General features: G+C 44.3%; 2 protein-coding genes across 3 annotated transcripts; one reads left to right on the plus strand and one right to left on the minus strand.

Annotated features, from left to right (window-relative positions):
- The first annotated feature begins 15,140 nt into the window (after window positions 1-15,140).
- LOC147462453 (uncharacterized) lies at window positions 15,141-16,043 on the plus strand. The gene is made up of 2 exons (XM_086526269.1): window positions 15,141-15,254; window positions 15,528-16,043. Exons 1-2 carry the CDS (start codon window positions 15,141-15,143, stop codon window positions 16,041-16,043), a joined length of 630 nt encoding a protein of 209 aa, XP_086382395.1.
- Window positions 16,044-16,881: 838 nt separating this feature from the next.
- Window positions 16,882-184,378, minus strand: IYO (RPAP1-like, carboxy-terminal protein). Of its 2 annotated transcripts, none has more exons than XM_086484038.1 (10): window positions 184,092-184,378; window positions 90,496-91,375; window positions 44,837-44,958; window positions 43,525-43,715; window positions 43,326-43,431; window positions 42,988-43,248; window positions 42,684-42,869; window positions 40,317-42,599; window positions 40,007-40,219; window positions 16,882-17,407 (listed from the first exon to the last, which is right to left on the minus strand). In XM_086484038.1, the coding sequence occupies exons 1-10, from the start codon at window positions 184,299-184,301 to the stop codon at window positions 17,222-17,224; spliced, it is 4,638 nt and encodes a 1,545-aa protein (XP_086340164.1). In that variant the 5' UTR covers window positions 184,302-184,378; the 3' UTR covers window positions 16,882-17,221. The 2 variants fall into 2 exon arrangements, with proteins under 2 accessions (XP_086340164.1, XP_086340168.1); XM_086484042.1 differs by having other exon boundaries at window positions 42,684-42,865; window positions 42,984-43,248.
- Window positions 184,379-288,358: the final 103,980 nt, after the last annotated feature.

The following is a 288,358-nucleotide window of genomic DNA, read 5'->3' on the forward strand; positions in this document are numbered from 1 at the left end:
AAAAAGTCAAGTTTTTACCATTTCTTGGTTGGAAGTGCCTGTTTTTCCAAATATATCAGTTTGACTTGATTTTGATGTTTGATTTGGGATTTGAGAGATACCTGGGGTTGTCCTGTGTACAGGCTATCCCTCTGTATGGTTCCTTCCCAGTTTTGATGTGTTTTGGTCTACCGAAAGTCAATTTCTAAGCCAGTTTAGCAACTATTGACTTGGATCTGTATTCAGATGGCTTGACAGGTATTTTGAGATTTCTGGCTCTAGGTCCTTTAGACTTTTATGTTTGTATACACCTGAGGATCCCATAGATGAAATCTGGTCCAAATCTAGCACTTAGGTACACCGATCGCGATCGTACTTCTGAGCCCAAATCAGACCAAATTTGGCATGCTTGTAGACACTGATGTTTTAAGGCTATCCCCAAATTCTTTTTGCATTTGAATCACCAAAAGCCAAGATTTTGCACTTTCTGGGTCTATCAGGCTAGTTTTACCCAAGTGGCCTGATTTCCTTGATTTTTGATGTTTTTGGGTGTGGTTGCTTTAAACAAAGTTGTTTAGAATCTTATCAGGAAGGCACATGTCAAATCTTGTACAATTCTGACACTGAGGTACACCGATCGTGATCGTAGTACCTGGGCCAAATCTGATGAAATTTTGTCTGCTCCCTCTGACAAGTGTTTCCTAGTGTTTTGTGCTACCACTTTGTGATTTGAATCAATATCAATCCTCTTTGGTCAGATTTTCAGAATTCCAGAGTCTTATGGCTTTTTTGGCCAAAGTTATGGTTTTCTGGTTTCTCGACTCTAACTTTTTCCCCAAATCTGATTGGAATGTGGTCTGCTTATCCTACTCCTAAGTACAGAACTAAAAAATCATAAGGAAATGAATCAAACAAAACAAACACGACGGATTTCGGGTGAGATTTCAGTACTCAATCAAATTAGAGAAATTGAAGAGAAAAAATGCTTTAACACACTCACTCACAGCTCCCTAAATCTCCTAAGAGAGGATCTAGCCGGTCCACTGGCTCTAGACTCCACTAAGCTCTAAACCCTTCTCTAGCAACCTAACGGAGGTGTAAAATGGATTTGTGGATTGATCTTTTTTAAGGAGTCTAACTGCGCACTTGGTTACTCATCACCTAAGGTGCATTCCCCGGCAACGGCGCCAATGTTTGCGGGTCGCCGCGACGGACGTCCATAGCATAGCTCTCAAGCATCAACATATTTATCCATACAGGGGAAGCGACTTGGGTGAGGCATGGAAACTCACTAGGGTGTCAATCCTAATGAAGTGAACTCGAAGAGATGTAACTACTAACTCTACAAGCAAATCAAACGCATTACCGCCAAGTAATCTGCCTATGTCCTCCTACACCGTTCTTCAGTCATCCCGCCCGTTTACCATGCAAATCATATCGGAATCGCACGAAACTTGAAGGGAAACTACAGGGGATTATCAGGAACATATCCTATCACTGTCACAGCATTCTGGAGAGGTACAACGATCGCGACCGTTCGTCCCGAAGTCAGCAAAAACAGTGAACAAGTGATCCTAATGTGTCGTTTTAGGGTCCCTAAAGCCCCTCCTAGGCTCAAATCAACATAAAACACACATATAGACACTCAAAACAGTGATTTGAGGCCTCAAACTCGTAGTTGAAAACCTACACCGACTCTTGAATGATTACACTTGAATGGAAGAGCAAGATGAGAGGAACACAATGCAATAAACAAATTTGAATTTGGATTACCGTAGCCGCAATGGCGAAGATTACAAGTTTGAACAAGAAGGAGCTCTCAAATGTACGTTGTCTTCTCAGTTTTCCATAAAAAAGATTATCTTCAAACTTACAAAAAATGACCTTTATAGATTAGGTCTTTACAAATGGCTTGTTCGGCCATAAGCTCATAAACATCTAACTGGCCCTCTAATATACAATTGCTCCCATAAGAATAATCATACATCCTTTGACAAATTCTCGGCTTAGAGATGCTTCCTTACAAAAGAATTTTACAATGGTTTCTCAGAAAAATGTGATCCTTCTCTGGAAACGGCCGCTTGTTGCTTCGTCCGCCCAACAAGGGGCTCTCTATTTCTCCATGTTTATACGTTGAGACTAGCTCTATCCTCCATCATCCTCCCTATTCATTGTATCAGTTTTTTCATGAGAGTGATTTATTTTTAATCTTGTGTCATATCTTGTTTATTGATATTTCCTACAAGAAGACTTTTTTTAGTTATGTGAATGTGAACTTCTCTTTTAAGAGTGATACACCTTGAGTGCTTCAAGATCCTTGCGTAAAGAAACTAGGGGTCTGATGCATTGCCCAAAAAGATAGAAGCTTCCGCAACAAAAGATAGATCTTTAAAGAGTGTTCATGATCCTTCAATTCTCATGGCTACAAGAAATACTCATCTAGGGTAGAGCCTGGTTTGAGAGAGTATCGGAGCTTCTATATGGATTCCTTAGGGAGAGCATTCTAAACCCACTTTTTTATTAGAAAGTCCCTTGGTTGCTTGATTAAGTTAGTCACTAGGGCCTTAGTCCTGCTCATGAACTCTGCAAGGTCTCCTATGCTTATTGCACAAGGTTCTCTAGTTCATCTAGAACCTTTTCTTGATAGTTTCCTATTCAGAAGACATTATGATGAGCAGACAAATTGTAGTAGTCAAGCTTTGGAAGCCTTGAGCCATTTAGACTAGTCGAGATATGGTGACATTAAGTGAGATTTCAATTGAAATTCCAACCAACTAGCCAAAAAATTAGAGCACCTATAGAAGGAAAAACATGTCTTGTTGTGTGCTCTCTATGTGGGTGCCTCTTAATGCAACATGCATGAAGCCTCACTCTTAATGAAATGATATACAAAGGGAATCGCAATGTAAGAACCCATCAACTCACAATATATCATGAACAAGACTTTGTTGGGCCACATTTCAAGCTCCAAACCAAGGACGTATATGATATAATGCAAGATGCTGTGAGACTATGCGATAGACTCCGTACTCTAGACTAAGATAGAGTAAAAATCCTCTAGAGTGATCACATCCACAATATAAACGAGAGCAAAAATCATATATTGGAAAAGGTAGGTTTTGACTAGCATGGAAGATGGGCTAGGTAGGTGATGGGCCTGACTGCTGACTATAGGTTGTTGATCATGTTGGATTAAATGGAGTTGACTATCAACCCTCAGGGCAAGGTGTGTGTGTGTGTGTGTGTGTGTGTGTGTGTGTGTGTGTGTGTGTGAGAGAGAGAGAGAGAGAGAGAGAGAGAGAGAGAGAGAGAGAGAGAGAGAGAGAGAGAGAGAGAGAGAGAGAGAGAGAGAGAGAGAGAGAGAGAGAGAGAGAGAGATGAAATGTTATATTAACGTCTTCGAAAGGCCAAAATGACCTATGAGACCAAAAAGTTACAATTGGTGATTCTGTTACCATGTCTGAGTATGGAAAGTACAGAGAACTAACATTAAAACTAAAAACACTAAGGGAATGAATCTGAAACTGATTTGGAATTGAGACGAGATAGAGGGTAGGTGGGGCGGGGATTTTGGTGGGTTCAAATGAAATCTCTCATCAGTCGTTGTCGAATCTCATCAACCTCCTCCATGGTCAGTACTCTGAGAGAGAGAGAGAGAGAGAGAGAGAGAGAGAGAGAGAGAGAGAGAGAGAGAGAGAGAGAGAGAGAGAGAGAGAGAGAGAGAGAGAGAGAGAGAGAGAGAGAGAGAGAGAGAGAGAGAGAGAGAGAGAAATGAAATGAAATGTTATATTAACGTCTTCGAAAGGCCAAAATGACCTATGAGACCAAAAAGTTACAATTTGTGATTCTGTTACCATGTATGAGTATGGAAAGTACAGAGAACTAACATTAAAACTAAAAACACTAAGGGAATGAATCTGAAACTGATTTGGAATTGAGACGAGATAGAGGGTAGGTGGGGCGGGGGTTTTGCTGGGTTCAAATGAAATCTCTCATCGGTCATTGTCGAATCTCATCAACCTCCTCCATGGTCAGTACTCTGTGAGAGAGAGAGAGAGAGAGAGAGAGAGAGAGAGAGAGAGAGAGAGAGAGAGAGAGAGAGAGAGAGAGAGAGAGAGAGAGAGAGAGAGAGAGAGAGAGAGAGAGAGAGAGAGAGAGAGAGAGAGAGAGAGAGATGCAATGAAATGAAATGCTATATTAACGTCTTCAAAAGGCCAAAATGACCTACGAGACCAGAGTGTTACAATGTGGTGAATCTGATACAAAGTAAGAGTAACAAAATGAAATGACAAAATGATAACATAAAAGTATTATGGGATCTAAACTGGTAGGTGTGAACTAAGAAGCTAGCTAGGATAGCTAAATCACAAGTCACAACAGATCTAGCATCGGTCGCTAGTGGATCTCATCAATCTCCTCCATGGTCAGCGTCGTGCATGTAGGACCAAAGTGATATGAATCCTCTGATGTAGCCTCCATCGATGCTGTGTAGTCCTTTGCAGTCGTGGGCATCTGGATCTCCCCAGCTCAGTCACTCGATCAATCACTGTGCCTTTGGTGTCAGGGGACAAGATCTGCTGTGGTAATAGCTCCTCCGGGTGTCCAATGTCTGATCTAAAGAAGTCCGTGATGTGTCTCTGAGACTAGCTGGCCTCTCCTCTCATCAGGCTCTCTCTGACGGTCTGCGCAGCTCGAGCAGAAACAAACCCAAGAATCTCTTATCCTCGTACCTCATGACTTTGGAGAGTGGTCCAAATCCCTCTCTGAACAAGCAGTGGAAGCGGCCTCGTATCTCGTAGTAGACGGGGCAGTGGCATGTGTAGTGTAACTCTGTCTTAGGCTCCATGTCACACAAGGGGCATGTCCTGGCCTCTGCTGGTACTCCAATGTATCTCCTAGTCTCGATCCGCAGCTCATGTGAAGATGTGCGTATCTGGCAATAGCACACCATATCCCATGAGACAAGTGGGTGTCCATGTATCTAGGCCTCATCACAAAACCGTCCACCGTAAGCTGGAGAAGATGCTCTCTGTAGAAAGCCATCTTCATGCCCAGCTCCTGCATTGGCTGTATCTATGTCCTCTTGGTGTCTAGCTGAGTCAGGTCCTGGTGGATGGGCTTGGTGGTCTCGGACTATGTCAGAGTCAGAGAGGGTGCATCCAGTGAGTACTGGAAGGGGGAAATCTATCTATACTAAATCCATGCGCCTGGAACCATGATGTCATTTCCCCATACCAACATGCTGTATCTCCTTGCATGGCTAACTGTCGAGAGGACTCGAGTGCAAGGTGGGCGTATCTGTCTCTGGGAAGTTCCCACATGTGGTGTATGAAGGAGACAGATCTAGTGAGCACCTCACCTACTAGTGGGGGGGCAGCTAGCTCTGCTCGGATAATGGCACGTGGTACTGAAGCCTTGTCTTTAATGAGCCGTGAGATCATAGAGACCAGAGGCTTCTCCATGTCCCCCCATCCATCAGTGCGACCTGTCCTCCTGTGATGATCCAATGAAGGGCCCATATCATAGCTCCATAGAGCAATGCCGAAGCCACCAAAGTGTCAAAAAGCCAGAGCTTCATACGAGGCTCTTGAAACTGAACCTGTGAACACATCCTCTCCAATCTCCCCAATGCAAAATGGGCTCTGGTCAATCTAGTCTCTGCTAGTCTCCTCAAAGAAAATGCTGGTCCACTAAAAACCACTCCAAGGTAAGTGTAAGCATCTGTATATTCCATTGTCTCCTGGCCATATGTGAATGGGGGTGCTGACCTCCTGATCCACTATGGGGTGATATTAAATACCATGACCTTGGTTTTACCAAGGTTGACAGACAAGCCACTTTCATGGGCAAACCTATGCAAAGCATCCAAGTGATGTTTGCATCCCCTCCGGAGAGTCGGAGATCAACAAAATATCATGAGCATATAACAATAGCAGAATCCATGTCCCTACCAGTGGTGCACCTCTATCACCATATCTCTCAATGTAGTCAAAAATCTCATCCACATACATACCAAATAGAGTAGGAGAGAGCGGGCAACCCTGCTTCACTCCAATAGTGGAGTGAACCGGTGTAGATAGACCCTCTGAAGTGCGTACATGCCCTACTTTTGATCTATACAATGCCGTGATCCCCCAAATGAGATCTGTGGATATTCCCATCTCCTATAATCTACGCATCAATCTAGCTCTGGGTACCGTGTCAAATGCTTTGTGGAAGTCCACAAAGCTACAATAAATCCGTCTCCCATGGGATCTGCCCTCCTTGATGATGGCCCTGAGTGTCAAGATATGGTCAAGAGTAGAAAAACCTCTCCTGAAACCTGCCTACCCAGCTGCACGCATTCCCTCTCTCTCTGCCCATCTACTCAAATGCTACTCAAGAATGGAAGCGTACAACCGTGCAAATGTGTGTCCAATCATGATAGTGCAATAATTCCTAGGTTCCATAGGGTCTCCTGATTTGAAAATAGGTACACTTGTAGATAGGCTCCAAGTATCAGGTAAGCCCTCACACATGGCACAGTTAAACATAACTGCTAGAAGCTCTGCTAGTAGATCTTCGTCATGCATGAAATGCTCAACCACTAAGTCATCATGATCATACGGCGATGGCGGCCTGACTGAGAGAGAGAGAGAGAGAGAGAGAGAGAGAGAGAGAGAGAGAGAGAGAGAGAGAGAGAGAGAGATATTTATCTAAAATTGATGCCTAATTGTTGTAGGGTTTTGGCCATGATGCATTTAATGAAGTTGAACACCAATCATTAGAAAGATATGTGTGTGTTTAATTTGTCGAGTTCATGCCTATGTTTACATCCAACCCATTTGATCGATTGCTTATAGTGACACTAAGTATAGTGGAATTGCTTTGCAACATTGGGATGAGATTAGTTTTCAATTGAGTGATGGACAAGATTAGGTTTACACTATGTTCATAATTTCACAACTAGTTGGCTCTTTCATATGATGGCTGTGGATGATTATATGTTTTGGTAATTTTGGCCTTCTGAAAATATTAATGGTATGTTTAATCTCTCTCTCTCTCTCTCTCTCTCTCTCTCTCTCTCTCTCTCTAAAGGGAGGGCTCAAGGGAGTATATCAAAGTTGGAAGTCATTTCATCCCAAACAACGAGTGGGGCAAAAACCCTTGTAAACTTAAACACATACAAATTGGAGGGAAAAAAATGCAAGCAATTCAAATATAGAAATGAATGAAATGTTGGAATTAGGATTGTAGGAAAACATGCACAGCTTGGAGAAGACGAAGGAAGCTCAAGGCACACAACAGAGAGTGTATTACTTAGTGTGCAATGGAAAGATAAGTTAGCCCTAGAGTGATGGGCGTATGTACAATGCATGGGGAAAAAAACCTTCTAGTGAGGGAAAAAATGCCCCGGTGGTCCTAAGTGTGTTCACACACATCACTACCACATGTATATGGTAACAAATCCCCCCTGGAGTGATGCGGTGAACGAGAGCTGGCACATAGAGTAAAGGGAAGTGCCATGCCCTGAGGAAATGATCAGTCCACAAAAGGAAGTAAGCCCAAAGCTTTGTGGAAAGCTTCAAACTTCTCACGAGACAATGTCTTTGTGAAAAGATCTGCAAGGTTGTCGTGTGTTGCCACATAAGCCCATATGATCTCTCCTACTAAGAGTCTCTCCCTAACATAGTGTTAATGCACCTCAATGTGCTTTGTGCGATCATGAAAAGGTGGCTTCCTCGCAACTGCCAATGCGCTTTGACTGTCAATGTAGATAGTGTTGGCAATGTCCTGTCCAATACCCAAATCAATCATAAGGCATTTGAGCCATACACATTCAACCGTAGCTGTGAAGACTGCCCTGTACTCAGTCTCACAACTAGAAGTGGCCACAGTAGGTTGCTTCTTGCTCAACCATGAAACATGAAACAAAAACCATTTGTGGACACTCGCGTGTCATAACAACTAGCCCAATATGAGTCCAAAAAAGCATGTAAATGTGGCGGCAATGATCCCCCCTTGGGATAAAACAAGCCAAGATGTAAAGTGCCACTCAAGTAGTAAAAGACCCGCTTAACAACTTGCCAATGCTTAGACCCTAGACTATGCATAAATTTGTTGACCTGTGAGACTGCAAACTCAATATTTGGCCTTGTGTTGCATACATAAATGAGGTATCTAACAATAGTTTGGTAAAGAGTGACATCTGCAAGATCACCAGCATTATGAAGATTCAATTTCAAACCTGTGGCAATAGGTTTGCAATCCTCAAGTCCAAAATTACATAGCAATGTCTCTATGTAACTTTTATGACATAAGGAAATACCACCATCACATTGCTTAAACTGTATACCCAAGTAATGATGCAACAACCTTAAATCTTTCATCTTGAAAGTAGCATTCAAATCAACCTTAAATTCAGCAATATGTCTCTCATTTGGTCCAATGATCAACAAATCATCCACATAAAGAACCACAATGAGAAGTACATTACCCTTACGCTTTACATACAATGTGCTTTTTGTTGGACTAGCCTTGTTTGATCAAATGAGTGTCATCCTTATTATACCAAGCACGAGGAGATTGCTTCAACTCATAAAAAGCTTTGTTACATTTGAACATCTTATCCTCTTGTCCTTTCTTGACAAAACCGCTGCGAGACTGCGTTACATAAACTTCCTCAAATATGTCACCATTCGAGAAAGAAGTAACAATGTCTAATTAATGTACATCCCAACCAAAATGAGTTGTCAATGCACATAGAAAACGCATTGTAGTCATACGAAAAGTGGGAGCAAAAGTCTCTTCATAATCTATGCCCTTTTGCTGTGCATAACCCTTTGCAACAAGTCGAGCCTTATAGCGATCAATCTCATCATTCGGCTTGCGTTTCAACTTGTAAACCCACTTCGTACCAATGGTCTTTTTGCCAGGAGGCAAATCACATAAAGTCCATGTGTCATTTTCTATAAGTGCATCATATTCTGATTGCATGGCCGCCATCTAATTTTCTAAATTCTGTGCTTCATCAAAAGACAGAGGTTCCTCAACATCATGTAAGCTAGACACAGCCAAAGCATAACAATCTGATGCATAAGATACATGGCGAGAACCTGAACGAGTACGACTAGACAAAAGTGCATCCAATTTATTATCACGCAAAGTATGCACCAGTCATTTAGGCATACCTCTAGCCTACTCATTTTCAACTCTTTCCTCATAAGTACATCATGTACATCTACATCAGTAATAGGCCAATCTGTAACATTTTCAGAAACCCCCATAGGCTGTACATTTGCCTCATTAGAATTTATATTTGAACTTCCACCACTAAAAAGAGGCAATTAAGTGTCATAAATGTCATGTGAGCTTACATTACTATCTCTAGTACATGACAACAAGGGTTGTGTTTGTGACACCAAAGCATATGCCAAACATCCAAAAACACGCATGTGCTCAATAGAAGGCTTTCTATCATGCCATGCTTCATATGGAGTAATAGATTGCGAAGCTTTTGTAGGACACCTATTAAGTACATAAGTGACACACATGATGGCCTCAAGCCAAAACGAATGTTGCAAAGCTTGACTTTTCACCATACATCGTGCCATTTCCATAAGTGACATGTTTTTCCTCTCAGCAACACCACTTTGCTGAGGCGTATAAGGCAATGTACATTGGTGTTTTATCCCACGACTAGCCAGAAATGCATTAAATTTGTGAGACATATACTCCCTCCTCGATCAGAATGGAGGGTACCCATAGTACATTTCGAGACATTTTCAGTCATAGCCAGAAATTATTTAAGCACATAAATACTTCGGACTTCTCTTTAAGGGAAAATATCGATGCATGCCTGGAGTAATCATCAATGAAAGTCACGAAGTAAAGATAATTGCCCAAGGGCGGAGTTGCATGGGCCCACAAACATCACTATGCACAAGCTGCAACCTACATGTGGCCTTTGGAAACTTTGAACGCTACATCTTACCCAAAATACAGCCTTCACAAACATATTTGAAGGTGCTTCAAGAAACGGCAAAGAAGCAACCATATCAGATTTTTGCAAACGTAGCAAATTGGCAAAATCCAGATGCCCAAAACGTGCATGCCACAGTTTTGCATCTGAAACAACCCTTGAATCTGCAACTGTATTTGTAAAATTTTACCCACACTTGTCACACAAAGTGAGCTTATACAACCCACAACACGAAATGCCACATGCAACAATTTCATCACCATAATTGACATCATGTATTGTACATCTCTCATCCACAAATTTGACTATAAGACCAAGTCTAGCAAGTGCAGATACAGACAAAAGATTCTTCTTGATCCCAGGTACATAAAGTGCATCAACAAGTGTGAAAGAACTGCCATTTGCAGTAGTAAGCACAATCTTTCCAACGCCCTAAACCGGATAAGAGGCATTGTTGGCACAAGTAACTAAATTCCCATGAGGGACAGACTCAAGAGAGGTAAATAAATCACGATGTGAGGTAACATGTTTTATAGCACCACTGTCAAAATACCACACATGTGAATCTGTAGCAACTGACATGCATGCATCATGAACAACAGGATTATAAGTGTACTCTGCACTAAAAGCCCATTCTGCATCAATATCAGTAGAAGAGTCTCCTTTCTCAGGAGACTCAACAATAGCTGTATTTGTAGTGGGACCAACCTCTTTCTTCTTAGCCTCTTTGGCCTTCAACTTAGGACACTGCCTGATCAAGCGATCATTAGCTCTACAATAATGGCAACGCATCTTCTTTTGCCCCTTATCACCCGAATTTCCAGACGAATTGCTGCCAACAGAAGCATTAGGAACATGTGATTTTTCACTCGCACAAGAACCATAAGAAGTGGCTACATTGCTGTTACCACCTTTTCTTTGAGCACCAATAAAGGCATGTTCAATTGCACACTGTCTAATCCTATTTTTTTGGAAAGCGACTCTTGCAACAACAATGTGCACAATGCATCAAACTTGACAACTTCAGGATTTCCTTGGGTCATAAGTCTCCAAGTACCAGCAAAAGTCTGGTAAGAATCTGGCAAGGCATCAAGAACAGTGCACAAGGGAATTGTCTAAAATGACTTCACAATAAGTTGCTCATTGATATCGTTAACACCAGCAAGGAAAGTGTCTATATCATCTTCCTCATGCATAATCTTCGACTCCAGCTCTTTACGCATCAATGCAATTTTTGCTTCATTGTTGCGACTTGCATAAAGACCACTTAGAATATCCCAAGTTTGTTTTGCAGATTTCGCTGAAGGAATGTGAGGAGTAATAGTGCGCTTCACAGACAATGCAATCAATGAATGAGCCTGCACATCTTTACATCCCAATGAGCTTATTTTGCCGTAGGCAAAACAACTTTAACAACATCAACCCTTGTAGCAAGACCTGCAACATCCTCAACATCGCCTACAACCTCAGAACTAGGACGTACATCAATTCCCTGCACAATATTCTAGACATCCTTTGACACAAGAACATGTTGCAGCATGTAAGCCCACATAGAGTAATTGTTCCCATCCAATGTGTTCTTAGCAGCAAACATCTTAAACATATCTGTGTTGTTGTCGGCCATGGCGAATACCTGCACCTAATGTGAAAACTGTCCAAAAAGAGGAGAAACGAAGCATGAACAACACGTGCTATGTAGCACAAACTATAGAAGACTGTAAGGGACCTTATATGCAAAAAATGACACTAACAAAAATTCTACATAAAATGACAAAATAGCATGCTCAATACTGTCTGTAGTAGACACGGAGGCCAAAATGATTCCGAATCAGGAATCTGAGCAGACTAAGCTCTCAGAGCTTACCCAAAATTTTTGTTGACCTGCGAACGCTTGCCAAAGCTCACAAAAATCAAAGAAAGTGAGTAGGCGTGTGCTAGAGCTGCTGGCGATTAAGTTTGGGAGGACGCAACCAACTCTGATACCAATTGTTGGAATTAGGGTTATATGAAAACACACACAACTTGGAGAAGATGAAGGAAGCTCAAGGCACACAACAAAGAGTGTATTACATAGTGTGCAATGGAAAGATAAAGAGTGATGGGTGTATATACAATGCACGGGAAAAAAAACCTCATAGTGAGGGAAAAAATGCCCCGGCGGTCCTAAGTGTGTTCACACATCACTACCACATGTATATGGTAACATGAAATGCTACCATATGCCTAGAGAAGATTGAGAGATGGACAACTATGAAGAGAAGCTGCAACAAAAACAAACCGAGCTACCTCTATACACACAAATGGAAGCATCACTACACTCTCATAGGTTGGGTAAAAAAATTGCAGCAATGAGAAGGGGTCCACTCAACCAACACACCCAAATGACAGATGTAATCTAATTGCAAACTTGACACGCATCTACAGAGAGCTTGTATCATGTGAGGTAGCAACTACCAATATTTGGCCACTCTTGAGCTAATGTTTGACGCACTTTATGTAAAATCACTATATTGCGTACATTTAAGGAGTATTTTAAAATTTCTTTTTTTGTGACTTTTCAATGGTTATAATACACCTTTTTTTAAATTCAAGTTGTAACTTCAAAAAAGTTCCTTAACATACCCCTCTACCAATAAAAATATGCAAAATTTTGGAATTGAAAATATTCTTCTATCAAAGATACGTGATAGGTACACTTATTATAGGTAACCCCTCTAAGAGGTAGAACTAAGTTTTAGAAGAGCTTACAAGCGCTAAGATAGGCAAGCACCAAAAGAGCATACACGCTATATCTTCTCTTTGAGATGTTTGATTAATCAAGTAGGGCGCAAAAGAGAAGTTAATATTGTTTCTTTGTAGATTCGTGCAAAGCCTTCGGCATTCTACCATGAGAGATGGTATTTGAGGACCTACACGCTCAATATACCAACAGAGATAAGATGGGACATCTATGCTTCATATAAAGAACACATTTGGTAGAGCACGATACCCAAAGATCACCCTAAAAATAAAACTCCTTATACAAAATTTTCAAAATACACATGTAATGTAATATACTCAGCATTTGTGTAACACCTATGTCCTAATGGCATACACAATCAAAAGCACACGCATATATAATGTCATACATACACACATATCATTTGACTTCAAGCATTCTAAACTCAAACGGTTTAAAAAAACTACATTTTTCTTAAACGATATACGTAGGTTATAGGTTTTGACAAGCAAATTCTTATTGTTGCAATATAGTTTTGTGGACTTATATGACAATAAAAGATAAAATGCAAAGAAAAATGTTCGAACCTCAACATGCATCAAGAGCAAATCACTAACTCTTGATAACTTGTCACAAATAAAGAGTAGGCTTTATATGTAACACTTAAAATCACAAAAGATTTGTATTGCTTATGCTAGTAGTCTACTTAGGTATTTTTAGGTTTGACATAAATACCAACTAATAGAGTCTTACAAGATGGCGAGCGAGTTTTTTCGAGCGATGAAAAAAATGAGCGAATATCTCAATAAAATTATTTGTGAATTAGAGACATTTTCAAAAGTGATAAGGGAAAAGAGACCGTATGGCGAAATTAGAGACCATTTTCAAAAGCCTCTTGTGGATCCTCTACTATGGCGAGGTATCCCAATTGTTGTGAAAGATATTGTCATCTTCTAAAATACCCTCAAGTAGCATTCACTAAAAATAGCAAAGACACAATTGTCCATGTCTATATTGGCCACACATCATGTAGCTCAATTTAAGGATCTTGGTAATAAATGTGTTCTTTAAATCTGAGTAGAAGTAGATTGTGTAAAATTACTTTGCAATGCCATAAGAGGGAAAATTATTTTGAGAATAATTTATTATCTATCAAATTTCTCATCTAATATCATGTAGAGAGAAGGTTGGCCTTCTTTCTTCTTGAATTTTTCAACAAAGAGCTTATTGACACTCCCTTCGCTGGCTATATCCTACATCCACACATTCTAAGAACTACTAGTGTTCACTTGCCATCCATTGCCTATTTAAAAAAAAAAAATAAAATATGCCCAAAGTCATTTAATTTAGAGAGCATATATAGCTCTTGATGAGAGCTTTATACTAATGAAGTCATCTCTTTGATTGCATTGACTAGAGGATATGCCATATTCTCTAAGGCCAAACACCACTAGGTAGTTTACAACAATAGTGTGGAGAAGGTGTCTATAGATGCACTCATCTACTCTTGCATTTCCTATGCATAGGCACTATTCAAGATTTGTAAGTGTGCAAGAACATTCAAGATATCTTTGAAATAAATACTTGTACTTGACAAAGTATCTATCGACTTGCACATATGAAAGACCAATGTGTTTACACAGTGTCATGCCTAGGATTCAGTCTATTGGAATGTATGAATGAAAGGTAGAACAACAAAGGTTGGTATAGGGAACTATGGGCCATTTCTTACAAATAATCTCCTTGCAATTGCATAATCATCAATTTTACTAGTTCTAGCAGGGAGTGGTCAGGAAAGTTTGGATTGTTTTGAATCAAAGCCATAAGAGGGCTTTTTGAATCTACTCCAACATGTAGGAGTGTTAAAGTTCTGTCTGGCTTCTCCAACATGCTAAGGGGCATTTTTTTTCATATAAATGTGACCCAATTTAACCAAGGAGGAAATTTTATAACGAAACAAAATAAAAATTGCCACAGCAATACCCGGCTTCATCGCTGCACCGTCCAGATCCGTTGTCACTTAACTGTGGCGCCCGCCCCATCTTGGAACCGGTCACTGCCCGTGCGGATAGGTTTAGACGAGTTTCACCAAAGCCATAATGTGGTGATAATCTAGCTTTGTATAGATTTCTAGATCCAAATTTATTAAAAAAAGAACCAAAAAACTGCTTTGTATATTGTGAGAGTATGTCTCTATGATTTAAGAAAAATCTTTGAAGGCTAGAATGCCCACATGGCTCTCTCTCTTAAGAATCTCTCTCTCTCTCTCTCTCTCTCTCTCTCTCTCTCTCTCTCTCTCTCTCTCCAAAGAATTAAACTATTTTGTGGCAATGCTACCATTTCTTTCTCTCTCTTAATGGATTATGAGCATCCTCTCTCTCTCTCTCTCTCTCTCTCTCTCTCTCTCTCTCTCTCTCTCTCTCTCTCAAGCTTGATTTTTCTCTTTCTACCTCTCTCCATCTATCGTAGAGAGAATTCACGATGAGATTGTTAGACATAGAATTACAAGATATTGGAGGGGTGGAGGAAAGGCGGGATGCACACGTTGAGATGTCGAGGGTGCAAATGAGGCCACACAAGATAGAGGGGGGAAAGGTATATGTGAGGGAAATCTAAAAATTAACCAAATTTGTTGAGTTGACTATGTAGATAAAATATCGTGTGGAAACCAGTCCACGTCGACGCGGACTGGTTTTGAGAGGTTTCAAAATCTGATGCGCTTTATAGGTAGTTCTTTAATTAAACAACATTTGCATTGGCGTTGAACCTGCTCGAACTAGTCCGCGCCGGCGCAGACTGGTTGCGAGAGGTTTCAAAGGTGCTGAGCTTTAAAGAGCACACACGATTATCATCGCGGCATAATTGGAGCCAACACTTGGCGAGCTTGTGGAGCTTCATTCGCATGAGCAATCGCCACACGACCACTCGACAAAGAGCAAAAGAGTCTCTGAGAAGATAATCGTGAAAGGGGAAGACTTGGAGCTATTGGTACAAGCGCGAGTTGATGGTGGTGGCTGCTGCACAAGCCGGGATAATTCTGCCTCAGAAGCTAATTCTATATCATCTCAGTTGCAAACTAAGGGAAACCTGAGGGCAGAACTGATATGCAGCCTAGCGCCGGCAGAGGAAGCTCATCTTGTCACTTGTTTCGGGGAGGCCAAGGCTCGCATCTGCACAAAGCATGCTTCTATGAGCGTCACTTGGCCCACTAGCCATGTGGTTCTCGCTCATCAGTGCTGTAAAGCTTTGCCTCCTCATCAAGAACCTACAGCGAGATCAAGGGCTACCCAAGTATGTCGAGCAGGAGATGAAACGGCTTCGCCTGACAAGCCAGCACTTTTGCACCCCACGGACCAAGGATACTCAGAATGTATTGTAGCTTAACCCAACCAATAGACTCAATGACACTTGTTAAAATATGCAAAACTAATTGCTTGATTGTTTTGTTTACAAAGATGTAGATAAGAGTCCTATCCATTCTTAGATGCGCTTAGGATAGTTACTGATCAACATTGAAGATAAAGACCACCAACATCTACTTTTTCCATTTCGAGTTCTTGATATATAGAACTAGAATGCACGTGCTATTCTTACTTTGAAGTACAAAATTTTACAATATGGAAGAGGTTGTGTACCATGAAAGTGGCTATTTGAATGCCTACACTCACTTGGTGTTTTAAAATTTTAAATACAAGAGAAGTTGTGTACCATGAAAGAGGCTATTTGAGTGCCTAACTACTCACTTGGTATACCAACTAAGATAACATGGGACATCTATACTTTGTATGAGAGTATACTTGGTAAGAGTACCATACCCTAATATCACCCTAACAATAGAGCCCCATATACAGAATTTACAGTACACAACCGTGTACATGTATGCATATGCACACTCCTGCTCAAAAGCTTGTAGTAGTGCACTTCATGGGAGCATGCCCCAGACAACCACACCGAAGAGAAATATCGACCCGTTTATTTTTCGCATCAAGATTTGGCATTTAAACTTCAACCAGAAATTGGAAGATGCTTGTCTGTACATGTGAAAAGAAGGTGAGTGGTTAAGAGAACATAGATAGGTTGGGACCCTACATCGGGTGTCTTGTCTAGGTAGATGGGAATTTAAGACATAAGAATTATTTGTATGGAACACCATGCTGAAAAGATCAATCTTAACGAGATACTAATTTTTTAAAAAATCACGACCTCTTATGGTAACACTCAATTTACTTGGGACTTCTATCTAGAATTAGGAAAGGTCTTGTACTGCTCTTGCAATCATGATCAGCTCCATCCTGTGGCAATAGACAGGGTGTGTGTGTGTGTGTGTGAGAGAGAGAGAGAGAGAGAGAGAGAGAGAGAGAGAGAGAGAGAGAGAGAGAGAGAGATGATGCAACATGTGTTTGTTGTAAGGGGTGTTTGGAACATTGTACAGGGTTATGATGTAAGACCAATGAACACTGGAAACCTTGAAACTGAGGGCAGACGGCAGGGAGAAGAATGCCTTTCAAAAGCTACAGATTATCAGGACTATCTAAATCTACCTGCCATGCAGGACACTTGGCTCAAAGATTTTTCAGCTGCCGGATTTTACTCTTAAGGTGTGAATACTGAGCACAAGCTTCCTCCAAAAAAGCACATCGCAGCTTTACCTCGCTGTCACTGGAAGGGACAAAACTCCAGTCCACCCCATAAGGTATGGGCTCAGGGTCCTCTGGCACCTTGCAGTTCAGCAGCTCCAAAAGTATCTCCTGTAAAATGCATGGAGAGCAGTTTCTCTCTCTCTCTCTCTCTCTCTCTCTCTCTCTCTCTCTCTCTCAGACACATACCCACCTCTTGTATATGTACTCCTCGAGCTCTTGATACCCAACTTTTACAGCTCTAGCAGTGTTTTTGACATCTGTTTAGTTAGTTCCGTTCTTTTTATCCAAACCTTGTATTAGATTCACCATGATGTAACTTTTTGGTCTCATAGGTCATTTTGGCCTTTTTGAAGACGTTAATATAACATTTCATTTCATCATCTCTCTCTCTCTCTCTCTCTCTCTCTCACACACACACACACACACACACACACACACACCCGAGCTTTATTCCTTGCATTCAGGATTTCATAGTGGGAACCAGACCAATGGGCGTAGCAGTGGATCATACTCTCTTGACAATGTCCGTCTCATTTCAGTATAGTACAGCCCAAACTTAAGGAGGCTGGTCACATACCCGTTATACATTTACACAAGAGACCGACTCAGTTCATACAGAGGAGATTTGGGATTGTCTATGCACAGCAGGTCCATGCCTCTTAGTGGAGAAATGCACCACTTTACTGATCAAGATACTACAGGAGGCGACATTCTGGAAGCATGCCCCAAAATAGTTGGTATGATGAGGAGTGCAAAGAGATGAGAGCCCGGCTTCAAAGGGATCTCCTTTTAGGAGTCATCATTTACAAACAATCTCGGATCACTTCCCAGTGCCTTGTTTGACGGAAGAAGAGAGCTTACCTGGCCTAGATGGAGCGAGACTTGTATCAGTTGTTCCTGAGTCTTGTTATATACGGTTCCTGGACAAGACCCCCTTCCAGATCCTACACAGCCATGCCCAGCTACGAGCACCTTCTTTACCACTAAGATGGTAAAAGCCATTGACAAGATGAGGACCAAGAGGGCATGTGATCATGATGGTCTAGTAGTGGAGCATTTTATACATGCTAGGGATATGTTGGTAGAGGTTCTTGCAATGTTGTTTAATCGTGCCATGTGTGAGGGGTTACTTGAGACTTGGAGGTTGTCTACTATTGTGCCCATCTTCAAGGCAGGCGATCCTACAGAGCCTGAGCACTACCACACTATTATGGTTGGACACACATTGGCACGGTTGTATGCATCCATTCTTGAGCAGCAATTGAGTAATTGGGCAGAGAGTGAGAGTGTACGGGCAAAGGGTCAAGCCGGTTTTAGGCGGGGTTTCTCCACTCTTGATCATATTCTGACACTCCAAGCCATCATCGAGTCATTTGTATCTATGTGTTACGACCTTTCTTGCGGATACATGCGATGATCATATTCTGACACTCCAAGTCATTTGTATCTATGTGTTACGACCTTTCTTGGGGATACATGCGACGATAAAAGAGTGTTGATAGCACAAGATCATCAGTGGCGTGTATTTATGGTATGCAATCGAAAACGTTTGCCATTTAAAGAGGGGAGTATGTCACGAGGACGTGGCAATTGCTAACCTTAGTTGTTGGTTTCTTTCCAATGATTTTTGTTTTATTTTTGAGACTCTCTTTTTGACGTTGCAAATGGTCGGACATTATATGGCCAATGTGAACGGTAGTTTCACCCGCAGACGGAAAGTTGGCCGGCACTGGAATTTGTATAGTAAGAGGATGTCTAGACTTAGTGCAAGGTCATGTAGGTCCCCCAGTCGCGCTTAGCAAGTTGGTGGATACTAGGAAGTGAACTCAATAAAGGCATAAAGTCAAGGTGGGATCACCAACAGAAAGTATCCGACAGTTGGGCCACATTGCACTCTTGGATGCGGTCCCAATGAGGATAGATGGTCAGATGACCAGTGGGATCTTCCTCAAAGATTTTGTCCTTTGTATGTCATCATAAAATCATCTCTGAGGAGATAGTGCTCATGATGTTGCCCCTCTTGCAACTGTTCAAAAATCCTTGCGAAGTCTTCATCTGTGGCATATTGTTCCTTCATGTCATCAAGCTCATGATGATAAGGAATTGACACAGCTGAAATTTGTGGCTTTCTTGATAATGCATCAACCACAACATTCTTTTTGCCTTCCACATACATAATCTGGAAGTAGAACATAAAAAGAATGTTTGCCCATTGCATATTTTTTTTGGATAGCTTTGACTGTGTCAAGAAGTATCGCACGGTCTGATGCAGAGTTACCCGGAACGCGGAACGGGAACGGCGACGGGCCTCCCTGCGGAACGGGGGAACGGGAATGGGCCCGGAATGGGAACAACGCGGAACGGGAGGCTAAAAAAACACCCAAATATTTTTTTTTATAGCGTTATGTGTTTGAATACAAGTAGTACTAGAGTCCTTTGACTCTAATACCCACAAAAAACATGATTCGAAGACCATTCAACCTTATTATGACTTGATTGTGATGTGCGGCGCTCAGAGTACATAGCCAGATGAACAACAATGAGCAAACACAATGCCCATAGTACATACACAATGCTCTCAAATAATTGCAAGAGTAGTAGTCAGAGATAACACTTTGGAATTAATTATGGCTAACATAGTAACAAGCCTCAAGGGCTGCTAGCGGTCAAGGTGCTACAAAAAAACCAAAGGGGAGCAAAGTTCAAACCAGACTTCAGTGACCACAATACCAAAAGACTGAAGGTGACAAATACCATAAAGATGCTAGTAGCTACAAATGGCAAAGAGGGCAAGGCTCAAGCAGCCATACAAAAAGGTAAGGATAAATGGCAAAGACTCAAGACTCAAGAGCCACTAGCCTGAGAGGCCTCCCAATCCGTAGTAGCCGGTTGTAAATCATGCACATCCTCCCATTCCTCATCATCGAGGTCAAGGTCCGGCTCGATCTCAGCCACAGATGAAGTACCTAGTGTTGGTGGATGTGCATCTCCACCTGCCTGAGAAGCCTCTTGCTCCATCTCCCATTGTGTAAAAGGATCTGTCTGTTTGTCTGTACTCTTGCAAAGCATTTTCAAATTTGCGTTGACGAAGACAAGATCATTAGCCTTCTCCACTCCAAGCCGATTCCTCTTCTTGGAAGCAATGTGGCTAAAGGTACTCCACAATTGCTCCAAGCATGAGGTACTAATTGACTAGCTGAGAATACGGATCGCCAATCTCTGAAGCTCAGGGCCATCATAGCCATAGTCCTCCCACCAAAGCACTGAACCTATCTTCCTGCGATCAATCTGAGCATCTGGACTGCCAAATGACCCCCGCATCTCTCTGTACTGTCTCAGCTGATCTCTGACAATGCGTCGCCCATCTCTGTCTAGAACCATCTTCTTTAAGATCTCTGTAAATTGGTTCATGACTTCCCTATCTGTCTCTTGCCCTGCACCTTGGAACTCTCGATCCACCATGTACGCTGCCCCGTGTAAAGGAGAGGCATATGAATTCCACCTCAAGCTGCAAAGCGCATGGATCTCCTCATATCGCTCTGCGTTCGGCTCAAGCTGTGCAAGCTGCTCAATCATGCGGTCCATTGCCTCATAAATCTTGCCAATGCAAGGATCCATGCCACCCAAAACTCGAAGCAAATGAACCACCGGTTTTACCTGTGCGTCTAGACTCTTGAGCTCCTTCCAGAACTCAAGATCCTCTGCTTTATCCTTGCACAAAATCCTTGCAACTGTCTTTGCATAGGGGGAGGTGGTGAACTCATCACTGATGAAGACCTGTCGGACCGCATTTTGACATTCAGACAGCTTGCGCACAAGAAGAAAGTTGAATGCGAAGCGGGTATCTGAATACTTTAGAAGCACTTTGCCACCCGACCTCTTGAGGTACTCACTCCGAACCAAGTTGTGATTGTTGATGAAAGTAACCATCTTCACTGCATCAACAATGACTGGAGCAATCCAGTTTAGCTTGCCGATGTCTTTTAGAAGGTTGTTCAAGCAGTGTGCCATGCAAAAGCACACTGTCACATGCGGATAGTGGCCCTCTATGATAGCTGCTGCTGCCCTGTTTGATGCCTCCCCATCTGTGACAAAGGCCACCACGTGTTGCTCACCGATGGTTTCTATGGCCGCTGTCCACTCTGCAGAGAGAACATCGGCGGACTTGCCACTCTCAGTGGCATCATGAGAGTGCACAAAGTACATCTCTCCACTCGAGTATGCGACGAGACCATGGATAGATCTCTTCCTTGTATCGCTCCACCCGTCGGCAATGAGGGAAACACCATGTTTTGCCCAAAGACGCTGAATGTTGAGGGTTTCTTGCTCCACGATAGCCTTCTCTCGATCGAGCAAAGTGGTTCGGAGAGCCTTTGAAGATGGCGGCACGTAGCCGGTGCCTTACTCTCCTATCCGTTGCACCATGACTTTCCAATACTCCGGCCTATTTCGATTAAACATAGAAGAGGCTAGTATCAAAAAGGTGGAAACGACGATAACGGAAGAAATGAGAGAGAAGATTGATAAATCATAAAACAATGAACATACCTCGCTGCGACAAATGGGATATGGTCGTGATAGAAGAATCGGGCCACGGCCGCATCCACCTCTTCCTTCTTCTTTGGGTCCCAAGAGGTGGCAAGGGTCTTTTGGCGACGAGTTGGACCTTGTGAAGATGCACCAACACCTACATCGGGGAGAGAGGAAGAAGGGAAAATGAGGGTCTTTGGATCAATACCTTTGCGTGCGGGCTTGGCTTTATGGTTGAATTGCCGATCCTTTTCCTCGAGCTCCTTCCTCTTCTCGATGGTTACGTTGGCACAAAATCTCACCTCATGTCCCGGCACTCGAAGAAAGTGTGCCCTCACTTTGTCATGCCCCCCTTTCCGCATGTAAGAGCATAGCTTGCATGCCCATGCACGAGAACCTCCCGCCACCGACAAGGTGCCCTCCGAGGTCACTTCATCCCACCACGACCATTCCTTCGCCTTTTGAGTGTTGCCCGCATGAACGGAGGGGGTTGTACGAGAAGAAGAGGCCATGGATGATGGATTATCCGTGAAAGAGAGAGCGTGATCTTGAACTTTGAGAGAGAGAGAGGCTTGCCGCTTGATTCCGTGAGAGCTTGAAAGAGAGCTTGAGCCTTGAGCCTTGAGCATTGAGCCTTGAGCCTTGAGGGTTAGAACTTAGAAGTTAGCCCAAGAGAGAGAGAGGTTGAGAGCTTGAGCCTTGAGGCATGCTGCGGCGCCACACTATGGCTTGAGAGTTGAGAGCAAGCTAGGGAGAATGAGCTTGGCTTGAGAGTTGAGAGCAAGGCTCAAGCAAGGGAGAATGGGCCTTGAGGCTTGATGAGTGTGTGAAGAATGGGGGAGGAGGGGGGCATTATATATGTTTTTGACTGCTGAAAATGGCCGTTGGCTGCCTAACAATCATTTTTTTCAATTTCAAAAACTGTCGTTTATGGCCGTTGGGGCCGTTCCGGCCGAAATGTCCTTTCCCTGGTAACTTTGGTCTGATGGTCTGTTTGGACAATAAAATCAGCACCCAAGAGGTAGTGAAACCGGCCCGTGGGGCGGTAGGCTTTGGCTTTCACCCGAAATTCTTTACTTTACTTTAGACACACACACACACAGAGTTTGCAAAGGGAACCTGCGACAGGAATTAACACTTAAGTACACACAGGCTCGGAAGCTAGAATGCCTCGAGCAGTCGCGACAACCTGTAGGCCCCAAAATTGGCACCCGTTTCGGTATTTCTTTATACTTTGAGAGGGTAATTTACAAAGTAGAGTCCTGGGAATCCTTTACCTGTATCCAGCTAGATACGACCTTTTTGGCCAAATTTCGGCCTCAAAACTTACGCTAAACCAATTCCCTTGCTGGAACTCACTTCCACTGGCATAAACCCTCTGATTCTTGCCCAAAAACAGTAAATTCAGCACGCTGTATTTACTGGATTTTGCCTTGTTTTCAGCCCCAAACAGTCCCCTAACTGTCTGCCAGTGGGACACTATTCCCAATGGTTCTGGCGTCCGTATGGCTGAAAAACAGTCAATTTACAGTGCATACACAGCGTTGAAAACACACCTGTATGGTGAGGTTATGACCCTCACCGGTGCCTGCTTTGGAGTAGCGGTTAGCTACCGGTGTTCCTACTCAAGGAGGCAAGAGCCTCGGCACAAAAGCATGAACCCACACAACTGTACATCAGTCAAATGAAGAGCCCTCTTGTGGGGCATCACATAACTGCACGTAGGGGAGAGAGAGAGCAGTGTGTAGTGTGCAGAGCATCACTCCTAGCACCACACTGTACATGAGAGGGAAAGAAAGCACTCCATAGCTCTGAACTTGTGACAAAATGCAAAGTGACGCCTCTCCCAGCTAAATTTCAGCGCCACTTCTTGATGGAGGAGGAAAGTGCACTGATCCAAGCATGATTGATGAAAGTATAGAACTTTGCCGAGCTTGGAGCAAAGTGAAAGATCAAGAAGCCCTGGTTTTCTTTGATGGAGAAGCCAAGGCCAACTTCATTTCACCTGAATTGGCAGCGCGGCTCCAGATTACACCCGATCGGATGGGACCACAAGCAGAGGTAGTTCTAGGGGCACCCATATGGGACATAGACATTGCACCTGTCATTGGCAAACTTCGATTGTATTGTCAGGGGTATTTGGGGCACGAGGAACTTTACATAATGCCCTTCGAAGGTTGTGATGTCCTATAAGAAACATTGACAAATGAAAAGGGCTGAAAAATTGTACTTGATGTGAAATTGAAGGGCGAGTCTGTCTGAATTGTATCGGCTTCGGCCGTTTCCAAATTAATGAAATCCAGTCTGTTTGTTTCCTCGATCTCTTTGAAAGAGTTAAATGATGAACACATAACGAATATGTCTGAACTTGATAAAGAACGCCAAGATTTTCTCCACACTCATGCTGATTGTTTTTCTGAGGGCATGCCAGGCGAGTTGCCACCATCTCGTCCTGAGCATCATACTATTGATCTGATACCTGAAAGCACTCCACTGAACCGACCACCTTACCATGTGAGCCGAGCCCAGAATGAAGAGATTATGAACCAAGTGAAAGACCTCTTGAAAAAGGGTCTTATCTAGCCGAGTACTTCACCCTACTGCTCTTCGGTGTTGTTGGTTTTAAAGAAAGACGGATCTTGGAGAATGTGCATTGACTATAGAATAGAGCTCAATACAAAATCACCATCAAGAACAGATTTCTGATTCCTAGGATCGATGATATTCTTGACAGATTACAAGGATCCTCTTGTTTCAGTAGGATCAATTTGAAAAGCGGATATCATCATATCCGAATCACGCCGGGAGATGTCTACAAGACAACTTTTTGAACGAGCTTCCATTTATATGAATTTTTCGTGAGGCCTTTTGGCCTAACCAATGCTCCAACGACTTTTAACCGAATGATGGATAGGATTTTCATGGAGTATAGATCTTTTGTTGACACTTTCTTTGATGACATTATGGTCTTCTCCAAGGATGAGGCAGAACATAGACAACATATGCTACAAGTCTTTCAGGCATTGCAAGATCACAACTTATTAAACAATGCCAAAAAGAGTAAATTTTTCTTACCGGAGATACGCTTTTTGGGACACATTGTCTCAGCAGCAGGAGTATAGATGGACTCGGCCAAGATTGAGACTATACGAGATTGGTCCGATTTGAAGAATGTTCATGAAGTAAGAAGCTTTTTGGGCTTATGTTCTTACTACTGGCGATTCATTAGAAAACTTGTAGAGGTTGATTCCCCTTTGCATATTTTGACACAGAAAGGAGTCCCTTTCTCGTGGGGACCCACAGAGTTGACTGCCTTTCATGCCTTGAAAGAGAAATTGACTACAGGACCAATTTTGACTTTGCCGGATTTGCAAAAGTCATTCGAAGTATATTGTGATGCTTCTGGTCGTAGTCTGGGTGCGGTCTTAATGCAAGAAGGCCATGTCATTGCCTATGAGAGCCGATTGTTTTCAAGGCCGGAATTGACATCACAGATTTATGAGAAAGAGCTTTTGGCGGTTATCCATGCTCTTACTCAGTGGCGACATTACCTACTTGGAGCCGATTTCACAGTCTTCACTGATCATCAAAGTTTACGCTATTTCTTGTCACAGAAGCAACTTTTGGAAAAGCAGATGTGGTGGGCTAACATTTTGTCACAGTTTCACTTCCAGATTGTCCATGTACAGGGACATAAGAACTTGGTGGCAGATGCTTTGTCCCGGAAGCTGTTAGTCTTGGCTATTTTTGCGATTCATCATAGAAGCTTCGAGGACATGGTCGATCAGTACGCCACAGATCCAGTTTTTCTGATGTATTCAGTCGAATACAGAATGGGGAGGTAGTAGCGGGATATTCCATATGGGATGGCTACTTGATGAAGAAAACGATGATGTGCGTTACACAGCCGTTGAAGGAAAAGGTTCTAACCGAATGCCACTGTCCACCATTTACGGGTCACTGCGGCATTGATACCACCTTGAGACAGAGATCCCCGATTCACGAGTTTGTTTTGGAAGGCTATTTGGGAGAACATTGGCACACGGTTGTAGTCTTGTCATCTTTCCACCCGCAGACAAATGGGCAATCTGAGATTGCAAATTCAGTCGTACTGGATTTATTGAAGTCTTACATTTCTGATCAGAAGACTCAATGGGAAAGGTTTTTGCCCTTGGTGGAATTTGCCTACAATAACACGATCCACTCTTCGACGGGGAAGGCGCCATTTGAGATTATTGAAGGTGCTATGAAGGGTTCCACCCTTCCTAAGCACGAAAGGTAAAACTTTTGAAGCCGATCAGTACACGAGGGACTTGGGACACTGCTTTTGCTAAGGTCCAAGAGGCTTTAGTGAAATCTTAGGAAAGACACAAGAAGGCAGCAGATCGACACCGCTGCGATTTGAAATTAAAGGAAGACGACTGGGTGCTCTTACGTTTTAAGAAAAACACCTAAGAAAGAGAAAGGGAAAGGGAAAGAAAACGGAGCGGCTTTTTCCAAAGCTTAGCATGCGATACTATGGACCTTTCTAGATAAAAGAAAATGTAAATGATGCCTCCTTTAGATTGAAGCTGCCCGATACTTGGAGAATTCACAATGCTTTTCATGCGAGTCTCTTGAAGCCTTTTTAAGGCGATGTGCCCGATGATGGGGAGCCAGATGAGCAACCCGAAGTGGAGGAAAGCGAGGAGATACTCGTTCCAGAACAGATATTGGCACACAAAGATAGAAAGATTAAAGGTAAAGTGATTAGGCCGTTCTTGGTTAAATTCAAGAACTATCCTGCATTGGATGCGAAGTGGATGGAGGAGGACCACCTAGCAGATACTCCTCAGATTGTGGAACTTTACCTTCAAGCATTCAGTTTAGCATAGTCTACTCAGATAGAACCCTGATTTCAGCATGGGTGAATCTAGTGCAGCGGGCTTGCACAAGAGGGGAGTCACTCCGCTCCTTTGTCAACAGATTACCCGGATTTTTGATATAGAGTCACTGATGTCCCTTTGGGTTTCAGGGATACTGTTGGGTTGACAGTATTCTGTTGTATGACTTTATGAATTATAATTCCCGAAAATGAAAATGATATTGATTGATTTGTACTTGACTTGTTTGAGTGCAGGAACTAAAAGACGAAATGACTGCAGCATTTCGGTCTCATAAATCTCTATAGACATGATTGCAATATGGATAAGTTAATAGGGCATCTGTGAGGTCCCGATTGGATCTAGATGCGATTACTAAATACGTTGCCGATTAATCATGGTCTGAGATTTGGAATGAATTTGAATGTGATTTGTCATGTGATGTCCGGTTATGCGAATGTAAATTGGTACATGTGCTAGATGTGTTGTGCCTAGTGCGTCAGTACTAACAATCAGTGTCTGCTAAGACAGTTTTTGGCCTCTGTCTGTTTTGCAGGCGTAATCGAGGGCGATTACAATTCTTTCAAGAGGGGGGTATGTCATAAACTGGTGACGTGGCAGACTTGGGGTGTTCAACTTTGTTACACAGTCCCTTGAGGACTGACGAGTTTTGACATCCGTTGCCGATGGGACTTCTTTGCCTACAATTTCACTAACGAGTTTCGACATCCGTCGCCAGTGGGACTTCTTTGCCTACGACTTCACATGATTCCTCGACGACTCTTCACCAGACTTTGAGGCGCTTGCTTCAGTCCTTGTATTGTTTCTAGCAACTAGAGGGATAGAGGCCCTGGACACAGCGATTGGTTTCTCTTTCCCTTTGTGTGGCACAAACCAGAGTGAGTGGACTCTGGACTCGGTGTTCGATTGGCTTCAAGCTCAGGCTCTTGAGTTCTCTCGTCACACGAGAGACTTAGGGGTGACAGATTTGGTACAGACTCTGTGGCCGTTGGCCAAGTTCTCGATGATTCCTCCGGACTGTAAGGTGCAGCGGAAGTGAATGTTGAACTTTGCTCAAGATGAGTGCTCCGAACTGTGCTCAAGGATTCCTTTTACTTATGGTAGGGAGAGCCTTCTGTTCCTTTAGTGAGAGAGTGCAAATAATCACAAACAAAGTGGAAAACACTGTGAACAAGGTGCTGAGACTGAGAGATAGAGAGAGAAGAATACGACACCAAAATGTTGTCAAACCCTCCTCCGAAGGCCCCACTCTCTATGGCGAGAGCGGTCTACTATTGATTGCACAAATCTCTACAATGCAATGGACTTGCCGACGATGTCGATGACGATGAGGACGACGACGAGACGGGCTGAAATCCAAAAACGCTAATGGCTGAAATCTGCAAATCTTTATCTGCTGAAATCTGACTCTATGTTCATGATGACGGCGATGGCGACGATGCAACGACAATGCGCTGAAAACTGAAAACGCTAATGCCTATGCTAGTTCTGTCGCGGAGAATCTGCAAAACGCTAGGTTGTCCTGCTGATCCAAAAATGCTATGGCTGATTCTGCTGTTTCTGCTAACACTAGGGCTGATCTGTGATCTACTGCAAAAACGCTAGGTGACTTGTTGTCGCCAGGCTCATCTGCACTTGATGAAAAACACTGGCTGGTTCTTGTGGCTGAAACTCTAGGCTGACTGCCGGGGAGTCTTGCTGAGAAGGTGCACTATCGGATGTCTGGTCCCTGCTGCCTCTTCTGCCAGAAAGTGCTAGCGCTAGGTTTCTTATATAGTCACTTGGCCAGATTGCCCTACCCAATATTAAGTGAAAAATGGCTAAAATAGGGAAAATAGGCCTATGCACTGTAAAAATACTCCTGATGGGTTCTGATGGTAATCTGATGATCATGCTGTGTGCAACCAGAGGATATGCATCTACTCTAAGTGTCTGGACATGCGCGGTCTGCGAACAGACTCACAAAAGTGCCAGAACACTTCCTAAGCTAGGCTAACTGAATTGAATTGAACCCTTGTCATGAAGTAGCTTGTCCACGTACACATAGGGTTAGATGTGCACATGACATGGCCACAGCAGGATGTAGACACATTGTGGTACAGTTTTTTGCAAGCACGCAGAGCCCACCGTGCTATATATATGTACATGAGGACTCCTGGACAGAGGAGGTAGCCTGACAGACGGCACACTCTTCTTGGACATGGGTTGGGCAGTCTCTTCAATCACGACTATCTCGGGGTCGCTCCGATGCAGATTACTCCCTATCTAAGCCGGCCTCGAGGATAGCCAGGTTGGCTGCGGTTGCAGCATCGGTTTTCTCTCATTGACTCCATGAGGATTGTCTCATGGAATGAGCAGGGATTAGGTGGGCCCTAGTTTTAGCTCCAGCGGTCTCGGTTGCGTCAGGAGCTTTAGAGATTCCTTGTCGGTGGTGAGATTGATATTCTTATGCTTCAAAAGCATCATCTTTGTGAGAGCCACAGGTTTTGTCAAGAAGCGTAGTATCCTAGACAACATCTTCACTTTTTGGAAGGCATCTGCCCTTGCGCGTCTCCGAGAAGAGGATCTGGTGAAACTCTTTCTCGACTTTGAGAAGGCTTACGACGGAGTTGACTAGGACTTCTTGGAGGGCACTCTATGTAGGATGGGTTTCTTAGATGCTTGGATGAGAGGTGTGTCAGCTTTCTAAAGGTGTGCGCACTGTCACAAGACGGGCACCACGTGCCAATAAAAAGAACAGACTGAACAGACTTTTAGCACTTCAATAACAACAGAACTGAGAGAGAGAGAGAGAGACGACACGCGACACACAGTGGCGGAATTCCACCCCAGAGAGTATTGGCCCCAAACCTTGGCGCCCCTTTCGGTATTTCTTTATATTGCATCAACACAGTACAAGCCGGTACTCGAGACTCTGCACCTTCGTACTGAAGCATGCCAGAGAATGAGCCCTAACCTCATATTTAAAGGCCCTTGGCCTAAAAAGCAGTTTACAGTAAAAAGCCTTCAAACTTAAAAGCTTCTGGTCCAAAAGCAAAGCCAAAAAGCTGCCAGCGTAAATCACGAAAATCTGTACAACCTGCCGCGTCATCAGCCAACGCAAAACGCGAAAATCCGTACAGCTTGCCACGTCATCATGCCAGCGCAATTTTCGGAAATTTGCCACGCTACCCTTAGGGTTAGGGTTAGGGTTAGGGTTTCTGTAGTGTTTAGGGTTTCCAAAATTAGGGTTTGTAAGTTTTAGGGTTGGGGTTTCCAGAATTAGGGTTTCAATAGTTAGGGTTTCTGGCAAAAATTAGGGTTTACACTCTTTAGGCTTTGACATGTCAGCAATTTGTTACATCTCCCCTTCTTGAAAGAGAGTAATCGTCGGCGATTACAGCATATCTGCAGAACAACTCAAGTTAACTGAAAAATTTCCGAGGGTCATTCCGAGGGACAATCAATTTGCTCTTTTTATTAAGGAGTTAGCTTCTCCTTTCAGCTGTTTTGATCAAGGAGTTAGCTTCTCCTTTCGGTTGTTTTGATCAAGGAGTTAGCTTCTCCATTCGTCCAGATCGGAACTCTTGATATTCCGGCGTAGTAAAATTAGCCATCACACCCAGACCGTACTGATCTTCCACGGGTGTCTTGATGCACTAAAATTACATACCCAGGCAATCTCATCCAATTGGGAAAATTCAATAATTGACACATCACAATGCAACACAAATGCTCACATATGCATGTTACAAGACATAACAAACAGCGCCACTGAGCACTCCCCCGAGACAAATGGTCTGCGGTATGAAGCTACTCAACGACTACCTCGCCACTCCCTCCGCAAGTAACCTAAAAAGGTCCGGGTCATGAACTCCGAGGACTGTACAACCAAATGCTTCCCAGACCGCAGTCTGCGTCGCTCGGAGATTCAAGCATACAACCAAACTCTTCCCAAGCATAGGCCTGCGTCGTTCGGAGGTTTTCTAGCATACAACGAAACGCTCCCCAGGCATCGGCCTGCGTTGTTCCGAGGTTCAAACAATATCAAGATAGTATTTCTCACTCCTCCACTCGGGAGTAAAAATCACCAATCAATGAAACCAGTATTGAAACCAGAGTCAAACATTTCAAATCGGCACTAAGACAGGTTTAAAACAGATAGCATCCATTTCAAACAAAGTTCAAACAATACTTTCTCAAACAATGTTCAAAAGTATCTAAGTAGAAAACAACTAGAGAGGTCATTCGGGTTTCTGTTCGGACAATCGAACTTTGAGGACAATGGGCTTGCCCTTCTGCATCACGGTGATGGTTCGGTTCCGGACCTGGAGAGTTGCATCATTCTTGTCGTGCCAAGGCATGCCCAAGAGAACGTCGCAATTGCCCAACTTCATAATGTGGAAATCGGCTTTTCCATGATAATCTTGTATAGTCACTGGAAGTGCACCAATGAGCGGTACCACTTTCTGAGTTTGCCCCGTGGCTAGCTCAGCTTCAATTTCTCCACCCTCTGCATCATAATCAAAGTGCATCTGCTTCAAGAATTCTGGATGGATGAATTTCTCCATAGCTCCGGGGTCAAAGAAAATAAGGGCTTTCAAGCCGTTGACTTTTCCATAAGCTCTGCATAATTCATTAAAACTCTCGAGGTGTATATCATAAATATCCGGTACTAGTCCAATAGCAGGTCTAGGCTTCTTGGCCGGAGGTGGCCGCGGGGATCTGTTTGTCGTGGGAGCAGAAGGTTGCACTGAGGACGTCGAGGGTCGCTTAGGACATGTATTGAACGTATGCCCTATTTGGAAGCATTCGAAGCATCGGCCTTCTTGTAACAAGGCGTCTCGTTGAAGTTGTGTCAAACGAGGCTGTTGAGGTTGGGTTTCACGGGATTCTTGAGAATTTGTTCGTTGTTGCCGGGAGTTCTGGTTAGTGGCCGAAGGTTCTTCTATGGTAAACTCCAACTTTCCTTTCATGAGCTTGTAGCCGACCGCGGCATGGTTCATAAACTCTTGCATGGTAGAGACTTGCTTGGAGAGACAATATTCCTGCAATGGTGATGGTAGTCCAATGGTGTAGCGCTCGCACTGGTCCTCCAAGGGAATGAACTTAAAGAAGGACACCGGAAGGTACACGTCGAGAAACCTTTGGTTATAGTCGTCCATGGTTTCGGTGGCAAGCATTTTCAAGTTGCCACACTGCCAAAATCCGGACTTTAAACATTGAAGTCATGTAACTACGTGCAAAAACTGTCTTGAAAGCTTGCCAGGTCCTTGGAGCATGCGGTTGTGTCGCGATTGAACTCCACCATTGCATAGCATTATCTTTAAGAAATCCCGCTGCTCGAGAAATCTTGGATTCTTCTGTATAGTTCCCCAAAGCATAGATATTGTCGAATTGCTGTAGGAACTGCAATGCTTTCTTGCGATCTTTCACCCTGGAAAAAGTGAAAAATTTGACTAGCGTGCCACCATCTTTGAAATCTTTGGGTTGGTTAGGCGCATGTCCCGGGTATGGATAATAAGGGTATCCATATGGGCTCCAAACATTGTAGCCTGGTGGCGGTGGTGGTGGAGGTGGGGGCAATGGCGGTTGCACTGGATCAGGATTAGATGGCTGCACTATATTCCTAAAGACTCCTCCGATCGGAACAGATGGCTGAGAAGGTTGCCGATTGGAAGCTCTCGTACTTTCTGGTGCCGGAGGAAGAGGTACCACCTAGGGCATCAGAGGGGGTAACATGTAGTTCAGAAATTGTTGAAAACTTTGCAGTATCGAAAGATTCTGCTGAGGATGCCGCGAAAGAATGTCGTGAAGCTCGTTGAGCAGAAACTGCAAATATTCTGCTGAATCCATGAATTCCAAGTATTGGGTTCTTAATTGGCTTATGCCCTGTAAGACACTGCGGTGAAGACGGGAGCGCGCCCGATGTGCGATGAAGTAAGGGTGGGAGTGGCTAATAAGTCCGGGTTGGAGGGCGAAGATCCCTCAAACAATAGCTTTGTCTGCTCTTTTTTTGTAGGACCGGTATGCTTTCAGAAAAGCACACGCCTGATGCTCTGATACCACTGTCACAAGAAGGGCACCACGTGCCAATAGAAAAGATCAGACTGAACAGACTTTTAATACTTCAATAATAACAGAACTGAGAGAGAGAGAGACAACACGCAACACGGAGTGGTGGAATTCCACCCCAGAGAGTATTAGCCCCAAACTTTGGCGCCCCTTTCGGTATTTCTTTATATTGCATCAACACAGTACAAGCCGGTACTCGAGACTCTGCACCTTCGTACTGAAGCATATGCCAAAGAATGAGCCCTAACCTCATATTTAAAGGCCCTTGGCCTAAAAAGCAGTTTACAGTAAAAAAGCCTTCAAACTTAAAAGCTTCTGGTCCAAAAGCAAAGCCAAAAAGCTGCCAGCGTAAATCACGAAAATCTGTACAACCTGCCACGTCATCAGCCAACGCAAAACGCGGAAATCCGTACAGCTTGCCACATCATCATGCCAATGCAATTTTTGGAAATCTGCCACGCTGCCCTTAGGGTTAGGGTTAGGGTTTCTTCAGTGTATAGGATTTCCAGAATTAGGGTTTGCAGGTTTTAGGGTTAGGGCTTCCAAAATTAGGGTTTCAATAGTTAGGGTTTCTGGCAAAAATTAGGGTTTCCATTCTTTAGGCTTTGACACGTCAGCAGTTTGTTACATGCACAGTCAGGTGCTCTTGGCAGGGGGAAGAGAGGAACGCTTCATGTTCACACGTTCGGTTAGACAGGGTTGCCCTCTAGCCCCCTTCCTCTTTCTGCTCTATGCTGAGGCGATGAGCACATTTTTGACTTCACAGTAGGTTGGCTTGGGTGGTTTAGAGCTCCCTATACGGAGAGACGAGCTACTTGACACTGAGTTTGCCGACGACTCAACCTTGTACTTGGAGGGCTAGGAGGATCTACACAGGTGTGAGCAAGCTCTTGAGGTGTTTTGTTGCGCATCAAGAGCACTAATCAACTGGCGGAAGACAGTAGCTTTTTTGGGTTGGTAGTGCTCCGACGCCTGATTGGTCGCCAGGTGAGGGTTTCAAGTGGATTCCCCCAGGGACTCCAACGGGTTGTCAGATTGGCTTGGACTTGTCCCCTGAGCAGCAGACTGCTCCCCTCTTCCTGCCCATTAGGAGAAAGTTCTTGCATTGGAGTTCAGCACAACTCTCTTTGGCAAGCAAAGTTGTAGTAACCAACCAGGTGATGTTGGCTACTATGTGGTACATCACGTCTTGCTGGATCTTCTCGAGCTCTTGTATCTGCCAACTAGAGAGGCTGGTCACGAACTTTCTTTGGTCAAGGCGTGACACCCAGTTAGCCCTGGCCAAAGTAGTCTTACAGGTCATCATTGACCATGTTCTCAGGGGGGCTGGAGATCATTGACCCAGTACAACAAAGCAGAGCCTTTCTTGGGAAGTTTGTGGTCAGAGGACTACTTCCAATTTAGAAGCCTTGGAAGGAGTTATTGCTTCACCGACTTCAAGCTCGAGTCCCTCATGCAGGAGGCCCTTGGAGCCCTTCCATCAGGTGGATTTTTACAGAGATGCGCAGAGTTGATCAACAGAGATGCGCAGGATCGGTTTGTTGCGAACTTGCTTAGGTCTTGGGAGCAGTTAAGGAGTGGCCTGGAGCAACACTAGCCCACTTGCACGGAGGAGCGCTTGAGACAGCCCCTTGTTTGGAACCCCATGGTTAGCACTCAGAGAGGTCACTTGGTTGGTAGTAAGCATCATGTTTCTTGGGGTCCCATGGCAGAGGGTCCAGCCCGCACTCTCGGCCACTGGCTCCAATTCTCGGGTTTGTCCGAGGAGGCTCATCCAGCTACAAAGCATGAGGGCGGTGCAAAGCATGTGCCACGACATTATAGAGGCTCTACCAGCTGATTGGCTCACCCTCTAGAGACGGAAGCTCCGAAATGGATGGGGACCTTCACGCAACTAGAGGTCCTCATTGAAGTTCGTGCTTGCTCGGAGTCCGTACCCCCCATGTTCTTAGAGGTTGAAGGAGAGGGTCACCTACACAGAGTCTTAGAAGAGGCTCCATAGGTGGCAGAGTGTTGTTTTCATAGGATACGCATAGTGGGCATCTGTGGGAGGGCTTGTGTCATAGATTCTGACCAAGTAGATCTTGAGGCACACTACTGGCGGCTTTGGGCTTGAGAGATCTGCCCTCTCACATGAGTACAGTGGGACCCTAGAGAGTGGCTGTGGAGAGACCCCTTCTCCTCAACCGATCACCTTGAGATCCCCTTTTTTCAATACATATTTCGATTGGGACGCCACATACTGGCAACACGGAGAGAGGCTCGTCCTGCTGTAGCACTTCATTGGCAAGAGGAGGCTCTCACAGCCGAGTTCTTGTCAATTTTTTGGGAGCGGTTGTGGGACTCTAGACAGCCGAGGAGTCACTTTGTTCCAATGGCTAGTTGCACACAAAGCTATAGCATTTGGGAGCTGGCTAGTACACAGTGGCTCCAGGGGGGTTGACCTTCACTTCAGCTTGCCACAGAGCTTAGGAGTGGTGCCGTGAGAGAGAGTTGTGTTGGGAGATCGTGTGTGGCCTGTTGACACTCTGGTTCATTTGGTGGGCCCACTGCTTCCGCATCTTCAAGGCTCACCCTATCCCACCGACAAAGACTGTTCGTGACTTTTTGTTGGAGCTGATTCACACTCTCAGGGGTCAGTTCGAGAGACTCCAGGGCAGCTCCGACTGCATGCGGGAGCACAAAGAGGCTTTCCTATGACTCTGGCACCCAAGGCCTTTCTTCACCATGGTCCAGGGTGCACCCAGATGGCACCACCGTCCACTTGTGTGGCTCTTTCCTCCTCCCATCTTGTGAATTAGCCCCCATTGTACATATTTTGTTTTCTCAGTGAAGTCTCCCCTTGTTTTTGATGTAGCCCTCTCTAGTAGAAGTGGTTGTAGCCTTATGGGCAGTTTTATTAACTAATGGAAGGATCTTTTTCTCGGGAGAAAAAGGTATTATTGAGATGAAAGGGTGATGATACTGGAGCGATGCTCCGCCTGACGGTGCGAGATCTATGGGACCACACTAAAGATGGTACCTTGGAATTGTAATGGGTCACTTCCTCTTGATGTAGGGGCATTTGAGGACAGCTTTATGAGGAGACACATCGTCTTTTACTCAGAGACACACCAGGCACCAGGACAGCCTATGGCACATGTGACTGGATATAGGTGGGAGACAGCTTGTCAAGCAAAGGCGAGATCAGAGTACAGGGGCAGAGGATCAGAAGTAGGAGACCTATTCAGAGAGGAGTTATAGCCGATAGTGCACAATGTTCGGAGAGATGATCAAGCCGGATACATGTGGGTGAGACTGAGGGTTGAGACAGGTAGATTCTTCTACATTGCTATATGTTACTTTGCCTCCAGCACATCAGTGTATGCCGCACCTAGAGGACAGTCCCTTTTCTGTATACTAGACGACGATATATGGGAGTTCTCCAGAGATGGTGACATCATTCTCTTTGGGGGACTTTAATGCCCGCATGAGAAATCATTAGACAACTTTTTACGATACCTGAGATGAGGTACTGAGAGAGCTAGATACCAACGATATGGGGCTTAACAGACGCTCACAGGATAAGGAGTACACCAAATACGGGAGATATCTGATGGAAATAGGGGCCTCACATGGTTTGGCCATACTTAATGGCCTACAACAATTTCCCATTGCAACTGGGTTTACTTGTTTCCCACAAAGGTATGGGGCTAGAACAGTGGACTATGTCATGGCATAACCGAGCTTCATCCCCTGCATTCAGGATTTCACAGTAGGACCTAGACCAGTGGGTGTAGTAGTGGATCATGCTCTCTTGACACTTTCAATCTCCTTTCAGTACTGTACAACTCATGTGCTAGCAAGAAGGACACATACCCGCTATACATTTACACTAGAAACTTACTCTGTTTATACAGAGGAGATCTATGGTCGCCTATGTATAGCAGCCAAGCCAAGACTCTCAGTGGAGAAGACCACAGCTTTGCTGACTGAGACATTACATGATGCAACAACAGAGGCATACCCACACACTCACCCTGATCAAAGACGTTGTCCTAGAAGCATGCACCAGAATAGTTGGTATGAAGAGGAATGCAGAGAGATGAGAGCACAACTTCAGAGGGATCTTCTCCTGGGGAGGAAGCGAGTGGAAGAAGCTTAAAGCGAGACTTATACTAGTTGTTCTTGAGTAGAGACTCAGGAGAGCCATGGCGTCTCTTTCACGAGCACTCCTCTCCCAGTGATTACTTCCCCTGATGTGTGGGGTCAGTATGCAACATCCTTATATACAGTCCTTGGACACACATCCCTTCCAAATCCTCCTGAACCATGTCCATCTACAAGTACCTTCTTTACCACTGAGATGGTAAGACGGCCATTCACAAGATGAGGACCAGGAGGACATATGATTATAACGGTCTTGTAGCAGAACGCTTTATACATGCTAGAGATATGTTGGGAAACGTTCTTGCAAATCTGTTCAATCGTGTCGTGTGTGAGGGTCTACCTGAGACTTGGAGATTGTCTACTATTGTGCCTATCTTCAAGGCACGTGATCCTATGAAGCCTAGAAACTACAGTACTATTATGATTGGACACACACTGGCATGGTTGTATGCATCTATCCTTGAGCAACAATTGAGCGGATGGGTAGAGAATGAGGGCATACGAGCAGCAAGACAGGCCGGTTTTAGGAGAGGCTTCTCTACTCTTGACCATATTTTGACACTCAGAGCCATCATTGAGGAGGGTAGAGCACATGGGAGACAGATTTACTGTAGCTATGTGGATTTCTGCAAAGCATTTCACATGGTGCCCTACAAGAGATGGGAGTGCCCAATGAGTTGATTTGGGGATCATGTATCTATACAAATGAGTGATGGGACATGTACGTACTCCACAGGGAATATCTGATTTAGTTCACTCCACTATTGGAGTGAAACAAGGTTGTCCATTGTCCCCTACTCTATTTGGTATGTATATAGATGAGGTTTCTAATTACATTGACAGAGAGGGTGACAGAGGTGCCCAACTAGCAGGGACATGGATCCCATTATTGTTATATGCTGATGATTTTGTGTTGATCTCTGACTCACCGGAGGGTATGAAGTGACATTTGGATGCAGTACATAGCTTTGCGGAGGATAGTGGATTGTCTGTAAACCTTGGTCAAACTAAGGTTATGGTGTTTGACACCGCACCACAGTGGATCAGGAGATCAACACCTACATTGACTTATGGTCAAGAGACTGTGGAGTACACAGATGTATACACTTATCTTGGGGTAGTCTTCATTGGGCCAAGGTTTTCTTTGAAGAGAGCAGCAGAGACTAAACTGACTAGAGCGTATGTGGCCTTGGGAGGATTGGAAAGGGTGTGTTCTTAGGTTCAGTTTGAGAAACCCCGAACAAAGCTATGGCTCTTTGATACATTGGTACCACAGACAGATATGCCAGACTTGCCCTTGATTCCTCCAGACAATTAGCTTTACAGGGGGACACATCATGCTGGTATGCATAGATGTCATCATGGTTCCAGATACATGGCTTCAACATGGACAGATTACCTCCCTCCCAGTACTCCCTTGATGCACCATCGCTGTCTCTTACACGGGTGGAGATTACTAGACTCATTCGCCAGGAACTGACCCAACTGGACACCAGAAGGACATGGATAGAGCCGACACAGGATTTGGGGCACAAAGATGGCTTTCTATAGAGAGCATCCTCTACAACTCTCAAGGGATGGGTTTGTGATTCGACCCAGCTATATGGATACACATCTCTCTCATGCATTACGGTGTGCCATTGGTCAGATACGAACATCTTCACACCAACTTGAGATTGAGACTGGTAGGTTCAAGGGATACCAGCAGCCAGCAAGCAGGATATGCCGCCTATGCCATACAGAGCCAGAGACGGAGATGCATTATATATGTCAGTGCACATTGTATTATGAGATACGGGGTCGCTTCCACAGTCTATTCAGAGAAGGCTTCGAACCAGTCATGAGCTATCAGGACCAGAGATGTCTTGGACTATATATACTTAAGTTACACAGACACACAGACATTTTACTGAGGAGATCTCGAGAGAGACAATCCCATAGACAGATTACTGATTTCTTCACACTAGACACCCGACAGATAGCGGAGCAGCCACCACTGCAAAGCTCAGCTCATACTCACACCCGTAGTACTCTCATTGACCAAGCATTGTAGCTAGGGAGATTTAGACGTCCACGAATGAGGAGAGGAGCTTCACAACATCCACAGAGACTACAGCAGAGGATTCGAGCCATATTGTCTCGACATCCAGAGTGCAGACGAGGATGGATTCGTCACCCATTATATCATCCTCTTATTTTGGGCACCCATGGTATTAGTGATCACACATACCCCACACAGTTCCAGCTAGTAGAACTTCTAGATTCATCTTAGTATCTCTTTTTTGTACCCAGACATGGTATCAGATTCACCGGTTTGTAACGGATTGGTCTCATAGTCATTTTGGCCTCTTGAAGACGTCAATATATCATTCAGTTTCTCTCCCTCTCTCATGGTGAGCTCATACACTACATGCATCCAACATGACTAGAGGGAGTTCTCACTGATTCATACTCACTGAAGTGGAGGTTCACAAAGAGAGTTAAGAGTCATAGGACACATCCCATCTTCAACTTTGACACAACATTGTAAACATGCGTCATGCATGAGCAAACTTAAATAATCTACACATAATCATATGAATAGAGATACATATATACACAAATAAAGAAACCCATTCATAAACATGTATATGTACATATACACACACAGCATGTGTGAGCGCATGTGTATACATGCACACATATGCGGAAGTTAAGCTTCTTTGTTCGGGATGTGTATCATTGTTCTATGTGATTACAAATTTACTGAAATATCTACCATACTAAACTAGTTAGTTCAGTTTCTCAGACAGTTCTATAATGAGCTTCTGGCCACATACAGACGCCGAGGATGGATCTATTTGCCTCCTTGCTCTCCCCCTCTCTACTCCCTCCCTTCAGCCCACACGCCATCACTGCACGTGTGCGGGTAAGTGCATGCTTTTGCTTGTTCATACGCACATGTGCGTGTCCATGTGCAAGGAATATTACCATGATATTACCAAGTTTCCTATCCTAAGCCTTCTGTAAGTGATCCTAAAAGCAGTAATTTGTTAATCCTTAGTATGTGGTAGGTAAAAAATTTATATCATTTGGGGAAAAAGAAGAGAACCTGAAATTGCGACCTCTGTGCCAATTGAAGTAAAAAGTTCTTTGCAAAAGTCTTCCTCAGCAACTTTGCCTCATCGTCACTGCCCTTTGTAAAGATAAATGCTGCAATGTGAAAAGCGGCAAGGAAGAAAGAGACCGATTGCCGAAATCTTCCTCGGTCAAGGGCACCACTGGCCAGGGAAGTAGCATAAGCTTTTAGCATATCTTGAGACTCCTGAAAGAATGACAAATCAACGTCAAAAAGGAAGATCATGCAGCAGCATATACAACACACCCTTTAAATCAAGAGCATAGTGATGTTTTCAAACCACCTCTACAGGGTAGAGATAACTTGTAAATGGCCCACAACACTGCGCTAGTGGTGGTAAAAACTCCAACATGTGATCGCTTTCTAAAGATTTCCACACTCTCAAACGAAGAGACTCTGACACGTCTCTTCTCAGGTAAATAGCAACCTGACGACTGAACACCAAGTCTCCATAAGAAACAGAAGCAAACTGGCTCGTCAGCTTGTCCAAAAAGCTTGGATATCTTTCATCTACTAAACCTTCAAAGTCCAACTTATGCTCCATATCCTTCTTTGCAGTGTCTTCAGGCACATTTTGGTCATTCATATCGATGTCATCCATTGCTTCATTGCATTTGGGAGCACAATCAAGATCATACGTAAACTTCTCCTGCAAGGCTCCAATCATAATGTTCACACCACTATCTAGAAACACATCATCTGAGATAACAAATATATTGGACAAACTGTGTATTTTCCTGACGAAAGGAATGTGTAACGGAAAAGACTCCATCAAAGCTTCCAGTCCAAATAGCAGAATAAGGCCATCCCTCACAACTTCTCCTGCATCAAGACTGCCGCCTAAGATATGCAGCCCTATATTGCTCAGAAGTGGACTTAAAAACCAAAAACATGGTAAAGGCAGTTTCTGCCCTGCCCATTGTACTGCAAGGCTCTCTTTGTAGGAAGTGGAAGGAATTACCGCCTCCTCCTCTAGTACAGTTGAAAGAATACTGCTCCTTTTAGAGCTTCTGTCTTTCCTTGCAAGCTTCTTATCAAGGCCCTCGATCTCTCCACTTATCTGTTTAACCTTTGGAGACAGCCACATACTGCTAACATGTTGAAGGAGAATGTGCTTTATGTTTGGTACATTTTGAAACACATTGCTGAAAAAAAATTCTATTTCCTGTGAATTCTTGCTCTTTCCAAGCTTCAAAAGCCACTTTTTCACAAGAAAATCTGTCCTTTTGATGTAAAACCCAATCGAAATCTCTCTGAATATTGAATCACAACAAACATGCTCAACAAGATCTCTGTGACAAGGCCCAGCTAGACTTAATATGCTAAGACTTACTTTTAATCTCCAGGGTTCTAATTCACCATAAGAACTTGGCCAAGTTTCATCATTGTAAAGCAGGTCTTCAGATAGTATTCCTTCTAATGAAAGGAGATCTATCAATTCTTGCACCAAAACGAGTTCAACTTGGGTTGTCAGCATCTGGTGCGACCAGTAACCACCACCTTTACAACCCCAACCTATGCCAACCCCGGGAGCAGGGCCGCCCCTTCTGTAATCACCGACCCTGTTGGGAACACTCGAGGATTTCTGTATAAGGTTATCACCAGTATCCTTTAATAACTGAAGAAGTTCCTTCTTAGCTGATACGGCCAAACCACGTTGCAAAATTTTATTGACTCCCCAACAGTCATTCAAATCGCACGCTTTACTTGCCTGTTTATCCTTGACAGATACAAGCAGTCGATCGAGAATTTTCAACAGACGCACTAGACCAAATAGGCAGTTCATAACATCTAGAAGGTACTCTTCAGAAACTTTTTGTTTGATTTTAGCGACACAATTTGCAAAGGAGAAAATGCTAGGCTCCAATCCTCCACTTGCACTGAAGCAGACCATGCCACTGTTGATCAACTGCAAACCCACCTTGGGGACAAAGGTTGGCAACCATTTAGAGCCTGAATTTCCCTCTTCTACTATTCTGTCACACACTGTGGATAGAAAATGTAGAACAGATGACACTACACGTAAGAAATTCTGTGTATCTGCCTGTGCTGATTCATGTCCATCAGGAAGCTGCATCAACTTTTCTGTGCAGCCCTGAACAAAATCTAGTGATAGCCAACCTAAAGAGTCCTCAATTATTGGAATAGAAAACCTCCATGACCAGAAATCTGGAGAAAACTCTGAGGTACTTTGATCCAGATCTTTTGCACCATGAAGGACAGGAAGTGTTTTTGCAAGTGCCTCTAATACATGAAATGAAGCTTCTGCCAGAGCGACATCCTTAGCATTATAATTTGCTTGAAGAGACTGACGTGTGGAAGGAGTAGCAGTCCAAAATATGAGTGCCGGGTAATAATCAGAAAAGCATGAAATACAAAGCCCATACTTCACACACACTCTCCAAAACTGAAGAGATTCAACTAGTTCAGCCCAAGAGCCTTTCTCCTGAAATCCTTTTGGTGTGCCTATGGCTAGAGCTTGATTCAGCAGCCCAAGCTGAGACCTATCAAAGGTGCCCATGTTGAGAAACTTAATGCAGTTAGACTTCTTGGCTATCGATAATACCTGCTTCAAAGATGAGTTTTCAGAAAAATGGAGAACTGCGAAGTTTAACTGAAATAGAACATCAACTAGTGCATTCTACTAGACCTTAAGGAGATTTATGGCTTTATGCCGTGCTGACCACGTCCGCGTCTCATCACAAACAAATAATTCGTGAATAGTATTTATCAACCTTGGGCACTTCATGACAGCATCTGCTGCACCTGGTGAATGCCTAGACAAGGCTATCAAGATAGCAAAGAGGGAGTCTTCGGCAGACGTTAGCCTCTCTACCTGAAACAGCAAACAGCAGAAATACCAAGACGGTGTTGTTATCAACAGCTGAGTTTTGAAAGGATAGCACGGCCTTTTATCTTAAAACCACTAAATTGTGCGCCAACGTGCGACTTGCCTCCAGTAGGTAACGGATTCTAGGAAGTATGCCCATACGAATGAGCCCAGCAGCAACGTCTTGGTTTGCAACAAAGGCATCATCTTTCACAGTCGCATCTGTGTCCTCTTCCTGAGACTGAGAATTCTTTGAATAAGGGAACATGTCCACTGGATTTGCATTATACTTCCAGAAGCAATCTCCAATCAGACCACTCTCTTTGAAAAAAGGCTTCTTAAAGACAGGGGCTGTGAATGCACAGAATTCACTTGGCAACAAGCACTGAAAATATGAGGTCATATGTTAGGTCAATAAGAACCAAAGAGCATTAGCTATTTAAGAAATATGCAGAAAAAGACCTCACACAGATTGAAATGCTGCTCGTTGGCTGAGCTGCTTAGTAGAAATTCAAGAGCTCTTGCACAAGCGACTACAGCAGTAGCATGTGAATCATCTAAGGCTATCCTAATAAAAGGCAAGCACAAATCCTTTATTGTTTCTCAGCTGACATGTAATCTAGAAATGTATACCAATTTATGTCACAAACTAGCCAGATACCTTAAAGTGAGGACAAGGTCTGGCTCCGGACCAAGTGCATAAGCCCAAACAGCTTGCCAGTCTACAATCGCATATGAACTGGAAGTCATACCAAAGCTCTCGCCACTGGCACCAGACTGCTGAAGTGACATTGTTGCCTTGTTTAAGATATTGCTAATAAGTCGCAGTGCAGCAGACCTTTGAGCAGGGACCTGACAAAAGTGAACTTAGTGTAAATTTTAAACGATGAGTTTCTGTCTCCCTCCACATATACTACAGTTACAACAAATTATCTGCCTCTGAACTGAATTCACGTACAGCAAGACGTGGAAGCTGGTGCCCCTGATTCTCACGACACAAGGACATAAAAAAGGCAACTGGTTGTATCTTATGAATAAATACCAAGTTCAATACAGGAGAAGCCCAATTTCGCTTAAAGAGAAAAGTGAGAGTTACAAACTCATGGAAAATCACTGACAAGCCCAATGTGAAATACTACAACCGCCTCATCCACACTAGTGGAAGTATCAACATATGCCCTCACAAATACAATCCCTGCACAAACAGGCACCATGTGTGAGCCTACAAAGAAGCATGGCCGACTCAACCATGATGAAGGCTATGTGCCTATCATTTTTGGTGGAATGTCATTATAAGAACGAGTACTTACATAGTACATACATATACTCGAAATATCCTTTTGCTAAAGAGAGACATGGACAGCAGATAATTTTGCTCACTTTGTGATGTGGGTCCTCATGTACCTTTGAAAGACTTACTGAAAAAAAATATGTCAGGCTCTAAAGACTCCAGCAGCACACATTCCCAATCTTCAATGAGACCACAAGGTGGTACCATCCACCAAGTCAAATTGGCATCATGATGAATCAAAGAGGAGAGAACTCGTCTCCAAAGGGACATTGCCCTTGGATCTATTACCCACAGGCGGGAACGGATTCTTTTCGGGTACCTTACTTTTCCTAATACAGCTAAAGAGGTAGTTATGCCAGGTATGTATGACCCACAATGCTAGAGAGGATTGGAGACTGGTACAGCTCCTCACTGCAGATCAAGCCACCTATGCCAGACCAGTAATGTGCAAGAGTTGTTCCTGAGAGTTTGAAGTACTTGCAAAGCCGGTGTAGTATGCCTGTGATGGGACAGCCACAATCAACTCCTATGAAAAGAAAGCAACAGTGGAGGCATTTTGAAGGTGAACTTTTTACAACGAACTTTTGTGCCAAGAAACTTTTCTTGAAAGTCGACTCATATTGCCGAAGTGCTCCAGCTCCATGATTGAAATGCTATTACAGCCAAGAGCAAGCAAACGTACCATGCTTCTAGCAAGTGCCACTCCTTCTTTGATTGTATACCCATGTAAAGAAGGATCTCCTTCCATACGCAAGAAGTCTCGTTCAGTCACATTGGGAATCTTCCATTCACTTTCTTTGTCACCTGCCAAACACGTCAAAGTTGGCTGTTCAGGCACATAAAATGTATTTTTTAATCAACCTTCAAGACAACTGTATTGTCTCTCTTTGTCGTGAAATCATAATGATATGCTATTTGAAGAAAGAACTGTCCAAAATTCTGCGAAGATTTTGCAACATAGAGCATGTAAGTAAGGCCTCGTGAGTTGCTACAACCTGTTTAAAGTCGTTAGCAGCATGCACCTAATAATTGCAAGAAGGCACTGAAAAAAGTTCAACCAGCAATCCTATACAAAAATTAGGTGACATTCGTGTCCCTTAGACCACATGATAATTTATTACTAAACTATGACTAGGCTAAACATACGGGGCGCTCAATGCCCTATATTATAAGTTCACTTGAAACCGGCCCGTAGCCTCTCTATAGGGCAGTATCAGTATCCCTTTTAGTGTCCTTTCCAGTATCTAATTCATCTTCTGATCAACAGCTCTATCTAGCTCTTCCTGCGAGTAAAGCTTCCACTTTTCTGCACCCATCTGTCCTTTCAACTTTCCTCCCGTCTTGAGAGGAGAATCAATGGCCTCACGCCATCTTGAGCAAAATCTCATCAATCAAGTAATACTTCAGGTGTTTTACAAATCTCAGGTCTCGAGAGTACTTGATCAATCTTTTCACACACGTGTCAACCTGCAATTGACGCTTGTACTTCGCTCTGGCAGACTTCTTCGCCAAAAAATTTGCCCAAATCGTCATTCTTTTCTTCAATTTCCACACCGGATTTCAAATTTTCTTTGTCTTCCCACTGAGAGGTGTTATCTATGTCAGATTCTCCACGAGAACCCATGTGTAATCTCGGATTCTTTATGGCTTATGCCCTTTAAGACAGAGCGATGAAGACAGGAGCGTGCCCGATGCGCGATGAAGGTGGGAGTGGCTAATAAGTCCGGGGTCAGGCCACGAAGATTCTTTGATCAGAGTCCCAGCACCATGATTCTTGCTCTGTCGGATCTTTGGTAGGACCGGTATGCTTTGAGAAAAGCACACGCTTGAAGCTTTGATACCACTGTTACAAACTTGGACACCCCAAGTCAAAAATCAGACACGACATACAAGAGAATCACTTAAAATACTTCACAATTTTGTCACACTTTTGAATTAGAGAGTCGACACGGCCCGACGTAGTTCCGTGCCTAGAGGTATTGGCCCCAAAATCTCGGTATTTCTTTCTATATTAATGCTTGAGCAAAAGTTACAACTTCCGAGGGACCTTTGCTCTTAGACTTTGCATCCAGATGCTCTGCAAAGTGGGCCATGTCTTGATTGCTTCAACCTTGGCATGATGCATTCGGGCACCATACTTTGACACAATGTGGCCTAGAAAGTGGATCTCTTCCAAGAAGAGTTCACTTTTCTTAGGGTTGATGAGCAACCTTTGACTGCACAACTCTTCGAACACAATGATCAAGTGACGCCTATGCTCCTATTCATTCTTTGAATAGACTATCATGTCATCAAAGAATGTGCCAACAAACTTCTGATGTGGACAGAAGATCCGATCCATCATCCTACTGAACGTACCAGGAACATTTGTAAGACTAAATGGCATCACTAAAACCTCAGTCTTGTGCACATCCTCTGGCTTGATACGAATCTGATGGTATCCACTCTTAAGATCTATCCCGCTAAAAATTTCAGCACCCTCTAAACGGTCAAGAATATCATCAATCCTTGGAATAGGAAACCTATTCTTGATGGTATTCCTATTCAACGCACGGTAATCAATACACATGCGTCAAGAGCCATCCTTCTTTTGCACTAGAAGCACTGGGGAGCAAAAGGGTGAAGAACTAAGTTGAATCAGCCCTTTTTCTAAAAGCTCCTCTTCTTGGCTCATAATCTCTTTCTGTTGGGCCGCACTAACCATGTAGGGAGGTCTACCAGGCACCAAATCTATCACATGATCCTCAGGCCTCTTCGACAGCAATCGAGACGGAAATGAATAAGAAAAACAGCCACTAAACTCTCTCAAAAATGCTAACCTTTCTTTAACTAACACACATAAATTTGACTGACAATTATCTAAAACATCACGTGCAAAAATCAAGTACGCAGAAAGATGATTTTTAATCATAGAAGTGATAGCCAAAGCTAATACAATAGGGACAGACTCTCCTTTAAGCATTACATCCGTTGAAGGTATCAAACTTCACAGCTACACCTTTGTTTGGTTTTGGCTTGTCCAGCACTACCAAATTATCATAGGGAAGAAGTTGCAACATGGGTACAGTGGTAGGGATCATCTGTGCCTCTTGGCCATTAGGATCTTGGCTTCCTGGTGCCATATTTTTCTGCCGATTCGAAAAGCCAGCCATATCAAAATTGCCCTGTGGCACCCCAAGCTGGCCCAAATTACACTAAAACCCTGGTTGTAAGCCAATATTACCATACATGGGGTTTGGCATCACGCCTTGCATACCCCCAAAGATTGTCCCTGGCATGTATTGCCGATTTCCAGGCGCATAATCAGCCATGTTTTTAAACACAAATCCACCCCCAAAATACCCAGAATGTACCGTGGGTGGTGGAAAAACCTGATGCATAGCCTGGAGATTAGTTCCCTATCCATTTAAACCAACATTTGGACTCTGAAAGGTTGCTGGTTGAACTGGTATAGCCTGTGGATTTGGCGTCCTAACCACCTGTTCGTGGACATAAAAAGTGTCTTGGAGCCCCAACTGACTCCGCAACATGTCAATGCTGCCTGCCCTGCTGGGACACATAAGGGATTTGGGTTTGAGCCTCAACTGGCTCTACTGCCTGAGTAAGTTGCCTTGCCTGCTGTGACATTGGTGGGGCTTGCAAAAACTCCATAAACCTAGGGTTTTGCACCAATCGAGTAAACACGAGTAAACACATTCATAGCAACAACTATCCGTGTCCTGAACGCATCCTTGTCTAGCTGCTTCGTCATTAACCCTTGAATTTGTAGCACATTTACATAAAAAAAGGTAGTGGTGGCCGTGAACTCTCGCAAACCTCGAACACTGGAGGAACACCCTGTCTGTCTTGTAAAGAGGAACCCCCTTCTCTAGTGTCATTCATCCTTTCAGCCATAGTGGAATTCCACGTTCCCGTGCTTTGCGTCTTCGCCGGAAATCGACCAAGGCTCACTTCAAGAGAAAGTGATCCTGTCCCGGCGATGGAACCATGAAACTAACCTATAGCCTCTCTATAGGGCGGTAACTTTGTCTTTCACCCGATCGTTACGTGGATTAGCTTTACTTGTACTTTATGACACAAAGCAATTGCACAAATAAACATCTCACTCGAATTCACCACTTCAAGGCACTCCATGACTTGGTAGCTAGAGGGCCCCCAAGTAGAAAGCGACACCCTGTAGGCCCCAAAGACTAGTGCCCGTTTCGGTATTTCTTTATTCTTATTGCAAATAAACGACCCTAACACTTTCACCTAACTCCCACCAAGCTGTCCACACCTGTAAAGTGCTGTAATTGCAGGTTTTTGACCCAATTTCGGCAACAGCACAACGCCAAAACCCCTGTAGGTCAAAAGTACACGTCTAGGACACTTTCCTTGCAATTTGGAAGCTTTCTGATGAGCTTCGGGTCAATTTCAGCATTCTGTAAATTCCTGTTTTGGTCACTGTTAGGTGCCAAAGCCCTGTTGTTATGTCTCGCTCACAAGAGGGGATCTAGCCAACACGCCATCGGGATGGGCGTCCAGTGTCCGGGCGGATGTAGTGTGAACTCGGCCAGTGTGGCTGGCCATTATTATAAAAGGGAGGCCAAAGCCTCATTTGCAGTTGTCGAACCCCACTGGCAGAGTGCCAGTGGTTAACCCGTGAGGCTAGGAGTGTGCGAGGTTACCTCGAGAAGGTGAGGCCGGGTGCTATGGGACGTTCGGTCTTACAAGTGCACGCCTACGTCGTTGGATGCTGGCCCAAGCACGAGGGAGTTGCCGGATGGTGGCTATGGTCGGGTGGTTCATCTGACGCGTGTCTATAGGCGGTCCGTGTAGTCGGGAGATCCACCCCTCGTGTTTGTTTCATGGTATCAAAGCCGGCTTGGCTGCAAGAAGGACCGTGTGCACACCTATGGACCGGTTTGAGTCGGATAATCTTTGTTTCATGCAATTTTTGATAAGATGTTGTTTAATTAATTGTTTTTCAGATAAGTCAGCTTACTTAGGAGAGTCTATCGCTCGCTATTGCTGCTCGCCCCCCTCCCCCTCTGAGCCATCCCGCTCCCCCCCCCCCCCCCCCCCCCCCGGTGCTGCCTCCCGTCCCCTGCCTGCCCCTCGCATTACCGCCTTGCCTGCCCACCCGCTCGCGCGCGTCAGCCACTCCAGCCCGCCCCTTGGCTCTGCATCTCTGTTACTTCAAGCAGTGCTCGGGGTGCTCGGTTGCAGAGCGCCTTCACCGACCGCTTCTTCGCCACAGCAGTAGACACAGATGGAGGCTCCAACTCCGCCACAGAGGGACTCATCCGAAGCCCCCTCGCCCGACCCCGCTGAGCCCACCATTCGACTTGCTCTTTCGCCGACAGAGCAAGCGAGCCTTGCTGCAGAGGTAGAGCGCTTGCAGGCGACTTCTGTCATCTGCAAGGTTCTCGGCACCCGTCCTAGCAGAGGAGAGCTGCGAGACCTTCTCCAGGCCCGCCTTCTCCCAGAGGTGGGCAAGATTTTGGATGTCCAGATCCTCGGACGAGGGTACTACCAGATCGAGTTCGAGACTTCCGAGATGGCCTCCAAGGTCATAGCTATGAGTCCACTGGCCATCCGAGTATCACGCGCCCACTTTTGACAGTGGCGACATGGTTTTGACCCGACTTCGGATGTGCTAGTAGAGGAGACAGACATCCCCATCTCAGTCTGCTTTCCGGGTTTACGGAGGGAGTACCTTCCACTTCTCTCCAGGATTGGCTCCGCCATCGGGACTGTCCTGGAGACACCTCGTACGGCAGCATCAGTAGCTGCCAAGGCGGCTGGCATCCCTTCAGTTCGAGCTTTGGTCAGAGATACCCACACGCTCCCGAAGGTCATCCTTCTGCCTCGGGTGAGTGGGGGTTGGTTTAGACAGAGTGTGGAGTACTTGGGTCTCCCGAACCAGTGCTTCATTTGCAGACAGATGGGCCATCTAGCGAAGGCCTGTCCACGGAGGAGGCCACGACCTGCACCTCAGCCTCAGCCCCAGCCTGCCAAGGCTCGGCCGCAGCCATAGCCAGCGGCACGGCGCACAGATTCTGAGCCACCCTCCGAGCCTGGGGCTCCAGCGGAGGAGGGATGGCAGCAGGCCCGTGGCCGTCGACGCCAGGGGCCACAGCGGCAGCCTGGCACTCAGAGTGGCCCTCAGGTGCCTACTCAGCAGCAGTGGGTTCCCACGGGGAACCGCTTTGGTCTTCTTGAGCAGGAGGAGCCCCCTACGCCAGCCTCCACTTCCGCTTCACCCTCGCCACCCACCCCACCTTCAGATCTCCCCTCTTCCTCCTCATCCCCTCCCCCGCCCTTTGCTCCCGCCCACTCCCCACCTCGCCCCCCTGTCTTTGTAGCTCCACCCCGCTTCGCTTCTCCTCCGCCTCCCCCAGCTCCTTCTCCCCCTCCTCCTGCTTCAGTGCCACAATCGACTCAGGAGACTGGTCCCTCGCCGGCGGCTAGGAGATCTCTCGGTAGCGCCTTTGCCACGAGTCGCCTAGCGAGAGAGGGTCGGCCCTTCTTGCGGCTATCCCTCGCGGTCTGACGAGCATTGACCTCCGACGCCGCTGGGATTTCTTCGATTATGGATTCACTCGCTTTCTCGGCGATTCCGCAGCAGACCACGAGGCAACCTGCTTCAGGGTCCACGCTCTGTTCCTCGCCGCTAGGGAGACAGAGGCCTTGGACTCAGTAGTTGGTTTCTCTTTTCCCCTCTGTGGTCAAACCGAGACAGAGTGGTCCCTAGACTCAGTGGTGGGATGGTTGCATACACAGGTTCTTGAGTTCTCTCACCACATGGGTTTGCTGGAGTTACAGATTTGCTGCAGACTTTGTGGCCACTGGCCAAGTTTGCGGTGACACCCCCAGACTCTGCAAGATGTAGGCACATTGTGGTGTACTTTTTTGCTGATACGCAGTGTTTGCCTTGCTATGTATACATTCATGAGGACTCCTGGACAGAGAAAGTTGCTTTACGCACGGCTCGCTCTGCATGGGCTTGGGCCAGGCACTCACTTCAGGCTCGCCTATCTAGAGGACGCTCGGATGCGGATTACTCCACATCCAAGCCTGCCTCGAAGATAGCCCGTCTTGTTGCTGCGGCAGCATCTGTTCTCTCTCACTCCCCATGAGGATCGTCTCGTGGAACGTGTAGGGATTAGGTGGGTCCCAGTTTCAGCGACAGCAGGGCCGATTGCGTTAGGAGCTTCAGCGTTGCCTTGTGGGAGGAGAGATTGATCTCCTTATGCTTCAGGAGCACCATTTGTCTGAGAGCCGCATTCGGCGATGTGGTCAGATTTTGCGGGGACGTTATGATACCTTTTGGTCAGCTGCTTTTGGACCTGGAGGCATCCAGGGTGGGGTATGTATGAGTATTGCGGACTCTTTGCAGCAGGCCATTGTGGGCAGAGGGATTATTGTGCCAGGCAAGGCTCAGTGGATTACTTTGCAGGTTCAGGGTGGCCTTGTGGGCTTCCTGAACATCTATGCGCCCAATGTGGCGAGTGCTCGTGCAGAGTTTTGGTCACAGATTGTTGAGTCTTTGCCACAGGTTGACCATTGGTGTGTAGGAGGGGACTTCAACATGTTGGAGGACCCCTCTGACAGGATCGGAGGCAGCCATGGTACTGTACATGGAGTCGAGTTAGCAGCTTGGGAGAGGTTGTGTATGACTTTGAGGGCCTTGTGTATGTGTGTGTGTGTGTGTTCTCTCTCATCCCCCTAGCTTTAGGGCTCGCCCCCTCTTGAGTAGGGATTAGATTTGACTTTTTGAACACCTTACCCTCAAGCACCTTAGTCAGCAAGCACGACAAAGCACCTCAAGCTTGGGTAGTGTTCCCACAAGCACCTCAAACTCCCTAGTGAGCAAGCATGACAAGCAACTCAATGAAGCTAACCCTAAGGTCTTTTAGCTCCATTGGCTTGCCTTGCTCTTTGATAGACCATCTCGCATGCCAAGGTCAATCAGCTAAGGAGACCCGATGGGTCAGTTGTTTGTGAGCCCGAGGATATGCGTGCAGTTGCTACTGACTTTTACCGTGAGCTACTGTCGGCTAGGCCCTAGTCAGAGAGACGGGATGCATGCAGGGAGCAGGTTTGGGCGCAGATGCCTTGCCTTGTGACTGAGGAGATGCGTTAGAGGCTAGAGCTACCTCTTCAGCTTGAGGAGCTGCACACGGCTCTTAGGGCCCTTCCTCGTGGTAGCTGTCCAGGTGAGGATGGGCTGACTCCCAGCTTCTTCTTGGAGTACTGGGACCTGCTTGGCCCAGATCTTTGTAGTGCCTTTCAGTACATCCTGCACACAGGAGTGATGCCGGATAGCATGAGTGAGGGCCTGATTTACCTCATTCCGAAGGAGGGTGGCTCCTTGGATGAGATTCGACAGTGGCGCCCCATCACCATCCTCAACTCAGCCTACAAAATTCTTGCCAAGGCTCTGAGTTTGAGGATTCAGCCACTTTTGGAGAGCCTTATACATGGGACTCAGACAGGTTTTGTCAAGGAACGCAGTATCCTTGACAACATCTTCACTTTCTGGGAGGCTTCTGCCCTGGCACGGCTCCGTGGGGAGAACCTTGTGATTCTTCTCGATTTTGAGAAGGCATACGACAGAGTTGACTGGGACTTTCTAGAGGGTACTCTACGCAGGATGGGCTTCTCAGATGCTTGGATCAGAGGGGTGTCAGCTTTGTACAGACAAGCTCTCAGTCAGCTGCTTTTGACAGGAGGTAGAGGTGAGGGCTTCATGCTCACACGATCGGTCAGACAGGGTTGTCCTCTTGCCCCCTTTCTCTTTCTATTCTATGCGGAGGCGATGAGCAGATTTTTGGTGTCTCAGCAAGTTGGTCTGAGGGGCCTTGCACTACCTATACGGGGAGATGAGCTGCTGGACGCTGAGTTTGCCGACGACTCAGCCTTGTACTTAGAGGGCCAGGAGGCCAATCTACACAGATGTGAGCAGGCTTTGGCGACCTTCTGCTGTGCATCTAGCGCACTGATCAACTGGAGAAAGACAGTAGCTTTCTCGGTTGGCAGTGCTCCTATGCCAGATTGGATGCCAGGAGAGGGTTTCAGGTGGATTCCTCCAGGGACTGCAGTTCGGTACTTGGGTTGTCATGTTGGTTTGGATTTGTCCCCCGAGCAGCAGATTGCTCCTCTTCTCCTGTCCATCAGGAGAAAGTTGTTACATTGGAGCTCAGCACGACTATCGCTGGCTGGTAGAGTAGTAGTTGCCAACCATGTGTTGTTGGCGACTATGTGGTATATCACTTCTTGCTGGATCTTCTCGAGTTCTTGCATCAGCCAGGTAGAGAGGCTGATCAGGAACTTCCTTTGGTCAGGTCGCGACACTCAGATTGCCCAAGCCAAGGTGGCTTGGTCGGTCATCACACTTCCTTGTTCTCAGGGAGGGCTTGGGATCATTGATCCAGCACAGCAGAGGAGAGCCCTTCTTGGGAAGTTCGTCGTCAGAGGACTTCTTCCAGGCGAGGAGCCCTGGAAGGAGTTCTTGCTGCAGAGGCTTCGTGCCAGGGTGCCTCAGTCAGGAGGCCCTTGGCAACCTTCGACCAGATTGATCTTTACAGAGTTGCGCCGTGTTGGTTTGAGCAGGAGACTGGAGGACCGATTCGCTGTGAGTTTGCTTCGTTCTTGGGAGCTATTACGGCGTGGCCTAGAGCAGAGACAGCCGACGTGCATGGAGGAGCGCCTACGACAGCCCCTCGTCTGGAACCCCATGGTCAGCACTCAGAGAGGCCACTTGGTTGGGAGTAGGCCTCATGTTTCTTGGGGTCCCATGGCAGCAGGTCCAGCGCGCTCTCTACGTGATTGGCTAGAGTTCACAGGTTTGTCAGAGGAGGGGCAGGCTGTCCAGCTATAGGGCATGAGAGGGGTTCAGAGCATGTGTCAGGACATCTCAGAGTCAGTTCCAACTGAGTGGCTCATGCCTCTCGAGCCAGTAGCACCCCGGTGGATGGGAGCCTTCACACTACTGGAGGTTCTCATTTCAGTCATGGCTTGCTCAGAGACTATCCCAGCCCTGTTCTTCGAGCTTCAGGGTGGGGGACGATTACAGAGAGTTGCGGTCGAGGCCCCGCAGGTAGCAGAGTGCTGTTTCCAGAGGATCCGAGTTGTGGGCATCTGTGGGAGGACTTGCGTCATAGACCCTGACCCAGCAGCTCTTGAGACTGGACACTGGAGGCTATGGGCTTGGGAGTGCTGTCCACTGGCACGAGTACAGTGGGATCTTGGTGAGTGGCTTTGGAGGGACCCCCTCTCTTCTGCAGACCGCCCACGAGTCCCTTTCTTTCAGTACACTGTTCGGCTTGGACGTCATATACTTGCAGCACAGAGAGACGCCCGCCCCGCTGCAGCACGTCATTGGCAGGAGGAGGGCCTCACAGTTGAGTTCTTGGCAGCTTTTTGGCAGAGGCTGTGGGACTCCATACAGCCGAGGCGCATCACTTTGTTCCAGTGGTTGGTTGCACACAGAGCCACAGCAGTAGGGAGCTGGCTTGTGCATAGTGGTCTCTCGGCCGCATGTACAGCCTGTGACCAGTTGGTGGACAGTCAGCGACACTGTCTTTGGGACTGTCCCTCGGCCCAGCAGGTGTGCCTACGAGTTCTTCGGCTGATGCCTACCCTCTCCACGGCTCGACAGTACACTTGGGGGACAGCGGCTTGGTCCACCCTGACAGGCCCGGCACTTCAGTTTGAGCTATCTTCCACCAGCAGGATGATAGTGATACAGGGGGGGCGACCTACACTCCAGCCTGCTACAGACCTTACTCCACAAGAGTGGTGCAGTGAGAGAGATGAGTGTTGGGAGCTCATCAGCGGCCTAGCTCTCTGGTTCATCTGGTGGGCCCGTTGTTTCCGCATCTTTGAGGCTCGCCCTGTGCCACAAGCAGAGACTGTTCGTGACTTTTGGCTGGAGGTGATCCATACTCTCAGAGGACAGCTTGAGGGACTACAGGGCAGCTCCGACCGCATGCGGGAGCGCCGTGAGGCTTTCCTTCGACTCTGGCGCCCTGGGCCTTTCTACACCATGGTCCAGGGGGTGCTCAGATGGCACTACTGTCCACCTGTGTGGCTTTTCCCTCCTCCCATCTCTTGATTTAGCCCCATTGTATATATGCTGTTTTTTCATTGGGAGAGTCTCCCCATCATGCTTGTTGTAGCCCTCTCTTGCAGAGGTGGATGTAGCCCTATGGGCAGTCTTCATTAACTAATAGAAGGATCTTTTTCTCGGAAAAAAAAAAATTAATTGTTTTTCTTCTCATAAGCAAGTGTGCAGGTCTAATTTAATGTGTTTTTTGCTGATTTTTTATAAAATTCAGCAATCTAACAGGTGGGAATACTGAAAATCAGGGAGTTACTTATTAATCTGCTGATTTTAGAGTAAATTCAGCATGCACTAGTTTTCTTAATCTCCCTATGCACCCCCTTGTGTGCGAAGCGCAGAGAGAGCAAGTTGGCTCTCCTTCTCTATCGCCTCCAGTGTGGGATGGAGAGAGAGAGAGAGAGAGAGAGAGAGAGAGAGAGAGAGAGAGAGAGAGAGAGAGAGTATGCGTGGGAAGAGAAGAGAGAAATGAAATGAAATGATATATTAACGTCTTCAAAAGGCCAAAATGACCTATGAGACAAGCTGTTACAAGTTACAACATAGTGAATCTGATACCATGTCCGGAATAAAAAAGAATTGAAACAAAAAATACAACTACTATAGGCTGGGACTGTATCGATGTGCCAGCTAATACAAAAGGTGCCCAGTACAATGTGTAGTACAATGAGAGAGGGAGGGGGGGGGGGGATATGGTAGAGATCCATCCTCACCTGCACTCTCGACATCGAGAAAGTATGTCTCGAATCCTCTGCTGTAAGTCAATACTGTGTAGCTTCTCTCCTCAATCGCGGTCGTCTAGGTCTCCCTATCTCCAATGCTTGGTCTATGAGAATGCCAGTAGTGGTAGTATGAGTGCGGCAAAGCTTTGCAACCGTGGCTGCTCCTCTGGGTGTCCAATTCTAGTGTAAAGAAATCTGTAATCTGTCTCTGGGACTGTCTCTCTCTAGCTCTCCTCAGTAAAGTGTCTCTATGCCTGTGTAACTCAATTACTCAAGTAGATATAGTCCAAGACATCTCTGATCCTCATAACTCATGACCCTAGATAGAGGCCCAAAACCCTCTCTAAATAGACAATGAAAAAGGCCTCGTATCTCATAGTACATTGTGCAATGACTGTGATGTAACTCGTCTCTGGCTCTAGATGACATAAGCGGCATATCCTGCTATCTGTTGATATCCCTCTGAATGTGCCAATCTCAATCTTGAGTTGATGTGAGGATGTGTGTATCTGGCCAATGGCACAACCATGAGAAAGATGTGTGTCCATATAGCTAGGTCACAAACCCATCCCCTTTGTGGTGGAGAAGATGCTCTCTATAGAAAGCCATCTTCGTGCCCAACTCCTGTACCGGCTCTATCCATGTGCTCCTCGTGTCCAGCTGGATCAGATCCTGACGAATGACTCTAGTTATCTCCACCCGTGTCAGAGACATCAAGGGTGCATGTAGAGAGTAATGAAAAGGAGGCAGCCTGTCCATGGTGAAGCCATGTGTCAGAAACCATGATGTCATCTGTGCATACCAGCATGATTTATTCCCCTGTAGAGCTAACTGTCTGGAGGACTCTAGGGCCAACCTGACATATCTATCTCTGGTAGTATCCCATAGGTTGTGTACAAAGGAGACTGATATGGTAAGAGCCTCAAACCCCATGGGGGGGTAGCTAACTCCAATCAATGATATCATGCGGTATGGAGGCCTTGGCTCTAATCAAGCGAGAGATCATAGATAGATAGATAGATAGATAGATAGATAGAAAGAGAGAGAGAGAGAGAGAGAGAGAGAGAGAGAGAGAGAGCGCATGCGCAAGAAGCTCATGCGCAACAAGCAGCAGTGTTCGTAAACCGACGAGTCCAGCATGGAAATCCAGCGTGGACTTTTCGTGTACCAGCCCACGGGTGGGCACGTATAACCGGCCCGTACAACGTAGAGGGCGGTACTATTTCAATTACATGTTAACTTTACACAGAGCACTGAGAAGGGAAGAGAACACAGTTGCGTCCAGCGACTAGAATGTCACTGCGCACACGAGACCGACACCCTGTAGGCCCCAAAGACTGGCGCCCCTTTCGGTATTTCTTTATTCAAATTAAGGTAGACGATCCGACCACTTAGCACAAGCTTTCACAAAGCTGTCCAAACCTGGCGAGGGCTGAAAACGCAGGTTTTCGACCGGATTTCGACAGCATAACGACGCAAAAACCCCTGTGGGTCAAAAACACCTGTCTAGGACGGATTCCCTCGATATCTGGAAGCTTTCTGGTGAGCTGTCACAGAAATTCAGTGGGCTGTAATTCTCTGTTTTTCACTTCCGGGAGCCCAAAAGCCTGTACACGCATCCCAAGGCTCTCACGAGGCTCCCCCGATGTTCCCTTGCAGTTTAGGTGCGAAACCCTAAACCTGCAGAAAAACACAGCAGGCTGTAATTCCCTGTTTCGGATCGTTTTTAGCGGAGCGAACAAGCCTACGCGTGTCCCAAGGGCTCCCGCACGCAATGGGACAGTTCCCCTGCGAATTGGACGAGTTTTCACGCGAGAAAACTCTCCAAACTCGCAATCTTTCGTGATGGAACTGTGCGTACCTGTGGGGGATTAGCAATTAGCTAATCCGGTTCCTGTTCAGAAGGCTCTTGCCTTGGCAAACGCGCATAAACCCCCCGAACTGTACATAGGTCAAATGAGAAGGACACTAGTGGGGCATAACATACTGTACGTAGGGGAGAAAGAGAGCAGTATGTAGAGTGCGGGGCATCACTCTCGTCACCATACTGTGCACAGCGGGCAAGGTAAGCATTCCATAGATTCTGTACCTGCTACAATCCACCTGAGGCTGAAAATGGCGCCCCCTTTGTTGATATGCAGCTCGTTTTTGCCTCCCAGAGTGGCAGAATCGCTCACAGGCTGACACGTTGCCCAGTTTCCGAGTTTGGGCTTTCCCTGCTAAAAATATCTCAACTGGTGCGTCAGTTGACTTGGCAGCAGAGCAATAAAATGTTCCCCTTGTCATTCCAGAGCTAATGACGCGAACACATTTTCCGGTCAAAAATAGCAATTCCCTAAATTTTAGGAGATGCATCCATGGCGTCCCTATCGGTCTCCTGACCATCATTGAAGACTACCATTTGACCAACATCTACAATGTGGGTTAATTTACTGGCCCCTTTCAACTTATAAAGTTGCAATGACTTGACGAGTGGCCCAAATTCCAGTTTGGAGCACACGAGCTTCCATACTCATCAGAATTCAGTGCTAACTAGCCCGGGCAGTCCTTGTCTGACCGACCTAGATCCCCGATGTGAGAAACCCATTTGGCTGCAGCCGTTTCACACTGGCCATGCAATGTCCACTTGCACCTTTTCAAGGGTTTTGGGACAAACAAGTAAAAATAAAATAAATATATCTAATACTTATTTACGGAAAGCAACAGGAAAAATACACCTCCTGGTGACACACCCCACCCTTGAAATAGTGCAAGCGACCTCGCTTACATGCCAATAATACATGCAGATATCTCCTGATATCACATAAATTCTATGATGGGAATCCAAGATATACATGCTTCCGGAAATGTAGCGTTGGACGATTAAACAATCCCACCAACCTGGCTACGACACATATATCAAGCATAGAAGTCTTCTAGTGTACTCTTGAGCACAAACTTCTCTAGCTAAATTTTGTATGGAAAGAGTACATACAATTGCTTAACTACTCTCTTGAGCATCATGAACCATGCTCTTGCCTTGCTCCAAAAAGGTTGCATCAAGTCACTATGGGTTCCATTTGAAAGGCTTCAAGATACAATTGCAATAGCTGAGGTGAATCAAGCAATTCAGACTCTTCCATCCATTTGGCATCTAATGATGGATAGTTCTTGAACTTCACCAAATAGCGTCTTGCAACCTTTCTTTCTTTATGTGCCAATATCTGTTCAGGAACAAGGATTTCATCCAATTCTTCCACTTCGGGTTGTTCCTCATCAAGCATATTCTCTGGCACATCACCAACAAAGGGCCTTAGAAGGTTGACATGAAAAGCATTATGTATTTTCCAGCCTTCTGGTAGCTTTAACCTGTAAGCTACATCGCTGATCTTTTCTGAAATCTGAAAAGGACCATAATATCGCATACTGAGCTTAGGAAACAAGCGTTCCTTGCCTTTCCTTTTCCTTAACCTGGCCTTTTCAAAGCGCAAAAGTACCCAATCACCAAGTGAAAATACAAGTTCACGACGGTGACGATCAACATCTTTCTTTTGCTTAGCCTGAGTTTTCTCAAGAGCAATCTTTATCTTCCTGTATGTTTCATCCATATCTTGCACATACTTGTCTGCCTCAATTATCTTGTCCTTAGTCTGCAAAATGGGTGGGACTTTCTTTCCTCCTTCCACTATCTCAAATGGTGCCTTACCTGTTGACGTATGCACAGTGTTATTGTAAGCATATTCAACCAATGGGAGATGGTGTTCCCAAGTTGCCTTGTGCTCTGAGACATAACATTTGAGTAGGTCCAAGACAGTAGAATTTGCCTCTTCTGACTGTCCATCAGTTTGCGGATGAAACGAATAAGAGAGAACTTGAGCATAGTGCCCATGTTCTCAAACAATGCCTTCCAGAAAAGACTCGTCATACGTGGATCCCTGTCACTGACAATTGACAGAGGCATCCCATGATATTTAAAGATATTGCTCATGAATATCTTGACCATGTGTTCTGGCTTTATCTTCTTCCTAACAGGAATGAAATGGGCCTGCTTACTGAACCTACAAATGATAGTCCAAATCCCATCATTTCCTGTTTGTGTCCTTGGAAGATCAAAGATAAAGTCCATTGCTATACTTTCCCATGGCCTATCAAGGATCGGCAATGGCTGCAACAATCCCGGTTGCTTTTGTCTGTCAAATTTGACTTTTTGGCATACTAAGCATGATCTTACAAATGTGTCAACATCTTGACGCAAAGCTGGCCAATAGAAGAATGCCTCAACCCCTTTCACTGTCGCATCAATTCCACGATGCCCAGCGTAAGGTGGAGCATGACTTTCCATCAAAATCTTTGGCCGTAACTGTTTAGTAACGCATAACTTTCCATGCATCATGAGAAAGTCATTCTTAAGCATATAGTGCTCATGATGTTGCCCATCAACAAGCTGGTCATAGATCCTTGCAAAATCTGAATCTTCAGCATATTCTGTATTCATTTCGTCTAGTTCACAATGGTACGGGATTGACACTGCTGAAATTTGGGGCTTTCGTGACAACGCATCAGCCACCACGTTGTTTTTCCCTTGCACATGCACAATCTGAAAATGGAACATTGACAAGATGTTTGCCCATCGCATGTGCTTCTCAGACAACTTCGTCTGTGCAAGAAAATATCGCAAGGTTTGATGATCCGTTTGGACAACAAAATCAACCCCTAGCAAATAGTGTTTCCAACTAGTGAGAGCATGAATTACTGCCAGCAATTCTTTCTCATAGACTTGCAAGTTCCTTTCAGTCTTCAAAAGAATTCTGCTCTCATATGCGACTACTCGGCCATTCTGCATTAAAACTGCACCAAGACTATGGCCACACGCATCACATTGAACCAGAAAAGGTTTAGAAAGATCTGGCAAAATAATTACCGGATTTGAAGTCAGCTTCTCTTTCAAGTGTTTGAAGGCTAAAATTTCCTTGGCTGTCCACTTGAAAGTAACTCCTTTTCCTTGCAGTGCATGGAGTGGAGAAGCAATCTCAGCAAAATTTCGGACGAACCTCCTGTAATAGGAACATAAGCCTAGAAAGCTTCGAATGTCATGTACGGACTTCAAGTCTGGCCATGACCTAATTGCTTCCACTTTAGCGGGATCCATGCGTACCCCATCCTTTGAAACAATGTGCCCAAGGAAGTGAATTTCTTGCAAAAAGAACTCACTTTTCTTCGCATTGATGAGTAGCCTATTCTTGCGTAGCTCATTGAAAACTGCGGTCAAGTGATCCCTATGCTCCTCTTCAGACTTTGAGTAGACAATCATGTCATCAAAGAAGGTACCCACGAAGTTTCTATGTGGTCTAAAAATTCTGTCCATCATTCTATTAAATGTGGCAAGAGCATTTGTGAGACCAAATGGCATGACAAGAAACTCATAGAGACCAAATGTTGTCCTGAACACAGTCTTATGGACATCTTCTGGTCTAATGCGTATCTGATGATACCCGCTCTTTAGGTCTATTCTTGTAAACAATGACGCTCCCTCAAGCCGATCAAGAATGTCATCTATCCTCGGTATGGGGAACCTGTTCTTGATAGTATTCTTATTCAAGGCGCGATAGTCAATGCACATGCGCCATGAACCATCCTTCTTCTGCACTAAGAGTACAGGCGAACAAAAAGGGGATGAACTCGGCTGAATCAGCCCCTTCTCTAAAAGCTCGTTGAGTTGACCCATAATCTCTTTCTGTTGGGTTGCACTAACCCTGTATGGTGGTCTATTCGGTGGACTAGAACTTGGCACAAGATCTATAGTATGATCCTCAGGTCTCTCAGGAGGTAACTCCCCTGGCAAAGAGTCCGAAAAACAATCACTGAAACCACTCAAAAAAGTTGACCTGTCTTTATCTAAGGTAGACAGATTAGATACAACTTGAGGTACTTCTTTTGCAAAGATCAAGTACGCAGAAAGATGATTCTTTATTACAGATGAAATAGCAGAAGCAGAAACAACTGGAACAGACTCGCCTTTAAGCTTTACATCAAGGACATGAGTCTTTCCTCTATGTACAAGGGTAATCTTTTTGTTGTAAGTATCCACCATAGCATGCAACCTGTAACACCATGGGATACCCAATAACACATCACAGCCCTCAAGCGGCATAATATGAAATTCTTCCGCATCCACATAGCTCTGAATGTGCAGACGAAGCTTTCCCAGAATTGGAGTAACAGGCTCTGAATGTCCTGGGCATGCCAAACCTGCTTCGCCTGTCATACCCATCTCCTCTGCACGAATGCCCAACTTTGATGCCAATTCTGGTGATATGAAATTTGCACGGGCTCCTGGATCAAAGAAAACCAGCACTGTCTGGTCTCTAACTTTGCCCCATGCTCTGCACAGCTCCGTGGCATCTGTGTTTGGCTGGTCTCCAACCAAATCTGGAACAAGTCCTGCACTCGGCTTTGGCTTCTTCCCTTTATGGTCTGACTTGTCATCCTTGTCCTGTGACTTCTTCTGTGGGCACTCATTTGCAAAGTGTCCTTCCTGTTCACAAATGTAGCATTTCTTGGCCTCCCTAAGAGCTTTCCTTTCTTGAAAAGTTTTGCCAGAAAAATGCCTTTTTTGTCCTTGTCCTCGTTCCGAAGAAGATTTAGACTGCTTCTTGGACGTATCAGCTTCTTGAGTGGAGGGCTTCTTTGTGGGAGGCTCAGAAGGCTTTGCTGCAACATTGCCCTTGGCTGAAAACTGTTTGCCCTGGGACCCTTTCTTGTGGCTATTAAATCCATCGGAATCTCCCTTCGACAGATTGCTGGCCACTCTTGCATTCTCTATCAACTGAAACATATTCATGACAGTAGTCTTTGTGCAATAGTCCCTGATTTTCTTGGGCAATCCGCAACAGTACTTCTCAATCTGTTCTGACAATGGCACAAACCTGTAAGAGGTGACTGGCAACAGTGCGGCCCAAAACTGTTTATTGTACTCTTCCAAATTCGCACACTGTTTAGCATTCAACTCGTGCCATTCTATCATTACATCCACTTCAAAAGTGTTTGTCAACCATGCAGGCGCAAAAAGTTGTTTGAATTGGACCCACGTTGTTGGGGCTTGACCTTGGTTCAACAATGCGGTCCACCATTGAAGCGCATTCCGTGAAGTTGCCTCCAGCATAAGCTGCATCGAACTGCTGTATGAAGGTCAAAGCCTTCAATTGGTCCTCAGTTCCTCTGAAAGTTTCAAACTTCACTCCCTGTCCACCTTCCTTGTAATCCTTAGGCTGACTCAAAGGAGCCACATTATCATAAACAGGTGCCTGTAACAGTGGTGCTCCATGAGTGTTCATTCCAGCATTCGCATCAACTGTTTTCCCTGTCATATCTGCATTTTGTACGTATGGCTGCAAAAAACCAGCCATACCAAATTGTGTTCCAGGCACTCGAAACTGGCCATAGGCACCTTGAAAACCTGGTTGGACACCCATGTTCGCGTACACAGGGTTACCCATGCCTATTTGCATGGTCCCGAACACATTCCCTCGCATATAACCTGTGGAAGGTCCAGCCATAGCTCGAAACACTGAACCACCTCCAAAATAACCAGGATAAGTATTAGGTAATGGAAGGGTCTGACGCATAGCCTGTTCACTGCTCCCTTGACCATTCACAAACGGTTCCTGTCCAGCTAAAGCAAGTTGCTTTGGATCATTGGACACCGCTAGTTGCTCAACCACATGGGCTTTCCCTTGAGCATCATGAGTCCTCTGCGCATTGGAAATCTCCTTTTCCTGCAACGGCTCAGTCGTGCCCTGTGTAGGAGGCTGAAAACCCTGTGTCGGAGCCTGTAAGAATTCCTGCATCCTTGGGTTGTTAGCCAACTGCTGAAACATGTCCATGCAACAATGCAATGGAACCATATAACCGGCCCGTACAACGTAGAGGGCGGTACTATTTCAATTACCTGTTAACTTTACACAGAGCACTGAGAAGGGAAGAGAACACAGTTGCGTCCAACGACTAGAATGTCACTGCGCACACGAGACCGACACCCTGTAGGCCCCAAAGACTGGCGCCCCTTTCGGTATTTCTTTATTCAAATTAAGGTAGACGATCCGACCACTTAGCACAAGCTTTCACAAAGCTGTCCAAACCTAGCGAGGGCTGAAAACGCAGGTTTTCGACCGGATTTCGACAACATAACGGCGCAAAAACCCCTGTGGGTCAAAAACACCTGTCTAGGACGGATTCCCTCGATATCTGGAAGCTTTTTGGTGAGCTGTCACAGAAATTCAGCGGGCTGTAATTCTCTGTTTTTCACTTCCGGGAGCTCAAAAGCCTGTACACGCATCCCAAGGCTCTCACGAGGCTCCCCCGATGTTCCCTTGCAGTTTAGGTGCGAAACCCTAAACCTGCAGAAAAACACAGCAGGCTGTAATTCCCTGTTTCGGATCGTTTTTAGCGGAGCGAACAAGCCTACGCGTGTCCCAAGGGCTCCCGCACGCAATGGGACAGTTCCCCTATGAATTGGACGAGTTTTCACGCGAGAAAACTCTCCAAACTCGCAATCTTTCGTGATGGAACTGTGCGTACCTGTGGGGGATTAGCAATTAGCTAATCCGGTTCTTGTTCAAAAGGCTCTTGCCTTGGCAAACGCGCATAAACCCCCAGAACTGTACATAGGTCAAATGAGAAGGCCACTAGTGGGGCATAACATACTATACGTAGGGGAGAAAGAGAGCAGTATGTAGCGTGCGGGGCATCACTCCCGTCACCATACTGTGCATAGCGGGCAAGGTAAGCATTCCATAGCTTCTGTACCTGCTACAATCCACCTGAGGCTGAAAATGGCGCCCCCTTTGTTGATATGCAGCTCGTTTTAGCCTCCCAGAGTGACAGAATCGCTCACAGGCTGACACGTCGCCCAGTTTCCGAGTTTGGGCTTTCCCTGCTAAAAATATCTCAACTGGTGCGTCAGTTGACTTGGCAGCAGAGCAATAAAATGTTCCCCTTGTTATTCCAGAGCTAATGACGTGAACACATTTTCCGGTCAAAAATAGCAGTTCCCTAAATTTTAGGAGATGCTTCCATGGCGTCCCTATCGGTCTCCTGACCATCATTGAAGACTACCATTTGACCAACATCTACAATGTGGGTTAATTTACTGGCCCCTTTCAACTTATAAAGTTCCAATGACTTGACGAGTGGCCCAAATTCCAGTTTGGGACACACGAGCTTCCATACTCATCAGAATTCAATGCTTACTGGCCCGGGCAGTCCCTGTCTGACCGACCTAGATCCCCGATGTGAGAAACCCATTTGGCTGCAGCCGATTCACACTGGCCATGCAATGTCCACTTGCACCTTTTCAAGGGTTTTGGGACAAACAAGTAAAAATAAAATAAATATATCTAATACTTATTTACGGAAAGCAACAGGAAAAATACACCTCCTGGTGACAGCACGAGCCAGCCAATTATCTCTCTCTCACCACGCGTCGCATGCTGCTGCCCCCTCGCTGATTCTCTTTTTACGTAGCAACCTTGCGTTAAGATTTTACGCGAAGTGCTTGTAACTTATTAAGTGTGGTCTTTTTTTAATAAGGCCTGGACACTTCCAGTTTTTTTAAAAAAGAGAGTGTGAAACCCCCAAGTTATTGAAAAAAACATACAGAGACTTGAAAGTTTGCAGAGAGAATTCATTTCTCAACTCCTTGCTCCTCTCTCGACATTCCTCTCTCTCACCTCACGCGCTTCGGCCATCGCCTGCTCGCCTTCGCACACTCACGCCGATGCGTGGAGCTCCTCAAAAGTTGAACTTTCGCGACCGAAAAGTGTAGAAAAGGCCCGTTCTCGCGTGAAATTTCCAGTTTTTCACCGAATTTGGCCATGGACTCCTCCAGCTCGGATGCACACCGTGACGACGCGCCAGGTGACATTGAAATTCCGTTTACGCGTGCTCTGTACACACAGATCACAAGCACTCTCCAGAGCCTTGGTCAATGAATCTCCGCAGACAGACGAACATTCGCTTGGCCTCTCTCAAAGGGGCCGTGCAAGGGCTTAATTCCCGACTTACCGCTCTGGAAAATATAGCTCAGTTGACGACTGCGCGTATTTCTGGGCGTTCACAGGGTGGTCCTATTGCCACGATTCTGTTTAAAACCACAAATTTCGCAAGAGAAGAGAAGGAATGTACGGAATTGGCCGTAAATAACTGGCTTCACCAGTGGACCACATATTTCGATCTCCATGGGGAGCATGATGAACGGAGGATTCATACGATTCCTTTTTATCTACGAAGTAAGGCGCTTACTTGGTGACGTGAAATGACAGAGAAGCCTACGACGTGGGTTGACTTTTGTGTGAAATTCAAGAAGGATTTCGCCAAAATGGATCCTTTGAAATGTTACGCCAAATTGCAAAGTTAAAAGCTCTGTCTTTTGAAAGTAGACAACGGCTTTCAAAGAAACGCTCACCTTCTGCAAGGTGGATTCCACGCACGCTGTGCACATGTACTTGCTGGGTTTACATCAAGATTACCGTTGGGCCTTGACAAAGCCCCGACAGACGTCGAGGATGTAGAGACAAAGGCCAAGGTGTTGATAAATGGAGCCAATTATAAGAAGAAAAGAACTTCAAATCACGAATCCGGTGAGGGCACTTCGAGGAAGCGGCCTCAATTTCAGCAAAGGTCCAAATCACCGTTGAGACCTTCTCAAAAGAAGAAGAAAGCCAGGAATGCTGCAGTCACTAATACAGTGAAGAAGGGAGCTTGCTTCGGATGTGGCCAGACACGTCACCAAATCAAAGATTACCCCAAGAAAAAGACCAAGAAACCGCACGGTCGTCCTTCGATTCAAATTCACAAGATCTCAGGTAACTTTGATGTTATTCAAGTTGAAAACCATCACTTAGCGCACAGTTCATGCACCAATTGTACTTTTAGCACCGAAGTGTTTGATAAGCATGATCTTCTTCGTTTCCTCAGAAAGATCAATGGTCACGACATGACCGTATTCCTTGATAATGGAAGCTCACACAATTTTGTGGATGCAAAATTGGTGCAGAAACTGCGCCTGCAGACGCGGGATAGTGACCATGAGTATCGCGTGAGGATGGCTCATGGCGAGGATACAGATGTATGGAATCAGATGGTTCCAAAATTGTTGCTTGAGCTAGCTGATTACAAAAAGAACCTGGATTTCCACATCATGCGCCTAGACAGAGCAGATGTTATTTAAGAAATTTCATGGTTTTATGATAACAAGACTCATTGTATTTAGACTATGTACATCACTCTCTTGTTTTTATTAAGAAGAACATGCCTTATGTATCTGTTTCACTTTGTAATCAAGTTTTTGTAAATAATGGTTTTGCCATACCAATTGTTACTGCTTTGAAAATATTTAAAGATAAAAAGTCTTCTGATGACTTTTATCAATGTGTACCATCTACTTGGTTTGATTCGTTAGTGCTTGATACTTCTATCACTGAATTTCGTAAAAATGTTTTTTTTTTTGGAAAAAGTCAAGGTTGTATATTACTGAGTACAAAATAATCCCAGCGGATGCCAAAATAGCCTATCACATGGGGTGTACAAGCTGAATGAAAGGAGGAGCGCCACTATAGTGACTACTCGACTAGAACAATCTCATGGTGGTCGGTGTGAGGAGTGGAGGAGAAACCACTGAGGAGGGGCATAATGCCAAGTAATCTGACCACCTGTCAGTGTGAAGAAGAGTGGGGATCTTGCCCAACGCCGAAGGAAGGCAAATCGACGAGCCTCGACTGCTCGAGATGTACCTGAGGAAGAATCCCACTGCCAAATCAGGGTGTGAATGATGTCCAGCCAAATGGCAGTGAGGATATCCTGAAGGAGCTGTGGAGCCGCACTGAGAATGTGAAGACAACGAGCTCTCCAAATATTCTTTAGTGTAATACTAGTGATGACTGAAAAAACTGTGTCACGTGTCTGAGTATCCCCTTGCCAAGCAATCTGTGGTAGCATAGCCAAAGTCCCTCGCCGATAACCAGTCGAGGTAAGCATGAAGGCTGGATTTGTGGCTGAGCCCTCGTAGAAAAGATGCGGGCCGGGCATCGGCATCAACCATGAGACAGATCCCCAAGTGAGAAATCCATGCTGAACACCTATTCTGCTGAGTAGAAAGCAAACTGCAAGCCACACTACATGGGAAGCTGAGCATGACCAAAGACAGTGGGCAGGTGACTCAAGTTGTCGCAAAGAACAGCGAGTACATAACGGATCATGACCCATAGTAGCTAGCCAAGTCCCAACTGGTAGTCCCGCATGAGCAATCATCCACATGAAAAAGGAAATACGACGAGCCACATGTAAATCCTAGATGGCGGACCAAAACTGTTGTAGATAGGCATGGGAGAGGCCTGAATGTAACCAGAAACGCATACGGGTGGGCTGCTGTGGTTGCTGTCTCATCAATGCTAACCTTCCAATCCTGACAGTGTACTCAAAGAAGGATACAGGTGCACCTGTGGGGTCTGAGTGAGGCCAATGCCACTCTCTTGGGTCCCAATAAAGCTGAGATAGGGCACGACCCTCCCACACCCAAAGCCTCCAAAGTGTAGCATTAGCGGAAGCAAAACGGGGGTCAACACAACGACGCTTCCCACGTGAACCAACTACTCGTATGGCCTCCCATCGAGCGCCGAGGGAGATAAGTAGTGGAGAAGTGGCAGCATATGTCAATCTAGCATGAATCCCCTGAGAGTTGTCAGTATCAACGGTGAACAGCATGGTGTCCAAACGAACTAATAAGAGAGTGCTCCGACGAATCCAATCTTATCCGAGAAATCATGACTGATTTCAAGGATGTTTATCCTGATGAGCTACCTCGTGGCTTGCCGCCTTCGAGAGGAGCAGATCATGGCATTGAGTTGGTGGCTGATAGTCAGCTCTTCTCAAAGCAACCCTATCGGTTTAGTAAAACCGAAGAGGACGAGATTCAGCGGCAGCTAAAAGATTATCTCGACAAGGGTTTTGTTCGGCCAAGTAAATCCCCGTGCGGAGCACCTGTGTTGCTTTCTCGAAAGAAGGATAACACACTATGCGCTTTTGCGTGGATTACAAGCGCTTGAATAAGCTCACTATCAAGAATAAGTATCCGCTCCCATGGGGCATTGTATTTTACGAAGATAGACATGCGATCAGGCTATCATCATTTGCGGATCAAACTGGAAGACGTTCCTATGACAGGTTATCCCCGTGCGGAGCACCTGTGTTGCTTTCTCAAAAGAAGGATAACACAATGCGCTTTTGCGTGGATTACAAGCGCTTGAATAAGCTCACTATCAAGAATAAGTATCCGCTCCCATGGGGCATTGTATTTTACGAAGATAGACCTGCGATCAGGCTATCATCATTTACGGATCAAACTGGAAGACGTTCCTAAGACAGGTTTCCATACGCGTTATGGTCATTATGAATTTTTGGTCTTACCTTTTGGTTTGACCAATGCTCCCGCTACGTTTCAACAAATGATGAATGATCTGTTGAGACCGTTTCTAAGCAACTTTGTTGTTGTATTTCTCGATGACATCTTGATCTACAGCCGAAGTTTGTCTGACAAGCTTGGGTTCCGATTGCCATTGGCTTAAAGAAAGTCAAGGATCACCAAGCTCGTGATTTCTTGTATGACATGCAATAAATGCTCGAATTGGCCAAGGATAGTATAAGAACGGCTCGTGATCGAGTCACCACCTATGCTAATCAAAAGAGATCTCCAAGGACTCTGTAACACACTGCTGACGTGTCAAAGCCTAAAGAATGGAGTCAACGTACAGATGTGGCCGAGGGGCCTAAACCCTAATTTCTGCCAGAAACCCTAATTGCTTAAACCCTAATTATGGAAACCCTAATTGCTGAAACCCTAATTCTGGAAACCCTAACTGCTGAAACCCTAATTCTGTAAACCCTAATTTTGAAAACCCTAACCCTAAAACCTGCAAACCCTAATTCTGGAAACCCTAACCCTCAAACTGCAACAGCGTGGCTGTTTTCCGAAAATTGCGCTGGCATGATGACGTGGCAGGTTGTATGGATTTCTGTGATTTACGCTTGCAGCTTTTGGCATTGCTTTTTGGACCAGAAGCTTTTGAGTTTGAAAGCTTTTTTAATTGCTTTTTGGATCAGAAGCTTTTGATTTTGAAAGCTTTTCATGTAAACTGCTTTTTAGGCCAAGGGCCTTTAAATATGAGGCTAGGGCTCATTCTCTGGCATGCTTCCTGGAGAAGGTGCAGAGTCTGGAGTACCGGCTTGTACTTTGATGATGCAATATAAAGAAATACCGAAAGGGGCGCCAAGGTTTGGGGCCAATACTCTCTGGGGTGGAATTCCGCCACTCCGTGTCGCGTGTCGTCTCTCTCTCTCTCTCTCTCTCTCTCTCTCTCTCTCTCTCTCAGTTCTGTTGTTATTGAAGTGCTAAAAGTCTGTTCAGTCTGTTCTTTTCTATTGGCACGTGGTGCCCGCCTTGTGACAATGGTATCAGAGCATCAGGCGTGTGCTTTTCTAAAAGCATACCGGTCCTACAAAAGAGCAGACAGAGCTATTGGAATTTGATTCGAGGTATCTTCGCCCTCCAACCCGGACTTATTAGCCACTCTCCAACCTGGACTTATTAGGCACTCCCACCCTTACTTCATCGAGCATCGGGCGCGCTCCCGTCTTCACCGCAGTGTCTTACAGGGCATAAGCCAATTAAGATCACTTGCAAGAGAAGGATCCAGATTTGTTTCAAGTCGCTGTTTTTCTCAGAAGCAATGCCATGCAGATGTTGATGTCTACAGCTACCAAGTAGCCTACTCCAAGTACTTGGCAAGCTTTCAAGAAAATTTTTGCCCGAAGTTATATGGTTTCTGACATCTTCCTTCGGAGTGCAACTTCTGGCAGAGTGGGGTATCCTGAAATGCTTGCCATGGAAACCCTAGCAGATTATAACTTGAAGTTTCTCGACATCTCCCAGTAGATGTCTCTTCACGAGCAGATGAACTTGGAGACTGAGTGCGATTGCTATCTTGGGACTACCATCGCTGCCAAAGCAACACTGTTTGTCCAAGAGCTGACGGACCATGCTGTGATCGGCTACGACCTCATGGAAGGAACCTAACCCTAATTTTTGGTGCAGGTTTCAAGATGGAAAGTCAGTCGACTTTTCGAGCTCGACTGATGTCGAGATTGCTTTTTAAGTTTAAGTTCTGTTTGATGTTGTTTGGTGATCCTGTTTGGAATTTGTTTGAAATGGATGGTATCTGTTTTGAACTTGTTTTGGTGCCGATTTTAACTGTTTTGACTCTGGTTTGATATTGGTTTCAATGATTGGTGATTTTACTCCCGGGTGGAGAAGTGAGAAATACTGTTTTGGTATTGTTTGAACCTCGGAACGACGCAGGCCGATGCCTGGGGAGCGTTTGGTTGTATGCTTGTAAAATAATTGTTGTTGTGACTCCCGGCCCGGACCTGGATGGTTATGCGGGAGGAGTATAAAGAAGTCTAAGCAGTGGTTACTCTCAGCACCTCCAAACGACGCAGGCTAAGGTCTGGGGGGCGTTTGGTTGTAAAAGGCCTCTATATCTCCCGGCCCGGACCTTTTTAGGTTATACGGGAGGAGTGATGAGGGAGTCGTTGGATATCTCCCGGCCCGGACCTTGTTAGGTTATGCGGGAGGAGTGTTCATCGGCGGCTTTATGTTTCTATGTCTTGTAACATGCATATGTGAGCATTTGTGTTGCATTGTGATGTGCGAACCACTGAATATTCCTAATTGGATGAGATTGCCTGGGTATGTAATTTTAGTGCATCAAGACACCCGAGCAAGATTAATACGGTCTGGGTGTGATGGCTAATTTTACTACGCTGGAATATCAAGAGTTCCGATCTGGACGAAACGAAAAGCTAACTCCTTGATCAAAACAACCATAGGAGCAGCTAACTCCATCATCAAAAGAGCAGAAAGGAGAAGCTAACTCCTTAATAAAAAGAGCAAACTGATTGTCCCTCGGAATGACCCTCGGAAATTTTTGAGCTAACTTGAGTTGTTTTGCAGGTATGCTGTAATCGCGGACGATTACTCTCTTTCAAGGGGAGATGTAACAAACTGCTCACGTGTCAAAGCCTAAAGAATGGAGTCAACGTAAAGATGTGGCCGAGGGGCCTAAACCCTAATTTCTGCCAGAAACCCTAATTGCTTAAACCCTAATTCTGGAAACCCTAATTACTGAAACCCTAATTCTGGAAACCCTAACTGCTGAAACCCTAACTCCAAAAACCCTAACTGCTGAAACCCTAATTCTGAAAACCCTAACCCTAAAACCTGCAAACCCTAATTTTGAAAACCCTAACCCTAAAACCTGCAAACCCTAATTCTGGAAACCCTAACCCTCAAACTGCAACAGCGTGGCTGTTTTCCGAAAATTGCGCTGGCATGATGACGTGGCAGGTTGTACGGATTTCTGTGATTTACGCTTGCAGCTTTTGGCATTGCTTTTTGGACCAGAAGCTTTTGAGTTTGAAAGCTTTTTTAATTGCTTTTTGGATCAGAAGCTAACCCGACGAACCGATCTTGGCTCTCGAGCCTAGGTCCAAAGAACCCTTCCAGGAAGTACTATGTGTTCGAATGATTCGTCAGCACACATTGTTCGAGTGTTTCATTCGTGATCGTTTCCTGTATTTTAGTTAGCGTCTTTATGTGATCCCTTTTCCTAGGTATGACATATTGTACGTTGAGCACGTTTCACTCATGAATGAGCACCGATATATGTGGATTGTTCATGAAAAGATGAAATGCTTGCATTCACGGAAGTCACCTTCCATGTCTCTTCCTTGGCACGACACATTCGTAGACAGAGCACAAGAAAGTATGAGCACCAAGCATGGGCATTTCCGTTGTGAATTGCCACAGTGGATTGATTTAGGTCAGCACGACAAGATTCGATCTCATTGTTTGCGTGTGTGTGGTGAACGGTTTGGCACTCCGTCTCTTTGTTCATCTACATTGCATGCACAGTCTTTAAGGAAGAAAAAAAAATTTCCAGTCATTTTACATGGAATAGATATGTTCATGTTTTTGTGTTGGAAGTGGTTTCAGGAATTCTTAGCCATAGAGATTCTTGAAGAAGGAAGAAGCATGACTCTAGACGAAGTTGAAGCATTGAAGGAGCCAGAAAAGACTGTCGCTTTCGGTGCGGCCCAAAGAAGCAAGCGTTGCAGACCTTTATGAAGTTCAAACCCACACCTCAACGTGGGCCGGCGAAGAGTCCTTTTGAGGATTCCGTATGTTGTTGGCGATCTCCCTCGACGCCATACAGTTTGGTACCAGTACCTCACTTTGAAAAGGAGGGGATGTCACGTGACACATCCAACCCTATGTATCCGTGGTGGAGGGTTTGACAACTTCCCGGTGTCGTATTCTTCTCTCTCTATCTCTCAGTCTCAGCACCATCATTCACAGTGTTCATTGCACTCTCTCACTTTGTTTGTGTCCATTGCACTCTCTCACTAAAGGAACGGAAGGCTCTCGCTTCCGTAAGTAAAAGGAACCTTGAGCATAGTTCTAAGCACTCATCTCGAGCAAAGTTCAACATTCACTTCCGCTACACCTTACAACCAAAAATTTAGGGTTAGGTTCATTCCATAGGGTCGTAGGTGAGCACAGCATGGTCCATCAGCTCTTGGACAAACAGTGTTTCTTTGGCGGCGATGGTAGTCCCAAGATAGCAATCGCACTCGACCTTGCAGGTCATCTGATCGTGAAGAGACATCTACTGGGAGATGCCGAGAAACTTCAAGTTATAATCTGCTAGGGTTTCCATGGCAAGCATTTCAGGATACCCCACTCTGCCAGAAGTTGAACTCCGAAGGAAGATGTCAGAAACCATACAACTTCGGGCAAAATTTTTTCTTGAAAGCTTGCGAAGTCCTTGGAAGTGTGCGGCTTGGCTTGGTGACAAGACGGGCACCACGTGCCAATAAAAAAGAACAGACCGAACACACTTTTAGCACTTCAATAACAACTGAACTGAAATAGAGAGAGACGACACGGAGTGGCGGAATTCCACTCCAAAGAGTATTGGCCCCAAACCTTGGCACCCCTTTCGGTTTTTCTTTATATTACATCAACACAGTACAAGCCGGTACTCCAGACTCTGCACCTTCTCCACGAAGCATGCCAGAGAATGAGCCCTAACCTCATAATTAAAGGCCCTTGGCTTGAAAAGAAGTTACAGTAAAAACCCTTTAAAACTCAAAAGCTTCTGGTCCAAAAGCAATGCCAAAAAGGTGCTAGCACAATTTATGGAAATCCGTACAGTTCTGCCACGCCATCAACCAGCGTGATTTTCGAAAATCTGCCATGTCATCAGCCTGCTTCACAAGTTCTTGTGTGTGTGTGTGAGTCCTGCTTTATTTCGTTTATGTCACTTGGGGCCCCATCGGACGGGGTCCCCATAAGTTGGCAGGGTTTCTTCTTTTTCTGCTACTTGTTCTTCTTAGGGTTTAGGCCCCTCGCCCACATTTGCAAGTTGACTCCCTTCTTCAGGGCTTTGACACGTCAGCAGTTTCTGACATGTACTGTGGGTGGTGGAAAACTCTGTTGCATAGCCTAGAAACTACTTCCTTGTCCATTTAATGCAGCATTTGGACTTTGAAAGGTGGCGGGCTGAACTGGCAAAGCCTGTGGAATAGGCGTTCTAACCACCTGTTCATGGAGAGAAGGAACTTGTATTGGAGCCCCACGCGACTCTGCAACATGTGAGTGCTCCCCACCCTACTGGACGCACAAGGGACTTGGGCTTGAGCCTCAACACGCTCTACTGCATGAGACAGTTGCCATTCTGCTGTGACATTGGTGGCGGTTGCAGAAATTCCATAAACCTAGGATTCTGCACCAACCGAGAAAACACATTCATAGCGACAGCCATCTATGTCCTGAACGCATCCTCGTCTAGTTGCCGAGTCATGAACCCTTGACCTTGTGGAGCATTCAAATCAAGAAAAGGTACATACAGGGGTGGTCGTGAACTCTCGCCACGCTCGAACAATGGAGGAATAGCCTGTCTGTCCTGTGAAGAGGAACCCTCTTCCCTGGCATCGTTTATCCTGTCAGCCATAGTGTAATTCCAAGTTCCTGTACTCTGTGTCTTCACCGCAAACCAACCAAGGCTCACTCTTTAAAAAAAATGTGATTCTGTCCCGACGACTAATCCATGAAACCGGCCCGTAGGGCGGTAGACTTTAGCATAGTCTCGACAGAGATCCTCGATTCACGAGTTTGTTTTGGAGGGCCATTTGGGAGAACATTGGCACGCGGTTGCAGTTCTCATCATCACTCCACCCGCAAACAATGGGCAATTTGAGATAGCCAATTCAGTGGTTTTGGATTTATTGAAGTTTTACATCTTGGATCAGAAGACTGAATGGGAAAAATATTTGTCTTCAATAACACCGTTCACACTTTCACAGGGAAGGCGCCATTTGAGGTAATTGAAGGTGCTAAGAAGGTCCATCCCTTTCTAAGCACCAAGGACAAGATTTTTGAAGCTGACCAATAGACGAGGGACTTGGACACTGCTTTTGCCAAGGTGCGCGAGGCTCTAGAGAAGTAACAAGCACGACACAAGAAGGCAACAGATCCACATACACGTGACTTGAGGTTGAAGGAAGATGATTGGGTGCTCTTACATTTTGAGAAGGCACGTCTAAGGAAACCAAAGGGAAAGGAGTGGCTTTTTCCAAAGCTTAGCATGAGGTATTATAGCCCTTTCGAGATTCAAGAAAAGATGAATGAAGTATCCTTGAGACTCATGTTGGCAGACACTTGGAAGATTCACAATGCGTTTCATGTGAGTCTCTTGAAACCCTTTAAGGGTGAGGTGCCCTGCCGGCAACGCATCCCGCATGTGGGGCAATTCTGCCCTCCACGTGGCAACCCTGGCTTGAACGGCCTCCAAGGCCTCAAAAAATATATCTTCCAAACATTTAAAAAAACCTCTTTTTTGCTTGCAGTGGGTACTCTATTAGGTCTTCTTCAGTGGCCTATGCACCGGCTTTGGAGCCCGACCGAAACCCACCATGTCCGCCTTCAAATCATCCGCCTTTTGCCCCCTTTTGAGATCTTCAATGCCATCATCCGAGGCCACAAAAAAAGCCAAAGAGCATCTACCACTTTCCTCTTGGCATTACTTCCCGACTTCGTCTTGCCGCATCTAGCTGACCGAGTGTCCGTTTGCCACACCGTTGATTTGTGCTAGCTCCACATGGTGCACACTATCACCAAGAACTTTGGTGAGGCTCCAAAGACGCCAGATCGTGCACCTTCCAGTGCAGTCAAATGAGCTTAGACCCTGCCCCCGGAAAATCTTCAACTGACCATATCTTGCTATCCAGAGCTCTGATTCGCCATCCGAGAAGACAGGCATGCTTCACAACTCGAGCACTACACAAGTACCCGCTCACACTTGCCTGGGCCACCCGTCCCCAGCTGCCCTGTCCGTTCGGGATCTGCTACACACTTCAACTTTAAACCGCAATATCTTGAGCACCGGGGCTCTGTTTGACGAGCCGTCTGGACGAGCTTCTAGAACACGTTGAACACTACATTCCAGAACCCTAATTTGGCACTTCACACACCTTTATCTGCCATCCCATCTGGACTATCTTGCAACACTTTTGGCCTAAAAAACCGCCTCAAGCATACATTCCCGCTATCCTTTGGCTGCCTAGGGCTTTGGTACCTGTCCTAGCCTTTTGCACTGCACTCGACTGCACCCTTTGCCTGGCATAGGCCACCTGCTAGCTTCGACCAACTTTGGTTGCACCAACGTCCCAGTCGAACATTGTACTGAAAGAACGGGACTCTTGGGTGGTCTGCAGAGGAGAAGGGGTCCCTCCATAGCCACGCACCAGGATCCCACTGTACTCGTGCCAATGGACAACACTCCCAAACCCACAGCCTCCAGTGTCCAGTCTCAAGAGCTGTCGGGTTACGGTCTATGACGCAAGTCCTCCCACAGATGCCCACTACTCGGATCCTCTGAAAACAGCACTCTGCTACCTGTAGGGCCTCTACTGCAACTCGCTGTAGGCGTCCCCCACCCTGAAGCTCGAAGAATAGGGCTGCGACAGTCTCTGAGCAGGCCCTGACTGAGAAGAGAAATTCCAGTCGTGTGAAGGCTCCCATCCACCGGGGTGCTACTCGCTCGAGAGGCGTGAGCCACTCAGCTGGAACTGACTCTGAGATGTCCTGACACATGCTCTGCACCACTCTCATGCCATGTAGCTGGAACCCCTGCACCTCCTCTAACAAACCTGTGAACTCTAGCCAGTCACCTAGAAAGCACGCTGGACCTGCTGCCATGGGACCCCAGGAAACATAAGGCCGACTACCAACCAAGTGGCCTCTCTGAGTGGTAACCATAGGGTTCCAGACGAGGGGCTGCCGTAGGCACTCCTCCGTGCATGTCGGTTGTCTCTGCTCCAGGCCACGCCGTAAGAGCTCCCAAGATCGAAGCGAACTCACAGCGAAGCCGTCCTCCAGTCTCCTGCTCAAACCAACTCTGCGCATCTCTGTAAAGATCCATCTGTCGGAGGTTGCCAAGGGCCTCCTCACTGAGGCACCCTAGCACGAAGCCGTTGTAGTAAGAACTCCTTCCAAGGCTCCTCACCTGGAAGAAGTCCTCGGACGATAAACTTCCCAAGAAGGGCTCTGCTGTGCTGTGCTCGATCAATGATCCCAAGCCCTCCCTGTGAACAAGGAAGAGTCATGACCTGCCAAGCCACCTTCGCTCGGGCTATCTGAGTGTCACGTCCTGACCAAAGGAAGTTCCTGATCAGCCTCTCTACTTGGCTGATACAAGAACTCGAGAAGATCCAACAGGAAGTGATGTACCACATAGTCGCCAACAACACCTGGTTGGCAACTACTACTCTGCCAGCCAAAGAAAGTAGTGCTAATCTCCAATGTAACAACTTTCTCCTGATAGACAGGAGAAGGGGAGCAATCTGCCGCTCGGTAGACAAGTCCAACCCAACCTGACACCCCAAGGATCTAACTGTAGTCCCTGGGGGAATCCACCTGAAACCCTTTCCTGGCATCCAATCTGGCACAGGAGCACTACCTACCAAGAAAGCAACTGTCTTTCTCCAGTTGATCAGTGCGCACGATGCACAACTGAAAGTCTCAAAAGCCTGCTCACATCTGTGAAGGTTGGCCTCCTGGCCATCTAAGTACAAGGCTGAGTCGTCGGCAAACTCAGCGTCCAGTAGCTCATCTCCCCGAATAGGGAGTGCTAAGCCCCGTAGACCAACCTGCTGTGACACCAAAAACCTGCTTATTGCCTCCGCATAGACCAGAAAGAGGAAGGGGGCAAGAGGACAGCCCTGTTTGACCGAGCGTGTAAGCATGAAGCGATCACCTCTACCTCCTGCCAAAAGTACCTGACTATGAGCCTGTCTGTACAAGGCTGACACCCCTCTGATCAAGCATCTGAGAAGCCCATCCTGCGTAGAGTGCCCTCTAGAAAGTCTAGTCAACTCTGTTGTATGCCTTCTCAAAATCGAGAAGAAGAATCACGAGGTCCTCACAACGGAGCCGTGCCAGGGCAGAAGCCTCCCAAAAAGTAAAGATGTTGTCAAGGATACTACGTTCCTTGACAAAACCTGTCTGGGTCCCATGTATAAGGCTCTCTAGAAGTGGTTGAATCCTCAAACTCAGAGCCTTGGCAAGAATTTTGTAGGCTGAGTTGAGGATGGTGATGGGGCGCCACTGTCGAATCTCATCCAAGGAGCCACCCTCCTTGGGAATGAGGTACATCAGGCCCTCACTCATGGTGTCAGGCATCACTCCTGTGTGCAAAATGTACTGAAAAGCACTACAGAGATCTGGGCCAAGCAGGTCCCAGTACTCAAAGAAAAAACTGGGAGTCAACCCATCCTCACCTGGACAGCTACCCTAGGGGAGGGCCCTAAGAGGCGTGTGCAACTCCTCAACCTGAAGTGGCAGCTCTAGCCTCTGATGCATCTCCTTAGTCAGAAGACAAGGCATCTGTGCCCAAACCTGCTCCCTGCATGCATCCTGACGCTCTGATTGGGGCTCTGCAAACAGTAACTCACGATAGAAGTCAGTAGCAACTGCACGCATGTCCTCGTGCTCAGAAGCAACTGACCCGTCGGGCCTTGTCAAGACTGACCTTGGCATGCGAATGCCGAGGTCCCACTACCTTGAAGAAAGCACCAGTCACTCTGTCGCCCACCTGTGTCCACTGAGATGCCTGTCGATGGAAAGCCAACTCATGTCGGCATTCCTCTGTGCTAACAAGCTCTTGGCGAGCCTGCTGTAGCTGCTCCTCCAACCAAGGACTGTTTGGATGCTGCTCCTACATCCTCTGCAACGAAGCAATGCCCCATCTGAGACGCTGGTTCTTCTCTCTCGCTGCAGCAAAGTGAGCCAAAGACTCCTGGAGAAAGAAACGACTTATCTGAGCTAGTCCCGAGACCACTCTGTCAGCAGGAAAATCCTGCATGTCCAAGCCCTCTATCTAGAGAGCCTCAACTCGCTCTCTGAGTGCAAAGTCCAGCAAGACCCTCTTTGGGATGCGAATCATCGTGCTCCCCCTCCTCTGCCTGTCTGCCACTGTGAGGATTATTGGTGCATGGTCCGAGAAGGAAGTCCCTGCCAGAATGCCACATGTCCCACCCAAGTCACTAAAATGGTGAGTAGTGTAGAAGCGATCTATCGGCGATAGATTCACTCCTCTCACTCTGCGGTCCGAACGAGAGAAGGCTAGACTGTCTGTGGGCCTCACAAAACTAGAGTGCTGCCACACATCCGAGACCCTCAGAGTCATACAAAATCTCTCCCAAGCTGCCAGCTCAACGCAATGCACAGTAGCATGGCTACCACCAATCCTGTTAGAAGGGTCCTCCAACATGTTGAAGTCCCCCCCTATATACCAGTGTTCTGCCTGCGGCAGAGACTCAACTATCTGTGACCAAAACTCTGCTCGTGCACTTGCCACATTGGGCGCATAGATGTTCAGGAAGCCCACAAGGCAACCATGAACCTGCATAGTGATCCACTGAGCCCTGCCTGGCACAATAACCCCTCTGCCCACAATGGCCTGCTACAAAGAATCCGCAATAGTCATACATATCCACCCTGGATGCCTCCAAGTCCAAAAGTAGCTGACCAAGAAGTATCATATCGTCCGTGCAAGAGCTGACCACAACGTCTAATGCGGCTCTCACACAGATGGTGCTCCTCTAGCATAAGGAGATCAATCTCTCCTCCCACAAGGCAGCGCTGAAGCTCCTGACCCAGTTGGCCTTGCTGACACTGACACTGGGGCCCACCAAGTCCCTCCACGTTCCATGAGACGATCCTCATGGGGAGCGAGAGAGAACAGATGCTACCGTAGCAACTAAATGTGCTATCTTCGAGGTTGGCTTGGATGGGGAGTAATTCGCATCCGAGCGTTCTCTAGATAGGCGTGACTGCAACGAGTGCCTTGCCCAAGCCCAAGTAGAGTGAGCCGTACGTAAAGCAACCTCCTGTGTCCAGGAGTCCTCATGAATGTGTACATAGCATGGCAAGCACTGCGTATCGGCAAAGAAGTAAACCACAATGTGTCTACATCTTGCTGTATCTGGCGGGGTCACTGCAAACTTGGCCAATGGCCACAAAGTCTGAAGCATGTATATAAATCCTAGTTCTCCCATGTGGTGAGAGAACTCTAGGACCTGTGTGTGCAACCACCCCAACACTGAGTCGAGAGTCCACTCAGTTGGGTCCCTGCCGCAAAGGGAAAAAGAGAAGCCAACCGCCGAGTCCAAGGCCTCTTTTAGCTGCAAGGAACAGAACGTGGACCTTGAAGCAGGCTACCTCATGGTTTGCTGAGGGGTCGCCGAGAAAACGAGTAAAGTCGTAGTCGAAGAAGTCCCATTGGCGCCGAATGTCGATGCTCGTGAGACCACGAGGGATAGCTACAAAGGGAGACGTCTGTACCTGTAGAGGGGGTCGCAAGAAAGGCTGTCCCTCTCTCGCCAAGCGACTCGTGGCAAAGGCACTGCCAAGAGATCTTCTAGCAGCCGGAGATGGCTCTGCCCCTTGGATCGACTATGGAACTGGAGCGGGAGGGGGGGGAGTAGAAGCATGGGAAAGAGGTGGAGAAGAGGGGCGAGGGGGAGCGGGTGGGGGATGGCAGCGAGTGGCGAGCGGCTGGCTAGGAAGGAGGCAACGGGCAGGGCTAGGCAGCACGGGGGGCAGGGGCGGGCAGGCAGCGTGAGGGAAAGCAAGAGGGAGCATCAGGGGAGCGAGAGGCAAAGCGCGCAGGGGGGCGGGCAAGGTGGGCTGCACGAGGAGGGGGTTACACGAGGAAAGGGGGGGGCAGGAAACAATGGCGCTGTGAACTATCAAACTTGACGTCCTTGTCACCAGATTTGAAAACTCGCATCTTGTGGTGACGCTTGCGATTGTCCTTTTTGAACTCGGGCTTCTCTTTAGTGTTATGGAAAGTAGTATGCGTTCTTCTCTTAGAAGAGGGTTTAGATCCGGTACGAGAAGTAGAGGTTATATAATTAGGAGAGTATGACGGGGAAAAGATAAAGACATCTTTACTGTCATTCAGCACAGAGAGTCCTCTTTCCTGTTTTTGCTCTATGTAGGCCAGTTGTTTCGATTTGGAGATCCCGTGTGCACTACGGCACCTCTTTCCGTGTTTTTTCCTCCGACGGGTGGCAATGTTTTCTTGATGCCCATCGGCATCTGTTCCTTGCGGTTTCTTGAGTCCGTCCAAAACCTCTTGGACATCTAGCAGCGTAAAGAGATGCTGCAATTTTGTGAGTTGAACTTGTACTTGCTAAAGTTCTTCTTCAACAGTGTTCCTTGACTTGTCATGATTCTTCCTATTCATTCTCAGAATTGTCTTCCTTTGCAGAAAAAGAAAGGCGATCGACCATTGATACCACTGTCACAAACATGAGCTCACACGAGCTATTAATAAGCTGAAAATAAATAGAACTTGACAAAGAGATAGCAAGGAAAAAGAAGTCGAGTTGAGGAATGCGCTCGCTGCTGCTGTATCCCCCGCTGCGCCATCGCTATCCCCTCCCCCCCAGTGCTGCCCCCGCCAGCCCGCGCTGCCCAGCCTGCCCTCTCACCTCCCCTGCTCGCCCGCGCACTGCCCCTGTTTCGCGCTGCCCTTGCCCGCGCGCTGCAGCCTGTGGTCCCGCCATTGCCGCCCCCGCACCCCCCCCGCCTGTGCTCCCGGCATTGCCGCCCCCCCGCCCCGCTTTCCTTCTTTCCGGTAGCTTTCTGCAATTCGGCACCTGCAGCACTGAGATTTTTTGGGGCAGTGCTCGGCGCCCTTGTTGCAGAATCTCCCCGCCGCCCTTTTCTTACGCCACAGCAGTAGACAGAGATGGAGGCTCCAGCTCTGCCACAGAGGGACTCGCCCGAAGCCCCCTCGCCCGACCCGGCTGAGCCCACCATTCGACATGCTCTTTCGCCGACAGAGCAAGCGAGCCTAGCCGCAGAGGTAGAGCGATTGCAGGCGACTTCTGTCATCTGCAAGATTCTCGGCACGCGACCTAGCAAAGGAGAGGTGCGTGACCTTCTCCAGGCCCGCCTTCTCGCAGAGGTGGGCAAGATCTTGGACGTACAGATTCTCGGACGAGGTTACTATCAGATCGAGTTTGAGACCTCCGAGATGGCGTCCAAGGTCATCGCCATGAGTCCACTGACCATCCGAGCAGCACGTGCCCACTTTCGACAGTGGAGACACGGTTTCGACCCTGCTTCGGATGTTCTAGCAAAGGAGGCAGACATCCCCATCTCGGTCTGCTTTTCGGGTTTGTGGAGGGAGTACTTACCATTGTTATCCAGGATCGGCTCAGCCATTGGGATTGTCCTAGAGACACCTCGTACGGCAGCCTCAGTAGCTGCCAAGGCGGTTGGCATTCCCTTAGTTCGAGTTTTGGTCAGAGACACTCACACGATCCCGAAGGTTATTCTTTTGCCTCGGGTGAGTGGGGGTTGGTTTAGACAGAGTGTGGAGGATTCGGGCCTCCCGAACCAACGCTTCATTTGTCGACAGATGGGCCATCTAGCGAAGGCCTATCCACGGAGGAGACCTCGACCTACACCACAACCTCAGCCCCATCCTGCAAGGGCTGGCCAGCAACCACAGACAGAGACAACGCACACATACAGAGCCACCCTCTAAGCGTGGGGTTCCAGCGGAGGAGGGATGGCAGCAGGCCCGTGGTAGACGACGACAGGGGCCACAGCGTTAACCTGGCACTCAGAGTGGCCCTCAGGCGCCTACGCAGCAGTAGTGGGTTCCCACGGGGAACCGCTTTGGTCCTCTTGAGCAGGAGGAGGTTCTTGCTCCAGCCCCCACCCCAGCTTCACCCTCGACACCCCCTCCCCCCCAGAGTTCCCCCCCTCTTCCTCATCCTCCCCCCCGCCTCGTGCTCCTGCCGCCTCTTCACCCCGCTCCTCTGCCTCTGTCGCCCCCTCCCGCCCCTATTCTCCACCGCTTCCCCCAGCTCCTTCTTCCCCCCCTCCTACTCCAGTTCCACAATCGACCCAGGGGGCAGGGCCTTCTCCGGCAGCTAGGAGATCTCTTGGTAGCGCCTTTGCCACGAGTCGCCTAGCCAGTGAGAGGGTCAGCCTTTCTTACCGCCCCCTCTGCAGGTATAGACATCTTCCCTTGCAGCTATCCCTCGTGGTCTGACGAGCATTGACATCCAGCGCCGATGGGACTTCTTCGACTACGGCTTCACTTGTTTTCTCGACGATCCGTCAGCAGATCATGAGGCAGCCTGCTTCAGGGTCCATGCTCTGTTCCTTGCCACTAGGGGAACAGAGGCCTTAGACTCAGCAGTTGGTTTCTCCTTCCCCCTTTGCGGCAGGGCCCAGACAAAGTGGACTCTCGACTCAGTGTTGGGATGGTTGCACACACAGGTCCTAGAGTTCTCTCACCACATGGGAGAACTAGGAGTTATAGACATGCTACAGACTTTATGGCCATTGGCCAAGTTTGCGGTGACACCTCCAGACTCAGCAAGATGTAGGCACATTGTGGTTTACTTCTTTGTTGATACACAGTGCTTGCCATGCTATGTATACATTCATGAGGACTCCTGGACAGAGGAGGTTGCTTTACGTACGGCTCGCTCTGCTTGGGCTTGGGCTAGGTACTCGTTGCAGTCATGCCTATCTAGAGGACGCTCGGATGCGGATTTTCCCCATCCAAGCTAGCCTCGAAGATAGCCCGTCTAGCTGCTGCGGCAGCATCTGTTCTCTCTCGCTCCCCATGAGGATCGTCTCATGGAACGTGTAGGTACTAGGTGGGCCCTAGTTTCAGCGTCAGCGGGGCCGACTGCGTCAAGAGCTTTAGCGTTGCCTTGTGGGAGGAGAGATTGATCTCCTTATGCTTGAGGAGCACCACTTGTGTGAGAGCCGCATTCGACGATGTGGTCAGCTTTTGTGTGGACGATATGACACTTTTTGGTCAGCTGCTTTTGGACCTGGAGGCATCCAAGGTGGGGTATGTATGACTATTGCGGACTCATTGCAGCAGGCTATTGTGGGCAGAAGGATTATTGTGCCAGGCAAGGCTCAGTGGATTACTATGCAGGTTCAAAGTGGCCTAGTGGGTTTCCTGAACATCTATGCGCCCAATGTGGCGAGTGCTCGTGCAGAGTTTTGGTCACAGATTGTTGAGTCTCTGCCGCAAGCAGAACATTGGTGCATAGGAGGGGACTTCAACATGTTGAAGGACCCTTCTGACAGGATTGGTGGCAGTCCTCCTACTGTGCATGGAGTTGAGTTGGCAGCTTGGGAGAGGTTTTGTATGACTCTGAGGGTCTCGAATGCGTGGCAGCACTCTGGTTTTGTGAGACCCCCAGACAATCTTGCCTTCTCTCGATCGGACCGCAGAGTGGGAGGAGAGAATCTATCGCGGATAGATCGCTTCTACACTAGTGACCACTTCAGTGACTTGGGAGGGTCAGTGGGTATCCTGGCAGGGACTTCCTTCTCGGACCATGCACCAGTGATCCTCACAGTGGCAGACAGGCAGAGGAGTGGGAGCACGATGCTTCGCATCCCAAAGAGGGTCTTGTTGGACTCAGCACTCAGAGAGAGGGTAGAGGCTCTCTGCACAGAGGGCATGGACAGGCAAGATTCTCCTGTTGACAGAGTGGCCTCAGGCCTAGCTCAAATCAGCCATTTTTTTCTTCGGGAGTCTCTCGCTCGCCGGGTTGCAGCGAAAGAGGCGGAGTAGCGTCTCAGACGGGGCATTGCTTCGTTACAGAGGATGCAGGATCAACATCCAAACAGTCCTTGGCTGGAGGAGCAGTTACAGCAGGTTCGACAGGAGCTTGCTAGCAAAGAGGAGAGGCGACATGAGTTTGCTTTCCACCGACAGGCATCTCAGTGGACTCAGGTGGGCGACAGAGTGACTGGTGCTTTCTTTGAGGCAGTGGGACCCCGGCACTCGCATGCCAAGGTCGGTCAGTTGAGGAGGCCCGACGGGTCAGTTGCTTCTGAGCACGACGACATGCGTGCAGTTGCTACTGACTTCTATCGTGAGTTACTGTCTGCAGAGCCCCAATCAGAGCGTCAGGATGCATGCAGGGAGCAGGTTTGGGCACAGATGCCTTGTCTTCTGACTAAGGAGATGCATCAGAGGCTACAGCTGCCACTTCAGGTTGAGGAGCTGCACACGCCTCTTAGGGCCCTCCCCTAGGGTAGCTGTCCAGGTGAGGATGGGTTGACTCCCAGTTTTTTCTTCGAGTACTGGGACCTGCTTGGCCCAGATCTCTGTAGTGCTTTTCAATACATTTTGCACACAGGAGTGATGCCTGACACCATGAGTGAGGGCCTGATGTACCTCATTCCCAAGGAGGGTGGCTCCTTGGATGAGATTTGATAGTGGCGCAGAGAGGCTTTCCTTCGACTTTGGCGTCCTGGGCCATTTTTCACCATGGACCAGGGTGTGCTCAGATGGCACTACCGTCCACCTATGTGGCTCTTCCCTCCTCCCATCCACTGATCTAGCGTCATTGTACATATGTTGTTTTTTCATTGGGAGAGTCTCCCCATCATGATTTTTGTAGTCCTCTCTTGTAGAGGAGGTTGTAGCCCTATGGGCAGTTTCATTAACTAATAGAAGGACCTTTTTCTCGGGGGAAAAAAAAAAGTTTGATAGTTCACATGACAGAGATATCTCCAAGGCAGTGTCATTTATCAAACAATTAGACGTTGTTTTTATTATAAAAAAAAAACTTCACCAAAAAATCCAAGTTGCGTCATGTTGGGATGTATCTCAAGGAGACGGAAGCAATTGGTGGTTGGCAAAGATTCTGAAGCTAGAACATGGGCTCACTTCAAAGCTGAATTTTATGAACAATTCCTTCCGCCAGACTTCGAGAAGGATATCCAAAAGGAATGGGATTGGCTCGCCCAAAAGGAACATGAGAAATTCACGACCTACGCTGACAAGTATTGGTCAGTTCTTCTTAAAGTCACCCCTTTCGAGAATATTTTTGACAAGGCAAAAATGCGGAACTTCACAACCACAAGTTCCAAAGAGTATAAAGGTGTATCCCCATGATACCCTTCAGAGGATGATGGAGTCGGCAATCATTGTTGAAGACCTATATTCAACTGGGAACTCCCAGAAGGATGACACAAGCACCTTCCACACAAGACAAAGAGCTGTATATGACGATCATGGCAACCAAGGCAAAAAGTATCCCCCGGGGGACCCTGATCAATCCAAGAAGCTAGAGGACACTGGTAAGCGGCTTGAATATCTCTTGCCCGCTCAAGTACAAACCTTCAAGGAAGAAGGAAGATGTTTCTATTGTGGAGAGAAAGGACATATGAAGCCCGATTGCCCTGTTCATCAGCAACGGCAGGAACAAGGATCTTCGAGGAAAGAACAAATGAAAAAGGAACCCACTCCACCAAACTCCAATTCTATTCTTGATGTACAAGGGAATACGGAAACACAGAAAGGGTAGTGTCAGCTCCTAAAGGGTTGGGGATCTCTGAATAACCAGCAAGTACTGATCCTCTATGATCTAGGATCTACGGACAACTTCATCTCACTTGATAATGCAGAGCGCCTGAGCCTCACACCTACAAGAACGTTAGATTAATTCCTAGCAAGCTGGTGAGGATTCTAGGTACTAATCCTTTATTAAGTACTTACACTCATGATTAAGACTTAAGAAACTTGAACTGAACTCAGAAACAAGACTCAAAAGACTCTGTGTTTGATTGATTGAAAGACTGCTTGAAACCAAGTACAATAGGCTCCTTATATAGGAGATGAAGAGACACAAATGAAAAGACATGTCTCCTGGTGAAGAGACATGACTTTAGACGTAAAGACACATCCTTTCGGCGAAGAGCTGCAACCATTGGGCGAAGAGTCGCACCCGTAGAGCGAAGGGGTGTGACCAATCGTCGAAGGAGTGTGGCTTTTGGCGAAGAGACACGTCTTTTGGGCAAAGGGGTGTGACCATCCAAGCGTAGGGGTCCTCCTTGGCATGGCACTTCGCGTATCTGCAACTAGGAGTAGATGTATTGCTGTTAACATAGTCACAATCGTGACATTCCCTCCTCCTTAAATAAAACCCAAGGTAGTTATAGAAACTCCGCAAGAAGGAAATGTATTGTTGTTGTGCTTTTGCATCCAAAGCTCTTTCTGTTAAGTCCCATGTCATGCCATTGTTACTGACCATGACTATTTTGCCAAAGTGAAAACTGATCATATCTGCAACTTGATAAGTGCCTTTGTCGAAGTCATTTGTAACTTTGAGCTTTGTCCAATAAAAGATTGAATCTGTATCTGCTTTGAGTGAAATTATTGGTAAATTGACTTGAGTTTTCTGTGGAGCGATGACCACTGGTTGGAAATCTGTAAGGTATTCCATTGGTTTGTCTGGAACAATAAAATCCTCCTGAAGGGATGTCGTAGACAGAGTGGTGTTTGCAGGTATATCCGTTTGTAAAGGTTTATCAATAGAACAAGTTGTGTCCAAAGATTCATTTGCAACGACTAAAGTCGTGCTGCAAGAGTCTGTATCTGCTTTATCCTTTGCATCGTTGAAAGCAAGGAATGGAGTCTTCCACTTTGAAAAACTATCATTCACCACTGCATTTGGTATCTGTTCAGAAACAAAGACTGTATTCTGCAAGGGTGGTGATGCGGCTACTTTTTCAGCCTGGATCCCGGCCATATAAGGGTTTATATGCTTGTCCGTTGTCACACAAGAATTGAAATCTTGTGAATCTTTAGCTTTCTGTAGCTGATGATTCGAATAAGAATATGGGTGCTGAGAACCGTAGCATTTCCAAGAATATTCGTGCTGAAAATTTTGTTGCTCGCGCGAAGGTACTTTGCGTCTAGTTGTCTCTAAGAAACCATGCTTTGGGTGAGAAAATTTCGGTTCCGAAGGCTTATGTTTGAGTGGTTCTTTTTAGTCGATCACTAAAGCGTCGGAGAAAGATGCATGTATTGTCCGAGAAGCTATTGGGTGACTCCAAGAAGAGGTTTGTATTTGCATCTGACCGAAGCGAGTGTGAATCGATGCGAGGCTTGTTGAAATTGCTGCCATCTGCTCTTTAAGAACTGTTATCGGGTCCTTAGGTGGAATAGAGTTCTTGCCATCTTGTGATTCGGCCATGCCGATTGCTTCGAGGGAATAATTGAACTGTGGCGTGACGATGTGTCACATACAACCTGTATTCCTGCTGGACTGCGGCTCGAGAATTAATTCTCGAACACATTCCGCGTTCCGTGTCCGCCGTCGGAGTGTTGGGAATAGTAATTACCTCGTGGCCAAGGAGGTGGTTATCCCCTCCTACGAAAGGGGTGGGTACATTCAATTCTTCATCGGTCATAACACGCGCAGAGTGGTGGCGGGAAGTGTGTCAGCACCAAGGTTGGCCGACCACTTAGTTAAGATGGGTTTTAATTGAGGCCATGTTTACATAGGATTTAAAAAATAGGGTCTTTGGGCGGCCAACCTAAATGAAGAGCTTGATCGGGTGTTGTTTTTATTAAACCCTTGCGCTGGAGTAAGTGAATTTCTGCCTCTGTAAGAAACTGTCCAGCGTGGAATAAAGGACCAGCGCGTAGAAATAAGCCCAGCGAAGAGTTGTGTGAAGGGATAGTCAACGCAACCTTTCAGGCCAGCGTTTCAGCGTTGCATATTGCGCTGCCACTTGGAGAGGTGCCCCTTGGTGATGTACCGCTTGGGAGATGTGATGCTTGGCAAAGGATGCGACACGAGGAGTCTCCAGCGAAAGGGTGCAATTCAGCCAGCTTTTCAGAACTTTCGCCAAATGGTGCTCACACAAAGGGGTACTCAACTAAAGAGGTACACACTGGCGCTTGATAGGGCACACTCTTTCGCATTAACCCATGCAGCACCACGAGCACGACCGGTACGGGTACACACAGCCATGCTGATGTCTCTGATGTGTTGTAGTATGTATTATACGAGAACAGAAGTAAATTAAGTTACCTCATGTCGAGATGTGTGCATAGGCCACCGTTCTTCGGATTCCATACAACGCCGAGAGAGGGGTAGAGTGTAGCGTCAAGGGTGAGACGCTCACAACTATAGGGTCCCGGGAAAAAATTTTGCTCTGATACCACTGTGAAGATTCTAGGTACTAATCCTTTATTAAGTACTTAAACTCATGATTAAGACATAAGAAACTGGAATTGAACTCAAAAACAAGACTCAGAAGACTCTGTGTTTGATTGATTGAATGACTGCTTGAAACTAAGTACAATAGGCTCCTTATATAGGAGACGAAGAGACACAAATGAAAAGACATGTCTCCTTGTGAAGAGACATAACTTTAGACGTAAAGACACATCCTTTCGGCGAAGAGCTGCAACCATTGAGTGAAGAGTCGCACCCGTAGAGCGAAAGGGTGTGACCTGTCGTCGAAGGACTGTGGCTTTTGGCGAAGGGGTGTGACCATCCAAGCGTAGGGATCCTCCTTGGCATGGCACTTCGCGTATCTGCAACTAGGAGTAGATGTATTGTTGTTAACATAGTCACAATCGTGACAAAGCTAACCACAAAGGGTGCTCAAGGAGGTGCCAATCCAAGGGAGTTTGTGTACCCTATAGTGACGTAACACTTCAGTCTCATCTCATCTCTGTATTTGTTGACGTGCCTGGTACCTAGAGAAACATAGTGGGACCAAACAACTTTTATGATTGCATGTGCAATGGTTTAAGTTAAAAACATTCCCTTGTCTTTCGGAACCTTCCCCAAAAAGATTATCAAAATCGAACACTACACATTCAGTGAGAGCAATCATGTCTGCATCATTGAAATCACCTCTCCCCTAGAAAAATGTGCAAGATATGAATATAGGATCTTGTCGGATATTCCTCCTAAATGAAAAGTCACAATGTGACTTAATGTATACGTATAAAATATAGAAAAAAGAAAAAAAAGCCATGCCACAAAGAGCCTCACCTGTTGTAGGCAGCACAGTTGCAGAGTCGGCACTAACAAAATTTCCATCAAGACCAAACCTAAATGTTCTAACAGCCTCAACTCTTTCTGTCCAACATCTTCCCTCCCAGTGGAACTGACTTCTCAAATTTTCGTGTCTGATTGATGATGTATTTAGAACTGAAGCTTGATCTTCCGAAAGACCTGCAACACAAGCAGTCCCATCTTGCTCAAATTGTTGACTAATTTCATTCCCAACCTTTGAGTTGGATTCAGAAGCCTCTGCCATCTGAGCATCCAAATTTCTATGATCTCTACTCTGTTTGTCAGCCTTTTCTTTGCCCCTCCTCCTAAGCATATCCAATATGTCTGGACGGAATCTCTCTGCCAACTCCTGTTGAGCTTCTGCTATCTGCTCAATTGTCATGGTTTCCAATAAAATTTCATTCGTGGGCCTTTTATCTTCTGAAGTGGCACTTGGACTTGTTATCACGCTCTCTATTGAAGCCAATGTGGTCGATGCTAGCTGAGCTGATGACGGTGCATAATCATGGCTATCTGCAGGCAATGACTCTATGGTAGCAAATGTAGCTCTGTGCTCTGCCAAATTATTGCCTAGGCCTTCCAATATGATAGCTTGATCCTCCAGCTTGTCAAGTTTTGATGCAAAGGTGTCCATTTGGGCAAAAGAGGTACCAGCACCAGATTGAGAATCCCTGACAACATTTGAAACCCTCATTGAGCCTTTCTCTGCTTTCCATTTGCTGATATCAATCTCTTTCTTCTTCTTTTGAACTAAAGGTTGTGCCATAGAGGCCATCTGTTCACCATCTTTATCCTCGAGATCTTCTTTATCATCACCAGGAGTATGGACAGGTTGTATTGATGGTGGTGCCCAATGCTGTTGCAAAAATTATGCCAATATGAGATTGCACGAGATAAGTATCTCACACCACAGAATGAGGGCTTTGCTCAACATGCCAAACAAGAGGGACATCCACAAAATGAACCACATACCACACGATATACTTCCACCCCAAAAAGGGACTACAAAAACCATCCAAACATGAAACAAGACGAAGCAAACACCTCCAAGAAATGCCACAGATAAGAAAATTATGTGAAAAAAGAAACATCAAGATTAGAAATCCATTTTCCTAAAGCCATGACAGTAGTCTGTGATTGCAGGCAGACTTCTTGTCGAAACACGCTCTATCCCTCGTCAAATAGACTCGTACTGGTCATAAACCTCACCAAGATGTCCTAGAGTATGCAATCAATCAGCATAATATCATTATCAAGTTGGTCACATACATAAATTGTTGTTGACAGTGAATCTTGTGCATGTAGTGTGTGTTAAAGGCCCTTTGTAGTAAAGTTGATCACCCATCGATGCGTTGACACTTCATATGCTACCTTTGATTACGTGCACCCCTGTGGGTATTATGATGCCGTCAGGCTGTTTTCTTGATGTTGCAGGGTATGTCAGTTTGTCCCCCCCCCCCCCCCCCCGCGGCCTTCTGCCCCCACGGTCCACCTCTTGTATCAGCAATCGTAACCATAGTGGTAGAGTGCCTAGGCGAAGGGACACTCTAGGCCATCTGGTGAGTTTATAAGAAAGGGTTTGGGAGCGTCATTTTTCCAAGTCTGTAGAGGAAGAACAGCACCCCAGGGGGGGTGCCCTGGCGGCCAAAACACCACCTTGTTCCATGCCAACTGTGGCGCCCTTTAGCCTCAGGTTGATTCACATTCTTGTTGCCCCATAGCAGATCGGGTATTTGCCTTCACAAGGACCCATATCAGCCATGGTTTGTTGCGTTAAAAAACCCCTAAGACCCTAAAGCTCTAAGTTTTCTCAGCAAGCACAATCTGTCAGACTGGTGGCAGGACAGTGTGGGACTCTACTGACACGAAACTGGAATACATAGGTGCAACATCTCAGGAGAAATACCCAGTAACCACAAACACAGGCATAAACCTGCTACAAAAAAATAGACTGACATGAGGGTGCGTGTACAGTGTATGAGGGATACGGAGGATGCAGCTCTAGCTCAAATGGATGTGGAAGTATATGCATAGCGGAATACAACCATGATATGCAAAAGAGTAGCTAGCTCCAACCAGTACCAAACTGGGGGTGTAGTATGGGATGCATAAGCCGGTAGGGAGACTACCTGTAACACGAAATCAGAACGGGAATGGGAACGGCCATGAGACGCATTTTGTATTAAGGATACTCGCGTCTAAAACACAGAACGAGGATTCGTAACGGGAAGTTGGAATGGGAGCGGGGAACAGAGACTTGAAAATGGCCATTCCCTGTAACTATGTAGGGAGAGTAGAGTCCCCGGCACCCCTCAGCATAGCAATAATGTCTCAGAAGGCCCGTTCTCTCTCTCTCTCTCTCTCTCTCTCTCTCTCTCTCTCTCTCTCTCAGGTGTGCCAAATAGAGCCAAAGATAGAGCTACATTACATATGTCACTGCCCAGTATACTATGAGATACGAGGCCGCTTTCACTGTCTATTCAGAGAAGGTTTTGGGCCACTTTCTAGAGTCATGAGATACCAGGATCAGAGATGCCTCGGATTATACTTGCTGAAGATTCGCAAACACAGAGAGGACCTCTCGAAGAGGGGCACAATGAGAGAGATCCAGAGACAGTGGAAGATTACAGATTTCTTTCAGTCACAGACAGAGGAGTTGGAGGAGCCCCCACAACAAAACAACACAAGAGGCACTAGAGGCATATTGCTTGATTGGGCGATAGAGTTGGGGCGGTCCCGTCGCCCACGGATGAGGGAGCCCTCTCGACATCGACGCTGATTGCGACAGAGGATCCAACCATCCAACCATACTGGCGCGACATAGGAGCCGTCCCGGATACTGATGTATATGTATATGATGCCTCGACTGTCAGAGAGCTCCATTGTATCAACTCACCCTTTGTATTTCCCATTGTATCAGCTTTCACCCCACCCCTACCCACTATTTTCTTTTCAGTTCTTTGTACTTTTTGTACCCAGATCTGGTATTAGATTCACCAAATAAACCTTTGGTCTCATAGGGCTTTTTGGCCTTTTGAAGACGTTAATATTACATTTCATTTTATTTCATTTCTCTCTCTCTCAAGCACTCAAGGCCGACTCTCAAGCACTTATAGAGGAGGTTTCAGCCCTCAAGCGAGAGCTTGCCGATAGAGCAAGCGGTGGACTTGGAAGTAGGAGAAATTCAGCCCTTGATAATAGAGGAACTCAAAGTTATCAAGGAGAAGATACGGATGATCAAGCAGGAAGAGGAGTAAAATGTGGCAAAGACATCCTCGTGGGTGGATGTGATCACAAAGACACAGAAGAAGGTGGATAAGGCCGAGAAATGGATAGAAGTGTCACAAAAATACGGAAGCGTAAACTGACTTTTTTAATTAAACTTCAAATACTCAAGAGAATTTAAGAGAGAGAGAGAGAGAGAGAGAGAGAGAGAGAGAGAGAGAGAGAGAGAGAGAGAGAGAGAGAGAGAGAGAGAGAGAGAGAGAGAGAGAGAGAGAGAGAGAGAAATGAAATGATATATTAACGTCTACAAAAGGCCAAAATGACCTATGAGACCAACTGATTACAATGATGAGTCTAGTACCAAGTCTGGGTACAAACAAAGAAAACTACAAACAAAGAACTCATAGGAGTGCTACCGACTCCTATGGGTGGCTGGTAGGCTGAGCAATGGTATCATGCCATAAAGGTACAAAGTGGGGATAAGTGTCACCATGATACAATATAGCAGTAGCATGAAGCCTATCCTGATTGACACTCTGGGTGTCGTGCTAGAATCCTGTGGATCCTCTGCCGCAATCTCCGCCGGTGCTGCGTGGCTCCCCTCCTCAGTCGCAGTCGTCTCGATCTCCCTAACTCTATAGCTCAATCAATGAGAGTACCGCTGGTGTGTGTATGGGTGGCAACCGAGCTCTGTGGTGGAGGTGTCCCCTCTGCCTCTGTGTCCCCTCTGCCTCTGTGGTACTCAAACTGAAGAAATCTGAGATGCGTCTCTGGGACTGTCTCTGTCTTTGCCCATTCAATAGAGCGTCTCTATGTCTCTGAATCTCAAGTAGGAATAATCCGAGACATCTTTGATCCTGATATCTCATGACTCTGTCTAACGAGTCAAAACCATCTCTGAATAGACAATGAAAGCGTCCCCGAATCTCATAGTAGACTGTGCAGCGACATATGTAGTGAAACTCTGTCTCTGGCTCCGCATGGTATAACTGACATATCCTACTTTCTACTGGTATGCCTCTGAATCTACCTCTCTCAATCCCAAGCTGGTGTGAAGATGTGCGAATCTGGCCTATAGCACATCGTAACCTACGAGATAGATGTGTGTCCATGTAACTGGGCCATGTGACAAATCCGTCTGTCGTGAGTTAAAGAAGATGTTCTCTATAGAAAACCCTCTTCGTACCCAACTCCCGTGATGGTTCTATCCATGTCCTCTTGCTATCAAGCTGGATAAGATCCTGCCGAATGAGTCTAGTAGTCTCCATCCGTGTAAGAGCCAAGGATGGTGCATCAAGAGAATACTGGAAAGGGGGCAGCCTGTCCATGCTGAAACCATGCCTCTGAAACCATGAGCTCATCTGTGCATACCAACATGATGTATCTCCCTGTAATGCCAGCTGTCTAGATGACTCAAGAGCAAGCCTGGCATACCTGTCCCTGGTGGTGTCCCATAAGCTGTGTACAAATGATACTGATCTGGTGAGTGCCTCAACCTCCATAGGTGGGGCAGCCAGCTCCGCTCGTATGATGTCATGTGGGACTGAGGCCTTGGCTCTAATCAGCCTAGAAATTATAGATATCAGGGGTCTCTCCATATTACTCCATCCAGCACTGTCAATAGACGGTCCCCAAACCTGAACCCCGTAGTGCATAACTGAAGCGACCAAAGTATCGAAAAGCCAGAGCTTCGTTCGAGGTTCCTCGAACTGAACCTGCGAACAAATCCTCTCTAAACCACCTAGGGCTGCATAGGCACGAGTCAATCTAGTGTCTGCTGCCACTTTCAGTGTGAACCTCGGTCCACTAAAGACCACCCCAAGATATGTGTATGCATCAGTGTACTCCATACTGTCCTGCCCATATGTGAAAGTAGGTGCTGATCTCCTGACCCACTGTGGCGTGGTATTAAATACCATGACCTTGGTTTTACCAAGGTTGACAGACAATCCACTATCCTCTGCAAAACTATGCAATGCGTCCAAATGTCTCTGCATACCCTCTGGCGAGTCTGATATCAACACGATATCGTCAGCATACAATAAAAGAGGGATCCATGTCCCTGCAAGCTGAGCACCTCTATCTCCTCCTCTGTCAATATAATCAGAGACCCCATCAACATACATACCAAATAAAGTAGAGGACAGTGGGCATCCTTGTTTCACTCCGATAGTGGAGTGAACTATGTCAGATATCCCCTCTGATGTGCGTACATGACCCATCACTGAACTGTACAATGCCATGATCCCCCACATCAGCTCTGTGGGTACCCCCAATTCCATAAGCCGGTGCATCAATCTGGCCCTCGGCACTGTGTGAAAGGCTTTGCGGAAATCCACAAAGCTGCAGTATATCCGTCTACCATGTGCTCGACCCTCCTCAATGATAGCTCTGAGTGTAAAGACATGATCTAGTGTGGAGAAACCCCTTCTGAAACCAGCCTGCCCAGGTGCTCGTATGCCCATAATCTCTGCCCAACTGCTCAGCCTATGCTCGAGGATGGATGCATATAACCGTGCCAATGTGTGTCCTACCATGATAGTACGGTAATTCCCCGGCACTGTGGGGTCACCTGTCTTGAAGATAGGTACAATAGTAGGTAATCTCCAAGACTCAGGGAAGCCCTCACACATGACACGGTTGAAAAGCCGTGCAAGCATCTCTGCCAACAAATCCCCAGCATGTATAATGTGCTCTGCTACCAAACCCTCATGATCTTGTGCCCGTCTGGTCTTCATCCTGTCAATGGCCTCCTTTACCATCTCAGTGGTAAAGAAGGTGCTCGTAGCCGGACATGGCTGTGGTGGGTCTGGTAGTGGTGGTTGTCCAGGTACAGTGTATAAAGATGCTGCATACTGCCCCCATATCTCTGTAGAAGTAATCACTGGTGGGGGAGACTTCTCATGGAATAGACGCCAAGCCTCTCCTGAATCTCTACTAAGGAAGAGCTGATATAAATCTTGCTCCATCTGGACCAAGAAAGCTCGCTTCTTCCGTCGCACTAGTCGTCGTGTAGCAATGCGAGACTGTCTATAGGTGATCACTCCCAATGTAAGGTCCCGCTGTATCTGAGCTCTCCTCTGTCGACACTCCTCATCATACCAGTTGTTCTGAGGCATGTGCCCAGAACGACGTCTCTGCCCAGGCTGAGTGTGTGGATATGCCTCTGACGCTGCCCCATGTAATGTCACTGTCAGCATAGATGTGATCTCCTCCACTGTGTATACTAGCTCTGATGTGCATAAAAGCCTACGTATCTCTTCTACATAGACTGAGTCAGTCTCTGGTGTAAAAGTATAGCGTGGATGTCCACCACCTCGCGAGGCCTGAGATGTATTGTACTCAAAGGAGACTGATAATGTTAAAAGTGCATGATCTACTGCTATCCCAACAGGCCTGGGCCCCACTGTGAAATCCTGAATGTGAGAGAAAAAGCTCGGATGTGTCAGAACATAGTCTACAGTGCTGGACCCATGTCTGTGTGGAAAACAAGTAAAACTTGTAGACAATGGGAAAGTCGTTAAGCCATTCAGTATGGCTAAACTGTGAGTAGTCGTCATCTCTCTCAGGTATCTCCCATACTCTGTATGCTCTCTGTCGTGTGAGCATCTCTCAAGTCCCAACTCCTCTGGCTCTAGCTCTCTAAGCATCTCCTCTGATGTGTCATAGAAGATTGTCTGTGAGCTGCTTGTACGGGCATTGAAATCCCCAGGAGTATGATGTCTCCATCTCTGGAGAACTCCCAGATATCATCATCAAGTATAGAGTAAGGAGATTGTCCTCTGGGTGAAGCATATACTGAAGTGCTGGGAGGAAAATAGCATAAAGCGATGTACAAGAAACGTCTAGTCTCTGCCCTCAGCCTCACCCACAAGTACCTGGCGTGATCATCTCTCCGAACTATGGGCAGTAGTGGTTGGAGCTCCTCTCTGAAAAGAACTGCTACACCTCCTGATCCTCTAGTCCCATGCGCAGTTCTGGTGCATGTCCTACAAGCTGTCTCCCATGTGTATCCTGATATATGCGGCATCAACTGTCCTAGAGCCTGATGAGTCTCTGAGTAGAAAACAATGTCTCTGTCTCTGAAGCTGTCCTCAAAGGCCCCCACATCAAGTCTATACGAACCATTACAGTTCCAAACTGCCATCCTGAGAGTGGTCCCATAGGTCTCGCATCGTCATATAGAGCGGTGCTCTGTAATCACTACTCGTCCATTTCTGTAGAAAGCTAACTTCCCCTTCTCCCTTGCTGCTATAATTTTTGGCATGACCTCTCTCATATGTGCAAGCTATGAGAGCGTAAGATCATCTCCTAAAAAGATACCTGTTTTCTTGAGGGTTGGCCTCTTCTTTAAAAAGTCTTTCTTTTCTTCCATGCACAGAGAGAGTTCATTGTGGACCAGAAGATGGGTTGGTTCCCCCCCATAAAGAGAATATCTTTATTACTAAGGGAGAATCTTTACAAGCACAGGAACGGGGCAAAGCCTGTCCTCTATTCTTTCTTTTCTGCTTCTGGCTGAGAGAGACAGAGAGAAAACTACTCTCTAAATACTGAGAGGATTTTTCCTCTGCTGTGAGATTTTGGGAAGCTCTCGGAAGCAAGTCTATCTTCCACAAAACTCAACGGAAGCTCTCGAAAATGAGAGACTACCTTCGCTAACTGTGTCCCTTTATGCATAATCATTCTTGCAATAAAAATAAGGGAGAAACACACAAAATGCACGCACACATGCTTGCTGTAATTTTCTGCACATAACCTGAAAATGTTACCTGAGCACGTTCCAATGCCGAAATAGAGACCTTTTTCGCGATGGAATCGCACCAAACTTTGTATATGCGTAGTGTAGGTAGAGAAGAACTAAATTCTATGTGTACTTTGCTGAAATTCACACTTGTAGCACAAATAGTGTGTCGTGCTCTCTACAGTGGGTGCTCCTCAGTGCAATGTGCGTGACAATCTCACTCAAAACACACAGGAAACAATAGACAACAAGTGAGCTCACAGAGACACAACAGCAGCCGTAGACCACAACAAATGACTCGACTATCTCAAAGAACTGATACAGACTCTGGCGTGGCAGCACATTCAGCTCCAACCCAGGACTCTCAGGTACAATGGGGTGTCGAGGCTCAGATATGCAGGGATGGAGAAGACGTGCTGTGTCAATAGACTCACTCTAGACGACTACGTAAAGATAATCATGACCAAACCGCTACTACTCATATATACAACCATAAAGAGCCACCAACGGCTCACAAATGTCATCATCTAAGTCTATCTCCACTGAGTGGTGGTGGTGACCTGGCCACGATGTCCACTCGACCACCGTATCCCTGCCACGTGTCACTGCCCAGCAAGTCCGTCCAGTGTGAACCAGACCAAACCAAAGACCAACTATAAAGACCAAATTGTACTAACTGTCTTGTGAAAGTGACACTGTAACACACTGTAGCCTGCTACTACAAGTTACCCGCCACAAGACCGCTTTCCGTCCCAGAGAGCGGAAACTGAAGAATTGAAAGATCTACAACCAGGTCTACTACTGGTAAAAACTCCAAAAGATGATATCTACTGGTTGTTGGATGATGGAGGAGGGAGAGGATTGTAGAAAGGTGGGTAAGGAGATGGAGACCATGTGTATGGCGGGGGATAGTGGCCATGAGGAGGGTACATTGGATATGAAGTGGCCACCCCGTGAGCAGCAGCAAACTGAGTAGGGACAGGTGGAAACCCAGGAAAAGACTGAGTAGGCTGGCAAGGTGGGATAGGTGCAAACCCAGGAAAAGACTGAGTAGGCTGAGAAGGTGGGACAATTGGTTGGATTCCAGGGAAGCTGTAGAAGTGTTGAGGGAAAGAGGTGGACTGGGAGGGGGAGGCGATAGAGGGTCCATGAAACTCTGAGGAAGCCGATCCTGCTGGCTTAAGACTCCATAGTAGTAGGATTTTTTTTCTCAGCTGCTTGAGAATCCCCTGAATGAGCTTTGGAAACGTTCGTCTGTATCTGTAGTGCCGTAGCAGGAGCTTGCGTAGAAACCGAAGTTGTAGCTGTAGCTGTTTGTGAAATGGCTATAGATTGGTATTTGGCACATCAGGGGCACACTGCATGTACCACAGAGAGAAAGTTCTTGAACTGCGGTCATATCATTTGCCTCTTTGAACTGTATTTGTTGAGTGCGGACAATATGTTTGAGGTCCATTACCTGTTGAGTGAGAATTTTTATGCGATCTTGAGCCTGAGCAATTAACATGTCTCTATCCATCGATCGTTGAAGGTAGCGCACTTCCCTTTGCATACTGTCATAGACAGCGCGATGCAGACCGTTGGTACCTTGCAATGAGATGGCTGCATCCATAATCGTTGAAATTGCTCTTCTGTCTGCATCTAAACGTCTGTCGGCTTGAGGCACAAAATTGGCAAACATGTCAGGTTGCCTAGAGCTAGGTGTGCCAGAGCTAGATACCCCTGCAGTACCCCTATGTGCCCCTGCACTAGGAGTAGTAGTAGTAGGTGGTCCTGCCGACACCAGTGGAGAGTGTGTTTGGGTACCTGCAACACTACTCACAAGAGGTGGTGTAAAAGTAGAGGTAGCCACAGAAGTAGTCATGCTCACTCTTGGGTTTGCGGTATTCACGTCAGAGATTTTAACCTGTGATTCAGAGAAAGGTAGTGTTGCTAGCTCCTCTGTCGAATCCTTTTGTACTTTTGCCCTCTTGCGTAAAGTGCCTTTCCCTTTTGCCATTTTGGAACGTCCTTGTTCTTTGGCATCATCTTGCAGAGTGAGAACAGTGGTTGCATCTGCTTTTTGTTGCATAATTTGCACTACCCAATACATCATAGGGGCTACATCGCAATTGAACCTCTCCGCTTTTTCTTTACGTTGAGTCCAAAAAAAAATTGCCTTGTCCTGTAGCGCCTTAAACAGCAGATGGTGAAATGGATACTACAAGCAGTGGCAGAGACAAAAAATGCATCACATATTCCTGGAGAAGCTGGAGAAGATGGAACTACTCCTCTTTCCGGTGCGCGCAGTAAAAAATAATACTGTAAAATTGAGTATAGCTATTGATTCCTGTGATAGTCTCCATGCGAGTGCAACAACAGTTCTTGACACGCATTTAACAGCGTCTTCTGGGGAGAGATTCGAGAAGGTTTTTGTGGCAGGCAAAGATACCAGCACATTCAATATCCCCATAGCATGTCCGATATCCTCCTCTGTAAGTGTAATTCCATTTAGTTTTGGAAAAGTAAGCAAGAGGGCACTCAGCTTGGCACCAGAGATTGTGCAGGACAAATTGGCCTAACCCAAATTTTGGAGACCCAGGTGTATCATTTGCTGCTGAGAGAACACATCTTTAAGTGCCGGGTTTGGAGCCTGTAAATGATAGATCATTAGTAAGGGTACCTTCGAGATGGCACCAGCAGGGCGAGGCACCTGGAGAGTGGTGATGTAAGGTGCAACGGAATGAATGTTTGAACTTTGCTCAAGATGAGTGCTCCGAACTGTGCTCAAGGTTCCTTTTGTTCTTATGGAAGAGAGAGCCTTCCGTTCTTAATGCGAGAGTGCAATGATCACAAACAAAGTGAATGGACACTGTGCGTGCAAGTGTACGAGACTGCGAAATAGAGAGAGAAGAGAATACGACACCAGAGACGTTGTAAAACCCTCCTCCGAAGGCCCTACTCTTGTCGGCGAGAGTGGTCCACTATTGATTGCACAAATTGGTACAAACTGAATGCATGTGACTGATGCAAGTCTAGGCTAGATCGATGACGATGACGGAGATGGCGAGATTGATTTAAGGGCTGAAATCTGCTACTCTTTATCTGCTGTCCAAAAACGCTCAAGGCTGAAATCTGCTGCAAATCAAAAACGCTGAATTGGGGCTGATTTCTACTGCTGAAAAACGTTGATTTGGGGGCTGAAACTGCAGGTCTTTCGGGCTGAAAACTGATGGTCTTTATCTGCTGAAAATTGCAGGTGTTAGGGCTGAAAATCGCCATGCACAAGGGAGAGCGATCTGACTCCAAAAACACTAGGGCTGCAATTATGGAAAACGCTATATGCTTGAGGACTTCTAGTGATGCTTGTTGGGATCAAAAACGCTAGGGGCGATGAAGCTTGCTGATGGAAAAACGCCAAGGCTGAGGATCTGCTTGAGGGAAATCGCCCCCAAGGGATTCTTGCTTGAGAAGTTGCCTGTTGAGCGGTGTAGCTCCTGCTGCCTCCTCTGCCAATTAGTGCTAGTCTAGGTTTGCTTATATACAAAGTTACTCAATTTGCCCTACCTACTCTCCAACAAAAGTCACTTAAAAATAATAAGTGAAAAATGTCAAAAAAAGGTAAAATAGGCTAAATGCACTGGAAAAGACCCCTAAAGGATTCTGATGGATTTTGATGGGAATGCTTATGATCATGCTGTGTGCAACCAGAGGATATGCATCTACACTAAGTGACTGGGCATACACGGTCTACGAATAGACTCACAAAAGTGCCAGATCGCTTCTAATCTAGACTGACTGAACCCTTGTCATGCTGTAGCTTGTCCACGGACACATAGGGTTGGATGTGTCACGTGACACGTGCCCTTGCCAGCAGTGACTGATTGGAGTGAATCTTCCTTTGAAGATTCTCCAGAAGGTTGCTCTGAACTAGGGGTATAGTTTGATTTATTGTCAGTGCTATCCCTCGAGGAGGCAAAGGACTCTTCCTCCGACTGTAGGTGCTGCTCTCGATTCCGAGTGCGAACCATATTGATAAAATATACCAGAGAATCTTTTGTATTGAATCTCCAATTGATGAATCTTTAAAAACCTGTAACCTGTGTTCTTAAGTCCTCACCTAAGACATTTTTCTGCAATTAAGGAGAGCTGGCACCGTAAACCACACCAAGATACAATTTCTCTAAACCACATTGAGATACATGTTGCTACCACAACCAAATACATGTAGCAAGGTCAAGGTCAAGCTGCCACCTTCAAGTACTATCCAGCTTATGGGTGGCCAAGGAGCAAAGAGAGGAACGCTTGGCGATGGAGAGAGATGGTGGCGATGGAGAGAGGAACGTATGGCGATGGACAGAGATGGTGTCGATGGAAGTTGACTGAAGGGAAGTTCTTTGGCTGAAAACGCTTGCCTAGCTGAAAACGATTGCAGAGAAGTTGCATGCACTGTTTTTTTTTCTTTATAAACTTAGGCTGATTTTCGCTTTCTGATTTTCGCTCAGTTGGAAAATAAAGCATGGTAAGTATATGCCTAGAATATTTTATGTGACTTACGTGGAGACAATGGAAGCCGAGGGCGAGGGCGAGGGCGAGGGCGAGAGCAGCGTGAGCGAGGGCGAGGGAGAGGCCCAGGCCAGCAGGGCGAGGGCAGCATGGCAAAGGCGAGGGCGAGGCCAGCATCAGCAGGCGGGCGAGGCCAGAGGCGTGGGTGAGGGCGAGTGGCGAGGCCAAAGGCGAGGGCGAGGTCAGAGGAGGGTTGTGGCGAGGGCGAGACAGCCAGGGCGAGGGCAAGACCAAGGGTCAGCAAGGGCGAGGGCTTGGTGGCGAGGGCGAGGCCTCATCAAGGGGAGGGCGAGGGCTTGGTGGCGAAGGCGAGGCTGGCGAGGTAGCAGTTGGCGAACCAATCAGATGCAAGGTGAGGGTAGCATGTGAGAGTACATCAGAAGCACCAAGCAAACAGGCAAAGGGACTAGGAAGAGCAGGGAAGATTCACATAATGCGGAAATCAGGTAATCTAATCTCTGAAAGAATCCGTGATAGACAAAAATGCGAAGTAAAATTGCTAATAAACATCGCACACTCCTAGATACCCAATCGAAGAGCACTAAGACTTATATGCATAGCAAAAAGAACTTAGTGTGACATGAGACGCCAGAGATCAACAGAAGTTTTTATTTGTAAAAAAGGCATTATTCGAGGTTGAGGTAGTGGGTAGGTTAAGCCCAAGACTAAAATCATACTCACCAGAGCAGGGAAAGGGATACCTAAGATACAAACCGAGAGTGAAGGAGAGAGTTTCCCAAATTCTAGAATCATGCCCATGAACGTGAACGCAACAGAGGCAGCGGAAGGAGAGGTGTATAAGGAGAGGGTGTACGAGATAGTGATGAAAAAGAAGCAACAAAAAGGGAGGATGTCTAAGATAGTGATGACTAGAAGATCCATTTAAGGGTTCAAGAGTCAGCGAGGATCAACACTTGATTTTAGACTGTTGATCGTCAACTTACAGCATGATAGCATTTGATCCTAGATCCATTGACTAAAGGCAACTGAACTCCTTCAAGGTTGGATAATTGTACGGCCCCTTGGGATAGAATCTCTTGCACCTTGAATGGTCCCTTCCAAGCTGGAACCAACTTCTTTGCTTTTTTCAGATATTTCGCTTGATAGAGTAACACCAAGGAACCCTGCGTTATTTTCGGCTTTCTCAGATGGCGATCAAGCCACGCTTTGCGACGAAGTTGCTCGGCTTGGAGAGCATGTGAAGCTAACATCCTGCTTTCTTCTACCATTGAGAGACGAGAGAGGTTTGCGGAAGCAATCCCCGCTGTGACACGAACACTTCCCACTCTTGTTGAACCTGATTTGAACTTATATGGTGCGATTGCTTCTAGACCGAAAGCTAGCTCGAATGGGGTGTAGTTGGTGGTGGCCTTGAAGGAGGTGCGATAAGCCCAAACTGGGCCGAGGATAGCCCGAGCCCAAGATGTTGGATGCAGGTGACGAGCTTTCCTGAGAAGTGCGATCCGCACTTTTAGTGCTCTCAGCTTGCCCATTCGCTCTAGGATAGTACGAGCAAGATTTGCGATGAAAAATCTTATAGTTGTGAGAAGTGTGGATATCAAGTCGTCGACGAAATGACTACCTCGATCACTGGTGATTTCTAGAGGACACAGAAACCTGCAAAATATATTTTCATACAAAAATTTTGCGGCAGTGGCGGCTGTACAGTCGATGGTAGCCACCACTTCAGCCCACTTTGTTGCATAATCCGTTGCTACCACGAGATACTTACGATTGCCGAGTTGAGCAGGTGGAGTAACTGGACCAACAAAGTCCAAGCCCCATCGCTCATAGGGCAACCACGCCATTGATACCTGCAGAGGGCGATTGGATTGCTTGCAAGGCTTGGGCGCACATCGCTGACAGACATCACAAATCTTGACATGAGAAATAGCATCTCTAAATATATAGGGGCACCACAAGCCCGTTTGTAAGATTTTTTGCGCCGTGATAAGACCATGGTAGTGGCCACCTGTAGGACCACTGTGTGCATCCTCCAGAATGTGGTCTACCTCATGAGTGGAGACGCACCTACGTAGCACACCATCAGGCCCAGATTTGTAGAGCTGTCCGCAAATCAAAGAGAAGGGTCTAGACTTCAACAATAGTCTTCTTTTTTGCAAGGGAGAAGCATTCTCAGGATATAGGCCAGTAGAGAGCAGATGCAACACATCTCCATACCATTTTGGAGTCGTGTCGACCTTAAAGAGATGACTATCCCGAAAGTCATCATCAACCCCAATATAAGGCTCACCTTTATGTATACGAGAGAGATGGTCGGCCATGACATGCCGCTTGCCTGGACTCGGCGGAACTACTTCGAAATCGAATTCCTAGAATATCAGTAGCCACCTCCAGACGCTTCCTGCAACTTGGGGTTTATTCAAAAGATAGCGTAGTGCATGATGATCCATGATGATAGTGAAGTGAACCCCTAACAAGTAATGACGAAACTTCTGTAAAGAATACACCATAGCCAAACCTCCCATTTCTGAGGTGCTGTAGTTGCGCTCTGCTTTGGTGAGCAGACGACTTGCATAGTGAATAGGGCGATCCAGGTTGTGGTCCTTACTAGGCTGAGTGTCACAAGACAGGCACCACGTGCCAATAGAAAAGAACAGACTGAACAACTTTTAGCACTTCAAATAACAACTGAACTGAAATAGAGAGACGACACGTGACACGGAGTGGCGGAATTCCACCGCACAGAGTATTGGCCCCAAACATTGGCGCCCATTTCGGTATTTCTTTATATTGCATCAACACAGTACTAGCCGGTACTCCAAACTCTGCACCTTCTCGAGGAAGCATGCCAGAGAATGAGCCCTAACCTCATATTTAAAGGCCCTTGGCCTACAAAGCAATTACAGTGAAAAGCCTTCAAAACTCAAAAGCCCCTGTTCCAAAAAGCAATGCCAAAAGCTGCCAGCTTTTCGTAAATCGCACTGGTGTCTGTACAGCAGGCTAGGTGTCAGCCCGCCACGTCCACAAATCAGGCTTAGGGTTAGGGTTAGGTTTCTGATTTTAGGTTTAGGGTTTTGGGCAGAATTAGGGTTTCCGATTTTGGGATTAGGGTTTCGGACATAATTAGGGTTTTTGATTTTAGGGTTAGGGTTTCGGACAGATTTACAAGTGCCAATAGAAAAGAACAGACTGAACAACTTTAAGCACTTCAAATAACAACTGAACTAAAATAGAGAGAGACGACACACGACACGGAGTGACGGAATTCACCCCAGAGAGTATTGGCCCCAAACCTTGGCGTCCCTTTTGGTATTTTTTTATATTGCATCAACACAGTACAAGCCGGTACTCCAGACTCTGCACCTTCTCCAGGAAGCATACCAAAGAATGAGCCCTAACCTCATATTTAAAGGCCCTTGGCCTAAAAAGCAATTACAGTGAAAAGCCTTCAAAACTCAAAAGCTCCTGCTCCAAAAAGCAATGCCAATAGCTGCCAGCTTTTCGTAAATCGCGCAGGTGTCCGTACAGCAGGCCACGTGTCAGCCCGCCACGTCAGCAAATCAGGGTTAAGGTTTTTGATTTTAGGGTTAGGGTTTCGGGCAGAATTAGGATTTTTGATTTTAAGTTTAGGGTTTCAAACAAAATTAGGGTTTTTGATTTTAGGGTTAGGGTTTCAGCAAAATTAGAGTTTTGGGCAGAATTAGGATTTTTGATTTTAGGGCTAGGGTTTTAGCAGAATTAGGGTTTTTTATTTTAGGGTTAGGGTTTCAACAGAATTAGGGTTTCGACACATCAGCAATTTGTTACATCTCCCCTTCTTGAAAGAGAGTAATCATCCGCGATTACAGTATATCTGCAAAACAACTCAAGTTAGCTCAAAAATTTTCGAGGGTCGTTCCGAGGGGCAATCAGTTTGCACTTTTTATTAAGGAGTTAGCTTCTCCTTTCTGCTCTTTTGATCAAGGACTTAGTTTCTCCTCTCGGCTATTTTGATCAAGGAGTTAGCTTCTCCTTTCGTCCAAATCGGAACTCTTGATATTCCCGCGTAGTAAAATTAGCCATCAAACCCAGACCGTACTGATCTTCCACGGGTGTCTTGATGCACTAAAATTACATACCCAAGCAATCTCATCCAGTTAGGAATATTCAGTGGTTGGCACATCACAATGCAACACAAATGCTTACATATGCATGTTATAAGATATAGAAACATAAAGCCGCCGATGAACACTCCTCCCGCATAACCTAGCAAGGTCCGGGCCGGGATGTATAGAGGCTCTCCAGACTGCAACCAAACACCCCCCAGACCGCAACCTACGTCGTTTGGAGGTGCTGAGAGTAACCACTGCTCAAACTTCTTAATACTCCTCCCGCATAACCATCCAGGTCCGGGCCGACCGAGAGTCACAACAACAGTTATTTTACAAGCATACAACCAAACGCTCCCCAGGCATCGGACTACGTCGTTCGGAGATTTTCAAACATACAATGAAATGCTCCCCAGGCATCGGCCTGCGTCGTTCCGAGGTTCAAACAATACCAAAACAATATTTCTCACTACTCCACCCGAGAGTAAAATCACCAATGATTTAAACCAGTATCAAACCAGAGTCAAACAATTCAAATCGGCACCAAAACAGGTTCAAAATAGCTACCATCCATTTCAAACAAATTCCAAACAGGATCACCAAACAAAATCAAACAGAACTCCAACTTAAAAAGCAATCTCGACATCAGTCGAGCTGGAAAAGTCGATTGACTTTCCATCTTGAAACCTGCACCAAAAATTAGGGTTAGGTTCCTTCCATGAGGTCGTTAGCCGAGCACAGCATGGTCCGTCAGCTCTTGGACAAACAGTGTTGCTTTGGCGGCGATGGTAGTCCCAAGATAGGAATCGCGTTAAACCTCCAAGGCCATCTGCTCGTGAAGAGACAACTACTAAGAGATGTCAAGAAATTTCAAGATATAATCTGCTAGGGTTTCCATGGCAAGCATTTCAGGATACCCCACTCTCCTAGAAGTTGCACTCCGAAAGAAGATGTCAGAAACCATAGAACTTCGGGCAATTTTTTTTTTTCTTGAAAGCTTGCCAAGTACTTGGTGTATGCTGCTTGGTAGTTGTAGATATGAACATCTGCATGGCACTGCTTCTGAGAAAAACAGTGACTTGAAACAAATCTGGATCCTTCTCTTGCAAGTGATCTTAATTGGCTTATGCCCTGTAAGACATGAGCGGTGAAGACGGGAGCGCGTCCGATGCGCGATGAAGTAAGGGTGGGAGTCGCTAATAGGTCCGGGTTGGAGGGGGAAGATCTCTCAAATAAAATTCCATCAATAGCTCTGTCTGCTCTTTTGTAGGACCGGTATGCTTTCAGAAAAGCACACGCCTGTACCACACTCACAAGACGGGCACCACGTGCCAAGAAAAGAACAAACTGAACAACTTTAAGCACTTCAAATAACAACTGAACTGAAATAGAGAGAGACGACACACGACACGGAGTGGCGAAATTCCACCCCAGAGAGTATTGGCCCCAAACATTGGCGCCCCTTTCGGTGTTTCTTTATATTGCATCAACATAGTACAAGCCGGCCGGTACTCCAGACTCTGCACCTTCTCCAGGAAGCATGCCAGAGAATGAGCCCTAACCTCATATTTTAAGGCCCTTGGCCTAAAAAGCAATTACAGTGAAAAGCCTTCAAAACTCAAAAGCTCCTAGTCCAAAAAGCAATGCCAAAAGCTGCCAACTTTTCGTAAATCGCGTTGGTGTCCATATAGCAAGCCACGTGTTAGCCGCCACGTCAGCAAATCAGGGTTGGGATTAGGGTTAGGTTTCTGATTTAGGGTTAGGGTTTTGGGTAGAATTAGGGTTTCTGATTTTAGGGTTAGGGTTTCATATAAATTAGGGTTTTGGACAGAATTAGGGTTTTTTATTTTAGGGTTAAGGTTTCAACAGAATTAGGGTTTTGGACATAATTATGATTTCTGATTTGAGGGTTAGGGTTTCGGCAGAATTAGGGTTTTTGATTTTAGGGTTAGGGTTTCAACAGAATTAGGGTTTCGGCACGTCAGCAGTTTGTTACACTAAGTCAGCATAGCCCCCACAGCCAGTTGACTGGGATCAGTATGCACATGAAAAGGGAGAGACCAATCTCAAGCCACTTAAATAGGTGCTTCAGTGAGGCGCTTTTTGAGGTATTCAAATGCTTCAAGCTCAGGTTTTAACCATTTAAAGGGTACTGTAGCACTAGTGAGTTGGATCAATGGTTGAGCCACCTGTGCATACATTCGTATGAACCTGCGATGATAGCCTGTGTGGCCTACAAAGCTCTAAACACCTTTCGGGTTGATGGGAGGTGGGAACTTGAAGTTTGCCACGATCTTCTCTGGGTCGGGTGCTAAACCTCTGGCAAATACCACATGGCCTGGAAGTGTACCCTCATTGACCAAAAAGTGACATTTGTTAGGATTGATCCTTAGTCGTGCCTCTCTGCACTTGAGGAAGACAGCAGAGAGGTGAGTGAGGTGCTCCTCTAGATTTTCCACTCGGGTTGAACATTGGGCACCTGAGAAGGTCGAAAAATTGTCCATGAAGATGCGAAGATGATCCGTAAGTGAAGGACAGAATATAAGATATACTGCTCGATTGAAGGAAGGTGGAGCGTTTTTCAACCCAAACGACATCCTAGTGTAGATAAAAATACCCCTAGGGAGTCACAAAGGGCGTTTTAAGCTGATCACCCGGATGGATGCCCAACTGATTATATCCACTGAACCCATCCTTGAAACTGTACAATACATGCCCTGCTACATCTTCGAGCACACGCTCAGTGAAAGGTGTGGGGAACCATCTGGGATAGTTACCTTGTAGCGCAGTAATCTACGGACAGACTTTATTGGACTGCTTCTTAGGCGATCACCATGGGTGATAACCACTCAGAGTCCTCCACAGGTACAATGATCCCTACCTCTTGCATTTTTTCGAGCTCTGACTTGACAGCCTCTGCATACTTTGGGTTGATCTTGTAAGATCAGCCTCTGACAAGCTTAGCCCCTTCAACTAGAGGGATAGTGTGGAGACCCAATTCTGGTGGGATCCCTTCCAAATCCTTGTAGGACCAAGCAAAAACATCCTTAAAAGAGTCTATAAAAGAAACTACCTGATCAAGTAATGCGGGATGCTCCCATAACCAAGCTGCTAAGAGGACATGCTGAGAGTTGTCAAGGTCGCCCAGGTTGACTTTTTTGACCGGGTCAGGAGGTGTAACTGTGGAGGGTACTTCAGAAGTTGAGAAGTGAGCTGCCTCTTGGAGCTTCGAGACATCATGTGCTGGTGTTTGATCGATTGGAAACTCTGCATACTCTTCTTGTAACCATCCTGGTGGAAGCTCCTCGAAGGGTAAATCTTCAAACACACACATAGCAGAGTGCTTTTGACGGGGCGGGACGTCCGACCTGGGAGATGTTACAGGAAGGGGGAAATCATTGGCGAGTTCATGCAGAGGAGATTTCTTCTCCCTTTGGTGATGTGTTATAGGTTCACCAAGGCCGACGGCTTCCATCAGAGGAACATTTGAATCAGGGGAATCAGGGACTAACATAGTTACTTCTTCGACTGGCACACTTTCTGTTGTAAGGCTTAGGACATTGGTGTCCGCCTGAGGAGCTGGGAGAGAGAGTGTTACCGGCACAGGTGGGTTTTGAATAGAGACCACATAGCATGGCATCGAGGTGGTAGCTTCCAACCACTGCAGCACGTCTTCGTCAAAACCGTCAGGTGGGATAGGCTGCTCAAATTCGAGGTTGGACTGTACTGACAATGAACTATGATGAACCACTGGATCCATACCTCCTTCGAGCCGAAGTGGTTGCATGGGGGAGCCAGGAGTATGTATCCACATGGCATCGTTTCCCCAATCATGAAGTGCCGTAGTATGCCGCAACCATGGTCTACCAACCAGCAAAGGAAATCCTCCTTCCACTTGAGGAAGACTGACCACCACAAAATCCAACCTAAATGTGAAGTCTTGTACCATCAGAGGCACCTTCTCTACTATGCCCACCGGGTAGACTGTTCTATGGTCTGCCAATGTAACAGTGAATGGAGCAGGACGGGTAGGCTGCAAACCTAAGGCCAACATAGTGAATTCTGGCATCAGATTGATCCCAGATCCACCATCCACTATGACGCCTGAGAATTGATGCCCAAGAATAGACAGTGAGACGAGGACTTTTGTAGTCGGTGAGGGGAGCAGCTGGATATGAATTCATGTAGGACTCCAAGGGTTGCACATGTTGGTGTCCGCCACTAGGCCCTGCACCAGGGTACAGAGACTGGATGATGGAAAGAGTGTCACTTCTACAATTTGCATCAAGTCGAAGCATGTCATACATTGACACTTGCTAAAAGGTGTTTTTCAAGATAGACTCTCTTGTAGACTTCTCTCCTTTGATCAGATCTTGCTCTGGTATCTTAAGCTTCTGCAAGTCTTCTACTGCTTCCATGAAAGCACCATCAATATCTGATAGAAGAGAGGTAGGTTGGCTCTCTGCACTACCCGCTGGTTTGTCAGCTACTAAGGGAGTTTGACTCATTTGTGTGACTGGAGACGAAAAAATTGGACCGCCAGGGAGGCTGCGACCAAGAGCATCTCTCTGTGCCCGTATGAGCACACCAGTCGGCTCTTCCACTTGCTTCAACCCATCTAAAGAGGCAACTACAAGAGTGGAAGGCGGGGCCTGTGGAATGGTGCTTATTGTGATGAGGTTAAGCTTTGGGAATGTAAACTCCTACTGGTTCTGGCTTGTGCTTGCAGATGTGGATGCTCGTTGTTTTGGGCAATCCTTACTATAGCGATCCTTAGCTTGAGGAAAAAGTCGGCAAGGAGAACCCCTTCTGGCAACGGACATTTGCTCTGATAATGTCCATACTCTCCGCACCTGTAGCACAAAATTAGCCGATTGGAGGGGCGAGGTGGTCTCGGCCCTTGCTGCATGGGGTTGGATGCTAAAGTTTAGAAGCTTTGGGGAACTGAAGGAGTACTAGCATGATAAAAGGTTGGGGATGCAAAGTTGTTGTGCATACCTTGCATAGCTGGCATAGGAGGTGTTGTCAGCAGAGGTGGCATCGAGTTTTGATGGCCATAGCGTGAAACCATGTTGGATGCAGGTGCTATCCCTTGTTGGAGAGAAAGACCTAGACTTTGTTGTATTTGCCGCAATCCCTTGATATAGTAGCAATCCTTGTCTTCATGCCCCGACTTTTCGCAAAAGTGGCAATAAGCCCAAAGGGGACAGTCCTGTGGAGGATGTCCTGGAGAGCGACACGAGATGCACCATACCATAGCCTTGGTCTCCTACTGAGACCGGAGCTCTTCTAGCTCTCTCTTGATTTGATCCAAAGCCTCAAGATGTGGTGGTTTCTCTTGGCGAAGAGAGATTGATTTCTCCTCTTGAAGAGCGCGTTGTAGTTTTAAGGCTTCAAATTCTCTACGTAAAGAAGTCAATGAATCGGCAGGACCTTCCGAAGACACAGAGGAGGTCTCTATGTAAGGGGAGTTGTTGAACAGCTTCCTTGCCCCCTCTATCCTAGTAGCAATTGCGATGAACTCCTCCAGAGTGGCGTCAAGTCGAAGACTCTCTCGGAGTTTTTGCTGAGAAGCGCCTTCTCCACCCACTTCTTAACCATAAATTCACCGGGTTGCTGGGGAAGCTTGGCAACCAGAGACTTGGTTTTAGTCATAAGCTCTGCAAAAGTCTCCTCTGGCTCGAGCACCATGTTGGCCAACTCATCCAAAACCTTCTCCTGGTAGTCACCTGGCCTGAATGCTGCACAGAATTGTTGTCTTAAGGCTACCCAACTTGCAAAATGGTTCGCTGCAAACTAGCTATGCCATTTGTCTGCTAAGCCATCCAAGGTAGATGGAAAGAGTACCAAATAAGCATCTTCTCTGTTAAGACCACCACCCCTACAGAGAGATACAAACCTCCTTGCATGGTCGTCGGCATCTTCTAAAGAGAGTCCTTTGAAGGTAGGAAACTTGATGTTCACCTTGGCCAAAACACTTGCCAAGGCCTCCATGGCCCCTTGCTCCAGAGCCCCGTTGCTCAATAGCCTGCTGTAGCAGAATAGGAGAAAGCTGTCACAAATACGGAAGCGTAGCTGCTCACTCAGATAAATATCATGCGGAATTTAAGAGAGACAGTTGTTCATCATGACAAGTAGAGAGAGAGAGAGAGAGAGAGAGAGAGAGAGAGAGAGAGAGAGAGAGAGAGAATTGACACAGTATTGGGGACCAGAAGATGGGTTGGTCCCCCCCCGTCAAGAGTATTCTTTATTCAAGGAGAGTCGTATACAAGCACAAGAACCCGAGGAAACCCCTCCGTTCTATAGTCTTAGACCCGAAGGTCGTTCTTACCCGTAAAGGGCTTGGGCACAAGGCCGTTCCTTCCCGTAAGGGCTTAGGCGCGAAGCCGTTCTTTCCCGTAAAGGACTTAGGCACGAGGCCGTACTTCCCTTGCTGGGTACTTAGGCATCAGTTCACTTCCCTGGCTGGGAACTCCGTCGTCAATTTCCTTACCTTGCTAGGAACTCGGTCATCACTCTTGCATCATCCAAACACAAGGACTTCATCATAAACAAAGCTGAAAATCGTTACCTATCACTTCTTGGACGTGGAGGAGAGTTTCTGTCGTGATAGATTTCTTCTGGAACTCGTTCTTCGCGATGAAAGCTTGCTGAAATTGCAGGACAGCAGGGTAGGAATGTGGGAAAATCCTCTTGCAACTGAATTCTGGCGACGAGATCTCTTCACGTGAGCAGTAGGGCAGCGTGAGGGTGCATCTGCGATCTCTTCCATGGCTGAAATCTGCTAGCGCTGGCTGCTTTTTGCTCCTCCTGCGAATTCTACCTCCCAGAGATGAGAGCGCTGGCTGCTTTTATAAGCCTTGCAGGTCGGCCAGAATAGGGAGGGTAGACTGCTTTTCTGCCAGAATAGTGGGCGCTGGCTTTTTCTTGCAGGTTTAGGAGGCGCTGGCCTTTCCTGCTTTTTGGAGAACGTCCTACAGCAATTTCAGTACTTTGCTGCCCACTTATTAAGTGGGAAGCCGGTCATTTAATAAACTTATTAAAAGTTAGTCTGTTCACTTAAAATTGACTGGCCGGTCAATGTGAACCTGTTTAAACTCAGTTTAAACCTTATAAACTTATTCCAATGCTTGCACTTATTCCTTCCACGCGTCCCCGGATATGAACTCAAGCATTCTCTCGCGGAAAAACATCCGCTTCTCGTCTTGCTTTTTACCAAAGCTTCTTAGAACCCATCTTTATCCATGTGCTTGCGTTCTTACGCGTATTTTCTTACTCAGTTCGGATTTCCTCCTTAGACCCTTAGTGTGTCTCCTTACCGATGAACCTGTCACCAATCTTGTGACTCATCAGGGACCACCATTACCTGGTCTTCTCCCACCGAATTAACAGGCCAACTCCTTCACGGTGCTTCTTGTCACCCATCATATGACACAACAGAGTTGTCTGTTTCCTGATGGATTTTCTTACAGATCTGTGATTCCTTAACTTATTAGTTAACTTGTGCACATTTCTTATTAAAGTCCTAATTCTAGAAAATAGAAATTAGAAACAAAATAGTCAAATTAGTTTCATCCCTCTCACTTATAAACAGTTGTCCTCAACTGTAGAGGTCCAACTGAACTGCCGGGGAGAAACCGGAAAGATTCCAAATCTTACTCACTGGTGAGTTGAGCTAGTCCTTTCTCAAAAGAGAGCTTAAAAATTAATTTAAATAAAATTCAAGAATTCAATACTTACCTTACCGGTTCATGTCCTTCCTCTAGGACCTCGAGGATATCCTTCACCATTCATCAAACTTACGAGCCATGTAAGAACTCGTCATTCGCGTCTTTCCAACAGATTGGAAGTTTCCTTATCCGAGAATCTGTTAACTCAATTCCACCTTCTCAATCCCGAGAAGAATAATCCTCCTAGAAATCAATCTAGGCATTTGTCCTTGCGCATAATCCTGCGCTGTTAGTCCAGAGGGTATTAAACCTCTTGTGTCCTCCCACATAGGGAATGCCCAAATCATAAGAGTATTAATTTCGATATATTCCTTCACAAACAAGGTCTTCGATCACCTTAAAGAAGGTTCTTGTTTCGGGCCGTCGCTCAACGTAGGCGAGCGGTTCCAATCCGAAGATTCCTTGTGCACGGTGGCACTTCCCTTCAATCTTTTCCTCCTGTAAGTTATTACCACTAGCAGTGTTCTCGTGACGCCTACTAGCGTCTCTTCCTTGCAGAGGCCATCCTTGCAAGCATCTAGGATTCCTCGCAAAATTCTAGCCATACCATTATGTGAACATAAGTTCAAACTTGGCCCACTTAAGGGTGGATCTCAAGGATGTTCTCCCATATGTGGTTAAGGTAATTCTTACCATTTTAAAATGGTTGGCAAATTTTACTCTTACGAACATAATAGTTCGAATTTATTCCAGCAGCGTGTAAATGCTACTTGACCTGCTCATGGAGAAACATATATCGCAACCAAAAGTTGCTACTGTAATAATAAAAGCACATAGCGTACTCAATAATCAACGACCATCAGAAAACCTCTTCTCTGTAGAGAATCCTTCTACCGAACACATCTCAAATAGAGATTCTCATGTCGGAATATCCTTGCGCATAAAAAGGCGCTCAAGAGAGTATAACAAACTCTCGTCCAGTTCCTTGGCATAGGTCTGCATCTTCGTGTGTTATCCATGTACCCAAAGGTGTACATAATTCTTAAGCTGTGTTAGAGTTTTGGTGAACCTGGGAAATTACCTTCCCTTCGTAAGATCCTTAGAGCGAAGACGCTCAACTTGACGATCCCTTGGCTAGATCTTAGAGCAAAACCCGCTCATTAAATAACTAGGATTTCAATCCTTGGATTCCTCGAGCACAGGCCGTAGTCGTCACTTGTTCCTTCTCTCATAAAGAGAGTGTTCATTCATTTGTGCGAAAAGCACTACCATGTCCTCCCTGACCGGGTAGGGAGTGTGGGCTTAAAGAGTATTCAAGCTTAATGAAAGCTTTTCTTTGCTTGGAATCTCGGAATGGTTCCTTCCTTTTTGCCGTCCTACTCAGGGGATGGCATCCCTGCAATGCTTTTCCGACTCTATTTCTAGAGTCCTGTTCCTGTAGAGTAACTTCACTTTCTTGGACACGAAGTCCTTTCCTTGGGAATTTCAACTTCCGGACCACATCTTGAGAGTCTACCTCTCTTCAATCCGTGGATCTGCTTCCCGAACTTGGGTACGAAACCCTTGGGCTGATCTGGCTCTAGTTCCTCAAAGCACTTTTATCCTGCAGAGGCTCATGCCTTCCTCTACTCCTACTCCCTCACGAAGAGGAAGTACACCTGCAATCAAATACTTAGAGATCATAACATAAAAATCGTACCTTCAAAGTCACGACGCTCGTAACGCAACTCGGTTCTCGAAAAAGCAGTTCCCCGGAAGAGATCTCTGCATAGAAAATCCTCTCTTCCAATCCTACACACAAAAGAGGTGTGTTCTCGGGTTCCTTCTCGTAAATCAGCCCCGTCTACGACGTTTATGGGCTGAAAACAGAGAAAAACAGCAGCTTGTTGCGATGAAAACACGCTCCGTAGGCACTTCTTCGCGAGGGAACTCGCGCACTGGGTCTTGACGACATCTGGTACACTTGGGGCAGCCATGGGCATCACCGGCAACGTCTTCTTTACGGCTGAAATCTGCAGCAGCATCTCTTCCTTGCAAAGATTGGTCTTCCCTTACCGGGTAGGGAGTGTTGGTTTGTAAGGTACTTAAGCTTGATAAAAGTTGTTCTTTGCTTGAAAGCTCAGAATGGTTCCTTCATAATTTCATACCCGCACTAGCAGGCAATTTGTTGGAGAACTACCGGATACCAGATCAATCATGGGCCTTCCGGATGGTTAAGCAAAGCAGTTCATCGCATAAAACAATGTTCTGACTCAACCCTACTCTCATAAACACTCGAGAGTGATTGTCTTGGTTACACACGTGCATATGTCGTGCATAAAAGCAATATACATTTTATGAGTTCCTCAAAGATTTAACTTTGATCAAAGATCTGCCCTCTCACTTAAAGTTTGAGGGCCAAAAATTCAGGAGTTAGATTGAGTTCTGTTACTCCAAACTTTCTCCGGATAGCAATGTATCCTTCGAGGAGAGGTAACAAAAATTCGTTGTTTCTGTGTTCAATGGTTCTCGTCCCACTGCGGGGATTGTATTTTATGTACATCAAGGTGTACACTTTCAACTTTTATTGCTGACTCCACCATCTGCAGCAAAGTATCTTGCAGATGGGTTTACAAAATTCGGGCAAAAGTCCTTCGTTAAATTTGTTCATCTTTCCTTCCTCAGAGAGGATCAAGAATGGACCTACCTTGGCAAGAGTGAACCACTACTTGCTTTGACTCGCTCGTGTTCCTATTGGGCAAACCAATCCCAATCTTCTTGAATGCCCTCCTCAAAGCGTAGAGGAAAAAAAATTTGTTGGAGAATTCAGCCTTGAATTGTTGTTGTAAGTTCCTTGCAGAGCTTTGGTATACCACCAAGTACTTGCAATCCCCTGGAGGTGTTTGGTCACGTGCCTCACCTTCGACACTTCTCAGAAATTGCCGTTTGCAAAGGCAACTTCAAACTGTCGAATAAAAGCAGTACCTTTCAGGACATCTTCCCTTCCGTCAAAAGTATCAAGCTTGACTGGAGTGTTCCTAGGTCTAGAGACCTTCTTCATATCCTTCCCGAAATGACGGGATTTCTTGGCTATGGTTCTCGATTGATGTTCATGGATATCTTATGGGTTCCGAAGTATCTTGAGCATTCCACTTCTCAGATTCTCTAGTTTCTTGAGCATCATGTTCTTGTCGCCTTCTCAGAGAATCCCAAGTCTTGTGTCGCCTTCTTGCAGAGAGAAAAAAAATTTCCAACTCTGCGAGCTTTTCCTGCAGGACTTAGGTTTCCGCCTGCTTACTTCTCTCTTGGCTTGTCATGGCTTCTTCCCGTATCTTCCCAAAGTCGTCCTCCTTTACAGAGAAAGAGAGGAGACCATGCTCTGATACCACTGTCACAAATACGGAAGCGTAGCTGCTCACTCAGATAAATATCATGCAGAATTTAAGAGAGACAGTTCATCATGACAAGTAGAGAGAGAGAGAGAGAGAGAGAGAGAGAATTGACATAGTATTGGGGACCAGAAGATGGGCTAATCCCCCCCCGTCAAGAGTATTCTTTATTCAAGGAGAGTCGTATACAAGCACAAGAACCCGAGGAAACCCCTCCGTTCTGTAGTCTTAGACCCGAAGGTCGTTCTTACCCGTAAAGGGCTTGGGCACAAGGCCGTTCCTTCCCGTAAGGGCTTAGGCGCGAAGCCGTTCTTTCCCGTAAAGGACTTAGGCACGAGGCCGTACTTCCCTTGCTGGGTACTTAGGCATCAGTTCACTTCCCTGGCTGGGAACTCCGTCGTCAATTTCCTTACCTTGCTAGGAACTCGGTCATCACTCTTGCATCATCCAAACACAAGGACTTCATCATAAACAAAGCTGAAAATCGTTACCTATTACTTCTCGGACGTGGAGGAGAGTTTCTGTCGCGATAGATTTCTTCTAGAACTCGTTCTTCGCGATAAAAGCTTGCTGAAATTGCAGGACAGCAGGGTAGGAATGTGGGAAAATCCTCTTGCAACTGAATTCTGGCGACGAGATCTCTTCACGTGAGCAGTAGGGCAGCGTGAGGGTGCTTCTGCGATCTCTTCCATGGCTGAAATCTGCTAGCGCTGGCTGCTTTTTGCTCCTCCTGCGAATTCTACCTCCCAGAGATGAGAGCACTGGCTGCTTTTATAAGCCTTGCAGGTCGGCCAGAATAGGAAGGGTCGACTGCTTTTCTGCCAGAATAGTGGGCGCTGGCTTTTTCTTGCAGGTTTAGGAGGTGCTGGCCTTTCCTGCTTTTTGGAGAACGTCCTACAGCAATTTTAGTACTTTGCTGCCCACTTATTAAGTGGGAAGCCGGTCATTTAATAAACTTATTAAAAGTTAGTCTGTTCACTTAAAATTGACTGGCCGGTCAATGTGAACCTGTTTAAACTCAGTTTAAACCTTATAAACTTATTCCAATGCTTGCACTTATTCCTTCCACGCGTCCCCGGATATGAACTCAAGCATTCTCTCGCGGAAAAACATCCGCTTCTCGTCTTGCTTTTTACCAAAGCTTCTTAGAACCCATCTTTATCCATGTGCTTGCGTTCTTACGCGTATTTTCTTACTCAGTTCGGATTTCCTCCTTAGATTCTTAGTGTGTCCCCTTACCGATGAACCTGTCACCAATCTTGTGACTCATCAAGGACCACCATTACCTGGTCTTCTCCCACCGAACTAACTGGCCAACTCCTTCAAGGTGCTTCTTGTCACCCATCATATGACACACCACAGTTGTCTGTTTCCTTATGGCTTTTCTTACAGATCTGTGATTCCTTAACTTATTAGTTAACTTGTGCACATTTCTTATTAAAGTCCTAATTCTAGAAAATAGAAATTAGAAACAAAATAGTCAAATTAGTTTCAAAAGCTTTATTGGAGAAGGTGATCTGGAAGATGTGGAACCGGATGGAGGAATGGGTGATGTCGTATGTGGAGGTATGGGTGATGAGGTTGATGGACTTCTACTACGTACCAAGGGTCGTCTTCTGTTGTAGTACTTCAGAGGACTCAGTAGTGCGCTTTGACGCTCGACTGACCACCTTGTATGTGTCATGCAGCGACCACCAATCCAGCCAAGCTTTGGGCAAGAAAACCTTGAACTAGGTGAAGACTGGTCTAGACTCTGCTAGACTGGTCTAGACTAGAGTTACCGAGGAACGCCAATATGGGGGCTTGGAACACCGGAACGGCGTTCCGGCTGGTCAAAATTCCCTGGAACGCATCGGAACGGACTGTCGTTCCGACAGACCGGCCATCACCGGAACGGACCGGCTGGAACGGGGTGGAACGGGCCAGAACGGCAGCAACCGGGAGAAACGGGCAGATTTCAACTTTTAAAAATGTAGTTGTTTGGGACTTTTGGGCAGCCAACGGCCATTTACAGCCCTATATAAATCCCCCCTTCCCCCATTCTTCACGAAAGCATCAAGGAAGTTTGAAGGGGGCCATCTCTCCCTTGCTCTCAACTCTCAAGCCATAGGGGCCTAGCCTCTAGCTCTCAAGTTTCAACCTCTCTCTCTCTTGGGCTAACCCTCAAGGCTCAAGGGTCAAACTCTCTCTCTCGGTCTCAACTTCCAAGAGGTGAAGCCTCTCTCTCAAGCTCTCTATCTCAACTTCTCATTGCTCAAGCCTCAAGCAAGAACGGAATCAAGCCTCTCTCTCTCTCAAGCCCTCTCTCAAGCTATCTCTCTCTCTCTCAAATCCTCAAAGATCAAGCTCTCTCTCTTTCACGGATAATCCATGGCTTCTTCTTCTCATACAACCCCCTCCGTTCATGCAAGCAACACTCAAAAGGCGAAGGCATGGTCGTGGTGGGATGAAGTGACCTCGAAGGGCACCTTGTCGGCGGCGGGAGAATCTCGTGCATGGGCATGCAAGCTATGCTCTTACACGCGGAAAGGGGGCCATGACAAAGTGAGGGCACACTTTCTTCGAGTGTCGGGACATGAGGTGAGATTTTGCTCCAACCTAACCATCGAGAAGAGGAAGGACCTCGAGGAAAAGGATCGGCAATTCAACCACAAAGCCAAGCCCGCACGCAAAGGTATTGATCCAAAGACCCTCATTTTCCCTTCTTCCTCTCTACTCGGTGTAGGTGTTGGTGCATCTTCACAAGGTCCAAAACGTCGCCAAAGGACCCTTGCCACCTCTTGGGACCCAAAGAAGAAGGAAGAGGTGGATGCAGCCGTGGCTCGATTCTTCTATCACGACCATATCCCATTTGTCGCGGCGAGGTATGTTCATTGTTTTATGATTTATCAATCTTCTCTCTCATTTCTTCCGTTATCGTCGGTTCCACCTTTTTGATACTAACCTCTTCAATGTTTGATCGAAATAGGTCGGAGTATTGGAAAGTCATGGTGCAACGGATAGGAGAGTATGGCACCGGCTATGTGCCACCATCTATAGAGGCTCTCCGGACCACTTTGCTCGATCGAGAGAAGGCTATCGTGGAGCAAGCAACCCTCAATATTCAGCGTCTTTGGGCAAAGCATGGCGTTTCCCTCATTGCCGACGAGTGGAGCGATACAAGAAAGAGATCTATCCATGGTCTCGTCGCATACTCGAGTGGAGAGATGTACCTTGTGCACTCTCATGATGCCACCGAGAGTGGCAAGTCCGCCGATGTGCTCTCTGCAGAGTGGACAGCGGCCATAGAAACCATCGGTGAGCAACATGTGGTGGCCTTTGTCACAGATGGGGAGGCATCAAATAGGGCAACAGCAGCTATTATAGAGGGCCACTATCCGCATGTGACAGAGTGCTTCTGCATGGCACAATGCTTGAACAACCTTCTAAAAGACATCGGCAAGCTAGACTGGATCACTCCAGTCATTGCTGATGCAGTGAAGATTGTTACTTTCATCAACAATCACAACTTGGTTCGGAGTGAGTACCTCAAGAGGTCGGGCAGGAAAGTGCTTCTAAAGTATTCAGACACCCGCTTCGCATTCAACTTTCTTCTTGTGCGCAGGCTGTCTGAATGTCAAAATGCGGTCCGACAAGTCTTCATCAGTGATGAGTTCACCACCTCCCCCTGAGCTTCAGAGATTGGCGATCCGTATTCTCAGCCAGTCAGTTAGTACCTCATGCTTGGAGCAATTGTGGAGTACCTTTAGCCACATTGCTTCCAACAAGAGGAATCGGCTTGGAGTGGAGAAGGCTAATGATCTTGTCTTTGTCAGCGCAAATTTGAAAATGCTTTGCAAGAGTACAGACAAACAGACAGATCCTTTTACACAGTGGGAGATGGAGCAAGAGGCTCCTCAGGTAGGTGGAGATGCACATCCACCAACACCAGGTACTTCATCCGTGGCTGAGATTGAGCCGGACCTAGAGCTCGATGATGAGGAATGGGAGGATGTGCATGATTTACAGCCGGCTACTACGGATTGGGAGGCCTCTCAGGCTAGTGGCTCTTGAGTCTTGAGTCTTTGCCATTTATCCTTACCTTTTTGTATGGTTGCTTGAGGCTTGCCCTCTTTGCCATTTGTAGCTACTAGCATCTTTATGGTATTTGTCACCTTCAGTCTTTTGGTATTGTGGTCAGTGGTTTGCCCCCCTTTGTTTTTATTGTAGCACCTTGGCGGCCCTTGAGGCTTGTTAGCCATAATTAATTCCAAAGTGTTATCTCTGACTACTACTCTTGCAATTATTAGAGAGCATTGTGTATGGGCATTGTGTTTGCTCAATGTTGTATATGTGTTATGTACTCTGGGCGCCGCACATCCCAATCAAGTCATAATAAGGTTGAATGGTCTTCCAATCGTGTTTTTTGTGGGTATTAGAGTCAAAGGACTCTAGTACTACTTGTATTCAAACACATAACGCTAAAAAAAACAATATTTGGGTGTTTTTTTAGCCTCCCGTTCCGGGCCCGTTCCCGTTCCCCCGTTCCGTAGGGAGGCCCGTCGCGGTTCCCGTTCCGCGTTCCGGGTAACTCTGGTCTAGACTCTACTAGACCAGGCAAGTGACTAGATCCAGGCTGGACCAGGGACGAGGAGGACTAGACCAGCGTCGAGGAGGACTAGACCAGGGTCGAGCAGGACTAGACCAAGGACGAGGGCTTGTTGGACCAGGGCGAGAGAGGACTAGACCAGTTGGACCAGGGCGAGAGGATAACAGTGCAAGGCAACTAGATAGACCCAAGTAGCTTCAAGATTTGTACCTCACAGAGAGTGAGACTTCAGTTGAGGTCCCATCGTGATCGCCAAAATGAGAGCACCTGTAGCGCAGATAGTGTGTCGTGCTCTCTACAGTGGGTGCTCCTCAGTGCAATGTGCGTGACAATCTCACTCAAAACAGACTGAAAACAGACAGGAAACAATAGACAACAACTGAGCTCACAGAGACACAACAGCAGCCGTAGACCACAACAAATGACTCGACTATCTCAAAGAACTAATACAGACTCTGGCGTGGCAGCACACTCAGCTCCAGCCCAGGACTCTCAGGTACAATGGGGTGTCGAGGCTCAAATGTGTAGGGATGGTGAAGACGTGCTGTGTCAATAGACTCACTCTAGACGACTACGTAAAGATAATCATGACCAAACCGCTACTACTCATATATACAACCATAAAGAGCCACCAACGGCTCATAATGTCATCATCTAAGTCTATCTCCACTAAATGGTGGTCGTGACCTGGCCACGATGTCCGCTCGACAATCATATCCCTGCCACGTGTCATTGCCCAGCAAGTCCGTCCAGTGTGGACCAGACCAGACCAGACCAAAGACCAACTGTAAAGACCAAACTGTACTAACTGTCCTGTTAAAGTGATACTATAGCACACTGTAGCCTGCTACAACCCTAAAAGAGATGATTAGGGACTCTGAACAGAGAATTTACAACCACCACACTCTACGGAGAGAGTGCCTGCTGCAACTTCTCGCGACGAATCTTCACCAAAAGCTGGATATGGCTATGAGAACCCTTGTTCTAGACAACGGGAGCACTAGGCCACCACATATGTCGCAAGGGGCTGCTCTCAAGCTTTCATGGAGGGCTCCAATGCATAGAGCACACTCACAATAGGGGGGGATGACAAGTCTCTTCTTTCCCCTCTTCTGCTCAGAGTGATTATTAACATAGAATGCTTGGCAAGTGAATGCATTATTGGATGAGGAAATTAGTCCATCTCTGAGTAACTGGCCAATTTCTTCATTGCATAATTTTGTGTCTTCCAATGACATCCTGGATGTGTTGCTTTCAATCCAGCAGTTGGTGGTTTCTTGGAAGAGAAACCCAATACTCTTCTCTATCCCACAATGTTGAGGGTTGTCATTAGTCTGCTGTGTCAGCAATATCCTCATTTCTTCCAATTCTCGAGAATATTTACCCTTTTCTATTTGAAACCATTGATTGAATCGCTCTTCTTTCTGAGGATCAGGAAGAGTAGGAATCATCCCCCCAAGAGGATTAGTGCCTCTGGATTTTGTGCTTACCTCCTAAGTTGTATTCTTCACATGAAATTGTAGAGATAAGCCAGATAGAATGGTGAAAGGAGTTACTTGAGACACGAGATCTGCACCTAATGGAAGATCGGTATTTGGGTGAGGGTGCAAATAAAGGGTTATCAGAAACTTTGCTTTTCCAATGGCAATTTTGCACGATACGACCTTTTGTATTCAGCCTCTGGTATAGCAACACTGCCAACCCTGAGAGAGGGAGAGAGCCTGCTCTCTTATAGACTCCAGCAAGAAGGGGGCGCTAGAAGAAGAGAGAGGGTGAGAGTGAGAGTGAGTCACTTTGCATTGGTATTAATAAAAAGTCCCTAAGCCATTAATAAAATGTCCCTCAACTTAAAAAGTCCCTAAGCTATTAATAAAATGTGCAAATTAACTCACAACTGTGCACATGGATACTGCTAATAAAAACGTTAGTTTCTCCCCAACACAATGCCGTATCGGCACTGCTCTAGCATTACCTGTTCGCACTTGTCCGGCCATTTAGTCCGGCACAAACAATTTAAAATATTTTAACTGACTTATCCTAAGGCCGTAAAAATAATTTAGGACTTAGGGTTACTGTTCTAAGGATCCCATCTCATTCCTGTGCTCGCACTGACGCGCGTATTTTTCTAAGCCTGAAATCTGAGGCTACTATCTACCCCTTTATTGAAGACCCGATTTTCCAATCACTAGGGCTTCAGGGTATTTTCTGCTAAGGTCTCCCTGAGGTGCTTTGGCCCAAATATGGGCGCACCTGAGGCCCAAGAACTGCTAGATCTATTTTGATGTGTACACAACCAATTAGATAATTATTTCCTCATAAATAAATTAATTATTTACAAAGTCTAACATTGTTACATCCCTGTTGGTTCTAAACAGTTGACCTCAACAACAGAGAGTCAACATAACTGTGCAAGATGTCTAGGTAGTCCTTGAGATCGGACTCAGTCATCCACTTTGCATCTAAAGGGGTGTAATTCTTGAACTTGACTAAATACTTTCGATGTAGGCTCCCAGACTTTAGTTGTCTCTCAGAGTGGTGTATTATCTGTTTAGATTCAAGGATTTCCTTAGTCTCTTCGACTTCTGGAGGATCTTCTTATACTGGCGCCACTGGAGGAGGTCCAACATATAGTCGGAGGAGACTTACAAGAAAAGAATTATGGATGCGCCAATGAGAAGGCAAATCCAATTTAAAAGTCACTTCATTGACTTTATTTGTAATCTTGAAAGGGCCGTAAAATTTATGGGAAAGTTTAACAACTTTCCCTTTTCCGACCCGCTTTTTCAATCTAGCTTTCTCAAACTTAAGTAGGACATATTGTCCTTTTTCAAGATTGAGTTTCCTTTTGTGCTTGTCTGCTTTTCTCTTCTGCTGCTCTTGAGTACAAAGAATCGCTTGCGTTACTTGTTGGTAGGCAATATCAATATTGCGCACAAATTCATCTGTGGCAAAGATGTTTTCTTTGGTAAACATAATAGGACGTAAGAGTGGCTTCCCATAAATAATTTCGAAGGAAGCTTTACCAATTGAGGAATGTATGGTATTATTATACACAAACTCAACTAACGGTAAGTATTGTTCCCATTTGGATTCTCTTTCCAAAACATAGCACTTGAGGAGCTCTAAAACAGTGGCATTAGCGATTTCGCTTTGACCATCTGTTTGAGGATGATAAGCTGACGAAAAATCAAGCTTAGTTCCCAAGTTCAATGCTTGCCAAAATAGACTAGTCATGCGAGGATCTCTATCACTGACAACAGTCTTTGGCAATCCATGGTGTTTAAAAATCTGAGCTAGAAATATTCTAGGCATGTGATTTCTTAACTCAAAGGAAATGTGCTTGCTTACTGAATCTGTCTACTATAGTCCAGATTGCATCATTTCCATTCTTGGATCTAGGCAAATCCGTAATATCCATGGCAATACTTTCCCATGGCGTGTTAGGCACAGGGAGTGGCTGAAGCTTGTTGTAAACCTTATGTCTGTCATATTTCACTTTTTGACGTACTAAACACTCGCGTACATATTTTTCAATGTCCACCCAGAGTGTTGGCCAAAAGAAATATCTTTCGAGGACACTAGTGGTAGCAACAATTCCCCGATGCCCGGCATAAGGAGAATTGTGCTTCATCCATCACCTTCTGTCGTAAGAGCTGAGCTATTCATATTGCTTGTTGACGATATAGTGTACTATCCCTAATGGAATAAGGTGGCCTTGAGTGACTAGCTTGAAGATCTGCCCAAATTGTAGCGAAGTCTGAATCTTGAGGATACATCTCACTGAGAGATTCTAGTTCCTCATGATAAATTGTTGTCATTGCATTGATTTTTGGACGCCTGGAGAGAGCATCTGTAACCGCATTCTTTGTTCCAGAAGTGTGTAAAATCTGAGAATGGAACATTGAAAGAAAGTTCGCCCATCTCGTTTGCTTTTCTCATAACTTTCTCTGTGTGAGAAAGTAGCGAAGACTCTGATGATCTGTCTTGATTATAAAATCAGCTCCTAACAGATAATGTTTCCAAATGGAAAGAGCATCAATTACTGCCATTAGCTCTCTCTCATAAATGGAAGCATGCAACTCTGCATCTTTAAGGCGCCGACTTTCGTAGGCTATGGCGTGACCCTCTTGGTTCAAAACTGCTCCTACACAATCTCCAAATGCATCGCAGTACACCTCCAAAGGTTTGCGAAGATCAAGGACGGTGAGAACAGGTCCATGACTAAGTAGGTACTTAAGCTTTTCAAAAGCTTGTTTTTGTCCAGGTTCCCAATAGAAGGGAATTCGCTCCTTTGTGAGATCATAGAGAGGACCCACTATGGCGGCAAAAGCTCGAATGAAACGCCGATAATAGGAACAGAGGCCGAGAAAACTTCATACATCATGTAGTGTAGTTGGCGTAGGCCATTCTACAATTGCTTGAATCTTATCAAGGTCCATTTCTCACCTGGTTGTGAGATACTATATGGCCCAAGCTTTTAGAAAGAACTTGCTCTTCTTAGCATTCACAAATAATTTGTGTTTGCATAATTCTTCATACACTAATGCAAGATGCTTACAGTGTTCTTCTTCCGTGTCTGAAAAGATTAAGACATCATCGAAGAAAACTCCTGTAAATCTTCTATCTACGCCAACTACAGCTGCTTGAATCTTATCAAGGTCCATTCTCACCTGGTTGTGAGATACTATATGGCACAAGTAGTGAATTTCTTTTAGAAAGAACTCGCTATTCTTAGCATTCACAAATAATTTGTGTTTGCATAATTCTTTATACACTAATGCAAGATGCTTATAGTGTTCTTCTTCCGTCTCTAAGAAGATTAAGACGTCATCGAAGAAAACTCCTGTAAATCTTCTATATGAGTAAAAGATTCTATCCATCATTCTGTTGAATGTGGCTGGTGCATTAGTGAGTCCAAAAGGCATCACTAAGAATTCATACAACCCGAAGGTTGTTCTAAATGAAGTCTTATGCACATCCTGAGGAGTTATGCGGATTTGATGATACCCGCTCTTCAAGTCTATACGACTAAAGACACTTGCTCCTTGTAACTTGTCAAGCATGTCATCAATCCGAGGGATTGGGAATCGATTCTTGATTGTGATCTTGTTTAAAGATCTATAGTCTATGCACATGCAGAATGTGCCATCCTTTTTCTATACTGGCAAGACAGGTGAACAATATGGAGAAGTACTAGGCCTTATTAAGCCCTTCTCCAAAAGTTCGTTAACCTGCTTGAGGATTTCCTCTTGCTGCATTAAACTAACTCCATAAGGGGACTGATTTGGAGGAGAACTTCCTAGGATCAAATCAATTATATGATCCTCTATGATCCTCGGGTCGAGAAGGTGGGAGTTCATTTGGAAGTTCATCTGCAAAACAATCTTCAAAACTTTCTAGTAACTTAATTCTTTTTTGCTCTAAAGAGGAAGAAAGTTGTGAAGCAGACACATCTCTCTCTCTTGCAAAAATGAAGTACATTGAAACACACTTGTTCATTACTTTCTTGATTGCAATTGGCGATGGGGATACGCCAATCACTTGCATCCGCAAGTACAAGATATTGCTTTCCTTTATGATAAAAAGATAAAGTTTTTTGAACATAGTCAGGAATGGGATGCATCTTGTAGTGCCAAGGCATTCCCAAGATGACATCAAACCCTTCAAGTGAAGCTAGTGAGAGAGACTCTTAATCTTTGTAGTTGTCGACCTTTAAATTCAACTTCCCTATGATTGGAGTAGAACTGGAGTTCTGCCCTTTGAAAGCAGATTGTGCTTGAATAGAAACTCCAAAACGGTTGGGCTATAAATGCATATCATCAGCTAGCTTTGTAGAGATGAAATTGTCTGTACTGCCAGGATCAAACAGAATAAGAGCCCGTTGGTTGTTGATACTACCCCATGCTTTCAGAAGAGCTCTTTCTTTTCCATCCGTGGTTGTATTCCCTTGTACATCTGGGACTGCATAGGAAGAAGGTGGTTGCGGGTTTTGGTAAGGCAATCACCCTTCATATGTCCAATTTGTCCACACTTGAAGCATCTTCCTTCGCTGATGTAGGTTCTCAATTCAACAGGAGAGAGACATTTCCCTTTCTTGGGCTGATTTAGCTTTGCTTCTGCATCGGAGGCGGTTATATTCTTCTTTTCAGAAGAAGAAGTAGAGGTAGGCTGTTCATGGAGAGCCTTTTGCTTGGCATGATAGGTGCTTTGCTCCATCTTCCTGGGAGTACCCTTGTCATGTATTCCATCAGCTATGCGAGCTGATTCCATAAGTATCTGCAAGTTACCTCAAGGATAACGCTTCAGAGCCTTTTGCAAGGCTTCATGCAATCCTGCTTCAAACTTGCGCATCTTCTCTAAATCTTCAATCTTTTTGAATGGGGTGACTTTCAAGAGAACGTCCCAAAACCTATCCACATACAGTGGAACAGTTTCATTCTATGACTGTGAGAGTCGATCCCATTCTTTCTTTACTTCTTCCTCATAGTCTGGAGGAAGGAATTGTGCATAGAACTCCTTCTTAAAAGCAATCCAATCTTGGGGTTTGCGTTTTTCTAGGATCAGGGTTAACCACCAGCTGCTTGCGGTGCCTTTCAGGTACATGCTGACATGGCAAAGCTTAGACTTTTCTTAAAAGTTCCCTTCTGCAAATACAACTTCAAATTGGCAGATAAAAGCCAAAGCTTTGTCATTATCACGCGATCCGTTGTAGGTGTCGAATTTTACATCTTTGTTACCTGACTTGAATGTTTTCTACTTGTGGTGCTTCCTCTTATGGTGCTCCTTCTTTCTATGCTTAGACTCCTTGTGGACAAGAGTCCTTTCCCTTGAATGCACTTCCTGCTACGACAGATCCTCAAGACATGTCTTTTGGAGCGACTATATCATCCAGATCCTTCATGAAAGAAAACTGAGGAGAATCAAGAGGATCCTGCTCTTGAACCTTTGGATTAAACCGCACATGACGTTCAAGAGGTTTCCTCAGTCTCTCGTGCATACGGGAGGTTCCAATTAAAGGATCTTTCTTTAGTTCTTGCGTCTTTGGATTCTGCAGGATTTCTCCCGACCCCATCTGCACTTTCTCCTTCCCTTTCTCAAGGGTATGGAGAATCTTTTGGACTTCTGGATGGGAGAGAGCTTTTTGCAACTCTGCCACTCCTTCCATTTCTGCAGTCTGCCAAGAGTCATCAATCCCTTAAGAAAGAGAGAGATGACCTTGCTCTGATACCACTATCACAAAAATACGGAAGCGTAAAGTGACTTTTTTAATTGCACTTTAAATACTCAAGAGAATTTGAGAGAGAGACAGAGAAAGAGAGAGAGAGCTTGACAATTGGTATCAGAGCTTTGGCAGTGTCACGTGACACATCTAACCCTATGTGCATGTGGACAAGCTACTTCACAACATGGGTTCAGTTCAGTCAGTTAGCCTAGCTTAGGAAGTAATCTGACACTTTTGTGAGTCTGTTCGCAAACCGTGCATGTCCAAACACTTAGAATAGATGCATATCCTCGGGCTGCACACAGCATGACCATCAAATTTCCATCAGAACCCATCAGGAGCATTTTTACAATGCATAGACCTATTTTCCCTATTTTTAACATTTTTCGCTTATTATTTTTAAGTGACTTTTGTAGGGAACTGGGTAGGGCAATTTGACTAAGCAAGTATATCAAGAAACCTAGCGCTAGCACTTTCAGGCAGAAGAGGCAGCAGGGATTTCGCGTTCAACAGGCACCTTCTCAACAAGACCCCCCACCGGCAGTTTACCTAGCGTTTTCTGCATCAAGACCCCAGATCCAGCCTAGCGTTTATGGACAAGATCAGCCCCTGGCGTTTTTGCATTGCAAATCAGCCCGGCAGCAACAGAAGACAGATCAGCCCTAGCGTAAGTAGATTTCCACAGCAGGATCCCAATTCAGCCTAGGATTTTTGCATCAGCCAGAGACCTAGAGCTTTTGCACATCTTCGCGACAGAACCCACAAGAGGAACCAGCGTTTTCAGTTTTCAACTGTAAGACTCCGCAGTAGAAGTCCCAGACCTCAAAGATCTCACCTTCCCGCAGCAGATCCTCGCCACACGGTCAGATCTAGCGCAGTTTGCAGATTCAGCCCGGAAAACGCAGATTTCAGCATCTGCGTTTTCAGCACGTCGTCGTCGCATTGTTGCCATCGACATCGTCATCGACATAGAGTCAGAATTCAGCAGATAGAAGATTTGCAGATTTCAACCATTAGCATTTCCAGATTTCAGCCCGTCTCGTCGTCGTCCTCATCGTCGTCCACATCGTCGGCAAGTCCAAAGCATTGTAGAGTTTTGTGAAATCAATAGCAATAGATTGCTCTCCCCATAGAGAGTGGGGCCTTCGGAGGAGGGTTTGACAACATTTTGGTGTCATATTCTCTTCTCTCTCTGTCTCTCAATCTCAGCACCTCCATTCACAGTGTTTATCCACTTTGTTTCTGTCCATTGCTGTCACAAAGTGATGACGTGGAAGACAGCAGAAACCCTAATTTCTGGCAGAAACCCTAATTTCTGCCAGAAACCCTAATTTCTGGAAATCGCGGAGGCTGAAATTTTTTTTTTTTTTAAAAGGAAAATGATGAGCGACGCAAATTTCGATTTTTCTCTACTTAAATGAGAAAGAGAGAGAGAATGCTTTTGCTTTCATGTTTTGACTCTCTGTGAGAGAGAGAGAGCAATTGCTTTTGATTTGAAGCTTTTGGGGCTCTGCTTTTGGGCATCCCTTGTAACCTTTAAATTAGTGGTGAGCGCCTCACTTCTCAGGGCATCTGGACGCAGAGTCTGAGAGTGATAACCTCTCTCTTGTACTTTGATGATTGATTAATACAAAAAGAAATACCGAAAGGGGCGCCAGTCTTTGGGGCCAATATCTCTAGGCACGGTACTCCGCCGGGCCAGTGCAAATCTATTGTGATCTGTGAATTGTTTTGAAGTGGTTATTTGGTGCTATCGCAGTTGATTCTTGACTTGGAGTGTCCAAGTCTGTTACAGTGGTATCAGAGCACGGCCGATTTCTCTTCTACGGGAAATCCGATCCCCGAAATTTTTTTCCGCGGCACCTATGGCTTCAGGCAATGATCAGTCGACTCCCTCTGCATCTGGAGATGCGGGCTGGGATCACAACGAAGATTCAGACAGAGAGTATGGCCCGCCTCGGCCTACTCAGGCGGAGCAAAGAGAGATGGAGCGTCGTCAATTGATTGGCGATGCAACAAAGATGATGCTCAATTTTGCCAAGGACCCGAAGATGGCAAAATATATGAACCAGACCTCTTTGGAAGAGGTACAGATGGAGTGGCAGAGAACCACAACACCACTCCCGAAACCCGCTCTCAAGAAACCTTCTGCCTCCAAGAAAATATACAGAGCAGGAACTAGAGAACGTGGTTGATGCACGGATTGCTCAGCTTTTCGACGTGCAAAAGAAAGACAAAAAGCACGGCAAAAAGCAGAAGAAAGGTACTGACTTCCCGGGATATTTGGGTCGTCGGTCGACATTTGACAAGGCAAAGAAACAGAAGAAGCGTGTTCGATTTGAAGGAGTACCCAGTTCTTCTTCTTCTTCTTCTTCTGACAGTTCTTATAGCTCTTCAGATTCGAGCGAAGAAGACAGAAAAGGTAAAAAGCGAAGCAAGAAACAAAGCTTCGGAAAGGGCAAGAAGAAGGCTACATCTCGCCCAGAGACTGACAGTTCTACTGAGGACTCGTCTACAGACAGCTGAGATTCCGATGACGGAAAGTTTTATGCAAACAAGAAGAATTTTTACAAAGCCAACCAGTATGACTTTCTCGAAGAAAAAAAGCAAGAAAGTCCGAGAGTTTAAGGAAGGTGGCCACTCGATCAAGTTTGATACTTTTCAGGATACTCAGATGCTTCGAAGGCTTTGTCTTTTATTCAGCAGTTTGACATTGCTTTCGCGGAAGGACGCTATTCAGAGCACTCCAAGATTCAGAGAGCTGCCTCTTACTTTAAGAGGAATGCTCGTACTTGGTGGTCCACGCTTCTTTTAAACAAGACTACGCCAGTTAAATGGCTGAAATTTAAGAAGCTTTTTATTTCTTCTTGGTTGACGCAAGAATATGAACGAGATGTACGAGCTGCTTGGAACCATCTTCGGATGACCAAGAAAGATACAATCAATGCTTATTGTGAAAGATTCTGGAACTCTTTTCTACCCGCCTCTTCATTCAAGAAGATCTCGTTCAGAGAACAGATTGAGCAGTTTACCTTGGGTCTACCTACAGAGATCCGAGATCACTGCTTGGAACAAAAGTCAGCTTCTATTCAGGAGTTGATGAGTCATGCAAAGCGGGGCTTTGCCATTCACTCTGGCAGTCTGACCTACCCCACAGATGAGGCCATGACACAACGAGCCGAACAGACTTCTGGGAATGAAAGTAGAATGAAAAAGAGCAACCCAAAGAAAAAAAAGGATGCACGACCCAAGCTTACTCCTGAGGAGAGAGCTCGCTTCATCAGAGAGGGGAAGTGCTTTGGATGCGGGGAACATGGACATATTTCCGCAAAGTGCCCTGATAAGGCACAGAAAGAACAGAATGATAAAGACGACGACAAGTCTGAGAGTTCGAGAGCAGCTGAGGAATGTGGCAGAAAAGGCAGATAGAAAAGCAGAACTGGTACCACATGGCGTGGGACCTGCACCGAATCTAATGAATGAAAGTACAAACTTTGCCGCTTTCATGGCAAAGTGAAGGATCAGGAAGCTCTTTTGAAGGAGCCAAGGCCAACTTCTTTTCACTTGGAATTGGAGGCTCGATTTGGAACTACGCCCGACAGACTGACGCCACAGGCGGAGGTAATTCGACTGGCACCCGGATGGGATGTTGCCATTACACCGAGCATTGGCAAACTTCGTTTGCAATGACAGGAGTGTTCAGGGCACGCGAGTGACGTTCTACTCGGGATCCCTTGGTACCACAAGAACTACGTCGTGGTTGACTACCGGGCCGAGAAAGCGACTTTGATAAATGAAGGGCTTAGAGATTGTACTTGATGAACTTCAGTTTTCTTACTCATTCTTTTGGGAGAACTGAACGATGGATAAAAGTTGAATATGTTTTGACCTGAAGAAAAGAATGCCAAGATTTTTTTCTCCACGCTCATGCCGATTGCTTTTGAGAGGGCCTGAAGATCATACCATTGATCTGATATCTGGAAGCACGCCACCGAATCGGCCAACTTATCGTGTGAGCCGAGTACAGAATGAAAAGATTTTGAACTCAGTGAAAGACCTCTTGGAAAAGGGTCTTGTCCAGCCTAGTACTTCACCGTATTGCTCTCCAGTATTGTTGTTTTGAAGAAAGACGGATCTTGGAGAATGTGCATCGATTATAGCACTCTCAACGAAATCACCATCAAGAACAGATTTCCGATTCCTAGGATCGATGATATACTCAACAGGTTACACGGATCCTCGTGCTTTAGCAGGATTGACTTGAAGAGTGGATATCATCAGATCAGGATAGCGCCAGGAGATGTCTACAAGACAGCTTTTCGGACGACTTTTGGGTTATTTGAGTTTTTGGTGATGCCTTTTGGCTTAACCAATCCTCCTGCGACATTTAACCAGATGATGGATAGGATTTTTCGAGAGTACAGGCTATTTGTTGGCACTTTCTTTGACGACATCATTGTTTTCTCCAAGAATGAGGCAGAACACAGAGATCATCTGCTTCAAGTCTTTCAAGCATTACGAGATCACACATTAGTGATTAATGCTAAGAAAAGTGAATTTTTCCTACTAGACATACATTTTTTGGGACACATTGTGTCAACAACAGGAGTGCAAATGAACCCGGCCAAGATAGAGACTATCCGTGATTGGCCCGATTTGAGGAATGTCCATGAAGTTAGAAGCTTCTTGGGACTGTGTTCGTACTACAGGCGGTTCATACGAAAGTTTGCAGAGGTTGCTTCCCCTTTGCATACCTTGACACAGAAAGGAGTACCTTTTTCGTGGGGACCCACAGAGGTGACTGCCTTTCGGACATTGAAAGAGAAATTCACTACGAGACCAGATTTGACTTTGCCGGACTTGCAGAAGTCATTTGAAGTATTTTGTGATGCTTGTGGTCGTAGTCTGGGTGCGGTCTTGATGCAAGAAGGCCATGTCATAGCTTACGAGAGCCGTTTGTTCTCTAGGCCGAAGATGACAGCACAGATCTATGGGAAAGAGCTTTTGGCGGTTATCCACGCTCTTACTCAGTGGCGGCATTACCTACTCGGAGCGGATTTTACTGTCTTTACAGACCATCAGAGTTTGCCCTACTTCTTGTCACAAAAGCAGCTTTCGGAAAAGCAGATGCGGTGGGTGAACATCTTGTCACAGTTCCACTTCCAAATTGTCCATGTGCAGGGACAGAAGAATGTGGTGGCAAATGCTTTGTCTCGAAAACCGTTGGTTCTGGCTATTTCCATGATACATCATAGGAGCTTCGAGGATATGGTCGATCAGTGTGCCACAGATACAGATTTTGCAGATATTTTCACACGGATACGGGATGGGGAGACAGTAGCTGGATACTCCCTTTAGGAAGGCTACTTGATGAAAAAGACTATGTTGTGCGTTACACAGCCGTTGAGGGAAAAGGTTATGACTGAATGCCACTGTCCACCTTTTACGGGTCACCGCGGCATTGCTACCACCATGAAAGGGGTAGAGAGATATTTCTTTTGGCGGAGACTCAAGAAGGATGTGGAAGAGTTTGTGCGCAGTTGCTTGGTATGCCAGAGGTCAAGTTTGACAGGCATAAGGCAAAGGGATTGTTCCAGCCTTTACCCATACCCACCCACCCCTAGGAAAGTATTGCAATGGATTTCATTTTTGATCTCCCAAGAACACAGAATGATCACGATGATTTTCCAATTACATGGCACGCCTGAGACGATTGTCTCCGACAGAGACCCCAGATTTATGAGTTTGTTTTGGAAGGCAATTTGGGAGAACATTGGCACGCGGTTGCAGTTCTCGTCATCGTTCCACTTGCAGACTGACGGGCAATCTGAGATTGCCAATTCAGTGATTTTAGATTTATTGAAGTCTTGTATCTCGCATCAGAAGACTCAATGGGAAAAGAACTTACCTTTGGTGGAATTTGCCTACAATAACACGATACACTCTTCGACGGGGAAGACGCCATGTGAGATTGTTGAAACTGCTGCGAAGGTTCCATCCTTCCTGAGCACGAAAGATTAGATATTTGAAGCGGATGAATATTCGCGAGACTTGGATACGGCTTTTGCCAAGGTTCGCGAGACTTTGCAGGAGTCTCAAGAACGACAGAAAAAGGCAGCGGATCGCCATCGTCGCGACTGGAAACTGAAGGAGGATGATTAGGTGCTCTTACTTTTGAGAAGGCACGCCTAAGAAAGAAAAAGGGAAAGGAGAGGCTTTTTCCAAAGCTTAGTATGTGATACTACGGACCTTTCCAGATTACTGACAAGATAAATAATGTCTCCTTCCGATTGAAACTGCCAGATACTTGGAGGATTCACAATGCATTGCATGTGAGTCTCTTGAAACCTGTTAAGGGTGATGTGCCTGATGATGGGGAGCCTGATGAGCAACCCAAAGTGGAAGAAAACGAGGAGATCCTTGTTCCTGAACAGATTTTGGCACATAATGATACGAAGAAAGGTAAAGTCCGACGGCGGTTCTTGGTTAAGTTCAAGAACTTTCCTGCATTTGATGCGAAGTGGATGGAGGAGGAGGACCTAGCAGATACTCCTCGGATTGTGAAACTTTACCTCGATGTTTTGGTTTAGCATAGTCTACTCCAAACGGAACCTAGAAACTCAGCTTGGCCGAAGAGGGGATGCACAAGAGGGGAGTTACTCCGCTCCTTTGTCAATAGATGCCTCGATTTTGATACTAAAGTCACTGATGTCTCTTTGAGCTTCAAGGATACTGAGAGCTGACAGTATTCTGCTGGATGACTTTATGAAATGGAATTCCTGATTATGATACTGATTTGTTCTTCACTTCTTGTGAGTGCAGGAACTGATAGCCGAAATGACTGCAGCATTTTGGTCTGATTGATCTCGAATAGACATGGTTGCAAGAGGGGTTAGTCAATCGGACATCGATGAGGTCCAGATTGGACCTAGATGTGATTGCTAGCTACATTGCCGATAAATCATGGTCTAAGATCCGAATGAATGTTGAATGTCATGTGATGTCCTGTGATGTCTGGTGATGTCCTGTGATGTCGTGTGATGTGACTGTCGATTTTGTACATGTGCTAGATGTGTGTTCCTAGTACGTAGGTACTAACAGTAAGTGTCTGCTAAGACGGTTTATGGCTTTTGTCGGTTTTGCAGACGTAATCGCGGTCGATTACAATGCTTTCAAGAGGGGGGTATGTCACAAAGTGATGACGTGGCGGACAGCAAAAACCCTAATTTCTGCCAGAAACCCTAAAATTCCTGCAAACCCTAATTTCTGCCAGAAACCCTAATTTCCGAAAATCGCAGAGGCTGAAAATTTATTTTTTTTAAAAAAAAGGAAAATGATGAGCGACGCAAATTTCGCTTTTTCTCTACTTAAATGAGAAAGAGAGAGAGAATGCTTTTGCTTTCATGTTTTGACTCTCTGTGAGAGAGAGAGAGCAATTGCTTTTGATTTGAAGCTTTTGGGGCTCTGCTTTTGGGCATCCCTTGTAACCTTTAAATTAGTGGTGAGGGCCTCACTTCTCAGGGCATCTGGACGCAGAGTCTGAGAGTGAAACCCTAACCTCTCTCTTGTACTTTGATGATTGATTAATACAAAAAGAAATACCGAAAGGGGCGCCAGTCTTTGGGGCCAATATCTCTAGGCACGGAACTCCGCCGGGCCAGTGCAAATCTATTGTGATCTGTGAATTGTTTTGAAGTGGGTATTTGGTGCTGTCGCGGTTGATTCTTGACTTGGAGTGTCCAAGTCTGTTACAATTGCATTCTCTCATTAAAGGAACGGAAGGCTCTCCCTTCCGTAAGTAGAAGGAACCCTTTAGCACAGTTCGGAGCACTCATCTTGAGCAAAGTTCAACATTCACTTCCGCTGCACCTTACATTGGTATCAAAGCTTTGGCAGTGTTCTGTATCACTCAAGGAAAGAACCACTTTTTTTTTTTTTGCTTGTTGCGGTCGCACGTAACACAAGTCCTCTTGGCGTGTCGATTCCTGATCGTGTTTATGAAGAGTGACGGGAAACCCAAGAAAGAAGGGCTTGTCCAGCCTCCCCTTGTGCCTCTTTTCACTCATTGAGAGCGGACCGTGTACTTAGCGGCCGGCCAATCGACGTGAGGTGGGAAAAAGCAACCTTGGTGTGAGCGCAAGGCCCCCAAGGGGTGCCCCCGCGGAAAAGAGCAGAACTCGGGTAAAGAGAAGATCCTCCTCTAACACAGATTGCAAGCTAAAGAAGAACCTCAAGAACCTGAAGACCCTCAAGAACCTCGAGACTCAAGTACTCAAGAACCTCAAAAACTCAAGAACCCAAGACCCCAAGACCCACAAGAACCCAAGTTCCTCGTAAACTTAAGAACCCAAGACTTCAGTGGATGGTCATCACCCGAAGCGGAATGGATATTTCGCATGGAGGTGGTGAGCATGGGAGTGGCGAAGAAGAGTTTTCCCCACCAGGAGGTTTTTCCGACCCTCCCCCTTCCCCATCTACGCCAAGGATTGCACTAACTCCTATGGAGGCTTTTGATAAGATGATGATGGACAGGAAGTTCGAACGCAAAGCATGAACAGCAAAAAGAATGGCAGCCATAGCACGTGAGCACGAAGAAAGAAAGGCACAAATGGATCGCGAGAACAAAGCAAGGAAAGCGATGAACGACCAACACATGGAGGAGTTGTTGCGACTCTTTTCTAATGTGCAGGCAGAGATTGCAAAGGATCAGGAGAAGGAGACTCTCTCAGTTTCTTCTTCTCCAAAGCATGACACACATGAAGATTTGCATGATCATTTGAATAATAATGATAAGCATGATGAATTGAATGATAATGATAAGCATGATGATTTGCATGATCAAGATGTGATTTCTCACAAGCATGATGATTTGCAGGATAATGATGTGATTGTTCACAAGGATGATGGTTTAGTTGATACTTTGTCTAGTGAAGCTAACCTCATTGCAGATTCGATCAATCACGAAGAACCGATCTTGGCTCTCGGGTCGATGTCCCAAGAACCCCCACAGGAAGAATTCTGTGTTCGAATGATTAGTGAGCACGCATTGTTCAAGTGTTTCATTTGTGATGCTTTCTTGTATTTTAGTCATCGTCCTTATGTGATCCCTTTTCACAAGCATGCCATATTGTACGTTGAACACGATTCACTCATGAATGAGCACAAATGTATGCGGATTACTCATGAAAAGATGAAATGTTTGCGCCCAAGGAATTCACATTCCATGTCTCTTCCTTGGCATGACACAGTATCTGAAAGAGCACAAGAAGGATTGAGCATCAAGCATCGGCATTTCCATTATGATTTGCCACAGCTGATAGATTTAGATCAAGAAGTCAAGATTCAATTCCATTGTTTGCGTGTGTTTGATGAACGGTTTGGCACTCCGCCACTTTGTTCATCTGCATTGCATGCACAGTCTTTAAAGAAGACTAGAATTTTTCAGTCACCTTACATAGAATGGGTATGTTCATGTTTTTGTGTTGAAAGTGGTTTCAAGAATTTTCCGCCTCGGAGATTCCTAAAGAAGGTAGACGCATGACTACCGATGAAATTGATGCATTGAAGAAGACTCAGAATCCTTTGTGTAGCTTTCGGTGTAGCACAAAGAAGCAAGCATTGCAGACCTTTATGAAGTTCAAGTATCGCATGACCACGCATCAGAGTGGGCCGGCGAAAAGTCCTTTCCAAGATTCCAGACGCTGTTGACGATCTCACTTGACGCCACACAGTTCGGTACCAGTACCTCACTTTGAAAAGAAGGGAATGTCATGTGCACATCTAACCCTATGTGTATGTGGACAAGCTACTTCATGACATGGGTTCAATTCAGTTCAGTCAGCCTAGCTTAGGAAGTGATCTAGCACTTTTGTGAGTCTGTTTGTAGACCGTGCATGTCCAGACACTTAGAATAGATGCTATTGGCGATCTCCCTCGACGCCATACAGTTTGGTACCAATACCTCACTTTGAAAAGGAGGGGATGTCACGTGACACATCTAACCCTATGTGCACGTGGACAAGCTACTTCACGACATAGGTTCAGTTAAGTCAGTTAGCCTAGCTTAGGAAGTAATCTGGCACTTTTGTGAGTCTCTTTGCAAACCGTGCATGTCCAGACACTCAGAGTAGATGCATATCCTCTGGTTGCACACAGCATGACCATCAGATTTCCATCAGAACCCACCAGGAGCATGTTTACAGTGCATAGACCTATTTTTGACATTTTTCGCTTATTATTTTTAAGTGACTTGTTGGGAACTGGGTAGGGCAATTTGACTAAGCAAGTATATCAAGAAACCTAGCGCTAGCACTTTCAGGCAGAAGAGGCAACAGAGACTTCACGTTCAATAGGCACCTTCTCAACAAGACCCCCCACCGGCAGTTTACCTAGTGTTTTCTGCATCAAGACCCCAGATCCAGCCTAGCGTTTTTGGACAAGATCGGCCCCTGGCGTTTTTGCATTGCAAATCAGCCCGGAAGCAACAGAAGACAGATCAGCCCTAGCGTTAGTAGATTTCCACAGCAGGATCCCAATTCAGCCTAGCGTTTTTGCATCAACCAGAGAACTAGCGTTTTTGCACATCTTCGCGACAGAACCACAAGAAGAACCAGCGTTTTCAGTTTTCAGTTGTCAGACTCCGCAGTAGAAGTCCCAGACCTCGCAGATCTCACCTTCCCACAGCAGATCCTCGCCGCACGATCACACCTAGCGCAATTTGCAGATTCAGCCCGGAAAACGCAGATTTCAGGTCGTCGCATCGTTGCCATCGACATCGTCATTAACATAGAGTCAGAATTCAGCAGATAGAATATTTGCAGATTTCAGCCATTAGCATTTTTAGATTTCAACCCGTCTCGTCGTCGTCGTCGTCGTCGTCGGCAAGTCCAAAGCATTGTAGAGTTTTGTGCGATCAATAGCAATAGACCGCTCTCACCATAGAGAGTGGGGCCTTCGGAGGAGGGTTTGACAACATTTTGGTGTCGTATTCTCTTCTCTCTCTATCTCTCAGTCTCAGCACCTCCATTCAGAGTGTTTATCCACTTTGTTTGTGTCCATTGCACTCTCTCATTAAAGGAACGGAAGGCTCTCCCTTCCGTAGGTAGAAGGAACCCTTGAGCACAGTTCGGAGCACTCATCTTGAGCAAAGTTCAACTTGCACTTCCGCTGCACCTAACAGGCAGTGTTCTGTATCACTCAAGGAGAGAACCACAAGAACTTTTTGTTGCTTGTTGCGGTCGCACGTAACCCAAGTCCACTTGGACGTGTCGATTCCTAATCGTTTTTTTGAAGAGTGACAGGAAACCCAAGAAAGAAGGGCTTGTCGAGCCTCCCCTTGTTTCTCTTCACTTAGCAGCCGGCCAATCGACGTGAGGTGGGAAAAAGCAACCTTGGATTGAGTGCAAGGCCGCCAAGGGGTGCGCCTATGGAAAAGAGAAGAGCTCGGGTAAAGAGAAGATCCTTCTCTAACACAGATTGCAAGCTAAAGAAGAACCTCAAGAACTCAAGAACTCAAGGACCCAAGAACCCAAGACCCTAATGGTGTCGATTCCTAATCGTGTTTTTGAAGAGTGACAGGAATCCCAGGAAAGAAGGGCTTGTCCAGCCTCCCCTTGTGCCTCTTTTCACTCATTGAGAGCGGACCGTGCACTTAGCGGCCGGCCAATCGATGTGAGGTGGGAAAAAGCAACCTTGTGTGAGCGCAAGGCTGCCAAGGGTGCGCCCGCAGAAAAGAGCAAAACTCGGATGAAGAGAAGATCCTTCTCAAACACAGATTGCAAGCAAAAGAAGACCCTCAAGAACCTCAAGAACCTCAAGACCCTCAAGAACCCAAGAACCCAAGACCCTCAAGAACCAAAGTTCCTCGTGAACTTAAGAACCAAAGATCATAGTACATGGTCGTCACCCGAAGCCGAATGGATACTTCGCATACAAGTGATGAGAATGAGAGAGGCAACGAAGAATTTTTCCCACCAGGAGGTTTTTCCGACCCTCCCCCTTCTCCATCTACGCCACGAGTTGTACCAAATCCTATGGAGGCGATGGTCAAGTCGATGTTGGATATGATGGCACGACAACAAGAAGCGAATCGAGTTGCGTTGGCACAACAACAAGAAGCGACTCGCGTTGTGCTGGCACAACAAGAAGCAAATCGCGTTGCGCTGGCACAACAAGAAGCGACTCGCATTGCTTTGGAACGCGAGCGCGATGCACGACAAGAAAGAAAAGCACAAAGAAAGGAGGAAGCCGAAGCAAGACGAGCGGCCTTGGAGGCCGATCGTGAGGTTCAAAGAGACCTACGCACTCAAGAATTGGTTCGACAAGTTCTTGCCTCGAAGTCCGAACTAGCCAAAGATGTTGGGAGTTCATCAAGTGGCGCAAGCCGAGATGCGGACTCCAACAACCCAATCACAGAGAAGTTGACTTTCAGTAAGTATGATGGTAAGATGGATGCTACGGTTATTCGTTCTTGGTTGCATCAATTTAATGCTTATTTTGCGACAACTAAAAAGACAGGAAATAGCAAGGTTTTGACGGCAGCTATGTACCACGCATGGCAAGAGGCACAGTTAGCCGCGCACCTAGAGGAAGCCGACGAATTCACGCCCCTTTCCTTCAATTGGACTGATTTCCAAGACAAGCTCAAGGCGCGTTTTTGCCACCTCAGTACCTCACACGATTGAAGGACGATTGGCGCGCTCTCAAGCAAAATGGTATGCCGATTGTGTCTTTTTCTAATCGTGTTTTGCAACTCGGCACTCAATTACGCAAGTTGGATGCGGAGCGCAAGGAGGCATTCCTTTATGGATTGGACGAGTATATCAAGTATGATGTGGAGGTACTTAATCCAATCGATCTCAACAAGGCGGTAGCGATTGCTCTCGCACAGGAGATGAAGCACAACAAAGGAAAGCCTAAGGAAAACAAGACTTCTCAAGGAACCCCTCAGAATTCTCAGACCACGCAGAATGGTAAGAACAGTAAGAATGGTAAGAATGGTAACTCTTCTAGCCCATCTTCCTCTAATTCTTCGGAAAAGAACTCTAACAATGAATCTAAGGGTAAAGCTAAAGCACCTGCAAAACCTAAGCTAACTCCGGATGAAAAAGCTGCACAAGGAATTATAGGAGGATACATCACGGCTGAAGAACAAGTGATTTATGTTAAGGAAGGTAAATGTTTTCAATGTCACGTCAAGGGTCACATTAAGAAGGCTTGTCCTAAGACAGCCCCACCTAAAGAACCAAAGGCACCCACAGCAACCACAAGCACTTTAATGAACCAAGCTGAATCTTCTCATGTCTCTGAAACACACATTGATGAGTCTCTCATGAAGTGTTATGGTCATGTAAAGGCTCAACGTTTTATCATATTGTTTGATCCAGGCAGTATGCATGATGTGATTAGTGCCTCTCTTGTTGAGAGAGCCTGCCTAGAGGTTAATTCAAAAATCTCCTCTCGAGGTTTCTGGCTTCGCTCCTGGTATGGACTCTCTCATCACGAAAGAGTGCCTTGATGTGATGTTTACCGTTCAACAAGCTACTTTCCGTAGGAAATTTCTTTTGTCTCCTCTCTCAGGATGTGACATGCTTTTGGGCATAAGATGGTTTCGTGAGCATAACCCTCTCATTGATTGGGAGGCTAATATTCTCACATTAAATGCCAAAACTGACTCCCCCCTCATCATTCGTGCTGAGGAGGGCTTGCATTCTTTGCCTCTCATCTCTCATGTGCAGGTAAAGCGTGAATTACGACGAGGAGCACAAGCGGCATTCATCTATGCTGCTCCAGTTTCCCAGAGCATTCAGGCTCCAGCTAAGTATTCAGATTTGTTTACCAAGTTTAAGCATCTCTTTGTGCACCTCGTCTTCCATCCGAGCGACCGGAGGACCATCGCATCGAGCTTATGGAGGGGGCACAGCCTGTCAGTAAGGCTCCCTATCGCTTGAACAAGACACATGAGGAAGAGTTAGAGCGACAACTCACGGAGTTGGTGGCTAGAGGATTCATACGTCCTAGTGTAAGTCCTTTTGCTGCTCCTATTTTGTTTGTTCGCAAGAAGGATGGTTCGTCTCGTTTGTGTGTTGATTACAGGGCATTGAACAAGATGACCGTCAAGAACAAGTTTCCGATGCCTCGCATTGAGTATATCCTAGATAGGCTCAATGGCGCAAAGGTTTTCAGCAAGGTCAATCTCAAGAGTGGATACCATCAGGTACGGGTATTCAAAGGCGACATCTTCAAGACCGCTTTTCGCACCGAGCGAGGGCAATGGGAATATATTGTTATGCCTTTTGGATTGACAGGTGCCGTGGGTACATTTAATCGTCTCATGGTAGGTCGTTTCGGCGATATGGTCGGTGTATGTGTGTTCATCTTTTTGAATGATCTTCTCATTTTTTTTGCATCGTGGGAACAACATGAAAGGGATGTCGAAAGGGTACTAACCCATTTGGATGAGTATCAGTTGTACATTGCAGCTAAGAAGTCTGAATTTTTTCTTACCGAAATCACTTATCTGGGTTATATCATTTCTGCAGAAGGCGTCAAGTTAGATCCCGCGAAGGTGGAACAGATTCGTGATTGAGATTTACCCAAAACTGCATATGATGTGCGTTCTTTTCTTGGTTTATGTCAAGCATATAGTTCGCACATAGAGAATTTTGCACGCATTGCTGCACCTATGACTGATGTTTTGAAAGGGGTAAAGACTCGCCGTCAGCACGTAGACATGCCCGAAGCAGCCATTGAGGCTTTCGCAGCTCTCAAGGTTGCGGTGACAGAAGCACCGTGTCTTATCCTTGCCTCTTGGGATGATCCCTTTGAGGTATGGACGGATGCGAGCAATGTCGCCATAGGCGCTGTGCTTCAGCAACATGGTCATCCTGTAGCTTTCCTTAGCCGGAAGCTCAATAGTGCGGAAAAGAATTATTTAGTTTATGAAATAAAATATTTGTCTGTCATTCACTCTCTTAAGCATTGGACGCATTTTCTTTATGGTAGAGAGTTTACATTTCGCACAGATCATCAAGCCCTCAAGTGGCTCTAGTCTATGCCTAGTGCACATTGGAGTGATCGTCACGCGCGGTGGTCACAATTTTTTGAGCAATTTGGAGGTTTGATTGAGTATGTGCCTCGAAAAGCTAACCCTGTTGCAAATGCGTTGAGTCGCAAAGGACAGAGTTTGGCTCTTGAGTCAAGATCTACATTTTCTATTCAGGGTGGTGTGTCTTTCGACAGCATGAAGAATCAGTATGCGGATTCCGAGTTTGGTAAGCATTGGTTGCAGCATCTTGCTTCCCAAGGGCCAAGCAACTATCTCATTCGTGATGGTTTGTTGTATTTTTGTCAACGTTTATGTGTGTTGCCCTCTCTCAAGCCAACCATATTGTATAATGTACATGATTCTCTTACGGGTGGGCACAGGAGAATAAACACCACTTTGGAAAAAATAGAACAACTCTTTTATTGGCCTAAAATGCGAAAGGATGTGTTTCGTTATGTCACACAGTACACTATATGTCAAAAGGTAAAAGCTCCTCGAGGTAAGCAGCAAGGCCTCTTGCTTCCGCTACCTATTCCCAATGGACCTTGTAACTAAGTCAGACTTTGTAAATAATTAATTTATTTACGAGAAAAGAATTATCTAATTAGTTGTGTCCACATCAGAATAGATTTAGCAGTTCTGGGGCCTCAGGTGCGCCCAAGTTTGGGCCAGTGCACCTCAGGGAGACCCTAGCAGAAAATACCCTGAAGCCCTAGCGATTGGGAAATCAGGTCTTCAATGAAGGGGTAGATAGTAGCCTCATATTTCAGGCTCAGAAAATTACGCGCGCTAGTGCAAGCACAGGAATGAGATGGGGTCCTTAGAATAATAACCTTAAGGCCTGATTATTTTACGACCTTAGGATAAGTTAGTTAAAAGTATTCTTAAATGATTTGCGCTGAACCAAATGGCCGGACAAGTGCGAACAGGTAATGCAAGAGCATTGCTGGTACGGCAATGCGCTAGGGAGCAGATAACGTTTTCATTTGTTGCATCTGTGTGTGCAGTTGTGCACTTAATTGCACATTTCATTAACTAGCATAGGATATTTAAAGTCAAAAGTTGAATGGTTTAAAAATTTTAAAGTAAGTGTGACACTTGGCACACTTTCCCATGCAATCTCTCTCTCTCCCTTACTCCCTCTCTTCATGCTAGCGCCCCCTCTTCTGGGAGGCTATAAGAGAGCAGCCCCTCCCCCTCTTGCCAGGTTGGCAGTGCACTACCTCCCCCCCCCCCCCCCCCCCCCCAAGTTGACCATCCTCTACGCAGTGAAGCTCTCCATTGAAGCTTGAGAGCAGCACCTTGTGGTGTATGTGGAGCCTCTGAGCACCCATCACCTAGAACAAGGCCTCTCATGGTTGCATGCAGCTTTGGGAGAAGTTTCATCGCGTAAAGTAGTAGAAAACTCTCTTCCTCCCTTGTCTAGCTGCTGCAAATTCCCTGTTTTCAATCCCTAATCACTTGTATTAGGGTGAATTTCAGCAAAGTCTTAATAGAATCTCATTCCCCACTACCTACTCTACACATATACCAAGTTTGGAGCATTTCCATCACGAAAAGGACCTCCATTTTGGCATTGGAACACGCTCAGGTAACAATTTCTGGTTATGTGCAGAAAATTACAGCAAGCGTGTGTGTGTGTGTTTTGCATGTTTTTGTGGTTGGTTGATTGCAGGAATGATTACGTCCAAAGTGGCACAGTTAGCGGAAGATAGACCCTCATTCGTGAGAGCTTCCGATGAGTTTTGTGGAAGGTAGACTCTCCCCTACGAGAGCTTCCCAAAATCTCGCAGAAGAGGATAGATCCTCTCAGTAGTCAGAGAGCAGTTCTTCTACTCTCTCAGTCAGAAGCAGAAAAAGGCCAAGAAAGAATGGAGGACGGGCTTTCGCCCCGTTCCTGTGCTTGTAAAGATTCTCCCTTAGTAATAAAGATATTCTCTTTATGGGGGGGGACCAGCCCATCTTCTGGTCCCCAATGAAGTGTCAAGCTTTCTCTCTCTCTCTAATTCTCTTGAGTATTTGAAGTACAATTAAAAGTTAGCTTACGCTTTTGTATTTTTGTGACAGTGGTATCAGAGCAAGGTCATCTCTCTCTTCCTTAAGGGATTGACGACTCTTGGCAGACTGCAGAAATGGGAGGACGCGAGATAGAGTTCTCCTTCAACAGCAGGTGGAAGAGTTGCAAAAAGCTCTCTCTCATCCAGAAGTCCAAAAGATTCTCCATACTCTTGAGAAAGGGAAGGAGAAAATGCCGATGGGGTCGGGAGAAATCCCGCAGAACCCAAAGGCGCCAGAACCAAGGAAAGATCCTTTGATTGGAACCTCCCGTATACACGAGAGGCAGAAGAAACCTCCAGAACGTCATGTGCGGTTTAACCCAAAGGTTCAAGAGCAGGATCCCCCTGATTCCCGTCAGTTCACTTTCATGAAGGATCTGGATGACATCGTTGCTCCGGAAGACATGTTTCTTGATGATTCGTCGCAGCAAGAAGTGCATTCAAGGGAAAAGACTCCTGTCCATAAGGAGTCTAAGCATAGAAAGAAGGAGCACCATAAGAAGAAGCACCACAGGCAGAAAACATTTAAGTCTGGAGACAAAGATGTGAAATTCGACACCTACAATGGACGGCATGATAATGACAAAGCTTTGGCTTTCATCCGCCAATTCGAAGTTGCATTTGCTGAAGGGAATTTTAAAGAAAGATCCAAGCTTCGCCATGTCAGTATGTACCTGAAAGGCACCGCCAGCAGTTGGTGGTTAACCCTTATCCTGGAAGATCGCAAACCCCAAGATTGGATTGCTTTCAAGAAGGAGTTCTACGCACAGTTCCTTCCTCCAGACTATGAGGAAGAGGTAAAGAAAGAATGGGATCGACTTTCACAGTCAGAGAACGAAACTGTTCCACGCTATGTGGATAGACGTTCTCTTGAAAGTCACTCCATTCAAGAAGATTGACGATTCGGAGAAGATGTGCAAGTTTGAAGCAAGTTTGCATGAAGCCTTGCAAAAGGCTATGAAGCTTTACCCTCGAGGTAACTTGCTTATGGAATCAGCCACATAGCTGATGGAATTCATGACGAGGGTACTCCCAGGAAGATGGAGCAAAGCACTTACCATTCCAAGCAGAAGGAAAGCCAAATCAGCCTACCTCTACTTCTTCTTCACAAAAGAAGAAAAGAACCGCCTCCGAAGCAGAAGCAAAGCCAAATCAGCCCAAGAAAGGGAGATATCTCTCTCCTGCTGAGTTGCGAACCTACATTAGTGAAGGAAGATGCTTCAAGTGCGGACAAGTTGGTCATATGAAGGGTGATTGTCCTACCAAACCTCCGCAACCACCCTCTGCCAATGCAATCCCAAATGTACAGGGAAATACAACCAAGGATGGAAAAGAAAGAGCTCTTCTCAAAGCATGGGGTAGTATCAACAACCAACGGGCTCTTATTTTGTTTGACCCTGGTAGTACAGACAACTTCATCTCTACCAAGCTAGCTGACGACCTGAACTTGCAGCCCAATCGTTTTGGAGTTTCTATTCAAGCACAATCTGCTTTCAAAGGGCAGAACTCAAACTCTACTCCAATCATAGGGAAGTTGAATCTAAAGGTTGACGACTACAAAGATCAAGAGTTTTTCTTACTAGCTTCACTTGAAGGACGCAATGTTATCTTGGGAATGCCTTGGCACTACAAGATGCATCCCATTCCTGACTATGTTCAGAAAACCTTATCCTTTGCTCATAAAGGAAAGGAGTATCTTGTACTTGTAGATGCAGATGATTGGCGTATTCCTATCGCCAATCACATTGCCATCAAGAAAGAAATGAAAAAGTGTGTTTCAACGCACTTGATTTTTGCAAGAGAGAGAGAGATGTGTCTGTTTCACAACTTTCTTCCTCTTTAGAGCAAAAACGACTTAAGTTATTAGAAAGTTATAAAGATTGTTTTGCAGATGAACTTCCAAATGAACTCCCACCTTCGCGACCTGAAGATCATACAATTGATTTGATCCCAGGAAGTTCTCCTCCAAATCAGCCCCCTTATCGAGTTAGTCTAATGCAGCAAGAGGAAATTCTCAAGCAGGTTAACGAACTTTTGGAGAAGGGCTTAATAAGGCCTAGTACTTCTCCATATTGTTCACCTGTCTTGCTAGTACAGAAAAGGATGGCACATTCCGTATGTGCATAGACTATAGATCTCTAAACAAGATCACAATCAAGAATCGATTTCCAATCCCTCGGATTGACGACATTCTTGACAAGTTACAAGGAGCAAGTGTCTTTAGTCGTATAGACTTGAAGAGCGGTTATCATCAAATCCGCATAGCTCCTCAGGATGTGCGTAAGACTTCATTTAGAACAACCTTCGGGTTGTATGAATTTCTAGTGATGCCTTTTGGACTCACTAATGCACCAGCTATATTCAACAGAATGATGGATAGAATCTTCCACTCATATAGAAGTTTTACAAGCGTTTTCTTTGATGACGTCTTAATCTTCTCAGAGTCGGAAGACGAACACTATAAGCATCTCGCCTTAGTGTTTGAAGAATTACGCAAACACAAATTATTTGTGAATGTTAAGAAGAGTGAGTTCTTTTTAAAAGAAATCCACTATTTGGGCCATATAGTGTCTCACAATCAGGTGAGGATGGACCCTGATAAGAATCAAGCAGTTGTAGAATGGCCTACGCCAACTACAGTACATGATGTACGAAGTTTCCTTGGCCTCTGTTCCTATTATCGGCGTTTCATTCAAGCTTTTGCCACAATAGCACGTCCCCTCCATGACCTGACAAAGAAGCGGATTCCATTCCATTGGGTGTCTGGACAAAAACAAGCTTTCGAAAAGCTTAAGTATCTACTCAGTCATGGACCTGTTCTCACCGTCCCTGATCTTCGCAAACCTTTCGAGGTATACTGCGATGCATCTGGAGATTGTGTAGGAGCAGTTTTGAACCAAGAGGGTCACGCGATAGCCTATGAAAGTCGGCGCCTTAAAGATACAGAGTTGCATGTCTCCATATACGAGAAAGAGCTAATGGCAGTAATTCATGCTCTTTCCATTTGGAAACACTATCTATTAGGAGCTGATTTTATTATCAAGACAGATCATCAAAGTCTTCGCTACTTTCTCACACAGAGAAAGTTATCAGAAAAGCAGATGAGATGGGCCAACTTTCTTTCAATGTTCCATTTTCAGATTTTACACACTTCTGGAACAAAGAATGCAGTTGCAGATGCTCTCTCCAGGCGTCCAAAGATCAATGCACTAACAACAATTTATCATGAGGAACTAGAATCTCTCAACGAGATGTATCCTCAAGATCCAGACTTCGCCACAATTTGGGCAAATCTTCAAGCTGGTCACTCAAGGCCACCTTATTCCATTAGGGATAATACGCTCTATCGTCAACAAGCAATATGCATAGCTCAGCCCTTACGACAGAAGGTGATGGATGAAGCCCATAATTCTCCTTATGCTGGGCATCGGGAAATTGCTTCCACCACTAGTGCCCTCGAAAGGTATTTCTTTTGGCCAACACTCCGTGCGGACATTGAAAAACATGTACGTGAGTGTTTAGTCTGCCAAAAAGTAAAATATGATAGACAAAGTTTATGGCAAACTTCAGCCGCTCCCTGTGCCTAACACGCCATGGGAAAGTATTGCCATGGATTTTATTACGGATCTTCCTAGATCCAAGAATGGAAATGATGCAATCTGGACTATAGTAGACAGATTCAGTAAGCAAGCACATTTTCTTCCAGTAAAGAAGACGATCAAAGCTGATCACATGGCTAGAATATTTCTAGCTCAGATTTTTAAACACCATGGATTGCCAAAGACTATTGTCAGCGATAGAGATCCCCGCATGACTAGTCTATTTTGGCAGGCATTGTTCGAAAACTTGGGAACTAAGCTTGATTTTTCATCAGCTTATCATCCTCAAACAGATGGTCAAAGCGAAATCGCTAATGCCACTGTTTTAGATCTCCTCAAGTGCTATGTTTCGGAACGACAATCCAAATGGGAACAGTACTTTACCAATAGTTGAGTTTGCGTATAATAATACCATACATTCCTCAACTGGTAAAGCTCCCTTCGAAATTATTTATGGGAAGCAACTCTTACTTCCTATTATGGTGACCAAAGAAAACATCTTCGCCGCAGATGAATTTGTGCGCAATATGGATATTGCCCATCAACAAGTAAAGCAAGCGATTCTTCGTACTCAAGAGCAACAGAAGAGAAATCGGTTTGATAAAGCTAGATCGAAAAAGCGGGTCGGCAAAGGGAAAGTTGACAAACTTTTCCATAGATTTTACAGCCCTTTCAAAATTATAGATAAAGTCAATGACGTGACTTTCAGATTGGATTTGCCTTCTAACTGGCACATCCATAATGCTTTTCATGTTAGTCTCCTCCGACCATATGTTGGACCTCCTCCAGTGGTGCCAGTACAAGAAGATCCTCCAAGAATCAAAGAGACTGAGGAAATCCTTCAACCTGAACAGATAATACACCACTCGGAGAGACAACTCAAGTCGGGGAGTCTACATCGAAAGTATTTAGTCAAGTTCAAGAATTACACTCCTTTAGATGCAAAGTGGATGACTGAGTCCGATCTTAAGGACTACCCAGACATCTTGCACAGTTATGTTAACGCTCTACAGTTGAGGTCAACTGTTTACAACCAAGAGGGATGTAACTAAGTCAGACTTTGTGAATAATTAATTTATTTACGAGTAATTAGTTGTGTGCACATCAGAATAGATTTAGCAGTTTTGGGGTCTCAGGTGCGCCCAAGTTTGGGCCAGTGCACCTCAAGGAGACCCTAGCAGAAAATACCCTGAAGCCCTAGCGATTGGGAAATCGGGTCTTCAATGAAGGGGTAGATAGTAGCCTCATATTTCAAGCTCAGAAAATTACGTGCGCTAGTGCAAGCACAGGAATGAGATGAGGTCCTTAGAATAATAACCCTAAGGCCTGATTATTTTACGGCCTTAGGATAAGTTAGTTAAAAGTATTCTTAAATGATTTGCGCTGGACCAAATGGCCGGACAAGTGCGAATAGGTAATGCAAGAGCATTGCTGGTACGGCAATGTGCTAGGGAGCAGATAACGTTTTCATTTGTTGCATCTATGTGTGCAGTTGTGCACTTAATTGCACATTTCATTAACTCGCAAAGGATTTTTAAAGTCAAAAGTTGAATGGTTTAAAAATTTTAAAGTAAGTGTGCCACTTGGCACACTTTCCCATGCAATCTCTCTCTCTCTCCCTTACTCCCTCTCTTCATGCTAGCGCCCCCTCTTCTGGGAGGCTATAAGAGGGCAGCCCCTCCCCCTCTTGCCAGGTTGGCAGTGCACTACCTCCCCCCCCCCCCCCCCCCCCCCCCCAAGTTGACCATCCTCTACGCAGTGAAGCTCTCCATTGAAGCTTGAGAGCAGCACCTTGTGGTGTATGTGGAGCCTCTGAGCACCCATCACCTAAAACAAGGCCTCTCATGGTTGCATACAGCTTTGGGAGAAGTTTCATCGCGTAAAGTAGTAGAAAACTCTCTTCCTCCCTTGTCTAGCTGTCACCAGCGTGTGACTACTATCTATCCTTTTTGTTGATTTCTTTCTTATTATCTATTTACTTTCACTTTTTGGAAACACCCCTCGGGAAATCTAACTGCCCTGCATTGCATAGCTAGTGTGGAACTGTCCAGAGGGAGTCCAGGCCTGAGGGCAAGAGAGCACTAAGGTTGGACAAGGACTATGGTTAGCCAAGTGGGGTCATTGACTAGCCAAAGTGGAATCCTTTGCTACAGAGGCTACATTTCAGTTTTGGATGTGGCCGCAGTGTACAAAGAGGGTCGGATGACCTAGAAAGATATAATGGCAGCATCTCCTAAAATTTAGGGAACTGCTATTTTGGGACCTGAAAATGTCTTCGCGTCATTACGTGCAGTTTGACATGAGGATCATTTTGTTACTCTGTGGCCAAGTCAACAGAGGCTGCAGGTGAGATATTTTTAGACCCGAGGGTCTAAAGCGGGAAAATGCACAAATGAGTGACACTTGGCACTCTTAGGCCAGTTTACTACTTATAGAGAAGGCAAAAACGTGATTTATAGCTGGGAGGCTCATTTTGCAAGTCTCTGTCACAGGTTAAGAGCTATGGAGTGCTTGCTTTCCCTCTTATGCACAGTGCGGTGCCAGGAGTGATGCCCTGCACGCTACGCACTGCCCTCTCTCTCCCCTTTGGCAGTATGTTATGCCCCTCTAGTGGGCTTTTCATTTGACCAATGTACAGTTGTGTGGGTTCATGCGCGATTGCCGAGGCAAGAGCCTCTTGCACAGGTACTGGATTAGCTAGCGGCTAATCCCCCCGCAGGTACAGGTGAATTCGGAGAGGTTTCACGCCAGAAATCTCGTCCGATTCAAAGGGCAAGTAGCCCTACAGGTGCGGGAGCTCGAGGACTTGCTAGGGATGCGACCGGCACGCAGAACGGAGCCCGAAACAGTGAATTACAGCCTGCTGTGTATTTTTGCAGGTTTAGGGTTTTGGCCCTAAACGGACCCTAATACCCCCAGGAGGTTCGGGGACGCAAGGGGACCGCTGTACAGGCGATCTGGAGCATTTTCAGGGCTGAAAACAGAGAATTCAGCGTGCTGCAGATTCTCGCCAGGTTTTGCAAAGTGCCCGTATGCGTCGGGAAAGTCAGTCAATGCGTGGGAATACTGACTGTGAAGGGTTCTAGTACAGTTATGCTGCCGAAATCGGGCTGGAACAGTGGAAATTCAGCCGAGTTTGTGCGGGGCAGCTTGTAGGAACCACAGCGTTTATTCCCTCTTTTGAACAATAAAGAAATACCGAAAGGGGCGCCTAAGTTAGGGGCCAATCTGGTGTCCGTCTACTCATACAGGTGCAATCTAGCAGCCTGTATCCCTCTCCCCTTTGTTGTGTCTTGAAAGTACAGGTAAAATAGACGACTAATAATGGGTGAAAGCTAAATCAAGGTTTAAAGTAAAGTCTACCGCCCTTTTTGGATTGAACAGGCCGGTTTCATGGTTCCATCGACGGGATTAAATCACTTTTTCCCATAGAAGTGAGCCTTGGTCAGTTTTGGGCTTGAAGACACAGGGGATCATAGACGAGACACAGGGAATTGTAATTATGGCTGACAGACCAGATGATGTGACTGAAGAGGTTTCCTCTTCACAGGGTCAACAGACACATGAAGTGGGTGAGTCCTCAAGACCACCACAGACTGATGATGATATATTCAGGACCCAGTTGGCTACTGCTGTGGCTATGTTCACACAAGTAATGCAGAACCCAAGGTTTTTAGCCTTTCTGCAACCTCCTGTTCCGTCTCAGCAAGTTGGGTCACTGGATCATATTCAAAAGCCTGTTAAGGCTCGAGCACAGGTGATTCATACCGCACAGTCAATGGAAACACCTGTACACTTGACGGAGAACATGCAGTCTCCACAACGTATGCCTAAGGTGCAAGAACAGGTGGCTGAGATGCCAGTTTTTCAAGCTGTACCACTTCAGCCCGCCACCTTTCAGCAGCCTATAGCTGGTTCTAATGGGCAGGGAAGCAACCTACAGGCTATGCAACAGGTCTTCCCACCACCTTCAGTACACCCTGGCTATTTTGGAGGTGGATCGGTATTTCAGAGCATGGCTGGTCATGCACCTGGAAATCAGTTTTATACGCCAGGAACAGTGTTTGGGGGTGCTCAAACGATGATGCCTAACCCCATGTACAATGTCATGGGTATGCAACCAGGGTTTCAAAGCACTCAGGGACAATTTGGGATGCCACAAGCAAATTTTGGTATGGCTGGAATTACAAATCAGCAGCCAAATATGGCATTTCCAGGTCAAGTTAATAGCGGCCAAGGAACACAGATGAACCTTAATAGTGTTCCCATGTTTCAGTCACTTCCATATGACAATTTAACGCCGCTGGAGAGGCCAACTCCGTACAAAGAAGGTGGCAAAGGAGTGTCATTCACGACCTTTACAGGGTTTGATGACAGGAAGAAGGCTCTTTCATTCCTCCAGCAGTTTGACAAGGCCTATGCAGGGGGAAACTTTACAGAGGCTTCAAAGGTCCGCAAGGCAGCCACTTTCTTGACAGGGAATGCGGGACAATGGTGGACAACTTTATTGCTTCAAGGGCAAGCTCCGTCCACATGGATTTACTTCAAGCAGATTTTTGCAGCAGCTTGGTTATCTGATGATTTCGAAGCAGATGTCATGACAGAATGGCACCAGCTTAATGCTGCCACTTGCAGAAATCTGGATGATTACAATCGGAAGTTTTGGAAAGCTCTACTTCCAGTAACTTCCTATAGGTTTGTGCCATTGACAGAACAGATTGAAAAATACTGTTGTGGCCTACCCAAAGGATTGAGAAAATACTGCACGAAGACAAAAGTCACTACTTTGACGCAGCTCATCGAGGTAGCAAACACTGGCAATGGTTTGCTCAAGGGAGAAGATTGTGAATTTAACACTGGCGTCAAGGCAGGATCAGGCAAGAAAAATTCAGCCAAGAAGCACGTTCCCAATGAGGCTCCTAAAGGGACTCAGGAGTCAGCCAACGCAGGGAAAGACAAAGCTACGGCTGAATCAGAAAAAGGACCAGCAAAGAAATGGAAAAGACGTTTTCCTCGCAAGTCAGAAGAGCAAAAGAAGGTCCTGAGGACAGAGAACAAATGCTTTATATGTGAGCAGCCTGGCCACATTGCTTACAACTGTCCTACAAAGAAAAGGCCAGCTGATTCTGAAGACAAGGAAGACAAGAAAGGAAAGAAGCCCATGGCTGGTCTAGTGCCAGATATGGTGGGCGACAAGCCAAATTCAGATGCAAGTGAGCTTTGCAGAGCATGGGGAAAGGTTAGGGATCAAACAGTGCTTATCTTCTTTGATCCAGGTGCCAAAGCCAACTTTATTTCCCCAGAATTGGCTTCAAAGTTGGGAATCAGACCTGAAGAGATGGGGTATACAGCAGAGGCAGGTTTGGCATGTCCTGGCCATACAGAGGCTGTGACACCCATCATTGGAAAGTTGCGTCTACATATCCAGTCCTATGTAGATGCTGAAGAATTTTACATCATGCCACTGGACGGATGTGATGTGTTGTTAGGTATTCCTTGGTTGTTTCGTGTACAGGGAATCCTGGATGCCTACAACAAAAAGATCACTGTACAGAGCAGGGGAAAGACTCATATTCTGGATGTAAAGCTTAAAGGGGAGTCTATTCCTACTGTATCAGCTTCTGCTATTACTTCTGTAATGAAAAAGCATCTTTCTGCGTACTTGGTTTTTGCACGTGAAGTGTCAGATTGTGATGAATCAAATTTATCTGTGCTAGATAAAGAAAGGTCAATGTTTTTACAACAGTATAGTGACTGTTTTTCCGATTCATTACCGTCTCAATTACCGCCAGAGAGACCCGAGGACCATGCGATAGATTTGGTGCCAGGCTGTAGCCCACCAAATAAGCCTCCGTACAGGGTTAGTGCGGCTCAGCAGAAAGAGATAATGGCCCAAGTACAGGAGCTGTTAGAAAAGGGGCTGATTCAGCCCAGTTCATCTCCATTTTGTTCTCCAGTATTGTTAGTGCAAAAAAAGGATGGCTCATGGCGTATGTGCATCGACTACCGTGCACTGAACAAGAATACCATCAAGAATAGGTTCCCTATACCTAGAATTGATGATATTATGGACAAATTAGAAGGAGCAGCTATGTTTAGCAGGATAGATCTAAAGAGTGGGTATCATCAGATCCGCATTAGATCAGAGGATGTGCACAAGACTGCTTTTAGAACAACGTTTGGCCTTTACGAATTTTTAGTGATGCCCTTTGGTCTCACAAATGCTCCTGCTACGTTTAATAGGATGATGGACAGAATTTTCCGTCCACACCAGCAGTTTGTTGGTACGTTCTTTGATGACATGATAGTCTATTCAAAGAATGAAGAGGAGCATAGGCATCACTTGGCCATTGTGTTCAAAGAGCTACGCAGTCATAGGTTGCTCATCAATGCAAAGAAAAGTGAGTTTTTTCTGGAAGAGATTCACTTTCTGGGACACATTGTCTCAAAGGACGGTGTCAGAATGGATCCTGCAAAAGTCGAAGCGATCAAGTCATGGCCAAATTTGAAGACGGTGCATGATGTCCGAAGCTTTTTGGGACTATGCTCCTATTACAGAAGGTTTATCCGAAATTTCGCTGAGATTGCTTCACCTTTACATGCTCTTCAAAAGAAGGCAGTCACCTTTAGATGGACACAAAAAGAGATTTTAGCTTTTAATCTCTTAAAGGAAAAGATGACTTCGGATCCAGTCATTGTGTTGCCAGATCTTAGGAAGTCATTTGTGGTCCAGTGTGATGCCTGCGGTAGTAGCATTGGTGCTGTGCTAATGCAAGATGGCAGGGTAGTAGCCTATGAGAGCAGAATTTTGCAAGGGCCAGAGATGACCATGCAGGTCTATGAGAAAGAATTACTGGCTGTGATTCATGCGCTCTTAAGTTGGAAACACTACCTGCTAGGTGCAGATTTCGTTGTCCAAACGGACCATCAGACCTTGCGATACTTCTTGACACAGACAAAGTTATCTGAAAAGCATATGCGATGGGCAAATATCTTGTCCATGTTCCATTTTCAGATTGTGCATGTGGAAGGCAAGAAGAACGTTGTGGCTGATGCCTTGTCTAGGAAGCCACAAATTTCAGCTGTGTCAATTCCTTATCATCATGAACTTGATGATATGAGAGAACAGTATGCAAATGATGAAGATTTTGCAAGGGTCTTCGAGCAACTAATGGATGGACAACGTCATGAACACTATCTTCTTAAAGACGGGTTCATGATGATGCATGGCAGATTGTGTGTCACAAAGCCATTGCGACGCAAAGTTATGGAAGAGAGTCATGTCCCACCGTATGCAGGGCATCGTGGTATCGATGCTACAGTGAAAGCGGTTGAGACATTCTTCTATTGGCCTACATTGAGAAGGGATGTGGATGCCTTTGTGCGAGAATGCCTAATATGCCAAAAGGTCAAGTTTGACAGGCAAAAGGCACCAGGGTTATTGCAACCACTACCTATTCCAGATAAACCATGGGAAAGTATTGCTATGGATTTTATCTTTGATCTTCCCAGAACGCAGACAGGAAATGATGGTATTTGGACCATTATTTGCAGATTCAGCAAACAGGCTCATTTTATTCCTGTCAGGAAGAAGATAAAGCCAGATCAGATGGCACGCTTGTTTATGAGCAATATTTTCAAGTATCATGGCATGCCACAGTCGATTGTTAGCGACCGTGATCCACGCATGACAAGTTTGTTCTGGAGAGGTTTGTTTGAGAATATGGGCACCACGCTCAAATTCTCTTCGTCATTTCATCCTCAAACAGATGGGCAGTCGGAAGAGGCAAATTCTACTGTCCTAGATCTGCTCAAGTGCTATGTGTCAGAGCATAAAGGAAAGTGGGAGCAGTATTTGCCATTGGTGGAGTATGCATACAATAATACAGTGCATTCATCAACTGGCAAGGCACCTTTTGAAATAGTTGAAGGTGGCAAGAAAGTTCCTCCCATACTGCATACAAAGGACAACATATTTGAAGCAGATAAGTATGTTCAGGACATGGATGAAATGTACAAGAAGGTCAAAGTGGCCTTAGAAAGGACTCAGGCAAAGCAAAAGAAAGCAGCTGATCGTCACCGTCGTGAAGTGGTATATTCACTTGGTGATTGGGTGCTTCTACGGTTTGAAAAGGCAAGGTTAAAGAAGATGAAGGGCAAGGAAAGACTGTTTCCAAAGCTCAGCATGCGTTACTATGGGCCTTTTCAAGTATGCGACATAATCAGTGATGTTGCATATAGGCTGAAATTGCCTGACAGTTGGAAGATTCACAATGCGTTTCATGTGAGTCTTCTCAGACCCTATGTGGGTGATGTGCCAGAAGATATGCCAGCTGAAGATCAGCCGGAAGTCGAGGAACTTGACGAGATCTTGGTCCCTGAACAGATTTTGGCACACAAAGAAAGGAAAGTGAAAGGCAAGGTTGCCAGGCGTTACTTGGTAAAGTTCAGAAACTATCCACCAATGGATGCTAAGTGGATGGAAGAAGGTGAACTTGCAGAGTCACCAACTGTGTTATCACTTTACCTGGAAGCCTTCGATTTGCAACCTACCTTGACCCCTTGAGTTTCAAAGCTACATGGATTGTCAGTGTGACAATGGCTTCTGAAACAAATGATGTACATGGTATTTAAAGTGAGCTCAAATCAAATACCTGTTACATGAATGTTAGAGCTGTACAGATTGTCAGTTTGGCAATTGCTCTTATGGAATGTCCAAAAGTTTGGTTAGTGCTATAGAAGTGAGTATTTCTTGTCAGTTTGTCAAGGATACAATGATTGCTTCTATTCAGGAGTACATGTGTAACTGCATTCTTAAACTGTCGGTTTGGGTATGCTCGAAAGTGTTACGGGATCCAACGTGTACTATAAGACAGTGGCAAAATGTGCAGCTACCATTTTGTCATTGGAAAGTTAGTGACTCAAAACAATGGCAGAGTGCGAAGCTACCACTATGTCATTGGGACAGGGTTCACACGCAGGCAATACATGAGTCGACGAGGTGTTGAATACACCAGGGTTGACAATGAGCATGTATGTGTCGTATATGTGTCGACAGGTGTTGAATACATCAGTGTTGACAGTAAGCATGGACGACATAGATGCAAACGAGGACGTTTGAGATTTCAAGAGGGGGGTATGTCACCAGCGTGTGACTACTATCTATCCTTTTTGTTGATTTCTTTCTTATTATCTATTTACTTTCACTTTTTGGAAACACCCCTCGGGAAATCTAACTGCCCTGCATTGCATAGCTAGTGTGGAACTGTCCAGAGGGAGTCCAGGCCTGAGGGCAAGAGAGCACTAAGGTTGGACAAGGACTATGGTTAGCCAAGTGGGGTCATTGACTAGCCAAAGTGGAATCCTTTGCTACAGAGGCTACATTTCAGTTTTGGATGTGGCCGCAGTGTACAAAGAGGGTCGGATGACCTAGAAAGATATAATGGCAGCATCTCCTAAAATTTAGGGAACTGCTATTTTGGGACCTGAAAATGTCTTCGCGTCATTACGTGCAGTTTGACATGAGGATCATTTTGTTACTCTGTGGCCAAGTCAACAGAGGCTGCAGGTGAGATATTTTTAGACCCGAGGGTCTAAAGCGGGAAAATGCACAAATGAGTGACACTTGGCACTCTTAGGCCAGTTTACTACTTATAGAGAAGGCAAAAACGTGATTTATAGCTGGGAGGCTCATTTTGCAAGTCTCTGTCACAGGTTAAGAGCTATGGAGTGCTTGCTTTCCCTCTTATGCACAGTGCGGTGCCAGGAGTGATGCCCTGCACGCTACGCACTGCCCTCTCTCTCCCCTTTGGCAGTATGTTATGCCCCTCTAGTGGGCTTTTCATTTGACCAATGTACAGTTGTGTGGGTTCATGCGCGATTGCCGAGGCAAGAGCCTCTTGCACAGGTACTGGATTAGCTAGCGGCTAATCCCCCCGCAGGTACAGGTGAATTCGGAGAGGTTTCACGCCAGAAATCTCGTCCGATTCAAAGGGCAAGTAGCCCTACAGGTGCGGGAGCTCGAGGACTTGCTAGGGATGCGACCGGCACGCAGAACGGAGCCCGAAACAGTGAATTACAGCCTGCTGTGTATTTTTGCAGGTTTAGGGTTTTGGCCCTAAACGGACCCTAATACCCCCAGGAGGTTCGGGGACGCAAGGGGACCGCTGTACAGGCGATCTGGAGCATTTTCAGGGCTGAAAACAGAGAATTCAGCGTGCTGCAGATTCTCGCCAGGTTTTGCAAAGTGCCCGTATGCGTTGGGAAAGTCAGTCAATGCGTGGGAATACTGACCGTGAAGGGTTCTAGTACAGTTATGCTGCCGAAATCGGGCTGGAACAGTGGAAATTCAGCCGAGTTTGTGCGGGGCAGCTTGTAGGAACCACAGCGTTTATTCCCTCTTTTGAACAATAAAGAAATACCGAAAGGGGCGCCTAAGTTAGGGGCCAATCTGGTGTCCGTCTACTCATACAGGTGCAATCTAGCAGCCTGTATCCCTCTCCCCTTTGTTGTGTCTTGAAAGTACAGGTAAAATAGACGACTAATAATGGGTGAAAGCTAAATCAAGGTTTAAAGTAAAGTCTACCGCCCTTTTTGGATTGAACAGGCCGGTTTCACTAGCTGCTGCAAATTCCTTGTTTTCAGTCCCTAATCACTTGTATTAGGTTGAATTTCAGCAAAGTCTTAATAGAATCTCATTCCCCACTACCTACTCTACACATATACCAAGTTTGGAGCATTTCCATCGCGAAAAGGACCTCCATTTTAGCATTGGAACGCGCGCAGTAACAATTTCTGGTTATGTGCAGAAAATTACAGCAAGCGTGTGTGTGTGTGTGTGTTTTGCATGTTTTTGTGGTTGGTTGATTGCAAGAATGATTACGTCCAAAGTGGCACAGTTAGCGGAAGATAGACCCTCATTCGTGAGAGCTTCCGATGAGTTTTGTGGAAGGTAGACTCTCCCCTACAAGAGCTTCCCAAAATCTCGCAGAAGAGGATAGATCCTCTCAGTAGTCAGAGAGCAGTTCTTCTACTCTCTCAGTCAGAAGCAGAAAAAGGCCAAGAAAGAATAGAGGACGGGCTTTCGCCCCGTTCCTGTGCTTGTAAAGATTCTCCCTTAGTAATAAAGATATTCTCTTTATGGGGCGGGACCAGCCCATCTTCTAGTCCCCAATGAAGTGTCGAGCTTTCTCTCTCTCTCTATTCTCTTGAGTATTTGAAGTACAATTAAAAGTCAGTTTACGCTTCCGTATTTTTGAGACAGACCTTTTCAAGATATTTCCATGGATTTTGTGACTAATCTTCCACCAAGTTTGCATTCAAGGAAAATTCAATGTTTGACAATTGTCGATCGTTTCAGCAAGTTTTGCAAGCCGCAATAACTACACAAGATGTAGCACGGTTGTTCATGAAGCATTGGTACCCCCTCTGTGGTTTGCCAAAATCGATTGTTTCAGATAGGGATGTTAAGTTTACGTCCAATTTTTGGCGCGCACTCTTTGAAAATTTTGGCACTAAGTTGAATTTTTCATCGGCTTTTCATCCACAGTCAGATGGTCAAACAGAGATTTACAATCAATTGGCTTTTGATGTTTTAAAGTCATATGTGCATGATCAGCTCTATCTCCCATTGGTCCATACTATTTTGAATGACTCTTTTTCTTCTGTCGTTGGTCGAACTCCGTATGAGGCAGCTCTTGGCCGTCCGTTCCAATCACTTTTGACTCGCTCGGTCAGTCAAATGTCTGATGCCAATGCTGAAAGTCAGTCATTGGATGAGATTTCTGAGAGTGTGAAGCTTCGGCTAAGCAAGCCTCAGGAATCTTATTCACGGCAGGCTAACAAGCATCGTTAGGATGTTTCGATCAAGGAAGAAGATTGGGTGTATTTAAGAATCATGAAGCAACGTCTTAAGCAAGTTGGAAAGAAGTGTCCAAAGTTGTCTTTTCGTATGTATGGTCCATTTCCAGTCATTAAAAAGATCAATAAGGTTTCAATGAAATTGCAGTTGCCTAACTCATGGTCAATGCACAACGTTTTCCATGTTTCTTGGTTGAAAGTGTTTCAGGGAACACCTCCAAAGGACATTTCGAAAGAAGAAGAACCGGAGATCATCGATGAAGCTAAAGTCATGGAGCCAGAGCAAGTGTTGTTGCATCAGTTTCGACATGGTTCGAAGAAGCAAGTAAGACAATACTTCTTGAAGTTCAAGGATCGAGGAACCCACGAAGCGGTGTGGGTCGATAAAGAGTTTTTCGAGGACTATCCAGAGTTGTTCCCAGACTACAAGGAAGCCATGCAGCTCGGTATCAATACCTCACTTTAAAAAGGAGGGGATGTCACGTGACACATCCAACCCTATGTGTCCGTGGACAAGCTACTTCATAACAAGGGTTCCGTCAGTCCAGTCAGTCTAGATTAGCAAGTGTTCTGGCACTTTTGTAAGTCTGTTTGCAGACCGTGCATGCCCAGGCACTTAGTGTAGATGCATATCCTCTGGTTGCACACAACATGATCATAAGCATTCCCATCAGAATCCTTCAGGGAAATTTTCCACTGTCTTTGACCTATTTTCCCTATTTTTGACATTTTTTACTTATTATTTTAAGTGAGTTTTGTTGAGAACTGAGTAGGGCAAATTGGGTAAGATAATATATAAGCAAACCAAGCCTAGCACTATTTGGCAAAAGAGCAAGGAGAACACAGGCCACAGGCAGCAGGTTCCTCCTCTCTCTCAGCAAGACCAACCCTTGGGCGATTCCTTCAAGCATCCCCTAGCGTTTTCATCAGCAAGACTTCATCGCTATCAAATCCCAGCACTTGGCGTTTTCAGCTATAGCTTCATCGCCAAGACCTCTCAGCACCTAGCGTTTTTCACCCAAGCAACCATCGCCACAGATCTCAGCCATTGGCGTTTTCAACAGGCCATTGTCGCCCTCTTTTCCATAGCCTTTCAGCATTATCACATGTTAGGTGCAGCGGAATGATTGTTTGCGCTTTGCTCAAGATGAGTGCTCCGAACTGTGCTCAAGGTTCCTTTTAGTTAATCACTGAATTTCGGGACTGTTTTGGTGGCTGAAAATGACTGTTTTGGCTGCGTTTTTGAGGGCTCAAAATGGGGGATCTTCTGCATCTGATTAGGGCTGATCTGCTGCTGTTTCATCTGCTGAATATCTGCGTTTTTAGGGCTGATGTCGCTGGCTGAAAACGCTGAGAGTTGCAGGGCTTGCTGGCGTTTTTGGGCTGAAAACGCTGATCCTTTGCTAAGGTTGAAAAACGCTAGCAACTGATGCTTCTTGCGATGGGAGGAATCTGCAATGGCTATGGCTGTTGATGATGTTGACGATCATGCAAGACTGGGGGAAAACGCCAGGAAAGGGGAGTTGGCCTAGCGCTAGAAAACGCTAGGGGCTGATGTGTGTTGGCGAGGATTGGGAGATCAAAACGCCAAGAGTTCTTGCGGATTCTGCTGAGAAGGTGCCTGTTGAGCATGTGCTCTTGCTGCCTCTTCTGCCATTTAGTGCTAACTTGGGTTTGCTTATATATTAACTTAGCAAAATTGCCCTACCTACTTTTGTTGGAAAGTCACTTAAAAATAATAAGTGAAAATACCAAAAATAGGGAAAAAAGGCTAAATGCACTGGAAAATCCCCCTAACTGATTCTAATGGATTCTGATGGGAATACTGATGATCATGCTGTGTGCAACCAGAGGATATGCATCTAATCTAAGTGACTGGGCATGCACGGTCTACGAATAGACTCACAAAAGTGCCAGATCATTTCTAAATCTAGACTGACTGGACTGACTGAACCTTGATCATGCTGTAGCTTGTCCACGGACACATAGGGTTGGATGTGTCACGTGACATCCCCTCCTTTTCAAAGTGAGGTACTGGTACCGAACTGTATGGCGTTGAGGGAGATCGCCAATAGCATCCGGAATCTTGGAAGGGACTCTTCGCCGGCCCACTCTGATGTGTGGGTCATGCGGTACTTGAACTTCATAAAGGTCTGCAATGCTTGCTTCTTTGGGCCGCGCCAAAAGCGACACAAAGTCTTCTGTGGCTCCTTCGATGCTTCAACTTTGTCGAGAGTCATGCTTACTTCTTCTTCAAGAATCTCCATGGCTGAAAATTCCTGAAACCACTTCCAACACAAAACCATGAACATACCTATTCCATATAAAGTGAAGGGAAAAAATGTTGTCTTCCTCAAAGACTGTGCATGCAACATAGATAAACATAGAGACGGAGTGACAAACCGTTCATCAAACACATGCAAACAATGAGATCGAATCTTTCTCTTTTGATCTAAATCAATCAACTTTGGCAATTCACAACGGAAATGCCGATGCTTCGTGCTCATACTGTGATGTGCTCGTTCGGAAACTGTGTCATGCCAAGGAAGAGACATGGAATGTGACTTTCTTACATATATACTTTTCAGCTTTTCACGAAAAATCCGTATACATTCGTGCTCATCCATGAGTGAAACATGCTCAACATACAACATGTCATGCCTAATAAAAGGGATCACATAAAGACGCTAACTAAAATACAGGAAACGATCACGAATGAAACACTCGAACAATACGTGCGTATCAATCGTGCGAACACATAATACTTCTTGTGAGGGTTCTTTGGACCAAGGCTCGAGAGCCAAGATCGCTTCTTCTTGAATGATCGAATCGTCCTGTGGGGTTTCTTTGGACCTCGACTCAAAAGCCAAGATCGGTTCTTCGTGATTGATCGAATCTACAACGAGGTTAGCTTCGCTAAAAAAAACATCCACTAACACATCATCCTTGTGAACAATCACATCATCTTCATGCAACTCATCATGCTTGTGAGAAATCACATCTTGATCATGCAAATCATCATGCTCGTGAGAAATCACATCTTGATCATGCAAATCATCATGCTTGTCATTGTCATCCAAATCATCATGCTTAGCAATATCATTCAAATCATCATGCTTATCTTTGTCATCCAAATCATCATGCAAATCATTGTCATTCAATTCATCATGCTTCTCATAATCATGCAAATCCTGTGTGTCATGCTTTGGAGAAGAAGAGACTGAGAGAGTCTCCTTTCCCCAAATCTCTTGCATCTGTGCACGAACTTGAGAATAGAGTCGCCAAAACTCTTTGTTGTGGTGGTCTCTCTTTTCTTTGAGGGCTTTGTTGTCGCGATCAAATTCTGCTTGCCTTGCTTTGTTCTCTCGATCAAATTCTGCTTCTCTTGCTGTGTACTTGCTCGCTCTCACGCGCTATGGCTGCCATTCTTTCTTGGTACTGGCGCTCTATGGCTGCCATGTCTTCTTCGTAGGATTTTCTTCCTGCTTCTCTTTGTTGGTCCAACTCCTCCATAGGAGTTAGCGCAATCCTTGTCGTAGATGGGAAAGAAGGAGGGTCGGAAAAACCTCCTGGTGGGGAAAATTCTTCTTCGCCTCTCATGCTCATCACCTCCAAGAGAAGTATCCATTCCGCTTCGAGTGATGACCATTATGAAGTCGTGGCTTCTTGTGGGTTCTTGTGGTCTTGAGGTTCTTAAGTTCACGAGGAACTTGGGTTCTTGTGGGTCTTGGGGTTCTTGAGGTTTTCTTTCACTTGCAAACCGTGGTTGAGAAGGATCTTCTCTTCACCCGAGTTCTACTCCTTTCTACGAGCGCACCCCTTGGCGGCCTTGCGCTCACACCAAGGTTGCTTTTTCCCACCTCACGTCGATTGGCCGGCCGCTAAGTGCATCGCCCGCTCTCAATGAGTGAAAAGAGACACAAGGGGAGGCTGGACAAGCCCTTCTTTCTTGGGATTCCTGTCACTCTTCAACAGAACACGATTAGGAATCGACACGCCCAAGTAAACTTGTGTTCGTGCGACCTCAACAAGCAAAAAAATTCTTGTGGTTCTTGTGGTTCTTTCCTTGAGTGATACAGAACACTGCCAAAGCTCTAATTTCAATGTTAGGTGCAGCGGAATGATTGTTTGCGCTTTGCTCAAGATGAGTACTCCGAATTGTGCTCAAGATTCCTTTTAGTTCTTATGGAAGGGAGAGCCTTCCGTTCTTAATGGAATGTGCTATGATCACGAACAAAGTGAATGGACAATGTGCGTGCAAGTGTATGAGACTGAGAGATAGAGAGAAGAGAGATACGACACCAGAGACAACGTAAAACCCTCCTCCGAAGGCCCCACTCTCGTCGGCGAGAGTGGTCTACTTTTTGATTGCACAAAGTGGTACAATGCGTATGCAATGGACTGATGCAACTTCGACTATGCCGATGACAACGACGACTTTAGGGCTGAAATTTGTGGTCTTCTAATCGCTGAATTTCGGGACTGTTTCGGTGGCTGAAAATGACTGTTTTGGCTGCGTTTTCGAGGGCTGAAAATGGGGGATCTTCTGCATCCGATTAGGGCTGATCTGCTGCTGTTTCATCTATTGAATATCTGCGTTTTTGACTGCTGAATATCTGTGTTTTTAGGGCTGATGTCGTTGGCTGAAAACGCTGAGAGTTGCAGGGCTTGCTGGCGTTTTTGGGCTGAAAACGCTGATCCTTTGCTGAGGTTGAAAAACGCTAGCAATTGATGCTTCTTGCGATGGGAGGAATATGCAATGGCTATGGCTGTTGATGATGTTGACGATCATGCAAGACTGGGGAAAAACGCCAGGAAAGGGGAATTTGCCTAGCGCTAGAAAACGCTAGGGGCTGATGTGTGTTGGCGAGGATTGGGAGATCAAAACGCCAAGAGTTCTTGCGGGTTCTACTGAGAAGGTGCCTGTTGAGCATGTGCTCCTGCTGCCTCTTTTGCCATTTAGTGCTAACTTGGGTTTGCTTATATATTAACTTAGCAAAATTGCCCTACCTACTTTTGTTGGAAAGTCACTTAAAAATAATAAGTGAAAATACCAAAAATAGGGAAAATAGGCTAAATGCACTGGAAAATTCCCCTAACTGATTCTAATGGATTATGATGGGATCATGCTGTGTGCAACCAGAGGATATGCATCTAATCGAAGTGACTGCGCATGCACGGTCTACGAATAGACTCACAAAAGTGTCAGATCACTTCTAAATCTAGACTAACTGGACTGACTGAACCTTGATCATGCTGTAGCTTGTCCACGGACACATAGGGTTGGATGTGTCACGTGACATCACAGCAGCAGAATTTCAACAAGTAAAGACCAGCAAACCAGCGTTTTTCCTTGCGTTTTCAGCAGCAGCAGATTTCAGCCCCTGGCGTTTTTGAACAGCAGGACAAAAGCACCCATTTTCAGCCCTTAGATCGGTCTCGTCATCCCCGTCGTCGACATCGATCTAGCCTAGAGTTGCATCAGTCACATGCATCCACTTTGTACCTGTTTGTGCAATCGTAGACCACTCTCGCGAACGAGAGTGGGGCCTTTGGAGGAGGGTTTTACGTCTCTGGTGTCGTATTCTCTTCTCTCGCTATCTCTCAGTCTCATACACTTTCACGCACAGTGTCCATTCACTTGTTTGTGATCATTGCACTCTCTCATTAAGAACGGAAGGCTCTCCCTTCCATAAGAACAAAAGGAACCTTGAGCACAATACGGAGCACTCATCTTGAGAAAGAACAACATTCATTCCGCTGCACCTTACAGGAGAAGCTAACTCCTTAACAAAAAGAGCAAACTGATTGTCCCTTGGAATGTCCCTCGAAATGACCCTCGGAAATTTTTGAGCTAGCTTGAGTTGTTTTACAGATATGCTGTAATCGCGGACGATTACTCTCTTTCAAGAAGGGGAGATGTCACAAACTGTTGACGTGTCAAAGCCTAAAGAATGGAGCCAACTTACAGATGCCGGCCGAGAGGCCTAAACCATAAGAAGAACAAGTAGCAGAAGAAGAAGAAGTCATACCAACTTATGGGGACCCCGTCTGATGGGGCCCCAAGTGACAAAGAATTAAAATAAAGCAGGACTAGAAATTGCGAAGCTGGCTTATGATGTGGCAGATTTTCGAAAATCACGCTGACTGATGACGTGGCAAGCTGTACGGATTTCCGCATTTTGCGCCGACTGCTGACGTGGCAACTGTACGGAATTCCAGATTTTACGCTCGCAGCTTTTCGCATTGCTTTTGGAACTAGAAGCTTTTGAGTTTTAAAGGCTTTTCGCTGTAACTGCTTTTCAGGCCAAGGGCCTTTAAATATGAGGTTAGGGCTCATTCTCTGGCATGCTTCCTAGAGAAGGTGCAGAGTTTGGAGTACCGGCTTGTACTATGTTGATGCAATATAAAGAAATATCGAAAGGGGCGCCAAGGTTTGGGACCAATACTCTCTACGGTGGAATTCCGCCACTCCGTGTAGCGTATCGTCTCTCTCTCTCTCAGTTCAGTTGTTATTGAAGTGCTTAAAGTCTATTCAATCTGTTCTTTTCAATTGGCACGTGGTGCCCGTCTTGTGACAATATGCATCTACTCTAAGTGCCTAGACATGCATGATCTGCGAACAGACTCACAAAAGTGCCAAACACTTCCTAAGCTAGGCTAACTGAACCCTTGTCATGAAGTAACTTGTCCACGTACACATAGGGTTAGTTGTGCACGTGACAATCTCGTATATTAATCGGCTTCAAAAATCTTGGCTTTAGTGCTTAGAAAGAGAGTGACCTTCTTAGCACCTTCGATCACCTCAAATGGCGCCTTCCCCGTTGAAGAGTGAACCGTGTTATTGTAGGTAGATTCCACCAAAGGCAAATTCCACCATAGAGTCTTATGATCAGAGATGTAAGACTTCTCAATAAATCCAAAACCATTGATGTCACGTGACACATCCAACCCTATGTGTCCGTGGACAAGCTACAGCACGACAAGGGTTCAGTCAGTCCAGTCAATCTAGATTTAGAAGTGATTTGGCACTTTTGTGAGTCTGTTCGCAGACCGTGCATGTCCAGGAACTTAGTGTAGATGCATATCCTCTGGTTGCACAAAGCATGATCATAAGCATTCCCATCAGAATCCTTCAAGGGAATTTTCCAGTGCATTTAGCCTATTTTCCCTATTTTTGACATTTTTCACTTATTGTTTTTAAGTGACTGTTGTTGGAAAGTAGGTAGGGCAAATTGAGTAAGTTTGTATATAAGCAAACCAAAGCTAGCACTTTCTAGCAAAAGAGGCAGCAGGAGCACCGCTCAACAGGCACCTTCTCAGCAGGAACCCTCAGCAAGGCCTAGCGTTTTTGCTACACAGCAGCAAGGCTAGCGTTTTGCATCAAGAACCCAGATCAGCAAGCGTTTTTGCATTTGCAGATTCCCGACGACAGCAGAACCACAGATCAGCCCAGCCTTTTGCATTTGCAGGACATCCGGCGGCGACAGCAGATCAGTTTTCAGGGCTAGCGTTTTTGCATCTCCATCAACCCTAGCATTTTGCAGATTCTCCGCCACGGAACTTCAAGAAACCCCAGCGTTTTCAGTTTTTCAGCCCTTAGACACCGCAGATCAAGTCCCGAACCTCGCAGATCTCACCTTCCCGCAACAGTTCCTCGCCGCACGGTCAGTTTCCGCAAGGTTTACAGTTTCAGCCCGGAAAACGCAGATTTCAGCATCTGCGTTTTCAGCGCGTCGTTGCATCGTCGCCATTGACATCGTCTTCGACATAGAGTCAGAATTCAGCAGATACAAGATTTGCAGATTTCAGCCCTTAGCGTTTTCAGATTTCAACCCGTCTCATCATCGTCCTCATCATCGTCGACATTGTCGGTAAGTTCAAGCATTGTAGAGATTTGTGCAATCATAAGTAGACCTCTCTCGCCATAGAGAGTGGAGCCTTCGGAGGAGGATTTGACAACAACTCTGGTGTCGTATTCTCTTCTCTCTCTATCTCTCAGTCTCATACACTTTCACGCACAGTGTCCATTCACTTGTTTGTGATCATTGCACTCTCTCATTAAGAACGGAAGGCTCTACCTTCCATAAGAACAAAAGGAACCTTGAGCACAGTTTGGAGCACTCATCCTGAGCAAAGTTCAAACATTCATTCCGCTGCACCTAACATTGGTATCAGAGCTTTGGCAGTGTTCTGTATCACTCAAGGAAAGATCCACAGAATTTTTTTTGCTTGTTGCGGTCGCACGAACCCAAGTTCGCTTGGGCGTGTTGATTCCTAATCGTGTTTTTGAAGAGTGACAGGAATCCTAGGAAAGAAGGGCTTGTCCAGCCTCCCCTTGTGCCTCTTTTCACTCATTGAGAGCGGACCGTGCGCTTAGCGGCCGGCCAATCGACGTGAGGTGGGAAAAAGAAACCTTGGTCTGAGCGCAAGGCCGCCAAGGGGTGCGCCCGCAGAAAAGAGCAGAACGCGGGTGAAGAGAAGATCCTTCTCTAACACAGATTGCAAGCTAAAGAAGAACCTCAAGAACCTCAAGAACACAAGAACCCCAAGAACCAAGACTCCCAAGAACCCAAGTTCCTCGTGAACTTAAGAACCCACAAGAACCCATGACTTCAGTGAATCATCACTCGAAGCAGAATTGATACTTCACTTGGAGGTGATGAGCATGAGAGAGGCGAAGAAGAATTTTCCCCACCAGGAGGTTTTTCCGACCCTCCCCCTTCCCCATCTACGTCAAGGATTGCACTAACTTCTATGGAGGCTTTCGACAAGATGGTGTTGGACATGAAGTTAGACCGCGAAGCACGAAAAGCAGAAAGAGAAGCAGACAAAAAGGCCTACGAGGAAGAAATGGCAGCCATAGAGCGTAAGTACGACTTGGAAGAAAAAGAAAGTCAAGCCAAATTGGATCGCGAGAACAAAGAAAGTCAAGCCAAATTTGATCGCGAGAACAAAGCAAGACAAGCAGAATTTGATCGCGAGAACAAAGCCATAAAAGAAAAGAGCAACCAACACATGAAAGAGTTCTTGCGACTCTTTTCTATTGTGCAGGCGCAGTTCGCACAAGATGTCACCAGCCAGTGGCAATTCCATTTTTGTTTATTTTCTCTTTCTTTGGGGAATTTCGTTTGTTTTACCTTTTGGAAACACCCCTCTGGAAATCCAACTGCCCTGCATTGCATAGCAAGTGTGGAACTGTTCAAAGAGAGTCTAGGCCTGAGGGCTAAAGAGCACTAAGGTTGGACAAGGACTATGGTTAGCCAAACTGGGGTCATTGGCCAGCCAAAGCAGAATCCTTTGCTACATAGGCTACATTTCAGTTCTGGGTGTGGCTGCAGTGTACAAAGAGGGTCAGATGACCTAGAAGAATGTAATGCTATTTTTGGATGGCAAAATGTCTTCGCGTCATTACGTGCAGTTTGACATGGGGATCGTTTTGTTCCTCTGTGGCCAAGTCAACAGAGGCTGCAGGTGAGATTTTTAGACCCGACGGTCTAAAGCGGGAAAATGCACAAATGAGTGACACTTGGCACTCTGAGGCCAGTTTACTACTTAAAGAGAAGGCAAAAACGTGATTTTCAGCTGTGAGCTCGTTTTTGAGTGCTGTCACAGGTAGGAGAGCTTCAATGGAGTGATGGCTTACCCTCTATGTACAGTGAGGTGCAGGATGTCATGACCCGCATACCTCTCACTGCTCTCTCTCTCCCCTATTCTTTATGGTTATGCCCCTCTAGTGGGCTCATCAGATTGACCATGTACAGTTGTGTGGGTTCATGCGCGATTACCGAGGCAAGAGCCTCTTGCACAGGTACTGGATTAGCTAGCGGCTAATCTCCCGCAGGTACAGGTGATTCGGAGAGGTTTCACGTTCGAAATCTTGTCCGATTCAAAGGGCAAGTAGCCCTACAGGCGCGGGAGCTCGAGGACTTGCTACGGATGCGACCGGCACGCAAAACAGAGCCCAAAACAGTGAATTACAGCCTGCTGTGTATTTTTGCAGGTTTAGGGTTTTGGCCCTAAACGGACCCTAATGCCCCCAGGAGGTTCGGGGACGCAAGGGGACCACTGTACAGGTGATCTGGCACATTTTCGGGGCAGAAAACAGAGAATTCAGCGTGCTGCAGATTCTCGCCAGGTTTTGCAAAGTGTCCGTATGCGTCGGGAAAGTCATCTAATGCGTGGGGATACTGACTGTGAAGGGTCCTAGTACAGTTATGTTGCCGAAATCGGGCCAGAACAGAAGAAATTCAGCCCAGATTGTACGGGGCAACTTGTAGGGAACCACAGCTTTTATTCCCTATTTTAAAGAATAAAGAAATACCGAAAGGGGCGCCTATTTAGGTGGCAATCTGGTGTCTGACTCGCATACAGATGCATTCTAGCAGCCTGTATCCCTTTCCCCCGTGTTGTGTCTTGAAAGTACAGGCCGGTTACATGGTTCCATCGATGGGATTAAATCACTTTTTCCTCAAAAAGTGAGCCTTGGTCAGTTTGGGTTAAAGACACAGAGAGAGTTTAGGATGACCTTGTAAACATAGAGAGTTTGAAAGTAGATCGAGTGGATTTACAAGTGAGAAAGGCTACGAGAGTCTTTCTTTGGATACAGGTGAGAAAGGCTACGAGTCTTTCTTTGGATACAGGATGAATGGCAACAAGGAAGAGGGTTCCTCTTCAGAGGATAGACAGCCTATTCCAACTGCACAAGAAATTGGAGAGAGTTCAAGCGAAGCAGAGAAAGCTTTGCAGGTTGTTACTGCTGTGACCATGTTTAAGCAATTGATGGAGAATCCAAGATTTATGGAGTTCATACGATCTTCATCAATAGCACATCAAGTTCAAGGCAGTTTTGGCTTGTCAAGAACAGTGTTTAGGGGTATGCAAGGCATGGTGCCCAACCCCATGTATGCAAACATTGGTTTACACCCAGGATTTCAGGGCACACAAGGTCAGTTTGGGTGTCACAAGGCAACTTAGGTATGGCTGGTTTTTCAATCCCATCAGTGAATATGACACCTGGACATCAACATGTTACTGGCCAGGGAGTACAGGTAGGTGTACCCATTATGCAAACTGTCTCTTTTGACAATTTGGAGTCAATGGATAAGCTAAAGCCATACAAAGAAGATGATCAGTGAGTCCATTGACACATTCAATGGCTTTGATGAGAGAACAAAGGTTTTCTCTTTCCTCGAACAGTTTGACAAAGCATTTGTTGGAAGGAGCATTTAAAGTCAAGAAAGCTGGCACTTTTCTGGAAAAAAAAAATGCAAGTTAGTGGTGGAATACACTGTTGTTACAAGGAGAGACTCCTTCCACTTGGAATGATTTCATACAGGTACCGAATTAGCTAAAGGCTAATTCAAAACAGGTACAAGACGATTTAACAAGATTTCTTGCGAGAAATCTCGTATAAATCAAAGGGCAAGTAGTCCTACTGATGGAGTAGATCAAAGGCTACGAAATGGTGCGATTGGTATGCAAAACAGAGCCCGAAAGAAGAAAATACAGCGTGCTGTATTTTTCTGCAGATTTAGGGTTTTGACCCTATTTGATGCCTTTTTGTCCCAAGAGCTTCGGGGAAGCTAGAGGACAGTAATACAAGTGATCTGGAGCATTTTAGGAGCTAAAAACAGAGAATTCAGCGTGCTGAATTTCCGGGACAGGTTTGCAAAAGTGCTCTATTATGCGTGGATAATCACTTGGATATGTGGATTTTTGGCTGTGAAGGTTTCTACTATAGTTATGTCGCCAAAATTGGGTCAAAAAGAGAATTCTCAGCCCAATAAAAGTGACAGCATAAGGGTAGATCATAGGTTAATCTCCAAAGATCAAGATGAAGAGCAGAGAAAGATTGTTTTCGATGCTCAGTATGCAAATCAGTGATATTGCATAAAGGCTGAAATTGCATGAGAGTTGGAAGATTCACAATGCATTTCACGTGAGTCTTCTCAGACCCTATGTGGGTGATGTGCCAAAAGATATGCCAGCTGAAGATCAGCCAGAAGTCGAGGAACTTGACGAGATCTTGGTCCCGGAACAGATTTTGGCACATAAAGAAAGAAAAGAAAAGGCAAGGTTGCAAGGTGCTGTTTGGTAAAGTTCAAAAGCTATTCACCTATGGATGTCAAGTGGATGGAAAAAAGTGAACTTGCAGAGTCACTAAAAGTATGGGAACTTAAAACCTTGGTTTGTGTCACAAACGGGAGCGCACACGAATAATCAACAAGATGAAAATAAATAATCTTTCAACTAAACAAAGTTGAGGGAGAAGTTCGACACAATATTTGGGACCAGAAGATGGGTTGGTCCTCCCCCCTTAAAGAGAATCCTTTATTAGGGAGAATCTTTTTACAAGCACAAGAACCGTAGAAAACCCCTCCGTTCTAAATCTCTGACTCAATGGTCGTTCCTTCCCGTAAGGGAAATCCGAGAGACGAGCTCTCAATCCTTTTTCCGTCTGTATTTGGAGTCGAGACTCCGCAGACAATTTCCGAATTCCGTTCCCGGAATTCCCAAGCGTAGGCCGAAGCCTTCTCGCTTCTCCTTCGCGATGAAGTACCGGCAAACACACACACAAACACGCGACAGCAATTCGTATGGCGAATCCACAATAGATATCTGTCACTCCTACGCGGGAAAAGCGACTTCCGTGCTTCGTAGTCTCGCGATCTCTTGCGGTAGAGTCTTCTCTTGCTGACGTTGGTAACCCCCTTTGAGTGAGGGCATGTGGTGCTTTTATAGCTCCTTGGCCACGGCACGAATAGCTACTCGCGTAGAGATCGCGGCCGTTTTTTTTTTTTTTTTTTTTTTGCATTGCTTTATCCGAAATAGAGAGAGAGAATTCGATGGCTGGTTTTGTTGCTTTATTTTCTAAGTGGCTGCCCACTTATTAAGTGGGCGGCCGGCATATTTTAAAATTGGTATGAACCTGCCCAAAAAAACTCAATAAAACCTTATAAGTTAAAAACAATGCCTTTCACAACATTTCCCAAGCGTCCCAGGATTCAACCACATGCACGAATGCAATGCAAACATAGATTCCTCGCGGAAAAGCGTCTGCTCTTCCCGGAAAACTCGTTAAAAAATTCCGCTTTTTAAGAAAAGCTTCTCAGAACCCATCTTTATTCTTGTGCTTGCGTCTTTACGCGTATTCCTCTTTCCAGTTCGGGTCTCCTGCCAGACCCACGAGATATTCCTTTTCCGATGCTCCTGTCACCCCATCACGTGACGCATCAGGAATATTCGTTTCCCGGTCTCTCCCGCCGAACTAACGGTAAAACCCCTTCGCGATGCTTAATGTCACCCATCATATGACGCATCAGAGTTTTCCGTTCCTGATGGCTTTTAATAATTCCAGTAGATCTACAGTTCCTAACCTTACGGTTCAAGTGCACATCTTTAAATATCCTAATTTCAATAAAAAGAAATTACTCGAGAAAATAAGAAAATAGTCCATTTAGCAACAGTTTGCAACTACCTTGACCCCTTGAGATTCAGAGCTACATGGATTGTCAGTGTGACAATGGCTTCTGAAAGAAATGATGTACATGTTGCTTACAGTGAGCTCAAATGAAGTGCATGTTACATGAATGTTAGAGCTGTACAGATTGTCAGTTTGGCAATTGCTCTTATGGAATGTCCAAAAGTTTGTTTAGTGCTATAGAAGTGAGTTTCTTGTCAGTTTGTCAAGGGTACAATAATTATTTCTATTGAAGAGTACATGTGTAACTGCATTCTTAAACTGTCGGTTTGGGTATGCTCGAAAGATTACTGGATCCAGCGTGTACTAAAAGACAGTGACAAAATGTGACGCTTCCATTTTGTCATTGGAAAGTTATGGACTCAAAGCAATGGCAGAGTGCGAAGCTACCACTATGTCATTGGGACAGAGTTCACACGCAGGCAATACATGTGTCGACGAGGTGTTGAATACACCAGGGTTGACTGTGAGCATGTATGTGTCGTACATGTGTCGACACGGTGTCCGGACACCCGAGTGCTGACTGTAAGCATGTACGACATAGGTGCAAACGAGGACGTTTGAGATTTCAAGAGGGGGGTATGTCACTAGCCAATGGCAATTCCATTTTTGTTTATTTTCTCTTTCTTTGGGGAATTTCGTTTATTTTACCTTTTGGAAACACCCCTCTGGAAATCTAACTGCCCTGCATTACATAGCCAGCGTGGAACTGTTCAGAGAGAGTCTAGGACTGAGGGCTAAAGAGCACTAAGGTTGGACAAGGACTATGGTTAGCCAAAGTGGGGTCATTGGCCAGCCAAAGCGGAATCCTTTGCTACATAGGCTACATTTCAGTTCTGGGTGTGGCTGCAGTGTACAAAGAGGGTCAGATGACCTAGAAGAATGTAATGGCAAAAACTCCTAAATTTTAGGGACTGCTATTTTTGGATGGCAAAATGTCTTCACGTCATTACGTGCAGTTTGACATGGGGATCATTTTGTTACTCTGTGGCCAAGTCAACAGAGGCTGCAGATGAGATATTTTTAGACCCGAGGGTCTAAAGCGGGAAAATGCACAAATGAGTGACACTTGGCACTCTGAGGCCAGTTTACTACTTAAAGAGAAGGCAAAAACGTGATTTTCAGCTATGAGCTCGTTTTTGAGTGTTGTCACAGGTGGGAGAGCTTCAATGGAATGCTGGCTTACCCTCTATGTACAGTGAGGTGCAGGATGTCATGACCTACATACCTCTCACTGCTCTCTCTCTCTCTCCCCTATTCTTTATGGTTATGCCCCTCTAGTGGGCTCATCAGATTGACCATGTACAGTTGTGTGGGTTCATGCGCGATTGCCGAGGCAAGAGCCTCTTGCATAGGTACTGGATTAGCTAGCGGCTAATCCCCCGCAGGTACAAGTGATTCGGAGAGGTTTCACGTGCGAAATCTCGTCCGATTCAAAGGGCAAGTAGCCCTACAGGCGCGAGAGCTCGAGGACTTGCTACGGATGCGATCAGCACGCGAAACGGAGCCCGAATCAGTGAATTACAGCCTAGTGTGTATTTTTGCAGGTTTAGGGTTTTGGCCCTAAACGGACCCTAATACCCCCAGGAGGTTCGAGGGCACAAGGGGACCGCTGTACAGGTGATCTGGCGCATATTCGGGGCAGAAAACAGAGAATTCAGCGTGCTGCAGATTCTCGCCAGGTTTTGCAAAGTGTCCGTATGCGTCGGAAAAGTCATCTAATGCGTGGGGATACTGACTGTGAAGGATCCTAGTACAGTTATGTTGCCGAAATCGGGCCAGAACAGAAGAAATTCAGCCCAGATTGTGCGGGGCAGCTTGTAGGGAACCACAGCTTTTATTCCCTATTTTAAAGAATAAAGAAATACCGAAAAGGGGCGCCTATTTAGGGGCCAATCTGGTGTCTGACTCGCATACAGATGCATTCTAGCATTTGTATCCCATTCCCCTCTCTTGTGTCATTATAGCACAGGTAGAATAGACGACTAATAATGGGTGAAAGCTAAATCAAGGTTTGAAGTAAAGTCTACCGCCCTTTTTAAAGTTAACAAGCCGGTTACACAAGATCAGGAAAAGGAGACTCTCTCAGTCTCTTCTTCTCCAAAGCATGACACACAGAATTTGCATGATGATACGCATGATGATTTGAATGATAATGATGAGCATGATGATTTGCATGATCAAGATGTGATTTCTCACAAGCAAGATGAGTTGCATGAAGATGATGTAATTGTTCACAAGGATGATGTGTTAGTTGATACTTTCTCTATTGAAGCTAACCTCATTGCAGATTCCATCAGTCACGAAGAACCGATCTTGGCTCTCAAATCTAGGTCCAAAGAACCCCTTCAAGAAAAACCGATTTTGGCTTTCGAGCCTAGATCCAAAGAACCTTTACACGGAAGTATTATGTGTTCGCATGATTAGTACGCACTCATTGTTCGAGTGTGTCATTCGCGATCGTTTCCTGTATTTTAGTCAGCGCCCTTTTACTAGGCATGACATATTGTACGTTGAGCACGTTTCACTCATGAATGAGCACGAATGTATGCAGATTGTTCATGAAAAGCTGAAAAGTATGCATTCAAGGACGTCACGATCCATGTCTCTTCCTTGGCATGACACATTCGTAGAACGAGCACATGAAAGTATGAGCACCAAGCATGGGCATTTCCGTTGTGAATTGCCACAGTTGATTGCTTTACATCAGAAGAGAAAGATTCGATCTCATTGTTTGCGTGTGTGTGGTGAACGGTTTGGCCCTCCGTCTCTTTGTTCATCTACATTGCATGCACAATCTTTGAGAAAGACGAGATTTTTCCCACTCACTTTACATGGAGTATTGGCCCCAAACCTTGGCGCCCCTTTCGGTATTTCTTTATATTGCATCAACACAATACAAGCCGGTACTCCAGACTGCACCTTCTCCAGGAAGCATGCCAGAGAATGAGCCCTAACCTCATATTTAAAGGCCCTTGGCCTGAAAAGCACTTATAGTGAAAAGCCTTCAAACTTAAAAGCATCTGGTCCAAAAGCAAAGCCAAAAAGCTACCAGCGTAAATCACAGAAATCCGTACAGCTTGCCACGTCATTAGCCCGCGCAAATTTCGAAAATCTGTCTGTTGCTCTTAGGGTTAGGGTTAGGGTTTCTGCAGTTTTAGGGTTAGGGTTTCCAAAATTAGGGTTTGCAAGTTTTAGCGTTAGGGTTTCCAGAATTAGGGTTTACAAATTTTAGGGTTAGGTTTTCCAAAATTAGGGTTTCAATAATTAGGGTTTCTGGCAAAAATTAGGGTTTCAACAGTTAGGATTTCTGGCAGAAATTATTGTTAGGGTTTCTGCTCTTGGGTAGCCACGTCATCACGTTGTGACAGTTTAGGCCCCTCGGCCACATCTGTAAGTTGGCTCCATTCTTTAGGCTTTGACACATCAACAGTTTGTTACATCTCCCCTTCTTGAAAGAGATAATCGTCTGCGATTACGGCATATCTGCAAAACAACTCAAGTTAGCTCAAAAATTTCTGAGGGTCATTCCGAGGGACATTCCGAGGGACAATCAATTTGCTCTTTTTATTAAGAAGTTAGCTTCTCCTTTCTGCTCTTTTGATCAAGGAGTTAGCTTCTCCTTTCGGCTGTTTTGATCAAGGAGTTAGCTTCTCCTTTCGGCTTTTTGATCAAGGAGTTAGCTTCTCCTTTTCTGCTCTTTTGATCAAGGAGTTAGCTTCTCCTGTCGTCCAGATCGGAACTCTTGATATTCCGGCGTAGTAAAATTAGCCATCACACCCAAACCGCATTGATCTTCCATGGGTGTCTTGATGCACTAAAATCACATACCCAGGCAATCTCATCCAATTAGGAATATTCAGTAATTGGCACATCACAATGCAACCCAAATGCTTACATATGCATGTTACAAGACACAACAAACAGCGCCGTTGAAAACTCCCCAGAGACAAACGGTCTGCGGTATGAAGCTACTCAACGACTACCTCGTCACTCCCCCCGCAAATAACCTAAAAAGGTCCGGGCCATGAGCTCAGAGGACTGTACAACCAAACGCTCCCCAGACCGCAGTCTGCGTCGCTTGGAGGTTCAAGCATACAACCAAACGCTCCCCAGGCATCGGCCTGCATCGTTCGGAGGTTTTCTAGCATACAACGAAACGCTCCAAGCATCGGCCTGCGTCGTTCCGAGGTTTTCAAACATACAACGAAACGCTCCCCAGGCATCGGCCTGCGTCGTTCTGAGGTTCAAACAATACCAAAACAGTATTTCTCACTTCTCCACCCGGGAGAAAAATCACCAATCATTCAAACCAGTATCAAACGAGAGTCAAACAATTCAAATCGGCACCAAAACAGGTTCAAAACAGATACCATCCATTTCAAACAAATTCCAAACAGGATCACCAAACAAGATCAAACAGAACTCAAACTTAAAAAGCAATCTCGACATCAGTCGAGCTCGAAAAGTCCACTGACTTTCCATCTTGAAACCTGCACCAAAAATTAGGGTTAGGTTCCTTCCATGAGGTCAAAGCCGAGCACAGCATGGTCCATCAGCTCTTGGACAGACAATGTTTCTTTGGCGGCGATGGTAGTCCCAAGAGAGAGCAATCACACTGAACCTCCAAGGTCATCTGCTCGTGAAGAGACATCTACTGAGAGATGTCGAGAAATTAATCTACTAGGGTTTCCATGGCAAGCATTTCAGGATACCCCAGTCTTCCAAAAGTTGCACTTCGTAGGAAGATGTCAGAAACCATATAACTTCGGGCAAAAATTTTCTTGAAAGCTTGCCAAGTACTTGGAGTATGCTGCTTGGCAGCGTGCCAATAGAAAAGAACAGACTGAACAACTTTAAGCACTTCAAATAACAACTGAACTGAAATAGAGAGAGACGACACGCGACACGGAGTGGCGAAATTCCATCCCAGAGAGTATTGGCCCCAAACCTTGGCGCCCCTTTCGGTATTTCTTTATATTGCATCAACACAATACAAGCCGGTACTCCAAACTCTGCACCTTCTCAGGAAGCATGCCAGAGAATGAGCCCTAACCTCATATTTAAAGGCCCTTGGCCTGAAAAACAATTACAGTGAAAAGCCTTCAAACTTAAAAGCATCTGGTCCAAAAGCAAAGCCAAAAAGCTACCAGCGTAAATCACAGAAATCCGTACAGCTTGCCACGTCATTAGCCCGCGCAAATTTCGAAAATCTGTCTGTTGCCCTTAGGGTTAGGGTTAGGGTTTCTGCAGTTTTAGGGTTAGGGTTTCCAAAATTAGGGTTTGCAAATTTTAGGGTTAGGGTTTCTAGAATTAGGGTTTGCAGATTTTAGGGTTAGGGTTTCAGTAGTTAGGGTTTCTGGCAAAAATTAGTGTTTCAGCAGTTACTGCTCTCGGGCAGCCACGTCATCACTTTGTGACAGTTTAGGCCCCTCGGCCACATCTGTAAGTTGGCTCCATTCTTTAGGCTTTGACAGCAGTTTGTTACAAAGATTCCGGATGCTATTGGCGATCTCCCTCGACGCCATACAGTTCGGTACCAGTACCTCACTTTGAAAAGGAGGGGATGTCACGTGACACATCCAACCCTAGAGTCCGTGGACAAGCTACAACACGACAAGGGTTCAGTCAATCTAGATTTAGAAGTGATCGGGCACTTTTGTGAGTCTGTTCGCAGATCGTGCATGTCCAAGCACTTAGTGTAGATGCATATCCGCTGGTTGCACACAGCATGATCATAATAAGCATTCCCATCACAATCCTTCAGGGGAATTTTCCAATGCATTTAGCCTATTTTTCCTATTTTTGACATTTTTCACTTATTATTTTTAAGTGACTTTTGTTGGAAAGTAGGTAGGGCAAATTGAGTAAGTTTGTATATAAGCAAACCAAAGCTAGCACTTTCTGGCAGAAGAGGCAACAGGAGCACCGCTCAACAGGCACCTTCTCAGCAGGAACCCCCAGCAAGGCCTAGTGTTTTTGCTACACGCAGCAAGGCTAGCGTTTTGCATCAAGAACCCATATCAGCAGCGTTTTTGCATTTGCAGATTCCCGACGACAGCAGAACCACAGATCAGCCCAGCTTTTTGCATTTGCAGGACATCCGGCGATAGCAGATCAGTTCTCGGCCCTAGCGTTTTTGCATCTGCATCAACCCTAGTGTTTTGCAGATTCTCACGACGGAACTTCAAGAAACCCCAACGTTTTCAGTTTTCAGCCCTTAGACACTGCAAATCAAGTCCCGAACCTCAGATCTCACCTTCCCGCAGCAGTTTCTCACCGCACGGTCAGTTTCCGCAAGGTTTATAGCTCAGTCTCATGCACTTTCACGCACAGTGTCCATTCACTTGTTTGTGATCATTGCACTCTCTCATTAAGAACGGAAGGCAGAAGGAAGGCTCTACCTTCCATAAGAACAAAAAGGAACCTTGAGCACAGTTCGGAGCACTCGTCTTGAGCAAAGTTCAAACATTTATTCCGCTGCACCTAACAACTGAATTGGCTATCTCAGATTGCCCATCTGTCTGCAGGTGGAAAGATGACGAGAACTACAACCGCGTGCCGATGTTCTCCCAAATAGCCTTCCAAAACAAACTCGTAAATCGGGGATCTCTGTCAGAAACTATGGTCTCAAGCATGTATCTGAGCAATGAACAGTCTCGCTAAATGATTTGGCTCGACTGTTCTCTTTATGGGAATGAAGTGAGCTTGCTTGCTAAATCTGTCAATGACAATCCAATGCCATCGTGCTCACTTTGAGTCTTCGGGAGATCAAAGATGAAGTTCATAGCAATGCTTTCCCAGGGGCGGTTGGAAATGGGTAAAGGCTGTAGTAATCCCAAATGCTTATGCATGTCAAATTTGACCTTTTGGCATACTAAACAACTGCAAACAAAGTCGTCCATATCCTTTTTGAGTCTCTGCCAATAGAAGTAACGCTCGACACCCTTCAAGGTGGTATTGATGTCGAGGTGACCCATAAAAGGTGGACAATGGCACTCTGTCAAAACCTTAACGTTGTGTAACACACAACATCGTTTTCTTCATCAAGTAGCCCTCCCGTATGGAATACCCCGGAACTGTCTCCCCATTCTGTATCCGAGTAAAAATGTCCGTAAAGTCAGCATCTGTGGCGTACTGGTCAACCATATCCTTGAAGCTTCTATGATGAATCGCAGAAATAGCCAAGACTAGGGGCTTCCGAGACAATGCATCTGCCACTAAATTTTTATGTCCCTAAACATGGACAATCTGGAAGTGAAACTGTGACAAGATGTTAGCCCATCGCAAGAAAAATTCACTCTTTTTGGCATTGATAACTAATTTGTGATCCCGCAATGCCTGAAAGACCTGTAGCAGATGGTGTCGATGTTTTGATTCATCCTTGGAGAAGACTATAATGTCATCAAAGAAAGTGCCAACAAATGATCTATACTCTCGGAAAATCCTATCCATCATTCGGTTGAAAGTCGTTGGCGCATTGGGAAGGCCAAAAGGCATCACCAAAAATTCATATAAACCAAAACTAGTCCGAAAGGCTGTCTTGTAGACACTCCGGAGTGAAGCTGATTTGATGATATCCGCTTTTCAAATCAATCCTGCTGAAACAAGAGGATCCCTGAAGTTGGCGTTCGGTCAGACTACTAATCATGGAGGAGATTGATGAGATCCGCCAACGACCGATGCTGGATCTCCTTTGATTTAGTTATTTAGCTACCCCAGCTAGCTCGGTACTTTGCTTAGTTCACATCGAGCAGCTTAGGATGCCATAGTAATTTTTGTTTTGTTATGTTGTTAGTTAGTTTATTTTGTCACTCTTACTTTGTATCAAACCCACCACATTGTAACTTTCTGGTCTCATAGGTCACTTTGGCCTTTTGAAGATGTTAATATAACATTTCCTCTCTCTCTCTCTCTCTCTCTCTCTCTCTCTCTCTCTCTCTAAAAGAACCCTGGCCTTTCTCTGATATGGTATAGGCCGGCTACATCATGTTTGTGATCATGTCAAGTATGTTAATTCTTGCACATTACAAAAGAGATATGCACACACATGTTACCTGCACAACCTAATATGGATGTCTTTCAATAGTGTGCAGAGGAGTTACAAAGAAACTTACCGGCCCCTCAGAGCGATGGTGAGCAACTGGGAATGGGGTAACCCGAGGTTGAGGTGTAGCGATGTTGCGCCAATGATGACTGCTGCCGTTAACAGAAAATCCCTTTTCCCGAATTGTGCCTATAAGAGGAAGCGGCACATACTTCCCACCTCCTCCCTCTGCTTCTGCTGCTGCTGACATCACCGCCTCCTCCTTCTGCTTAGGTTGCATGGTATGGAAGCGATGGAGCTCACTGGTCCCCCAACTGATATGTTATAAATTTAAACGCGAGTAGAAGCAGCCTTCATTTTTGTAGGTGGCCTCTACTTTGAACGGGACATCTGGCCTACCCAAAAGGCAAAGGCTATATAGAAATGCTTTCTTTTTTTAAAATAAAATAGAAAAAAATTTGAGTTGTATTTTCATGCATTTTTGGATAGGCAAAAAATATTGATTGGTTAAAACAAGATAGTGGGCACTCATTTAGATGACTAGTGTGTAAATTTAATGATGGACTTTAAAAGTGTCTTGAGTTTTGAAATAAGAAGTGAATGCTCATTGACCAAGGAAAAGATTTTGGGTTGAAAGCATGAAACGTTGAAGTTTGAACTAAAGTTTTACTTCAGGTAAACTTTTGTTAAATTGATAATATTGGTCTTGTGTAGAGAGATTCACATGACAAAAATAAATGGTTTATTTTTAAGCTTACAAATTCTTAAGTTTTTTTTTAAACTTACAAGTCGTTGATCTAGTGTTTCCTCTTTTTTATGAATTTTAAACAGAAGATGGGTTTCATAATTTAACCGCTTCTCAAACCTCTTTTTTGGCTTTCTAAAAGAAACCCTTAGTGTTGTGTTTGGGTTAGGAGGCTTTCATTGTTTTCGGTGCATGATGGAGACTTTCCTTTCATTTCACATCCTGACATGTCTTTACTTGTCTTGCATTCTATTGTTTTAGAATGCTAAAGTGAAGCTTCACCTTGCATAATTTTAGTAATTTTACACACACACACACACATGTATTTTTTTGCATTATATTGTTTTAGAATACTAAAGTGAAAGCTTCACCTTGCATAATTCTAATAAATTCTATACACACACACACACATATATTAAGTAGTTCTTTTACTTCACCTTTCATTTCACAACTTCACATGGCTTTACATTGCAATTTATAGCTTGATTCGAGAAAGTCTCTTTTATTAAGCGGCGCTGCTGATCGAGTTTCCTCCTTACAATGTGGTTGAGTATCCAGTCATTGAGACAATTTTTGACGTGATTTTTAAATCGGATTTGAATCCTGGTGCATTGTTAGCTCATGATGAGTGTTATGCGCAGAACTGGATTGTGGACTCATGTGTGAGCTTTCATGTGAATCCTCATGCACGGTGAAGCTAGGCAATTCCTATGAGCTTGATATATGCGTTGTGGGAAGCATCAAGTTTTCTGTGCGTAATGGCACTGAGTTTATGATGCACAATGTCAGACATGTACCCAAATTGACCAAGAGTTTGATGCCAGTTAGTTGGACAGCTGTGGACGATTTGGGTTACACTACCATATTTGCTCATGGTTCTTGGATTATCAAGAAGGGATGTAATGGAAATGGCCTATGAACTTTGAGATTAGCGGAATTAAGAGAATTAGAGCGAGCATTTTTGTGAGACTACTTTGAGAACATAGAGGGTGAACTTAATTAGTAGTAGCAACATAACCATAATACTTAATTAACTTGGCACGAACAATACTTTTGCAAGAGAGAGAGTTAGAGAACTTGACAACAGTTGAAGACCGGATTTATGTGGAGCCGGTCCCCCCTCCATTAGGGTTTTATATTATAGATTCTCCCATCAAGAGAGACTTGGTATAATACAATCTTTGTGTTCCTTGTGACCTAGGTGATGCAATGAACATGGAAAGCTTCATGCATCACGAGCATAACATAATCTTTGCAAAAGCATTAACCATCCCCAGCCTCAATCCCAAGGCCTCAAACACCTTCAAAGGTGGAGAGAGCTAGCGGGGAATGAGGATAGGGAAGAGGAAGAAGAAATATTCATAGGAGAAAGAAATAGTTCCTCACTTATCATCACTCTTCTTACTTAGCATACATAATAGCATAGTAATGAATATGGAGAAGATGGCAAGCTTAAGCAGTGAAGCATGGCTCTTGGTTGGATTTGCATTCCATAGGCAAGAGTGTTGGTGTAGGCTCTCAACTTCTCTACAAGCTTGGAGAAGGAGATGGAGCTCTTGCACTTTGCACCTCACACAATGAGTGCGTGTGTGCGCATGTGTGTGTGTGTGCGTGTGTGTGTGTGTGTGTGTGTGTGTGTGTGTGTGTGTGTGTGTGTGTGTGTGTGTGTGTGTGTGTGTGTGGGAGAGTATACCCCCAAGCTAGCCCCTAGCTTCCTTGGTCAACCCCCTCTTCTAGCTCATGATGGAAGCTCATTGGACCCCTTCAAGCCTGGCCAATCACATGCAGAGTGCATATCAAGCAAGCATGCTAGCCTTGGGGCAAGTGTCTCCCTTTTCCCTTTGAGAGAGAGGAATTGATAAATGCATACACAATTAATTAAATTGGCTAAATTATCATTGGACCCCTTGAGAGGCCAACCGATAGGCTTTAGGAACCTTATGAGGGCAACACGGAGAGGAACTTGACACGTGTCCCTGTTGCTTCATTAGGCAAGGCTTGACTTGTGTGAGGGTGTGTGTGCTCTCTCTCTAGCTCCTACAATGAGGGCTCGCCCCCCCTTGTGTAGGGATGTGCTTTGATTTTGTGGAACACCTCAAGCCCCTCAATCACCTTAGTCATTAAGCACCTTAGATAGCAAGCACGACAAGCACCTCAAGCTTGGACCAGGTTTCCACCTCAAGCACATCCCTAGCTTGCCTAAGGTCAAAGGAATTTTAACGCTAACCTTTGGAGGCCTTTAATGAAGCTAACCCTAAGGTCTTTAAGCTCCATTAGCTAGCCTTGCTCTTTGACAGACCATCTCTTATTTGGACCCCTTTAACCTTGGCCCCATGTTGAGATAGATCCACAAGCACATGCCTATATTCTAACCCTTGTTCCCGTTTATTCTCCCACATTGAATGATCAGTTTAATATCAAAAAATCATTTGGGTTGGTTAGATATTAGATTTTATGACATTTCTACCATAGAAGATAGATCATTGTGAGTTGATATAGACACCGCATTAACTTTTGGTCGTCATGAAAGTGCATCGGCCACTTGATTGTGCTTACCAGCAATGTGAGAAATATGATCATAAAATTGTGAAAGAAAATTTTCCCACCTCATTTGTTTGTCGGAAAGCTTGGTTTGCGTCATGAATTACTTAAGATTTTGGTGGTCCGCTCGCAAAATAAATGGAGTGCCCAATAGATAGTGCTTCCATGTGTTTAGGACATGTAGAACAACTAAAAGCTCTTTTTCATATATGCCCAAGAATCGTTCATCAGCATTGAGTCTTCAGCTCTCATATGCTATGGCATGCCCTTCTTGAAGCAAAACTGCTTCAATGCAATCACCACAAGCATCACATTGGACCTCAAATGGCTTTGGGAGATCCGGAAGCATAAGGACTGGTTAGGAGGTAAGCTTCTCTTTGAGCTTGTCAAAAGCATTTTGCTCTTTAGCAGTCCATGAGTACTTAACGTTCTTCTTTGTTAAGTCATGTAATGGTCCTGCTATTTGAGAGAATTTTGCTATGAAACGTCTATAGTATGCACACATACCAATAAAGCTTCTTAGCTTAAGTAGATTCCTTGGGTTAGGCAATGCTTTTATTAGCTCCAACTTTGATGGATCCATATGGATACTATCTTGAGAGATAATATTGAATCTCTTGAAGGAAAAATTCACTCTTCTTTTGATTGATAAAAAGCTTGTTCTCCCTCAAAGCTTGAAAAATCACATGGAGATGCTGCTTGTGTTCCTCCAAGGACTTGGAGTAGATGATGATATCATCAAAGATCACTCCAGTGAATTTGCGGTAGGGTCTAAATATTTTCTCCATTAAATGATTGAACGTGGTTGGTACATTAGTCAAGCCAAAAGGCGTGACTAGATATTCATAAAGACCAAACGTTGTACGAAACGCGGTCTTTAGAATATCTTCATTCACTATCCTTATTTGATGATAATCACTTTTAAGGTCAATCCTACTGAAGTAGGTAGAGCCTTGTAGCTTATCAAATAGACCTTCTACCTGTGGTACGGGAAATCGTTTTTTGATAAAGATATGGTTTAGTGCTCGATAGTCCACACACATGCGGTATGTACAATCTTTCTTTTGCACTAAAAGGACTGGGGAACAAAAGGGAGAGGATCTAGGCCTCACCATCCTTTTGTCTACCACTTATTGTACTTGCCTCATGATCTCCTCTTGTTGAGCTTGGGAAACTTGATACGAAGGCTTGTTAGACGGTGAGCTTCCTGGTAGGAGCTCAATTCGACGGTCATCATCCCCTCGTTTTCGAGGTAAGTCCATAGAGATATCATCGATGAACACATCTTGAAATCCATGATCTCCTCTTGTTGAGCTTGGGAAACTCGATACGAAGGCTTGTTAGATGGTGAGCTTCTTGGTAGGAACTCAATTCGATGGTCATCATCCCCTCCTTTTGGAGGTAAGTCCATAGGGATATCATCGATGAACACATCTTGAAATCCATTTAGAAAATTAAACAAGTCTAGCTCTTCTTGATTCCTACCATTTACATTTGATGAAACATTAGGACCTTTTAGGGACTCTTTGACAAAAATCATGTATGCAGAAACTGAGATTTCATTGATTTTTCAAAAGCAGGAGAATTTATAAGTGGTATACTACAACCAGACTCACTAGCATCTATATACATGCTCTTTTCCGTGTAGGTGAAGTAGATTCTCCTTTCATGAAACTTCATGTTGGTAGCCATGCGGTTGAACCATGGTGCCCCTAGGATAACATCCTCATATTGGAGAGGAGAGATGAAAAAATATTCTTTGTCGATATAGCTTTGGACATGAAGCCTCAACTTCCCAATCAAGGGAGTAACGGAGGCTTGTTGTCCCTTGAAAGCTCCATCAGCAGTTACAATATCTCCCATCTCAAAATCTTGAATGGCCAACTTCGTGGCCAACTCCATTGATACGAAGTTGTGTAGAGCGAGGGTCAAACAAGATGAAGGCATCAGGCTCTCTTACCTTTCCCCAACTTAGGAGAGAGGTGATCCTTTGCAATGAGCATCCTCTTTTGGAGCTTTGATCGTGGAAGCGCATTGTGTGCATTTCTCTTGGGGCAAGAATGATAGCCATGTCCTTGCTCCCCACACTTAAAACATTTGTGGTCCTTACGAAAAGCTTCAAGCTCTTCAGGAGAGATTTTATTTTTACCTTTGTAAACTCCCTTCTCCTTGGACCGATTGTTGTTGTTGGAATTGCCTTGGGAAGCATTTTGGGCATTGGTTTTCCCCTTTGCATCACTTTTGTCTTTGATTTCCATGGGCTTGGCATTCCTTCTAGCCCCTTGTTGGAAATTGATGCGCGAAGCAACCATAGTGTGGTGGATTACTTCAGTGATAGAACCAGGCCGTTGGGAGTTGACGTACTCGACCATCTCTTCAGGTTATCCCGCACAGAATTGTTACTTTCTTTCAGCAAAGTCTATCTTTTGAAAGACAGTATCCATGAGATGTGAATCCCAAACTTGTCCATGTATTTGTGGATAGACTCGTTGGAGAGTAGCTTCAAGCTCCACCATTCATTAAGCACTTTGTCCTTTGCATCGCTTGCAAAGAATTGCTTCATGATGAAAACTTATAGAGTTTTTCATGTCTTTGGGGCCTCGTCGTTGCCATGAAGGCTAGTCCACCATTGACGAGCAAACTTCTGGAAGTGCATAGCTACATGACGTAGCTTAGAGGACTCTATGAAGCCCTCATCTCCAAAGGCCGCATCAAATTGTTGGATGAAGGCTAATACTTTGTCGGTAGCACCAAAGGTGACATCATAGGTGAGAAAAGAGATACTCTTTCCTCCCTCTTTCAACTTCTTGAGCTTTTGGGACCTTTGCCATGCAGGGTAAGTTTGTGATGTTCTCTCCTCTTGTATTCTTGAGAAGGAAGGTGAAGAAGGTGAAGAAGAAGGAGAAGAGGGTGACCTCTTTCTTGCCCTTTTCTTCCTTTGTTTCCTCTTTTCCCTTTTGGAGTGACGAGAGAAGGACTATGGGTTGACCGTTCCTCTTGGGAGGAGTTGGCGATTATCTAGACCACCGTCTTTGTGGAGCCACATCTTCAGAGGAACTTAGGGATTCACTTCTTTCTCGTTCTTCTTTTGGGAGTCTCATCAAGAGGCCTCCTAAGCTCTCTCTCCTCTTGGAGAGGAAGGGAAATCCCATAAGCACGAAGTTGTTGAGTAACTTCAGCTTGCAAAGAAGAGTTGCACATAGCTTGTTGCAACCTAGTAACAAGATAATTGACAAACATGGGGGCATCATCATTAGCACATTCATGTGCAAAATCAAAGTTATCAATGTTCATTATACTCTCTTGGTTATTGTCAGCCATGCTAATTAAACTTATGTATAGAATACTTTGTGCTTTGGTACCCTCAAAAACCTTAGTCGATACTCTTCTTTACCTTTGAAAATTAGTTCTCAAGCAGCCACACACGTGGTTTAGACATTGTTGATTGTAAAGACTAGTGGAGAGGGTCTAACATTGCTCGGTTGACTATGGTTCCTGTTGAGCTTGCTCATAGCTCAATAATGGTTAAGCCAAAGGCAAGCCCCGAGAGGCTCCATTATTAAGACTATACTTCCCAACACTGTACCTCGAACTAAGTCCTTCTCAACCAAGATAATAGATCCCTGTCCCACTTAATCTATTGGAATGAACATGCCCAACCGTTCATGGACAACTTAAGGACCTCTCTTCTTAAGCAAGAAAAGAGAAACTAATAGCTCTGATATCAATGTAATGGAAATGGCCTATGAACTTTGAGAATAGAGGAATTAAGAGAACTAGAGTGAGCATTTTTGTGAGACTAATTTGAGAGCATAGAGGGTGAACTTAATTAGCGATAGCAACATAATCATAATTTGGAATGAACAATACTTTTGCAAGAGAGAGAGTTAGAGAACTTGACAATAGTTGAGGACCGGATTTATGTGGACCCGGTCCCCCTCCAATAGACTTTTGTACTATAGATTCTCCCATCAAGAGAGACTTGGTACAATACAATATTTGTGTTCCTTGTGACCTAGTGAAGATGGGAAGCTTCATGCATCACAAGCAAAGCATTAACCATCCTCGGTCTTAGTCCCAAGGTCTCAAACACCTTCAAAGGTGGAGAGAGCTAGCCGGGGAATGAGGATAGGAAAGAGGAAGAAGAAACATTCATAGGAGAAAGAAATAGTTCCTCACTTATCATCACTCTTCTTGCTTAGCATACATAATCGCATAGTAATGAAGATGGAGAAGATGGCAAGCTTAAGCATTGAAGCATGGCTCTTGGTTGGATTTGCATTCCATAGGCAAGAGTGTTGGTGTAGGATCTCAACTTCTCTTAGGCTCTCAACTTCTCTACAAGCTTGGAGAAGGAGATGGAGCTCTTGCACTTTGCACCTCACACAATGAGAGTGTGTGTGGGAGAGTATACCCCTCAAGCTAGCCCCTAGCTTCCTTGGTCGACCCCCTCTTCTAGCTCATGATGCAAGCTCATTGGACCCCTTCAAGCCTGGTCAATCACATGGAGAGTGCATATCAAGCAAGCATGCTAGCCTTGGGACAAGTGTCCCCCTTTTCCCTTTGAGAGAGAGAGAGGACTTGATAAATGCATGCACAATTAATTAATTTAGCTAAATTATCATTGGACCCCTTGAGAGGCCAACCAATAGGCTTTAGGGACCTTATGAGGACAACATGGAGAGGAACTTGACATGTGTCCCTGTTGCTTCATTAGGCAAGGCTTGACTTGTGTGAGGGTGTGTGTGCTTTCTCTCTAGCTCCTACAATGAGCTCGCCCCCCCTTGTGTAGGGATGTGCTTTGACTTTGTGGAACACCTCAAACCCCTAAAGCACCTTAGCATGTTAGTCATCAAGCACGACAGGCGCCTCAAGCACCTTAGTCAGCAAGCACGTCAAGCACCTCAAGCTTGGGCCGGGTTCCCACCTCAAGCACAACCCTAGCTTGCCTGAGGTCAAAGGACTTTTAACACTAACCTTTGGAGGTCTTTAATGAAGCTAACCCTAAGGTCTTTAAATGCCATTAGCTAGCCTTTATTTTTGATAGACCATCTCTCATTTGGACCCCTTTAACCTTTGCCCCGTGTTGAGATAGATCCATAAGCACATGTTTATATTCTAACCCTTGTTCCCATTTATTCTTCTACATCAAATTATCAGTTTAATATGAGAAAATCATTTGGGTTGGTTAGATATTAGATTTTATGACAATGAAAATTAGGTCATGCTTAAATGCCAGAAGTCTAGCTCATTGTACTCACTTTATGTCTCTTCTATGAAAGAGAATTCTATTTGTGTAGCCGAGCTACCATCTACATAATTGTGGCATAGCCGGCTAGGACATATGAGTCAAAAGGGAATGAAAGTCTTGCAGTGTTCTAGTTATATCCCTGTGTTAGATTACTCTAACTTCTTTTTATGTGAGCATTGTATATGTGGCAAACATACTAGGTTGACATCAATGCTTTTGGACCAGGAGTTAGGGAGTTCTGTAGATCTTGTTCTTAGTGACTTGTGTGGACCTATGCCAGTCAAGTCTCTAGGGGAGCGGTTTACTTCCAAACATTCATAGACAAATCTACTAGAAAGGTGTGGGTTTATCTCTTGAAGCTCTTTCTACCAATTGGGTAGAAAGCTTAAACCTTTGCGCAGAGACAATGGAAGCGAGTACATCTCCTATGAGTTCAAGGAATTTTGTAGTAAAAGAGGCAATAGAAGACACTTTACCACTCCTTACACACCCACCCAACACGGTGTGGCTGAGAGAATGAATAGAACCATTCAGAAATGGATCACTTCTATGTTGTTTATGGCCAACTTACCTCAAGAATTTTGGGGAGAAGCTGCTACGACAGCTGCTTACTTGATCAATCGATCACCTAGTACACCACTAAAGTACAAGGTTTTGTAGGAGATGTGGACGGGCAAAGAGCCCAATTATGATAGATTACGTGTATTTGGGTGTGAGGCCTTCTCACATGTGCCAAAAGCGCTTACCCCAAATCACACAAGTGCATCTTTATTGGATATGGTGTAGACGGAGAGATGGGATATCGTCCTTGGCACCCGAAATCTAAGAAGGTTATACACAGCTCACAGGTGATATTCAACTAGACTATGCATAAATCTGTTGACCTGTGGACGGGCAAAGAACCCAATTATGATAGATTACGTGTATTTGGGTGTGAGGCCTTCTCACATGTGCCAAAAGCGCTTACCCCAAATCACACAAGTGCATCTTTATTGGATATGGTGTAGACGGAGAGATGGGATATCGTCCTTGGCACCCGAAATCTAAGAAGGTTATACACAGCTCACAGGTGATATTCAACTAGACTATGCATAAATCTGTTGACCTGTGAGACTGCAAACTCAATATTCGGCCTTGTGTTGCATACATAAATGAGGTATCTAACAATATTTTGGTAAAGAGTGACATCTGCAAGATCACCAGCATTATGAAGACTCAATTTCAAACCTGTGGCAATAGGTTTGCAATCCTCAAGTCCAAAATTACATAGCAATGTCTCTATGTAACTTTTCTGACATAAGGAAATACCACCATCACATTGCTTAAACTGTATACCCAAGTAATGATGCAACAACCTTAAATCTTTCATCTTGAAAGTAGCATTCAAATCAACCTTAAATTCAGCAATATGTCTCTCATTTGGTCCAATGATCAACAAATCATCCACATAAAGAACCACAATGAGAAGTACATTACCCTTACGCTTTACATACAATGTGCTTTTTGTTGGACTAGCCTTGTTTGATCAAATGAGTGTCATCCTTATCATACCAAGCATGAGGAGATTGCTTCAACTCATAAAAAGCTTTGTTACATTTGAACATCTTATCCTCTTGTCCTTTCTTGACAAAACCGCTGCGAGACTGTGTTACATAAACTTCCTCAAATATGTCACCATTCGAGAAAGAAGTAACAATGTCTAATTGATGTACATCCCAACCAAAATGAGTTGTCAATGCACATAGAAAACGCATTGTAGTCATACAAAAAGTGGGAGCAAAAGTCTCTTCATAATCTATGCCCTTTTGCTGTGCATAACCCTTTGCAACAAGTCGAGCCTTATAGCGATCAATCTCATCATTCGGCTTGCGTTTCAACTTGTAAACCCACTTCGTACCAATGGTCTTTTTGCCAGGAGGCAAATCACATAAAGTCCATGTGTCATTTTCTATAAGTGCATCATATTCTGATTGCATGGCAGCGATCTAATTTTCTAAATTCTGTGCTTCATCAAAAGAAAGAGGTTCCTCAACATCATGTAAGCTAGACACAACCAAAGCATAACAATCTGATGCATAAGATACATGGTGAGAACCTGAATGAGTACGACTAGACAAAAGTGCATGCAGTTTATTATCACGCAAAGTATGCAACAGTCATTTAGGCATACCTCTAGCCTACTCATTTTCAACTCTTTCCTCATCAAGTACATCATGTACATCTACATCAGTAATAGGCCGATCTGTAACATTTTCAGAAACCCCCATAGGCTGTACATTTGCCTCATTAGAATTTATATTTGAACTTCCACCACTGAAAAGAGGCAATTAAGTGTCATAAATATCATGTGAGCTTACATTACTATCTCTAGTACATGACAACAAGGGTTGTGTTTGTGACACCAAAGCATATGCCAAACATCCAAAAACATGCATGTGCTCAATAGAAGGCTTTCTATCATGCCATGCTTCATATGGAGTAATAGATTGCAAAGCTTTTGTAGGACACCTGTTAAGTACATAAGTGACACACATGATGGCCTCAAGCCAAAACGAATGTGGCAAAGCTTGACTTTTCACCATACATCGTGCCATTTCCATAAGTGACCTATTTTTCCTCTCAGCAACACCACTTTGCTGAGGCGTATAAGGCACTGTACATTGGTGTTTTATCCCACGACTAGCCAGAAATGCATTAAATTTGTGAGACATATACTCCCTCCTTGATCAGAATGGAGGGTACCCATAGTACATTTCGAGACATTTTCAGTCATAGCCAGAAATTATTTAAGCACATAAATACTTCGGACTTCGCTTTAAGTGAAAATATCGATGCATGCCTAGAGTAATCATCAATGAAAGTCACGAAGTAAAGATAATTGACCAAGGACGGAGTTTGCATGGGCCCACAAACATCACTATGCACAAGCTGCAACCTACATGTGGCCTTTGGAAACTTTGAACGCTACATCTTACCCAAAATACAGCCTTCACAAACATATTTGAAGGTGCTTCAAGAAACGGCAAAGAAGCAACCATATCAGATTTTTGCAAACGTAGCAAATTGGCAAAATCCAGATGCCCAAAACGTGCATGCCACAGTTTTGCATCTGAAAGAGCCCTTGAATCTGCAACTGCATTTGCAAAATTTTACCCACACTTGTCACACAAAGTGAGCTTATACAACCCACGACACGAAATGCCGGATGCAACAATTTCATCACCAAAATTGACATCATGTACTGTACATCTCTCATCCACAAATTTGACTATAAGACCAAGTCTAGCAAGTGCAGATACAGACAAAAGATTCTTCTTGATCCCAGGTACATAAAGTGCATCAACAAGTGTGAAAGAACTGCCATTTGCAGTAGTAAGCACAATCTTTCCAACGCCCTAAACCGGATAAGAGGCATTGTTGGCACAAGTAACTAAATTCCCATGAGGGACAGACTCAAGCGAGGTAAATAAATCACGATGTGAGGTAACGTGTTTTATAGCACCACTGTCAAAATACCACACATGTGAATCTGTAGCAACTGACATGCATGCATCATGAACAACAGGATTATAAGTGTACTCTGCACTAAAAGCCCATTCTGCATCAATATTAGCAACAGAGTCTCCTTTCTCAGGAGACTCAACAATAGCTGTATTTGTAGTGGGACCAAACTCTTTTTTCTTATCCTCTTTGGCCTTCAACTTAGGACACTACTTGATCAAGTGATCATTAGCTCTACAATAATGGCAACGCATCTTCTTTTGCCTCTTATCACCCGAATTTCCAGACGAATTGCTGCCAACAGAAGCATTAGGAACATGTGATTTTTCACTCGCACAAGAACCATAAGAAGTGGCTACATTGCTGTTACCACCTTTTCTTTGAGCACCAATAAAGGCATGTTCAATTGCACACTGTCTAATCCTTTTTTTTTTGGAAAGCGACTCTTGCAACAGCAATGTGCACAATGCATCAAACTTGACAACTTCAGGATTTCCTTGGGTCATAAGTCTCCAAGTACCAGCAAAAGTCTGGTAAGAATCTGGCAAGGCATCAAGAACAGTGCACAAGGGAATTGTCTAAAATGACTTCACAATAAGTTGCTCATTGATATCCTTGACACCAGCAAGGAAAGTGTCTATATCATCTTCCTCATGCATAATCTTCGACTCTAGCTCTTTACGCATCAATGCAATTTTTGCCTCATTGTTGCGACTTGCATAAAGACCACTTAGAATATCCCAAGTTTGTTTTGCAAATTTCGCTGAAGGAATGTGAGGAGTAATAGTGCGCTTCACAGACAATGCAATCAATGAATGAGCCTGCACATCTTTACATCCCAATGAGCTTATTTTGCCGTAGGAAAAACAACTTTAACAACATCAACCCTTGTAGCAAGACCTGCAACATCCTCTCAACATCGCCTACATCCTCAGAGCTAGGATTGGACTACTTGCTAGTCACTGATTGCGGTGAACCCACTTGCTACAAAGAGGCCATTCAAATGGATGATAGCGTGAAGTGGGAAGAGGCTATGCAATTTGAGTATAACTCAAGTTTAGCCAACAAAACTTGGGAATTGATAGAGTTACCTACAAGTGAATAGGCATTGCCATGAAAATGGGTGTACAAGGAGAACTATATCATAGATGATCCCAAGCCTAAGTATAAGGCAATATTGGTTGCTAAAGGGTTCAAGAAAATGAAGGGCGTGGATTTTGATGAAATCTTTTCTCCATGGTCAAGATGACTACATTGCGTCTTGTGCTTGTTCTAGTAGCCATCGAGGACTTGGAATTGGTCCAAATTAATGTGAAGATAGTGTTTCTTCATGGGGATCTTGAAGAGGATGTTTACATGATACAACCATAAGGTTTTGCGATAAAGCATGAGAAGCCAACAAGGGCAGAACTAGTGTGTAGACTCAAGAAAGCTTTGTATGGATTAAAGCAAGGCTCACGGCAATGGTACATCAAGTTTGATAAGTCCCAGGGTTACATACAGAGCCAAGAGGATCACTGCTTGTACACAAAGAGGTTGAACGATGGTTCCCTCATCATTTTGATTTTGTTAGTTGATGGTATGCTCATAGCCGAAAAATCAAAAGATTAGATTGCACTTCTCAAGGATGCCTTTAGCAAGCAGTTTGCTATGAAAGATTTGGGCAATGCACATCACTTTCTTGGTATGCATATCAAGAGAGATCACAAACGTGGTATACTTTGAACTTTCATAGAAGAGTATATTCACAAGGTCTTGCAACGTTTTAATATGGTAGGGAGGAAAAGTATTTGAGTACCCTGTTGATTATATGAAAAACTTATCAAGCATGATTGTCCCAAATCGGATGTTGAAAAGGCAGAGATGGCAGTTGGAAATCTCATGTTCGCCATGGTTAGCACACGGCTAGACATTGCATATGCAATGGGAGTGGTCAACAGGTTTATGGAAAATCCAAACAGAAAGCATTGGGAAGCAGTGAAGTACCTTGAGATATGTCAAGGGCTCAACTAACGAGTACTTACCCTTTGGGAATAGTGATGCATCCCTGTTTGGATACACTGATTCGGATTATGCAAGTTGTGTGGACACTAGGAAATCCACATCCGGCTACGTTTTCTTGTTTGCTAGAGCGATAATTTCTTGGAGATCATGTATCCAGCATTGCACTTTGTCTTCCCACTAAGACAGAGTATGTTGCAATTTCTAGTTCCAGTAAGGAAGCTGTGTGGTTATCTCGTCTAGTGGGATATTTTGGTATACACCAGACTCTAGTGCTACATTGTGGCAGTCAGAGTGCGATTGTGCTAGCAAAGAACCCCGTGTTTCATTCCAAGTCAAAACACATAGAGGTCAGGTATCATTTGGTACAAGATATTTTTGCTAGCTAACACATTGAGTTAGTCAAAGTTCACACGAATGAAAACCCATCAGATGCTCTAACCAAGAGCTTAGCCTCATAGCGGTTTGCGTAGAAGGCCCTTGTGCGAGCAACTTGCACAAATAGATTGGGTTGCATGTTGGATGGGTGAGAGGCCCTTCATGTGCCATTGACAATAGGCATTGTAGGGGATGCATATCAAACTCACATTGGGATATGGTCAAAGAGACTATTGCTAAAGAAATTAGTGGACTTGCTCAAATGGCTATCCGCAAATGCGTTTGACATGGAGGACAAGCCCTCCGATAGATTGGGAATGTTCATTGGTTGGGTGTGTGTGTGTGTGTGTGTATATATATATATATATCTATCTATCTATGTGTGTGTGTGTGTTTTTCAAACTATGATGATTTTATTCTAGTCTACTGTTGGGGGTCCCACCGATGCAATAGCTCCAATGACCAACAAAATTGTCAATACGGAGGGATGAGCTACCCAGCTAGGGCATGGAAACACTCACACAGTTAGTGAGCTAATCGTGGCAACACAAATGGTTAACTCTACGAGGTGAGCTTCTTGGCCTATGGAGGAGCTAAGCCGCAATGAAGGGCAATCTCCATATCCACTTCTCTTCACCTCCAATCAACCCAATCACACACACTACGATTGCAAGATGCACACAACACTAATCCTATCATGCAACATACTAATCGCAAGCACACACACATAGATCTATTGAGCACCACACTCCAATCAAACCTACATGCACACACAAGCAAAAGAGGGCAACCACACAAGATTAGAGAGGGATTAGCTACTAATTAGTTAAGATCTAGCAAATCTAAGCATCATAGGCAATCATAAGAAGCATGAGAGAGGCATAGTAAAAGAGAATGAATAGTGTTAATAATCAACTCTCATGACCAAGGAGAAGCTCAAGGACTCCATAGCCACGCACCTCAAGAGCTCTCACCAAAGAGTGCTCTCAACAAATGAGCTTGAGAACCCTAATTTCTTTTACACACTGCTTTATATACCTAGGTAAAAAATATGCAATGTCCGGGCGCCCAAGGCCTTTAGGGCTCCACCACTTAGTGAATCTGCAACCTAGACACAGTAATTGGCCTATTCTTTATAGCTTGGAACTCCCATTGAGCCCGTAACACATTAAAATATTACAATGGCTTGAAATAAAGCGGGAATTTACAATACGTGACCATTTTGCGAAAACGTGGAAAATGTGTAACTCCAATCTCTATTGCTTCTTCACTTTGATCTTCGATGTGCATCCGTACGTCTTTGGTCTTTAGCAGCTTCTGTTAACTGACGTTGACTCAGTTAACATTGCCCCCTTCCGATTTTAGTGCCCGTCCTCGGGCACTGTTGAAAAATGTCCATGGAGGCTGTAGAAGGTTTTTGATTGGTTGTTGATGGGCTAATTGTCTTCATTGGTCATTGAATTTGTTGATGAGGCTCACTTTGTTGCAACATCTTCATTGGTCCGAATATGTTTGATGTGAGAGATGATGTTGCATTTGTCCTTTGTAATAGCATAATGATGAGGCTGTTATTTATTGATGAAAATTATGTACACGAGAAGTAAAATGATGAGGTTCTAAATTAGGGTCTAATACCTGGACGACCAAAGGGAAAAAACCCAGTGGGAAAGAAGTGCCTTTGGGATACACACATTATTGGAGTGCTTATTAGCATGGAAAATAGTAATAAAGTACTCAAGGGATTATTTGCTGATAGATATGGAATTAAAAGGTAGCAAATATGAGAGGGTAGAATGATGGAACATTGGTTTTGCCTGTTGTAGTCCACTCAAGGTGCATAGGTGGAAGCAAAAAAGAGTGTCTAATGCATATGTCCAATGATGGGACATCCTATTTATGCATACACAGAAATGCATGGGAAACAATATGCTGTGCAAGAAAGATTTTGAGGGGTTATTCAGAAAGATAGTGTAGCTATAAAAGCATATGACATTGCTTTGCAAGCTAGCACCCCTTTAAGAATGGTTTTCGTTGACGAGGATATGTGCTCTCATCTTACTGTGCACTGTGCGTGAGTGTTGGACTCTATGACACTCCACCATTTGTAAGTTAATAGACTTCGACTCTTATGCTCATCTCATCCAGCATGAGCGACATGACTTTAGATATGCTCAACTCTTCCAGCCTGAGCGTAAGCCTAATAACTACGACTCTTAGCATAGAGTATTATATGACTTGAAGCTTTGGACTAATGCTTTGCTCATTTTATGGCTCAGCAGCACGACTCTGACTATGCCACATAGTGTTTTTTGCACCCTGAGGACTTGACTTTTTACATTCTTGTGCTTACTACAAACATTTCTTCGGGTAAAAGTAAGCTTGAATCCTCAAAAAGAGGATTAGTGAAGGACCAAGTTGGCATTGAAGGTTTCTTTTGCCATACCTATTTTATTTTCTTTGAATTTGCATTCGCATTGGTTGGGTTGTCCTTCTTTGAATGTGAAGACTCCATTATCTGTTTGATTCTCCAATTAGGCATGTTGATAGGAGTCTTTGATGTTGTTGTAGGCCTCTGTTGATCGTTGGCATTTGACTTTTGACTAAGAGCATTGGAAGACTCAGGAATCCACATCTCTTGATAACCTTTGTATCTCCTCTGTTGAATTTGCTTTGCTCTAGGTCCTGTTGAATTCTTGAGAAATTCATGTAGGTCTGGTGTAGTTGCAGTTGGCTTGTGGTTGACTGGTAGCCAAATCTTTGTATATCCTGTGTAGAATCCTTGTCTGAGAGGAACATTCTTTGAGATCCGTCTTTTTTCTGTATCCTCTTGAGAGTTGTGATTGACTTTACCATCTTTCAATGTTGCTTTGTTGTATACTTGCTGCTTCGGTATCCTAGGACATTGTCGAGGTTGATACCTTGTGGGCCTTCTTTCTTGGGAGGGACTTGAAGCTACTTCATATGCCCTAACCTTCGGTTTTGGTACCCATATCTGTCTGTTACCTCCATAGTACTCATGTTCTTTTAAGCTCCATTGTGATGCTATCCATCTCATGTGTTTGTATTCATGTGTTGACTTTCTGTCCTTAATCCAAACTGGATCAAAGGCATCATAGATGCTAGACTCTCGTCTATATCTACGATTGTTTTGGTCAAAGTATATGTTCGTTCGGTCACAACATTGAAGTTTGGTTGTCGATGGAGGAGTGTTTGGCTCTGAACAAGTTTCTGGGTTCATCTGGGTAATATTCTTCAGCTCAAGAGAGGATGGGCTATAATAGGTTTTTTCCTCTAAAATGAACCATCCATTTTTATCTATCACTGGACGCACTTCTATGAGCTGGTATGTGGGCCGTTCAAACACAGGTTGATCTTTTTTGTACAGTTTCTCTTTTTGGTCTACATAGTGTGCATATGAATGATGCGTACCATACAAAGCTAACATCATTCTGTTTGATGTGTCCCTTGGACTCATGAATGATTGCACACTTGTGGTAGTGGATGAAAAATCATTTGCAAACCTAACAGTCTTTTCAACATTCGGTGATATCTCGACACCTTGACCAAATTCATGCAAGAATTTGTTGTTTAAAGAATCAATTTTAGGCTTTTCAGGTGCCTGTACATCTTTATGCTGATTTTGAATTTGTAGTGTTTTTACTGGTGCTTCTAATAGTAATGTAGAATCATCTGATTGCATTAAAAGTGACGAGTTAAATGCACTTACATCGAGATTTGCATTTCCAATTTTCTCTGTACCTTGCTTGGTAGTTGATGTATCCCTGTTGTCAGGATTTTTTGAACAATCTTCAGAAAAATGTCCACCTTTTTGTCCACAATCTGAGCAATACACCATGACTGGTGGTATCATTTGGTTCTGTCATGTCAAGCTCTACCTGAGGAGCTTCTGTTTTTGTGCTTGCCAAATTGTCGGCATCTTCTTTTAAAACATTGAGCATCAAGCTGTAGTTTGCTCCATCTTGACCTTGGTACCGTCTTTGGCTTGGTTCTCCAATTAGATTGGCTTTAATTGGTTGATCTGTTGGATCTTGTAATTCTGGTTCTCGATTATAGATCTGACCACTGTAATCCATGTACAATGATCCTGATTGCATATGCACTAAACGGATGCTTTGCGGGCTTGTGCAGTTTTTTGGATTTACACTTTGGTTGACTTTTTAACTTCTATTTGCACTTCATCTTTAAGCTTGCAATACCTGGTTCCACTGAAGTCTGTGAACATCTGGGAGTTCTCTAAATCTGGCTTTACTCAGATCAATAGGATCTTGGCTCTTGTGCTGCTTTTACTGCTCATCAAGTATCTATGGCCTTCTGAATATGCATATAAGACTAGTTTGTCTCTATTGTAGCCATATAGCTGTAAAATCAGCTCTGTTGCAGTTGTACATGTGTTGCCACTGCGACTAACTTGCTTTGTTGTACTTGAATTCTCAGCTCCAGATGAGTCCATGTTGGCTCAATCTGAAAAAATTGTCCCCTAGCAGATGCTAGGTGTTGATTAGCAGAATTTCTCCTGCTCGGTTTGATTAAACTGCTTTAGTCAAAGCGTTTTTGTAGTTGAGTGCTCTTCAAACTCGCAAGAGTTGATTAACTCCGCGATTGGTCAATTTTCGGCTTGATTGCTCACGGTTTCGAGTTGACTGTTTTCTCATTAACTGATCTCATTTGCTTGTGCACGGTTTGCTCGGTGTGACTCTCTGACGATGCTTTTTTGCTAATTCTGCCTTTTTTTCGGACTGTTGCTGGCTCTTTCTCGCTTTTGATTTGTTCCTTGTGCTGTTTGTTCGGCGTGTGATTTTTTTTTTTTGCTTTTCTGGGTTTTTTTCGGCTTTTTTTTGGTACTTTTGACCAGATTCTTTCTATTTTTCTAAATTTTTAGTGAAATTTTGAATTTTCTAAAATTTTTATCTTTTGATTTTTTACGATTTTTTTGGAAAAGTTTTGATTTTTACATTTTTTTCATAATTTTGTAAATTTTCTGTAATTTTTTGAAGATTTTATGATTTTTATGGTTTATTGGGTTTTTTTCCAATCAATTTTTGATTTTTTTAATGACTTTTTCGTGACTTTTTGAAATCTGTGAGTGTTTTTTATTTTTTGTGATTTATTTGTGAATTTTTGGATTTTTTGTGAGTTTTTCTAATTTTCCTAAATTGTTTTGTGAATTATATATATATATATATGTGTGTGTGTGTGTGTGTGTATATATAATGAATTTTCTAAGAGGTTTTTATTTTTTGTGATTTTTATTGATTTTGTGAATTTTTAATGATTTTTATTCTCTTTTTTATTTTTTATTTTTATGAGTTTTTTCTTTTTATCTTTTTGTGAATTTTTACTTGATTCTTGTGATTTTTTTAAATTATTATTATTATTTTTTCAAATGGATTTTTACTAACCTAACTAACCTAGGCTAACTAACTAACTAAGGCTCACTAACCTAGGCTAACCTGACGGATGTTGGGCTGGCATATTGGCAGAGGCGGGATAGCGGAATCGACGGGTCAACGCACGCATGAGCAGCATCGGTGTTGGCGGGACAACGTGTGCCTCCAGCGCGTGGGCTCAGGGCCGCTGAACCAGGGCTGAACCAGGGCTGACAGCGCGAGAGAGAAGCGAGAAAGAGACGGTCTGGCTTGGCGCTTTGGCTTGTAGCGAGAGAGACAGAGAGAGAGAGAGTTAGTGAGAGAGAGAGAATAAGTTTAAGAGAGAGAGAGAGAGAGAATAAGTTTAAGAGAGAGAAATAGAGAGTAGGGAAAGAGAGAGAAAAAGAGGGAGGAGAGAGAGAGAGAGAGGGTTCCTGCGTAGGGGTACCCGGTTTTTAGGTCAAAATTTGAAGCTTTTGCCGGTAATTACACTAAACATGTGGAAATCGTCCAATTTTCTTCAAGGCAAGCTCAAAATCTAACCGGGATTTTAGGATTTCAGCCGGTTAAAATACACTCTACCCCGGTTTTTTTCTAACACTGGAGGAGGGAAAGTTAGAGAAGAGAGAGAGGGTGAGGGGTGTTCACGCGGAATGAGCGCAGGTGACAGAAAGAGGAAGACTTTTTTAACGTCGTAGGAAACTGTCCCAAGAGCCGTGAAGGTCTATCCGAGGAGGAGTTTTATGCACCGCAAGGCACGAAATCAAAGTCGAACCCGGCTCTTTATCAAAAATTTTAATTTTTTAATTTCCAATCGTCTAGAAATGCAAAAATAGGCCGGAAATCACCAAAAAATCCAAAAAAATCCAAAAAAATTACAAGAAAATTGTAGGAACCTTAGAAAATCATCGTCATTCACAATCGAGCATTCACGACACGCAAAAGCACACCGAAAATAGTAGATTTTTCCTAAAACGCCAATTTCAACAAAATTATCCACCTGGCCCTCAAAAATAATAAAACGTTCAAAACTCGACCACAGAGGACACGAATGCAAACAAAATGATGCCGTAAATACGCACACACAAAATAGCTAGTAAAGATCGTAAATTTTAAATTTTCACGGAATTAATAAAAAATAAATACAAAAATTAGCAAAATTTACCAAAAAATTACAAAAATTATCCGAAAAATACCCAAAAAATTTCTCTAAATTCTCCACACATTGGGGAATAGTGCAACCAAATAAAATTGCATAAATCACATCAATTCAATTGCCAACAATTTTATCATAAAATCAAAACTAGGCAATTAAACTGGCAAAATTACCGACAAAATTAGGTAAAAAATTGACGCAATTAGAGTGTGTAAATCTCTCTTTTGAGCACAAAAACGCAGCATTTAATCATTACACACATCAATTATGTAATCAAAACATTGAATTAACCATGCAAATTACACACTTTTTAGGTACACACACACTAAAAGATTGGCAGTTTTTACCAATCTTTAGGTGCGCACACAAAAGGGTTAAACTGGTAGGATTTGCAATGTGACTTCACAAATCATTAGTTGGGCATGAGCACAACGCACATCAATCATCACAATTGAAAAATCATAATGTACACATTGATTTCTAAGTGTTCAAACATGGGCAAAATAGTGCACACACACTTAAAATTAGGCATACACACACTCAATTAGAATCCACACACACTCAATTAGAATGCACACACACTTGATTTTAATGTACGGACACTTAAAATTGACCATCCAAACATGCAATTAACTCAATTAGGCACCCAATTAGCAATCCACAATCACCAATTAGCAATTGAAACTTGCCAAATCATATGCCACCAAATCTTAAAAATTTCAGCATTAAAATTAGGCATACACAAACTCAATTAGAATGCACACACACTTGATTTTAATGTATACACACTTAAAATTGACCATCCAAACATGCAATTAACTCAATTAGGCACCCAATTAGCAATCCACAATTACCAATTAGCAATTGACACTTGTCAAATCATATGCCACCAAATCTTAAAAATCTCAGCATTACGATGGCGTGAAAATGAATAATCGCAAAATTTTCAATCCATAACATCAACATAGCATAGCATTACATTGCATGAACATTACATTGCTTCATGGTGGGATATCTACACAATTCTACACATCCTTAGATTCTAGAGAGGTTGAGAATACCCCCTTAATTACCTTTCTATTGAAGATCAAATGAATGGTCGAATGCTCCAATCCTTCATAGCACATTAGTAAGTTAGCAAAAAATAGTCAAATTAGCAAGGGGTTAGTGTGAAATTAGAGTGTGTAAACACACAATTGGCAAGATAGGGTAACACATTAGAGAATTATGAATACAATATTTCATGCACACACATTCAAAATCCACAAAAACATAAACACACAAGTGAAATTAGTGAGGGAACACATTCGATTATGCCACAATTACACTAGCGTAAGCCATCGTCCCCGGCAACGGCGCCAAATGTTGGGGGTCCCATCGATGCAATAGCTCCAATGACCAACAAAATTGTCAATACGGAGGGATGAGCTACTCGGCTAGGGCACGGAAACACTCACACGGTTAGTGAGCTAATCGTGGCAACACAAATGGTTAACTCTACGAGGTGAGCTTCTCGGCCTATGGAGGAGCTAAGTCGCAATGAAGGGCAATCTCCATATCCACTTCTCTTCACCTCCAATCAATCCAATCACACACACTACGATTGCAAGATGCACACAACACTAATCCTATCATGCAACATACTAATCGCAAGCACACACACATAGATCTATCGAGCACCACACTCAAGAAAAAGAGGGCAATCACACAAGATTAGAGAGGGATTAACCACTAATTAGTTAAGATCTAGCAAATCTAAGCATCATAGGCAATGATAAAAAACATGAGAGAGGCATAGTGAAAGAGAATGAATCATTGATTAGTGTTAATCAAGTCTCATGAGCAAGGAGAAGCTCAAGGACTCCATAGCCACACACCTCACGAGCTCTCACCAAAGAGTGCTCTCAACAAATGAGCTTGAGAACCCTAATTTCTTTTACACACTGCCTTATATACCTAGGTAAAAAATATGCAATGTCCGGGCGCCCAAGGCCTTTAGGGCTCCACCACTTAGTGAATCTGCAACCTAGGCACAGTAATTAGCCTATTCTTTACATCTTGGAACTCCCTTTGAGCCCGTAACACATTAAAATATTACAATGGCTTGAAATAAAGCGGGAATTTACAATACGTGACCATTTTGGGAAAACGTGGAAAATGTGTAACTCTAATCTTTACTGCTTCTTCACTTTGATCTTCGATGTGCATCCGTACGTCTTTGGTCTTTAGCAGCTTCTGTTAACTAACGTTGACTCAATTAACACCTACCATTTGGCTCCATAGTCTAACAAAATTTTTAGTCTCACTTTGTAGGGTTAAGTCTCCCCCCCCCCCCCCCCCCAAAAAAAAAGGATTAATTTGTTTAAGCAAATGTGTGTGTGTGTGTGTAGACATGTATATAGAGAGAGTAAACATAGAAGCGGATCTCTTTCTTTGCTTCACTTTGCATATTAACTCACCTAAGGGGCAGGCCTTGTGATTTTATCACTTTTTTTGGGAGCACAAGCATTCTCGCTCGCATGATACAATGAGACTCCTTGAACTTTGAACTTTTTTTGGGGAGCATTCTCGCTCGCATGATACAATTAGAGTCCTTTAACGCTAGCAGCAAGGTTGCCAGGTTGCACTTGAAGCCATGATTTGGATCATGGCAGACGAGTGCTCAACCAACCAAGCTAGCTCCTTTGGACAAAATGAATGACACTTTTTAAAAAATTCCCTTCAAATGATTAATACATTTTTTGTGCCCTTCAAGATACAAAATTTCCAATTCTACACTTGTTTTTTAGAGCCAAGTTCAACATTAAAAATGTATCAAGTCACCTTGGAAATTTTGTCTCCAATTTTCGGTTGTGAGAAGAAAATCATGGTATTATACTTAGTGCTCATAATATACATGTATATGTAGCTAAATATTTGTAAAAAAAAGTTCCCTTCAAAGGCAACATTGTCTTTGGTCAAAATAGCTCTTCATAAGCAAATCCTCAAAGTCTTGCCACTTCTCTTGAAGGTCAAAAGTGGCCTTATAGAGCTCTGCAACCTTAAAAAATGAACCCTAAGTAGAATTGAAGCTTTAACATATTGGCATTATCACTTTCATGAATCAACAATCTCCATCTTTCATTCAATCCATAACGAAGGTCAAGCTTTAATACACTATAGTGCCACAAACCTACCGCCAGTTCAACCTGCCACATGAGATGCCACTTGCATGAGGGGATGCATGCTTGTGCCCTTTACAACAAACTTATCTTGGTGAGTAGAAAGAGAAACAGAGAGAATACCCCAAGATTCTACCTATTTCATGAATAAAATCCAGTCGATACTCCCTACTTTTTTCACCAATGCGTAATTGGTCCTCCAGTGTAGGGGGGAGAGAGTTTTCGTCTTTGTCTTTAATTTTAATTTTATGCCTGCTCCAAAGGGCTGAGGCCTTAATGATGCCTCCCCCTTTTGCTAATGAAAAAGGAGAGTCTGAAAAAAAAACATTGGCTAAAGTTAGTTTGTCCTAGTTTTGGAAAAAAACATCCCATTAGTTGAATGAGATAGTGGTCCATTGAGAGAGAGAGAGAGAGAGAGAGAGAGAGAGAGAGAGAGAGAGAGAGAGAGAGAGAGAGAGAGAGAGAGAGAGAGAGAGAGAGAGAGAGAGAGAGAGAGAGAGAGAGAGAGAGAGAGGAGGTAAAGGTAACATGCAAAGCTTATATGTGTCCCTTAAATCATGGATAATAAGAGGAGCACATTGTAGAAAGACGCATTCACTGGAGGTAGATTAGGCGGCGTCTTGGAGCCTAGAGGCAATAGCCTTTGTGTGAACCACACGGGCTTGCACGAGTCCTGTTGATATGGACGTGCAAATCATCTTGTATTTTGAATCTCTTCCAGGCGGAATGATGATCTGATTTGGTGCAATCACTAGCAGGTCCCTGGGGCTATGGACTACTGAGGTTGTTTGAGGTGAGGGGTAGCGTACCATGGCTGGGCTACTGTAATCAAGCGACAAACCTTGACAAGTGGAGGGAGCAAAGCAACCGGCTTTAGGTTCATTGAACTTACCAACAACTATGAAATGCTATTAATGACTCTAGGGTAGGATGTAGCTTGAGGGATGTAGAGCTTAATTAGAGGATGTGGACACTTTGCTGATGGTTTTTTCTTGCTCTATAGATCTGGGAGCAAGATGATCCACAACCCACAATGCCACCATTGTGTGTAGGCCAACACCTAGTCTATCTTTTCAATTGGGTCTTCTCACCAAGTGCTCCCTAAAGGAATCAACCAAGATGAACCGTGAAGAGTTTGCTTGCATACTGAGCAATTTGTGGATGCCCTTTTGAAAATGACGGAGAGGTCCCTCTTTCCATGTATTTCTGAGTGTGAATGATTTTTTAGCACGTGTTTAAAACATGATCTATAGTGATGGGGTTGGTTGGGTGGTGGACCGATCATGAGTAGCTTTTTCAAAAAGATAATTATATACATTTTTATATAGTGATCATTTTGATCCTCAAAGAATGCACCTCACGATGTTTTCTTCAAGTTTTCGGAAAGTGCCAAGATAGAAGGCTAAGAATGTATTGGTGATGAATGACTTTGGTGGGAACACAAATTGTCATGAAATGAGGAATGGAACATAGAGTCTAGAGCAAAGCTATCACCAATCCTCCATATCTACATCCAACCTGCCCTATGTCCTCCTTCTTGTTGCTCCATCTTAGTAATCAATATGCTCAATAACTCCTTTTATTGCCAAACCCAGTGCTAAACCCTACAACAATACAATCACCTCAGGATCACCTTTGCAGGGGAGAATCCAAACTTGTGCAAGCAGCTCCCCGTCACATTCAACACAACCAATCATCGATAAGCAACTATATTGGCACCAAACCTCAGCTCTTCATTTTTGCTAGTCATCAGCTAGAAATAGCTATGGCGCCAAAATAATCCTCCTTGCTAAGATTGATATACATCACTCTACTGCTCCACATTAATTTAGCAAGCAAAGCTATACTTGCATATGCCTCAGGCTATCATGGTTCAATATTGATTGCTTAAATTTCTCCCATTTATTTGGTATGCTTTGCAAATAAAGTTCTACATAGGATGCTTGTAATGCACACGTGTATTCCCCCAGTTGGATTTGTAAATGACAAAAGTTGTAACCTAAGGTACACTTTCATGGACAGAGTATGTGTGTCCCCACACTAAAAGAAATACATATTGGTGTGAATTTGGCAAGATGCTCTCTCTCTCTCTCTCTCTCTCTCTCTCTCTCTCTCTCTCTCTCTGCAATCAATGTCGTAGTTTCTATCTTTGGTAATTCACTTCTATCTCTCTTCATTTAGCTGCAAAGGCCGTCGCAATTGAGACCCAAGAGAGTTTGAGAGGAGATTATCAGCCACAAGAGCTGTTATAAAAAGTATCGTGGGGGGGAGACCGGGGGGGGGGGGGGGGGGGGGGGGATATTCCCTCTGATGATTTTATTTATGTGTTTGTCATTATGTAGATAAAGTAAGTGGACTTTGCAAGTATGATTTGTGATACACACCATAAAAAACATACCTCAAGTGATAATATTGTTGGTGAATTGTATGATGGCGATCGATAGTGTGAGGTCCCCAACCCGAAAGATTGGGGTGACTTGATAGATGGCCTTCCTTTATTCTCAAGTTCCATTGATGACACCCTAATCCAATTCCATGAAGCAAGGATATGAGCAATAGAAGAGAGAAAGTCCTCTATCCATCATGATCGTGGTTATAAGGGCCATATACGACAAGCTAGGTCAAAAAAACAAAGGATTTTAATGGAAGCTAATTCCTATGTCATAAAGATAAAATCTCATTGACATACCTAGGATCTATAAACAACACCTTTTCCCCATGTTGAAGAGGTGCAACCACCATTCATAAGTCCTAAATATGATATGAGACTTATTCTAAACTAGCTAGTAATCTTGTGAAAAGTACCTGACTAATCGGGTCCACCTGTCCGTAGATATAGATCCGTTTGGATACTAGTCTCCCACTTTCTACATCGCAGTCACTCGTTTGGCCTCTTGTTTTTTAAATACTACCACATTGTTTTATATGTACAAACAATGTTCCTTTATTAATTCTGGGCACAGATTCTTTCATACAGCCCTTTAAACATCACCAAAACAATCTTTTCTCAAATAGGGCATAATGAAGACAATCCTATATTTCAACAAAAAAGAATTTTCCGAATTTCTAATGAGTTTACCGCTACCCACAAACTTTCTCTGTCTAACTAATTGTGGGACGGCTGTACAACCTCACTCCTATCTTATTGTAGACATAACGAGAACCACAAATATAATTGTCAATCCATGGGGCGAAGCTGATTTGACTAGTGCATAGAGGCTACAAGAGGTTGTCAATCTCTTGAAAAACAACAAACAACTCGCATCTAACTCAAGCTACACTCAAATGATTGAAATCACCAAAAGCTAATCGGCAAACAAATCATAACCGTTACAACATCAAACGACATCCAAACGTTACGAAACTTCTAGAACATGTTTATAAGACCTAAGCAACATGCTTATGATCTCAAATATCACTTTAGGTCAAGTGCATAAATTGCGATTATTAACAGCAGTGAGTTTTTGAACTAGTCGTTTTTGACCCAGAATGCATCTAAATGCTTAGCAATGATGCCCCAATACCTCGCCTATACTTATTTTATGATTTTTAAGCTTAAATTCCTACTTATGTGATGAAATTAGGCCACGGTTGGCGACACCAAAAGCTACGGATTACCATGAAATGCTTACGTCAACGCGTAGAGCTCTTACATGCGATTGCAACGCAACAGAAGGCACTGCAATGTGAAGCGCGAGAAGGAGAGAAGTGATCGCCGTTAGCTCACGCTGTGTCCTATTATCCAAAAACTTACAAAATACTCACAAAAATTGGCTTTTATACCTTAGCCAAGGTTTTTGTGGTCAAAACTAATAATCTGGGAGCTCTACCTAAAGATAGGTTGATACAATCTGGAAGCTTGTAGTCCCGGCTCATCAATTACATTGTTTATCTGGAAAGTAGGAGTTACAACATTCCCAATTTATCAAAATAATAAGTGTTTTTACAATAAAAGCTCCGAAAAATGTTATTCGAGTTAGCTTGCTGCTAACATCCCCCCCTCCTCGACTGTGTCGTTCCTTGACACAGCTTCATGGACTGAAGTAGTCTTTGGGTTGATGGGGGGGAGGTGGTCTTTAAGCGCATGGAGGGCTTTTTCATATTTGATTCGTCTGTTCTTTGTCTGGGACTTGCAAAAACTGCATGGTGACTCTGTTCTTAAGTTCAATGGCTGAATAGCCAACAAACCTTGATGTAAGGTTGCTAATCATTGGCCCAAATATCTTTGTTCGCCATGTGAAGAAACCTGTATAGAATGCCTCTTCGAATGCCAACATATTGCTAGATGCAGAAACATACATCGAGCGTAGAAGACGTAGAGGACTTCTTTTGAAGGGTGTCCACTTAAATCATAGCATAGATCTTTGTTGCTTTTGAGGAAAGACATCCATGGTGCTCCTGCTTGCTTAGGCTCGTGAAAAGTTTGAATGCAGGTGAGCAACATTCTGCATATCTTATAAAGCATTGGACATGAGAGATCAGGGAGGCTCTTGAAGAAGGTCATGGCGTCCGTTAGGGTTTCACCATGTATTCTTCAGTTAATGGTCCCTGCTCTGGAGCTGATAGTCATGGGTAATTTAGCCATGTTGGCATCTTCTTCTTCAGTGCATCATGTGCCTGCCATGTCCTTACCCTTGGTACTGGACAGAATGTAGGGTCCTTTTGTAGGACTGCAGGTGCTCTTGTGAACAGAAATAGGTATTTGGAGTTCTTGTTCAACCAGTTTTTTCTCCATTTTGGGTGGATATCATCTGAGCCTTCTACCTGCATATCCTTGTAAAGTCATTCCTTAACCTGCAGTAGCTCGACCATTATCAATGGGTAGGGCAGTGATTGCTGATGCCATTGAGCATTGATTTGGTTGGGAGTGAGCTGAGTTACATTTACTGAGTGGAGAACTCTCAACTCCCAATCCATTACTGCTTTCCATTCAGTATCTACTTCTTGGACAATCTATTCTTTCAGTGCATCTTCCTCGGCTTTAGAAAGTTGGATGGCACTTGCTCGGCTTCAGTGATTGGTACTTGAAAATATGACTCTCTTGCTAGCCCTTCTTACGGCTGTGTTTCCATATTAGCAAAAGAAACCGATGGTATGTTGATGGTCGGCTGTTCAGAGGTACCTGCCTCATCCTGAGTTTCTGTTTGTCCCTCTCTTAGTAGCTGATTGACTCTCTTCAATGCAAGGTCTCGTCTTTGCGTTTGTTCCAGCTTCAGCTCAAGTTCAAGGTCCTTGTTTCTCTTTTCTAAAGTCTTGTAGACTTTATCTATTCCCTTGATTGAGGCTACAACTAGGTTTTCTCTTATCTGTCTTAGAAATGCTGCATGATCATTGATCCGCTGCTCGGAGTACTGCAAAGAGGCATTAGCTACATCGAGCTGCACTTGGATCTTTTGTACTGACATAGTAGTGGTTCAAAGTTCACTGGTTACTTCTGTCAGTTATTGATCTTTGCTTTTGCATGCATCGGATAACTTTGTCAGGAACTCTGCCAGCTCTTCCATCTCTTTCTGTTGTTTCTTCTTTGCAATCTGGTGTATTGCTGCTTCATTTTGCAGCTCTTTAATCCGACTTTGAAGATCTACCATGATGTTCATTCTGTCATCGAGCTCTCCTTGTAGAGCATCAATGACTAGTTCTAGCTCTTAAGCCTTGGCATTGCGGCTAAGTGCTGCTGTTCTCATCTTGTCTGTCATCAACTGCATTTGCCTTGCATACTCATTTACCTGCATGATGACTTTATCATTGGTTTCCTAGTCTTCAGGTTCTACCTGGGGTTGTTTAGAAGTTTGGGTTGTGTCAGTTTGTGGCTCTTTTGTTGGTGCAGTGGCTTCAGCTTGTGGCCGTGGAGGTGGTTCTACTCCTCCTCCTTGAGGCTTTGTGGATGCCTCAGCTTCTTCTACTTCTCGAGGCTTTGTGGATGCCTCGGTTGTTTCTGCTTCTTGAGCTATTGTAGAGGAAGGTCCTGCTGCAATTGTTTTGCCTTCTTGGGTTGTTCAAAATCTTCTTCTTCGTGTTGTTCATGCTCTTTTTACTTTGCTGTGTCGTCTTCCTTAGATTTATCCGTTGGTGAATGGCTAGGACTCGGCATGGGCTGATCTTCTTGTTCCGTAGTTGGTGAAGAGGGTCGTGGAGACATATCCTCATGGTCATGATGTGACTCACTTTGTTTAGCAATTTTCGCTTGTCTCTGTTGCTCAGCCTCTTCTTCCATTGCTTTTCTTTGAGCTTCTAGAGCTTCCTTCATCTTTAAAGCTTCAGCTTCCGCATACATCCACTCAAGCAAATCTTTGGGATCCTTTGGACCGTTCTTTGCAGGGTTCTTTGTTCTTGATCCCTTTATCTCTCTTGGACTCCATCTTTCGGGGTCTTCACCTACAGCTTGTTGGCGGCTCCTTTCGTATGTTTGCTTTTCTCTTTCAATTCTAACCTTCTTTTGCTGTGGCTCCTCTTGGTGAGCTGCCACTGCTTTCTTTTTCATTGCATCTCTCCTTGCCCTGGTTTCTTCGTTGTCAGAGATTTCACTGCTATAGGCTTCAAGGGAACTTTTTGCAGATTCCTCATCTAATTTGTATACTCTCTTTGTTGATCGGGTGGTCCTTGGAGAAGGTTGAGTTGACTCGATCCAGGTGTTCTAATATGGAACTGGCGGCAAATTGTCAACCATTCCAATAGCACAATATGCTATCCTTGTTAGCACTTCTAGAGCGCCCAGATATGTGATCTTTCCCTCTTTCTTTGTGCCCTTCAGTGTTGTAAGAACATACTGTGCGTGGTCTATTGCTTGCATGGTTGTCAACTTTTATACTTGAGTGAAATTAGTCGCAATCGCATGGTTTGGAGTTGTGTATCATGGCGGTCTCTTTGATAGGAAGTGGAAATGTTGATGATAGAGGTGAGTTGGTTCCTCCACTTGCCTTTTGATGAGATCAGAAAATGTGACAGCAACAGTATCTTTGGTAAAAGTACCCGCTGTCTTTCTATCTCTTGCCCGCATAGTCATACCTTCTCTTGGCAGCTTGAGTGCCTCAGCCGCTATTTATTTAGTGGTCACCACTTCAATCTTTTGCCCCTGTTGATCTTTGATTTGGGCCAATCCATCTTCTTTAATCGTGGATAGCAATTCATATGCTTTCTGGAAATGCACTCCGCATGGTTCCTGGTTATAGAAATATCGAAGCCCCAGTCTTCTGTTGGCTTCCTTGGTGTCTGGCTTTGCCGCTACATCATAAACCTCCTTAGGTAGCATTTGCAATCCTACCTGGTGTCCTTCTTTGCTCTTAAATCTGCCAGTGAAAACCGTTGTGTTGTTTTCTTTGAGCTGTTCTTTAGACAAGTAGGTTGCTTTTGCTGTCTTCACTGGGCTTGGATCTAACTGGTACGGTGGCAACTCCTGCAGCTTATCTTTCTGGGACACCCTTTTCTTTGCCTTCTCAGCGGCTTGCATTGCTCCTGTTAAGTGAATACAATGTCAAAGTTTGAAAATTTTGCAAATTCCGCTCTGAAAAGCCCTGAGTCTGAATTCCTGGCAAATGATGTCCATTTTTCTTCAGATCAACTTTTTGCATTTTTGACATCATAGGCTTGAAACATATGGCATTTAGGTACTCTGAGTGAAGTGTGGGCTCATTTGAGTGCATTGGGTGAAAATGGTGCCAGATTTAAGCTTTTAGACTCTGAAACAATAGAATAAAGAGATCTTGACTTTGTAAGATCCAAACTTGCTCAAACTTGATTTGTGGGCTTGGGACATCATGTTCTTTGGTCCCATAATGTCAAAGTTGCAAATTGCACCCATTTTGGCAAAAAAGTAAATAACCGCGATTAACTTTTTCATCAATTTGTACATTTTTTGTTGCAACTTGGTTCTAGGTGTGATGTAGAGTCTGTGTGTGAGATATGGGGGGATTTGAATCAAAAAATGTGACAGTTAACTCAAAAATTGAATTGAAAAGACTTTGGTGCATTTTTGACAAATTCAGAGTTTTTCTTGATCATTTTGGCTCATACTTGACATGTGGCATGTAATAAATGTGTACAAGTGATAGTTGAAGTGAAGAGATTAAATTCAAGCCAATCAAGCACAAAAGTAAATAATCAAGATGCTTTATAACAGTCACTTTTTTTTGCAAGAATTGATAATTTGATGACCTAAACATCTTTAATACATCTAAAACGAGTCCTAAAATGAATTTGGTAAAGTTCGATCATGTCGGAATCACTTTGTGCTCCCGTCGACTTTGAAATCACCAATTTTTGTGACTACTTGTCATGTCGATTTGGTTAGTCACTTTTGAAGCTATGGATTTGTCCGCTACATAGTGCTAGTGCTACTCATCCAGTTCTGGTCCATTCGGAGTTAGTTTGACTTCATATGTCAAATTTGACGCTTTGTAGTCTTCGAGTTGTTTTCTGCTGTTCGAGAGCTTGCTTGAGTGTTTCGATGAAACCATCTAAGAAGAACAATGATGATAGGGTATAAGCCTTATATTATTTTTCATATGTTTACCAGTTACGTGAGTCTGATGATGGCAAAGAGCTTAAGGTACCTGTAGCAGATGTAGATTGAAGTGTTGTTGACACAGACCGGAGGCTGTACAGATTCAGAGGGGGTGGATGTCGTGCAACTCCATTTCCATGAAGATAAAAAGGGCAGAGAAATGCAAGCTAAGATTCTTTGAAGCCTACACATTTAGTGAGCGGTGATCAGGGTTTGTTAACATGCCAAGTTTAATGATTACTGTATGCCAGATGCGGCATAAAAGGGCCAACAGATACCTTAATGATGCCAAAAATGAGTATACTTGAAGTGAGCACAGATGAAATATTATGATCCAAAACTCTAGTGCTTGAAGTGATCTGATGGCCTGTCTTTATGGCTTGTCAATTGGAGCTACGGTGAAGAAGTTATGGCAGTTTGAAGTTTAAGTCAATTGCAGATTCGTACCGGATTGGGAAACTACAACTGAGGGGACATAATTGAAATGAATGCATGGGCTTGAAGTGGCCACTTTGTGGAGCGTGTCCGTCTTTTGAGATCAACGATTGGAGTTACGATTGCCAAGATATTGGCCGTTAAAGATTAACCGAGGGTCGGTTTTGTACCAGTCTGGTCGGCTCGGTCGGTGTGCGAGTTGGGAGTTTCTTCCGTCCAGGTCTTGGAATGCATGAGTAGTAATTTCTTTGAGGAGTCTCATGTTCGGAATGTCGTCTCTTGGAATGTAATGATTGCGGGAAAATGCCAACACGGCTACGGCTTGTTGGAGAAAAATGAGCTGCTAGGCAATGCTTGGCTGATGTGTATACTAAATGTGGTGCCCAACTGAAGTTGCATGGCTTCTCAATCAGGACAATATGCCCTTGATGCAATCACCATTGCTTGCACCTTAAGTGGCCGCCCATGTGAGCCATAAAGTGTCCATTAGCCCATCAAAGCCTGCCCAATGTAAGCCAAAGGCCGCCCACTTGCTAAATTAAAAAGGGGTGTGAAGCCAATGGAAAATAAAAAATGGCGATGGTGGCTGAGGTAGAGAATGGAGAGCAGGGGAAGAGAAAGGTAATTGCAGTGGTAGGTGTGATGCTCGGTCAAGCTCGGCGATGAAGCTGATGTTGGCGAGCACGCCTATGCGAAACATTTTGGCCCTGGTTTTGTCGCGAATTTGGCGCTGGTCAAAATCCCACCTGCCACATCATCATGTTGCTTCCCACGACGCTAGCAACGATGGCGCCATCATTGCTTGGGGCGGCTATTAATAGGAGGGAGTTGAATGAGGGCAAAAAGAAGAAGAAGAAGAAGAAGAAGAAAGTCATAAGAGAGGTGCGGCAAGGAGGGGCTTTGAAGGCAACCCTCTCTCCCTCTCTCTCGTCCTCGGTTAGGAGCATTAACGAGAGGGTATAACGGAGGGGCAAGGAGAAGAAGAGAATTGTGAGCTGGAGGTGAGAAGGTGAAGCAATCTATCTCTCTCTCTCTCTCTCTCTCTCTCTCTCTCTCTCTCGTCCTTGGCTTGTCCTCGACATGAAAAAGGGAAGCTTTCTCTCTCTTGTCTTTGGTTAGGAAGAGAAGGGAGGAAGAAAGGCATCGAAGTCCTCTATTGGCAAGGGAAGAAGGGTAACGAAGGGAGTCGGCTTGGCAAAGAAGATGGAGCAAAGCTTGGTGAGGAGCTCGGCAAGATAAGGTGAGCAAGAAAAGAAGGGGATCCAGGAGCTTGAAGGGGAGAAGAAGGAAGCATAAGGTTCTCTTTCTCTCGCTCTCGTCCTCAGCTCGCAAAACAAAGGAAGCAAAGCATAAAGCTCTCTTTGGCTCTCGCTCTTGGCCATAAACTAGAGAAGAGGGGAGTAAAGTGCTTGAGAAGGAGAGACCTCGAAGCTGTTGCATGAAGATGGCATGAGGTTGGAAGAGGAAAGCACAAGGCAGGCGAAGCAAATGTAGCAGCGAATATCAATTGAAGAGCAGGAGGAAGTTAAAACTTGAGAACGGTACTTAAGGTAGTCCAAGCAAATAGAGCAAGGAGCATGAAAATTGAGGCAATAAGAGAATTGAAACTTGCAGAATCCAAGGTAGTTGAAGCAGATAAAATGAAAAGAGAGAATTATCATCAACGTCATCAGTCTGAAGCTTAATTAATCGTTTTATTGAGCCCGATGCCATTAACGGCCCGATTAATCTGTAAAGGGAGCTTAAACTCCTATTTACCAATTGATCCAAGTGTTGGTGTTCCTAACAGCCCGCCTTGGCTAACGATTATATTATATTCAGAGATTGAATTGATTAATTGAATACCACGGTGACTACCAAATCCATATGTATCTGTTTTCCTTGTTCTCTCTCACACCTCTCACAACGAGAAGCCCGGTGTCTGCCTGACTCACGTTTCAAACACATATCCCCAGACAACGACATCAAAGTGAGCACCTTGGCTTGCTGACGAGTTTTCCCTCTTACCTCGCGGTCCCAAACGGTCTGCAAACGTTTCCATGTCCTCCTTCTTCCTCGCACGTTGTCTCTACAAGAAAAGTCACGGTGCCATGCAAACTATTCACACCTTTTACTTAAAAGGTGTGGTCTCCCTTAAACTAAACTCCTTGATCAGCCTTCCATTGGCTACTCAAAGGGCATCCCCTTAAGGCCCTATTCACACCACAACATCTTACCCTCATTAAGCAACATTGTAACTTCACTAAGTCCTTCAGTTGTGATGGTGGTTGATCCTGGACGCTTGCATGGTCCCAAATCTCGACCACCCATTGATGGCAAGACCCTTATTTTAAGGGCTAGATTCATCCTTTGACTATTGCTAATTTTGATTTCTTCGAGCTAACAATTTAAAAACCTCTTTTTGATTGCCCACCAAGATCTTTGAAGCATTAGGAGATTTCAGATGTCTTTTGGAGAGCCTTTTAGAAGAGAGAGGAAAAAGCTCTTCTCCAATGAAAGAAGAGCCTACGTTACGTAGAAAAATAGATTGATATTAAGAAAAATATAAAAATGATGTCAGTGGTTCTTGAAAACGGTCGCCTTTTCATTCAATGCAAATGTCTTTTTCATGAGGTAGGCGACACTCATTTGATATGGCTTTTGTCATCATTAAAATTTAAAAAAAATCACAAAACTGTCAGATGGTGTTGGAATTTGAAGCTTTTGACACTGCCAATGCGTCCAAAACGTCCAAAAACCTTAAAAACGTCTATCTACTTGCCTCAATCCGACACCGGGAGAGGGAGAAATCGCCAAAAACCCTCTAAAAAGGGGATTTTGGATCATGGAACGTGAGGGACCATCTGGAGAATTTTAGATGACCATCTACGCGCCGTGATCCAACTTTTTTATTTTTTGCCTCACAGCGCGCGGAGGGCCATTTGGAATTTTCCAGATGCCCCCCCCCCCGGTGCGCCGTGAGGCAAAAATTTCTTTTTTAGGGGTATTTCGATAATTTCTTCCTCTCTGGGTGTCAAATGAGGCAAGTAGATAGATATTTTTTAAGTTTTTGGTCATTTTGGACGCATTGACGGTGTCAAAATTTAAATTCTAACACCAACTGATAATTTTGTGATTTTTTAATTTCAATGATGACAAAAGCTATATTGAATGAGCGTCGTGTACTTCATGAAAACGACACACACATTGAATGAAAAAGTGATCGTTTTTCAGGATTTGGAAAAGTTAGGTTCACTTTTAAGAGTGTCCAGTGGTCATTTTGGACGTACACAACAAGTAAAAGTATATTTTAAGAACATTTTCTAGAGAGAGAAATAGAATTTCTTAGAACGCCCTCCAAATGACCTTCACAATCTCCTAATGCAAGTTTTTCAAAGTTGATGCAAGAGATTGAGTTGAGTTTCAAATTTTAAATATAAATATCTTTGTGCTGGTGTTCGATGTGGTTGCCCAAAACCCCAAAGGGAGATTGGATGCCAATAAAAATTCAATTGTTGTAATGTACCCAGCATTCTAATGGAACAATCGGAGTTTAGAACTATTAATTATGACGCTTATTTACTTCAAAACTATAGGTTAATGGAAAACTTAAGCCTCAAGACTATATCTAAAGATAAGAGTTGACCTTTTAGGAAAGGGAGAGCAATTTTAGGAAAGGAAGAGTATTTTTAGGAAAGAAAGAGGAGGGAGTTAAGTTTAGAGTTTTTGGCTGGGAAGCCAATCTTCTTTTAAAATTGGAGAACCCAAATCACACATCGGAATCCGTGTCAAAAATAAAAATAAAAATTATAGAGCCACGAACGTACGCGAACTTAGCTGTCTTTGCTTTCCTCTATTCTTAAATGACCTTGAGAGCCTATATAAAGACCCCTCTCCCTTCACTTTGAGGAGACACAGATACACACTCTTAGAAGTGGAAGCTCTCTTACCTTGACGTTCGAGTTACCTTCTCTCCCTCAACCTCTATCCCTCGAGCTCTGACCTTCAAAACATCTCCATCTCCAAGTCTTTCTCTACCATCATCGTGTTGCCCTTCGAATCCTTGAGTTCTTTTTCTCTCTTTCTCTCTTCTCTACATCAAAATGATGGCTCCAAAGCGAGTGACTCAAAGCTCAAAGGACTCTCATGGCACTCCATCTCCAACAAAGGTGCAGAGGATGGCATCAACTACTCCAAACGTTGCTCAAGCGGAGGTATTTGTTGCGGAAGAAGTCGAAGTTGTCCAGCCTCAAACACGGGAGGTAATCAAACATATCGCTAATCCATAAGACAAATTTATAATTTTGCATTGCTATTCATGTTTGACTTGGAAATCTAAGCATAGGGAGCCCCTTAAACCATCCAAGAAATGTGATTCTATCACAAAAAATAAGCATATGTTTTCATAGATCAGTGAAAGAACTATTTGATAAATTGTCACTATTTGTTAAAATGTTATTGCTTAATAAATTATTTGATAAGTTGATATTGGTTGATATGAAGAGTTGGTTGATCATGTTTGAAGATTCATTTAAAGAGAAGAACTGTTGAAAGAATATATTTTGTTATCGTGGTTAGCGAGATGATTTCACGATTAGCGGAGATTAAGTTGAGGTTATCGGATCTCTTTTATTTCTCGCGGTTAGCGGGATGCCTCGCGGGTAGCGGGATGCCTTACGGTTAGCGAGATAGGAAGGTTGCGCAATCCGCAGTTAGTGAATAAATCGTTTGCAAAGGCTCTATTGGCTAGACAGAGGAAGTCCGCAGGTAGCGGCAAATCAGGCGAATTTGGAAAAGCTATCTTTGTTGAATTATAGGGTTGTCTTCTTTAGGCCTTGTTTGAATTGTTTTGGTATTGTTTGAAGGGATGTATAAAAGAACCTGCGTTTGGAATTAATTAAGGAACACTGTTTGTATATGTAAAATAGTGTGGTAGTAATTAGAAATAAGTTAAAAAGTGTGAGTGTGGGGTGGAAAGTGGGGGCTGGCTCATGTTGCCAATCAAGGATGGGTGGTCTTGATTAGTCAAGAAACTCTCCACTCCCTCTTATTAAGAGAAGTGAAATTAGAGACTCATTGTGTCAAGAGTCAAGATGTCCCAATTCTACATGCCCCTGAAAACCTGAAAGCTATGGACCCAATTAGTCGGGTACTTTTCACAGATTACTAGTTAATTTAGACTAAGTCTCATATCATATTTATGATTTATGGATGACGGCCGTGCCTCTCAAACATGGGAAAAAAGGCATTGTTTATGGATTCTAAATATGTCAATGGGCTCTCATCTTTATGTTAGGAAACAACTTTCATTAGAATCCTAGATTTATCTACATAGCTTGTGGTGTATGACCCTTATAACCACGTAACGATGGATAGAGGACTTCCTCTCTTCTGTTGCTCGTATATCTACTTTGTGGAAACGGAGTAGGATGTCGTCCAGAAAAGGAGAATAAAGGTATCTTGGAGCCTTCTTGTGCTCCAAATTCAAACAATTGGTTCACAGTTTCAAAGAAAAATGGTTCTTTACGCTTTATTCATGATATGCAACCTATAAATAAGGTGACAATCAGAAATGTGGGTATAGAGCCAATTGTCAATGAGTTTGCAGAGGCATTTGCAGGAAGGGCAATATATTGTATGGGAGATTTGTACTCAGGGTATGATCAGTTCCAACTAGCAATGGAAAGCAGGGACTTGACTACCATGAGGACACCCTTGGGTTTAGTAAGGATGTGTACCTTACCTCAGGGGGCAACTAATTCAGCTGCACATATGATGAATAGTATGAACAAAGTCCTATGTAACTTCATACCGCAAACTACAATGCCATTCCTTGATGATGTCCCACTCAAAGGATGTGATGTAAGTGAAATAGATGTGGCTCTGGACTTGAGGGGGTGCCGCAAGTATGTGGCAAACCATATCAATGATTGTGATATCATCTTATCAAGGTTTGAAGAAGTGGACCTTACTTTGTCTGGCCAAAAGTCAGTTCTTATTGTAGGACATATGTGTGGGCCATATGGTAGAAGAACTTGTCCTGCAAAGATCGATGTAATTCAGAGAATGAAAGAGAAAGATATAAATGTCACTGAGGTTCAAAGGTTCTTGGGTGCGGGTGCATGCGTGTTTTATGCTATCTGGATTCCGCATTATGCACATGTAGCAGAGCCTTTGTATCAACTTTTGAGAAAGAACCAAAAGTTTAAATGGGAAAAAATGCATACACATGCCATGAGACAATTAAAAAAGTTGTTGTTTATGTCTCCAACTTTGAGGAAAGCAAACTATGAATGTGGAAGATATGTAATTGTAATAGTGGATACTAGCCCCATAGGAATTGGATGGGCAATTGGGCAAGATGATGATGATGGCAAGCGATATGTGGTGAGATTTGGAGAAAAGGTTCTAAGTGCTCATCAACACAACTACCACAGGTAAAAAGAGAGTTATGGGGAGTAGTCACAGCTTTGAAATGTGACAAAGAGTATTTGATAGGAGAAAATGTAATAGTGGAGACTGATTTTCTACCCCTTCTTGGAATGATCACAAGCTTCTCAACTCCCGACATTGCTATGTTGAGATAGATTGCATGCATAAAGTCCTTGAATCCAAAATTTAAGCATATTGTAGGGAAAGATAATCCAGTTGTTGTAGATATGCTTTCAAGAGCTAGTTATGAAAATGAAGAAGACATGGTTGTCGAGGGCGATGATGTAGGCACACAATTCTTTAGTATCTCTCATGCCAAGGGCGATCATGTTTATCCGTCAAATGCACTTGAGTCATGTACATAGGACCTATATCAAGGTGAATGGTTGCTCATTGGACGTTATCTGAGCACTTTGACAAGACAAGAAGGGTGGACTGACCAAGAGTTCAAAAGAATACAGAGAAAAGCCTATGGATACTGTTTGAAAGATGGATACTTATGGAAGCATCCAAAACAAAGCAATGGAATGCCGTTGAGAGTCGTGAATGATAAGGGCACTCAAAATGATCTTAAACAAAAGTTTCATGAGAGTCTTTATGCTGGACATAGGGGTGTATGGGCCACATTTACTAAAATGAAAGAGAGGTATTGGTGGAAAGGTACATATAAAGATGTATCTCACTTTGTGGAGTCTTGTGAAACCCGTTAAATGTATTCAAATGTACGTCATCGTGATGGGTTGCACCCTACTTACCCATTGGCTATGCACTATAAGTGGGTAGTAGATCTTGTAACAATGTCATTGGGCTTATGGAAAATGAGATACATTGTGCTTGCACGGCAATATTTAACCAACCAAGTTAAAGGTCGTGCTCTAAGAACAGAAAGCAAAGAAGGTGTATGTAAGTTCCTCTTGGATGATGTAGCTAGCCATTATGGCTGTGTTGGGAAAATAATTTCAGACAGCGCGGTGAGTTGGATGCTGACAAAGAAAGGGACTTTTTCTCTAGGTTGGGTACTACTGCGCATATAATCCTGAGGGAAATGGTAAATCAAAGCGTGGGCATCCTCCTGTCATTAAAGCTTTGGCTAAGGCCTGCAAAGGTAAAATGGGAGAGTGGCCTAGGTTATTGCCTTATGATTTAAGGGCTCATCGTACAACTCATAGCTCGGTTACTGGTTATATGCCTTTTGAGTTGATGTATGGTCAAAAACCTATAATGCCAATTGAGGATGTAATTCCCACATGGAATGTATTACCTTGGGAATATGGAATGAGTAGGGAAGAACTTCTTGCTTCGCACATACAACAGTTAGCAAGAAGGCCCCCATATATTGATATTGCAGTAGCACGATTGAAAGATGCAAGGTTAAAGAATAAGAACAGATTTGATAAAAGGCATAGGCTTAGACCTAAAGCTATTGAGGAAGGTGATTGGGTGTTGGTTATGACAATAGTCTTGAAAACCAGCATTCAATAATAAGAAAGATTTCAAAGAGATGGTTTGGTCTTTATGTGGTTCAGCATGTACATGGGAATGCAACTTATACCTTGCATGAGTTAGACATGACAAAAATGAAGATTCCCATCGCAGGAAAAAGAATAAAGTTAATCAAAAGAAGAGGTGATACAGATCCCTTTAATTCACAGAAAAGTCAGAATGAAGGCTTTGATGAAAATGTTATGGATGTGGATGAAGAACGAAAGGATGATGTGTTAGATTTTGTTGCAAGTGATGACGAAATTGATATGAATGTTGACTTAAATGAAGACTGAACCTGCAAAAGATATTTGTGGCACATACTGGAGGATGTGCATGTTTAGAGGGGGTGGATGTTGTGTCATGGCACATTCATAATGTGAAATTAAAGTATTTACATCACTCTCAATGCTTTTGTTATGTGGGACCAAATGCTATGATGCACATAATGTGATATATGCGAAAACGGATGCCACGATTGTAGGCGTGTACATACCTTGCCAGGCAGGCGAGACCAGGGACGTGGCATCGTTGCATGTTTTACCACATTAAATAATATCTAATTTGCTTTAATAATGTGCAAATGTCATGTGTATCTAAGTGGCACGCTCGTTTTGCCTAGAAAGTTCAATGCGGGCAATCTCGGTAAAAAATAGCAGGTTTTGTGCAGGGATGTAAAAGACGTGTCCAAAGTGCTTACCAAGTGGAAAAATGAGATTAAACATGAAATATGATTCCAATGGGAATTCTCCACAAATTTAGGAGTTTTGGGCCAAAAATGGCTAAAAATGGCCTTAAAATGGTGAAACATAGCCTACAAATAGCTCAAACTAGCTCCAAATGCCACATCAACGATGGTTCCATCATTTTCTAAGTTGTGTGAGAAATGTTAGAGCCAAGAATGAGCTCATTTGGGCATATGAGCAAGGAGATACAGCCATTCCTTTACAGGGTGCTAGTGTTGTCCCGTGCTGCTGCCACTACATGGTTGAAGCTGTGAGGCCTCCAATTATGGTTTCCCCTCCTCAAAAAACTACTTGGGATTATTTGATGAAGTATTGAAGCTTCCATAAAATGGTCGCGATGAATAATCGAAGCGTAAATTTAGGGTTTTTAATAGGTAGCGCTGCATCTGTGCAATTGGGAGCGAGGCTATACCTAATCCTCACACACACAAGAGTTTTGAGTTGATCTTGGTTCATTTTCAAAGTTGATCTTTCATGGATGGAGTTTTGTCCTTTTTAGTGTGTTTTTATCTTCAAATCATCTACGCCTTGCTTGATTTTGCTACGAACCCCCACAGTCAGAGTCCCGACGCTTTCCTAGTCTCACTGCGCACTTCTTGACAACATACATAGTGGGAACGAATGCTAGGAGATTTATTTTGTGATTTCTTGGATGCATAAGTATATTTTCCATAATGTATATATGCATATTTAAGTATGATAATAAGTTTTCTAGAACCCGTGGTTCAATTGTAGACAATTTCACTTTTTATGCTATTTTGAGCTCTTCGTGGCTTTTGGCGTTTTTGAAAAGCAACGTGCTTTACACGATGACCTAAATATAAAAATATTTGTTTTAGTCATCGCGTGAGATTTAAAAATGATCAACCAAAGAGAAAATGAGATTAAACAAAGAAAATTGGGAATTAATTTTATAAAAACCAATCCTGTAAATATGTGGATGCAATAAGGGATCGAGGACGCTTTTTATATGGGATGTTTCAAAATGGATATCACTATCTTTATACCAATTTGCAAACACTTAGGACCATCGGTGCATTTTTTTCCACTCACTAGGAGTTTTTTAATGCCAATTTACATACACTTAGGACCACCGGTGCATTTTTTTCCCCCTCAGGAGTTTTCCCCCGTGCATTGTACATATGCCCATCATTCTAGGGCTAAATTATCTCTCATTTGTGCACTAAGAAATGTACTCTATGTTGTGTGCCTTGAGCTTCCTCATCTTCTCCAAGCTGTGTATGTTTCCCTACAACCCTATTTCCAATAGATGTATGTGGAATCGGGCATAATGATCCACTCGCCAACCTCCCATAGGTCCACCAACACCCATTTCTCACAACGATTAAGACATTTAGATTTTTCAAAGCAAGCTAACATGCTGGAGGATCCAATTCTATCTTTACTCTTCTCCACAATATTAAAATCTCCATCTAGGAACCACTCCCCTTCCACATTGAGAACTTTGAGATGCTCCCATAGTTTGGCTCTTTTGTTTGCTATGCAAGGGATGTAGATGTTGATGATGATAATCGAGTTATTTTCCCACTTGTCCTTGACTCCAAGAGCTCTCTCTGAATGGTGATTCAAGACCACCTTGGGCTCTAGGTCCCTATCAACAACAATGGAAAGAATGCCACTGAATCCATCAACTCTCTCCTCATAAAACACAAGCTCCCAAATACATCTTTTCTTTGGCTATGCGCATCTAGGTGGTGCTCCTTGATGGCCCAACAATTGATTTCTTTTCTTTTCTAACGTCCTCCCAAAAGAGAAAAATCATCTTTCGGGTTTTCAAGCCTTTCACATTCCACGACTGGATAGTTGACTATTCCATTACTGAGATAGGGGTATGAATTCCTCCACTTTGAGGAACTTCTCTGTGCCCTCTTTCTGGTTGTACTCCTCCATTAGTGATTTCTCATTAACAACCTAAGTGTTGCTCTGTTGTCATGAGATTCTTAGGGATGGCATCCCACAACACCTCAAAGATGTTGTCATAGATGAAGGGGGTTTTGTGGTTATTTGATGGGGCTTTTTTTAGTTGAGCAATGGCCTTTCCGTGAGATTTGAATCTTTTACACAAATTGTTAGCGATTTGTTACCCCCTTCATCCTTCTTTCTATAGGTGGTGTTAGAATAATTTTTTGCACCACTATCGTTGATGTTTTTTGTTGGCCGGGATGAGAAGTGGTAATGATCGGCAGTCTTCCCATTGCTCGAGGAGGCTTGGATTGGCTTCTCTATTTTCTCAATGATTTTTATGTTGTCACATTGACATGTCTCTCTTACCATGATTGAACTTTATTTTTTGTTGTAAATTTCCAAAATCAATAGTTGTCTATGGCACTGATGTAGCCTCTTTATCCATGAAAACCGAACATGCTGCCATGGTGGAGGTGGTCGGACAAGCCCTACCAAAGTGCCAAATTTGTTGCACTTAAAACACGCAAAAAAGAAGGTACCAAAGTTGATGGGGATAGCCTTCAGACCGGCTCCCACATTCACCACAAGTTCTTAGGTTGGGGTTTGCTAGGATCCCACCAAATGCACACCTTATTGGCTGAGGTGCCTACTATTGGCTGAGGTGCCTACTACTTTACTACAAGGCACAAACAGAAGAGTCATGAGTGCTACTTCTAGATCCTTCAGGTTGCTCCTTAGCTAAACTGGGAGGTTGAAAAAATCCACCCACATCGGGCACTTATCCTGGAATGCATCAGTAGATTCAAAAGAGGGATTCCAAGGGAGAACGCAAACCAGTCCCCAATACTAGTTGAAGAACAAAGGGCTTTTACCTAGAGCTTTTGCCACCATGGATGATTCATTAAATTTCCTAGAGAAAAAGCCTCTGGTAAGGTATTGGGAAAATATCATTGACCCACCTGGATTCAAGATGTTCGGACTATATAACCAAGTGAAGCACATTTTCCAGCTGCGCCTGCATTTCAACTACTTCGCTAACCCTCAAAGACCTCATCACTGTCACCATTCAAGAAATCAGTAACAATGTCTGGTTGATGTACATCCCAACCAAAATGAGCTGCCAACGCACATAGAAAAAGCACAGTCGTCATACGACAAGTGGGAGAAAATGTCTCTTCATAATCTATGCCTTTTTGCTGTGCATAACCCTTTGCAAAAAATCGAGCCTTATGGCGATCGATCTCACCATCTGGCTTGCATTTCAATTTGTAAACCCACTTCCTACCAATGGCCTTTTTGCTAGGAGGCAAATCACATAAACTCCATGTGTCATTTTCTATAAGTGCATCATATTCTGATTGCATGGCAGCCGTCCAATTTTCTGAATTCTATGCTTCCTCAAAAGACATAGGCTCTTCAACATCATGTAAGCTAGACACAGACAAAGCATAACAATTTGATGCATAAGATGCATGGAGAGAGCTTGAACGAGTACAACTAGACAAAGGTGCATCCAATTTACTGTCACGCAATGTATGCACCGGCGATTTTGGCACACCTCTAGCCTGTGCTCATTTTCAGCCCTTTCCTCATCAAGTACATCATGTACATCTGCATTGGTAAAAGGCTCATCTATAACATTTTTAGAAACCCCCATTGGCTGTACATTTGCCTCATTGGAATTTACATTCGAACTTCCACCACTGAAAAGAGGCAACAAAGTGTCATAAATGTCCTATGAGCTTACATTACTGTCTCTAGTACATGATAGCAAGGACTGAATAGAATTTTCCACAAACACTACATGCCATGAAACCTGAATACGCTTTGTTTGTGGATGATACAACATGTAATCTTTTCTTTCAGCACTATAACCAACAAAAATACATTTGACAGCCTTATCATCCAATTTTTTGCGTTGTGTTTGTGGCACCAAAGCATATGCCAAACAACCGAAAACACGCATGTGCTCGATAGAAGGATTTCTATCATGCCATGCTTCATATGGAGTAATAGACTACAAAGCTTTCATAAGACATCTGTTTAGTACAAAAGTGGCACACATGATGGCCTCAAGCCAAAAAGAATGTGGCAAAGCTTGACGTTTGACCATACATCGTGCCATTTCTGTAAGTGATCTGTTTTTCCTTTCAGCAACACCATCTTGCTGAGGTGTATAAGGCACGGTATATTGGTGGTTTATCCCACGACTAGCCAAAGATGCATTAAATTCATGAGACATATACTCCCCCCCTCGATTGGAACGGAGGGTGCCCATAGTACATTTCTGGACATTTTCTACCATAGCCAGAAATTATTTGAAGCACATAAAAACTTCGGACTTCTCTTTAAGCGGAAATACCGATGCATTCCTGGAGTAATCATCAATGAAAATTACAAAGTGAAGGTAATTGCCCAAGGAAGGAGTTTGCATGGGACCACAAACATCCCTATGCACAAGTTGCAACCTGCATGTGGCCCAAACTGAACCATCCTTTGGAAACTTTGAATGCTGCATATTACCCAGAATACAACCTTCACAAACATGTTTGACAAGTGCTTGAAGAGGTGGAAAATAAGCTATCATATCAAATTTTTGCAAACGCAGCAAACTGGCAAAATTCAAATGACCAAAACTTACATGCCAAAGTTTTGCATGTGTAAAATTTTGTCCACACTTGTCATACAAAGTGCGCTTATACAGCCCATGGCACAAAAGACCAGATGTAACAATTTCATCACCAAAACTGAGATCATGAACTGTACATCTGTCATCCACAAATTTGACTACAAGTCCAAGTCTAGAAAGTGCAGATACACACAAAAGATTCTTCTTGATCCCAGGTACATAAACTGCATCAACAAGTGTGAAAGAACAACCATTTGCAACAGTAAGCACAATCTTTCCAACTCCCTGAACCGGATAAGAGGCATGTTGGCACAAGCAACGGAATTTAGAGAGGTGAACAATTCACGATGTGAGGTAATGTGCTTTGTAGCACCACTGTCAAAATACCACACATGTGAATTTGCAGCAATTGACATGCATGCATCATGGACAGCAGGATTGTAAGTTCACTCTGCACTAAAAGCCCATTCTGCATCAACATCAACATTACAGTCTCCTTTTACAAAAGACTCAACAATGGCTGAATTTTGTAGTGGAACCAGCATTTACAGTGGAACCAACCTCTTTCTTCTTAGCCTCTTTGGCCTTCAACTTAGGACATTGCTTGATCAAGTGATCATTAGCTCTACAATAATAACAATGCATCTTCTTTTTGCCCTTATCACCATAATTGCTAGACGAAGTGCTGTCAACAGAAGCAATGGAAACAGAAGTTTTGCCACTCGCAGTAGAACCATAAGAAGTGGTTGCATTCCTGTTTTACCACCCTTTCTTTGAGAAGCAATAAAAGCATGTTCAATTGCACACTGTCTAGTCCTATTTTTTTTGGAAAGTAACTCTTGCAACCGCAATGTGCATAATGCATCAAAGTTGACAACTTTTGGATTTCCTTGGGTCATAAGTCTCCAAGTACTAGCAAAAATCTGGTAAGAATCTGGTAAGGCATCAAGAATAGTTTGCACAAGGGAACTATTTGAAATGAATTCATTCGTAGAAATCAGTTGCTCGTTGATATCCTTGACACCAGCAAGAAAAGTGTCCATATCGTCTTCCTCATGCATAATCTTCGACTCCAACTCTTTACACAGAAAAGCAATTTTAGCCTCATTGCGGCTTGCATAAAGACCTGCTACAATATCCCAAGCCTGTTTTGCAGATTTTGCTGAATGATTGTGAGGAACAATGGTGGGCTTCACAGACAGTGCAATCAATGCATGAGCATGCGCATCCTTTACATCCCAATGAGCTTGTTCTGTCGTAGACAAAACAATTCTAATAGCATCAATCCTTGTAGCAAGACCTGCAACATCCTCAACATCGCATATATCCTCAGAACTAGGACGTACATCAATGCCGTGCAGAATATTCCATACGCCCTTTGACATGAGAATGTGTTGCATCATATAAGCCCACATAGGGTAATTGTCCCCATCCAACCTGTCCTCAGCAACAAACATCTTGAATACATCTGCGTTGTTGTTAGCCATGGTAAATGATGTAGCTGATGTGAAAACTGTCCGAAAAGAGGAGAAACAGAGTGGAAAGAACACGTGCTATATAGCACAAACCGTAGAAGACTGTAATGCACCTATTATGCAAAAATCGGCACTAACAAAAATTCTGCACAAAATGACGAAATTACCTGTGTAGACCTGCTTGTAGTGGAAACGGAGGCCGAAACGAGCCTGAATCAGAAATCAGAAATCAGAAATCCAAATACGAGCTTTTTTGAAATATTTGTCGACCTGTCTAAATGGGAGGCTTTCAAGAAATTTAATTGTTCTTGTGCTGAAGAATGATTTTCCATAAAGCTTCTCCACGATATCAACAAAGATAGATCACACAAAAGGTGGTTTGATAAAGAGTGTCAAGATGCTCGAAAGTCCTTGATAAAGCTTGATGCAACTATGGACAAAGACAACTATCAAAGTCATTTGCATATATACAAGGCATTGATTCAAAAGAAGAGAAGAAGATGGGAAGTAAAGCAACAACTTTTTCAAGTCCAAGAAAAGGCACATACATGTGGAAGATTTTGGAGAAACTTGAGGGGCAAGCGGGTTGAGAATTTTGGTAACATGAGTCTTGTGGATATGTACAAACATTGTAGGCAATTATATGAGAAAGCAAATGCTGAAAAAAATCCGTTTTATGGTTCAGTTGTTGAAGATGATGAAACAGGAAACAGAAGGAAGACAGCAGCTCAGAGTAGGAAGAAGATGGAGAAGGAGAAGAGACAGAGCTTGTGTACAGTCTCTCTCTCTGTATTGGAATAATTGTATATACAAACTCAGAGCTACAAAGCTTATATGAAACCCTAAGAGATAAGGTGTCCTTTCACACCAAGTGTCCAGGGGGAAAAACCCAGTGGGAGAAAAGTGCCCCTGGTGAAGCGCGTATACACACTAACACTACTACATGTCTACAAATCCCCCCTGTAGTGATAGTGTGAATCCGTACAAGGTAGCAGATCATCATGTGTATGAGAGTAAGCCCAAAGCTTTTCGGAAAGCTTCAAACTTTTCTCGTGATAACGACTTCAAAAATAGATCTGCAATGTTATCCTGTGTAGGACAGTAAGTTAGTGTGATCTCCCCTGCATGTAGCCTTTCCCTGACATAGTGGTAGTGAACCTCTATGTGCTTTGTTCTTGCATGAAATACTGGATTCCTTGCAACTGCCATAGCACTCTGACTGTCAGTGAAAATGGTAGTGGGTGCCTGTTGACACTCACAAAGATCTGCCAATAACCTGCGTATCCATACACAATCAACTGTTGCCGTGAAAGCTGCCCTGTACTCAGCTTCACAAGTTGATGTAGCCACTGTGGGTTGCTTCTTGCTTAGCCAAGATATACATGCATTTCCCAAGAAAAAACAATTGCCACTTGTGGAATGTCGTGTGTCAAAATCACCAGCCCAATCTGAATCGCTGTAACCAAGAAGCTGCATAGAACTGTGCTTTCCATACATATCCCCCCTTGGAAAGAACATGGCAAGATTAGGGGTACCTGAAAGGTAACGAAGTATGCGCTTCACAGCCTGCCAATGATGCATACCTGGGCTGTGCATAAATCTGCTTGCTTGTGAAACCCCAAATTGAATGTCTGGACGAGTGTTGCCTGCCAAATATATCAAGCAACCAACGGCTGCTGCATAAGTATGTACATCAAAAGGTTCTCCAGCATCGTGCATGCTCAACTTTGATCCAGTTTCTACGGGTGTAGAGATTGGCTTACAATTTTGCATACCAAACTTGTCCAAAATTTTATGCAAATATTTTGCCTGCAACATGTATATGCCATCCTCTGATTGCACAAACTGAATACCCAAGTAATAATGTAGCAAACCAAGATCAGACATCTCAAAGGTTTGTCTCAAAGCATCTTTAAACGCTTCAATTTCATTTGCATTATTGCCAGTAAGAAGCATATCATCCACATAAAGTGTTAGCATAATGAGAACTCCATCTCTCTTTTTGACATACAAAGTACTTTCTGTTGGACTATTTTGAAATCCCTGGCCAATCAAATAAGTATGTATCTTCTCATACCATGCTCTTGGAGCCTGTTTGAGACCATACAAAGCTTTACGCAATCTACATACCTTTTGCTCTTGACCTTTTACAACAAAACCACTTGGTTGAATTACATAAACTTCTTCCTGCAAATCACCATTCAAAAAAGCAGTCTTGATATCCAACTGATGCACTTTCCAACCATGATGAGCAGCAATTGCAACTAGTGATCTAACTGTGGACGCACGAGAAGTAGGAGCAAAGGTTTCATTATAATCTATGCCTTTCTGTTGCGCATAGCCTTTTGCCACAAGCCTTGCTTTGTACCTGTCAACAGTACCATCTTGTTTCCTTTTTACCTTAAAAACCCACTTTGTACCAATAGGCTTTTTACCTGTAGGCAAGTCCACTAGATCCCATGTATGATTCTTATGAATAGAATCAATTTCTTGCTGCATAGCATCTTTCCACTGAACACACTCTAAAGCTTGTTCAAATGAATCAGGCTCATCTGCATCACAAAGAGTGCTAAAGCAAGCCAAATCTACTTGCTCTTTGCCAAAAGTAGTACCAGCACGTGTTTTTCGTGGCAACGGTGCATCCAACTTGCTATCCTGCAAAGTTTTCTGAACCCATTTAGGCAAGGTTCTTTCTTCCCTGAGAACTTCTTGCTCTTCACGCACAATTTCCTCTACATCATGAGGTGTCACATGCTGATCAAAAGATTGATCAAGATTATCAACCTGTTGTGATTCTTGATTCTCCACAAAAGAAGGAAGCAAACCTTCAAATACATCATGTGTCTGCATATGAGGTACATCAAAAGCAACCATAGGTTGAGCAGTAGTTTCTACAAAAATTACATCACGACTTTCAAAAATCTTGTTTGTAGCAGGATTGTAAAGTCTATAACCTTTACTTCCACTACTGTACCCCACAAATATACATTTGATTGCCTTATCATCAAGCTTTCCACGTAACTACTGAGGGATGTGAGCATAAGCAAGACAACCAAAAACACGAAGATAACTGACTGAAGGTTTTTTGTCATACCAAGCTTCATATGCAGTAATGGTCTTCAAGGCACGAGTAGGACACCTGTTCAAAACATGTGCTGCACAAGCAACTGCCTCCATCCATAGCTTATGAGGCAAACTCTTAGCCTTGAGCATACATCTAGCCGTCTCCATTAAAGACCTGTTCTTCCTTTCTGCAACACCATTCTGTTGTGGTGTGTATGGCATAGTGCATTGGTGTTTAATGCCTTTCTTTCCCAAAAAATCCTTAAATGCACCTGACATGTATTCACCTCCTCGATCGGTACGAAGAGTCTGTACTTTGCAACCTGTTTCATTTTCAACCATGGCGACATAATGTTGAAAAACTGCAAACACATCTGACTTTGCTTTGAGTGGATACACCCAACAAAACCTGGAAAAGTCATCAATGAAGGTCACAAAATAAAGGCTGTTTCCTATAGATGGCGTCCTCATAGGACCACATACATCACTGTGTACAAGTTGCAACTTTCGTGTCGCTCTAACTGAACCATCCTGCGAAAATGCAAATCTGTGCATCTTTCCAAGAACGCAACCTTCACATACATGTCTTGGTGGCATCTCCAATAAAGACAAATCATGCACCATATTATGACGTTGTAAAGTCATCAAACTGCCATAACCAACATGCCCAAATCTAGCATGCCACAACTCAGCATCCTGCATGGCCTGAGTCTTTGTTTCTGCAATACATACCTGAATCTGCTTTTCATAACGATCTAGCACAAATAGTCCATTTTCCAGCGTACCTGTAGTGATAAGAGAATAACCATTCTCTCGATCTTGTACAACACATCTGTCATCCTCAAAAATGACCCGAAGACCATTTTTTGCAAGAGAGGATACAGACAACAAATTCTTCTTGATCCCTGGAACATATAAGACATCTGGCAAGCATAAATCTGAACCATCTGAAATGGTAATCAAAATCTTACCAACGCCTTTGATTGGATAAGAAGCATTATTTGCACATGTCACCTTCTTTCCTGCTGGAGCTGCATCCAATGAACAAAACAAATCCTTCCTTGAAGTAATATGCCTGGATGCACCACTATCAAAGTACCAAATCATTTGTGTCTGTCAACACTGTAAGCAGAAAAATTTGAACATACTACAAAAGCATAAGAATCCTGCACAAAGTTTGCAGACTCTTCTTTAGCTGTAGAAGAATCACCAGAAGCTGAAACAACCAAACTTGACTCTTTCTTCTTTTCTTTAGCAATTCGCTTTTTACACTCACTAATGTAGTGACCAGGTTTCTTGCAGTAGTGACATTTACCTTTCTTCTTGGACTTGTCGGAATCACCTTTAGACTTCTCTGAAGATTGTCCTGCACTAGACTTGGAGTGATGAGCACTCTCTTTACCCCTGTTTTTGTTCTGTACAACAAGAGCATGATCCATACCATCCACCTGTAAAGACTTGTTCTTACGTGATTGATCCTCCTGCAATAGCAAAGCCACTAACTCTTCAAAATGAAGAGGGTCAGGATTAGCTCGCAAAGACAGAGTCAAAGAAGTCTGAAAAGTCAAATAAGATGGTGGTAGTGAATTGAGTGTTTTGGAAACCAAGTCCTTCTCTGGAATCACTTCATCAATGCTAAGCAATTTCTCTTTAAGATCCCTGATTTTTGTAAGATGCTCCACAATATCGTCACCTTCGTCCATCTGTATTTTGTCAAGTTGTTTCTTCAAAAACTCTATTCTGGCAGCGTTTCTTCCTCCAAACATAGCTTGCAGAGTGTTCCAAGCATCCTCAGAAGTTCTGCAAGATCTGATATGTGGTGTGATTGTCCTCTTTATGGTTAAGGCAATCACAGCCATAGCCTGTGCATCTTTAGTATCCCATCTCTTTTGCTCTGGAGTGACTTGTGAGGGTCCTGCACCAACAGCTGCACCACGACCAGGCGTGGCAGGTGCAATGCTACTTGGACGAACTTCATCTCCAGATACATAATCCCACAATCCTTTACCAACCAAAACATTTTTGGCCATAAAAGACCAAAGAGAATAGTTGGTACCATCCAATTTGTCTTCGGATGTAAACGCACCAAAAATCTCTTTCTCCATAGATTGAGCCATACTGTAGATGCACACAAGAGAGCAAAAGAACCTCCAAGAGATTCACAAATCTCCTCTCCAATGCAAGCAAAACTCTACACAAAATCTCAGCACAAAGCTAAGACAAGCTGCTTCCCAAAAGAACTGTTTACCTGAAGAAAATCTGTCAAAAAGCACACCCTTTTGATCTAAACGCCTCCGAAAAGTAACTTCTGCTACGCTGCTCAGAACAAAATTCTGAGGGCTCGAACGGATCAGAATACTCCCGGAACGTCGAGGATGCTCCCACGAGCAAATTTTCCGAAAACTGCCTGAAAACTGCGATTGCGCGCGCGGATGCAAAAACGCAAGTAGAGGCTCTGGAAATCACCTTGCTGTGATACCAATTGTTGAAGATGATGAAACAGGAAACAGAAGGAAGACAGCAACTCAGAGTAGGAAGAAGATGGAGAAGGAGAAGACACAGAGCTTGTGTACGAGATCTCTGTAGTCTCTCTCTCTCTGTATTGGAATAATTGTATATACAAACTCAGAGCTACAAAGCTTATATGAAACCCTAAGAGATAAGGTGTCCTTTCACACCAAGTGTCCAGGGGGAAAAACCTAGTGGGAGAAAAGTGCCCCTGGTGAAGCGCGTATACACACTAACACTACTACATGTCTACATCAGTCCCATGTATGCCCTCTTTTTTTTATTAGTGAGGATGTATGCGATGGGCTTGAAAAGTTGGCCACTTTCAAAGCGGGAGATCTTCAAGGTATCAAGCCAAAGATAATCAAATGAATGGGAGATTTTACCCATGAGTGGATGTGTGATATGTTCAACCTTGCACTTCAACATGATATGCCTTATGATTGGAGTAATAATTGGGATAACCCTTTGCATAAAGGAGGGGATGTAAAGAATGTAAACAACTACCGATCTATAATGGTTGGGTCTCTTATGGAAAAGTTGTTTGGGTGCATAATGGACATGAAATTGAGTAATTAGGCTGAAGAGAATGACAAGTGCGCAAAGGGACAAGTGGGTTTTTGTCGATGCCATAGCACCATTGATCATCTTGTCACTCTTCGTGTTCTCATGGAGGGTTGAAAGGCAAACGATTGTATTGTTGTTTTTTGGACTTTAAGAACGCCTTTGATATGATTCCACGTAACAATTTGTGGAGAAGGATGGAAGAACTCCAAGTTCCAAGTGAGTTTATGCTTGCGATTTTTTGAATCTATGAGAAGGTGATTTGTCAATTGTGCATGGGAAGAGAAATTTCAAAAGTTTTTGTAAGCACTATTGGGTGTCCATTGTCACCAAGTCTCTTTGGTCTATGCATCGATCAATTGGAAAAAATGATACTTGACTTTATGCAAGAAGAAGGCATTGAAGAGGTCACTATTTGCAATGCAGTAATCATGATGTTGTTGTATGCGGATGATGTAGTGCTTCTAGCACACACTTTAGAAGATGCACAAAAGCTTATGGTTGTCCTTGAGAACTTTTGCTTTCATAGTGGGATGATTGTAAATGAATCCAAAACAAAGGTTATGCTTGTGAAAACCAACCATAAGAAGAAGCCATGCATTGTGTACAACAATGAGACACTTGAAGTTGTTGAGAGCTTTAAATACTTTGGCCTTGAGGTTTCGTCCAATCACAAGTGGCATGAATGTGCTATGTGTCGTTTGGAAGTGGGAAAGAGAGAATATTATGCATTTGAGAACATGTGGAATGCGGGAAATATCAAGTGTTGGGTTCTCAAGAAGTATCTTTTTGATGCCTTGGGGACACCGGTTCATCTTTATGGAGTTGAAGTGTGGGGCGGGAGCATCTCAAAGTCTACTTGGAGAGAGGTTGAGAATGTCCAAAAGCGTTTTCTTACAAACTTTCTCCAAGTTAAGACACAAACACCATATATGCTCCTACTTCTTGAGTCGGGATCTCTCCAATTGAGGTTATGGGCATGGAAAGGGTCGTGGAGTACATGATAAAGATGCGTCAAAACCCCTCACAACGACTTCCTACAATTAAATGGGAAGCAAGCAAAAAAGCTCAAAAGACACATAAAACCAAGATCTGGAGCACGGGATGGATGCAAGACATAAAGAAGTGGTTTGGGAGATGGGACGTATTACACTTGCTACATGATGCTTCAATTGACTCCCAAGTAAATGAAGCGTTTCTACGATGCCAATGTATTATGGATTGGGAGAAATCCGGTGGGTCACGCTTCATCAAAAAGTGCTTGACTGCCTCTTTATGATGGCACCCAATACTTGATGCTTTGATCATCATTGGAGGTCCTCAGCTTGCAAGCAAAATTCGTTTGGAGCAATGCAGGTGTAGATGCACTTCTTGGGTAAGTCCTATTTACACATTTTTGTAAATAAAAATTTCTTGTATTCCCTACATTGCATTTCTACGTATTAGTTTTCTGTTTTGTTGTAGTTTGATGGGAAAAATGCTTCCTAAAGATCACCACATGCCTTCGGATCATCGAGAGCGAGGTCATATGTCAAAGCACTTGGCATGGAGTATGAGCGTATTGGAGAGGGGGAATGGAGGAACACGCCCAACACAACCAAAAGGGCCTCTCTATAGCTCAGGGTATTCACAGCATCCCTATCCTCTCAGAAAACACCTTCAAAGAAACACTTTATACTAGCAGACCACCGTCTGTTCAATTTCTATTGCTCACACACTCCACAAACCACCACACAAGGTACACCTACTACCACTGCCTGTCTCCACCCTTACACACACACACACACACACACACACACACACACACACACACACACACACACACACACACACACACACACACACACACACACACACACACACACACACACACACACACAGCCACTCAATCTCACTCTCTCACACAAAACACCATCGATCCGGGGGGGCACACACTTCTACACAGCCGGCACCGAGGAGAAACATGAAAGCATGAGAAAGAGAAGGGGGGAAGGGGAAACAATAGCACGGGAGGCAACTGTGGCTTGATTGCAATTCAAAAAACATATACACCGGCCTGCACTGCCATCATCATGGCCATTTTCAAGCAAAAGTTACAAAGGGGCTAGCTTGCTAGAGAACTCCACTTTGCAGGCTTCAAACGGCCCTCAAAAGCCAGGAAAAAAGCCCTTAATTTGATCCATTTTTTACTTTTATAGGGGGGGGGGGCTTTAATTTGGGAATTTACAATTTAATTGGTCCACTTGGCACCTTGAATTTGCAATTTTTGGGAAAGGGGCACCGCCTTGCTCTATCTGCTCTCTTCTTCTCTCTTTTGCACTTGGGGGGGGGGGGCATTAGCGATGTCGCTATTGCCCCTTGGCTTTTCTCATTTTTTATTTTTTCCACCTCCATTTTTACCCTTTTGGAGCTCAACCTTGCATTGCTTGATTTTGATTTTTTCCCTCTCTCTATCCGACTTCTCTATCACCTCCCTTGGCCTTGGCCTTCCCTTAGCTTTGGTTTGTACTCAACGTGGTTTGTTCGACCTCTACTACCCCTTGCTTTGTCCATTTGGCCTCTCTCTCTCTCTCTCTCTCTCTCTCTCTCTCTCTCTCTCTCTCTCTCTCTCTCTCTCTATGCGGGAACTATCCCCTACCCCTTCACCTCAAAGATTATCGACCTCGCTAATGGGGGGGAAGGGGGGGGGGGGGGGCATATCCTTTAAAAAATCGGAGGCCCCAAGTGTTTGGCGGATGAAGCAACAAGCGGCCTTTTTCAGAGAAGGATCACATTTTTTTGAGAAATCATTGTAAAATTCTTTTGTAATGAAGCATCTCTAAGGCGGGAATTTGCCGAAGGATGTATGATTATTCTTATGGGAGAAATTGTATATTAGAGAGCCAGTTAGAAGTTTGGGAGTTTATGGCCGGACAAGCCATTTTGTAAAGACCTAATCTATAAAGGTCATTTTTTGTAAGTTTTGGATGATCTTTTTAATGGAGAACGGAGAAGACAGCGTGCGTTTGAGAGCTCCTTCTCGTTCAAACTTGTAATCTTCGCCATTGCGGCTACGGTAATCCAAATTCAGATTTGATTATTGCATCGTGTTCCTCTCTTCTTGCTCTTTCATTCAAGTATAATCATTCAAAATTCGGTGTAGGTTTTCGACTACGTGTTTGAGGCCTTAAATCGCTGTTTTGAGCGTCTATATGCGTGTTTTATGTCGTTTCGACCCTAGGAGGGGCTTTAGGGACCCTAAAACGACCCATTAGGATCAATTGTACGATGTTTTTGTTGACTTTGGGACGAACGATCGCGATCGTTGTACCTCTCCAGAATGCTGTGACAGTGATAGGATATGATCCTGATAGTCCCCTGAAACTCCCCTTCAAGTTTCGTGCGATTCCGAATAGATTTGCATGGTAAACGGGCATGACGATTGTAGAGATGAGTAGAAGGACATAGTCAGATTACTTGATGGTGATGCGTTTGATTTACTTGTAGAGTTAGTAGTTGCATCTCTTCGAGTTCACTTCATTAGGATTGCCAACCTAATGAGTTTCCATGCCTCATCCGAGTCGCTTCCCCTGTATTGATAAATATGTTGATGCTTGAGAGCTATGCTATGGACGTCCGTCGCAGCGACCCGCAAACATTGGCGCCGCTGCCGGGGAATGCACCTTAGGTGATGAGTGACTGAGTGCGCAGTTAGACTCCTTAAAAAAGATCAATCCACAAATCCATTTTACACCTCAATTAGGCTGCTAAACAAGGGTCTAGAGCTTAGTGGAGTCTAGAGCCAGTAGACCCGCTAGATCCTCTCTTAGGAGATTTAGGGAGCTGTGAGTGAGTGTGTTGAAGCATTTAGGGAGCTGTGAGTGAGATTTAGGGAGCTGTGAGTGAGTGTGTTGAAGCATTTTTGCTCTTCAATTTCTCTAATTCGATTGAGTACTGAAATTTCACCCGAAATCCGTCGTGTTTGTTTTGTTTGATTCATTTTTTTATGTTTTTTCAGTTCTGTACTTAGGAGTAGGATAAGCAAATCACATTCCAATCAGAATTGGGACAAAAGTTAGAGTCGAGAAACCAGAAAACCATAACCTTGGCCAAAAAAGCCATAAGACTCTGAAATTTTGAAAATCTGACCAAACAGGATTGATATTGATTCAAATCACAAAGTGGTAGCACAAAACACTAGGAAACACTTGTTAGAGGGAGCAGACAAAGTTTCATCAGATTTGGCCCAGGTACTACGATCGCGATCGGTGTACCTAAGTGCCAGATTTGGACCAGATTTGACATGTGCCTTCCTGATAAGATTCCAAACAACTTTGTCTAAAGCAACCACACCCAAAAACATCAAAAACCAGGAAAATCAGGCCACTTGGGTAAAACTAGCCTGACAGAACCAGAACTGCAAAATATGGACTTTTGGTGATCCAAATGCAAAAAGACTTTGCGGATAGCCTTAAAACATCAGTGTCTACAAGCATGCCAAATTTGGTTTGATTTGGGCTCAGAAGTACGATCGCGATCGGTGTACCTAAGTGCGAGAATTGAACCAAATTTCATATGTGGAATCCCCAGGTGTCTACAAACATAAAAGTATAAAGGACCTATAGCCAAAAACCTCAAAATACTTGTCAAACCATCGGAACACAGGTCCAAGTCAAAAATTGCTAAACTGACTCAGAATTTGACTTTCAGTAAACCAAAACACATCAAAACTGGGAAGAAACCATACAGAGAGATAGCCTGTACACAAGACAACCCATGGTATCTCTCAAATCCCAAATCAAACATCAAAATCGAGTCAAACTGATAAATTTGGAAAAACAGGCACATCCAACCAAGAATTGGTAAAAACTTGACTTTTTTGAGTCCAAATACAAAAGTGTCTGGCAGGTAGTCTTAAAATAGCCTAGTGAACAAGCTGGTGAAGTTTCATCTGATTTGGTCTCAGAAGTACGATCGCGATTGGTGTACCTCTGGCCAAGATCCAGCTCAATTTTGACCTGCCCATAGACCTAGGTTATACAAGATACCAGGCGTTGTCAAAACTCAAATTGGACATACTGTCAATAATCTGCAAGCAAAAGTGTGTTGAGATAATTTTGAAGTGTTGAATCTGCTAACAGTTGGAATGATACAGTGATCTCATAGCCATCCAGTGTATTCATTGGCAGAGACCGGTCAAGTAACAGTCCATGCAGTCGCCGGAATTGAAAGATCTTTCCATCTCCAGGTAAGAGGTTTGGATTCAGTCAGTAAATATCACTTTCTTCATGTTTTTGAGATCGCGAAAACAAATCAACACCAGACACGTAATTTTGGCAGATCAAACGAGTGTTGCGTCAACGGAGGAGAGTGTAAACCAAGGGATAGTGCGACCGTTAGAGCCGATCCTTGAAGAAGTCATTTCCGACACTTCTTCAGAGAGATCTTCCGAGTACTTCACAGAACACTTGGGGCAAATAAAACTAAAAGGGAGAGAAAACATGGCAGCAGGACCATCAGACCCCTCGGCCACACTAAAGCTATTGTTCATCAAGTATCAATATGACAACAAGCAAGGTGCCAAGATATACAAAGATGGTATGGACCGCTACTGTGTGAAAATAGAAGATCGACCAAGCGAGTTCAGGGACTTAGTGCCTGTGAGCTATAGCGGAGACATGTACCTAGATGACGAGGGTATCATGTATTTGGTAGTCCTAAATCCTAACATTGTAGACAAGTGGGGATTGATGGGCACAAAAGCCAAAATAGACGAGGAACATGAGGAAAGGGCTCCAACAATGAGCTTACCCAATGCGAAATTAAGGCGAGAAAACGAAACGATGCGAATCAACATGGATAATGTCTACTTGGGGCTATACAAGTATAATAATGGAGAGCAAGATCTCTATTATAGATGCCAGGAACCCTACGTCGGGGAGATGACTGAGCGGAAAAGACTTTATGTCTTCACCTACACCGAGGGAGCGGAAATGAAAATTGCCGCATATGACAAGTATGGAAGACGATATGCAGTAGTCGATAAAAAAGAATTGGAGGGATATACGTACTTTGGGGTACCACTTCACCAGTACTATGTCACTCCAAGCCCTCTTAGACCAGCACCTACAACTGTCGTGCCAGAACCGTTGACCACAGGTGGAGGGAGGACTCATGTAGCTGATTCTTTCAGTCGACCTCATTATTCGATGCCAATCCCCATGGGAACATTACAATCCAAAGAATCGATGGCTACGAATCGAGGTAGTACGGTTCCTATCTCTACACATATGGCTGTAGGTCTGACATTTGTAGCCATCCCATCACATTTGTCTCCTTGTAGTAGATTAGGGGCGGGTGAGCCAACGAGAGCAACCTACGACCTCCCCGATGCATGAAAACGATTAAGTCGAAACATGGGAGCAATGAGATTGCCCGCAGACCATAGACGGATCAGGCCATCCCAAGTAGTGAAGTGCATGCCGAAGAAGTATAGCGGCTCGGGGGATCCATATGCCCATGTATCGCTCTTCAAGCAAGTCTTAAGAGCGGAACAGATCACTAATTTCCATACTCAATACGAGGGATTCGGGTTGACCTTGGAAGGGACGGCCTTAACATGGTTTCAACCTTTAAACCCTGAAACTTGTCCGAATATTGAACATGTATTGCGCGAATTCGCAGAAGAATTCTCAAAACGGGGTATAAAGCATAATACTGTATCGCAGATATACGCTTTTAAACAAAGGGAGAATGAAAAGGTGAAAGAAGCAACCTTGAGATTCAAGCAATACACCGAGAGATGCCCGAGAAGAGAATTACCGTAGGATAAGAGATTGTATGTGCTCTTCGTTACAGAACTTATGAATGAAACCTTGAAAAAGGACCTTCACCTGAAGGCCTGTAGCACATTTCAACAGGTTACAAGGGAAGCATTATATCTTGTCGACAACTGCAAAGCATATGGGGAAGTGTCCGAGGATACTGATTCAATAGCCAGTGGCTCTTCATCGATTAAGAGCGAGCCCTCTACCAAGAAAGATGCTGAGGCGTCCTTGATGCCGACAAGCTGATCAATTGATAGAGGAGGTAACAAAGAGAATGCAACAACATGTGAGATCAAATCCGGTGATGAGACAGTCTCAGACGAGAAAGTGTGACACATGCGGGGGGGATCATCCGACGCCGTGGTGCACACAACAGCCGAAAGCTCCAGTTGCGAGTGGACGAGTACTGAAATGGTGTGCCATAGAGCAGAAATGGACGAATCATAGCACTGAAGAGTGTTTTTATAACAAAAATTATGTGAGGGAAAGACCGTATGGACCTCCAGCAGGACCATCCCAACCACCTCCTCCAAGGTATCAAGTTGGACCAAATATGAATCTGGTAGCAGGAGCAGACAGACCTCAACTTGTGTTGGGTCAACAACCTCCATTACCACAGGAAAATAGGGCCATGATTAGATACGCTCAACCTTGTGAAGCATCACCAGGAACGAATAGTACACTTCAAGTGTCTTATTACGAGAAACCAAATGAGCCTTACGCAACCGAACCTGAATCACAAATATACGCAGACGAAGCATATCAACCGTGGAGAAATAGCAAGGGTATGTCACCACCAACATATGTAGCACAACCTTCAAGAGATCAATATTTGGTAAACGAGAGAACGTTAATGTTCATTGCGAACCAGAATTACAAACCAAGAGGATATCCTAATAGAGCAGGACAACCTATGGGACCACCTCCTCAAAATCAACCACCAATTGGATAGGGCTATAGCTGTGGAAGTACGGATCATTGGGAGCGCAAATGTCCTTTCAAAGGCGAAAGAGTGAAAATTTTTGGGTTTTGCGATGGATGTGTCATGAATCACATATTACCAGATTGCCCGAAGAATCCGGACAACAAGGGAAAAGCGACTATGAATATTGTGGGGGTGATACCAAGTGCTAGCAGCGGATCAGAAACCGATCCCATGATCCGAATCAATGCGATAACCAGAGCCCAAGCCAAGGACTTAGGAAAAAACGAACCTTTGGAGGAAAAGGTTGAGTTGCTGATACCAACAGAAAATGAGAGTTTATCCATTAGAACTCAACGAAAATCCTAGAAGGCAAAACGAGACAGGATGAAAACGAGAAGGTTGAAAACGCAAATTGCCATGCAAAATGAGTTGCATGAAACAAAGGAGAAACTCAAATAAGAGAGAGAGAGAGAGTAAGACAACTGAGGTCAACAACAAGCCGAGGAAAGCGTCCTCAGGAGGATCAGTCTTGGTTGACAAAGTGCTAGAGCCGTTAGATGCTCTATTACAAGCATACGAAGCAAGGCTAAAAACAAACCAAACCTTAGAGCAGAGATGGTTGAATTATCCTCAACCAGAAGTGGACACGAAGCGTTTGGAAATGTGTAAACACCTCATTGAGACAGCCCAGGTGTTGATGGAACCTGAGATAGCTAGAACCCCAGAATAAGAAGTATTGATTCACAAAGAGTGAGAAAAACTAAAAATCGATGAACCAAAACAAGTAAACGAACCCAGGCCTGAAACAGTATTGCCACTGGATCATCAAGTTGTGCCAAACACGACTGATGACGCTAAATCAATGACGATGATGCCAATTCCAGAAGTTGAAGAACAATGGCCAAAACACTTATGGGAAACCATTAGAAACAGAAAGAATGGAAGCGCGACGTTACAATCTGCTCCAATTCCTGAAATTAACATGGATAACGGATTTTATCCTGCCGATATACAATCGTTGTATGGGGACGCGGGAACGGAAATTTCGATGGAAAGGAAAGCCCAATCCTTGAAAACCCTGCCTTCATTTATAGGTGAACATGAGGCACAATCGGAGATAAGGTTAGTTCCATCCCAGATGAGAACTATTCCACATATGGTTGACTCAAAGAGTCTTCAAGAGATGCTGTCGACACCTATAACATGCACAATCACGCTGTCCGAACTCTTGAGAGTCAGACCACACTTATGGGAAGACATGGGAAAACATTTGGAGCACAAGGGAGTAAAGATTCCTCTTCCGACAAACCCTCCGGGAGAAGAAAACAAACGGGGAGGTCAACCCAAAGCCCGACCAGTGCCCATAAACAAGGTCGGAGATTACTGCGAAGGAGAGGAGGGTAACACAACATTACCTATTAAATATCAGGATATAAAAACGATAGCTATCCTAAACAGTGGAGCGGGAGTGGCGATTGCTACGAAGTAAATCTGGGAGAAGTGGGGCCGTCTAACTCTCAGGAAAACGAGAATGAAACTACAACTCGCCGATGGGTATGTAGAGAGACCTTTGGGAATCCTGGACCAAATAGTTATAACTTCGTGTGGAATTAACTATGAGCACACCTTTGCTGTGGTGGATTTCGGAAAAACGAACAACTTTGACATTATTTTGGGACGACCATTCATGTGTCAACTCAAAATGATACAAGATTGGGGTTACGATCAAATCTACCTAAGGCACGAAGAGCTAATAACGAAAATGAACATGAAAGATCACAGCTATAGAGACGTTGCAAAAACACCGGTGCAAGAATTTAATTCAACCACACTGTAAATGAAAAAGAAATACTTGCATGGATGCAAACAAAAGCGCATGTCTGGATGCGTGGAGCATCTGATTGTGGTGAGATAATCAGAGAGGAATGCGTTTTGGAAAGATCCGTAGAAGACGAGGCATATTTCCCAGAACCCTTCCCGGAACATTTATTTGAGCCATTTGGGTGGACTCAAATATTGTCAACTTTAGACGTATGTGTTAACGAATGCACACCTACGAAATTTTGTGACGAAGAAGGATACGACCTAGTAACGTTGCAAATGGCTAGCATTATCCTTGAGTTGGGATCGGAGAGCGAGGAACAAGAAGAACCTCCACGTGAGACTGAGTGTAAAAGAATAATTGATGAGGTATCTGTAGTGAACGATAGGATTCAAACAGAGGAGGAATTCACGGATTCACTATGCTGTGACTGTTAACAATCCACAATGGCATTATCCAAGCTCTTATACAAGTGGAGCCATGCCATTTAATAATAACATGCCATATCAGGCACCCCCTACGCCTAGAGCCACTCCTGTAAACTTTGGACCATCGTCTGGTACACCACCATACGAAATATGGGACCCAAGAGCCGCGCGTATGCCAAGGCCAAGGCCAACTCCCATCTCACATGTGGTTCCAGGAGCACATCCACCCATTATACCTGCTCAAATAGGAGATTTGGCAGCATTTGCTCAAACTATCGGTCGCTCTATTGTGGAAAACATGCGTAGTGCACCTGATAGAGAGCCTAGGAGCAAGGCAGTTCAAGTAGCTAAGCTCACACAGAAATTCAGTGGAGACGGAGATGCTAGAAAGCATATGGAAGTCTTTGAACATGTGTGCGATTCCTTGGAAGAGCACAATGAGCTACATAAGTGTAAGGCTTTGAGTTTGACCCTAAGCGGAAAGGCTGGAGATTGGTATAGAACCTTAAGAGTAGAAGAGAAAACGATCTACTCTACTCTTAGGAGATTGTTCTTGAAAGAGCACATACGAGAGGGAGTACTTTGGGGTGTAGCCTCTTAGCTCCAGAAAGCCCAACGAGAAGAAGGTGAATCCGTGAGAGACTTCATTAGTCGCCTAAAGAATTTGAATTCTCGATGCAATCCAAACGAGCGATTCAACAACAACCAATTGCTCGATAGATTCATTAGGGGACTACGACATGAAAGTATCTATAATGGACTAGTCATTAGAGGTATCACTACTTGGGAAGCAGTCACCATGAATGCAATCCAATTGGAGGATAATTTAATGATTGCAGGAGAAAGAGTGTCTACCGAGCCGAAGTCTAGTAGCTCGCAAGCGTCAGGGCATGAGCCAATGAAGATAAAGCCAATCGTGAAAGAGCAAACGATATCTGATATGACTTTGGAAGATCTCACCAAGGCCATCCAAGAAAGCCTTACGAGTAATCGTGCTCCACAAAACACTCATATGTATCCAAGAAGGGAGCAACAATGGTGCTCAATTTGCTTGGGCCCACATACTACGAGTGAATGCCCTACTTTCAGAGTAAAGTTTAACGGGACTTGTAACGCGTGTGGTAGGGATGGCAATCAAGCGAAGGATTGCCTAATGCTTAAATGCATCATGGAAAATAGACCGCCTATAGCTTGGGCAGACTCACCTCGAGTTCCTGCATTGATGCCTACCCCACCCATGGAGCAACAATTGCCATTACAGCACATGGTCCCTAGAACCCAAAATGTGGTCCAAACCACACCGTTGCCACCTCCAGTGCTAGGACCGCAACCCCCTCATCCAAGAGTTACACCTATGAACCAAATAGGTTGCGAGTCATCTAGTACTTATGTAGATTGCGAAGAGGACATAGACTCTAGTATCACCTATGGAGTCGACATGCTTGAGGAGTGTCCCATGTACTATATGGAAGACCATTGGGGACAAATCAAACCGGTATATCAAGCTACTGCGCTAGCAGCAAGAGGCCAAAACATTAATAGTTTTGTCCGCAGACCACCTCTTCAGTGCTACGAATGTGGTGGACCACATCGAGTAGCTGAGTGCCCCATTAGAATGCAAAAGAATGCCGCACTAATGCAAACAAGTCAAGGGAGTGCATTGGCAATGCCAATACTCACTTGTAATCGTTGTGGCATAGATCATTTGATCGCACAGTGTCCTAACAATCCAAACGCACCAAAAATCACACCATTGAACATAATAGAGATTGTTGATGGGACACCACCAACTATAAACATAGCACCAGTGAATGCACTCACACGGTCGATGCTCCAAAAGCAAAATTACATCTTGGAAGAGAGAGATGCTGCATCCATTGGCCGAGCGAGAAAGAAGAAAACACGAAGAAAGAAATCCCTTAATGCTTCTAGCTCAAAACCTAGTTCAAAGACTAACATAGAGACAGGAGAGGATCCCGTGTATATGAATGACCCTGAGGATGACTCAGATTCGATAGAGACCACGGAGACCAAAACTGTTACTACAAAGGAAAAAGCCAGTGAGGAGGATCACGAGAGGGAATTACGACAAACACCAAAAGAGTATTCAAAGTTAAACCACCCAGTTGCGAACCCCCAAGATAAGCCATGAGAGACAAAAAATGAGGATTGCAAGAGAGAGATTGGAACCTATCCAAACCCAACAGTGGAAATTGAACGAGTCCAACAACTGAGGGGTTTGGTGGAAGAAACTCAACGAACATTAGAACCTGAACCCAAACATATCCAGATGTCTGACACAGTGTTTCCCACACAAGTTCAACCTCACAAGAACTACAGGCGGTTAGCTATACCCAGTATCATTCGGGAAGAGAGTGAGGGTAGGACATCTGAAAGTGGACACACACCTTTCCTACTAGAGAGAATGTTTGGTGAGGGAATGCCTGACCCCCTTGAGGAAGTGGAGATTCCATCTTCACCATTCTCTTGTCAGGGTCCTACGTCCCACAAGATGCCATTAAATGTTGCCAAATTGATGGATTTCATGTCTTCAGAAGTTAGAACCACCATCATGTCCAAACTATATAAAGACCCCGAGCTAGTCTCAGCTCTTCGCGCCTTCCTCAATGGAGAATTACAGGCCGGATTACCACAGTTTGCACATATGAACAAGCCTGACTTGGTAATGAATGATGAGGAACATTTAGCACCACCATCCTACCTAGCGGGACATGAATCTGTAATTGAAGTACCCGTTAACAAGTTGGGGCAATACTTTGAAGGTGATGAATCTAATGCTACTCTACCAATCACTACTAAAGGATTAACTATAAAGGGGGTCCTTGACGGTGGTGCGGGAGTCAGCATGGTGACAAAGAGTTGTTGGGAGTCTATGGGGCGACCTCACTTTGAAGCCACAAGCATAGTGGTAAAAATGGCTAATGGATCTATTGTTACGCCTATTGGAATGCTAAAGGATCTCAGAATCAAGGTCTTGGGACACAAGGTAAGGCAGACTTTCATTGTTATGTATTTTTCCAAGCATCCTATGTCATTTGAGATGATCTTAGGCCGTCCATTCATGAGGGAAGCAAAAATGGTGCATGACTGGTCCAAAAACCACGTCTACTTATAGTTCCAAGATTCTGTCATTCGAGTTGATCTTTTAAGTGGTCGAACACATCCTCTAGGAAATAAATTTATCATTGATAATTGATCAGACACAACAATTCACTCAGCTCCATTACAGTATTGTTACACGTGTAACGAAGACACGGATATTGGGGAGAACTCTCCTTATATGGATATCCTACCCGGAATGGCTGAGTCAGACAATGTCGATTGGGTACACCTAGCGGCAACTATAGATACATGGGGAGCTAGAGGAACAACCTGGGTAACACCAGATGGGGAAGAGATACCACACATTGCACCAGTAAACATATTAGGTGTAGCACATGTAACATCCGATGATAAGAAAGAGGCACACCTATCTGAGAGTGAAACCGATGATTCCTCAAAGGCTTCAGGCCAATACACATCCGAAACGGAATCTCAGGAAGAAATGGATTCGGAACCTGAGGAAACATCGAGTGAGCCAAGTATAGAAACTGAACACTCAAGGCCTAGTACGACCATCTATGGTAATTTATATGAGAGTGAAGAAGATACAAGCGAAGACCTATCAGGCGAGTCGAGTTCAAACATTTACCAAAATCAAAACCTTAACAAGAAACAAAGGTCATGTAAGAGACGACGATATCAAGCAAATGTGAGAGCTAGGATAAACAAGGAAAGATCTACTGCAGAATGGCTTAGCTATCTAGGGGCATGTGATGCTCATCGAAATCTAGTGGACAATTGGGGTGAACATCTCCAGAGTGTCATGTGGTGCAGCCCGCGACCCATTGACCTCGCTCAATTGGAGGTTACAGAGCCGAAATTGAGTCGAACTATAAGAAGACGTTGAAACCGAGAGTTAGCTCAACAACAAAAGGAGGCAGAACTAAAAGAAAGGTCTCTGTCAGGACAAGAGCCTGCTGACTTACATACGGATCCTGAACATTTTAAATCTTATACCACGGGGGAGGGAAAGGTTGTGTATGCCAAAGCCCAACAAATACCTATCAATGGAAGCAGTGGAGTCTATGATGGTCCAACGGTAGTTAAAGAGATAGAATTAGTAGAACCAGGTGAGGAGTCTAAACCAGTCTTTATTGCTCAAGACCTTACCGAAACTGAAGAGGCTGTACTTAAGGAGCTCCTCAAGGAATACAAGGATATCTTTGCTTGGACATATCATGACATGAAGGGCGTTCCACCTTCTGTGGTGCAACATACAATTCCCATGATCAACATTGCTAAACCCGTCCAGCAACGAACCTATCCAATGAATCCTAAGTACGCCAAAATTTTACAAGAGGAGATTGAAAAACTTATCCAATGTGGATTCATATACCCTATTGAGCACTCAGAATGGGTTTCTCCAATAGTCATTGTGCCAAAAAAGAATAAGGAACTAAGAGTGTGCGTGGACCTCAAGAAAGTTAATGCAGCCACTAGGAGAGATCATTATCCCTTGCCATATTCAGAACATGTGCTTGAAAGAGTTGCGGGCAAGGAAGCTTATAGCTTTTTAGATGGGTACTCTGGTTACAATCAAATCACAATTGCATTAGAGGACCAAGCTAAAACTGCTTTTATCATAGAGTTTGGAGTGTTTGCATTTCGTGTTATGGCTTTTGGCTTAACAAATGCCCCTGCTACATTCCAACGATTAATAAACACTGCGTTTAAAGAATTTCTAAGGGAGTTTTGTGAAGCTTTCCTAGACGACCTTTGTGTTTATTCTTCTTGGGAGAAGCATTTGTTATATCTACAAAAAATATTTGAAAGGTGCAGATTTTATGGCATCTCATTGAACCCTTTCAAATGCCAATTTTGGGTTAAGCATGGAGTCATTCTAGGGCATATAGTGTCCAAGAACGGGATATCCACAGATGAGAGTAAGATTAAAGCCATTGCCGATTTGCCACCACCTACGAACTATAAAGAAGCTCAAAGATTTATGGGCCATGTTGGTTATTATCGAAGGTTTATTTTAAACTTTGCCGAGATAGCGCGTCCATTGTACAAGCTTCTTATCGAGTTTCACTGGACGGAAGAATGTCATCGATCTTATGAGTTATTAAAGAAGGCCCTAACAAGTGCTCCAATCCTGCGAACACCTGATTGGAATGTACCTTTTCATGTGCATATTGATGCATCAAATTTTGCTATTGGGTGTGTTCTAACTCAACCAGGAGAACATAAATTGGACTACCCTATTAGCTTTGCAAGTCGCCAATTAAATGATGCCGAGATGAACTACACTACTACAGAGCGCGAAGGTCTAGCTATGATTTATGCAGTAAAGAAATTTTGCTATTACCTTCTTGCTACCAAGTTTGTGTTTTATGTTGATCATCAAGCATTGCTATATTTGGTAAACAAGTCGTGTTCCACAGGTCGAATTACACGATGGTTGTTAATTCTTCTTGAGTTTGACTTCACCGTTGTTGTGAGGCCTGGGAGAAAACATGTCATGGCGGATCATTTATCTCGTATCCCTAATGGCGAAGCTCCTACGGGGGTTGATGATGAATTGCCTGATACTCCTTTGTTCATTGTTGAGACAATGCCTGAATGGAGTGAAAAGATTGTTAACTTCTTAGTTAATGGTTTTCCACCCAAAGAACTGCGAAAAGATATAGCTCGAAAATTAATCAAGGAATGCGAACCCTATTGCTTACTGGCTGGAACTCTCTATAAGAGAGGAAAAGATGATGTTCTTAGACGCTGTGCCCGCGAGGATGAGTATTTATATAATCTACAAGAGGCACACATGGGCGTAGCTGGTGGTCACTTTTCAGGAAAGTTGACTGCCCGAAAGATCTTACAGTCAGGCTATTAGTGGCCCACTCTGTTTAAGGATGCATCACTTTTTGCAAAGGGATGTGATGAATGCCAATGCTTCAAGAAGCCACAAAGAAGTGATAGGATGCCTCTACATCCCATCAAGGTAACCCAACCATTTGAAAAGTGGGGCTTAGACTTTGTAGGACCAATTAGTCCGGCTGCACGTAACACGCAATCACGATATATCATTGTGGCTACCGACTATGTAACCAAATGGGCTGAAGCAAAAGAAACACGAAAGGCGGATGCAAAAACAACAGCTAAGTTCCTCTTTGAGAACATTATCACACGTTTTGGATGCCCCTTTGAACTTGTGAGTGACAATGGAACTCATTTTATAAATGAAGTGATAAAAGAACTCACATCAAACTTCATGATATCTCACCACAACTCTACACCCTATGATCCCCAAGCAAATGGCCAAGCTGAGATTACCAACAAAACTCTCATCTCCATTTTGACAAAGACAGTTGAGGCTAATCGCACTGATTGGGACCTAAAGCTTACATCAGCTTTATGGGCTTATCGTACTGCGTATAAAGTTGCTATTAATTGCACACCGTTTAAGATGGTGTATGGCCAAGAAGCAGTTATGCCATGGGAGTTTGTCATTCCTAGTGTTCGAGTAGCTTCTCAAGAAGGTTGGGATGGTAACCCCTTAGTGGAGCGATTATATATCCTGGAAAGGCTAGATGAAGAAAGGCAATTAGCTGTACGAAATGCTCTAGTGGAGAAGGATAGGAGAAAGAAGTGGTTTGATAGCCATTTAAAGGATAAAGACATCAAGGTTGGTGATAAAGTTCTTATGTACGGGGTACGTAATGAAAAGAAGAAATTGAAATACGCTGGTAAGGGACCATATCGAGTGTGTGAAATTACCCCGCAAGGTACCATTCGTGTGGAGACTCTAGATGGAGTTGAAACCATTGGATTCCTTAATGGGAGTAAATTCAAAAGATATTATGATCCTCTAAGCCAGGAAGAGTTGCAAGCCATCCATCAAAAGAAGGCTGCTAAGGAACAAGTAGAGCTTAGAAAAATCCAAGCAAGAGTTGAGGCTCGAGAACGACAACAACGTCTTAGATGCCAACGAGAGGCTAATCTGGGAATCACGCAAGCGTTTTTTGAGGACACAGATGACGAATCATTAGAATCTGAGCCACCCCTACGATACCCAATTGAGCTAAATAGCCCCTATGGGAAAGTACTATACAATGCTTTATTAGATACGGGAGCTAAACACAATTTGTTGTCCTATGGAGTTTGGTGTCAATTAGGGAAACCGACCCTATCCCCGAGTACGATGCAAGTCAAGGGCATTAATAAAAAGAAAACTGCTATTCTTGGTGTCCTTCAGACCCCTGTTGTCTATGACAATGGAAGCATAGTGCAGAGGTTTCTAGTCATGCCCGCGGGAGCTATGGAAGGCAACGTAAACCTGGGACGCACGTGGATGTTGGCAGCCAAATGCACTATTGATTGGGATACTGGTAGTGTCACGACGGGACCACCGACTCTTACCCCTATCATTTAAGCAAAGTCACCTACGTTGCAAAATCTAGCAAAGTTGAAGGATAGGCAACATTCACAAGCCAAGGTGGTTAACTCGTCTTTTCGGGCTACCCATGAACCTAGCACTTAAACACTTGTAGTTGCAGCAAGCAGTAATATTGCAAGTACTCAACCTGCACGACCTAAGAGTACATATCAATGGGTCCCCAAGGCCTTACTTCCAACTACCTCAACCCTCCCATTCATTTCAAGAAAAAATTTCCCTGGAGAACCAAGAGCGCGCTCTAGGAGATTCAAGACCAAATCACGATGGATTCCAAAACGACTATTAGAAGCCCAAGGCTACTATGATGGAAATGAGCAAATTTGGGTACCTAAACATAAAATGTGTCCTTCCCTATCAACAACAAACCCATATGAGTCAAACAGTGTAACGCTAAAGCCAATGGAAGACCGTGGGAAGGGAAAGATCACAGAATGGTACACACCTAGTCCAGAGCTAGTTTGGGCTCCAACGCAAAACCAATTTATTCCACCTATCTCAGGAAGGGGGGAGTTCCATGAAGCTTCTAGCTCCTCATGTAATTCATCCATAGAGGTAAAAGCTTCTACACAGCCTCCATCTATAGTAGTGGACCTCCATGAAGCTACAAAAGAATCCACACCTCCCAGTGTTCAAGAATCACCTGATGAACCACTTCAAGTTCGATCTTGGGAGAGTACCTTACCACCCTTGCAACTTGACGAGGCACCTAGGGTAATAGAAAACTACTGGCAAAAATCCTCACCTATTACCAACTGGAACGATTGGTTTCGAAGGGTGACGAGCTCATTTCAAACGGTATGATCTACCCAAGGAAGGGGGGAGTGTTTGCTGACAATCATCATTCACTTGCTTCCCTCTCAACCTTTCTCCCTGACCTCTTAATATCCAATCTTAGGGAATGTATATATAAAGCCTTATACTCACAAAAACAAGATAAAAAAGTAAATGAGCAAGAGCCATAACACAAAATCATAAAAACAAATTATGCACAAGAACACGACCCTTGTAATATTTGCACTCTAACCATCATCTATTTGCGTGTACAGATATGGCTAGTACGCTAGAGTCATCCACTCCTGCCTTTGGTGAGAGGTACCCTCGTTACTTTTCACAAATATTTCACATGGTCTTTCCAGTGCTTGCATGTGAATGGGATTTGATAGGTACACTAGCATGTGAGAGGAATTTTGAGGAGTTAGAATGGCTGGTACATCTCTTGACCACGTCTGATCCATACTTAGTAGAGAGCGTTTCTCCCATTGCACAAGCCTACCCTTTTGACCAAGATGACTATAGGCGTCTAGTGACCTTTTTAGTAAACATGGGCACCTATGATGAAGAAGAAAATTTACAGGACTACACAGATGGCACATATGGTCTCATGGATGATGACTTTGTTTATCTCGACGACGAGGATAGGGGTTTAGCCTTAGGATTTCCCCCCAACCTCTACAATATCCTACTCCCTTGACTCTCTAGGGGGAGTGCATATAATTAGGTTAGGGTTCCTTATGTTTTTTGTTGTGTTCAATAAGTGTTGGTACCTTTTCCCACTAATGTGCCTCCTGGAGGTATTCCTTTTGTTTCTTAGTGTGTACAGGAGCGTGTTGCTATTGATAGGATTTGGACCTTCATGGAATCTATATCTCGACTCACTCTTCAAATCAAGCGCGACCATCGACACAAACAGGTGTTTCTTGTCCATTAGCATTGCCCCTTATCTTTTTTGCATCTATGATTGTCTGCTTTAATTGTGATTGGTAGCCTAATATGCACCGCATTTGCTTAGTATCAAACGTTTAATTCAATGTAATTTTTTGTCATAATTACTTGTTTAGGTTTAAAAATCAAGCAGTCCGACTAAGCTAGTTTGACCAAGTTAGGTGTTAGAGATCTTCTCTTAATACCATGGGGAACGCCTTCCTAATAATTAATGGTTACTTAGGTTCTTAATCCGATTTAGGCAGCATTGTGTGAAATGTACTAGGGCTTTCTAGTGGGCTTGACCCTATTGAACTTTAGCTTAAGTATTATAAAGGGATTTTACTAGTGTGATGAGCCTGGGGAGGTGTATCAGTGTTATATGACCCCCCAAAGTTACAAAATTAAAATGATGAAAATGAACAAACAAAAAATCAAAGTGCCACATTGTAAAATCTTAAGTTGGAAGAGAAATCTCAGGTTGATTGGGTACTTCACTCACATGTATCGCCTATGGTACTAGAGCCCTAGAGGTTCCCAGTATGGGCGCTTTTTCTTGAAAAGCAAAAAACCCAAGGCATACAAAATATGCACACACATCAAAATTGAATCACTGTGAAAAGAATTTGGGGGGTCAAAGAAAAAGTAATCAGTCAGGCGATGATTTCATGAGAAATTCCTTTTATGGTAGCTTAACTACAAGGTCTTCTAGATATAGCCTCTAGTTAGCCCTCGACCATGAATACTTGGCTCTCGCGATTAAACAACTTAATTGACCAAAGAAAATTAAGAAGCTTACCCATGGTATTAATATTCGATCTCTAGTGCCTTTCGATCGTCAAATTAGCGACCCCAGACTTGTTTAATTTTTTACCTTTACATCTGTTTATGCATTTGATTACATTGCAATTTAATGTTCATTGCTGACAAATTGTTTGAAATTCTTTTACCAATCAATTTGTCTATCTAAAACTGCATATGCTTTTTAATCACTTATGAGAATGCAATTACTGTGCCAATGTTGTTTGATTTTGCAGTGACTGAAGAAGGCTAAGGACATTCATCTCAAATGCTCTTCCACCTCGACGAACGAGCTTCAACTCAATAGCTTCCGAGGACGGAATCTACATCAGGAAGGGGGGCATGTTAACCCTCACGGCTCACGGACACCCCATCACCTACGACGGACGTGTATTATGTATTTGGTAGAGTCAGGTACCGGGCTTGTCGGACCAATAGAAAAAGGGTAAGAGTGATCGCCGATGAGAGGCGCACTCTATCTGGGACATTCAAGGGATTAGCTGGCTAAGCATGGGCGCCCAAGTGTGAATGGGGTGAGCTCATATAAAAGCCAACTAAACCTAAAATTCACTTATTCTCTCATTTGTGCAATAGAAGAGTGCTCTTGCTCCATCTCCATCTCCATCTTCTTCTTCTTCACCTCCTTGTGTGTGTGTGTGTGTGTGTGTGTGTGTGTGTGTGTGTGTGTGAGAGAGAGAGAGAGAGAGAGAGAGAGAGAGAGAGAGAGAGAGAGAGAGAGAGAGAGAGAGAGAGAGAGAGAGAGTGCGATCGAGCATTGCGACGACGGCACGGCGGCGGCAAAGCGGTTGAGCACGGCGAAGCAGCGGCTCCTTCTTCTTCGCGGCGAGGAATCCTCCACGAAGCAAGCGTAGAGCGGTGAGTGACACACCATCTCTTTTTTTGAGCTTACTAGTTAAGCTAGTTGTGTGCTTGGAGCCGTCTGTGGCTCGCACACAGTGTTAGGCAAGTCCCTTGCTTCGACAGTGCGGCAAGGAGCGCACAGTGACCTTCCATCACTGGACGATGAAATCCAACTGATAGAGGCTGATGATGAAAGATCAAGCGCATGTGAGATGAATAGGAAGTACAGGTTGGGACATGACATGTTTTATGAGTTTCATAACCAAAAACCTAGTCCACAGGAGCGGTATAAATCCAAGAGAACTAGAAAATTAAGGGCGAATAAGCATAATCCGATGCCTGTTGTCAATGATAGAACGGGATATCTAAAGCTTGTCAAAGCTGAGGATTGTGTCAAAGACGAGGTCACTGGACGGTTTATCAAAACTAAACCATGGAAAAACAACAAGAAGAACAAACACGAAAAGCGGATGACTAAGTCGCAGAAAGAGAGGAAAACAGGGTTTGGAATGACCAAAACAGAGAGGAAAACAGAGTACACTAAGCTCAAGCGAACCCTCAGAGACATTTGGACGAGTGACTTTGAAACAAATGAGGACACGAGTTCTGACAAAATGGATGCACCTTCCCATTATAAGAAGTATACCATACAAGATAGGAAAATCATCGTGCAACAACCTATGAGGGAATCAAAGGAACCGGATACATCGTACGACGGTCCTAAAAAAACCAAACGAATAGATCTAGCGGAACCAAGAGAAGATCCAAAACCTGCATATATTGCCATGGATCTTAGTGCAGAAGAGGAAAAGCTTTTGGTAGCTACTCTTAAATAGTATAGAGATGTGTTTGCGTGGTCGTACAAAGATCTTAAGGGAGTGGATCCTAGTATCTGTCAACACACGATACCCCTTAAGAATGACGCCAAACCCAGCAGACAACGTCCCTATACTTATAATGAAACATTTGCCAAAAAGATCAAGGACGAGATAGATAAACTTAAGGAGACAGAGTTTATTTACGAAATTGAGCACACCGATTGGGTTTCACCAATTGTAGTGGTTCCAAAGAAAAACGGAAAGTTGAGAGTGTGCGTCAATCTCAAGAAAGTAAACGCTGCTACAATTTGAGACAACTATCCCCTACCCATTACTGATCATGTAATAGAAAGGGTAGCAGGCAAAGAGGCTTATAGCTTCTTAGATGGCTTTGCGGGTTACAACCAACTCGCAATAAAGCCAGAGGATCAACACAAAACGGCTTTTGCAACTGAATGGGGTATTTTTGCATTCCGGGTAATGGCTTTTGGCCTAACAAATGCACCAGCCACATTTCAGAGGCTACTGGGTCATGCTTTTAAAGAATATCTAAGACAATTCTTAGAAATTTACATGGATGACTTGTGCGTTCACTCCCTTGTAAGGCTGGAGCACATAGAGCACTTGACCAAGCTGTTCGAAAAATGCATGCTGTATCGGATTTGCCTGAATCCAGAAAAATGCGTCTTCATGGTAAGACAGGGCAAAATATTGGGACATATAGTGTCCAAAAACGGGATTTCGACAGACATGGAGAAGATCAGCGTCATTGTTGATCTACCACGACCAGTAAAGGTGAAAGAGGTACAGGCATTTATGGGTCATTGTGGATATTATCGCAGATTTATCTACTCATACGCTATAATTGCAAAACCACTTTACGCGGTGATAACTAAATTTGAGTGGACAGAAGAGTGAGAGGAAGCTTTTCAAACGTTGAAGTAGAGATTAATTTCCGCTCCAATTTTGAAGGCTCTGGATTGGGAAAAGATCTTTCACATCCACGTGGATGCATCAGCGTATGCAATAGGATGCATACTTGCACAACCTGGAGAGAACAACATGGATTTTCCAATAAGTTACTCCAGTAGACAATTGAACAATGCAGAGAAGAATTGCATGACAACTGAGAGGGAGGGATTGGGTATGGTCTATGCGGTAAAAAAATTTAGACACTACTTACTTTCCAATAAATTTGTATTCTTCGTTGATCACCAAGCACTGCTATACTTAGTAAACAAACCTTGCAGTACGGGGAGGATTGTTGGATGGTTCATCATACTGCTTGAGTTTGACTTCACGGTAGTGGTCAAGAAAGGAACTACACACCAAAGGGTGGATCATTTATCTAGAATGATGCATGGAGAAAACCCTGTAGGAGTTGATGACGATTTGCCAGATGCATATCTTTTCAACATAGAAATGGTTCCAAGACGGAGCGAGGATGTAATTCCCTTGCTGACTATCGGGTCTTTGAATATGACAAGACAACCATCTACCATTGCAGCATCCAGATCATTGGTAATGTTGGCGGGCAGGCTATACAAACAGGGATCGGATCAAATCCTTAGGCTTTGTGTTGAATCGAGTGAACGGGAATTGTACCTAAACCAAGATCATGTACAAACAAAGGGGATTCACAATGGGCATGCACAGATGTATCAGAGATTGATGAGGATGGGTGTGTATTGGCCAAAAATGCAACATAGTGTTCATATGCATGTCAAATCTTGCGTTAAATGCACACATCAAAAGCCAATAGAGCACGCGACTCTATTCAGATTATCTGTAGCACCCCGATGGACTAACTACATTGTTGAATACCTCACCACCAGGATACTGCCTAAGGGGATGAGTAGATCACGGACGCTGAAGAGTTTGTGAAACGATGTGATGATTGCCAGAAAACAAAAATTCCGAGAGCGTGAGATGGTATGCCCTTAAGGCCAATGATGGGGGCAAGAGCGTTTGCGAAATGGGGAATAGATTCTGTAGGATCGATAGCGCCTCCGGGATATAAAACGTACGCTCAATACATTATTGTGGCAACATATTATCTAACAAAATGGGTGGAAGCTAAAGCAACAACCAGAAATGATGCAAAAACGACAGCACAGTTTTTGTATGAGAACATTTTCACCAGATATGGATTACCAATCGAGCTCGTGAGCGATAGGGGCACTCACTTCATCAATGAAGTGATCGAATTCCTATTGGACGAATTCATGGTAATCCACAGGGAGTCCGCCCCCTATCACCCACAAGCGAACGGCCAAGCAAAAAGTACGAATAAAATTTTGGTGACAATTCTCACCAAGATTGTCGGCGAATCGAGAGCTGACTGGGATCAAAAGCTGCATTCAGCTTTATGGGCATATCAAGTAGCTTACAAAACATCCATCGGAACGACTCCATTCAACATGGTTTATGGAATTCAAGCGATTTTGCCACTTGAATTCCTTATTCCCACGCTTCGAGTCGCTAAACAATTAGAATGGATGGGCCATGAATTATCCAATCAGGTAGATGTCCTAGAAAACCTGGATGAAACTAGATTGAGAGCCGTTGCATCAATCTATGTGCAAAAACGAAACATGAAATCATTCTTTGATCAACATGTTATCAACAAGGAATTTGCTACTGGGGATTACGTCTTAATGTATACCCTGAAACAATATTCCCGGAAACTCAAAAAGCGAGGAAATGGACCCTATGTGATTCATGACATATCATCTAGCGGTGCCGTTAAACTTGCGACATTAGAGGGAGAGGAAATGCCTAACTGGATTAGTGGTTGCAGACTAAAGAAATACAACCTACCACTCACCACCGAGATGCTTGCCAAGATACACGCTGCGAAGGAGCAAAAGAACAAAGCAAAGGAAACAAAAGCTCAAGCGTAGGAGGAGGCCAAAATCAGGATCTTAAAACGAAAACAAAGACTTCCTCAACCAGTAGATACGGCCCAAATTCCTTTGTCTATAATTCAAACTGATGAGCAATGGGAAACAGGAATCGATGTTCGCATCAATGTCAGACTCCCGCATGGCAAATATCAGCGAGCATTGATTGACACAGGAGAAAGAGTTAATGCGGTCAACTTCTCCACTTACAGGATGCTTACAGATGAACCCCTCGTGCAATCCACACGTAATCTACAAGAAGCAAATGGTGCAACAATGCCAACAATGGGGATAGTAAACTTACCAATCAATCTTGATGGAAATAATTGCCCTCATCAAATTTTCGTAATGAAAGACGGAGAAATTAGAGAATCAATATGCTTGGGAGTTCCATGGATGAGAACGTACAATGCAGTCTTCACTGAATGGTCAGAACATGCGTTAAGGTACACACACGACTCTAACGTGTACATGACTCCATTCGCCAAAACAGATCACTCGTGGCCAAGTATCCCCATCGACAATAGGCAACCGGCTATTCAGCCAAAAACACCCCCAAAGGTTATTCAGAAGGTCTGGATAAAGAAAACATTGCTGACCAACAAACCGAGCAAGATATGGCTACCTAAGGACAAACTCCAGATGGAAGCAACATCATCTCCAAAACCTTCAGAAGTTACTCCAAAGTGGAAATGGCAACCAAAAAAGGATAACACTAAAGTTTCAACGCCAGAGCTCGAAAGGAAACCCAAATGGCAATGGAAACCTGTGAAAACTAAAGCAGAATGTGTAAAGATGCAACAAACTACATATAAATGGGTTCCAAAAATAGTTGCCAACACAACACCCACAATCAAGAAAAGAGCAATTCAACTGTAAGCTCTCATGTTTCATAAACAGCTACGCTCACCATCAAAAGCCACTGAAAACTACGTTCAGTTCCCACATCTTACACAGCATATTGTTACCCACCGCATTGTCTCAAACATCAGAATAGGGCCACATTACACGGCCATGCATAGACACAGAGTTCAAAACCCATGCACATGCACCAGACTTCGTCCGAGACGACTCAGACAAGGAAGGGGAGAGTAATTGATGAATCTGATGAATCTAGCAATAGTCAGGGCCATTAAGGGGTCCAATGTGTATATATGTACATAATGTGTGTGTTTTTTCATTATTTAGAGTTCAGTTTTGAACAAATTCGATAAAAAACTGGCATTTTTAGCGATTTTTTTTGTATCATCCGACTAGCATAATAATGAGCTGTAATGACAAGTCCAGAGCATTGGGATGCTTCTAGAGAAAATATATACTTAGAGGTGAGTATAATAATTTTGGCTAATTTTTGCCAGTTAATAAGTATTTTCATTTTATTGTGTTTGATTTTCGTTAGTAAAACATCAAAAATTAAAAAATCTCGCTCACAAGTGTCGGAATCAAGTTCTGGAAGCAAACGCCGAAGTATCATGATAAGGTTATCAAGCATGGAAGATATGAAGCTAATCTGAAGATGTCAAATTTCGGCCTCAATGATCATGACTACATTTCGCCAAAATCGCATCAAATGGTGATACGGCGCCGGAATGATAAACGGTTCGACCCACAAGTGGTATGCAGATAAAATCAGGATCAAAGGTGAGAAAAATCAACCCTGTGTTAAGAAAATCTCGGGAAGATATAGGTCAGGTAGGCCAAATTCTAGCTCATTGTTCATTTTCACCTTTTGAGAGAGGAGAGAGCTTTTTGGACCTAGAGCGAGCTGCCATGTTTCTGCCCCGTACGGACGGTCGGAGCCAACATTTCACACCAGATTTCACAGGTATGTTCCCTATCAAGTAACGATCAAGACTATTATGCATGCAAGCGCGAATCATTGCACAAACGGGCGAACGGATCAAATCAAAGTCGGATAGGGTCAAAGAGGTCGAGGGCCCTTAGAGGCATCCATACAAAACTTTCTTTAGCCACATAACACATCAAAGTGCTCCCCACAAGGTCAGGAACAAAGCCATGTGGTCAAAACCAAAAATGGTAGTGCTACACCGATCGCTCCCTCACAAAAATTGGGACAGATCTTGCCAAACACCTCCCCTTGGCCTCGCCTACAATCTGCTAGTGTCAAAACCAATTTTGGCCTCCATGGTATGATCGCGATCGGTGCCCCCAGATGCAGGTTTTGCAACTTTTGGTTTGGCCCAGGCTTGGAACTCAATTAAAAGTACACTCTCTTGAATTTTCAAGAAAAATGCACAAATTTTGCTCAGGGAATGGGCCCAATTTGTCAAACACAACCAAAAGGGAAAAATTTGACCTACAACTGCCAAAATCCTGTTAAAAGTATTGATGGATGGTTTGAAAGGTACACTTGGCCGACTAAGAGTCAGAACAGTTGTAGAAACCCTCGAATGGATCTCAGAATCTCCTACAAGTGTAGATATAGTCGTTTCAGTCTCGAATGATCACATAAAGATAGAATTGGAGCCGAGCCAATGCCAAAGACCAAAAGGTTAATTAGGGATGCTCAAATATCACATGGAGATCCAAGGAATGCCTGAAAAATGCACAAATCTGGAAAACCTCCTAAGACAGGGTATAAAGTGCCTGATAAGGTCAAAATTAGACAGTGGAATAGGCTGATGGTAGCAGAAAATCATGGAAGCAGTGGGAGCTCTAAGACCAACTTCAATTAACTCCAGGATCCAACCAAAATTCATCAAGAAAACCAAATATGGTTAGACTTAGTAAAATATGGTCAAACAATGAAAAATTGCTCTAAGTTGTTCATTTTAAGTCCAAACTTGGAAATAAATCATCAGTGGGCTAGGCAGGCATAGGAGTTCATGACCATCTAATTTTCACCAAAAACAGGTACCATCCAAGTTTCAAGCCAATTGGACATCAAAAACTCATAAAAAATCAGAGTCTAGTCCAAAACTCCCTTGTAACCCAGAAATGGGACCTGTAAACTCAAAAGTGGTTCAAATGACACACAGAGTGGACCAAACTGACCCTCCAACTATCAGCAACCCACTCATATGATCAAATCCAAATTTGGCCTCCGTACTACGATCGCAATCGGTGTACCTCAGACCCAGAACTGGCTCAGATTTTTATCAGTCATAGCTCTAGTCTTCCTAGTCCCACTGGTGGAATATGGACAAGAATGGATGAAATTTGTTCAGGTTATGATCAATTTTAACTTTTGAACTGTTTTTTACTAAAAGTCTAAATGCGATTGATTGCGAAGGGAAAGTCCTGACAGCTTGTGATTCTCCTGATAGAGAATGCCTCGCCCAAAGAAAGACAGGCAGTGGACAACAGCACCATATGAAGTGGAGGAGCTTGCCACAAATGAGAAGTCTCACATCTCGGATGAAATACTTGCTCAAATCCCTGCCCACATATTCATCTAGAAGTTTAAGGATGCGGGTGGTGACTTGGTAAAGACAACTATCATGCCACGGGAGATATGCAATCTCCACCAACGGCCGGAGGTAATAGAGGCAGTGCGAGCTGTACACTTGGAACAATTTTTCAGATTACAGCCATGGGGAATGGATTACATGAGGGCCCACGAGCTCATGAGCTCGATACAATATGATGGGCAGGCAATGCTTACAGACAAAGATGGGTCAAAGGTTAAAGTAAAGATCACGAAGGAAATCATCAACGAAGCCTTGCATTTCCTCCCAGGGCAACACGATTTGCTAGCAAAGACAAAGTCACTGGACAATGAGAAGGCATTCGTCAAAGCCAAGGGGAACAAATACAAATACAGTGATATGATCTACGGAGAACTGGAATTGCTAATGAGACTGATATCTTAGCATTTTAGCGTTCAAAAGCCTCCTCGCTACACAAAGCCAATCCTGCACATTGTCGTAGTCATGGCTCTAGCGACAGCAGAAAATAGATCCATTCGCTGCGACTACGGTTCTTATATTTTGGTAATCTGATTGAAGCAAATTTGAAAAGCTCGGCAAAAAACAAAACCTACATGAGTGCAGGGCCGATGCTAACCAGAATAGCATACCAGGCTTTGGGAATGATCGAAGATTTGCCAGCTGCCAGCTCACAAACGGCCTTGATCCAGAAAGCTAAGCTGGTTGCACATTCCGTAAGGACGACCCCTGGCGCGACATCCTCGCACTCAGCAAAAGCCACCAATAAAAGTTCGAGTGATGAAGAGAAAACGGAGACAGATGATGAAGGGAAGTCTCAAGATTCTAAAGGCAAAGTGCCTTCAGAGTTTGAGGAAAGTGAGGAGGAAGATTCAACAAAGCCGCTCGACAGAAAAAGAGGAGAGAGAAGTGCAATACCACAGTCGGACATGCAAAAAGCATATGCAGAAGCCCAGAAAAGAGTCGAAGAAAGACGAACCAAATTGCGGGATGACAGACAGGCTCGAGCGGTTGAAACGCAACAGGCACAAAAAAGGAGACTCGAAAGGGAAAGGCAAGAAAGGATAGAAAATGCAACTCGCCTACGGGCTGAGAAGCAAAGGTTGGAAGCAGAACAAAAGGCTGCGGAGGTGGACATTTCTTCGCAGCCAACTGAAGGAACCCAGGAGAAAGACGCGGCTGATGAGAAAAATCAGGCGGAACAGCTTAAGAAGATCCAGAGAGATAGGAATCTAGAAGCGCGACGGGCGGCGGATCTCACCCGCCAAAGAATAATCAAGATTTTAAAGAAGAGAAAAACGGAAGCATCTGCTTCGCAGCAAGGAGAGGAGACTTCCAAGAAGAGACGGGTGTGAGAAGAATCAAGTCCGCCTCCTCCCTCGCCAAAATCACCTCCTCCCTCGCCTAGAAAATCACCTCCTCCTTCACCAAAATCTCCTCCTCCTCCCACTTCTCCATCGAACAAAAAGCAGCCAACTCCTCCCCCTTCAACCTCGCAAAAGGAAGTTATACCACCTACAGAATACATCGGATACCAAGAAACCTGCCAAGCAGTGGTTGGATTTGATTACAGGCAAACTCTGCGAGATTTAGAACGGCAATTCTAGTGTCAGCATGTGGTCCTGAGTGAGAAGGAAAGACAGGTACATGAAGCCCAACGAAAGCAAGCATCAGGGCAAGAAGAGCTAGAGAGCCTGAGGACGCAATTAGAACGCACAACAGAGGAAAGAGACCTTGAGCGACAACAGGCTCAGTCTCTGATCAAAGATTTGGTGGACGTCAGGACAGACCTGACTGCCAAAGAGAAGGAGTGCCAAGAGCTGATGGCAAGAGTCCAGAAAGCAATAGAGCAGCTTGCCTATGAGAGTGCAAGATTCCAGAGGCTTAGCAGTTCCTACAGCACTATTAAGCGCACTCTGACGACTTTAATGGCTAATCAGGAACCTCCTGGGGCATTGGTCTCCACATCTGACAATGCCACAGCAGTAAACACTATAGTAGCGCTAAAAGCAGAGCTAGAGCAAGAAAGGCTTCAAAGACAACCGCTCGTATAAGGGATGGTGGCCCAGACAACGGCAAAGGAGCTAAAGTTAAAAGAAGTGGAGCAGCAACTAGCTCAAGCAAGCGCTGAACTACAGATTCAGAGACAGATCGGTGACACGTTGCTAAAGGAAAAAGAAGATCTACTTTTCCAACAGCAGACAAAGCCCAGACTCACCCGCAACTACTGCCTGGACAACAAGCGCCAGATTTTCTTGGAACATCACACCAAGGGCAACAGGAGCAGGAATTTGAAGGGCCCGATCTCGACATAAGAGATGAACTCAGTGAAAGCATTCAGGACATGCCAGAGGGACCAACCAAGGAGTATATGCTCTATGAAAAGAAGATATTGGAGTCAGCAGCCCTGGCATACTTACAACCAGAAGAGCAGGTAGAAGGATTTGGCCACGAATACCTCCCGTTTCCTCTGCTATTCCATGAAGCAAAATTGTGGAAAGAAAAGATGCGGCCTGCCTTGCCACGAAACAAAGAAGGGGGTTATGAGGGCATTGCACTCACAGTGGAAGAAGCTCAGGTGCTTGTCGATGACCACCCCAAGTGGAGGCAGAAGTGGTTGGACAAAAGGCACAGGATCTAACAAATTACCACAATGCTCCTCAACATATACAAATAGATCCTACATTCTGCCCTGTCCCTCGAAGACGCACTTGGAAAGATTTCACCACATGGAAGGGGTCGAGGCAGCACAAGCTAAATTACCCGGTTCTGACAGCGCAACAACCCCCTACGGCGGCTTACATGGTCAGCACACTGAACTCAACAGTTACTTTGCTGCGGGATGTCCCCGATTTGGCGTGCCAGATGTTAGTAAAGATAGCCCGGATGATCGTCACTTGTATCCAGGTGTTTAAAGACATTGAACGCGACGATCATTCGTGGAATCTGTTCTTGGAAGGACATAGAGGCATCTGCTGGAATCTACAGGATTCACCGCCACGACACATCTTGATGGCCATGTACTCCAGGCTAATGTACCTGCCATCACACTACTTGCAGACATTTGAAGAGGCCTTCATCATAGGATTCTTCGAAATGGATTCAAGGATTTCCCATCCCATGGCGAAGGACCTCAAGGCAAGGTACATAGCATACCAGCACACATTAGCAGAGAATCCATTCTGACAGCATCAAGAAGCCCTAGAAGCTGTCCTGCGAACAAGAAGTTTTTCAGCAACACTCGCTTCATTAGAGCCACATCAACGGCCAAAGCACTGAACATGCATGAGGGCGTGCAAGGATAAGGAAGGGGGGAGTGTTTGGCGGATGAAGCAACAAGCGGCCTTTTCCAGAGAAGGATCACATTTTTCTGAGAAATCATTGTAAAATTCTTTTGTAATGAAGCATCTCTAAGCCGGGAATTTGCCGAAGGATGTATGATTATTCTTATGGGAGCAATTGTTAGAGAGCCAGTTAGAAGTTTGGGAGTTTATGGCCGGACAAGCCATTTTGTAAAGACCTAATCTATAAAGGTCATTTTTTGAAAGTTTTGGATGATCTTTTTAATGGAGAACGGAGAAGACAGCGTGCGTTTGAGAGCTCCTTCTCGTTCAAACTTGTAATCTTCGCCATTGCGGCTACGGTAATCCAAATTCAGATTTGATTATTGCATCGTGTTCCTCTCTTCTTGCTCTTTCATTCAAGTATAATCATTCAAGATTCGGTGTAGGTTTTCGACTACGTGTCTGAGGCCTTAAATCATTGTTTTGAGCTTCTATATGCGTGTTTTATGTCGTTTCGACCCTAGGAGGGGCTTTAGGGACCCTAAAGCGACCCATTAGGATCAATTGTATGCTGTTTTTTTTTACTTTGGGATGAACGATCACGATCGTTGTACCTCTCCAGAATGCTGTGACAGTGATAGGATATGATCCTGATAGTCCCCTGAAACTCCCCTTCAAGTTTCGTGCGATTCCGAATAGATTTGCATGGTAAACGGGTATGACGATTGTAGAGCTGAGTAGAAGGACATAGTCAGATTACTTGGCGGTGATGCGTTTGATTTACTTGTAGAGTTAGTAGTTGCATCTCTTCGAGTTCACTTCATTAGGATTGACAACCTAATGAGTTTCCATGCCTCATCCGAGTCGCTTCCCCTGTATTGATAAATATGTTGATGCTTGAGAGCTATGCTATTGACGTCTGTCGCGGTGACCCGCTTACACCAAGGGCCGCGAGCACACGCCCTTGCATGGAACTGCCACATCACCTGATGTGAACACCCACCGACGTCAACGCCGTCCGATAGCACCTGCCCTCATCCTTTGGCCAAAACCACCGCGGGCGCGCCCATTGGCCACCTCGCGCAGAATTGCCGACCGCCACCACAACGCCCGATAAGGCCGCTATGGCCACGGGCTCAAGAGCCCCTGCTCGCCTCGACATATCTCCAAATGGTGCCACCCCGTAGCCTTTATACCCCGCGCCTCCAGCTTCCCTCTGGCCATATGGGATTTATTTGAGCCACCTGGCAATCCCCTTGTTCGTGCACCCTCATGGGTTTCCAAAACTTTATAAGAAAATGGCCTTTTATTTTCCACTTTGGTAGCACACTTCCATTGGCCCCTTCTTACTGCTCCCGTGTCCGATGACCGAGCCGTAAAACAGTACCGGATCTCCACTGAGTTGGCTCTGAGCCGTGCGAACCTCGCCGTATTTTGACTTCTCTGAGCTAGCTATCTGAGGCCGCCAAAAAACAAGAAAATTATATGCATGCACTTTATCTTCAACTACCCTAGGTTTCGCGAGGCCATAACTCGGTGCTCGAGACTAGAAATCACGTGCCGTGACTTCTCATTGACTCCGCTACTTGCTTGAATTCTGCTACTTGCTTGAACCTCGTCGAGGCCTAAGAAATGCCAGATGGCGTAGTTTTTCACTGCGGGCAAATGGGCTCATAACTGGCTCCCGAAAAAATTTCAACTGACCATATCTTGCTAACCAGAGCTCCGATTCGCAATCCGAAAAGACCGGCATACTCCACAACCGAGCACTACACATGTATATACTGACATCAGCCCGGATCACCTGTCCCCAGTTGCCCTTTCCGTGGGGGATCTGCTACACGCTTTATCTTTTAACTTCAGTATCTCGCACACCGAGGCTCCGTTTGACGAGCCGTTTGGACCGGCTTCTAGAGCACACTAAACACTACATTGTAGGACACTGATTTGGCATTTTAGACATCTTCATCTGCCATCCCATCTGGACCATCCCAAATCACTTTTGGCCTAAAAAGCCGCTTTAAGCATACCTTCCCGCTATCCTTTGGCTGCCTAGGGTCTTGGCACCTGCCCTGGCGTTCTGCATTGCACTCGACTGCACCCTTTTCCTGGCATAGACAACCTGATAGCTTCGACCAACTTTGGCTGCACCAGCGTCCACGCATACATCAATGATTGCATACTATACTGCAATGAGCATGCACATGCTACCTCATGTCCCGTGTGGAGAGGAAAGCACACTACAGGATCGGAGTGTGTAGGACACACCTACCCCGCACGGTATTGAGACACTTTCCACTTATCCCTTGAATTCAACAGATGTTTAAAAGCAAGTCTATATTGGAAATTCTTAGATGGCATGCCAATTACCACCGCTCAGATGATGGGATGATGTGTGTCCCTTCCAATTCACCATAATAAAGGCACATCAAGACTCACTGGCCGGAGTTGGGCTAGAGCCTCATCATTTGAAGCTTGGTTGGCAAGCGACATTGTCAATCCCTCTAGCACCAAGTCTATATCATGGAGCACTTGGCCTGTGGTGATCATCAACTATAATATTCTACCATGGGAGACTACTAAGAAGGGCAATGTACTTGTGGATATACTTCTCTCTTTGCTTGTGCCAAGGAAGTACAAAGTGATGGGGAGGAGCTGGGAGCACAGCGAAAGAGGAATACGCACGCACACACTCACACAAACAATCACACACACACCACCATAGCCACACACACAGGTTGAAGGGGGAGAGCCAACGTACTGTGTGCCCCCTTTCTTTCTTCTTTTATCTTATACACTAAGACACAAAACACATTGTACTTAGTGTTAGTGGCTCACACAAGTGTATAGCCGTACACTTAGGGTTAGTGGCGTTAGTGATGGGCGGTCGGCCACATGGCCATTAAACCTACCATTCTCCCACTTGATGGCCAATGTGGGAGACTATAAGAATGGAAGAGAACCACTCTTTACCCAAACTCACGACAGTGCTGAAACTAATGGATGGAGAGACTCTTAGTGAGTGCATCCGCTGTGTTTTTTGACGTAGGAATCTTCACTAAATCAAGGCTCTTGTTTGCCAAGCATTAACGACTGAAGTGATAACGCACATCAATGTGTTTCGTTCTAGAATGAAACACTGGATTGTTAGCCAAGGTAATAGCCCTCTAACTGTCACAATGAAGAACTGGTGTACACTGCTCCAATCCAAGATCTTTCACTAGGTGAGCAAGCCAAATAACTTCTTTGCATGCTTCACTCAATGCAACATACTCTGCCTCTGTGGTAGAAATGGATGTACAATCTTGAAGAACAGATCTCCAAGAAATAGCAGAACCAACAAATGTGTAAATCCAACATGTTTTTGATTTACGACTGTCAACACAGCCTGCATACTCACTGTCTACAAATCCCTGAATGGATGATTCTCCACGACCATAGCATAACTGTCTATCTGCAGTGCCACTCAAGTATCTGAGAATCGACTTGACAACATCCCAATGCTTTTTACCAGGGTTAGACATAAATCTGCTACAACTCCCACTGCATGTGCAATGTTAGGTCTTGTAACCACCATGGCATACATGAGACTACCACAAGCTGAAGCATAAGGAATTTTAGCTATCATAGCTTTTTCCTTAGCAGATTTGGGACAATCGTTCTTGCTAAGTTTCAAATATGCAGGCAATGGAGTACTCAAGGCCTTCCCCTTCTGCATGTTGAAACGATCAAGAACCTTGTGCACATAGTCTTTTTGAGAAAGGTACAACAACCTCTTTTTACGATCACGAGTAATGCGCATACCCAAAATGTGATTGGCTTCACCCAAATCTTTCATGTCGAATTGACTTTTCAGCTTGGTTTTCAAGTCAGCAATGTCCTTCTTAGAATGACCAGCAACAATAAGCGTGTCATCTACATAAAGGATAAGCATAATAAGTTGTCCACTTGGTTGTCTTTTCACGTAAAGACATGGATCCTCATTACTGCGCTTATAGCCTATGGAACGCATAAATGTATCAAACTTTTTGATACCATTGTCTGGACGATTGCTTCAAGCCATAGAGACTTTTCAGAAGCTTACAGACCAAATGTTCCATGCCCTTGAGCACAAACCCTTCAAGTTGCTGCATATAAATCTCTTCCTCGAGATCACCATGTAAGAAAGCTGTAATGACATCCATTTGATCAAGCTCCATATCTTCAGTGGCAACCAAAGCAAGCAACATTCTTAGTGTCGTCATCTTGACCACTGGAGAAAATATTTCCTGGAAATCAACACCATATTCTTGCTTGAAACCTTTGGCCACTAAACAAGCTTTGTAATTGTCATTCTTCTTCTTATAAACCCATTTACAAGGCAATGCTTTCCTACCTTTTTGCAATGGAACAAGTTCCCATGTTTTGTTCTTTGTAATACTGGACATCTCCCTCTTCATAGCATGTTCCCACTGAACCTTATCATTGGCTAGCATAGTCTGTTTGTAACAAGAAAGCTCACCACTGTCTGTCAGCGAAACAAAATCCAGGCCTGGAACAAAACGTTCTGGCGGATGTGAGACTCTTTGAGATCTCCGTGGCTGATCAGAACTCGTACTAGCCTGTGTAGTAATGGGCTCAGGAGCTGTCTGGACAGGAGGTGATACATCAAAAAATGTCACTTTTCGGAATTCAACCTCTTTCACTGGTTGTCTATGCATCTTAGTCTCATTAAAGACAACATCACTACTACGGATCACTGATTGACTTTCCGGATCGCATAAACGATAGCCAAATTGATCATCTACACCATAGGCAATGAAGATGCATTTCTTGGACTTAGGATCTAGCTTAGCACACAACTCCTTGGGTACATGTGCATAAGCTTCACAGCCAAATGTGCGGAGTTTTTCATAAGACAATTTATTTCTTGACCATAACTCCAAAGGTACACGAAACTGTAATGAAGCATGTGGTGATCTATTGATCAAGTACATGGCTGTGTATAATGCTTCAGCTCAAAACGCTTGCGGTAAATTAGCATGTGATAGCATAGACATAATCCGCTCTTGGATGGTCCTATTCATTCGTTCTGCATCACCATTTTGTGTAGGGGTATAAGGAGCTTTAAACTCGTGCTTAATTCCCCTACTTGAACAGAAGTCGGTAAACTCTTTGGAGACATATTCTCCACCATTGTTTGAGCGCAAAGCTTTCAACTTATGTTCAGACTGATTTCAACACTTGATAAGAACTTCTTGAAGCAAGAAAAGGTCTCATATTTAGACTTCATGGCATAGACCCAAACATGCCGTGTTGCATCGTCAATGAATGTAACATAATAGGACGCACCACCATGGGATTTAGAAGGCATAGACCCACATAAATCACTGTGCACAAGCTCTAAGGGTTTTCTTTCTTTTTCAAAAGAATGTGTACGATGTGTCCGTGTTTGCTTTCCATATTGACAGTGCTCACAAAAGGGAAAATCTGAAAATGACAAAGACGGTAAGTAGCCCAAACGAGAGAGAGTATCTCCATTCCCTTCTTTGACATATGTCCTAACCGGCTATGCCACAAAGCAATAGTTGGCAGCTCGGTTACCGGAAGAACACTATTTTTATCAGATACATAAAGAGGATAAAGTGAACCAGCTTTAGAACCATGGGCTATAATAAGATGACCCTTCGCAATACGCCAAGACTACTGATGAAAAGTGAATTTGTAACCCAAGTCATCAAGACGTCCAACCGAAATTAGATTGTGTGTCAAGGATGGAGCATGACGCACATTATGGATGATAAAATTCACCCCATTTGCCATAACCATGGCAATATCACCTACGCCAACAATGTCACAAGAGTAACTATCACCAAGTGTAACAGAGCCAATGGTTTCCTCGTATGTAGTAAACCAATGCCTATGAGGTGTGACATGCAACGAAGCACCCGAATCAAGAATCCATGCATGGGATACTTCACCACTAATGAGGAGTTCAGCTGGCATAGAACTCTGCAAAGATAGAGTTTCCTGTGCATCATAAAAGACATCATTGTTTTCAGCCAACATATGAATGTCTTGCGCATCACTGTCATCGTGAACTATGTTCAGTTCTTCAATCTTAACCGAACTCTTTGGTTTCTCCTCTTTATCATCATGATCTTTGCCTTTTCCTTTGTTTTTCTCTTTGTCACACTTCCAAGCATAACAATCCTTCTTTATGTGACCAAACTTATCACAATAATGGCATTGAACGTTGCGGCGACCACGCGACTTTGATCTATCTTTTGATGCATCTCTATTGCCCTCTTTCTTGGACTCACGTTGCGAAGAATGGCCCTTACGTTGCTTATCATCCCTTTGCACATAATGAGCTTTGCCATTATGCGAGCTAGTCATGGTCTTTCGACGCATCTCCTCTAACAAAAGTGCACTAGTAACATCATCGTACTTTAGCATACCATTAGGAGCAGAGTTACTAATAGCTGTGCAAAAGATATCCCTAGAGGGTGGCAACGAACAAAGCAAAAAGATTGCTTTCATCTCATCATCAATGGTCATGAGCTATGCACGAATCTGGGCAAAAAGAGAATCAAAATCATTGATATGGCTGGCAACGCTAGCTAACACCTTCATACAAAGGTTGAAAAGTTTTCGCATCAAGAAAACCTTATTGCTAGCCGTATCCCTTTCATAGGTGTCGCATAATTTCTACCATAAAGCATGAGTAGTCTCACATTCTAACACTGAAAAGTACACCGACTCTCCAAGGCGCAGTCTAATTGTAGACCTGCATAACTCATCAAGCTCCTCCCATTGAAACTGAGTCATGTGCATATCTTCAATTCTAGCCGCATAGGTAATAGGTAACTTTTGTTTCTTTTGGACAAGCACATCATGCATTTGGTTCTTCGAAAGCTAAAAATTAGTGCCATCAAACTTCTTTATGTTATAGTCTTTGCTAGTAGACATGGTGACAAAACTACCAAAAGATTCTGGGAAAATTTCGGCAAAGTCTCCTTTGTATTTGGGACTATGTCAACCAAAATACGAAACAAAATAACCAAGTATGTCACCCACAAAGCATAAAAGAGAGCAATGCCTCTCAAAAGCACAATGTATAGAGACAAAACTGAGGCGCATAAACTGTCAAACTGACTATAGACCGCCAACTCGGCATCAAAAGCACCTATACCACTCTATACATGTCCTATGGCGAGGCCTCGTAAGGGATGCTCCAGCTACCTGTATCCCCGAAGGTATCTCCACATTTGAGAATACCCCAGCTCAATGAAAACCTCACGCTATCGACCCTCAACAACGTAGGTTATGCAGCAAAAACGTATAGCCAAGTTTCAGAAATGGCTATCTTCCAGACCAAGTCTCAGAAATGGTCGGGACTGTCGTACTAGCCAAAAGATGGCTCCACAAAAGCGTACAATGGCAGTATCCACAAAGACGTACAAGTCAGTCAAGACGCTCAAACATGCATCAAAAGCATGTGCATGCAACTAAACATCCCTGCGGGGAGTCAATCCGCTCTCAAAAGAGCTCAAACACTGTCAACATATGCATGTACGTATAAGCAACTTCTCCCACTGGAACCATAATATCGCAAGCACTGAAACCTGTAGCCTGTGAGTCGATGCCGATGTCGTAGCCGAAGCCGAAAGTGAGGTCGAGAAACACAGAGAAAGCTAACCAAGCCGCTCTATGTACCTGTACCTGTATCTGTACCTGTAGTCGAAGAAGACAACGATGTCAAGCTCCCATTCTATGTGTGTGTATGAGGCCACTCCAAAAGAGGCTACACACTCTCAAATTAGCCGTGGGATCTCGTAGATGGAAGAGACTGCAACAATGATACTTGTAACTAGCTATGAAAGAACTGCAACACAAACTACCACAAGAGGGCTGAAAATTTCAGCTCTTGAACCGTAGCTCGAATGGCTTTGAAAGAGGGGTAAAACCCCGGGACACCTGTTGGAAAGCTAAACTTGCCAATGGCAAAATCGGAATCTTGTTTGCACTCTTGAAAGTGCGCGTGCGGAAACGATTTCGGGAATGAAACCATTGTGATACCAGATGATGGGGAGGAGCTGGGAGCACATCGGAAGAGGAATACGCACGCACACACTCACACACAAACCACCATAGCCACACACATAGGTTGAAGGGGGAGAGCCAACGTACTGTGTGCCCCCTTTCTTTCTTCTTTTATCTTATACACTAAGGCAGAATACACATTGTACTTAGTGTTAGTGGCTCACACAAGTGTATAGCTGTACACTTAGGGTTAGTGGCAGTTAGTGATGGGCGGTCGGCCACATGGCCATTAAACCTAACACAAAGTGGAAAATATGGATTTCTACATCAATCCCCTCATCAAGGAGTTGGAGCAATTGCAGAAGGGCATCCCCATTGTGGATATTTCACTTCCAAAGGAGAGGAGAGAGGCCACTGTGAGGGGCATCCTTGTGTGGACCGTGCATGAATATCCTTGCCTTGGACATATTTTTGGTATGTTATGTACATTCTTCTTTCTTTTTACCATTTGAAGTTTGCAGCTCCCTCTCTAAGGATATGATATGAGTGTAGGGTTTTCCACATTGGGTCACAATACTTGTCCTACATGTGGGCCATCATTGGTGACGGAGTGGCGAGATACCCTACACAAGGTAATCTATTCAATTCCTACCCCAAAGTTACACCAGATACAAGGCTCCAACAAATGGGAAGACACCTTTAAAGCTTACGATGACAAATTGGGCAACCATTTGGAAAGAGCACCACAATAGTGATCCACCTCTGTCTACTCCAAGGTACTCCATATTTTTAAGGCTTCCATATTGGAAGGAATTAAAAATACAAACTCTCTTGGATCATGTGTACATATTTAAGAATGTTTCTCACACTTTATGGAATCACATTACAAGCAAAAGGGACTCTTTGGGCTCTAGAGAGGATTTGAGGGCCTTGACATGTTCCCCCACCTCTACCGCTCCATGTGCAGCCCCAGATGGGAAGATTTTGCTTCGTAAATCCCCATGCATTCTAAACAAAGTTCAGCTAGATCAAGTGAAGGGCTCCATTGCATCTATTCGTACACACACGGGGAACATGAGGTCATTTAAGAGAGCTTTCACAAAAGCAAAGAAAGACGGAAGCGTTCAATTGTATGGGTTGAAGACCCGTGATTGGCACAATATATTACATGTAATTATAACTTTTTTCTCTATCTCTCCCTCATTTTGTATAGATATTGAATAGCATGCAGGACTAAAATCATATGGTATTTTAATCTTTTGACATTATATTTCATTTTATCGCTGATGTCAGGACAAGGGTCCTACGGGGCAAGGCCCAACCTAGGGGGTCAGGGACCTAGGCCAAGGGCCTGGACTCGACCAGTGGGGAATGGGGATCCGCTTAGGGCAAGTGCTAGGAGCTAGCCTATATAACGGGCGGTAGGGAGGAGGATCCTATGTTCAGTTACCCTATGTCTTATATTGGTATCGGAGCTCAGGGGGAGGGAGGAGCTATGGAGGAGGAGGAAGCCTTGCACGGATGATTGCATGATCTCTCTCTCTCTCTCTCTCTCTCTCTCTCTCTCTCTCTCTCTCTCTCTCTCTCTCTCTCTCTCTCTCTCTCTCTCTCTCTCTCAACGGTCTTGAAGGGAGGTGGGCATGGCCCCTTGAAGACACAGCGACAGCGGGGACGAAGCCTAGGCCGGCAAGGAGAAGCGTCCTGGGAGTAGTTGCTTGCAAGGAGAGGCCGAGCCTCAACAGGAGAAGCGCAGCGGGCACAGGCCCTTGCACACACAACCGGCCGAGCCTCGAGAGGAGAAGCGCTGCGGGTACAGGCCCTTACACACACAAGTGGCCGAGCCTCGACCTGCATAAAAGCGTGCCGCAATTGTCTTGCGGGGCTTGCCCTGTGCCAAGGGTGACAACTCGTCAAATGGCTAGGGCGGGATAATCACTGCAAAGCCCGTCATCATCCCGCGACTCACTGCGCAGACAACCTCACGTTGCCATCACTGAGTTTTTTTTTTTCTCAATGGCCTTCACACTTGGCCAAGGGCTAAGGACTTTGGGTTTAATTGATGAAGAACCCATTCACCCACAACACAGCTGAGCCTCGATGTTTTCAAGCTAGTTTGGAGCAGGGGCTTCAGAGTGCACGAGCATCTCTTCAACAAATTTTCCTGTGTATTCGATTTGCTGCAATTTTTGAATTTTTTGAAATTTTTTCCCCGAATCTACACAGGGCAATGCTTGGTTACGACTATTTCATGCCATCTTAGTGCCACGACTGCCTAGTTTTGACAAGGCCTCAACTGGTCAAGGCATGCAAGACATGAGAGCAACACGACATCTACCACACTCATTTGGACGGGAAGGAATTAGCATCATGCCGATGGCAAGCAACAATCGGCACAGCAAGGGCCTCAAGCATGGCTACTGGCACGGTCATATTATACGGCATGCTCAACACAATCGAGAGGAAGTGAAGCAAAGTGCTTCCGCATCTTTGGAAAGAGATTTGCCAGGGTGTTTTTGTCCCCAAATCACCAATGATTTCACTTCGATCAAGGATCTCACTGGCAACACAAAGTGGTAGCCAACTTTCACGAAAAAACTCGACCAATAGCATGTTCTAATGATGCTCCGAGGGATGTGCTAGTGGTTTGACTGGACCAAGGTTCAACAAGAGCACAAGGATTCAGACTAATCCATAGGTTTGCGGTTTCATGTTTTTAAGGTTTTCTTGTTTTATATATGATGTCAATTACAGGGGATATTCCAAATATTTGCACAACTTAATTCTTGCTTCAAGAATTATTCTTGTCCAATCAAGGTAGCCGTGAATGATGATGCACCGCAGGTTGCTACCAATTGATACTATTATTCAATTGCATTCAGGAAAGTGCATGCAATGCCTGCAATGGCCACAGAGTGATGGGAATTACTTTCGATATACCACAATCATAAGCTCCACGATGGTACTTCCATCATGTTCTCACAACGAACAAGGCTCCATCAAGGCAAAGTTACCTAGCGAGTAAGGGCAAGGCCGGGCATGGTCACTGACTTGTGAAGCAAGGATTCCGGCAGGAGGGCTCCATATCTACATATATATTAGGGACAATATTTACGTATATCCCAAAGACAACGTAATCAAGCCAAGCAGGTACACAGTACATATTTTGCAAGTTTTTCTGCTTTTCGGTACATGGGGCCAATTCAACAAGGTCAATTATTAGTAAATGCTCAACAACGTCAACTTTCTTTTGCTCGATAAACTGACAAGAATATCTCTACGCTATGAGCATAGAAGTATTTATGTGAAGCACGGCTTTTATAATTGCTCAATTTCGTATTGAGACTTCACGCGTTTGGCATATGGTTTCACCATACAAAATTGAGAAGAAATAGGCGATGTGTTTGCAGGTTAATTCATATTGCAGGTTATTTCATTATGTACCAGACAGGTGTATAGGATATACGATGGCGTCTGTGCAGATATGGCTATAAGCCATTTTGGAACGAGTTTTTCCTTCCACATTTCATGACAACTGGTTACAGCAACGACCAGGTTAGCCAAGTTTCAGTTTTTTCCTGTTTACACTTTACTTGGCAATTACTGTCGTTGTGCAAAGCAAAGTGATATGGCAATTTCATATGAAGTAAACCTTCGAGGAACTGGAAAAATAGGGAATATCACTCACAGAATCCCTACCAGTCTAAATTGTGCACATCACTTATGGTTTTGGTTCTCACGGTTGATGCCATCACTCTCCGCAAGGGCTTACAATTCTGCATGCAAGGCATGCCAGTGAGGTGGATTCAATTCCCCCACTTCATGAAATTACGCTTCCGCTATCACACTCGCAACTCTATCAAGGACAGATTAAGGATAGATTGTTTAATATGCTTGTGGGTTGCTATCAACACACAATACCAAAAGGAGCCTAATTCTAGGACTTATTTCACGGGCAATCACGACCCCTGCAAGGTAGGTGGATCGGAATGAGTTTTGTGTTTTTCTGTTACCTCTCTCGATGCAAGAGTCATACCAAAAAACTGGGGAATGCTTATACAATAAGCTGCAAGTCAGTCATAAAATGTGTACAAGCACATAGCTTGGGCACACACTTTTCAAGTTGATTCCAATTATTCTGTACACGATTGACTATGTTGGTTACCGTTATCTGCTAGTTGAGCAGTTTCTACAAAGAGTTTGGCCAAGGGATTTCACTACGTAGATTCTAATCCAAGGGCTTGGATTGCAAAGGCAACACCCAGGTTCCCAGTGCAATACTGTTTGTTCTTTCAGGTAGGGGAAGTGTTCCTCTCCATCTGAATACATGTAAGTGTACATTACGTTCAAATCTCTAGGTACGCATCTATTGATTTGGTGTCATTCCATTTTCGGTATGCTTTGCTTGGTTTTTCAAGACGTCTAAGTACGCTTGCATAATATAGAGCCATGCCAAGGGCATGTCGGCACAAAGTATTTTGGGCCAAGTGTCCAATCTATCTTTCTGTCTTATGCTGTTACGAACCTACTTGTACGATTCAATTTGGCACATGTTTTCACATGGGATACAACATGGTCTAGGAACTCAAGGAGTTCGGTTTAGCCAGTGTGGAGCAAGATAATGAGGGTCCCTCTCACTCTTGTCGTGGAGTGTTTTGCAGTTCCTCCACATACAAGTACACCTTGTACTTGATGGTGGACGTCGCTTTTTTGGCCATCCTTCTTTGAGACATATTCCACATGTGGTGAATATGAGTCTCTGGGACTGACACTGGCGCCTAATTCTTAATGATGTGTCGTGACGAAGTCCCTACGTGCTGGTCGCATCCGTTTCTTAGACCATTTGGAGTACATCGTATCAGGAACAATTTTAGTGACCAAAAATTTTCGGATACCTAGAATGACTTGTTAAGGTACAAGTACTGCTAAACAACATTACAGATGGTTGTTTATACATATAGCAAGGCTATAAGTTGTTAATGAAAAAGTTTCATTGTCTGTATCTAGAAGTGATCAATGTTTCACCTTCTATTGTGATTCATACATTTCAACAAGGCTTGCAAAAGATTACAACTAAAAGTATTTAGTTTCTTTTCATAACTATTTACATTCCTTCTAATGCGTGCTAAGCGCATCACATTTGCCATAAGTATTGGCAAGGATCATTATGGATATACAGGTTCGGGCTCGTTTTTGCTAAATGCATGCACACTAGGTGTTATGGGCCCTAGTGTTTAGCAAAGGCTGATTTGGAACGGCATGCATATTCCTCAGGTTGCTGCTTATCAAGCATTTTGCACTCTATGTGCACTATCTCTATGAGATTACTTTCGGGTCCACTAATCACCAATAGAGATCATGGCTCGGTTTGGGTGTTTGTGGATTTTTCCAAGTTAACCACGATGGTTATTTCGGACATTGTTGATTCATCGCCAATGTTATACACTACCGTGATTCCCCGTTTATCAGTCATCTGGGACGACTGTCTGTAAACCGTGAGGAAAACACACCGCAGTACTGTCAGTTATCCAAGGGGATAGTCAGATTACAAAGAGTAATATTATGCTAAAGGATCGGCTAAGAGCATACGTTAGCACAACGCATTTTTGAATAGATGATTTTCTCCCTATTCTAGAATTTTCTTAAGTATGATTTTCGACTTTTGAACACCTCTTGTGGTGGGGTTGGAGATTGTGTCAATACTTTCATACGTCAAGGACTTACCAGGTGTGCTGACAAACTATGTTGGCAAGTAACCTTCATTAGGGATGAGCATGTAGTTCTTATGTTCCAAACTATTCAGAATTCTAACACGAGGACATTCCCTATCTACGGACTTTTCAAGATACTCAGGCGAGAAGGAAATCTGGCTCACAACTGCATGGAAAGTTACGCCAAGGTTTCCTTAAGGTATTCCAGTACCTTCAGTAGATCTGAAAAATGGTTATGCCTTTGGACAACTCTTAGTTGTGGTTACTCCTTTACAACACTCAAGTGAGTCATAAATGGAGTTACCATTTAGACCCAAGTGGTTGCAAACGGACAACAATGTTGAAAATCAAGATGTTGCTCTTGGGTTCATTGAACCTCCTCACTGCACCAATTATCGGTCATACAGACAAGTGGCTCACTTATGGGATGTCAGTAAAGAAAACATCAGTGTTCTTAAGAAGATATTATTACTTGTGTTTTCGAGGACAAAAACTCTTCCTTAAGGGGGGAGTAATGTCACGACAAGGGTCCTACGGGGCAAGGCCCAACCTAGGGGGTCAGGGACCTAGGCCAAGGGCCTGGACTGGACCACTGCGGACTGGGGATCCGCTTAGGGCAAGTGCTAGGAGCTAGCCTATATAAGGGGCGGTAGGGAGGAGGATCCTATGTTCAGTTACCCTAGGTCTTATAGGTGAGTATATGCATGTGCTGAGACAAAAAAGTGAGGGAAGCTAATCTCAAACTCGGAGAGTTAGTAAGGTACCTCATATGTCTATTCAACTAAACTTTTCAATATACACTATATCTTCTAGTATGTTATCTTAGTGTACTTTTGTGTGTTATCTTGTAGGTTTGTGAGCTCCAAAGAAATTGAAATCGATGCTCTCCATGCTGCTCAGTTTCTTGCCGTGGAAACTGTGTGTGCCATTGAGGGAGCATTTCCTCAATTTGTTCTTCTTAGCCAAATCCTCCTCTTGGTTCATGTGGTTGAGGAGATTGCTATATATGTAGTAGTGTATGCATGATGGATGTTCTTTCTAGTGAGGCTTTAAAAGACTGTCAAATAGTTTTTGTGACTACGGGCCCAACCAGAGGCATGCATGGCTGAAGGATGGATCGTGCAAGAGGCATTTGTTTACATTTTAGAGTATTTGGCACAAGTTCATTCTTTGATGCCTCGCATGTGGTCAGAGGAGAAGGATATGAGGATGAGTTCACACCTACCAAGTGGAAAGGGGAAATTATTTATCATGGATATGAATCTATGTCGAGTTGTCAACAAGTTTTGCATCCTTAATGCAAAGGTTATGACCAAGTGGGTAAATAGAAGGACAATGGAAGCAAGCTCATGGAAGTAGGAGGGCATTTCCAGTTCCTCGACACCTTGTATGTTTCCTAGACCTGATTAGTGTAAGTGGATCCATGAGAGAATGACCGAAAACAAAGGCATGTAGAGAGGACATCACCAACAAAATGGCGGGCGATGTGCGAGTTTTGGCCAGGACGGGTGGCGCAGTGGCGCGCCCTTGTGAGGAGGACCAATGGCCGGCGGAGGTAGACAGATGATGTGGCAAGTGCCCGGTCCCGCAGCCCAGTTGGGCTCCAACCTTTTCGAAACAGCGAGTGCAACAAGGGAGGGCAATAGCAATATCACTATTGCCTCCCCCTAGCATAAAAGGGGTGTGTCCCACAGGGATCAAGGTAGAGTGAGCAACCGGGTCCGAAGCAGGGGCAAATGCCAAGGGCAGTCCCATGTGAAATAAAGAGGGAGAGAAAGGGCCCGAATGCCGCCATGGAGAAGGCAAGGACCATTCCAAGGCCGAGCAAGGGCCAACAGAGGTGAATCCAAGGAAAGAGCAAGGTGGAGGCCGGCACCCAGAGGAAGGAGGAGGAGAGAGAAATAGAGAGAGAAGAGGACATGTGTGAGGTAGACAAAGGTGGTCAAAGGGTAAAAAGAGGTGAGTGCAAAGCTAAGCTCCCAAAAGGGGATAAAAAAAATATTAAAAGTGCCTAGGGGCAATAGTGACATCGCTATTGCACCCCCTCCCAAAGTGCAAAAGTGAGAAAAATTGGGCAGATGAAGCAGGGCGGCTACCCCTTCCAAAAGATGCTAAAATTGAGATGTCAGATGTTTAAATGTGAGAGCAGTTTCCAAAGTCGAAGACCCCCCCACTATAAAGGTCAAATTTTAATCAAATTAGGGGCTTTTTTCCAGGTTTTTTTGTGCCGTATTATCTCACACCCTAGCTAGATTCTATATCTAGGGTAACTTCCAATATATATATATATATTATGTATTTTTTATATTTTTCTTATATTTCTTTTTAAATAGCTACTAGGAGGGAATCAAATCTTAGTGGGACACTATGTGGCATGATTTTCAAAGATACACCTATTTTAATGCATTATTGCAAGCATGATTACAAAACTTTGTCAAGGAGCAATGTCATGCTTTCATATGGCGTGAGGTGTCCATTGGAATCAAATAAAATTCTAAGCTAAGGGGACCACAAGACGACTTTTGCTACCAAAACTGTACGCTATTTTGATGATTTTTTAACACAAGGTTCCAATCCGAATTGGAAAATGCGTATAAAGTGGAAGTCGTAGGTAATGAGCTGATTTTTTTGCCCATATTTTTACTTTTTTATTTGGAGCCACGGTTGAGGAGATATGATCAAAATACTGGACCCCAGTCTGCCCACATCATGCAGGGACAACTCATTTTCAACTTTTTCAGTTTCTGTTCACACTGGCTCTTCTCTTCTTGTGTAAACCCTTGGGGGTTTCCTTCACCTATAAAAGGGGACCTCTTCTTCTTTGAAAAGCATTCAAGCCATTTATGAGAGGAATTCTTGAGGGAGTGAGTAGTAATGCCTAATTGTACTTAGCCTTTAACATAAGCCTAAGCCTACACTTTCTTCTACAGGAAGACTATCCTTTCTTGTACGCTATCCTTGGAAGATCAACTTTAATCAAAGAAGGTCTTGGACTTGGTGTATCAATCAAAGTTGAATTCTTCCCTCTTCTTCTCTCTCCATCAATAATGGTGTTGAAGGGTTTGTCAAGTAAGATGTGTTATACATGGATGTTTTCTTGATTTCTTGTTGTTTTCTTTTTCATCTCTAATCCAACATATCTATATCTAATCTCATCTCCTTATCCAATCCTATCTCTCTCGCTCTTAGAAATTCATTATCTCTTCAAATTCTAGGTCCTCCATGCTACAGGTACATCTCTCCCCGCAGTATCGCCTACGGGCAAGAATAGGGCTTGTGAGGAAACTCTTCTCTTCTCTTTTCTCATATCTATATACTAGAGTTATCCTAGATGAATAATCCACATGATGACAATTTCTATCGCTTTCACTCTGTGCGATCTATTAGAATTAACGTATGGATTAGCCGTAAAATACACTTTCAACAATGTATAGTGTTTCTCTTTGGCCCAGAAAGGCTCAATGAAATACTTCTTTCACCGGATCCCATCATACTATCTCTTATAGACTATAACTTTTCTTTTGATGTAAGTGTAGTTATCTTGCTATGAACCAAGAGGATTTGTATACACAATTAAGCCCAATCACTAGACAAAAGATATATATTATGGTAAGCACAAAACTACAATTTCAAAGAACAATTTGTAGCCTATTTGGTCAGCAAAGATTGAATGCCATTAACTTATCTATTAACCCTTTCATATTACCCATGATACGATATGACCATAGCCTTGATGTTTTCATCTTTGTGTTGTTTTGATATTCTCTTTTGTGTTCTTTCTTGTGTGTGAGTGCAAGAGAGAAAGAGTGGGGCTTCTTTGATTGCACTTCCTTTCAAACCCTAGTCTTCATGGCATCTATGGTTTAACTCCTTCGTATAGTTTTTTTAAGGTTCTCTCACAAACTCCCACAGGCAAAAGCCTGGTGCTTTCCTGGCAAGATCGCAAATTTCTTGACATATTTTTAGTGAACTCGACGCGAATCTGCCAGGGTGAGAGTTTTTGGGTAACCATGGGTGATCATGTTGAGCAACAGGGTATGCATTTTGACCCAGCAACAATGCAAATGTTTCAAGCATTTGCAATGTTTATGCAACAACAACATGCCACTGAAAGAAGGGAGATTTCAGCAACGAAGGCCATACAAGCGTTCGTCAATAGAATGGATCAGTTCAATGGCAAAGATGTAACCAAGTACTTACACGAGTATGTGAAGGAGATGGAGCTGCATCGCGTGTCAGAAGGTGAGATGATTCAAAGATTTGAGCTAGTTGTTGCTCCAAAAATTAGAGAACATGTTAGGGGAATTAAAGATGGGCATGGGAGAAATTGGGAAGAACTCAAAGTAGCTTTAAAGGAGGAATATTTCATGGAGGACTCTGAGAGATGACCAAAAGGACATTCTTAGAATGGGTAGTCAAGCCAAAGCAAGGACTATCAATAACATAGCTACTTAGGGAATTTGAGCGGCGCTATGCACAACTCACCAAGAGAGAAAGGGCCACACTAGATGCAAAGAAGACAGATCTTTTCTTACAAGTTGTAGGTAAAGAGTTTCAAGAAGATTTGGAGATTCTTCTTGAAGATAAAGATGTTGAGCAAGAACTAAAGACCGACTGGGATGAGGTTAAAATGCTGTCTCACTGCTTGCCAAACGACAAAGAAGAAGGGACAAGATGGTGGTAAATACTACAAGTCCTTCCACCTCAACTTCTGACAAAATGGTAAAGCCTACTTTTATTGCTCCTAAGTTTGATGAGTCTATGCTAGATGAGCTTGTGAAGGGAACGTGTGACTTGAAGGTGAATCTTGCAAAGCTTGAAGAAAAAGGCCAACCGTCAGGACCACTTCCTAGGCAAAGCCAACAGCCCAAACAAGGTTTTGTTAATAGATGTATTTGGTGTGATAGTACAACCCATGTAAGAAGGGATTGTGATGATTTTAGTGATGCTTTGACAAAAGATATTGTCTTTTTTACGGATGGTAAAATCCACTTAAGAGAGATAGGTCTATCCTTGAGAACTAACTTTGGGAAGGGGGGAATGCAAACCTTAGTTGAAGATATGGCAACTAACCATGCCACGTCTTCAGTTGAGGCAGCTACTTATGGAGTAAAAATTGAGCATCTTAGTGATGAATAGGTGAGTGACCATCATGGTCAAATTTGGCCAAATGTCATGCAATTAGCTAAAAAGGGAAAGCTTACAAAAGAGATTCTACATGAAGTAGGTGATTGCATACGTCTAGAAATGGGATGGAATGATCCAGTGGACTCATTGTCATTGCATGCCTACATTACAAAATGAAAACAAAATGAGGCTATTGTAGAAGAGAAGCGCAAACGTGAGAATGCTGATGAAGGACCATCAAAAAGAGCTTCTAGAAGCGGAGGAAGAAGCGACTCGATGCCTTCTCAAACACCCTCGACACAAGGAGCGTCTCCACCTGAAGTACTCATGGAGGAGTCTACAACA

Source organism: Adiantum capillus-veneris, chromosome 2 (assembly GCF_014529385.1).
Source record: "Adiantum capillus-veneris isolate H3 chromosome 2, ASM1452938v2, whole genome shotgun sequence".
NCBI classification, from domain to species: domain Eukaryota; kingdom Viridiplantae; phylum Streptophyta; class Polypodiopsida; order Polypodiales; family Pteridaceae; genus Adiantum; species Adiantum capillus-veneris.

Excerpts from the sequence above, each read along its gene's own strand:
- IYO (XM_086484038.1), bottom strand. The coding sequence starts at position 184,301 with ATGCAACCTAAGCAGAAGGAGGAGGCGGTGATGTCAGCAGCAGCAGAA. Across the intron at positions 91,376-184,091 it reads ACCATCGCTCTGAGGGGCCG|CATTGGGCACCACCATCAAT; the intron begins GTAAGTTTCTTT and ends TTTTTGCAACAG. Across the intron at positions 17,408-40,006 it reads CACAGAGGTCGCAATTTCAG|GAGATACTTTTGGAGCTGCT; the intron begins GTTCTCTTCTTT and ends TGCATTTTACAG.
- LOC147462453 (XM_086526269.1), top strand. The coding sequence starts at position 15,141 with ATGAGATTGTTAGACATAGAATTACAAGATATTGGAGGGGTGGAGGAA. Across the intron at positions 15,255-15,527 it reads ACAAGATAGAGGGGGGAAAG|CCAACACTTGGCGAGCTTGT; the intron begins GTATATGTGAGG and ends GCATAATTGGAG.